The sequence below is a fragment of the Pseudopipra pipra genome, chromosome 5, assembly GCF_036250125.1.
Source record: "Pseudopipra pipra isolate bDixPip1 chromosome 5, bDixPip1.hap1, whole genome shotgun sequence".
Lineage (NCBI taxonomy): Eukaryota > Metazoa > Chordata > Aves > Passeriformes > Pipridae > Pseudopipra > Pseudopipra pipra.
In genome coordinates this window covers 21,485,039-21,737,950 of record NC_087553.1, presented here as the reverse complement: position 1 = coordinate 21,737,950, position 252,912 = coordinate 21,485,039, and the positions used below count along the sequence as shown (strand labels likewise).

The following is a 252,912-nucleotide window of genomic DNA, read 5'->3' as shown; positions in this document are numbered from 1 at the left end:
ATGCACTTATAGTCACTGCTGTGAGTTCTTGTAGGTTTGGCCTTACAGACAGTTTCTTGTTTTCCTCTGATCTCTCCAGTGGAACGGTTCCAGATCGCCATTTCAGTGGTCTGAGACACACTTGCTGTATTTAAAACAAAAATTTCACCTAGAAATGTGAAATGGCCTCCAGTGACTGAAAGACAAATTGTTGGTCTCAAATCTTCTGCAGAAGTATATGTCCCATGCAGAAGTTTGTCTATAAATATTTCGGCCACTCTGATATTGAATGTAAGGGAAAGTTTAAAAACTTTAAAAAATTGACATATAAAAATAAGAAGCATTTCACACACATAGTTCTCCTTTCAACTTTCACCTACCCTTGCCATTAAGAGACAAAGTTTTTTACAAGCAGAAATCATGAGTACCGTGGAGGTGCTGTCATGTGGATGTATGCCTTAAGTCCTCTGGTCATCAGTGTTTATGCATTAGCATTCAAGACTGGAAGAAGTGATGTTAATTTTGGTTTCTTGCAGCAAAGCTACCACTAATTTTGGTAATTATACATTGTGCTGTATGGAGTAGAGTGGTGGTTTTCTAACCACCTAAAAAAGTAAAGAAAAATCCTGGTTCTTTGTTTGAACTTGGATTTTTTTCCTAATTCAAGTCTGTCTGTCTGCTTCAAATAGGGCTGCCCACTAATTTTTTTTTTATTCTGCATTTTAAAAAATAAATTATAAAAAGTGTTAGCAGCACACAGTATTAGAATTCCTGTGCTGAAATTCCTGTGCAGGTGGTCTGCAGGAGCATTCTGGGAACCAAAGAACCAATGTGGTCATCGAAGCATCTCTGCTTCCATGGAAGGTTGCTGAGAACTTGGAAACATCTGTTAACGTATGATGTGTTTTCCTCCCCAAAAGACTGAAAAGGCTTTGGTGAATGATGGTTAGGGTCTTTTTTCCTTGGGATACCACAGACGAGAGATCTGGTCTACGTCACACCCCTGGAGCTGCTGCATGCCTCTGTCTAACCACAGGCACTGACCTATTCCCTCTCTAAGTGTAGTTGATTCAGTTATCTGTGTCCTGCAGCAGGTGGTTTTTTGGCCTTGAGGCTTGCATGGAGGCTTGCATTAAGTCTGCCTCCAGCCAGCAAAAAAAACCCAAACAAAACAGTCTTGGGGTGCAGGCTTGTTTTTAGTGAGAACAAGTAGCTCACTGCATTCATCTTACTCTCTGCTTGACAACAAGATGGTTTAACTTACAGCTTGGAATTGCCAAAACAGAACTACTGCCTCTGGGAAGTCGAAGGTATCATCTCTGGTGGTGGTTTCTGTGGCACCCTCCTCTCTGTGCTCACAGAGCTGGCTGCAGGGCCTGGTGCTGGGCGAGCACTTCTCTTGCCAGGAACTGACTGTTCAGGTATCCTTAGGTGTCATTCCCATCATGGTCAGCACAGCATTAAAGAGTGAACAGAAAAGCACTTCAGGGTTTTGTTGCTGTTGGGCAGCTCTTTCAGAAAGCTCTCTAAATGCACACCCATGCTGGGGTGCTGCAATCCGCCCCGGGGCTGTGTGAGACCCCCAGGAAGGCAGTTCCTCCCAGCAGTGTTGTAAATGGCAGCACCTGTGTTTCATTTGCCATAACACAGCAGAGCTGGGGTGCGGCTGAGGGCTGCCTTCAGGTCTTTGACTTGCTTACATTTTATGCACTCCAGGTGCCTGACCCCCCTAACTCCAAGGGAAACCAGGACCCAGCTAGGTAAGTGTCTGCTGTGCTGCCTGCTGTGGTATATTTGCACATCCCACTGGTAGGGAGCCTGGTGCCCAACCTGTATCACACTTACCACTATCAGAAGTCTCTTGGGATTTCTTTTCCCTCTGCTCTTATCTTCCCTCTCCCTGCTTTAAACACAGCTCCGCACACAGCGCTTCCTCCTACGCTGGTGGTCCCGGGCTGGTGTTCTGGCCCAGGAGGAACAAGTGATCTCTGACATATCTCTGGCACGGGCACCCCCACTCTCTTCTCCACTCTCTTTGTTCCTCTCAAACATAAACACACTTAACTGGCCTCTTCTCTTCTCCCTCCGCCCCCCAGTCTTCAAAGTGATCAGACAAAGCAATATCCCTCCTGCAGCATGTGCCAACACGCTCCCTGCTTGCAGAAAGAAGCTTCAGTGAAGCAGCAGGCCCTGCCTGTACCTGGCAGTTGCTTTGCTCTCGAGCCCTGTCCTGCCCTGAGGGGTTTTGATCACCAGCACTTCTGTTTCTCTGCCTGGAAAGGTGGCAGTGGGAGGTGTACAGGAGAAAAGCAGGAGCTCTGCAGGTTCCCAGCCTGGGGAGATGCTGGGCGCAGGTGCTTTATCCCCTGCACGGTGGGAGGGAGGGGAAGATTGTAACCTCCTGGCACTCACAAAACACCAATAATTATGTGGTTTCTGGTGGGGTTTTTGTTTTTTAATTGCAATATGTAACAGGACGGTGAGGGTCATGCCAAGCGGGGTGTGAGGTGGGAAAGCAGAGGGCACAGAAATGCCCCTGGTCTTCCCAGGCAGATGTGCAACTCAGTCTCCTCGGGCAATGACCAAGCATCTGCAGCCTGAGCTGCTGCTGAGCACGTCCCCGTATCACTGCCCCCTTGTTCCCAAACCCCGGGACACTGCTTCAGGTCATGTTGTAGATATAAATTCAGAAACCAAAATAATCACTAGTCTTAATTGCAAAGATTACGACTGGGAAAGGGAAATGGAGTCATCTGCCAGCACTTAATCTAACATTTACTAGCTTAGTAAAAGACACGCAGGGGCTGGGCTGCCCTCACATGCTGAGGTGCTTGAGTCAGCCTTGTTTTGGAGTCTATTCCTAAAAGGAGGTGCTAGCAGAAGCCTGGATTGCTATTCCCCCCACTCTCTCACACCACCCACTGCCAGCGCCCTGCTTTTTCCTTGGGCTCTGCTTTATCCAGCAAGTGGTTGGAAGGGGGGAAACATTTTCCTCCCTTCTCCTCTTCCTCAGTGCCTGAGGAAACTGAGGCACTGACCCCTTTTTTTTCCCCTGTGCAAGCTGTGTCTCACTTCTGGGAGGTGATGTGGGAGCCCAGGCTCTTCCCCTCTGTTCTCGGCTGCCATGAGCCTGCATGGAGTGGGAAGTTGGGTACCTCAGGCTTTCTGCTTCTTCCCTGTGAAACACAAATCTGGGGAACCAGTCCCCCTGCCAAGTGTCAGGTGGGAAAGAAGAAACAGATGGGGAGGGGTCTACCCCGGGGCACCCGGTGGGGGGAGGGTTGCAGGTCCCGCAGGGAAAGATGTGCCAGTGGGTGTGGGTGTGATAAGGGCCCTGATGCGTTAGAGCAGCAGCCTAATTACCTGAGACAATTAAGTGGTTGGAGATTACCAAACCCGAGCACCCTCCTAGGGAAGAGCCCTCCAGGGAGAACAGCAGCCTGCTGGTGGTTGTGAATAGACACACTCAAGGATAAGACATTAGAGGTTTATGGCAAAATTTAAGGGGGAAAGGGGGGAAATGAAAAGTGATTAAATAGAGTGCTGGAAATAACAGAGGAGGATCTGGATCTCTGACTCTGCCTATCCTGCAGTGTACAAGGGATTGTGTACAGCTTGGCCTTAGCTCTCCATCAGCATGAGCACTCCAGCGTGCTTCTGCCCCAGGTCATTGGTCTTTGCCCCCAAGACACAGAGAAGAACATAGACCAGCCACCAAAACCTCCCTGGGCCCCGTGGGCAGCAGCATCCCTATGTGGAAAGCAACCATGAGCCCTTCAGATTACAGCAGTTGGGTCTTGGGCTACCAGTGCTGTGTTTCCTTGGGTACAAGGAGATTACTGCCAGGTTGCATTGCCAAAAAATGTTAAAAATCCATAACTTTTCATTACCCTTTGTGCAGAAGGAAAAGGTGAGTTCCCAGCTGGAGGAATGCCTTGCTAATAAATCACCTAGTTAACTAGATCTTCACTTTTAAAAATCATAACCTGTCTGCACTTTTAATCTTGCAACAAACAAACGAACAAATGCAAAGTGGTTGTTTTATTTTTGACTAACACTTATTATTTTTGGGCTTTACATTTATGACATCCACTGTTTCCCTGCCAAATCCCTAACCACTTCTTGGATGAGGAAGAAAAAAGTATCACCGTAAATTATTTTTTTCCCTGGAAGGTATTTATACTGAAGCTGTTTATAAAGGGATTTTCTCCATTCACCTCTCATAGGAGTGTTTTTGTCAGGCAGATACAGAAAGGACTATGACAAGCATTTTCTCCTCCATTTTGAGTATTTTGAGTATATGTGTATTTTGAGTCAGGCCCAGAAAGGACTTCGTCCATCTTCTTCCTGACATAAGCTGTGAGTGTCTGCAGGGCTGGAGCCCCTCCGTGGCGGAGGGACTGAGCCCAGCGGAGGAGGGGAAACCATCTGTGAAAACCTCTTTACCCATTCCAGGATGCTGTGCTGGCAGGAGGGTGTCTTTGGGTGCAGGCAGTGCTGTGCAGGCAGCGCTGGGTGCTCTCCTCCCCCAGCAGCCCCAGTGGGCACATCCATGGCACAGAAACCTTCCCCAGGAAAGGGGGCTCAGAGGGACTGCTGTGCCCATAGGGCAGCTGATCAGGCCTCAGAGGGGCAAACAGGGACGGAGAACTCTGCTCACAGGCACGTGATGTGCCAGGGCCTGTTCCCCACTTCAGTCTCAGGGCTGTGGGGTGACATGGGCAAGGTGACCTGACTGACCATTAGGTTAGTTCAGGAGACTCAGAGATTGCTGGCTGCTCTTCTTGCCAGACCCTGTGAGCTCTTCTATTAATGGTCAGTGGATGAGGCAGAAGTTTTTATCTTGGTTGAGAAACATGAAGCCTTGTTTGTGAGACAGATATTCATTGATGATTATCAATAGCAGCCAAAAGCACCATTGCTGTCTCCTTTCACCCTTGCTTCTCTGGCAGAAAGTGAATCCTCCATCAAAGACTGGTTCCTGTGAAGAAAAGTTCAGCTTAAGGCTGAGGCATTCAGGTACATCTGCAGAGAGCAGCTTCCAGTGCCCTTATCCACCATGGATTTGTCCAGCCTGTACCAAATCACTTCATCTTCCAATGTCTTGGTGCTCTATCTGCAAAATGCAAATAAAAATCACTTCCTTTAATCTCCCTTTTTATCAGTCTTTCCTATTTAAATACAAATCTGTGATTCAGGGACCATTTCCTTCTGCTCCTATGAGTGCTCTGATCACAGCAGTACCTCTCTGTAAAGGATGGCCTCAGCTGTCTCATGCTCAGTGCCAACCCTGCAAGTGTGACATAGCCCTGCATGCTGCCTTCTTCTGTGGCTTCTGGCACTGCTGGAGGAATGGGGTCACTCCTGTCACAACCTAAACTGAAAGAAGAGCTTGTAAGCTGTTCAGAGTTTCAAGTAGTCACTGCAAAACTTAGAATAATTTTTTCATAGTCTTTCATAGCAGAGCCTCTGAGCCAGATCCTCACCTTGAGTCAGTGAGGTGCCTAAATTCCTCTGTGCTCACGTGAAGTGCTAAACACGCCACCTTGCTTTTGCCATCTATATGCATTCATGTGCTAAGGGACAGAAGCTGAGAAAGCACCAGGTTGCTTTCTCAGAGTGGACCAGGGAAAGGGACAGTGTTTGAGTGATGCTTTCAGTCAGGAAATGCTCACCAATGCATGTCAGCATGTGGGGTTTCATTTCACTTTACTTTACACTTCACACTCCTACTTGAAGGACTTTAAGAATCTGTAGATCAAACCAAAGTTCTGCATGTCAGGGAGGAAAACGTTTAAGAGGAAGCTTTTGATTCCACTGGGAAAACAAACAAAAAAAACCAAAACAAAACCCAAGCAAAACCCTTATCAATCAACTGGAAATTATTTTTTTTTTTCAGCTACTCATGTTTGCCATGGAACCAAACCATTAGTATTGTGCCATAAGGAGTGAAGAGCCCTGAGGCTTCCCCAGCCCTGAGACAGCTGCCCTATGAGGCGAAGAAGCCTCTCTGCAGCACTCAGGGCCCCTTGTGTCAGTGTCCCCTCAGCTCTGCCCTCACTGCCTGCATCCACCATCCTCCTCAGCCTCCACGGTACCGCCAGGGATGAAAGGCTGGATTCAGTTTGTTTTGTGGTTAACCTGCCTTTCACAGCGCCTGGTGGACCCATCTGCCCCCTCCCCATCTTTGATGACACAGCCAAAGAATTTCAATCTCCACGATCTGTAGTTGTAAAATGTAATACCAATGGTTGGGCTTATTTATCCCGAAGCCATGAAACTGTTGTCAGAAGAAATTGATATACAATAGTGAAGGGAGAAAAGTGCTGCTGGGGAGGATTTCACTCAAGAAGGCACTTCAAATGGAAATTTCCCTGTTTGAAGTGGATATGTTCCTTCATCCCTACATCTTTCATTCCTGTTACGCTGCAGGAGTGAGGGCTCGGAGCGTCTGTTCGCAGGAGGGTTGGTTACTGCTGTGGCTCTTGTCTGCAGTAGGTTTCCACCACCTGGCTGTAGGGAGTCCTCTCCCCTCAGGGGAGCCCTGGGGAAATGGTTGCTTGGGGTGAAGGGGCTCCTGCAGCTTGGATTGGGAAGCACCTCAGCCACTGCCCTCCGGCCCCACCAGGTCTACAAGCTGGGAGCTCTCCACACCTGACCAGCTCTGGGAACGGGGGTCTGTCCACGTAAACACCGAGCCTATCCTAGGCACTGCAGATCAAATAACAGGGTCTTCCCCCTCCTTCAAAGATATTTGAAGCCTAAAAGAAATAGATCAAACATGTAAATTTGAACTGGGATTAATTATAGATTAATTATACATTTGCAACTGGAGGGGAAATAAAAAAAAAGCCATTAAGGTTTCTCTGCATTAACTATGCCTGTGGGGGTGTTTCTTTGTATTTGCACGTGATGATACTCCATGAGATAACAAGTCTGGTTCCACCAGATCTCTGGAAAAGCCTTAGAGGCTTCAGGAAACTCTGCAAATGTGTTTCAGCAGGAGGCAGACAAGGAGAAGGGAAGTGTCGGCACTGCTTCCTCAGAGCACTGGAGGAGCCTTTGTTGAGTGGCTGGAGGCTACTTCTCAGCTCATGGATTTCAAACAGGTATAATTATCACTTGGATAGGGTTCAGGACACGGAGGGAGCTGCCAGATCTTTCATAAGGGCGTGACTTTGTCCCACTGAATCAAGGATAAAAAAAAATTAAGAAAGAAAGGAGGGATATGATTTAACCATGTAAGTGTTGTCTCACATCCATAATTTGCCAGGTAGAATATACTCCTAGTTCTGTCTGATAGCCTGCCTTATACACACTTTGCCTTTGGACCATCTGTACTGCAATATTTTTATGTATGTAACCTGGTTGAAACAAAGAGGTACTGGAGATTTCTCTATAAAACCTATTCTCCAAAGAGCTCAATCCCAAGGAGTCTTATTAAAAATTAGCACCTGATCTTCCAGGAATCTCACTGACTCTCCAAAGTTTTTGAGCTTTTTTTACTCTGCCCTATAAACTACCTCTTCTTAAACTTCTCCAAGTAAATTTTAAGTCCAAGGAATTTCTATTCACACTTTTCATGGTGTGAATGTCTTAAGCCTTCAGATCTGCCAAGTCACGTTCCTAATTGTTGCAATCAAGTCACTGTCAATACCTGAGCATATGCTTGTGGACTTTGTTCTCAGAATTAAAAGTCAGGGCTAGCTGAAAAGAAGGGAATGCTTGCAGGAAAAAATAAAGCCAAAGCTGCCTCTGTTTCATGGGCATGGCATATGTGGGCATATGTTTTTACAGTATTTCCAATTATATTCTTTCAAACTGAAAACACTTGCAGAATTATTTACAGAATAAAAATTTTCTTACCTGCAAAACTTATTTCAGGTAGAAAATAAAACACATCATCCTGATGTGCTGCCATTGTCACACCTGACTCACACATTATACCAAGACACTGATGCCAGATGCCTCGCTGCCCTGCCCCATGCTCCAAGCCCTTGGTCTCCAACCCTTGGTGCCTGCTGTAGTAGGTGCTCTGTGGCATTTGCCCCATGCATGTCTGTGCCCACACTTGCATGCCAGGCTTGATTACTAAACTCTTACTTTACTCCTTGCAATTAAGAACTGTGTAGAAAACTCACCAGTGACTTTCCTAGAGGGAATCAACCTAAACTCTTTTTTCCAACTGTCCCTGTTCAGCTTCTCTCTGCAAATGCCTGCTCTGCACAATGCCACATTGGCTGTGTTGCTTCACCTATTCCTCACTCTGCATAACAATCTCCTGCCCAGACACACCTTCTGTTACCCATCACTCCACATATGCAATAGTTTTATAGGTTTTGTGGTGATTTCTAGGTCATGAAATTACCTAAACTGTGACTTTTTCATCAAAGATGCAAATGCGAAACATGCTCTTTAAGACAGTGACCTCAGTAAAATTCCAGTAAAGTTTGAAGAAAATAACCAGTGCTAAAGCAGTTTTACCAAAAATAAGTTTTAAAATGTTTAATTACAACATGTTTTTCAATCAGAGAGCCAACTAATTTAATTCATCTCTGAAAACCACTCAGACTACAGAGCAACTCAGTCACTGTGTGGTGATGGCACTGTCGCTGTTTTGTCCTTTCAACACAAGCTCCCCCAACACATGCAGCTCCAACTTGGCGCCCTCATGAAACTTGCTGTTAGTAACAATCGAACCAGCTGGTAACCGAATGAGCTTCTCAGAGAGGGTAATATAAACACCATTTAATAACCTTATGCTTTATGGGCTCGTTAACGTAAATGGAAATTTTAAAGCTTTCGTAGCGCTGCAAAATGCAAAGCTATGGAGCACGCGGCACATAAACAGAGGCAAATGCCTTGCATTTGCACAGCTTGTCATGCTGACATGCTGTAGGTGCTCAGCTTTGATCTGTCCTCACAGGCTCCTTGGGATGTGCCACCACTGCTTGCATGGGGGACTAGCCCTGTGAACTGGGGGGTGCAGCATTACCCAGGTGTGCTGGGAGCAAACTGCAGGGGTCAGGGCACAGAGGGAGGCAACAGTGGAACTGGGCAGGGCTTTTCATGGCTTTTTGCCTGGCTTCAGCAATGGTTTGCATTAGTCAGCAGTGGGGTGCTCATGGCAAGGAGGATGCCAGTAACATCATTGTCCTGAGAGATTGGCAGGGAGATTTATTTTGACCCCACCACCCTCGCTGTAACTGTAATATATGGGAATGGAATGGAATGGAATGGAATGGAATGGAATGGAATGGAATGGAATGGAATGGAATGGAATGGAATGGAATGGAATGGAATGGAAGAGGGGAGGCAAGGCGAGGCGAGCTACAGATGCCAGCTCTGCAATACCAGAGCTGGTAATGTGCAAGGTCGAATTTACCTATGAGCACAGGGGACTCGTGTGCTTCCACTCACACAGGAGACAAGCAGCCCAGTGAGATCCTGGCAGCACCACAGCTGCAACCAGTTCCTGATAAAGCATTACAGGGTCAATCTGGTGATATTTTCCAGTGAGATGGGGCAGGATCTACTGGTGTTCCCAGCACAGAGGGCAAGAGGTGGGGCCATGCTGTTATTGAAAGAGAGGCAAAACCCATGGCTGAAGTGATCTGGGTTTATCACTTGGCTGCTGACAGCAGATGGGCTCAGCACTGTAATTTTCCCCTCTGTTCCCCAGCTAGAGCACAGGCTGCTCGGAACTGCTCAGCACTTTGATAAGAAATATGCTCAGAGGTATTTTGCAATGATGAACAAGAAAAGATGAACAAGAAGCCAAGGCAGGCAAATAAATGTGATGTGTCTGAGAGTCAGGCAGACAGACTTACAGTCATGCAAATGCTGTGGTCTCAGCCATTTTGTACAATGGCTGGTGGTAAAATCATATTGCCCCTTCTTCTGTTATACAGGTTGGGCATTTTTTTATTTAAAATTTTGCTTATCGAGCAGTTCCCTGCACACTTTCCACCCAGCTGCTGCAAGGCATGTCCATCTTCATCAAGGGACGCATGTAGTGTGATCAGCAGAGAGGCAGTAGCAAGAAGAGATGCTAAAATCAGGTTGCTGTATGAGAAGGACACAAAATACACAGCCAGGAGATGTCCCTATACCCTTGCATCTATAGCAATAGCCAGGGCTACAAGGTCAGGCAGGAGGGAGGAGAGGAAAACAATGGGGAGTGATAGCAAATGGCAAAAGGTAAAGAAGGTGGGCATTATCACCATGATGTAAACACATATCTACCCTGTGAAAAACACTAGCAGCAGGGAATAGCCTTTCTTACAGTCCTCAGCTTGGTGAGGCTTTCCATTATGACCACTGGAAAGTGCCCAGCCTACAGCTCTGATTCCTCTTTCCTCTGTGTTGGGACGAATGTTCACACAACAGACTTTGTCCCTGACCCCTCGCCCCTGTTTACCCAGACAGCGCTCTCCCTTTCCCCTGTGATACTCAGCACAACGTCTCCACACTTTCCAGCAGCACTCCTAGTGTGGGGGATGGAGGAGGAGGGAAGCAGAGCGATTCCTCTCTTAAGAGAGACACCTCCTGTGCTTGGCTTTTGCCCAAAGTCCAGACTCCAGACTCCTTGTTTCATCATGGTGCTGGGTTCCTCTTACTCTTCCCACTATTCCGTTTTACTCCTTCAGGATTAAGGCTCACCCTGTAGTTCAGCCCCAGCCTGCTGCACCTCTTGTTTCTGCTTTGTGACAGATGTATCAGGCCATGGCCAAGCTTGTGAGGGATGCCCAAAGTGAGCAAAGCCTAAAGAGGCAAAGCTGAGTCCTCCCTTAACTCATGGCATCCCTGGGTCAAAAGTGCAAAATGCAAAGCCAGCCGGGGTGGGGGCAGGACCACGCCTTCCTCCCAATGGAGGAGAATAAATACGTCAGGGGAAGGAGGAAAGCACTCTAAATGGTGGAAAACACCCGCAGGGTCTGATAGTGGGGCCAGGGAGGGAACTATCCCTCTCTCCAGCCCTGCCTATGGCTCCCTCTAAGTCCCGATCTGTAAAAGTCACTGCTTTGCTTGCTCTCATTTCTGCAATGCAAAATCTCACAGTTTTTTTATATCTCCACAAGGTTTGTCTGCAAATATATTAACTTTAAGTTTTGGGTTGGGTTGGGTTGGTTTGGTTTCCAGGAATTAATCCTTCCCAAAGGTGTCATATCTCATTTCTTGCTTTTTCCCTTGTTTCAGCCATGCAGCCGATACGATATCAAGCAGTGTGCTGCACGTCAAAACCCCTTTCTTCTCTCCCTTTCCCTCTACCATCCTTCTTCCTTTTCCCATGCACAAACACTGCAACACACACTCCTGTGTTTGTACATCTGGCTTATTTAATTTATACATTACACAGTTTATTATCAGTTTCATTCATTAAGCACCAGAGAGCTTTAATGCCTCTGGATGTGGGGGCACATCACCTCCACATGAGGAATCCCTTGGGATAAACCCTCAGCAGCTGAGCCTGGGACTTCTTCAGTGCTTTTTACATTTAAAAAGGTACTTCAACAGAGCAGCCTAGCATACCACAATGCTAACAGTAAAGTGAATACATGAAAAAATGTGAAAATTCCATTTATTTGTAACTACTTGTTCTCTTTGTGATCTCAGTGCAGATAGAAGAGATTGGTTAGGATTCAGTGCTGATGGCTTACAGCCATGGAACACAAAAATCTGCTATATGTGCGCAGAACCACACCATATCAAAATAAAATCATGAGGACAAGGAAGGTGCTTTGTGAGCATCACAGCAAATGCAGCTTGGCTTGGCTTTGTGCTATATATGCTCCCAGGCTTCACTGTCCACATTTTCAACCTTTCAGCCTCCCACAGACCAGTCATTCAGCTTCCCCCTCTCAAATAAAAAAATCCCTCAAAATACTCATTTTTTAATCCCCTGGTCCCAGTAGAACAGGCAAGAAGCAGTGCAAAGCACACGTGCCTGCTGATGGCTGGCTGGTGCCCATGGGCTGGCTGACCACCACATGGGTCAAACTGAAAAGACAAGTCAGTGTTAGCTTTCCCCTTTGTAAGGACTTTAAATTGGCATATTTTTCTACACTAGTGCCACCGGAGTTCATGGACCATGTAGTAATTTCATGTCTTTGAGACTATATCTCCAGTAATATCTGAAGTGAGCCAAGGGGTCTCCAAAATTTTCAAGGGGGCCGTCACTCCTCTAAGTTTGTTCTCTCAGCAAGGGCAACTTGAAGAACTTTTCCACTGCTCTGTTAGTGGATATATTCACAGTTAGGCAGAAAAAAAATGTGTAAGAATCATGTGGGAATTACACAAGTGAGCATTTATAGTGGATCTTTACTTACAAGCACACCTTCAGGCTAATGGAGAAAGGTGCTCATCCTGTGTTACCAGAGCTTCCAGATCTGTAGCAGGACAGCCTCATGGAAATCTAGGTGCAGCTGCAGTCTTACCATTTGTCTAGAACAAATTTATTTCTTTCTCTGCAGACATTTATCTGTATGCTGAGGGTTACTAGTGAGAAGCACCCACTGAAGTTATATTTGCTTAGACTCTATTTTGGAGAGCCTTACTAAGACCTTGCTTAGCTATAGCAATTACCTCAGCTAACTTCAGCAGGGCTCTCCTGTTGGTACCACTTGAGGATCTCTCTTCAAAATGTTTTGGATCTTGCTTTGCCTCCTGCCTAAGTATGCTGGAGACAAATGTTTTCGAAGACACTTTATTTTTCTGTGGACATTCCCTGTTTATTTATTGCAGTGAGGTAGATTGGCCCTGATTGCTTTATAGTCTGAACGTGAATTTTCTATGGTGCCTTCTGGTTTTCTTTGGCCACATTATTGACACTGGGTAATATAACATGAAAGGATTGTGGATAGGCTTTTACAAAAAAGTCAGCTGAATAGCTATTAGAGGATTAAAAGCAATCTCATGGCCAGGATTACACATCTTTAAAATGCTGATAATATCAAGAAGCAAATGGATTTGTAATTTAACAGCAGAAGAGAGATGACTTCAGATGTCTGTTTTTTTCACATTTGATAGAAAGTTTAAAGTGTCTGCATTTGGTGTGCAAGAGTTGGATAAAGCTGTAGCATGGCTGCCTACAGATATCAGTGTTCACCTTTCTTGTAAATAGTAATTGTTCCACATGGAGAGATTTCTTCTGGTCAACATTTTTATTAAAACTTTAATTTTCATGGTGACAAGTTGAATCATTGTCTGCTTTAAAAGTCTGATAATGATACACTTTGGAAGCTTTGAAGAAAATCTTTGTCTAGACAGAAACAGCTTAATAAAGCTTTTGAAATACAGCATTCACTTTAAACCTTTATTGATGCCTCTAAGGAAGCACCAATCCATATTTGGGAAATCTTGTTTTCTACTTCCTTGTGCTGAAATTGTGCAAGAGGTTTGCAAGACAACATGAACTGTGAGAAATAAAAAGTTACAACTTTCCTCAGGAGAGTGGCTCAATCTGTGACAGATTTTTCCCACAGAAAGAATTTCTTTTTCATCCAGAAATTAATTTTTCTATAAAATTAAATTAAAATACATGTGACATTGTGGTTTTGCGTCTCTGGTGTTGAGGTTGTATTGGGAGGTATTTTAAGGACATCTCCAGAGCTGTTAAAGATGTATAATCTAAAAAAAAAGAAGCTAAAAAAAGTTGAAATGTAGACTTTTAACCAGTCTCCTTGACTTGAGGTCCAGAGGCCTTTTCCAGAATATTATTTCACAAAATCCAGGTTTGATTCTGACTGCAGAATATTAAGGATATGCAACAAATAAACCAGTCCCATGTAGCTGTGCAGCAGATCAGCCTGAGCCTCACACAGGAAGAGACACCCTAATGCAGAGATGGCCAAGCACAGACCCAGGGGTTGGATGCTTTCCACTCCCTTAGACTCACATGGAGGAACATTCCACATGAGAGATAAAGCTGAAAGGGGTCAGAGTCACAGCCTACTTCACTTCACCAGCCAGCTGATCACAGAAAGGATGGCGCATAATCTCTCCAAGATTTGGGAATCAGAGGACTGAGGCTCTGTAGGGGTCACACCTCTGTGATAACAATCTGACCTAAAAATTTATTTGTGGCATTATCTGATGTATCGTGCCCATGAAGTAACAGTCATTCTGACAATTTTTATTTTTAGTGGTTTGTTTTGATTTGGCTGTTTATTTTCGTTATATGTATATTAACTGCTTTTCATCTTCGGAGTGCTTTCAAAACAACTGTGTTTCACAGAATTTGCCTCTGGTACTCTGAGGAAGTGTATGTTTTTCATAGATAACAAAGATTTAATCTCTGCTCTGAGGGAGCAATTCAGTTCAGGTTTGTGGACAGAATTACCAGCAGCAATACAACATTTCCAGAAATCTCAAAACTGAGTAAGAGGGAGAGAAAGGTTAAATCTTTTGCCAGAAATCACAAGGAAAATAAAAAAAGACAAAAACCAATGGAATCCAATCAGACATTCAGACCTTGTCATTCTCTCCTTTCTTGCGCGCTCAGAAATGAGTGCACTGGCTCTGGATCTGAACTGTCCAGGTAATTAGAACTCTACATTTTTGAGTCTTGGAAGCAGTCTCCGCAAAAGTAACAGCCCTTAGAAAAACAAAACAGCCATTAGAAAAGGGAGCTGGCTACCATGTATAGAATAAAGAACAACGCCCATGACTGCCACTGACACAGCAGATAAAAGCGTGCAAATGTTGAGAGTAGTCTTCTAGAAAGCAGCAGAGTATTTTTATATCAAATAATTCTTATTAGATGCCCACAACATAAACCTGCTCTTTATCTAGATTTAAAAATCTAGATTAAAAATTTAGGTACAAAAGTAGCAGTCCATATTTACTTCCTTTCCATTCTCTCTATTCCATCCTGAGAATTCATTACTCTTGCAGCCAGCACTGTCCCGTTTATTATCAACTGAAAGTGAAAAAGACATAGCCAGGATTAATTAAATTTTTTATTTAAATGAAATACATGGACACATTTTGAGGTATTTGATCAGTATTTGTTCTTATTTATACATGAGTATTTTTCCAGGTGTTCAGTCAGCATGACATGAAGGAAAGACAAAAAAATACAAAACCATTTCATCAAGATGAGGCCAAAAAAGCAAAAGTTGGAAAGATCTGTGGGAAGTGCACAGGTAAGAAGTTTACTCCATATTCAGAATAGGATTTAAGGACATAGCTAAATGTTATTGAAATCTGGCTTCAGAGAAAGGAAGATTTTAGAGCAATTTGGAGACAAATTCTTATTTTAAGTAGACACAGTCCAAATTAAAGGCATTCCACAGATTTTGACACATTAATTTTAAAAAGCGTATTCTTCGAAAAAGTAATACCATATTCTAAATAAAAGGAGAAATACCTACATTTTCATACAGATGTAAACTGATACATTCAATGTTTCCCTTTTTGTACACACAATTGTCTAACCACAACAGGTTATATTTCTAAGCATATAATTTCTGACCTGCCAAAAAGACACAATCAAGACTATTTTGTCCATGAACTCAGATTTCAGAAAAGTAGAAAAAAGGCATTTTTTCAGTATTATGAGTGAAGCTTTGCTTTTGAAGGTGCAGTTTTACAGAACTCTGTTTCCCTCTTCCTAGCATTTATTAGAATGAAAGTGTCCAATTTCTTTTCCTGAAAATTATCCTTAGAATAATCACCAAATAGCCAGTGTCCAATATATGAGCTACTTCTTTCACTTCAGAAGATGCTGTAAGAGAAATTCATTCCCAAATTTAGCCTTATTTTTATTTTTTAAACTGTTGTTTCAGAAATAAAAGTATTTCTGTGAGTTTTCTAAAATATTTAGGGAAAGACATTTTATCTAAATCTTACCTTTCCCCATCCAAGTGTTTGCAATGCAGTGCATCACAGGTTAGCAGTCAGGAAAAACAGACAATAAAACTTACTGGGCAAAGCAGGAGGAAGGGGAGGGGAATTTCCTGAAATGGATTTATCTGGTTTTACTGTCTCAAGTGAAAGGTAAAAGAAAGTAGAACAGAATAAAAGCTGAAGAAAAGTAGAATGCCAGCGTTGGTCCAGTTTAACAATCCAAGGGAAGCTTAGTAAGACAGCTGAAGCAACCTGAGAGATATTTCTTTGCTTACAAGTCATCTTTAAGTTTTGTATGGTAAACAGTTAAAGTCCTTTGACAGACTGAAAATACCTTTTTTTTTTTTCCTTTTCCTAGTTGCTTTTTCTTTCCCTGGGATTAATTTTCATCTGTAGAAAAATCCCCAGGGTTTTAAATTTTTTTCATCTTAACTTGAAGCTTTCTGTCTCCAGAGAAGAGACCTAGCTGCCCGTCTCCTCAAATGCACTGTAGGGGGATGAAGCTGAAGAAGTTTTAGACTCTCCATCACTGTTGCACTCCCGTGGGGGACCAGGACTGGGAACTTCTGGGAGCTCCTTGGCAGAGAGCGTTTCCTTGCTGTTAGAGCCTAAGGAATGGCAGTCCAGCAAGCTCTGCAGGTGTTTGATGTAGCTTATTGCAGCTCTCAGGGTCTCCACTTTGCTGAGGCGCTTGTCAGTGAATTCCTTGGGCAGGTGCTCTCTCAGGCGTGTGTATCCCTCGTTCACGCAGCGCACCCGCTGCCTTTCCCTCTCGTTCCTCTTTCGAATGAAGGCAGGCTCAAAGGAATAGTCATAGATGCCCATGTAGCCAGGGAATGGGATGTAGGAGATACGACCTGTGTGCCCACTATAGGCTTGCTCCCAGTAAGATGGGTCCAGATGGAAAGGAACCCCAAAGGGCTCTCTCAGGGGTATCCCGTGGGAATGCACATGGCCGTTAGCCAGAGACATAGCTCCTGGAAATGCAATCCTGTTCAATAGTCTGTCATCATCTTTACTGTTGTCCATGCTTCTTTTTTTTCTCACCAGTGGAATGTTAGTTCCTGAATTTGGCTTCCAGTGTATTAATCCAACATTTGTATAGGTACTGTGCCCCGCAGGCTGCAGTTTCTTCCTGTGTTGTATAAAAACTCAGATTTCAAAGCACAGCTAACAACTCATGAGGTCCACTCTGTGCCTGGAAATCAGCTCTAAGCCCTGTTGTTTTTATACATGTAGGATGCCAGCTAATGTACAGACAGGTTTCGAGGACCATCACTCCACACTTTAAACCCTTCTTTTCCTCTGATCTTCATATTTCAAAAGATAATAAGAGGGTTCCTGTGTATTCCTTTTCTCTCCACTTGAAATTATGACCATAAGAGTTAATGCCAAACATAAATAATCTTCCAGGCTCTAAACACTTCTCATGTATTGTAATCCATGATATCGTTTGATATAATTGCCTCCAAAAGATGGGTAATTTGCAAAGTTTACAGAAATCTTCAAAGTTTTGGCAGAACTCCTCCCTTTCAGGAACCAAGGATCTTCTGTCATCTGAAAACTACCCAAAGGCTTTTCACAATGAAATCCAAAAGACAAATGCAAGCTTTGTTGTTTCGGCTGCTCTGGTCTAACTGAAACAGCTCACAAGCAGTTTGCAAAACTTATATGGTAAGTCTCTAGCTTTCTGGGAAAGCCGAGAAATCTTCAAAGGGAAGAGTGCTCTCTTGTGGTTGCAAGTCATGTCAGATCAAGAATGCAATATGTGCAAGTGTAAGAGGAAAACTGCTTTCTTTGCCCTAAGAGAGGCTTTTTCAACAAATGTGAGTTTCACAAATTGAACATGAGCATTTTCAAAAAATCTTCAACATTTTGAGAGTTTCTGCTCGTTGTAAGAATGTCTTGGTCATCACTGTGAGCACCTGCTTCAGATAAACAAAAAAAGGTGATGCCTTGATAGCCCCACGTGCAGCTATTAGTAGATGTTTACATGGATTTAACTCACCTGATGGACCCTACACACTGCTTTAGTGGGGGAGCTGAAAATCCCTCTTGACTCTGCCAGATTTATGCTGTGTCCTCCAGTTTGCCTGCAGCTTGCCCATGAAAAGAGGTGGACAAAAGGACTTTTGACAGTATGAGGTCATATTGTCCTTGTCTGTGCCTTTCCTCTGAGATATCCTGCTGTGTTAGGATCTTCTTCAGCAATTTGAGGGTCTTTGACTTTTCCCACATTTTTGTTCAAGAGCTCCATAGTTAAATTTTTTTGTTGAAAACACATCTTAACAGTTTTATCATCTTAACAGAATTTCCTTTTTTTGGTGACTGTCAGTCTGGGAAGTGGAACATTTGGTGTGGGAGAGCTGTGGGAAGGGATGGACATGAAAAGATACAGGTATGTAGGCTCTATTAAAACTGTTCTTTTGCTCAAAATGAAAGTTTCCACCCTGTTTAGTCTCTCATGCCAAACTGCCTCAGTAGTGTGAGTAACTGAAACAACATCCTCCACTCTGATAAACACATCTGTGTTTCTGCTGAGTTAGAAACCAGCAGCAATGATGTTAGCATACATTTTCAAGTCAGCCATTGTGTCTTTGCTGGCCTATTCTGCAGCTTCAAAAAACAATGGTAATCTTCAAAGCATGATGAACATACATGCAGACTTGTTCCAGACAGGCATGAGTGAGAAGAATCCCGGACTCTGGTTTATGTTGGGGCAGAATCAGCATCAAAATGGCTCAAAAGCCAGGACAACCATCCATTTACTTTCACCTCCATCACTGACATGGACTAGCAAGAACTGGTGTTTGAAGCTGAAGGCTTTGTAGCATCACCTAAGAGATAGCCAGTGGTTTTCATGAGGGGTTGAGATCTTTTCCAGTCACCACCAAGTATCTTTCCAAAATATGTGCCATAGCTCAGATGGAATGTATAGGTGTGAGGTAAAAATTACCGAAGAATGCCCCATAGTATGTACAATTAATTTCATAATCAAATAATTGAGAGACTTTCTGCCTTTTAAAAGGTCTTCAGAAACAGTTGATCAGGATGGATTCTTCAATATCACTTACACTATAAACTCTGTTGTCCAGAAGAAACGTTTTCAGAAATGAATGATTAAAAGAAAATAACTCCTTCACTGTAGCGCAAAGGTAGGCCAGGACTTTAAGGTTTCCTAAAACAAAAGAGGATGTTGACCTCTAAGCAAATACCTGAAGTAGGAAAAGGACATTCAATCTCTGTCATCATTTGATTTAAAACGTTGCTGTCTGGCAGTATTCCTGAAGCATGCCTCTTGGGGGGTCTCAGCTGCCAGATGATTTCACAGCTCTCCGTGACCTTGCCAGCAGTCTAGCCATGTTCAAAAGGCAGGGTTACGTTTCAGTTCTGTCATGCAAATGCACTATGCCCTGCTGCCAGACCTCTTTTCTATGTTTACTGTAAATGCAGGCCACCAGCACTTCCCAGAGTGTCACAATTGCACCTGTGCCAAACAGACATCTGCTCTTCTGACAGAAAATCCACATTGCTAATCCTTTAGGGAAATACATGAAGAAAAATTACAGGTAGATGTTAATTGTTAAGCTGAATGATTGAAGCTGATCTCGCATCAAATGGACTCTGAAGTCTGAATTTGTTTGTGTGCAACAAATAAGAAAATACGCCACAGACTTCTGATGAATGTGGTATCTTGTTTACAATCTAATATCACTTGCTCAGAAAGGGATTTGCCCCTGGGAAGAGAGCCAGAGCAAGGCCAACGCACCTTATTTCTCACTGAAGGTCCTTGTTAATAGTGCTAGCAGGATTAAAGCAATGTCTCCTTCCTGCACTGACTTCTGCAGAAAGAAGACCCTTCTCAACATGTCTGCACATGCAGACACAGTGAAAGTAGCAGGTCTGGTCCACCAAAGGGAAAGGCTAATACACGTTCTTTTCAGTTTTAAGAGTAGGTTAAGACTACATGGATAATGTTCCTCTTCTAAGATAAGCCCTTGATCTTCTTTCTTACACTGTTTCTCCAATTAACTCCTCTTCACACATTTGTCTGGACGATCCTTTGACTCCAGAATGCAATATCCTCCATGCTGATACAAAGCAGATGGCCTGATTTGCTTTCCAGGTGGTAGAAATTAAATGTTGATCACTGCTCTACAATGGCAGAGGTCGTACTGTTTGCGTACATATTGTATGTTTCGGTTTGGTTTGGTTTGGTTTGGTTGGTTTGTTTGTGATCTTGTTGTCGGCTTTTTGTTTTGTTTTGCTTTTATAATACAAAGTCTGGGAGATTCCTTAAAGACTCCATTGTCTATGGCATTTGAACAGGTTTCCTTCCTTCTCTCTTTCCTTTTACTTCACTATAAACACTTAATTACCCAGCCACAATGAACAGAAAATATTTCTGACATATCTAAAAATAAAACATTAAGGCATTTTCCTTCCAGATATAACTTAGTTGTGATTTTAATTGCATATATCCTAACACAATATCTATAAGTATGTAATCTTTGTACAAAAGAACCGTCAACATGATCACACTCCCACATGGATAACACTATTGACACTACATAGTGATTGCTTTGAACTACTTTGAATTATTCAAAGAAAGAGATTTTCCTTGGCCCTGTGTCCCTCTGTGTGTGAAAAAAAAGTCATCAGTTGAAATATTGTAGTAGAAACACAAGAGTCAGTTGAACACAGGCAAGTCCACCTATTTCCCAAAAGATGATGTCTGAACTGTTTTATCGGTAGATACGTTACTGAGAAGGAAGAAGAAGAAAATCCGTAGGGAGTTTAAAAAGAAACTCTCACAACATCGTGCACTTCCTATATTTTAATTGGCTGCAATTATATTAAATTGTAGTATTTATTATACATATCATAGTTTGTCTAGGCTGCTGCAATTTATTAACAGACATAAAAATATGCAATTAACAGATTTTCTTGTTAACTGTATGCCACAGAATGACAGTAATAACTTCACTTGACACTGAGACACAGGAATACAAGATTCAATAGGTTTGTGTCTCTCTAATCCTGTTCTGTCATTAAGCATGGGCCATCTCTTTCCAGCTTTATAGCTAGAAGTGAGAGCTGCACATAAACTACCCAGGTTTCATAGTGTGACTATCACCAAAATACAGGCCTGCAAAGTGCTGACAAGGATACCTGAAAAGGTGGTGAGAAATTTGGATTTTTGATGTTAAAAAAGTTGGCTTCAGCCATTGCTTTTTGCATAATCTTCATTCCAATGTAATTCTGCTTGCTCTGAGAAAGAACCCAAGGGCAGATTTGCAGTAGCAGAAGAGAACTGATCGTAGGGAGATGTGGGCGTGGTCCAGCAGGGACTTTGGCTCATGCTACAGGGAAGGACTGAAGCATGCTCACTGCATTTCTTTCCTCTGTGGTTTCATGAGTCTCCCTTATCTTTTTAGTATGTCTCCAGGATCTGAAGACAACTTGAAAAATAGCTTGACAATTTGTTCCTCACGCAGCAAGTACTGCTATAAATGTCAATAAACCAAGCTTTCAGGACACATAGTGCAGTCGTCTTATCAAAACCCTTCACATATAATAAAAGTGTTTGGTATATAAAAAATATCTTTCCTTGGAGAAGAAACAGTCCCCAAATGTGTTTTATCACAATACCTTGGGCATGCAGCATACACCTCTGTAGACACAGATTAATTTCTCATTCAGTGACACTTCATATTATCACTGGCTTCCTTTGATACTTGTGCTTTAAACTGGTAGTTAAGATTTAAGATATTCTGTGTTCAATGGAGTAAAGTGACTACAAAAAAAGCTGGAATCTCAGAGGACTCACATTTGATAGTAGGAAAAAACCCACTCTTATCTGTGTATGACTACATCCAATCTGGCTCATAGGCTCAAAGTATTACTTTCAGCTCAGATAGCTGAAATAGCACAAGGATTTCAGCACCAGGGCACTTCTGCGGTAGAATTACACTATCATAATTGGCATTAAGACAAGCTGAGGGCTTGGGATAACCTAGCATTTCAGGACAGAACTGAGATGTACTGAGCATAACTGCAGAGTTGTAAAGATGAGAACAGAAAATTGAAGGTCTCCTGTCATCTCCTATGTATTAGGGAATGCAAAGTGAAGAGAGAGATTTTTGGGCTTGTAAGAATTTGCTGCAATTTCTAAGAAAGATGTGAAGTATTAGCACCAACCATGTGAATATGTGGTATTACATACACAAAAATGAAACACACATAAAGCCCCCATCAGAAGATTATCAGCCCCTAAAAATCTGAGGACTCGATGAGTTCATTCTTGACTTGATGAAATAATGTTTGTGGGCCAATTCAGCTACAGTCAGTCATGGTTAGGGTAAGGATTATCTGGCTTAGTGGATGAGATGTTGTGGGATATGGGGTAAACTAAATGAGGTCATTCTTTTTGTCATGAGTGACAGAGGCCTGGATTTACTTTGCCTAAATGTACTCCTCTAGATGTTACATATTTAGACTAAAGCAATTACGCAGGTCCCAGTTCAAGGCCATAGCTATAGAAAGGCAGATACAAAGGAAATTCTCACACATCTCAGACAACAACTTCAGGATGGAGTGAAGCACTCTGCAACAGACTGTTTTCTCTCCTTCAGCTACAGAGAGAGCTTGAAGAACTAGTGTATACAAGGTGTTTAACTTTCTGACAGGTATAGCCAAATGAGGAGAGTATGTTTCCACCCCTAGAAGAACTGATAGGTTTGTACTGAACTGGAATGACTCTCTCAGATCCTACATTTTAGGCCCTTTAGATCATGGAATGACTCTTATGGATCCTACATTTATGTTCTTCAGATCAAAAGAGAGAAGACAGAAAAATACTGAGAGTTTCCTCCTGTGCAGACAGACATCTTATCAAGGGATGTCTCATTTAATGAGGCATCATTTACGTGTCAGGCACAATCAAATTACCAAACCACATTACGGTGTTTCAGGAAACAGCTGTTCACCCGGGCACTTAAGGAACATGTAGATTGACTTGAGCTGCATATGTGATGACTATCCACGTGTCAGGCGAAAGCAAGCTACAAAACTACTCGCACGCATCAAGAGATTCCTTTGCAATGTCGCCTCAACCGGAATGGTACATATGAGCCATAAATCAGTTCGTAACTGAACGATAATGTGCAGAAGGTAGCTGGTGATGGTTCCAGACGACACGAGACGCAACCCTCTAATGACAGCAGACATATACGGATGTAACGGGCAGGCAGTGAGACAGCTGGGAGAATTGCGTGGGAATATTGTGTGGAACCACTGAGTGGAAAACCAGAGCACGCATCGCTCCCTTCCGAAAGGCGCGGCACGGGGAACGCTGGGCACGGGCTCTCGGTCAGCCGGCGGAGCCGGGGCGGGCGGTGAGGGGCCGAGTCCCGGGGCGGTGGCGCCGCTTCCGCCGCCGAGCGCCACAGCCAGGAAGCGGCGCCGTCCCCTCCCGCCGCCATCACCGCCGCCCGCTCCCGCCTCCCCCGCCCGCCCGCGCCGGGCCCGCGCCGCCCGGGGCCCGCCCGGGGCCCGCCCATGAGACGGCGGCGGCGGCGCTGGGGGTTGCGGCCGGGCCGTGCCTGGGGCCGGAACCGGGGCCGGGGGCAGGCGGCGGGCCGGGGCCGAGGGCCCTGATGCGGCTGCGGGCGCTCCGCCGCCGGAGAGGCGCCGGGCTCCATGCACCCCAGGTGAGCACCTCGGAGAAGCGGGCGGGACCCCGGCCGATGGGGCGGGCAGGGGAGGGTGTCCCTAAAGCGTTCAGTGCCTCCCGCAGGCCCCGAGGCTCGGTCTCGGGTCGAAGGTGGTGGTTCCCTCCCTTGGGCATCGCCATCCTCAGCAGCCGCTTGGGCCGAGGGATAAATGCCCTGCCCCGGCGGGCAGCCGGAGCCCTCGGCTCCGTCCCTGGAGGCAGGTGGCAGGGTAGGGCAGTGCGTGTGCGGAGCTGGGTGGACGCGGTGTGAAAGTCGGCGACGCCGTTCGTGCGGCTCAGCCCTCCGGGTGTCAGGTGCTGTGCGGGGGGCTAGGGGCGGACTCGATGGTCCCTATGGGCCCCTTCCGAGATCTTCCGCTGTTAACTCGCTAGAGTTCGGTGTATTTGGCTGTTTTTCCTGGGTGAGCGGTATACCTTTCCTTACTGGAATGGCAGTCTAAGGTCCAGCTCTCCATCAGTACTGCAGCACCTGGGCCTGCTGCTCGCAAGGGCCATGTGACAGGCTGGACCAGCGGGGAGGGTGTTGGGTCTCCTTGCCAGAGTTGTGGCTGCTGTGGGGTAGCTGGTCTGTCCGGCCCTATGAGCTGCTGGTTAGAGCTGCTGTGTGGGCAGGAGGGCCAGGGTGGGCAGAGCATAGGCCAGGCAGAGCTTGTGAAGTTCCGACGAGCGTGAGTTGACCATGTCTCCTTGGTGTACCCATCCTTATGGACTGGTTTGGGCTGCATGTGCAGCCTGAGACCCCAGAGGATAGATGTGCCTGGAGCTGACATGGTTTGGTGATTTCAGGTGTTGGGCAGCACATTGGCTCCTGCAGCTCTACGGCCACTGATGTGGTGTGTGCTCACCTGAGCCATGCAGGCACTCAGGAACCAGTATTTGCTTGCTCTGAAATAACGTGTCATCCATGGTGCCAATTTGTAATGGAATAGGAGCATGTAGAATCAGACTATTAAATGTAGAATCAGACTATATCAGGCAGCCTATTAAAATTCTGTACTATGGCTGTTCTGCAGTGGTAACTCTTGTCACTGTTGGCCTGGTTTGAACTGATGGTGAACTAGAGATTTTGTGTCCATTACCAGTGGGAAGTGATCTCTCCCCCGACTTTGGTTTTCAAACGTGAATGTGGTGTCCAGAAGTCATGAAATTTAAATCAGGTGCTGTTGTCTGAGTATTTGTAACATTCAGCTTGCAAATTGATCTGTGTTCACAATACTTTAATCACAGTGGCTTTGACTGCTAGGAGCGAGACTGTGTTTTCTGAATGGCAAGGAAAAAGCTATGGTCTGATTGTCTTTTTGAACTAGTTTTAAATCCTTATTATTGCTATGTAATCTGGTCAATACGTATTGATCATGATGTGATGACGATGTGAGTGGCTGATGTGCTTTATGCTTAGCTTTCTAAGGCAAAGTTTTTATGTGCCAATGTCTGAGTTTTTTTGCTCAGCCCTTCCTCACCACAGTACAGTGATGTAATCAGGAATGCTCTTGCATCTGTTTCTTTGTCTTTTTCCCCCTCCCTCTCTGTTCCCTGGCTCCAGAATGAATGAAATGAACCTGAGTCCTGTAGGGATGGACCAGCTGACCTCATCCTCTGTGAGCAATGCCCTGCCGGTCTCGGGGAGTCACTTGGGGTTGGCGGCGTCCCCCACTCACAATGCCATACCAGCACCAGGTAATGGGGAAAGGCCCCAAAAAGGGTATTGCAGCTCATGCTCTGTGTTTTACTGTCACAGGAATGGTCATAACTGAGTAGCAGGGCTTGCTCTGATAGCAAGTCATGTCTTTAGCAGGTGGTGAGGTGATGTAGAGTTGGGGAAGGGGAGACCATAAATCGTTGCTGATGTGGGCCAAGCAAAAGGCATGAGTCTTCTCAGGCTTACACCTTAGTGGCGGCCTTGTTTTGTTCAGGGGGTGGGGGTGGGGGTGGTGGTGTCATCAGTTTACACTGTAGGTGAGTAGTAGCAGAATCCTTTAAAATACAAACTGTAGCTGAAGATCTGCCTCCATCTGTGTCTAATCTCTCTCAGGTGAAAATAATGATTTTTCACCTGTGAAGCAAAATTGTTTTCCTAGCTCTTTTTTTCAGGGGGTTGCACTGAAAGTCCATTACAATTGTACAGTAGAAGCGAGCCCTACAAAACTTATCCAGAAAAGATCTAGCTGTATTCAGGCATGCCTCTCAGTGCTGTGATAACTGATCCTTTCTTTGAAGCTTGCCACCTTACTTTGACAGTACCATGCTGTATTTCCATAGGGAGAGAGCTCCTGAGGAGCTTTATTAGTTTGTGTGTTCCTAAACTTAAGTAGTTCTGTTGAATTTAAATTGGCATTTTCTCTTGCAGGCTTGCCTGTTGCAATTCCAAACTTGGGCCCCTCCTTGAGTTCCTTGCCCTCTGCTCTATCTCTGATGCTCCCAATGGGTATTGGGGATCGAGGAGTGATGTGTGGTATACCAGAGAGAAACTACACCCTACCTCCGCCACCATACCCTCACCTGGAGAGCAGCTATTTCAGACACATTCTACCTGGTAAGTTGTCTGGTGGTGATGGAGGGGAAAAGAAAGAGAAACTGTTTTAAGAGCCACCTGTTTCTGTCCTGAAGCAGGCAAGACTGACTCTTTTGCAGAGCTGTTATTTCCATGCCTTTGTCTGGAGGCTGTTGTGTCATTTACACACCTTTATTTTCAGGTATCTATTGCTGTACTTGTGAATGAAGAGAATTGCAAGGCATTTTCTATTTAAACCAAACCTTTGATTGCTACTCCTGCTTTGGTTTTAAGATTAACAGAAAACAAAGCATGCCTGGGTTCTGTCTCCAGTGTCTTACAGTTTGAAAGCTGCTTCTGTTTTTCTTCTCCTATAGGCTGAAGCAGTACTTAATATGTGCATAACGGTAGGTCACAACAGTTCAAAGCTCAAAAAGGGCAAACCATCAGCTGAGGAGTTTGGGCTCTTTCCCACCTGTTTAGCCCATGGCACATTTTTTCTTCCTTGTTGTTCAAGGTTGATTTCCAAAGGCCTAACATACTGACTTGTATCTTGATTCCTCTCTCATGTGTGCTTTAGATATAAATGTAGAATTTAACATGTTAGTATGTGAAGACACAGAAATCGGAGCTTTAAATATAGTCCTTGTTTTGTTTTGTAGCTAAGATTGGCAGGGTGGAAGGGTAGTTAAACTTCTTCAGGGTGACCCAGTGGGTGGTGTTGGTTCAACCTAGGTTAGGGAAAAAAGCTATAGCAGCCCAGATCTCATCCAGCTTCCCGTTGACTAATGGCTGAATTTTCCAGTTGCTTAGGAGTAACCTTTCCTATTGCGTAACCTGTCTGCCTCTTTAGTGAGCAAAGAGTACATGAAGAGAGTGCATTAGGACCAAAAGTATTTCCCATTCTTCTGAGCTGGAATAATCTTTCTAGTTCCTGTGATGTTTAGTCTGATGTTTCACAGGGCTCTTCCATGAGTCATCTTGCTGCTTTCAGGGCTCCTCCTTGTTCAAGCCACAAGGCAGCATTGCATGCAGAAATATTTGATCCAGCTGATTAAATTAAACTGTCCATTTCTTGGCTTAGTCATTTTTAATGGGGTTATGCTGCAGAAAGAATATCCGTGTTTGCATCCTTGTAATAACAGACATATTTGAATGGAACACACTTACAGATCAAATGGCTCATAAGGTTGAAGGCCAAAAAGAAACATGCTGACTCAGATCCTCCAGAATCTGGAAAATCTGCCCCTTTCTCTGCTGAAAATACTGTTTACTTGAATGTGCAGATGTATTTCTTCCAAAGATTTTTTTTTGTTTTAGTGTGTAAATACAGGTGTTTCTTCATATCGTAAGTTTGAAGGTTGTTTGATTTTTTTTGAGAGACTTTCCAGAACTACCAGAAAAGATGTTAGGGTTTCTGATTTAAATTTAACCAAGCTATTGTTTTAGGAGAAACAACGTATTTTTCATGTAAGGAAAGAGAGCAGATGAGTCATGATATCTGTGAGAGACCTTATCTGTGTCCTTCAGAACTGCAATTGATGATCTCTGAGGTGGACAGTTGTGCCACTTAGTCTTAGAGGAAGGAAGTAGTCATTGTTAAAACTTAAATACCTAAGCAAAAATTATGTATCCTGGAGAATTGTTTTTTCTTCTAATGAAGATGAACCAGGGTTATCAAATTATAGATTCCTCTAGCAGTCCTTCATCCTTTGTGAGCTAGTTCTTGAGAATGAAAAATTAAGCCTAAAATGTGAAGAACCTCTTTCTGATTGAGTCTTTGTGCTGAGGAGCCAAGGTTGCATTCTGCCAAATTGGCTGTTCAGAGTTTGAGAAATAACTAGAGACTTGCTCTGTTGAATTTGTTGTCAAATGGTATTTTGACAACAGTGTTGGGTTCATGTATGTTTGTGAGGCATGTTTTAGATGTAATGGATTTTAATTGGAGATAATGTAGAGAACGTCTTCAGGGATCTGGTCTCAAGGTACTCTGCTGGGATTGATTTTTGTTCGAGATTTGAAAACTGATGTAACCTCACTGTCTTCTTTTTCTCCCTCTCTTCCTGTCAGGTATCTTATCTTACTTGGCAGACAGACCGCCACCTCAGTACATCCATCCCAACACTATAAATGTTGACAGCAATCCAGCATTGTCAGTCTCCAACAATCCATCGGCCCTGGATCCCTACCAGCCCAGTGGAACCGTGGGGCTGGAACCAGGGATTGTCTCCATGGACTCCCGCACAGTGAACACACATGGTCCTCAAAATCTGCATCCTAGTGACAGCCATGAGGTAGCACTGGATACTACAATCACCATGGAGAGCGTTTCGAGGGTAACCAGCCCTATCTCCACAGATGGGATGACAGAGGAGCTCACGATGGATGATGTAGCCGGGGATCATTCACAGATCCCAAATGGCTCCCGGAGCCATGAACCTTTATCCGTAGACACAGTGGGGAGTAACTTGACATCGGATGCTGTGGGACACGGCGGTGTCATTCCCATTCACGGTAGCACTTTGGAACTCCCTGTCGTCATGGAGCCCGACCACATTGGCGGGCGAGTGACAGGGATATCGGACAGCACACTAAATGACTCCATTCATACTGTGGCCATGAGCACCAACTCCGTGAGTGTGGCGCTCTCTACCTCACACAACCTCGCTTCCCTGGACTCAGTAGCCTTGCATGAAGTGGGCCTCAGCCTTGAGCCAGTGGCGGTGTCTTCCATCAATCAGGAAGTAGCCATGGGGCCAAGTCATGTGGATGTGTCTGCAGACAATCTTGCCTTTGTACCACCCTCTCTGCAAATGGAAGACTCCAATTCGAACAAGGAGAATATGGCAACCTTGTTTACCATATGTGAGTGGACATTTCCTGCTTTCTTGGGGTAGGGTTTGTCATGCAGCTATTGTCGAGTGGGATGACAGGACTCTTGTTGCTAGTCTTACAGATTAATGGTAAAAGAAATGCTGCTTAACAAGTCCACGAAAGTTGGAACGTCTGCAGTGCCAGATTAACTGTGCTGAAATGACAATATTTGGAAGTAGACATAGTAGGATGTTTTAGCATAATTCTCTTTGTATCCATCTCCCATGTTGCCTTGAGGTTGAAAGCTGAGTCTTTATGAACCTCTTGCCTTCTGTGGATATGCAAATATTATCGTTTGAAATGAGAGTTTTTTGTTTTTAAAGTCACATCACAAGTGCATGAAAAATACACAACAAATACCACCACAAGCCATACATTCAGTCAAGTGGGTAGAATTGTTGAGTATGACATTGTGTGATTTTGCAAAATTTTTATTAAAACATGAGCAATCATCATGAAAATGTTATTCTCAACAGGACCTGCTGGAAAAAAAGAGCAGAGAGAGAAGGAACATTTTAATATTTCTAATTATTCTCATCAAAGCACTTTAGTCCAGAGGTTAGTTGATCTCATGGGGAGAGAGGAGCACTGAGTATTGCACTCTCAATCCTGTTATCATTCAAGGAGTGGTGTTTGAGAACTGTGAAGTTCTCATTTGCTGTGACAGAGATTTGAACTTGCACCTGCAGCATGTCTGGATTCTCGCCTCTAAAGCATAAGGTCAGCTTTTATAATCATTTTTATTAGCTGTGGTAGCATTGCTGAGGACTGCTCTTCATGCAGCCTGGCCCTACAACTGCCAGGACCTTATGGCTAGCTTTGCCTGCAGAACATACTTTAAGAAATTGGAAGACAGAGCACCTTGGTTAGAAGTGGGAGAGGTGCAGTTTGGTGCAAAGTGTCTAGTCAGACTATTGAATTAAACTTTTTGTTCTGTGGGATAAAATATAACTTAAAATCAGGTGGGCATAGAACTGTGATGAATTTACCACTCCTAAAGGAAGAGTTTTGCAGTTAATGCACTCAGAAGTTCCTACAGGCATCTGTTCCGTGTTGAGCAAATAATGATCAAAATACTGTGGAATCCAACATGCTTGTGGTGAAATCACTTCTCTTATCCAAAGTGGGATTGGAAGTGCCAGTTTATTGTTGCTATACTTAACATAGTCCTAAACTGTTTCCCAGATGATGCTCCCCTTTGGTAGGATAATAAAATGGCTGTTGCATGCCTAGTGCTTTCATGTGATTTGCAAAACAGATTCTTGACTTGGGAAGGTTTAAATTTTAACTTTGTATTGTTGTTTCTAAACTTCTCGTGAATAAAACATGAATTTGTGTCCAGACAGGTGACAGCAAGGACAAGGAGTTGGTTTAGAGCCCCTTGGTATTTTTTCCTCACTGAGAAGACAGGAGTCAGGGCCTTTTTCAGAAAACTTTTTACACTGTTCTTAAGCAGGAAATAAGAAGTGTGCCTTTGCTACAGTCTTGAATGTTTGTGAAACTTCTAAGTAGCCCCTTTTGTGGTCATCTTTGTTGACAGTTCTGGGTATCCAAATCAGTGAAGTAATGACTGGGTATTTTTGTTTGGTTGGTTTTTTTGGCATTATTTGGAAAGGACAGGCATGGAAAGTGTATTTGACTTTCTGTAGAATGTGAGATTTTTTTTTTTCAACTTCTTAAAAATATATGAATCCCTGAACCTTTCCAAGTGGAAGTGTCTCATGCCTAGAACTTTTCTTCCTCTGCCTCTCCTTGGAGCTGTAGTTGGTGTGTGCTAGGCAATGCTTAAAAGCAGCTGTTCCAGATAGTGGTTCTCATACTTAGGTGTGGCTGTTGTCATTGCTTTACTCCTGTATATCACCTGTGCACATGAAGCAATGCTTATATAGGCTCTACCTAATAATTTTTTGAGTACCTTGCTGTCTGTAACTGTGTAGTTGCTCAAACTGTACTTTTTGGGGGTCCGATTCTGGTACTCTGATGTATGAAGGGAATGTCTGAAAATGCTGAAGATTAGTTCTGCGATAGGTCTTTTATACTGGAGTTGGGTCATCAGCAGGCCAAAGAAGGTCTTTGTGGAGATCCTGATTAGTTAGCTGAGCATCTTTCTTCTTCAGAATAGTGATTCATCAGGAGAGTGGTTGCTGAGTAGGTGTTGGTTGCTCCATCTGTAGAGAATTAAAATTACATAGTTTTTCTAGATGAAATAATAATGCTGTAGAGAGCATTTTATGATGTACCTTTTCTCAGAGTTATTAGACTGAAGACTTTCAGTGGTTTCTTTTTCAGCAGTACTTCTGCTGAATGACAGATTGGGAAAGCGATGGTACTGATTCTTCTTGGGCTTTTGTTTTTGTTCCATTCAGTGACATACTCATACTGTATGAGTTTATTGCAGTGAGTCCTTCAAAAGTAACAGTAAAGTGAGGTTTTTGCTGCTGTGAAGATTTACACAGTCTGAATTCAAATGGAGGTAAGGGGATATCTGGGTTCAAATTAGAAACATTTTAGAAAGAAGACCTTTCTGTCCCCTTGCATGGATATCCTTGAGGTTCTACATGCAAGAAGTGTTTCTGGTAAATTCCAAAAATGTATCCAGTTAGAAAGTGTTTGGTTTGGTATGTCTTAGATTTTTCTGCCAATAAAGTTCATTTCACTTGTGATCAGAGTGAAAATGGCTCTCACATCATCAGCGTTGCTACCAGCTCTGGGAAGACTAATATCCATTTTGCAGTAAGGTTGATGAAGAGTGGACTCTGTCCCATTGCTAGATTCCCCTGCAGGGATACTCTGGAGTCTAGGAAGGTAGGTAGAGATTCTCACATTTGATCTGAATTGGACAGGAACGGTGACATCTATGTCAGTGCCCATCTGACTGTAATAATATGGTCTGTATTCTTCTGAGTAAAACATATTTAGTGGACAAGTTGAACCTGATAGAACCAGACTTTGTCAGGAACTGAGCTGAAGCGTATTGGTAGAGAGCTGATTGCACCATGGGAACTGTTGCATCTTTTTAATCCCTGTTGTCCTTTTCCCTCTCCGCAGGGTGCACACTGTGTGACAAGGCGTATCCGTCGGACTGCCCAGACCACGGGCCCGTCACCTTTGTCCCTGACACCCCGATAGAGAGCCGAGCCCGGCTTTCTCTCCCTAAGCAGCTCGTCCTCCGGCAGTCTATCATGGGAGCTGAGGCGGGTAAGAATCATGTTACTGTGTGTTTCTCTGCAGCAGTTTAAAATACACTCACTGCCTGAAATCCAAAACCATGGGGATATTAATGTGGGAAAGAAACACTGGAGTAGAGAGATGCTTCCCTCATCCGTAATCACCCTGACTTACATTATCCAAGAGCTTCTTGTGCTCTGGTTACTACATAGACTTCAACTATACTGTAGGGCTGTTGCCATAGTTTGGCACATCATAAGGTCAAGCACAAGCAAGATACGGTGTTTATTTTTATCGTGTTGGACAACTCAGGCTCAGCTTTGATAAGAAAACATTGCAGCAGTTGCAGTTTGGGAGAAGGCAACAGTTAGAAATAATAGAGGAGATTTCTGTCTGCTCGTTCATCAGCTTGGTTTGCTACCTGTGGGTCTTCTGGACTTCTGCACTCTCATTGGAGTATTGATCATAAGTGCCTCTATTTTTTTCCCTCCCTTCATTTACATTTGGCATGTAGGCTGTGACCTTGTCACTGGATGTGGACCTTGTTACTGTATTTCACGCCATTGTCACCTGGAAATCGAAGAGTACAGTGCAATACCCTAAGGATCTGAAGGCTAGAGAAGAATGTGATTATTGGCTTGCTTAGTGATGCTGCTTGTTGAGAGTAGATTACATCTGTTCTTTTCAAGCTGCACTAGTTTCCAGTTTATTCCTAAAAGCTACTCAGTGTATTCATGTAGACCTATATATATAAATGTTTAATAATAAATAATATACATGCAGGATTCCCTCTGCCCATGACAGAAATACAGCTGCCTCTGGGGAGAAATGCAGAAGCTGCTTAACAATGCCCAGCAACAATTCTGGAAATTCCTGGGGATTAGGTAGGCAAAATGTAGTTACTGAAACTAGTATTTTCTGCTTCTGCAGAAAGTGCCATGAAAACTTTAATTCGTACAAGTGGCTAGGATGTTAGTTTTATAGCTTACTGAAAAGTAAATTACTTGCTTCTGACAAAATAAATATTTATAATTAGAACAAAGCGACTCCCAGTAGTGTCATGTGGTGGTGGTTCTTGTCTCCGCCTTAGGTGTGTTTCACATGTGAAGTAGAAGCTTTGATGATATATGCCTAGATATTATCCCTGGAGCATTATCTCATAAACCTCCCACTTCTTTATTATGCATGATTAGTTGTTTAAACCATTGAGTTCTTCAGATTTGGGTCTTCTCCTGATAGGTGTGTGGACACGAGAAACCATTCCTGTGCGGACTTGTTTTGGACCTTTGATCGGACAGCAGAGCCATTCTCTGGAGGTGGCCGACTGGACAGACAAAGCAGCCAGTCACATCTGGAAGGTCAGTGGGTGTTCTGGCTCGTAGATCTGCCAACATGCCTTTATCTGGTGAAACTTGCCACATGACACAGCAACTTCAACGTTATCATCCTTGCCAAAAGTCAAAAGTAAAGCAATTTGATTGTTTAATGCTTAATATCAGCATAACAGAGCTGTATACCATGTAATATGCTAGTAATCAATTCTGAAGTACAAAAATCTTCTTTAATGGCTTTTTTTTTTATAGGGCTATATGTGGTTTCCACTGTTTGTGTGGAGTTGCAGCAGAGATTGTATATGATTCACTAGGCAGCACTTGTTTGTTTCGTATCACTGTTTATTGAAAGTTCCCCTAGGTGATGAATGATTTGTTTTAGGAAAGATGCTTTAAAGCTTTCTTTTCCCCATCGTTTCATGTTCAGAAAATAAACTTGATTTATATAAATAAAACATGTACTGTGTGCCCAGATATTATTATTCACAAAACTTGGTTTGTAAGAAAAGCAGTCAAATGCATTTCTGGTGGGAGCTAAAGGTGATGTATGGGAAGGATGCTGATAAACAGGTTTTCTGGCCTCCCGGGTAGCAGAGAAGTCAAGATTGCCGTGTGAAGAGGAAAATAAGGAGTAAAAACAGGGCTGTGGTCTTGGCAATGGCAATGGAGACTTCTCAGCTTGTTCTAGGTAAACACATCCTCTCTTAAAGAAGCTGGCTTTGACTGCATTTATTGCTGTACTTTATCCTAAGATTGCATTTGTTTTCCTGATAGATCTATCACAGTGGTGTCCTGGAGTTCTGCCTCATTACAACTGATGAAAATGAATGTAACTGGATGATGTTTGTACGCAAAGCCAGGTGAGAACCACCTGTACTGTGCTAAGTAGCTTTGAGTCTTGAGCTGCAGGCTCATAGAAGGCTGTACAGAAAAGAGAAAGATAAGGATCACAGAATATTCTGAGTGAGAAGGGACCCACAAGAATCATCGAGTCCAACTCTTAAGTGAATGGTCCATAGGGGATCAAACCCAGACCTTGGCAATATTAGCACCACGCTCTAACCACCTGAGCTGATCTCGGGGAGTACTGGAGAGTGTGCACTGCTGCACTGCCTGCCCAGAGGGGTGTGAGCTCGGGGCCAAGGGACCTTCAAGAGTTACCTGGGCATCTTGAACTGGTGGGGAGAATGAAACAGAAGACACAGTGGAGAATTTTACAGGAGAACTGGTACACAAGCTGTCCTAAAATAGCCCCAGACTTGCCCCCATACTTTGTTTCCCTTGTTCTAAAGCTTTAAACCAGGTTCTTTTTATAGTAACTTATTGTGTATTAGGTTGTTACTGATTTCCCTCCCTATTCCTTTTGGATATGTCTGTGAAGGTGATGTTGATTGTCCTTTTGATTTTAATACTTTATTAGCAAAGTGTGCCTGAGTTCTTTTGGCCAAGTTCCAAGCTCTTACAGCTTGCAAAAGCTATCCTTTTCAGTCTTTCCAGAGCCTGCAGTGAAAACTATCTGGACTGGCTTAAGTATTGCTCCATCCATAGTCCACTGAGAAGGCTTTGCTCTGTGACACAAAGTAGATTTCTCCTAGAGTTCACTTCATTGCTCCCATATGCAAGAGTCAAGAAATGTAATGCTTGATCTCCCACTGCAGTGGGGCAGTTTGCTGGTTTCAAACACTGGGAACAAACATATGCAAGATGCTGCTTCAAAAGATCAATGACCACATCTTGGAAATGGAAATCAAGAGGATTTTTTTTAAGATAATTTTGCTTTAAGGCGTTACTGATATTTTCTCCCTCATGCATTCTCTATTTCTTGAGGGAGTTAATATGAAAAATACATAGATTTCTGTAGTTTTTTAGGAGATCGTAAACTCTCTTCTCTCAGCCCACTCCAATGTGTATTAATAATATTCTCAGCAGTAGTGTGAAAAATGCATCATTTGGTGGAGCAGATTGGCTCTCAAGGTCCAGTTTTCCTTTCCTTTAATAATGAAGGACAGAAGTGACAGACATGAAAGTTTTCATAATGTGCTGAGAAGCACTGAGGTTCTCTCACTACCTATTTATAGGAATCTCCATCTTTTCTCTCTCAAAAAGTCAGTACTTCCGGAGGGCTTTTATTCATACCTCTTGTTATTGCTATAGGAACCGGGAAGAGCAGAATCTGGTAGCTTATCCTCACGATGGAAAAATTTACTTCTGCACCTCTCGGGACATCCCACCTGAACATGAGCTTCTCTTTTATTACAGTCGGGACTATGCACGACAGCTTGGTAAGTAAGCACTCATTTTTGTTGGCTTTGCAGGGAGTACCCACCTTGAATTCCCTTTTAGTGCCATCCCTGGGCGCTGTGACTTGGGAGTGCATTATGTTCCTTCTCAATTCCTATTGGTGCATGTCATAGTTCCCTTTTACATTTCATGACTACAGAGTACCATCTTTTAAAAGAAACATTCCCCTATCTAATTCCACTGATCAGGAGTAAAAGATCACAGTTTTGAAGAAAGAGCATTGTTTTTCTTCTGTTCGTCCACTAAGGGATGCTAAGGGAGTTTTGCTAGCTGAAGATGTTCCTATCCTCCCTCACCTGTGGTTGTGATAATTTTGATTTGGTGGAGCTGTGCTCAAAACTGTTTCAAAGTTTGGCCCCTCAAAACATTTGAAATGACCTACCTAAAAGTGTTGAAAAGCAAGCACTGTAGCTGAAAGGAACAAAGGTGAAAAAATCTCTGCAGCTGGCTTTGCTACCACAGACAAAGTGTTTACATGGATCTTGCTCATGCTGTTAGGCCTTACCGTGCCTCATTAAAAGTGATGCTTTTGTGCTCACAGGTGTCCCTGAACATCCAGATGTGCACATCTGCCACTGTGGAAAGGAATGCGCTTCCTATGTGGACTTCAAGGCCCATTTGAGCAGCCATATTCACAACCACCTCCCCAGTCAGGGGCACAGCAGCAACCATGGGCCAGGCCACGGAAAGGAAAGGAAGTGGAAGTGCTCCATGTGCCCCCAGGCTTTCATCTCCCCTTCCAAGCTCCATGTCCACTTCATGGGGCACATGGGCATGAAGCCGCACAAGTGCGATTTCTGTAGCAAAGCTTTCAGCGATCCCAGCAACTTACGGACACACCTCAAGATACACACAGGTGAGGGTTGGGGGCTTTATAGAGATGCCTCTGCTAGGAAATCATTGGGGCAGGGTCTGTTTTCTCTGATTCCATGGCCAGTTGGCAGAGCAGAGCTTGCGTCCGTAAATATAAGCTCTTAGAAACACAGAATCATAGAATATTTTGGATTGAAAGGGACCTTTAAAAGTAATACTCCAAAACCCCCCACCATGGACAGGGACATCTTCTGCTAGATCAGTCACTCCGAGCCCCATCCAGCCTACCCTCGAACAGTTCCAATGGTGGGGCATCTGCAACTTCTCTGGGCAACCTGTTCCAGTGCCTCACCACCCCCATTGTAAAAAAAAAAAAGTCTTCTTTATGTCAGATTTAAATCTGTTTTCTTTCAGTTTAAGGGCAAGTTTGCTCCTTGCCCTTGTTACTACAGGCCTTGGTAAAAAGTCTCTCTTTCTTGAAATCCCCCTTTAAGTATTGAAAGGCTGCAGTAAGGTCTCCCTGGAACCTTCTCTTCTGCAGGCTAAACAGCCCCAACTCTCAGCCCTCTGACTATCTTCATGGCCCTCCTTCAGACCTGCCCTAACATCCCCATGTCTTTCTTGTACTGGGGACCTTAGAACTGGATGCAGTACTCCAGGTGGAGTCTCAAAAGAGCAGATAAGAGGAGGAGAATCGCCTCCCCCAACCTGCCTTTCTAAGAACGGATTCTTAGATTCATGTCTGTCTACAGGAATGATCTCCAGTCCATGTTGACCCCACTTAATGCCTGAGCAGTGCCTGAGAGAGTGCCGGTTGGGTGGGATAGGAGTGAGCTGGATTCAGTGGTGTGGGTGCTTATAGAACAGTATGTAGACCTGTGATTTGGTTGATTGTGCCATGTCTAAAAACATTTGATGATTGCATCTAATTGGCCTTCATCTGGGAGACAGAAAACCTTTGTTCCCACACAGCAGGTCCAGTGCTGGTAGCTGTGATAAAACAAGGGTTCCCTTCTGCTTGCAAGAAGGACACCGGGTTTGAGAGCTATTAATGTGGCCAGTTGTCCACTTAAATACAGGCCTGAGATCTTTCCTACTTGAATTGTTTTTTGTCTTAAGGAAATGGCACAAAACTGAAATTGGCAACTGTAGCATCAGACTGTTATGGATTAGGCTCAGCTGTGTCACTCATCAAAAGTAAAGTCTGAACATGCTGTTGACTTCTGTGGGCATTGGGGTATCACTAGAGACTTTGGGGATAAAGGGGGAATTGCCAGCAGATCAGGGAATGAGCACTAACAGAGGAAAACAAAACAGAGATTTTTCAGCTGTGTAAGAAGAGAGGAAATACGAAAAGGCATGGATTTAACACTGAGGGAGGACAGGGGAGAGGGTGAAGGTCAGGTTACAGGCCAGCAATTGACAGTTGGATATTTTTGCCTATTGGGAATCAAAGAATGCAAGTCACTGAACTGGAAAAGGAATAAAACTGGAGGTTTGGTGCCTCAAGTCAAGCATAGGAAGCTGTAGGCTCAGTAGTCAGGAGTTTTAATAAACTGATCAACTACAAATGTGATATACACGACCTCAGAACACTCAGTGGGGTGAGATTCAAATGGTATTCAAACTTAGTCTGAATTCAGTAGCGTGCAGGGCTTTTGAACTATTTCTGGCAAAGAATAGTGGAAGAACTACAGATAAGTGCAAAAATGGGATAAAACATAGAAGTTATCAAAGGGCCAGTGAGCTTTGTACCTGTGTGTTTGTTAGATAAGAGAACTTGTTTTTGTAGACAAAGGCAATGCAGTGCTTCAAATGTGGCTGGGCTCTGGTAAGGCATCAGATACGGTTCCTGTGGGAAATGGGATGTGGAGATGGGGATGTACTAATGTACAGTAACTAGATGGTTACCATGGTTACTATTAGAAAAGAAGCTAACACTGTTTTTACTGAAGAATTCATCTTGGATAAGACTAGTCCTGTTAAGTGTTTGCCTGAATTTCTTCACTGAAAAATTTACAGACCTGCTGGGGCTGTTCTGATGTACAGAACAGGGAGGCACAGTTGGTGTGGAAGAAGCAGAAAGCTGATCACACAGGAAAGACTGACTGACCATGAGCAGTGGAGGAAGAGGAATCAATGGTGTTTAGAAGGACAAAGTGCATAAACGTGCATCACACAAGGGGCTCGGTGGTTTGAAACAGTATCATGAAGTTTTTTTGGCTTGGAGGCATGGGGGATTGAAAAGCTTTGGGAATGTTGAAATCAAATGCCTGTTATTTCCATAGCTAGATCTGGACTGTAGAACTAAGTAGGCCTTTATGCTGAGTCTGAAGGAACTGCAGGAGGAAACAGGTCCTCTTCACAAAGAAAGTGCCTTTCTTCGGGGTAACATTTTATTTTTCAGCAGTGGTTAGGCTTGTTTGCTTCCTGTATTTCTTGGGACACTGACTGTCAACTTGTGGGTGTATGTGTGTGATCCCAGGTCAGAAGAACTACCGCTGTACCCTCTGTGACAAGTCGTTCACCCAGAAGGCCCACCTGGAATCGCACATGGTCATCCACACTGGGGAGAAGAACCTCAAGTGCGATTACTGCGAGAAGCTGTTCATGCGGAGGCAGGACCTCAAGCAGCACGTGCTCACTCACACACAGTAAGTGATCTCACAGGGTGAGTGCAGTAAATGAAGCTGAACGGCCCAAGAGAGAAGCTCCAGTTTGCAAATAGCTTGGCCTAGGGAGTATAGTTTGGTTCACTCTCTAAAATGACAGAGAAGTCAGTCTGGACAAAGTCCTTGTTGTACTGGCTGCAGCTGTCCAGTTCTAATGTTTGCAATGTTTTAATGACACAGTAAATTCCAAGCATGCTACTTGTACTGTGAAATGGCTGTCTGAAGTGTTCATCATTTTGAACAGAGAGGGGGTTGTTTGACTTACACTTCATTCTCTGCTGAGAACTGCTTGCACATCCCAACATGACCACAGAAAGACCATAAACTCCTCACTGCTATTCTCGTCAAGTAGCTTGTTGGTGAACTCTGCCTCTATGCACTAGAGCTGCAATTCCCAGCCCTTTCTTCCCTGCAGGTCTCACTCAAGCACTTGGTCTCCTGCTCCTCCTGTAGGCAGATTCCTACCTACAGCCCTGTGCCAGGCCAGGTCTTTTGCTCTGAGAATCTCTCCATCCTGTATATTTACTCCCAATCAAAAAAAAAAAAAAAAAGCCTAGTCTTAAAAACTTGCTTCCCCAAAGCTAGTTCCTTTGTTTATTTCATTTTTAGCATCTGGTTCTTGTACTCACTTGGAATCCATTGCTGCTTCTGTCATGCTGCCTAGGAGACAGTGTATTGTAGCGAGCATGAGTGAGAGAGGCAGACAGACTTGCCTGGCTGCTTGTTCCTACAGCTGAGCCAGGAGCACTACTGCTGGGAGGTATTTTGCACTGTCATCTGCAGAATTTGTTGCAGTCTAGTAAGGTCCTCCTCCTTTATGGCTGAGGATTGTTAACACTCAGCAACTTTGTTGTCTTATTTCTTCCCTGTGCCCCCTGCTCCCCATTTACGAAGGGTGGGAAGGAGTGAGACTGACCTTTCCATCAGGGCAGCATCTCTGCTCTTGCCAAAACATGTGCCTTAACCAGTATTTCAATACTATATCAGCTGCCTTGCAGGAGCAAACTCACTTTTTTATGTCTTGCAGAGAACGGCAGATCAAGTGCCCCAAGTGTGACAAGCTGTTTCTGAGGACAAATCACCTGAAGAAGCATCTCAATTCACATGAAGGAAAGAGGGACTATGTCTGTGAAAAATGTTCCAAGGCTTATTTAACCAAATATCACCTCACTCGCCACCTAAAAATATGTAAAGGCCCCACATCCAGCTTGTCAGCCCCAGACGAAGAAGAGGAGGAGGATTCAGAGGAAGAATTAATAGACTCTATGAGGACTGAAGACTGTAGGATTAACAATGGAGTCTATTCAACAGGTGATGCCCTCTCTGGACACAAATGAAGAAGAGAGGGACATTTTCTTGGATAAGTAGGGAAGGAAAAAACCCTCTTCCTTGTTTCCCCAGTCAACAATGTATGTCAGGTGAGGAGTTTTCCTTCTGTTTTGGTCTCCACACTACCACCACTTAATATACTCTGTAGCCAAAACACTGACTGAGACTGGATCATGCCTGCACAAGTGAAGAGTTGCTAAGAAGGAAATGTGAGGCAAGGAGATTTTTTCACACACGCTGTGCATACTTCTTTTCTAAATCACTCAGATTAATCCATCCAGTGTTGGGACACGTCACACCTTGCATAGCCCTTTAAGCAAAAAGCCACAAACCAGAAATGTAGTTGAGTGATTGCAGTGAACTGTAAGCCAACTGTCCTTAACTGCCCAAGCCATGACATGAAGAGAAACAAACAAAAAATGTATTTTGTTTTTTTAAAACTTCTTAACTGGAGGATGTGATTTGGCACAAAGCAAAGACTTAACAATGCTCAGGTTTCCTTCTTAAAACAAAACACTTTGGTTTAAAAATAAAAAGAAAGGCCAGTGAAATCAGCCCTTGCAAACAATGCCATTACCCCACTACAGAGAATCAAAGATTGGCTTTTAGATAACAGTTATTGCCTCCTCTCCCTCAAGTTCACTAGAATGTGTAAGCAGGTGAAGAGATAAAGACTGTATAGACTCAGTAAGGACGAGGCTTACAGATGATCAGGCAGTGTTTACAGTATATATTAATCCTTGTGCTGTAAACCTTTTACCACCTAGAATGATGGGAGGGTTTGCTGCTAATATTATTTATGGAATGAAGATTATTACATTTGGTTGTTTTCTTTTGAAATAATTAAAAATGTGGCTCTTCTCAAATGTTCTTTTTTTAATATTTACATGTTCTGAAAAAAAAGTTCCTATTTCTATAAATATGCTAAGAGAAATAACAACACTTTTTAATCATCTGCCTCTCACAAGCTCTCCTGGGACATGAAGGGGTAGGAGCACCTCCATGAATAGGTGCAGCTGAAGAACTGGTCTTTAAACTCTGTAGATTTCCTGTGTCACTCCTCTGGCTGTGCTGCAAAAGAAGAGTCAGCTGAGCTCTGTGCTCTTGACAAGGTAATTGGAGGTTTCCTTGTGAAAGAGGCTCTGCTTCTTGCCCTAAAATGGCCCAAGCTCAGCTGTACCTTTCTCTGTCCCCTGTATTTCCTTGAGAGCTCCCAGGGTTCTTCAAACCTGAAAATGTTTGCCCTCAGATCAGTATGTGACTAAAAAGCTCCAGAGAGACAAGTTGTGGGATTTTGTTATGTCAAGGGAAAGATGTGTTGCTTTCAGTAATGCAATTTCTTCCTGAAACACAAAGCAACTTCTAGAGCTGCAGTGCCAATTATAATACTAGAGGTATAAGAGAAGTCACTACCCTCAAGGAGCTTAACACAAAGCATTTATTTCAAATTAAAGCTTTAAAAAACTTTAAGCTTTTCACTGGAGAGCACTTGAACAGAAGTGGTTCTCACTACTGCTTGGCAGAGACAGGAGGGAGGCAGGAATTCCAACCCATCCAGAGTATTCCTGCAGAGCCATGGTGAACACCTGTCATCAGACTAGAAACAGCTGAAGTGGATTTAGAAGCAGCCACTTACCCTCAAGGGATAGGAAGGAAAGATCTAACTCTTTTCCCCAGCCTTTTTCCCATCTGCAGTTTGTAGTGTTACAATTTACTTGCTTTAGCTCACCAGAGTGAGTTACAGTGCTTAGGGTGGAAAGCAGTGGGGAGCCGTGACAGTGCAGCTGCTTTGACACCAGTGGCTTTAATACCCAGGGCATTTTGCAGACACCTTCAGTGTGGGAAGCACTTCACAGGAGGGTAAGAGTATCTTTAACTTCTTGGTCTGGGGTAAGGCACTCGGGTGCTCCATTTTAAATGCGAGGAAATTGTTGGAGTCACAATCCTTGATTAGGTTCCTGATGCTGGAAACAAAGTTCTTAAGTTGGTGGCTCGACTGATACTCAAAACGTTCCTGTGCCTTCAGGTGTTGGGCAGAAACACCTGGGCGGGGTGATGAACATGAGTACATAACACAGAGCTTTCACCAGAGACAGGGACCTGCTGAGATCCCAGCCCTCGTTTTGTGTCCTGACAGCTTCTCATCCTTTCCAACTAGCAGCTCCTTCTTTCAGTTCAAATTCTCTTAAAATATATTACAGTTGGAGCTTGAAGAAAAACTCAATACCTTGTGCAGCATCAGTCAGCTTCAGGTGCTGTGGAACCGGGGAAAAGAAACCCCCAATCTTGATGGATGGAGCGGGGATATTTCTGGTTTGATATTGGTGAGCTGAATGTTAGAAATACATTTCAAGATTCTACTGGGGATGCCATTTTATTACCTGAGAACTACTCTGGAGATTTAAAAAGATACATGGAAGATATTTTAAAATCTGTATTAGAAATCTGTAAACCTAGCCTCAAGGATAAATTATCTATTTACACTTGTCATTTAATTCAGCTTTTGTTTATTTATTACACAACTGTTGGGTGAAGTATTTTTTCTTGTACCCTTAGAAGGTAGAAGATCAAAACCTTTGCAGTATTTAACAAACTTCTGGTAGCCAGAATGCTTTTCTAGTGACTGTTTCATTTTATATGTCAGCTTTACACATGGTAGCCCCTGTTTCAGGGATCATTATCTCAGGCAAAAGCAAGTGATTTAATCTTTCAAAGCCGGTAACAGAGGCAGGATCTTAAGAGCTTAACCACACCACCATGTTTCTTTGTCTGAGATGAAGAAGCCTGCAGACTGCAAGACACTAGAGCCATTTCCATGAGCTCTCACCTAACAGGGGGATTTGCAGAATACACATTAGTCATAGTCCTGTTAATTAGTCCTATTTTTCGATGATGTTTGGTCCATCATGATTCCATTGCTGTCTCCAAGTCGTTGCTGCTCCTGTTGGCTGTGGAGCTGGAAGCCATGGAGTTGGCACTAGCCAGAACCAGTCTCTCTCTGTTTCCAAAAACTTCATTCACTGCAATACAGACAGGGGATTGCTTACATGTTACTCTGATGAGTACTCAAGATGACTACAGCAAGTATAGCATGGTGAACACCATGGAATGGAAATCCTAACCTGGTGCAGTTTCAAAGCTTTTCCCCTTGCCCCGAGTAGGGACTTGAAGGTTACATGTCAGAAAAATCATCTGCATATGATACTTTAATTACAATTCCTGTTATTTTTCCCTCAGAGCATCTAGAGGTTTCCCTCTGCATAATTCTGTACCCAAGTACTGTGAAATGGATGAGGTTTGAAGAGCACAACATTAAGTTTAAATAATTTATTTCTGGCTTTAGTCTCTCTGGGTTTCCACCAAGCTCTTAAAAGCCTTCTCCAAAAATTCATGCCATTTAGTTACATGTAGCTACAACAACTGATCAACCCAGTCCTCACTTTTATTCCCACAAGTACTCAAAGAATGTGGTACCTGATTACACCAGGAACATTAAGAAAAAAAAAAAACAGATATAAGAAATCGGGTGTTACGCTTCAGCTACAAGAAAATAAATCATGTCAAACAGTTCTCCAATTTAGAAAAAAAAACCAACACTTTTTGAAGCTGAAAATGTGAACACCATAGGCAGTCATTGGGTATGTAAAAATACTAACCTACAGTTTCTCTCAGAGCCACAATACATTACTGAATACAAATATATCCTGCAGGCAAGGGGAGAACCACAACATTCAAAGAAATGAGAACATTACCTGCAGAAAGCTTGCTTATATCCCAAACACGCAGCCCTTCTCGTTCTCCTCCAAAGGCAAAAACAAATGGGAAGTCAGGGCAGCAAGCTGCACAGAAGAGAACACCCTGGGAGGGTGGAAGAAAGAAGAGGATTATTTTTTTAAATATCATCTTTCTAAAATGAATTTGTCATCTGAAAATACTTTCTACCAAGCAAGTTGTAACAAATGTAATCTCTTTAAGTTTTCCGAAACTTCTTTTGTAAAGACACAAAATGAAAGTCAAGAGCTGCTAAGTATAAACAGTAAATCACATCTTTGTCTTGAATGTGGCAGGTGCAGGCTGGAGCACCTATAGTTCTACTCAGAACATTGTATCTGGAATTTGGGTCTGAGGCTTTGAAGCAGTCTGCCAATTCCATGTTGAATACTGCACTGGAATGACAATGATTTATCCAGAATATACAGATGTTTTTTCCCCTAAAAGATGTTAAGTAAAACAAAATTCAAACCAGACAAAAAAAGAATAAGCAGACGTAGTTTATATATAAAACTTACTGGAATCAAGAAATAAATATTACTATACCATTTTCATATCCCTGGAATGGACTAAACTTGGTCTGTCTCCCAGGATATCCCAAATTTTCACGTATTTGTCAGCAGATGATGTCACAAGGCACCCTTTAACCTGACTGCTTAGCTGTAGCCCTGGAAGATTAACAGTGCAGCCATGTGAGAACCACTGTTTCACAAAGATGAGGATACATTTTGAAGTGAAGTCATGAGAACAACCTCAGTATTCTCCTCACACAAAACTCTGTTCCAGCACAAAGGAGCAAAACATTAATGAAAATTTCATCCTGCTCCCTGTAGTGAGATTAAAAGCACCGTGTAGGCCTATTTTGTCTCTCAATCCAACAACAGTAACACTGCAAAGACATGCTTGTTCTACTTCTTACTTAACATAATCTGCTTCCCCAGGTAGCTTTCTTCATTCATTTGCCAAAGACCATCTTGCTTGCTGTCCAAGATGATGGGGCATGTTCATACAATCTCATTTTAGACACCTGATCAGGGACTTCAGGTTCCTTTTTGGAAGCTCCTACACTGACCAAATTAAAGTAGCCTAAAGGAGGCAGTGTGAAAACCTTCCCGTGTGCCATACCTAAATCATCCTCAGAGTGAGTCAGTATAAAATAATTACAGAGAGAGGAGGTAAACATTATAGTCCATAATCCTAGACCAGATTCCATCGGTTTTGTATTTCCTCATCCAAAAAAAAAAAACCCAGAAGGAGTGTGTCCCAAGTGTAATTAGTCTGGTTTTACATGCTTATTCATGACAGTCACTGAGGAAAGTTCACTGTTGTTAAAATACTTTGCTTTCAATGGCTTCTCAGCAGAGATTTGCTTCACATGCCAGCTACCATGATTAGCATGCATGACTTAATTGTTAAACAAGGAATCACTACCACCTCAGTCCTATAGGTTAAAGGCATCTTCCAGATGTGCTTTGCCACTGGGGACCAACAGGACATGCAGGCAGTTTACCTGACACCTCTTCATCATGAGCTTTCAGAGTAAACAGGGGCTTATCAGACCGAGCATCCAGACAGTACACAAAACCATCCTCTGTGCTTGCCTGAGAAAACCACAACATTTAAAAAACAAACAATCATCGTCATTCATTTGGAAAAAAACTTCCTATGAAATAATACCCACCCTCAAGTAAATCCCTGAGGCAGACACTGCTCTGTAGGGCATGTTACACTGTTCCCAGGCCTGAGCCTCCAAAGCCAGACTCCATCCACTTGCTGCCCAAGCCATTCTACATACCTAAACTATGCTGCACTGAATTACATGGAAGTCTTAATCATATACAGATTTCTTGAAGTGTACTTTGAAGACAGTTGCCCTGCTAAGCTTGGCCCCCATGTTAGGCAATGAAATACAAAGCCTTTAGTCTCTTCACTGTCAGTTCAAAGTTTTTGGAGCCATCCAGTGGTCCTGTGCAAAGCTAAGTGTGATTATACTGAGAGATCTACATCATAAACCCAACAAAACTAAGCAACCACTTCTGCTGGCTGTATACACAAAGCAACAGAGAACTAGACAGCCACTGAGACGATAAAGATTTGTTTTTAAATTATGTTGAAAAGTTGTAAAAATCTTGACAAAACCAAGCTATTTATACTCCAGGTGGGGGTTGGTCTCTTCTCCCAGGTAACAAGCAATAAGATAACAGAAAATGGCCTCAAGTTGCACCAGGGGAGGTTTAGATTGGATATTAGGAAAAACCTGCTGAAACGGTTGTCAAGCACTGGCACAGGCCGTCCAGGTAAGTGGTGGAATCCCCACCCCTTATTTAAAAGCCATGTAGATGAGGCACTTACAGACATGGTTTAGTGGTGGACTTGGCAGTGCTGGGTTAATGGTTGGACTTGCTCTCAGAGGTCTTTTGTGACCTGAACAAGTGGATCATTCCATACTAGCCAGGAGGACGGTGCCCTCTAGCGCTGACTTGAAACACTGAATCAACATTCGGGATCTTAGTTCTAATTAGCTACTTCTCAGTTGCATTTGCCTCATTACATGAAACACGACAGCAACTATGCAACAAAAAATATATCCCAGCCACTGAACACTGTAACAACATGACAGAGATGCCACCTCTGGAGTGCAAAAGCAGCAGCATCAATAGCTGTTCTACTGTCACAATGAAGATACCAAATAAGTAGCTGGTCTAAATATACCTGTTGAAAAAACTACTTAAAAACATCCTCCCCTGGAGCATTTTCATAATAAGCAGCACAAACCATACAACTGTCCATCAGCTCCATTATGATTCAGAAACATTATGAACACAAAAATACAGGTTAAAACAGCCCAAGAACAGAAGAGCATGTACTCACTAAGAAATGACAAGGTGAAAAGTGATTCCAAATTACTCTCTCAACCTGACCACTAAACCTCCACACTCGATGGTTATCTTGTGGGTTTCTGCAATCATACAGCACCGTTGATCTATGGGAAAAAGGGACAGGAAATAAAATCTAAAAAAAAAAAATCAGGGCAGAACATTCTGTGACATAGTTTGCTTTACCACAGGCATCTGAAGAAGCTCCATGTAAACTATAATTAAAATGGAAACAACTTCACTACTTAGACTTCCAATTCAATAAGATTAAAATCTCGCAGATAAGCACTAGCTTTTTTCATGTGCTTCAAAGTTTCATCTTGGTTATGAACAGTCATTCTATTGAAACTAAGCAAACAGAGCTTGAATTTACTCAATACATAAGATACTTATCACACAGGAGACCATAATTATGCAAATATATCACTTAATTATGAACAGACTTCAGTAAAGTCAAGTAATGATGTACTAATTAGGAAATCATTTTGTGATATATATTAACACATTTTCAAATATGCTTTAATAAAAAGAAATTTAAAAAAATAAAAATCAATCTTTACAAGTAGTTAGAGAAACACTACTCCAAAAAGGAGAGAGTAGATGGAAGTTAGAGAATCCTCTGGGATTCTTTATAGATATGTGCTCAGCCCAGTGGCTGCAGAATCTGTCCCAACTCAAAAAGCTCCTGGGTGCAAATGCAAGGGAGGAGTGGTCATGTCACTGCAGCGACATCTCACCACAATCAACATCCACAGCGTAACCCACTCCCACCCTATCCTGTAATTAAAGGAAAAGAAATGTGATCTCGGTTTCCCAGCTCTTTCACCAGGCATTTCACACAACAGCTTTTTAACAGTCTGATTTTCAGGCTATGAAGGCATCTGCCAATATTCACTGAATAGCCTGTGGTCCTGGCAAGGCTCTGCAGGAAAAATCCACAAAGGCAGTCTACTGGTTTACAGAGGTCCATGGTATCAAAGGGATAGCTAAAGAGGGATTGACTAGCTGGTCTCAACGTTTGGACTTTATCCTTTTATCAAAGAAAGTCAAAGGGAAGGAAATAAGACAGACACGGCTTCCTAACAGCACCAAGAGGTTTTTCTCCGATACTTTCACTTAAGCAGATGTAGCAAGAGTGTAACAGAAGCCAGAGAAGACCAAGGCTTGGCTAAAGATTGACAAGTCTATAAATATTTTAACAGAAGGACAAAGTCTTAAAAGCAGAATAAAAAATTCAATGTAAGAAAATCATGGTTATAGAACAAAATTAAAAGTTACCCCATTGAGACGGGAGAACAGAGAGGAAGTTTTTTGGCTGGCAGGGCTTGTAAGAACTGGCAGTTACAGAGCTAGTCCAAGTTTGCAGACACAAACCTTTTCTGAGCATATCCAGGCTGCAATCAGAGGAGACAGCCCTTTACTCTTTGGCTATGGCATGGCTAGAAAGGCTGTAGGGAGTGGTCTGGGATTTTAAAGTCCCTCATGCCCCCAACCCTGGCCTTACAGGCTGGCAAAACCTGGGCAAGTTTTCACAGGAATAAAAAGTGACACAGTTCTAATGCAGAAAATCCCATAAGGACATATGAAGAAATAAGTTCAGTTTGGAACAGACACCTGGCACAGAAAATGTCAGTCCAGATGGTTAAAGCATTTGGCTACCTCCAAAAAAGAGGTAAGGAAAACCACATTTTGGCCACATACAAACCTGGCTAGCTTGCTGGAAAAAAATAACAGCATTACTCAAATTGGCAGTTATAAAAAAATGAAAAAGAAAACACAAGACAACCTAATGGGCTTAACTGAATACTAATACCCTCCCTATGTGCAACATTTGAAAACATTACCCTGACATACTTATCGAACGATCCAGAAATAAGGGTCTGAGTTTCAAACGGATGAAACTGCAATGTCTGCACCTGGATAATGGAAGATTTTATATAACACACATACACAGGAACTTTCTTGGAACAAAGCACAACCACCCCTTCCCCAAGCCAGCACATTTTCCCCCCCAAAAAACATCCTAATGAGCTTGTTGATACTCTAATTGCTTACAAAATAGTGCAAGAGATGCACATTGCTTCAAACATCCCCACCTGGTGGAAACAAGATATTTTCCAATATAATTTAACTGAACAGAACCCCCTGCCCCCTTTCTGCCCTAGATTAAAAAAAAAAAAAAGCTAGAGGAGGTAAAATAATATCTGCTTCCAGTTCGGGGAGAAAAAGCAGATGTTAACAAAAAAATGAAAATCAGGAGTTTGTCAAGGGCAGTGACTTTGTTAGAAGCAAAATAAGGTTACAACTCTTAATAGCTAGCCTTCACATTTTAATTACTATGAGATTAATTCATTTCTGACGTACCCACCACTATGGTATTTTAGTCTCATTTATTTTAAACCTTTTTCACCTAGAACAAACTGTAACTGACATTCATTGTTCCCTTAAGAGAGAGTTCTAGTTTGACCTCTGCTCAGACATCTATTTTTGTAGCTTATACCAGCATTATTAGATTCTCCATCATTAGGCCTTTCACAAAAAGGCATTTTAAAAACTGCTGTAAATCTTTGCTAACTTTCTAAAGGATAAGTTAGATAACATTTTAAAAAGCAAATGCAGTGTTTTTTACGAAAGCAACTAATTAAGAAATTTAAACAATTCTGCACAGTTGTTAGAACATTACAGAATTGTTGTTCTGAGGGTTCGGGACCAAGCAGTTAATGAAAAACTGCAGTTATTTTTTTCCTCTGTATTTTACCATGGAAGAAACATAGCAATTATTACATACCTTGTCTGTATGTAGCGTCAGGCTGGCTGCTGGCTTACCCACAGACATATCCCACAGAATCACAGTATTGTCAGCAGATGCACTTGCTAAAACATTCCTGATAATGGACCAAAAAAATCAGTTTTAGAAGTCTTTACACAAACAAATAATGGTGAAAAATCCAAAATACATACAGAGCCCAATTCTGAGAACAAGTACACTCTGGTCTATAGACTATGTCTCTCAAGCCTGAGGATTAACTCCTGGAAGGCAATTATAAGTTACAAGTAAAGACTACAAATAGGCTATATGACATTACATTAGTAGAACACTTATAACAGCAACAGCAGTTCTGCTTGTAATTCCCCCTGACATCACTTAAAATATCATCTACTCAAAGATTTCTCAAAAAACCCCGAAGTAATAAAGGCTTTTAGGCACTTTCTTTCCTTTGACATTAAACAGCATTTTATTACCTATGCAAAACTTAGTTTTATTTGCGTATGCATGCAGCCAAGAGCCAGACAAACCTGTTTTTAAAGTATTTTGCTAATATCTGACTGTCTATATAACCACTGAAGACCCAACACAGTACACCCTTCATAGACTGGTGAAAGTAATCACTAAAATTTCAGTTAGTTTACAGACTCCACATTTCAACTTGAATTTGACGAATTGTGTTAAGAGCCATAAACACAGTTTAAAAGTTTAATCAGAAAAAAAATCAGAACATTCCCAAAAGCCCACCAAACACACAGTATAATTTCTACCATTGCTTCATTGCTCTTAAAATCAGATCTAATACCTCAACATGTTGCTTCTGATTGAAACTGCTTCTCCCTCCACTTTTTATATTAACCAAGTGTTTCTGACTGAAAGAGTTAATATTCTCCTGGAAACGCTGTTTTCCCAAGCAATGTTACAAGGGAAAGTTAAGAAAATGCACAGTGAAGGCTGTAAGAACATTTTACAGTAACACCATTGTGACCTACAGGCAGAAAGTTATTTGTAGAGAGCTGTCACAACAAGCCTTGCTTAAAAGAAAGAAACAACAAAAAACACATTTGAAATATAAGCTGCTCCAAGGAGTTCCTTGTTTCGTCCACAGCCTTCCCTCTTCAGGGCTGTTTTTATTTCCTGAGAGATCTACCAATATCAATGAATTGTAACTCAGCACATTATAGAATTATGCATTTCAGACACTTAGCAATTGAAACCATAATTTTTTCTATACTTGTCTGTGTATTATCGCCAGACAACTATGAAAGGTACATGAAAGCTACTCTTTCTGTAAGACTGATGGACTGATCACTACCACACTCTTTGTCTACGTGTATAATTTAAGAACAATAGACATTACCCTGTAAATTAAGAGTGCAATTTATGTACACTTACTGAGGTCCACGTGGGTGTTTTATTCTTCAGTATCTATATAAGAAAGCCCTACAAGTGAAAGCTTACACCTGCTCAGAGTATTCAGAGTTGACTATGCTCATCTTCAGAGGAAGAGGCATCTCTGACAGCAGGAATAGAAAAATTAAAAAATTTACAAACAAAATAAATTAGCCTGTGTCTGACTGGACCAGTTTCAAGACCCATGCTGAGGATCCTCTGATAGATGAACTCTTCACAACCACCTAACTAATAAAAACCCAGCAGCATCTTTTACTTCAGTCAGCACATTGTCCTTGACCCCTGCTCCAAGATGGGCCAGATTTGTGTTGCTTCAATAGCAGCACTTCATTGTTAGTTGATTTGGGCAACAGGGAATTCTCTCTGCCAAGGATAACCCAAAGGCTAGAAGCATTTCATTTCTGTAACTGTGCTATTAGGGCTTTTACACTCTCTTTTCTGTTCACAGCTCTGGGGCAAAAGCTAGAGGGAAAAAAACAGAATAGCAAGAACCTTCTTCTATAAATCTACTTGTATCTCTTGAAATGGTGTCTTAGGTCACTGGCAGATCAGTATAGCTCTGGGGAGCCCTTCTGCTTCTCCAGTTTGTACATGTGAAATGTAGGCGATTTATCAAATGGCTCAGATCTACCTCTGCCCTGCCTTTAGCTGGAAAACCTGCAAATAAAAAGTGATCTGCAGCAATATGTAAATACTTAAAAAAATAATCAAGAGTTCTAGTTTTAAAAAAAGAATAAAATGGGAGTGTATTTTTAAGAATGGATTAATTTCAGAAGGGCTTTCAAGTTTTTGGATTTTGAGTGCACATTGTATGCCTAATTAAGAATGCAAATTTGTAACATCCATTGTTATTCAAGTGTTCTTTTACCTGCTTTGTTTATTCCATGAAAGATCAAGCACAGCATCAGTATGTCCTTCCACGGTCCCTTCTGAAGATAAACTCTGTGTACACACATACAAAATAAACAGGCTTGAAAATTACAGCTTCAATGCAAACCAAGCATCACCCCACATTAGCAAGAGTTCCTAAATGTCTTCACCAACAATTTCACATTAAATTACTCTCACTTGCTGCAACACAGCTTTTGAGAGAACTGTCTCTGCGCTGCCTGCACCTTGCCTCCTACCCCAGATCTCAGATTGCTCCATTCACAGTTGGTGGGGCTCACAGAACTGGTTACTCCCTTCGGGCTAGTAAAAGAAATCCCACTGTTTCCAGCGACCATGCAACTTCTTCAGCTTGTTTCTAAACACCCCTGGCAGTTCCCTCTCTCACCTCCCAATTAACTGAGCTTTAGGTCCTTGTAACTGCCAGCTCCTAGAATTCCAATTTCAAATGGTTAAGATGCAAGGCTTACTGGGACAGCAACTGGAAATCAACCATAAGCCACCCCACTCCTCTTCTGCTCTTAATTCCAGGCTTTAATTACTCAGAGAACAATTAGCATTTCAAATATTGTAGGAAAAAAAAAGGCATTCTCTCTGCCCTAAGTTTCCTCCATCCAAGCAGACAAATAATTTTACAATACTTACTTTCTTTCCTTTCTTTTTCTTCTTTTTCTCTTTCTTGCCTCCAAGAGAAAACACTGGTTCTAAGGATTCTACTACATCAAGGTCCCAAATGTCAATAACTGGGGTCATGTTACCCACTGCAACATAATTTCCTACAAGCAGAAACGCAAATGCAACCGCATTTATTTAGAGTTATGAAATATCATATTTGGCAATGCAGCTGTTGCTTATTTCTGTGATTAAGTAAAACTTATGTGCCACAGTCTTCTACTTGAACATATTTGATGTTTATAACTGACAAGGAGCAATTTAAAAATATCAGCTGACAGCAGATGTTGCCAGAAAAAAAAATTTACTTGGTTTTCTTCCCCTTCAGTACAAGTAACTGATCAAAGAAGCTGTATAAAGTTCCATGTTTTGTTTGTTTTTAAAGGAAAAAACAAACCAAAACAAAACCACATCCCCTGTACTATGGAAAAAGAAAGTATCTGTAAAACACAGGAAAAAGGTTACTAAATACATAAATATATATAAATTTTTCTGTAGTTTACAGTTCATCACTGCATTGGACATAATGAATTTAAGCAAAAGCAACCTTTCATTTGCAAATGGAATATAAAGCAGATTATACTATACAAAGAGAAAAGCTTGCTCTGGTCTGCTAATTGACAATAACTTAAATATTTTTATAAACCCAGTTTATTTGTAAAAAACCCAGTATTTTAGTCAAATCACTTGTTACAGAAACATCACTAAAATGACTGTATCACCACACCAAAACACTTGATATTCAGTTTATCCTTCTTAACATCTTGGGTTTATTTCTGCTTGTACCTCTGGAAGAAATTATTTAGTGACAACATTACATTTATATACTTTGGAAGTAAAAATTATTTAACTGGACATTTACAGTATTCTTTGTAATTTACCTGTTGATTCATCTGGATTAGGATCAAAATTCAACCACTCCAGACTTAGAGGGTAAGCAGGCAAGATAATATCATGATGTACATAAAATGAGTCCTCTTCATGATTATAAACTGAAAAATAATTAAAGTTAAACAAGACATCGTTGAAGAGGAAAAGCAAACAACTATAAAACAGTTCACTTCTGCAAAAGGCAGATGTGGCAAAGACTAAATTGTAAAGGAGGTCTAGAATATAAATTTGGAACGTGTTCAGAGTTTTAGTGTAGAAGCCAGACCCTCCAAGTATGAATGTTATACTTAACAAAATTACACAAAACAAACACTCTCCTGTGTACTTCAGATAAAGAAGTGACAAGTTCAGCAAAGGTGCAATACTTTATTCCTAGCACACCACACTACTTTATTTGTAAGATCACTTCAAAATAGATGCTCCATATCCAGCACTTTCTACATCAGAACACATTATTGGAGATTCAGACATTCACTTTACAGAATTAGCAGTAAAAAAAAAAAATCATTCCAGATGAAATTTAAGTGGAAATGAAAGTAAAAGACAAACAGATTTTAAAGTAGAGGAAGCTTAAGAAGTCAGAAGAAGTTGCCTTTAGCATGTTGTACTGAGATACAGGAAGAGTTGCAATAAAGTAACCATACATTAAACACAGCATTCCCTGTATCCAGCTATTTTTCTCATAATAAAATAACTTACTAGCTGGATAGCAAAGAAAAAACATTAATTATTTTAATAATATGTTACCATCACACACACAAAATTACTGTGCCACTTTTAAGTGCATGTGACAGATGTTCAGATAACTAAAGTTTTCAGTTAACGAAGCTGTCTTAGTAGTTAACCAAGACAGGGTTACCCAACGTTAGAAAATGCAGAAGCCCTTGCTATTGTTTTGTAAGTTTACATTACATTGGGGAAAATGACACAGTTAATAATGATGTTGGTATCTGAAGAGATGCTGTCAAACATTTTGGTCGTGTTTCTTGCTTAAAACGAAATACTTTGCTTGCAGAAACATGGACCATCACACAAATAGGCAGAACCACTCCCACAAAGAACCATGGTAAGAAAAGATGATAATTTCAGCACACTCAGTAGTACTCCTTGCTGCAACACAAATACTCCTTGCTGCAACAGGAAAATCTCTTACACAGTAAAATTAAACCTATTGCTAGAAAAAGCAGTATTCAGGCCATATTAAGGACCATCTCTTCTAAAACTATGATGATAAAAGTGCTGATTCTTCTAGTCCTAGCTGTGGAAAGCCCATTTAAAGAAGCAAGGAGAAAGATGAAGGGAAAAACCCAACAAAATAACAAACTATTAGGGGATGCTTGCAGGATATGGAAAGTAAGACTGGAAGAAAGATTGTATGTTCAGAGAATAAAAATGCCATAGTATTTTCTAAGTCTCATAAGAAATTAAATAAGGAAAAGAAATGCTATACAGCCTGAAAGAGGCAAGCTATCCTCTAAATAACAATAACTCCACATGAAATATTCTAGTCCTGGAAAGTGGCTAAAGAACAAAACACAGAGCAGAAGGGGAGAAAAAAACCTTACAAAAACCAGCCCACTCCCTCTTTGACACAACCATATGGCACAGGCTAGGCAAGACATATTCACTAAGTTCACTGTAAAGAACAAATCCTATTTTACTTACCATGGACCTCCAAACTACAGCAGTCTTTATCAACTCTGCCACAAAGGACAAGATTGTCATCGGGCTTAATCAAAAAGTCCTCCTGTTCATATTGCTCCTGAACAGCAAAAAGGAGAGGACAAGGGACGTTAAGCAATGCACATAAATGCACAGAACTACGTACGTTCAAAAGGTTGAATCAGTGAGTAATTTTTAACCATAATAATGCCCACCCACCTAAAACCATCTTATGGTGATAAACAGAGAAAGGCAGGAACCAGACCCCAATCACAGAGAGACTGAACAGTCATTAAATAAATTGAAGGAGTTTGTATGTGGACGTACCTGGATTTGTAAACACGTTTAATTACCAAATATGAAACCATATTTCAAGGCTATCATGATGCAGCCCACTGCTGAAAAGCACCACCAGGACATACAAAGCAAGCTTATTTCCTTCGTGCTCCTGCTTCTTGACCATTTATATAGTATAACAGCATTTTACCCAATAAAGATACTGCAATTGCTCCTCACATAGAGGAAGAAATTCCAAGAGCATCAAAACACAGTCTACTTCCCGCAAAATATTTCCCAAAAAGTACTGCCTACAGCTCTACTGGGCATTCAGCTATACCAGAACAGATGTAATCTCTCATCTGATTTTCACTATTACTGAGGAATGAAAGGCATCTGGGAATTTTTGTCAGTGAAAAACAAAGAACTGTACATAAGTCAATAGTCTCACAAGAGTACCATCCTTCAAATATACACCACAGCCAAGACTTCTTGGACTTCTCGTTGCAGGCTTTTAATTTCTTTTTTTATTCACTTCAAGCACATTTCAATATTTGAATTCCATCAAGTCCTACAATTCTTTTAATTAATTAACTTAATGTTACACAATACTTAGTCTTCAACAGTACTAGTAGTAAATACCAAAAGACAACACAAAATCCATGTTGAAGAACTTGCAGAATTTGAGGAAAGAACTTGAGCACAGGAAGAAAGGCCTGAGAAAAAGGTGTTCACTTACTGTGTATCTGGAAAAAGTTAGCTATTCTGACACAGAATAAATGCAAATTGTATTCTCTCTGAATCCCTGTGTGAATACCTCTTTGACTATAAAAATAACTTTTAAAGCATTTCTCTCCTCCACTGGTACACAGGAGCAAGAAAAATCATCAATGGAACACACAGAAAGCAAACAGTGCCCCAAAGTGCACATAGCAAGTGAACTCCTTTTAGAGATAAGGTGAGTGCCTTCCTCCCTGAGCTTTGTTACAGTATGTGAAGTCACCATAACAACTCCTTGTCATGTTTGACAGAGTTCCCTGACGCAGAAACTAGACACTGTGGTGGAAGACTACAGCTAATATTTTCTTTCAATCTTACTGGTTTTGTAAAGAATCCAAAACACTGTAGCAAGGACAGCACCCAGAAAAATCTCAGGATCTTTATGCTTAGAAGAGGTGACAAAAATTCACCTACTATCACCCTGCCCCAGATGGTCACAGTTTCTGCTGGTTGCTCTCTGGATTGTCTCTTCTTACACAACCTCACCTTAGTTCTACCTGATTTCTGTAATCTTTCCATGTAAACTAAGTCAATCAAACTGCAATCTAGCCTCTGAATTAAATTGGGGGATATTCTCTGGAATCTCTCCATATCCCAGTATTTTAGCCAAGGCAATACCAATGTTAAGTAGAGTAGCAGGATTACCTTGTGTCTTGCTTGCATCTTGTGCTGCATCCCTGTCCACCAGAAAAAGGCAAACAGCCACATAACAGGACAGTACTCTTGACACAACTTGTGTTAGGCTGCAGCCAGAGACTTCTTCACCCAGAGCAGAGCTCCTACACACCCAGCTCCTGCAAAAATGTTCCCCCCTGACAGGTGGAAACTAACACAGGCAGAAGCAGCCAACAACACAGCACACTGTGCTTCTCTGTTTAACAGGGATGTATTTCCTCATGCCATATCCCTAATTTGACACGTAGCCTGAGTCCACCTCAGCCCAATTTCTTACACAAACTGGTGGAAGGTGCAAGAGTCTTGCAGACTAGGAAATTTTCTAATTTGGGCCATTAGTGGCCTTAGATTTGTTATTTCTTCAAGCATTTTCTGTGTTCTACTAGATAGGTGAAAAACCACTCTGCATGGTTTAAATAATGAGCCTTAACCTCCTACTAAAATGCAAAAGGCACACAAAGAAGGGACTGCACAAAGCAACCTTGAAAGAAAAAAAGTTCAGTCTGATCAAAAATCTGGCACACCTGTGAAAAAGGACTGCAAGCACTTACAGACCCTAAGGCAGCGTGGAAAATTCAACTGATTTTTAAGTTTACGCTGTTTAAAATATTAAACATTTTTTAAGTACTTACAGTGGTTTTTAGGGTGATGTAAGGATCATTATCATTACTCCCATATACTGCCAGAGTAGCCAAAGAGTCTCCAAGTTGTAAATCACCTAGACGGGAATTTCAGAACACTTTTAGACATGTCAGTGACAGGTGAAGTTAGAAACTCCTGTATTGATACCTGTATTACCTATAATGCAAAATATCAGGAGTGGGCTAAATGAACTTCCAAGTTTCAAACCCAAGTACCTCGGCAAGCTAAACTGATTGGAGCTTTCAGGGACTTCTGCCACTCTGCTCCAGCACTACAGCAGAGGGAGTGACAATCTTTCCAACATGCTCTTGCTTTTACTGTCAGGGAGGGGGACAGTGAATTGCTTCCCTCACTAAATGACTTCTGAAGCTGGGACAAGCAAATTATTAAAAATGTGAATTTCCAGCATCTGAAACTTAACACTGTGTAGTTTTAGGATATTAAGGTCTTAAGTACAACAAGAAGTGGAAAGGTTCTTCCCTTGCACTGCATATCTGATGTATAAATTTTTCTTACCCGTGTATTCGTCTTTATCATAATTTTCCAAATCATATTCATCCAGTTCATGATCAGACAGGTCTTCATTGTTATGGGAAGACTGAGAGTTGCCAGCAACAGCCACATTCGTGTCCCCTGCTGTCTGATCTTCATTGCTGCCACCAGCACCATCCCTGTGGAAAGACACATATCCCTGAGAAATTGTGACAGACATGTACAACACTTACAGGTAATTATTTAGGGCACTGCTGTTCAGATTTCAGCACAAACTCCTAGCTGTTCACATGGGTTTCAAGTCTTTATAGCAATCATTTGGAAATCCATTCACTCCTTCCTGATCTTTTCCCAAAATACAAGGCACCGTTATTCTCAGGCTTTCAGAGAAAGTTTTTCATTGAAAGTTTTCATGACACAATGTGGCATGAATTTTGCTCAACAAACTAAACTGTGTGTCTAAATCTGTTTCCCTTACACATTTCTTAACCTCACTTCCGTGCATTCACATGTCCAATTCAGTCTTTCCTTTTTCTCCCCCCCCAGGTCCTGTCATGTGTGAGGACTCTTACATTTCTTAAAGATTTTTAAAACTTCATTTCCTCACACTTTCCATACTTAAAATAGAAGGAAAAAAAAAAAACAGCATAAAATTTATTAGGTAGGGACATTTGTGGATTACTTCTTATGGAGTAAACTATGCAACTTGGAAACTTTATGGCAACAATTCTGTATGCACAAATTCATTCAGCAGAAGGAAATGTACACTAAACAATGGCTGAGAACATAACAGAGGTGTCTCAATGGAGCATGCTCCATAGAAACTCATCTCTGCTGAATACACTGTATTTCTGTCCCTCTGCATGTAAAATTCCCAAGCAACAATGAGCCAAGACAGTTCTCAGATATGATCTCTGAATTAAATACCCAAACCCCATTTTTCTAATTTGTTCAGTAAAATAAAAACTTTATATTAATAAGATAACTAGAGATAAGTAACAAGATAATTAGAAACCCTAAATCTCAGTTTGATTTGAGATCTCTGCACAGGAAAAAAAATTGAGGTGTTGTAACAAATTTTACGAAGTACCAGCAATTATAAATAGATTATAACATCTTTGGCTGTTTTAGATGGTCGTTAAATTTCCATCCTGAAGTTTTACAGACTGTATAACAACCAGCACCTCAAATCTTTCCATGCTTTTGAAATTGCAAGAGAAAGGAAACCACTCAAAAAATCAAAAGTTCACACACATAAAGGGAAACAAGTAACACTACAGACAACAGAAACATTGAAACTTCATGAGTTAAGAAACTAACATAAAGTGAGAATCTTCCAAATGTTTAAGATGATTTTGGAACCATTAGAAAACAAAACCAGAACAAAACACATTCTGGGATGAGACACTATTCAGCAATAAAGTCACTGCTTGATCCAAGAGAAATGGGGTGAATAATATTTGCCCAACTCTAAAAGCTTTTACTGTTCAATCACACACACCCTGGTACAACCACACACCCTACATAACTGAAACAGAATCAGAAATTCAAACCTACAGAGAATAATCTAACAGAAAAAGGCCAGAAAATAGAATAAAACTTTGATCTTTTTCTAGACAAAAGAAAGCCATTTTTTCCTTGTTTTCTATAGGTTGTTTCATAAATATGTCACTTCTGTTACTCTTTTCATAAATACCTTTTCCTTAAAAGCTGAGTGACAAAACACAACTACATAACTAAGACCTTCCAGTGCTGAGAGTTGTGATGTCTCTAGGTTCATCTGTGAGCCATAAACACACCCCTGAGTGATGTTCTGCCTTCTTTGCCACAGCATAAACACCACATCATTCTGAGCCCCACTGCGGCCTCCAGACTTCCTTAGATCGTCAAGTCACACCCTCAGCATCACTTTTTCGCAGTCAGTCTGGGATTTCCATCTCGGTTTGCCACACCTCCAAAGCACCCACGGTTACAAACCCAACTTATTTTTCACTCCAGACGGGAATGGCAGCTCCAGAGAGGACCAGGCCACAGACATCACGAGAAAAGCTCAGGGAGTCTGACAGCATCACTGCTGACAACTGAGGAACCACATGCGAACGCAGCCCACGCTGTCATGGCCACAACGACTGCAGGATACACTTAAAGAACCACAGGATATTCTGAGCTGGAAGGGACCCATAGGATCATGGAGCACAACTCCGAAGTGAGTGGCCCAAATGGATACCGAGCCCACAACTTCGGCATTATCAGCACCGCGCTCCGACGAGCTGAGCTAATCTCAGGGGAATTCCATCTCCGCACCGCCGCTCCTCCCGGGACGTCAGGCTCCCTTGGCACAGCGCTCCAGGAGGAACTCGTGCTGGCTGGTGCCGTCTCCACTTCTCGCTGCTGCTTCCCAAGCTGGCCCTCCAGGAGCTCCCCGGGCTGCGGGCAGGGCTGCCCGCGTTCGGCTCCAACCCCGCACCCAGCAGAGCCCCTCCCGCCGCCCCGGCTCACCCCAGCCTGTCCTGCGCTTCCTCGATGAGACCCTTCAGCTCCTCCTCGCTGAGCTGCACCTGCGGGGCGGACACAGAGAGGGGTGAGGGCGGCGGCGGGGAGAGCGGGCGGGGGTCCCCCGGCCCAGCCCAGCCCCGGCCGCACCTTGTCGGGGGTCTCCTTGGCCACGCCGCGCCGCACCCAGGCGGCGCAGGGCACCGGGCAGCTCATGGCGGCACCGCCACCACGTGCGAGCGGGCCCGGCGCGCACCACTGACGTCATGAGCGGAGAGGGTCCGCCCGCAAGGGCGAGAAACGGCGGGGGGCGGAGACAACTGGGTGACGTCATCGTAGAGCGACGAGACAGCCAGGGGTGGGAGGGGCTACAAGGGGGCGGGGCCTGTCCGGGGGGAGGGGCTTGCGCGGGCGGGGCGGGGCGGGGCGCGGTTCCCTTCAGGGACCCGCCGGGCTGTCCTGGGGACGGGAGGGGTACAGGGCCGGGTACACGGCCCTATCTCCAGAGTTTTCACAGAATCACAGGCTCAGTTAGGTTGGAAACGACCTCCAAGATCATCGAGTCCAGCCTTCCAGTCCTTCGCTTCCCACACTGGTTCGCGGCTTCCCCTCGCTTACTGGGAGAGATCTGCCCCGCCTGATATTCGCTTCCACTGAAATAACCCGCCCAAGTGAAAAGTTTAGAAAGGCCTTTTTTGTTAGAAGCCAGCGCGCAGTCGGGAGCAGCAGAGGGGTGCAGGAAGCTGGGAGGGCCTGGCGTCGGCACAGGAGCAGCTGCTTTTTGCCCTCCCAAGTGCCAGTGTCCTGTACCAGCTAACTCCTTAAATCAGGGCAATAGGATAAAATGCCAGCTGGATTGTACAGGAAGGTTCTCTCTTACTAACGTGCAGAAATCACTGTTTCCATCACCGGAATCTTAATTCAAGGGGTAACTGCAAAGTACAGGGACGGGAAGTGAGGTTGGGCGAAGGAGGGTTTCCCAGGGTAAAGCTCAGGGACTTGGCAACCAAACTGCAGCTTGGCAGACACAATGGCCACATTATTTCATCCACATGTCACTAGACGACACCAGTGTAGCATTTTCATTTTTTTTACCCTGACTCTTCTGTGGTTCTGGCATGACAAATAAACATCTATCAAAATATTACTACTTCTTCACTACCCTGTTCTTTTCACCCATATGCAGTGTTTTATCTTAAAATAGACATAAACATACCAAGGCAAGAGTTGTGTCTTTCCCACTCTTCCTTGTAGTACCCTGGGGCATGGGCACCCAATCCTACCTGGGATCTAGGTAATACTGATGTTGCATTTTTGTGTGCTTGCCTTTTTGCTGGGATGTTATTATTTGCTTTGCTGGTCACCTTCTCTTACAGTGTTCAAGAAATCCTTCTTGTCCTCCCATGTATGAATTGGCTACAGTTTGACTGTCAATCTTCCTCCAGATTCTGAGGGAATTTTTGTGAAAGCAGATGCTACTCTCAAAGGGTAGGCAGAGGGAAGTATTATGCAGCCAAGAGGAAGAAAGCAAGGTTACTTTCCAGTGGCTGTGGTTCCTGGATATGTCTTGGGGTTTTTTGTTTTGTTTTGTTTTCCAGATATATACGTTTACAGTGTGGAGGTTCGCAGAGCAAACAGCTTAGCCAGACTTGCTTTTACTGAAGCAATATCCAGAGGGGGCACACATGCTCTACCTTCCCTCCCACTGTGTACATAATCACAAAATAGCAGTGTATTGTGGTGTGGCTCAACAGCAGAAGTACCAAAAAAAAAAAAAAAAAAGAGATGGAAAAGGAGGAAGGAAGGAAAGTAAAAATAGATAGCAATTGTGCACGATGGATATTATAGCTTAGAGAACAGCAGTTAGTAGCAATAATTTTTTTCTTTTTGAGACCCAGTCCATAAATGCTGGGCAATCCTGATACTTCTCTTCATCTTACGTGCTGGGGATGTGCAGCTGGGTTTTCTTAAAAGAAAGACCATTCTATTAAATAAATTAGTGTTCCGTGGTGCCTTGGCAATCACAGACATGCAGCTGAAAGAGTGGTGCCTCAGGCAGGAAGCTCCCTGCAGACACCTGAGATAGTACTCGAGATCTAGTGCACTCCAGCCCGCTCACAACAAGAAATTGGATGGCCCATAGGTCATAACACGCAATAAAAAATGGCCTTCTTCATATTTAGTGTCCAAAGATGACTCAGCCACAGAGGTGTGAAGATTAGCAAATAAAGCAGATGTTAATTTCTTAATTTGGATGGAATTGTGACACAATCATTGGAGGAATTTTGGGACAAGCCCAAAGATCTGTCCTAATCAGGAATGAGGCTGTATAGGTGACAGAAGTCTCCCTGAATCTCTGCTAGGTCGAAGAAATGTCCACAAACAAATGTATCTGCAACGGGAGACAAGGACTCAAATGGCTGTCCTGGGAAGGGTGTGAGGACCAAGCTCAGATCCAGTGGAAATATAAAGGTCTTTGACCAGAAGAATTGTCATAAAACATTTTAATGACACAGCCTGTTCTGGACTGGCCCTAGGCCTTTCCTAAAAGTCATCTTCTAAAACCTAAAAGGATTAATTTCCACTCCCCTGGCCCAGATCAGAGATCAGACACAGGAGGGCTTGAATCTCTTAGACCTGATTCTTATCCTCCGATTAGGAGAGCTGAGTTTCTTTTTATCCCATTGAATATCTGCAAAGTCAGTCAAGACTTGACAGTAGCAGTTGTCATTGTTTCAGTTTAGTCACTGATTCTGGTATCAGAAACTTCTGCTGGTCTGAAAGGAAAAGCACTAAAACTTGTCCCTCTTTCTGGATTTATATTTGACCCATCCTGACCTACTGCTATTTACCTGAGGATGCAAGTGCTGGATAGTTCTCATCAGCAGGAAGCATGTGCCTGAATCATCTTGTTCAAGGTGTTGTCATAAACATTCAGAAAGGTTCAGCTGGATTTAAATTTTCTAGCTAAGCAGAGCAAACTTTTGTTCTGGAGTGGATTTACCAGGTAAATAAAAGGGGATCAGTGGGAAAAGTCAGTAGCTCCTCCAAAGGGAAGGTCCAGCTTCTTTTTTAGGGGACATGTGGAGGTGCCCAGAGTATTCCTCTTCACATTAAGTCAGGATGGAAGACAGAGGAGAGCTGGTTGACAAAGGAGTGATGTTGAAGCAGCTGGTTCCAGCAGGCTCTCCAACAACTATTGGAAAACCTGAAGAGCTCCCAAGGCTTTGCAGAGACCTTGATATACCTTGCATCACAAAACTGTCACAGACACCGTAAACATTTCTAGTATGACACCTGGAAGGTACTGCAAGGCCATGAAAAGATTCATACTGCAAATCATACAGGCTGTAAACAAGAAAAAAAAAGGGAATTTTATGTGTTTTGACAGAAGTTATGCTGTAGGTTTATCGCTGTGGTTCAGCTGACCTCTTCAGATGAGAAAAGGGGAAAGTGACCAATACACTAGTATGGCATCTCACTCAATTTTTTTTCTGTTTTCTCAAATGAGCTGTAAAATACCAGTGTTGCAGTTCCAGAGATGCTAAACAGCTAAAACCAAAGTCACATAATCAAGAAATCCTGTAACTTATGAAAGAAAGAAAGGAGTACTTAAGAGTGACTTTGAAACACCAGTGGCAGACATCTAAGTCCTCAAGGTTACCTTTTGATTTTCTATTTGCATTCCCTGGACGTTTCTGTGAAACACAGAGAATGAATAGTGGGAGGAAACCAAAGAAATATCAGATCTCAGTAGGGCAGCATCTCGTCAAGGGAGATGGCATACCCTGTTTGCACACAGCAACATAGCCTGGAGGGAAGAACTCTTGAACTCATAGCTAGGCAGAAAGTTAAGTTTTCAGGTAGTTAAAACAATGCTGCTTTGGTTTTCTTTCATCCATGATCTCCTTAAGGAGTTCTCTGGGAGAGCACAAACCTCATCACTTTGAAAGATAAAACACCTTTGCACTAAAGCTTATTCTCCCAGATCTATCTTATTACTTTTAGTGCTCTTTGCTTAATATGGAATAAAATAGGTCTGTCACTTATCTTTTAGCTATGTCTAGTAATAAGTGTGATCTCAGTGTGAACCAGATACATGTGAAAAACATTAAAACCTTCTTGGGATACAGTAAAAATTGGGATACAGTAAATGTATTATCAGGGCAGAGAGGTGTGCTTATAGAGCAGCTGCTTCCCTAGAATGTGTGCTAAGAGCTTGAGAGAGAGGATCCCACCATCCCTGCAATGATTGCTGTCAGATAGTGTAGGAAGGGAAAGAAATATTGTCAGTGCCCTCTCAGCAAACTGGAGAAAAGATGGCTGGTTATGGAGAATAGCTGCATTTACTACATACAGCCAATAAAGAAAAATAACTTTAAATGCATTGGTCTACCAGGGCCCAGGAGCAGAGAGTCGAAAGGAAAAGTGTGTGGGAGACAAAGAACTAAGATGCACATGAAGGTAGAACACAGACAAAGATCTAGCAAGCCATTCTTGGCCAGCTTACAAAGAGAAAATGAAAGAAGTTGAAAAGAAGCACAGAACAATATAAAGTGCCTGAGGATTTACTAGTAAAGGAAAGTCAGTAAATATATGGGTATAGGAAAAAAACCCCCACAAGTGGCAGTGCTCCATGTGCTGGAACTCAGCCAAGTGATGTGAGTTCTGCCCATAACCTCGTTCTCACATCAGGTGGGAAGTGGGGTCTGTGTGCATTCCCCAGACATCCCTATACCCTCCAGCTCCAGGCTTTGCCAACCAGGGGTTCACAGTGTCAGCCTACACTTGGGTGAGCACTGGGAGAAGCAGCTCACGCAGCAGGGCTACACTGTGCCTCTGAGGGCAGATGGACACCTCAAAACCCCTGAGACTCTCCCCTCTCCAGCACCATGGGAGCTATGGGGGAATTAGGGCCTGGATTTGTCTCAATGGCGGCACATCTTTATTTCCTCCATGTCTGAGTGTATTGCTCCATGCTGGTTGCTTCAAACGCTCCTTATTCCAGGAGGAGATTAGCGCTTACAAAAAACACTGGCTCGTAGAGCAGAGGGGCTGATAAGCTCTAGGAAGGTAGCCAGGCTGTAGGGTCATGCTGGGTATGGCAGCCTGCAAGGATACGTGCCCAGGTTCTCAGACATCCTTCACCTTGCAGTCTTACACCTCCATAGCAAAGCTTAGAGATAGCCAGCCCACAGGCCTACTCTGGAACAATGCTTTCCTTGAAAGACTCATGGTCATTAAAATATAAAGCTCTGTCTACACAGAAAAACTTAGCTGATACCTCTACACACCTACAAATAAGTCTGTATAAGCCATTACGCAGATTCAGGAAAAAAATACTATTTTGGAGTAGTTTAAATGTTACTTCTAAGTAGTCAAACTGAGACATACAATGATCTTTTTTACGTTACACACATACCTCTGCTACTCAGCAGATCTACGTCAAGCAGCAGCAGATCTACATTCCGGCAGCAGATCTACATCACGCACTTCTGACAGTGTTTGACAAAACCTGAGGCTCCTCTAGGTGAGCTCTAGTATGCCAAAGGGGTGGTTTAGACGTTGCTGCCCATTTCTGCCCTGTGGAGGAGAAAACACAGCAGTGGGCAAGACTGTCCTAAACCCTAATTAGCCCAGTGAACATGTGCCATAGCCTTCAGGCTCTACATGTCTGTCCAGAAAACCTCAAAAACACAAATGTGAACTGAAGGTAGCAAAAACATGGATGAGTTTATAGAGAACCCAGAAGAATGGTGTTAATTATAGCTGAACTGCACTATTTTTCTCAGTGGAGAGTTAGTTAACTCAGATGCCCACAAACAATGATTTTAAATCGTCTCAGCGTCAGTGGTTGGGAAAGGAGACAAGTCATTCCACATTGCTACCTGTGAAGCTTGCTTTGATTTTTCCCAGATACTGGGGAGGCAGGCAAGGGATACATCTCTTACAAAATTTTGACAACTGTGGAGTTCCCTATGAGCTGCCTTTAAAACTCTGCTCCTTGACAGCTGAGCTTGCAGAGCCCAAAAGCACCTGACAGAGCCACAATCCTGGTCTGGGCAGTCACCCAGTCTGGTGTGAGTGGTGTCTCACTCCCACAACATGTAAGACATGAAAGGATATTGCCATCTTTTGCCTCCTGAACCAACCTGTTCCTTAATAATCTGGTACATTATGAAGAAAGAACTTGACTCCAAATCCACTAAAGCACAAAAGAGAGAAAATATTGTAAATTCATTTAAAAAGTAAAAAAGTAAAAAAAACCAGTAAAACAAAAATATTTTTTCAAACCTTACTTTTACACTCATGCCAAATTTAATCGAGTCCCTCTATTTATATCTGACTTCTCTTTGAGATACCCAGTTTCAACCTTAACTGTATGCACTTGCAGCAATGTTGTGTAATGAAGCAAGCTTCCAGCCTTTCAGATCTTCATGCATCCAAACTATCTGGCTATGATGGATCTGCAAATGCTCAATGTTAAGCACCACGGAGCTCCATCCCCAGGTCTTATGTGCCTATTTTTTGGCAGATCAGTGCTCGGAGAAAGGTTTTTGGGAATCAACTCCATATCACTTCTTCTCATGCACAGTAAGCACATTGACAGCAGTGTATGGGGGAAAACAGCACCAGAACTTCCAGATGTAAAATCCCAAACATGTGGTTTCTGGGAGATGGTTCTTGGGAGAAGCCCAGTCCTGCTGCTGTCTGAAGTACACTGAGAAACACCTGAGGAGGAGAAGAAACAACAAAAACACTCACAGCAGCCATTTCCTAGGCTAGAAAACAATGGAATTTTTATTGAACAGAGATGGCTCATAAACACGCTCAAAGGAGTTCCACCTGCTGTTCAGCAATATTCATTGCCATCTGATAATAACCTATGGGGGCAGCTGTATAAAATAGGAATAAAATACCAAATTGCTATATTCATTAATAACTTTGCCTTCCAAATACAGAACTGTAAGTATTTCAAGTCTGAAAATAGACCACAATTGTTAGCATTTAAACCAAACCTTTATGATAACAAATATACAAAAAAAGGCAGTCAATATATTAAACATTTAAATCAATAGCATACATTTCTCAGAGGTAAACATTGAGCAAACAAAGCCACCAATGATGTTCAGAAATCAGGTAAAAGTTTCAAGGTCAAGCTCCAAACACTGTAACTTTTCTAAAGCCATACTGGTATTACACTTTTATCTAGCCCCTAAATTGAAAACTATGTAGCATGAACATTTGAAAACATAACAATTGGCTATCCGGCAGGAAATTGTAAGTTCCTTAAGTCCTCGTTGTATTTATATTGAAGCACCTGCGGAGACAGAGGGCAGTAGGAGTTAAGCACTTTGTTTTTTGCAAGGTTGGGGTTTTAGTTCTGTTATAGATGAGCGCAACACCGTCCTCATACCAAACACGAATTCCAGCACTGGCAAAAGAGAAGTATTGGCCTGACAAATTGCATGAAGAATCAGCCTTGCAGCTTGCATTGAACAGAATGGGACTTGCACACCTGCCTATTTACTGAAAGCCTGTGCTGTTTCTACTGCACAGAAAAAGTCTCCTTCAGTAGTTGATCTAATGCCTGAGTTTGAAAGCTTGGGATACATACATACGCTCAAAAATAAGGTGACAAATTTACTATCAACAACTAATAAAGGTTTGTATTGCAATATTGCTCACAACATAAATGTACAATTTGCACAAAACATGGCTCTTCAACATGAATATTTTGCAAGCTACAATATATATATAATATGTATAATTTCTTTTCTTAAAGAATTATATGCCAGAGTGCATGCAAAGAATTTCAAAGCAGTAACACAACAGGAGCAATCACTTGTTTACAGGTTACTGAAACCATTCAATACAGAAACACTGGAATATTAGATAACAGACAGACAGATAGGTAGATGTATGTACACACTGCTTCTTCAGGAACCTTCCCATGTGACACCCAAAGTGTGGGCTCGTTATAAACTCAGACCACTAGGAAAGACAGCTCCAAAGAGGCCCCTGAAGATCCTCCACACTCTTTGACCATACATCACTTCTGTTGGAGATGACAGCGAAGGAGGCACTTGTCCTTTAGCCAGGAGTAGAGGCAAGCAATCTTCTCCATAGCCAACATCTGTTCCAAATCCTGCTCCTTCGTTTCCAAGCAGTGGGTGGTGAGCATCTATCCATCCAATGTTTTGGCTGGTCTCAAGCAGTCTCCTGCAGCCTTTACAGTTGGAAATCCAAGAAACTGGAGAACATGGATCTCCTAAACAGCAGGGCATAGCACTGCCATCATTCTAATCAGATATGTACAAGGAATGACATGTATCCTCTGGTTTAAAATTTACATAGAATATATACAAATAAAGCTATTCTATCAAGGTGCAAGTTTATTATTCTCTGGTGTGTTACAATGAAGATTTCTTAAAAAACCTTTATACAGACCCACCAGGAGAGTTTACACAAAGTTGACATTTTGTCACAGTTCATTATGTAGGCTTTGTTCTGCAAACTCCATAATGGAAACTCCCATTGCTTTCCCTTGGAGTTCTGCCTATGTACAGGACTGGATTTGGTAGACTACAGTCATGTCTAATATAATTTCCTTGACTCCAATACATTTTAAACTGAGGTGAAGTGGCACCATGTGTTTTTGTTTTTTTTTCCAGGAAGTCATCAATCTCTGTGAAATGAGGCAGGACATGTAACTGGACATCAGGGGGTTGCAATTTCTGTGCCCAGTCCAGCTTTCCCTGGTTTTGATGGGACTGTGGTATGTGGAGCTAGCACAGTTTGGCCCTAAGGGTATATCTGTAAGTCCTTGGCACTATTTTACACTAGCTGATGACAGGCAAGGCCCTCAAAGAAATTTTAAAAAAGGCCTCAATGCAATTTACTAAACAGCAAACATCAGACTGATCCACTAAACAGATGGATATGGAATGCAACTTGTCTAAAATTAGAATGGTTGATGTTTTCTTAGGCAGGTCTAAATTCATAAAAATCTTTCCCACCCCACACAGGCCTCATTCTGCAGCATGTAAATATATGATGCTTCTAATAAAGTCATTGGAAACGCAAAGCCTGTGATCAACGGGCAGAAGGAAAGCCTATCCTCTCCCATTTCTCTTCGGCAAAAACCTCAAGTAACATAAGTACATGTTTATGATCCCTGCTGAAGTAGAGGGGCTGTGTGCAATGACAGCAGGATTTGGCCTTCAGCCCTTCTGGTGTACCCACTGCAACTGTGCAGATGACTGGATGGGAAATTACATCTGCTCGTGCATTAAAAAACCATACAGCCTTGCAGTAACTCCCATTACAGATTCCCACTGACTTCATGAGAGAGAGAGAGCAACAGACTTTAACAAGTGCACGTTCTGCTCCACTGGAGTTACGTTTCTCAAAAATCTTTCTCTAATACCATTTTCCTCCATTTTGTAACTTGATTATATCGAGGCATTCAGAGCAGAGGCTTTGCACATGTCCTCTCAAGCTAAGGTGAGTATTTCACACAAGAAACAAAGATCTGGTTAGTTTTTCTCTTTTTCAGAGTAATACAATAATAAAAAAACAACTTGCTGGTTTCACATGCTGCCATCCCTTTGTACAGCCTTAAAAAAATGACATCTAGCAATGACAAATGAATCGTAATCTCTTTGGAGATTTTAAAAGGATCAGCATCAGACAGAGTGGGGTCTAAGATAACCTAGGTGCACTTGGACAAAATGTGAGAGTGCTGCAGCAATTTTAAAAAAACCAAATGAAATTAAATACAAACACACCTATTAAAATAATGTTCAAGTTTTGGACACAGTGGACAAAAGCTGCCACCTCAAATTATGGCTGAGCTCCTCTATTTTTAATACATTCCCTTCTGAGTGCCCTCATTTAGTGCCTTCAGTGGAAGGGCTTGCTCTGAAACATTGACAGCACATAACAGGCAATTTTCAAAAGCACGTAACAGAGTCAAGAGACTGACACCTTTGAATGAGCTACAGATGCCTGTCTTTTTGAGGAAAAATATTTGGTTCCAGAAACATTTGTGTTTCTTAGCTATAATCTTTCTCTACTGAAAAACATCTGCCATCCTGCTGTTCATACTCTGTTATTTTATATTTACCCATCATAAATGGATAAGCAAAAGGGAAGAAAGTTTCACCTGTGTTAATTATAGACGACCTCAAACATGCCTGTGAAGCCACAAACCAGTATTTAAGCTACAGCTGTGGGATGGAGGACAGTATCTCTATGTTTGTTGATGATTACTCTCGGGTTATGTGATCTTTCATTTGCTTCTCAATAAAAAGGGAAATGAAACCTTCCCTTAAAACCCCAACAATAGATGGCAGCAAACAAAAACCCAAACCCAAATTCATAACAACCATAACAAATGCAAAACAATCATAACCATTCCTGCATTTAGATTACACAAATTAGGAGTCTGCCTAAAACCAGCAAAAAATCAAGATCAGCTCCATGGTTCTGTACTGTTGTAGAAACCATCTTATTTTTACCACATCCTTTCCTCTTGTTTTTACTTCTCTTTCCTAGCTTTAAGTTCAAAGACATCTCAGGGACAGGTGGGAGGGGATGTGAAGAGGGAGAAAGGAAATAAAGAATTGTCCCACTCACAGTGTTAGCTCTTCTGTCTTTTCAGGATGCTCACGCTGGGATTTCCCCATTTAGCTGCTGCTTTCCATTCTAAACATAAAGGCACAAACCCAGCCCTTCAGAAGTGAATCAATTCTCCATCTAAAGATCGGGACTGTGCTTTCTAATTACAGATATGCATTTGGCTTAGAAAGTGCGAGACACGCAAAGACTTCAAAGGTGACAGAGTATGAAAGAGAGATGGAAAACAGACCTAATCCACAGACTAAAAAAATCAATGAAAAGGCTTCCAGCAATTTTAATGGGGCAAATTTCATCATGCTTTCATGTTTGGTTTGCAAATTTTTGTTATAGTAGAATCTTAACTTGTATTTTTCCTCAAACATTCATATATTCTTAACATGTAAATTACTTCTTGAACCCTATATCAAATATTTATAAATGCTAAACTAGGTACAAAGTGAAACACATTTGGGAAAGTGGAGCAGAGGGAGGTTTAGCTGCACTAATGGATATTGCATTAATGCTTAGCATCAAGGAAGGCTGACTGCCATTAACAAGAAATCTTATTACAAACATGATTTCACGCCTCATAACATATCCTGTAGATCTATTTACTGTCCATCTCTCTCTCTTGAACATACACACAAAGATAACTATAGACAGAAAATCCAAAGCATTGCATATACATAGTCGTTTCTTCTCAAGTTAAAAAAAGCCCCAAAACAACACACAACCCCCAACCAAACAACACAACCCCCAAAAAATCTCAAAGAAGCAGAAAATTCACAGCATGGCTCATTAGAATGAAATTATTTTACCATCTCACTTCTGTCATGAATGACTTAAGATACTTTCCAGACTTTAACCTAATCAAAAGCCTGCTCTGAGGATAACTGATGCACAAATGACATTACAACAAGCTTCCAAAGGAGCAGGGCTGAAGGACACTCTAGTAGCCCACCTGTTACTGGGGGGAGGGGGAAGGGAGTGTTGAGAGAATGTGGTATTTCCTCTGGGTTTTTCTCTGCTGCTCTTCAAAAAATGCAGGATCCAGATCCCTTTTCTCTGTGACAGTTGGCAGAGCAAGGAGTGGGGAAAAAGAGCATTGACCATACCTTGGAGCTCTAAACAGTAGAGATGCATTATTCAACCGTCCACATAATGCCGGAGAGATCAGCAGAAGGAATGTCCTAGCTTGCAAAGTGGGATTTACTTATTTATTCTATGCATAATGCTCAGGAACCTCTGTTCCCCACTGGTACAGCACATATGGCTGTACAACAGCTCCGATGCTCAAGAGAAATATGGACAGGAAGCAACACACTGGTCGAAATGCACTGATGGGACTTAAATAGGTCAAATTTTTCTAGTACTAACTGGAATTTAGCCAGGAACATGAGGTCAGGCCAAAAAGCTCTGAAATACTTTCCTATAGTTCTTGTATTCTTCAATGGATAGACTCACAAACCAAGTGAGACTGCACATTTTACCATGTCCCCAAATGGCATAATTAGTCATTGGCTCAAAAACTGCAAGGCAAAAATCAGTTTCCAAGGCATTGAACCGACTGTCCCAAATTTGTCTATCAGTCTAGACAGGCTTGAGCAGGTTAAGCAGAGTATTTGACCAAGTGAGTGCTTGGATGCTGGCTGATGAGGCTCCAGAGGCTTTCTGTGCTCCTTTCTACTTTCTGCCCCAGTGAGGCGCAACCAGCACTGGGGCACAAGGGGTTTTCAGCCATACTGAGGGGCAAATCTCAGCTTGCAGATGTGCTGTGAGCTCTTTAAAAGCTATGCAGAACAGAGAGAACCAGACTTTGGAAAGGCTTGTTTGAAAGCCTCTCACACAGTAAGCTACAGGATAGTCAACTTATCCACTGCTGGGAAGGGGAAGGGCTAAGGCTGGACTCTCTTGAATCTGTAGCTCAAACAAGTCCAGATGTTTTGAACCATGTTAATCTGTCCCTGACAGAATATACGAGGTGTTGAGGCTTTGACCTTAATTAATTAAAATGACCTCCCAGCACACTGGATTTTTCTAAAGTGGCAGTCTTTTTTTTTTTTTTTTTGGTTCTGAGCACCTCTATTTTCTAATGTGGCTTATTGTAAACCATAAATGATTTCTCATTGGGTATTTCAGAGAGGTTTTTTTCCCTGTCTTTGTTTGCTTTAGAAAGGCAGTAAGAAACAAGATTGCCTCTTACTGCACTGGGCTAAGCCAAGTAATGGAAGTTTTAATGAAAACACAGCAGCAGAGATGATGGGAAGTGGAAAGACCAAAGTTAACCACATGGAAAGGGGTTCAGGCAAAGTCACTCTTGCAGCTGCAGCAGTGGAGATATTTACGAGGACAAGCAAAAGCTACCAATTGCTAGAGCTCCACGGTCATATCTGAGTATGGGACCAAGCAAACCCTCTGTGTGAGCACTGAAGAGACTGGAGCCAAATGGGCTGATTGGGAATGTCAAGCAAGTGGTGAGAGACAGGGCTGCTTCCTCTCTTCCTCCCTTCCCTCCCCTTGGATTTCGTGGAAACTCTGAGTTGGAAAACAAACAAATTAGGAAACAGTGAACACTATACCTCTGGAATCTAAGGCAAAATTTTGGAGTTATACATTCAAATTCTTGTACCTAGTTCTCTTCCCTTACTAAGTCTTCTTCATTAGTGTGCCATCCAACATGGATGCCTAAGCAAAGCATGCCCATTCACATTGTCATCACCTCTACAGGATGAAAGAACAAAGCTGTAAGCCCAAAGAAGGGTGAAAAATGCCTCCCCAAAGGAAAAGAAACAAAAAAAATTGCTGTTCTGGTACATCCACATCAAGTAGACAGATTTAGCCAACTAAACAACATAGTATGCAAACCATAAGATTTTTGTAGAATTAAACCTATCCAGCCAGTGCAACCTCTCTTACCTCAGTAAGTTGCTGCTATGTCTCCTAGGTGTTTTAGTGACAAGCAGTCCAAGCAAAGCACAAAAAAGCATCATCTAATGAGATTACTAACTTTGAAGAGGTGAGATACCACATTTTAACTCCTCTGCATGCATCCAAGATAAATACACACTAGGCTATCCATGGCTGTTCCATGCAAGAAGCCTTGAACAGAGGTGAAAGAACGTCAGGTTAAATGGTAACAAAAAGAAACTGAATACCCTCCTCCTATCCACACTGAGCTTGCTTCCCCAGCTCTTAGCCTGACTGAAGGCAGCTGACAAATTCCCATTAGTCTCTGAGGGTTTCCTGATTTTCCTTCTGCTTTGGGCACCACATGCATCATGTTTTCAGCAGTGGTCTGTCTTGTTGAAGTCATGGATCATTGAGCCACAGCTGAAGACTTGTCTTTGCTGTTTTTTGCCCTTGGAGGCCAGCTACAAATGGTAGGTCAGGTGCAATTCTATTAAATGTGATAATCTGGTCAGAGCAGGCAGCCTGGATTTTCACCCACTGAAAATAAAGGGCTTTACCTCAAAATAAATAAGTTAAATAATAACATAACATTAATTTTGCTATAATTGCTAGAAGTGCGTGGAAGATGTGATTGGAAGTACTGCAAGTTAGAGATATAAATGTTGTGCTTATAGGTAGACATATAAAATTAATAATATTCTCATCTATGGGGTTTCGGATATTATTTGAGGGCTATTTCAAGGCTAACTTCCTGCAAGCTAGTTTATTAAATGTTAGGACAAATCCTAAGCAGCTTTTTTAATGCTTATATATTTCAACATCGCTGGACCAGAGGATGAAAGCAATATCAGGCCCTTCATTTCTGTAAAGCAGTTGCAGAGCCTCACATGAAAGACACTTTGTCAAAGAAACTAACCTGAAGTTTTTGACTTCAGGTAACTCTCATTCATCAAAAAAAAAGAAAAAAAAAATCCAGTAACTTCAGAGGCAACTTTAGTGAATGCAGTCTTCAGGCTGTCATCTTTCAGCAATATTTTTAAGACAGAGCCAGCTCCTGAGGGACACTGAATACCAGCAACTGACTTTGACTAGTTCTTTATGTTCCCAGCTTCTCCCAGGATTTAAACTATGGACAAGAATGGCTTTTTTTCTGGGATGCCCTAATCCTTGCCTTGAGTATGTGGATATGTTAACTTTTACACCACCTGTATTTCTCTGGAAGCATGCCTGGGTCCCCGCAGACCTTGTTGCATTGCACGCTGTAACAGAACCCTCCTCTTATTTTAGACAGGTACAGGTGGGAAGAGGAGATGCCCTTTCTTTTTTTCTCACTGCAGCACCTCAGAGCAGTTTATTTCATTACAAACTGAGGATTTCCCTTTTTCTTTTAATCTTTAAAGAGCAGCACATGGTGCTGTGCTTTGAAACAAAACCAGAATTTCTGAAAGTGCCCATCCTACCACACACTACAGCCCATCCAGGACTTGTGCACCATTTGGTATGAAGCCTGTGGACATTCAGTGGAAAAAGCCTCAGTGTCAAAAGCAGCATGTGGGGGATTCAGCAAGCAGCATTCATTAGTGCAAATAAGAGCCTGGCTACTAAGCCTTCACACCTTTTTAAAGATGTTTCCTCTGTCTTTAATAGACATTTGCACAAATCTACTCTGGAGCTGAAGCCAAGCAGGTAAAAGTTTTAGCTGGGGAAAAAATAATCTTAGCCATTAGAGCCCTGGCCCTTTTCCAGAACAGAGAGCATCTGGCCACCAGCTGTGTTTAGAGGACAGCAGGCATAAGGAACAGATCAGGGGAAAATCTGAGAAAGAAGTAGACAGTGCTGAAATTTGTAATGAAAAGAATACCAGCTTCATCTGTGATGTCCAAAACCTTTGCCCTCCTACATTCCCCATCCTTTTCTCTTCCCAGCTCTTGAGCCCATTATTGGAAAATCGCCCATTCAGGAGAACACTGATACCCTTTCTGGGCTTGAGAAGGTATCCGGCGGGGCTCTAGAGTAAAAAAACTGGGAAGTGTGGAAACTGGCAGCATGTGAGGCAAAGTGGAAATGTGAGGAAATTCTGGAAACTAAGGGAGGACCGTGTAGTGACAGAAGGAAAGATCTGCCATGAGGCAGGGACAGGATGTCTGCAAGTCCTCAAATATTACAGCATGGATTAGTATAAAAAAGACAAATGGAAAGGCACCTTCACTCATTACAGGTTGGAAAGTTATGATTAAAAAAGAAAATCACAAGTTTTTTCTAAGGATGTTGCATTTTTTTCCATTTCACCAAGACTGGAGGCAATATTTTGCCTCCAAATTTGTAAATTATTGTAACTCATACAAAGACTAAAGGAACAGAAGGCTTTTTGTTTTCTAAGATGATAACACCATGTCTCAAAAAAATGCTAATAAAATGCTCTGTTGAAAAGAGCCTCATCTGACAGGGATGGTATTCATGGACACCCACTGAAACTCACACTGATTTTCAGATTAAACTGACAACAGAGCCCTTCCCCCCAGCCCCAGATTAATGGAATGAAGAATCCATGCATGAAGCCATGTATAATAAAGCTTGGAGATTATGAAATAGGCTAGAAGACAGGATCAGAATTGCAACTGATCTTGATGAAGTGAGGAAATTGCCCCGGTTAGAGCAGAACAAATCTAATAAAGAGAAGTTGAAAGTGTTATACTTTGAAAGGTGTAGTAAACAAATGCAGAAATAAAGATGGAACTCCTGGGAAGGCAGCAGTGAATCCCTCAGGAATTATTAGACAGACTGGATCAAAGTCGGCCATGGGATGTTCTTGTAGAAAATATCTGGGGATATATTTTCTGATATGCTTTACATAAACCACAGAGAACAGTTACCCTGCTTTGCTTATTACTGTATAAAGCTCCTGCTGCAGTACTGAAAATGTGGAAAATGGGAAGTCATGAGGGGACTGACAGCAAAAATCAGAGACGTAGAAAACACTAGCAAAGGAACTAGCAAAGATTATACTAGTGAGGCAAATAAGATAATTCCTTTCATACACAGAATAACCTTAAAAAAGAACTTGTAAGATCATCTGGTTTTCCTGTCAATCAGGGCTTGAAGGAAAAGCGACTCGATTGGCAGTGAAGAAATTCTGAACAGTCTCTTAGGAAAACCTTCGGATTATGAGAGTGGTGAAGATCATGGATCCCTGTGACTGGATGTTTAAGAGCCTGGCAAGCTGCACATTGTCCGACATGGCTCAGTTAGACCTCACCCAGCCTCACATCAGCACAGGCACACTAAAATCACTTTCCAAGTTCTGGTTTGTGGATCCACAACAGTTTGCTGGCTGCTTCCAGGAGAAACGAATGCCAGGTTACAGCCAGGCTGGCTCTTCTGCTGACAAAACTGATGGAGGTCACTGGTCAAAAAAGAATTGAAAATTATGACTCCTATTTTAAGGTTTCTTTCAGCTATACATCTATGATGTTGGGATTTACCAGCGTTTTTGAAGGGAAAAAGTTATTCCTGTATAAATCCATAGCCACGATCCCTACCTGTAACATTTTGGATGACAACTTCTTGGGGTTTGTCCTCTCCTACCACTTGCCAGACACCAGCAAAGTGGCAGCAGTGGGTGCCACGTTTCCAGCCATCTTGATCCACAAGCCCAGGAAGGAGCACATGGGGACACACGAGGGGGCTGGCACAGCTCTGCTGCAGATGGACGCTGAGTGTGTTTGGAGGCCGCTGCACTCTGTCACATCTGCCTCTGAGTGCCCAAACACAGCGACCACTCCACATACAGCCACCCTATTAAGCCCTTTATTGATGAAAGAAAACTACTGAACGTTACCACAGATACTCTCAACTCACCAGAAGAAAGACTAGCACGGAGTTATCAGTGTTTCCTTCCTATTTAAGATCACGATTATTGTTTGAAAAACTTTGCTATTTTAAACCATGAAGCTGTGAGGTGAGGTCTGCTGCTACCTAGTTATCACTAGCATGGAAGGATGGGCTTCTATGGATGTGGAGGCACACCAAACCACAACAAGCACCCCTGTGTGTTGTTGCTGTTGCATCAACTACGGTCTCGCACTTCTCTACAATTGCAACACAGAACTTGACATTACTTAAGTGTTCCGGACAACATCTTGTGTCAACATCTATGCAGGAAAAAAAAGTGTAATTGACTGACATGTTGTGTCTCTGCAACATTATTGGCAGTTTAGGTATTTTGTAATTTGTTGCAGAAACTGTACAAGACCAAGCATAAAGGAGGATTTACACCTTAGTCATAAAACAGCTTCCTACTGTGTTGATAACAAAAGCCAAAACTGTGTTTTCTGAGCATGTCAAAAGCTATCAACATGGAAGGGCACCTGATGTAGATGCTTCAACAAAAGAAAAAAGAGGTTAACATTCACTGTCAAAATAAAACTTCTAAATTTTCTGAATGGCAGTCTAGAAAGTAAGTATATTAATGTCACTTTGTCATGGAGAAGGCAACATCTTTGCCTACTTCTTGCTGTGGCTTGCAGAGACAGAGCATCAGGAACGTTGTGGCACATAGCAGATTTGTCTTGCTAACAATATGCTGCAAAATAAACAAAGCTTTGACATTTTAAATCACACCCCCATCCCACCCCACCCAAGCCCTGCACTTGTAGATAACCTATACATTCTCAGGATACAGTGAGGAATCATTCTATAGTACATATTTAATTATAATTTAAAAAAGTCTAACTCGGACAACAATCTCTGGCCAGTAGCAAAATATGCACACATTACTCAAGTAAAGATCTGTTATTATCCCTTCACTGCAACAAACAAATCAGCACCTCGAGAAGGAGCTCCAGGGGTATCATATCACAGCCAATCGCACCAAATAAAAAAAATATGCTAATTTCACAAATGAAGTTTGACAAGAAGTAACATTGCATTTGTCTTGGCGAAACAAAGCACGAACGTAACATTTCACAGGTACAGTTACCATGCAAACGCATGTTTGTTGAGTTTGTCATTGTTTTTAACCCCAAATCACGAGTAGCATGCAGTTCTTCTGCCCCCTCCAACTACTAAATTAGAGATAGTCTGGGTAATGTACCTCTTTGGTGTAACCATAGCCTGTTAGGCAAGATTATACCACCCTAGGAAAGAATACAAGCAAAACTTGATCATATGTATGTTTACACAATGTACATTTTACCATTTAAAAAAACAAAACATGTTACATAGATTCTCAAACACAGCTCTGTTGAAAATGAAATTTTAAGCTTAAGAAATAGTTTTTAAACTACAAGGCCACCCCATTTTTTATGAACAATTTAAAAAGTTCCCACCCCTAAAAATCTGCCAGTATATTTCCTTGACTGCAACAGTCTTACCCACTCTCTAATACAGCTGATCTTTGCTTGACAGCAAGAACAGTTCTTACATTTCTCAAATGCATGAGATAATGGACTCCGGGATAGATACAGTTCTTAAATGTGTAACACTGGAACAAATCTGACTTAAATGATTAATTGGTCAATTCAGGTGTTCCCCAGCACTACCCTTCAAGGCAGGGGCTTCTGCTGTTCACTGATGTGAGTTCTGGCTTTTGTTGGCATCAAGATCCACAAAGAGGCTTATGTTCAGGATTTGAGTACAACAGCAATTCACCAGAAACTCTTGTACCCAGTTTGCTCAAAACCATGGAGGAACTTGGTTTTCTGTATTCTGTCATCCAAACAGGGATACAGCCCCAGCGCAGCACCTTTGGCCAAAACAGAACTATTTGGATGCGAAGTAGAATTTCTTAAATTTTCTTTTTTGTAGTCGTTTAAGCAACTGCAACAGGTTTAAGCAACTGCAACAGCAGACTTAACTTGCAGGGTCTTTTATCAGAGGGTTGCCATCTTCCTCAGCTTTACACAACGGAGCCCTTTGAAGAAGACAAATGAATTGACTGAATCCTTGTGGCCAACGTCCTCTGTAAGTCCTCTAGTACATTTTGACCAGATGTTTCTCCATTCTTGTCATACAACAGCTGTTTGAAAGCTTCATTTTCAATGAGGACCATCATATTTTTTAGAAAGTAGCCTTCACAATAGGAAGATAGTTCTGTGACGCCGAGAAACTACAAGAAGTGAAATTAGACAAAGATAACCAATCTGATAAAACCCAATCAGCAAATACAGTGCATAAGAGCTGCACACAAACAAATACACAAGCTCAGCCTTTTAGATAGGCACAGTAACACTTACAGATAGGAATGCATGGAGGGGAAGGAGTTAATCAAACAGTATTTTATGCTGATGATTCCTATAATAATTCCATGTTAAAGACTGTGGTGGATGGGAAAACAAAATTCCATGGCTGAAGCTTTGCTCCCTTGGAAATTGATGGGAGTTCTACCACAGAGTTTACCAGACCCATGATTTCATGCTAGAAGTTACACTCTAAAACTACAGGTTTGGGAAAACATTACACAGCAAGTTTCAAGAATGGCATCCTCAGCAAGGATGGGACATATGATTGTAGTAAGCTGTCATGCAAAACTTCATACTTTGAGGAATCTTTGGAGGAGAAATGGAAACAATCAGCCATTGAAGAAATCTCCCCAGGGTAGTGGTGGATTTCCCAGCATTGGACACTTTTAAGATTCAGCCAGATAGAATGCTGGGCTATCTTGCCTAGACCATACTTTTGCCTAGAAAGGTTGGACCAGATGATCCTCGAAGTCCCTTCCAACCCGATATTCTACAATTCTGTAACTGCAATTTTAAGAATGGAAAGTCCATAGGGATATTAATACTCTCCATTCAGCTTTTATTTGTAAATATAACCAAATTCACATTCTCTGACCTTCCTACCAGTACCTCAGCTCTTTAATCCAGGGTTTCAAGCTCTTATTCCTGCAGCTGCTACTACAAAGCACATCACCTTGCTAAACATTGTTCTACAACCTAGGCCCCTGCCACAGATAGCTTCCCAAGTCTGTGCTCACATCATGTTATTCCAGCAAATCGTGTCTTTCTCTCAATCATGACAAAGGCTGTGCTCCAGGTTTCTCTGGGCCAACCTGCTTGCACCTCCCCATCTGGAAAGACAGGTCTCAGCATTGCCCGAGTGCCTGCAGATGCAGATGAGCTTGTAAAGTAGCAAGGACAAGAAAGGTGTCCCTGACCACGGCAGGGTGGTTGCAACTAGATGATCTTTAAGTGTCCTTTCCAATCCAAACCATTCTATGATGATTCTAGGAAGGACAAGAAATGGTACCTACAACAGCATCAGGTCACTCAAAACCTGCTCCTGGCTGATGAGGTGGTTCCTGATTTCAGTGCCTGCTCACCTTATTGCCATTCTCACTAGGGTCTAACACAAGCTCTTCCACACCTCAGAGAGCAACATGGAAAGGCAGATGGATGGCTGACAAGCTGTGCTGGAGCTGCATGTGAGCTCTCCTGGCTCATTAAGACCATCTGGCCTCTTGCGCCACACAACATCATCTCACACTCACATAACAAACAAATGAGGCTACCCTGTGATGGGAGCACTGGAAAGAATGATCTGTGCTCAGATTAATCACCTGCACATCACACGTACCAGGAGCAAAAAGACAAAGCATCTTCTATGCTCTTCTAGCATAATAGAGAGGTATCTGAACTAGCTTTAAATGTGTGAGTTCAGGCCCCAGAAACCTTCTGGATATAGCAGTATGAAGCTTAGCCATGGTAATTCACTGGAAGCAGGGTAAATTAGCCCATGCAGTGCTTTAGGGTGATGTGGCTTAATTCCAGAAGTCAAAGTTTCATTTACAGCTAGCTTGGCTATCTCTGCAATGTCCCACCCACATCAGTGCAAACATGACTCTGGCTGTAAAAACCTCTCAAGTACACCATTTCCACAGCCTCCACTGAAAGATGCAGGCACAAAAAAAATTGCAGGCTGGGGCTCTTATAAGCAAACCAGGAATTGAATGTAGCCACTGGGTCTGTTCAGTCCCAGCACCAGCAGTGTACCAGTCCCTCAAAGAGGTCTAAACCTCCATGTAAGAATTTTCTTCAATCAGATGTAAATAACAGCCACATTTCACAATTCAAAGAAAACATGTGATTTTAAACCAAAATTATTAATTTTACTAACAGTAATACAAATTGAGAAATTCCCATATGAGCTAGAAGATAAATCAAATATTTTTCAAAAGATTCCTGCACTGTAATTTTTTTCCCATTACAATAAACGGACCTGCAGATATACCTCATTACTTATTTTTATAGGTGAAACTTTGTGCTATTTTAAACACTGATTGCATTGTTATCTGTACATCAAGACCTAACATTACTATTCTCTGTAGGAAATACCTGAGGATGGGAATGGAGGTCAGATCTGCAGGGATTTGGAGCAGGATTACTCTGTTCAATCAAACCTCCATGTCACAATGCATCAGTTTATCTTTTGTATAGACCATGTAAGTTACAGAAAAAAATATTTCATTGCACTTATTTGTGTATCATTTCCATCTTCCAAGTGAAAGTCTAACTACTACACCTGAGGAGGAGAAAAACTGAAACTAATCAATGTGGCAACAACCTCTATCAATGTGTGAAAATAGGTTTTCTGGGTCAAAAAATGCCATGCTTTTTGTCTAATGGCTTAGGCCACCTCACAAGCTAAGTATATAATTTGATTCCAATATGAAGCGCTCCAAGACATAAAATTCTTATTACCATCCTTGCAGGGCTCTGAGCCACTGAACTTCCACAACATGGCATTTTCATATATTGACAAGCTGTCACCAGCATTGAGTATATCCCCCCAGTGGGCTTCAGGCAGGAGGAAACAGGTAATTTTAATGGGAAAATGCAGCTTGAAAGGTGAAAGCAGAGGTGTCTTCTTCACTTAGGTGATTCCTGTTCAATCAGCTCAGCAGTTTGGGTTGCCACGAATAAGGGATAGGTCTTGCACACAGTGATACACTCAAACTGAGTTTGAACCACTCGGGGAAGGGGGTGAGAAGGTGCCACCTTGCAGTTATACTACATGATTTAAGACTGTCACTATGCTATGTACCTATTAGCTAGTCAATCCCAGTAAATGAATGACAAATCTTAAACACATAACAAACATACTAAGCATATGATATATATATATATGTGTGTCACTACTTGTCATAAAACTGACCTACGACTATGATGACAGACACATAACATGCAAGCGCATGCAGTTATTTTTACCTTGGCATGATTATAAATATCCACGCAGTTTTCTGTATTAATGCTTTTTGCACAAATGATCTCACAGTGTCGTTGTAAAGCTTCAAGCTGGAAAAATTTAGCAGCAGAGAGAAGCTAAAAAAAAAAACAAAAGGCACGGAAAAAATAGTCAAAAACTGCTGAGCGATACAGAATCAGAGCTTGATTCTTTACTGTGTCATTATATTTTTTTTCTCTGTCCCTACTTCAGTTAGCATGAACGTACTGACAAAAAGTCAGAATGAGAAGATTGCTTAGTTGCTTCCACCCTCTGCAGGTCCCCTCTGGATCACACTTTGGGAAGCTGTACACGGAGAGACCACCACGGGCTGCTCAGATATACATGCTGACTTTGGAATGGGGTGAGGAGTGGGGGATGTATGAGAGAGAAAAAGGAAACAGCAGCTTCAAGAATATTTTCTCACTTTGCAAACATGACTCTGCAAGAAGGGACCTGCAATTGCATTCCCAAAAAACAAGGTTACGGTTCAACTGTTCCCAAAGATCTGTCTGAAACAGAGCACCTGGGCTGGATGTGGGGATGTCAGCAGAAGGGTCAGGACCAAGAGTATAGAGGAATTCAAACCAGATGATGATGACCATCCTGGGCAGTCTTAACAATCTAGAGAGGCAATAAAACTCAAATCTGTCACCTCAGCAGGCTCAAGGAAATGGAATCAGATTTCCATATGTTCCTTGTTCTAGCTTGTGAGCAGCTGTAAGGTAATGTCTAGGCCACAGAAGCTGAAACACTATCTGGCAACTACTGTCTGAAGTGAGTGCACAGAGGGATACTATGCAAAGGTGGGAACCAGCTCGGTGTGGGGCACTGCCTAGTTAACATTCACATTAGTGTCATGTGCCTGTACCGCTGCTCTATCATGGCTCTGCTGACACCAGCACTTCAGCTGACCTCCCTCTTTGGCCCTGCGTCCCCCCTATGGTTATACTACCTGGACTGGCACTGTTCTGGGATCTCTGTACACCAATAGGGTGAAAATGGCTTAAATTTTGAATTCTCCAACTGATTTCAGTAGTGCTAAGATTTCCTCTATTGCCCCCACTCTGTCCTTTTGCAGTGGGGAAAAGGCATTTCATTTTATGTCTTTCCATGGTGGGTCATTGGCTCTGGCTCTCTGCTCTGCCTTAGGAAGCAGGCTGGGGTTCTCCATTGCTTGACACCCAGCCATACCTTAGGCCAAGCTGTTTAGGTGTTTAAATAGCACTTATTCATGTATTCAGGCCTTTATACAGTCCTTATTATGTAGGACTGCATGACAAAAAGCTATCTTTTGAATCCCAAAGGGACTCTCATGCTTCTAGTCAGAAGCACTAGGGAACTAACAAAACCCTGAAACTTCCATGACATTATTCTGACTTCTCCTATGCAGTCTGCTCAAGCTCTACTTTAATACCATAAATAAATCCGAGTGCTGGAAATCTGCAGTGCTGATGTGATAGCAGCCAGCTGGCCTCAATTATGAATTGCAGCAAAGATTTCTGTGGAGTATTTCTGGTGCTTCTTGTTATCATATTTGTAATAAGGCAAGTTGCTAAATGCAGTTTTGAAAGATAAAGCCAAATCCTATTCCAGCTGCCTCTGTGGCTCAAGCAGTCATGTGCTGGTTTGTAATTACTTTAAACTGTAAGGAACCGTGACCAGATCTGTTATCAACAGATCAATCAATCAGTCATACATTCTCAAGTCACAGAAATTCTGAAATGTCACAAAAGTAGAGCAAGCTGCCAGCTGAACTGCAGCACAGGCTTTCTAACAGCCTAGGTGATAACAGACACGTCTCTATAAAGCCGCTGCACTGCCTAGTGTAAGACTCCATATTTCAGAAAAGGTTAGAAATTCAGGAGTTCTTTCAAAACTGTGAGTGAAATAGAGAATTAGTGAACTTTTCCTATATGGCTCAGAAAGTCAGTGTGGGTATGCTTAGTTAAAAATCCACTGCCTGCACTGGAAAGGGATAATTTCAGTCCTGACCAGTTCCATCCTGTGGCTGCCAGACAGTAGTGCCATAGGGAGTAGTGTCATAGCAATAGGACACGAGGAAATGAAATGAAGTTGTGTCAGGGGAAGTACAGATTAGACATTAGGAGAAGGTTCTCCACTATGAAGGTGGTCAGCCACTGGAAAGGCTTCTCAGAGAAGTGGTCATGGCACCAAGCTAGAGTTCAAGGCGCATCTGGATGACACTGAGTGTTATGGTTTAGTTTTATATAGTCCTGCAAGGAGCATGGAGTTGGACTTGGTGATCCTTAGGGGTCCCTTCCAACTTGAGATATTCTATGACTCTCTTGGTGGCAGAGAGTACATAGATTATGGTTTTATTCAGGAAATCGTCACATGATTGAAATTCAACTGAACCATGACTCTGGTCAGATTTCTCTCACAGTTAAAGCCAGGTACATGCCCAAGAACTCTCCCATGTGAGGAACCAAACTGGATTATTTTTAATATTGCTGAGATAGATCTGAACATGTAAGCCCGAGCTAATTAACCAAAAGTAAAGAGTGTGGCGGAGGGAATCTGACTGGCCCTGCCGGAGCAGAGCACCTCATCTATCAGGCTGAGAGAAAGAGAGGATCGAACACTATGCTGCTGGGAGTTGCTTCCAGATTTTGGTAACACCAGCTTTGCCACTAACCAGCTCTTTTTCTTTCAGATACTTTCTCGCTTGATGATGATAATTTTTCTACTCTTTTTTCTCTGGCAGTCAACTTCATACTGGCAAAAGTTATCATAATGGGTGACCAGCAAAGAAAGAGACCGAGTGTCTCCCACAGGACTGCAGACAGCCTGGGCACTCCAAGTGAGGCACTTCTGGCTCTTACAGGAATGCTCATGTGGCCTTGGGTGAATGGTACACAGATCACTTAGCATTGCTCACACTGCAATTAAGATAAATGTCTCTTACCTCCATAATTTCATTATTTTTAATCAGGAGTGACTCTGCACCTCCATAATAAAGATACTGCATAACCAGCTGTAATAAAACAAAGGGAGTGTTTATAAAAAGCAATGCAAGACATCAGGGAACAGGAGGTGATGTAAAGGCTGCAGGCAATACCCGAGGCTCTCCCAACACCACCAAAAAATTATAGATAAAACTGGCTCAGACCTCCTGATTTCAAGATATACTTGGTTAATCTCTCTGCAAAGTTCAATGTCTCCTTTTCACAGGTAGTGTAATGTCTCAGCCCTGATCCTCAAATTGTCTGGACTTTTTGGTGAGCTCCAAACAATTTTCAGGAAACTGATAAATTCATTCTGAGTTTTCAGTGTATTTCCCCGTAGGTTAAGTACATCACTGATTCAGGCAAATATAGCATATACAATAGTTACTCCTTTATTCCTTCCCAGGCAATGGCACCCCCACCTTCACCCAGCTGTGTGTGGGCATGCATGGATGATGAGAAAGAGAGGGGGAGGCTTTGTACTGTAATACAAGCCAGCTAAGATCCCTCTGCAGGATGCTTCCAGCAAGCCTAAAGTTATTGTAGGCAGCTGGGAATTATTTGCAGTGATAACAGTCGATTCATGGAACTGTCTGAGCTCTGAGTCAACTAAAGGGAAGCATATACATGTATGTATACACTACAGGTATGTAAAGCAAGCGTTTTCTCTATGTTTTTGTGGCAAAAAAATTGATTGGAGAATACTGCAAAGGAAGGGAATGAACTGTGTCTCTTCCAAGCCTGTCCATTAAGTACAGAAAGAGCCAACTACAGAAAAAAGCATCAGGTGCTTTGTCTGCATAGCCCATGTAAGTGAAATGCATGTTATTGTATCCACTCAGGAACGACGTTTGCAATCAATAGCACTCTGCAGCTTAGTGTGCGAAGGGAAATGAAGCCTGTGCTCATGAAACCACTACTCTGAGCTATGTGTTTATCAAATACATATGTATTAATTTGCACAGGGCATGTACGATGTTCCTCTTACAAGTTCCATTCAAATTTAATGTGAGAACTGACTTTACCTGAAAGATGGGGTACTTCACATAGTTGATCTCAATACAAGTACTATCAGATGAGGGCTTGCTAGACAGCAATGCTTTAAACCTAAATAAAAAGGAGCAAAATTGAATAGCCAGCCCAATTTCCTCTGTGAAAAAGTATGGCAGAAACAGTACAAAAGTGTAGAGGAAGGATGGCACCAACTCTTGCAAAAACAGTACACTGAAATGAATGGCTTTGTCACCAAAAAGCATCAAGATTTAGACACTGATATAAAGTTTTCTTTAGGAAAGAAAGAAAAGGAAGAAGCCTTTCTCTAGGAGATTTTAATTTGAAATTTTTGAAAAATACATCTAATGTAGCAATAGAATAAAATGTACATTGGAAATTCAGAGTCTGTAAAGATGCATACCACAAAACCAAATTATTTTTTTTTTCTTGGAGGCAACATGACCTTTTAGAAGACTTGCAACATTTAAAACCTGCACAGTTTCCTTTTTTGAAGGTTAAATTCTGGACTATGTCCATTATGCTGCTTTAAAAAGTATTTTGGAACAAACTGTTAAAACAACTAAACTAAGACTTTTAATGCTTCTATGCAAGCTCAATACAATTGTGTAAGAAGAGGCAGGATAGAAAACTAGATAGGTTGCTGTTCCCTAATTATCAAAACCAGAAATTCAGACACAAGTTTCAGGAAAAAAAATGTATTTTAAGTTAATAATTGCCGATTTATGTAAGATGTACACATATGTAACAATCTACTTCTCAAAACCAGATATTCTCATTGATCAAGTGGTGAAAATGGGAAATGTGCTGCCAGAAACATCTGCCCTTCTACTTCCTCTCTTTGACAATTCATCCGACCTTCCAGCGGTAGTTCAAAGCTCAGCTCATCTGTCAAGACCAGCATTTGCTGGATGGTAACCTTTTCCATATAATGACTGCATTTTGTTAATTAAAATATGGATAACAATTTACTTGCTTTCACTGGTGTCAAACTTTATTATGAACACAATCTAGTAGGCTTAAAGCTGGAGTTTGGAACATACTTGTTCATCTACCAAGAAGCTCTAAACCAAAATATCAATTTCTTAATTGAAGGCAGGGTGAGATACTGCAGTTGCTTTATGCAAATCTCTTTACTCTGTGCTGTGGGTTGGCAGCACGACTAGCATCAATTCCCACATTGCTCAAATTATCCAAACTCAGTCCTTGCCATACCTTGAAATAAGCTTTTACAGAGGGCCAGCTAAATTTCTTTAAAAGCACACCTTTAATTATACAGCTGCATACATATAAAGTCTGTGAGCCACTTTAAGGTTGGGTTTAACTGGGTAACCCGTATTCAGGCTTCTGAGCACAGGCAACAGACTGTAAGTACTGCCTTTGGATACTGTCAAATGCTGCCAATGAGCTGTGTGATAGTAACTTGTTTTTCCTGAAGACTGCCTAAACTGATGCAAGGCAGGATTTAGCCACTCATAGGACAAATTATTATTAAGAATCAAAATATTAAGACTCCTGTACAATCAAGAGCTGGATGCATCAACGAGCTCCATGCAAATGTGCCTCAGTGGAATGAAGTCAGATGCATGGCCAGAAGCATGGATCGCTTACTGGGTGGAAATCTAGTAAGAGGAGCACTTGTTAAATATCTGGCAGATCAACCAGAAAAAAGCTGTGGAGAAACATTGCTTAGGAAAAACTTGAAGATTGGGCCACTAGCCTTCAAAGAATTGTAACAGCAGCAAAACAAACAAAAAAAACCCAGAAAAACCACAAAATCACTTTCTATTTTTGTTTAAAAAAAGAAAAATATAGATATATTTTACCTTGGTGATGCAGTAAATAGCAACACTCGATGTGCATAAAACGGTCTTCCTTCCACCAGAAATGTAACATCTGACATCTCTTTATTGTTAAGAAAATGGGGATCTAGAATCACAAAGAGCAGGAAACAAAAAAACCAGTAACTGAATATTTTTCTGTTTTGACAGAAGAAGACAACAGAATAGAAGGATATTGTTTTTAATGAGTAAAGCCCATAAAGCTATTTTGGACAGCCTGAGACAGAAGCCCCTCAGACAACCACACAGAGTTCAAACAAAGGGAATTCAAAGCTTTGAAGTCCGTGGTGACCTTTGCTGAGATGATAGCCAGCCCTCCAAGCTGTGTGAAGCTGGCACAGCCTCCCAGCTCTGCTACCCAATGCAAACTGCAGCTGAACAGATGCTGGAGGGCCCTGTGCTCATTTATATCCTATTACGCCCCTCTCCCTGTGCAAGAAGTCTTTGTGTCAAGGGGAAGAGGGTCCTGGAAAATTGCTTGGGTCTTCTCTCAGTCCCATTAAACCACCCTGGGCTCTATCAGCCTGGCTGGGAGGGCTGTGCTGCTGCAGCATCACCTGCAGCCAGACACAGCGGCCTGCGATCCGGACAGATGCTTGGCTCCAGGCCCAAGGCTTGGATCTCAGCCTAATTAGCAACACAGACAAATCCTTGCAGATTTACAGTCCCACACACCTGATGACTCTCTTGATTTCAGCAGGAGTTTCAGGTCAGGCTAAGTTTGGGGCCCTTCCTTTTTCTAGTTCTGCCTTTCAAATTCGGGTTTTTCTCTGACTTGTGGCCCCCTCAAGCACCTGGCCAGTAACACAGACTTCCCACAGCTCTCCTTGGAGAACCAGCCAGTACCTTCAAGTCACACTTACCTAGGCGGGAGGTCTGCTTGCGCTTAATTTCAACCAGCTTTGGAATTGGGTAGGGTCCATAGCAATGAGTGAAAATAACAGAGAGCTGCTGGCTGATCACTTCATTCTAAGCAAAAGAAAACAAACACATGCCATGTAAGCTTAGTATGCAACATAAGATCAGTATGCAAAGGACATGTTAAGTTGTTCTCAAGAGCTGCCTGTTTTGAAGGTGAAAAATGTGATTGCTGAACCTTTATTAAACATCAGAGCTTGGGATTATCAGCATTTGTTAGAAACTGCAGATCTCATTTACTTGATTGCTATGTTTCCTGTAGGAATCATTTAAAAGAAGAAGTTTCTTCCTTGGATGAGAAATCTTGTTTTTCTAACAAACTCCACAGCTCCATCCCCTCTGCAAAAACAAAGTTCCTTTACAATAGTGATTTCATTTTATTTGCATACTTACTGTGCTGGAAAATGACTTTTTTGTCGCTCTTTAGAAAATGGTCACTGGTCACGTTTCAGAAAACCAGAGCTACAGATGTACAGCTGCACAGCCTGGACACATCTCTAAGTGCAACAGTCTCACAAACAGACCCCTTACAGAGTGACTGAAGCATCACAGCCTGCCACTCATTCAATCCCAAATGTTTCATTAACATGCTCTGGCACCGGCATGGGCACCACTGTTCTGAGGAAGCCACCAGACTTTCACCAAACTGGGTCTGCTCCCTGGCCTTACCCATTTCTGCCTAAACTCTGAGAGCAAGGCACCTACAGGAGGCTTTCGTAAGCACCTTGAGTATCTATACGACTAAGACACAAGGGTAGTGAAATGGATTTAATGCTTAAGTTCCAGATGAAAGCAGGATTTAAAGCTTTGGCAAATTTTATCCCACACTTTGCTGGTAATCAGAGCAAGTCTAGACAAGTTCAGCCGTGCCACACTGTTAATTCATGATGACATCTTTTAACTACCCTGTTGGTTGGTGATTCCATTCCACACCGTGAAACTGTGAAAAGGTGAGATACTTAGGTATGAGAGGATCAAAGGCCAAGGAAATAAGCAGGTGAGGGACAAAAAAAAAATCATAATATAAAAATTTGAGGAGTACAGATGTTATACTAAAAATATTTCCAAGCTTTAGGAACAGAAATTGAAGCTTTCCTTGCTCTAAGCACATTTCATCGGTGCTCCTTAAATCCCACGAGGGACAAGGAGGAGTGGCAGAGATGCTGTAATGACTCCTTTACTGAATCTAATCAAATAGGGTGGGAAAGGGTAGAGCTGTTCCCTCACAGGCACATGCTGATGTCAAAGGAAATTACACGCACTCACCCGCAGGCAGAAGTTGGCTCCTATTACTACGTCAGATGTAGCATTGAAAGAAATGCTAATCTAAGAGAAATACTGACACTAAGAGTCACCATTTAGCACGGCACAGGGACCAGCCCTCAGAGAGAGGCTCACTGCTGTGGCTCTGAGACACACAGGATGTCTCACTCCAGGAGCATCTCACTGTTCAGCATCTTCCCGCTGGAGCTCTGCAAAGCACTTCACAAAGGGAGTGAATCACAGGGTGAAGAGAAAAGGAAGATTTAAGGCCAGATTTACAGAAGGAAGTGACTCAGCTGCCGGGAGGGCTGGGAGGGAAAGCTTTAGACAGACAGGGCAGAAAGAGCAATTTCTTCTCTGCTCGGAAGGGCTGTGCCGAAGCACCACGGCTGACTGAGTCAGCCAGGGAGGAGTGTGTCCCGGGGGACAATGATTACCAGCAGGGCAGCTCCTGGTTGGATCTGGCAGATGCTAAGAAGTCAGTACATACAAAGATGGGGACAATTCCATGGTTAGAGCAGACTGAAGCTTCCAGAGAGGAGAACTGGAAGAGTAATGGTCACCTTTCACCTGCAGTGAATAAAAGCAGAGTAACTGCACTGAAGAGGAGAGCTCCTGGAAACTCCTCCTCGAATCTGCCAGGGGGCACTGGTCCTGTCTATGTCACTGAGGTTTTAGTGGGTTCCATGAACTCATCAGTCCCAGCCACAGCTGTGCCTAGGCAATAGCTTTTTCAAAACACACACATACATCAATAAAGACAATGCATCTCCTCCTTCCAGGGTGCCTGTGGGAATTGTGCTGCTGGAATATCTGGGTATTGACTTCTCAGTGCCTCATTAGGAGCTGGAGGCCTAACTCACCAGTCCAAACAACAGCACTGCACACCAGGACATCCAGGTGCATCGAGATCAGGGAAGAACAGGCCAAATCCAGTCAGGCAAGGGGGAGAAGAGGATCCCTGCTCGTAACTCTAACCAACGTGACGAACCAGTCACGCATGCAGACAATCCCATGGGAGCCTGCCTACACAGGTGAGATGCTGCCAGATCCCTGGGTCACCAATGGGGCACTAACCCTGTGGTGTGCAGATACAAGCCCATTAAAAAGCCACCTTGCCCACAAGCCTGTGAAAAAAGTGGTATAAACTAAGCTCTAATTAGCTCAAGATGTGATATGTTCACATGAGAGATGCTTAAAAACCCCAAGACATGGAACAGAGATGGGACAAAGATAAAAACAGACCTTAGGATCGACACATCAAAGAACGCAGGGCCGTCAGACAGACAGTGGCTTCAGACCTCCAATGCAGAACACTGATCTCATTTGGCAGAGAGGAAGTTTAAGACCTTTGGCTTCTGTCCATAACAGTAAATACATCTCATACCACCCAAAGGCCAAAAAATGTGCTCAGCAAGAAAGCTGAAGCATGTGCTCATTTAGAGTCACTACTAAAAAGCAGCAGCAAGGGAAGGGAGTGGTAAACCATTACCCTGTTGCTCTCCACACCCCCCAGCATGCAGCCAAGCTCACAGGGCTGTGGCCCTGGTTCTGCTTCCACAGAGCCTCTGCTGGCTTTTACCAATAAACCAGGCAGAAACAGGAGAGAGGAAAGGGATACTTTGTCTGCAACTGGATATCTGGGGAAAAAATTGGCTTTTTGAAGCTCAATCCTGTTCTTGGAGCAGGCTGAACTAGGCTGGCTGTGAAGTAACTGGGAACAACTGCCAAAGTCCATGACCTGGGACACCAGCAATGCTCTGGAAGAGAGGAGGATGGGTCCAGCCGATTCAACCTTCCCCTTTGCACAGTGTCAGAAGCTCCCATTCAAGCACCAAGACAGATAATTCTTCCCTGTTTATCCTATCATCCCATCAACCTAACTGTGAAAGCCCAGCTGTACGAGCTCCTTGCAGCAGTTGTGGGCGGCGATATTAACACTGAAGGAGCAAACCAGAGTTTGTTTTCTTGCTACAATTTTATGTTGGAAAACATTGTGCCAGGATGTGTGAGGCTGACACCTGGAGCGAGGCCAGCTTCCTCTTAGACATGGGCGTTCATCCCAGTCAAAGGGAGCCGATGTGCATCTTCTTCTGTGGGAGGGGGAAGAAAGCTTGGCATAGGATATAATAAAAATATTTACCTAGCCATGGGGTAGTTTACAGATAGGCAAGAGGGAACAGGGAACAACAGTGAGTCTTCTGAGGGAGATGGTGCTTCCAGCAGAGAGCTCCTTGGTGAGCAAGCAACTTTGCTTTGTAGATACAAGCAGTCTCCTGACTTAAAAGCATTCTTCAGCACAGATCTAAAGGAATTCCCCACTCCTGGTGAATGCACTTGAACTGTGAGGGGAATTCATAAATTCTTTTGAAGCAAAGCTTAAGGCTTTCAAGTTGTTGGACCAGAGATGACTAGTCAATTGATCTGAAAAGAGGTGAAGACCTGGGTGGGGAGTTCAGGGATATTTTTTCCTGAATGTCCATCTGATGAAGGTCTATGGCAGGATTCAGGAAAGTCTTCTCTAGACTTCAGCACACACCCTGGGAGAGCTAGCTCCATTCCAGCTTACCCAGTTCAACCCAGCCTAGCCATTCTGGGATGAGGTCCTACAAGGTATTGGGCACAGCTGGGAAATACACGGCCAGTTTTCTCCAGTATTTGTGCAAGATACGTGTCTACACTCCAAACTCTCCAGGGTAAAACATGTGTCAGAGACTGCTCAAATCCCAGTGCTTAGTTCTCCTTACCGGCTGATGGACCCCCTACCACCTCCACGTGGCTGTCCTCTACAGTGGTAACAAGTTAGGCTGCTTTTCTTTACCTCTTATATCCCAAGCAGTACTTTGGGTTTTCCTTCCACTGATGTTACCCTCACCAGCTCAGCTCCATTAATGCCATTTTAACCTACGTCTCCCAGGCCCTCAAATTCAACTACCACAAAGCCCCAAAACAAAAAGCTCACCACGTTAAGGCAGAAAAGTAGCACACTCGTTCTTCTGGGCCCAGTGTCTGCCTGTTAATACACATCTTCCCAGCAGGCTGAGAAATAACACTGCTCAGGGACAGGGCCACTAGCAAAGGTATCTTTTCTCTCCCTGGTCCTGAGGATGCTGGGGGGATGCTGTTCTCTGCTAAATGCAGAGTGGCAGAAGTGCTGTTTCTAGTCACCCATCTCACACGCGTTCCCCAGCAGCTGTTCCAGCAGTGGCAGAGTCTCAGGATACCCTGAGCCCATTGAAGACTCATCCATGACAGGCTGAGATACCCTCGAATTAGTCCCCTATTTATACTCCCCTTTCCCAGAAAGAGGTGATTAAGGGTGAAGCAACAGAGAGAGCTTTTCACAGACCCCCAGCCCTGAACACTCAAACTCTGAGCCCTTCTTTTTCTGTCTCAGAACCTATTCCATCCTCGCCTAGGTGTCCTCTTGCATAATTCACTTTTGCCAACTGCCTCAAAACTGATTAAATGCCACTTTAGAGGGTCACTCCTAGATGGTTAAGCAGCATACACATAATTAACATTAGTCAACAGTCGGAAAGGTAGGGAAGCCCCAGAGGTTGGAGGAACAGTTAGCAGCGGCGAACTGCGTAACAAAATGGGTTTTGTTAGTGCTGGGCTAAAGCCCTTCCACTGCAAACACAAACGGAAAAGAATTAATCACAGGTAAGGCACAAATGGACCCTTCCGTTAGATTCTGGGAAAGCTGCCAAGCCTCCCTTTCAAAAGGCTCTTTATATCATAGCTGTACATTGTATGTAAAAAGCTCAGATTCCCGGGCACAGTCTAATCCCTGGCTGAGAGCCCCAGAAAAGGGCAGGTGTCGCATCCACAGCGGTTTTTTACTGTAGATGAAGAAACGGCTCCTGCCTCTGGCAGGGAAACATTTTAGAAGGTAGAAGAGGGTAGGAAAAAAAAATCACGCCTGAGTTAGTATGAAGATGAATCTGTGTTATGAAATCCCAAGATGGGGTTAACACTCTGTTATTAACATGCCACTCAGTACCTGGCGTTCGCATCTCGCGCGGGGAATGCACGACGTACACGTGTGGATAACTTGCATCCTGGTTACTCTGAACTGTTTAGACACAGAAGTACTACAAATGACAACAGGCAACGTTACGGATCACTGCAATTACTTGAGAACAGTGAAACCTGCCTTACAAAATCACTCCAAGTCCCAACCAAAAGATCAATCACCAAGTGCTGGCTGGGCACTAGCTGACACACAGAAGGGCATTAGCCACTCCATGGAACCCATAAGCTGGCCCTTTAGCATCCTGGGATGTCTTCAGGGTTATTTTTAGTGCAAGTTTTGGTGTGTCTGTCTCCTCTGTGGAAAGTCCACATTTTTCTTCAGCTGAAGTATTTCGGTCATTAGCCAAAATATTCCATTTTCAGGTGTTAATTTTAAAAAAAAGGTAAAATATTATGTGGGAAACAAATTCCCTAATGAAACCTGTCATTACCATAAACCCTGAATTTTCTGTTGAAAAGCAGTTTATCAAGGAATTAAAATTTTGCCCAGCAAAGAGGAGTCTTTCCTGATCATCTCCAGGCAAGAGAAGCATGCGCAGCACTCTCCCAAGGGAGGGCTTTCCCCTGGGAGATGATTACGACACAGTGCCTGCCCCAGTGTTGTGTGGGGCTCACCTCTCCTCTCTACCCTTAGCCCTTGATGCAGAACAGGGCAGTCTGGCTTCATGCAACAAGACACAGCTTCACTCAAACCCATCTTAAACATTCATTTCAGCCCATCAGGAAGCAACGGGAGAAAAGGGGAATTTTCTAGCTCCTTCATCTTCCAGTGCCACTTTCTAGGTCACATGCAGACCTCGGGGGAACACTGATGTTTGCTGACCCTCATGCCCGGACTTTGTAGAACAGACACATGAGCTCAGTCTGTTGACATTCTCTGAGGAGACTCTTCCAACATTTGTTTTAGAGGAATCAAATCCAGAAAAACCACAGCAATAGAAAGACAGAATGCTCATCTCAAACTTCAGCTTCTGAACATCTTCCTGCAACACAACAGGCAGGTGTTTCAGTCTTTCCTGCTGCTTTCTGTCTGCTGGAGACAGAAACAGTAGTTACTGCATCTGTGAGAGAGGTTACATGGTGCTATTTCTGAAAAGATATATTAAAAAAACACCCCAAAACTTTACTTTCTAAGAGATTTTGGATTCCAAGTGGCTAAGTTACTACTGAAAGAGTACTTTAGCTTTTAAACTATATAGGCTAGGTTTCTCAAGATACCCACATGCCTGAATCCTTTTGGAATTTTAAAACTGGTTATTGTTCTGAATTGTTATTTGTTCGCAGTAACTGTCAACACCAGCCTGATGGCTGTTATTCAAACAGCCTGTGAACTCCTGCATGTTTCTTCAGCTGCCTATAGGTGCATTTGTAGAGGTTGGAAAACTCTGCAGGAATTTTAAATTCTGAGGAAACATCTTTGCAAAGTAGTTTCCTGCACCCTTCAACAAGCTTGGCTGCACAGTGTGATCAACACCTCACTAATGGGCTAAATTTTGAAATAAACGATCTTGGCACTGACAGAAACGGACAGGAAGGATGAAGAGAAAGCTGCAGAATGCAAAAAAGGTATGGCAATGAAGGATCACTCCTATGACTTCTGAAGCTGATTTTGAATCTGCCAATACACTAGCAGGAATACTCGTCCTAAGCCAAGTTTTTCTGATGTGAAGCACCTTTAGGAGCTTCGGACAATGCTTCAGCACGTGTGCTCGATGCACATGTGGACTCATACATGCACCTCAGCGATGCATGCTGACAAATGATCCAGAAAAATGGCAAATAGCTCCTTACCTGGAACTACCTTCCCCTTCCCTATTGGGGAAAGGGAAAAAGCTGTAAGAGAGATTATTTGGAATTAAAAATTCCATATTTTCTCAAAAATATAGGCCAAGGACAATCTGATGTAAATTACTGTAGGGAGAAAAAGCAGAGGATGAAACTGGCTCATAACCTCATACAACTGGCAATGGTGCTGGCTCATCTACATGGATGGAGCTGGGTGATTTGAATGACAATTCAAACTTAGGCAGAGCTCTGAAGTGGAAACCTAAAACCAAACTCCTCCAAAGGCAAGATATGTTTAACTTCCAAGGTTGTGGTTTTGAGTCTTTCTTTTGAGGTTATGGAAATGTCAAGATCAAACTGAACAGCTCGAGGATTTTCGTATACAGAGGACAAAGAAACATCCCTGCACGTTCAGCACATTATCCTCAAGAGAATATTCCGGCAAAACCAGAAGAGCTGACCTGTGAGCCTCACCTCAGGCACTACAAGCCCATAGATTTGGGTGCAGCCTCCACACAGCTCTTTCTAAAGCCTCTATTGGGCGGGGGGGCACTCCTCAAGCATTTCCACTCCTCAGGAAAATATGGTCCTCTGACGTGGGGCGGGAGGGCAATCCAGTTCAGAGCCAAGCTCAGGCAATGCAATCATCAACCTCAGCTGGAGGCAAAGGAGAGCTTTCACTAAGAAGTTTGGGGGAGGTTTCCCAGACCATGAAGAGCACAACACAGATACCAACAGGCAGGAATTCAGCTGCATCTTCCTATCCTTCTTCTGTAACAAGACCTCCAGTGTCATCTTAGCTCTGAGGGATTTGACTCTGCTCTACAGTGCAACTAAAGTTTAGCTCAAGGCTACTTGCTCCCAGAAGTGTCTCTGGCTTCTGCCTCACACAGCCCTCTCCAAACCACTTCTGGCAGGTTATGCTTGTGTCCTTGTCTGCCAAACAGATTCAATCCATCCCTAAATGGCAGCACGTTTCCTTCCCATCTGGTGTCCCAAAACTATCACCGTGTCATTGACATTTTTAGTGTCAGAGTTTTCCTGATTTAAGTTTTGCTTGGTCTTAGGAAAGTGCCTTAAACCGAGCTCTCCATGTCTTCTCCACAGATGCTGCTTTCTCCAGAGTACCCTGTTTCTGGTCTCTGGTTTGGTAATGACCCAAGTTCACTGCATGACAGCAGGAACCACGGAGGGAGAGATTGCAGAGCAATTCTCTGCCTGTTCTCACAGATCTGCCTCGCCAGCATGGAAATACTGCCACTTCTCCACTCCCCATGCAATTCTCAACGGTGCAGCCAATAAAGACATTTAAAGGGATTAAAGGAAATGACAAGAGCTCCATCCCACTGGAAGCCACCAGGAACTGGGTATCAAACCTTTGTGCTTTTGGAAGACTTTCTCCAGGGCTTTAGTGCAGCAGCAATCTGCAACCCATACACTATTCTTCCCCACTTAGTTCGCAGCTTGATAAAAGGCGATAAAACTAGGGACTTCAGCTCAGCCAGTTTTGCCCTATTTGCCAATTTGTGTTGCCGTTCTGTGTTACAGCATCAGGACTTCTGCAAATTTTATTTTTATTTCTATTGTCAGCATCCTGGCATGTAGATGGGAATGGAATGCCACCCTGCCACCCTACAGGACACCAGCATCAGTGCTGGCTCGTGGCAGAGCTCCCACATAAACCCTCACATCTGTACCCTCTAGAAACAGGCATTTGTAAGACAAAAGAGATTCCTCATATCTGACAGTGTTCTTGGAGGTATTGCTTTCTTTTTCTTTAATATTTTTGTATCTATAGTATTTAGCCTTTTTTGCATGGCCTGAGAACCTGTAAGAACATTTTGTGCAACAGTGCAAAGTAGAAGGTGTGGGCAGAAGGCTTGCTTCCTACCCTGAGACCTGCCCTACGTTTCCATGCAATTTTGGGGGAGTTTCTCTGGCCAAATTACTCAAAACTATAAATTGCTGTCTGCCTTATCCAGGTCATCACAGCTTCTGAGGCTGGAACTGTCACTCTATGAGGCGCTGAAAATCTGCCTGTTTAATTACCTCAGTTTCCCTGTTGGTAAAGGGAGGATAAGATCTTCCATGTCTCAACTCATTAATATTAGTAAATTGTTCTGAGATTATGGGATATCTGGAACTATTTATAGGAACGCAAAATGCCATTTCTATTAGGTGCAAGTTGCCACGCAATTAAAATATACCGAGCATCACAATATGTAGCAAATGGGACATCTTGTTTTACATCAGCCAAGAACTGCTAAGTGGCTCTCTGCTTCCTAGTTGCTTATTTTATACTTTTTGCCCTGAAAAACTCATTAAGGAAATGTACTGGGCCAGACTGTGATGTTTAGCAAGAGTCATAATCTCTCTCAAAGTTTCCAGCCCACAGGGAAAAGGATGTCCATGTGGGCAAATCAAGCTACTCTCTCCACAGCTCTACAAAATGCAGAGCTTTACAGTTTGCTGTCGAAAGAGAGGGATGTGAACCACAGTTATGGCCCTTCTGCACCTCTTAGAGGAGGTTTCCATTCTGTGGATATACATAAAGAACAATCTCTGCTCTCAGCCCTTCCAGAGAAGGGGAACAAAAGATCCTTTAAATCTCAGCTTTCCTCAGCTGCCTTCTATGGAGTGACCAGGGAGAACTTTTACTGGTTCATTCTCCTACAAATCAATTTATTTAGATTCCTTCCAAAAGGTTGCATAGAGTCTTTCCTCATTTCTGTCTGGGAGAGCTTTGTGAGAGGCCATTTGGACAAGACTGCTGCAATAATTCATAACATTTGCAGACAATTTGTAAACCCTTACAGTGTCCCAGAATGATTAATTATTGTTTCTGAGACTATGAAACACTGTATGAGTGTGTGTTTGTGAACATGCATGAAGACAGGCAGTTCCCCCAGGCCCAGAGGCAGGAATAAAGATAGCACAGATTTCTTCTTTGTCGTGTAGGGCTTTCTGTGATACTTCAGTTGTTTCACCCCTCCATATTTTAGGTTTTAAGTGAACTCATAGCAGAAGGTAGCAGGTCTCCTACAATAGACTCTGGAAGACCTAGTCTGATATGTACCAAAGGTATAATCCCATGTAAATAATTTATTCTAATGATGATCACTGGCCTTGGCTTCAGTCACCCAAGAGAAAAGCAATTAAAATCACCCCTCATCCTAGATTACATGGCCTAAACTTAATCTCTGTGAAGTTTTCAATATGATTAGTTTTATATCAACTTTCAAACCAAACTGTATCTTGCTGGTAGTTTTTAGATGAACATACATTAACCCAAGTGAGTTCAGAACAAGAAATCTACAAATCCTAGGATTTGGAATGATTTCCTAAAACCTATCTCAAATATTCTGCATAAATACCCATACAATACACACTAATTGCAAAGGCAAAGCTTGTGGGAGCAAAAGTCAGAACAATGCTGAACAAATATTTGGGATTTGCTCAGGACTCTAGTCCAAGCCCTCTTTTGCAGCAAGATACAAGAAATACATCTGTGTAGGCCATCACTAGCTATACCAAGTCTGGAACCTTTTAGTATTGCATGCCTATATGAGAACCTCCCCCCTTTTCCACATTATTTAGGGTATTGCTTCAGATGCTAAAAATGATTTGCTCTTTACTGTTACACATAGAGTTAGGTGAGAAATGTTACTTAGTTTTCACTTAAAAAGATCATACCAACATGTATTGTAGTGCATGAGGAAAAAGAAGAGCAATCAAATAATTTTGATGCTTTTCATCACTAAAATGATTTTCTGGGAGCAGTAAAGTTGACATGGCACTCTTTGGGAGTGACTGACTGTCAGGGAGACCAGTAGAGAAGAGACTATTGGTTATAAAAAGCTTTAAATTCTTCACTAGGTAAGACATTTTCCTCTCCTTGCCAGCCCCATGATCATCCCTTCTGCCATTATATTTACAAACACAACAGTACCTCCCTCAAATGGTTTTGTTAGTCTGATTTGTCTGGCTAAGAAAATGTCAACTGAAAAAATAAATCTGAGGAGACTGCAAGAACAAACACACAGAAGATTTAAGAAAATTATCTTGTTCTGTGCTTGTAGAAACCAGCCTCCCCACAAGTTTATGAGTCCAAATCCCACATGAAGGGAAGAGAAAGTCATGTGAGAGGTTAAAGAAATCCGAAGTAAACATGAATACTAGCTTTGTTGTATGGTCCTGTAAAACAAGTTGGATAAAGTCACTCTTTGGGGTTGGTTTAGTTATCAACATCTCTTGCCGTACTGCAGTGACCCTTTTGACTTTAATTTCACCACTATGCAATGGCTTCTGTTGTCTCTCCAGCTTATTGCTAACATCAGTATTAAGCTGTTCTAGCAGGAGAAGTGATTAGCTTGTGTGTTTATAACCCATGCTTCCACAGTGAAAAAAACAGAGATACATAACACAGATAATAATAATAATTGTGTGCAGTCTAAACAAGCTTTGGGAGAGCTGTGCAAAAATAATATTGCAAGCTTTTGTGTCTTTTTTGTGTCTTTTGTGTCAGGATGGGAATAAGGCTGATTTCCTTTAAAACGCACAATTTATCCTACCTTGCTGGCCTTCAGTATCTCAAACATCAGAGGCAACCCTTGTGTGATAAGCTCCTCCGTGTACTCTTCTTCCTGAATGGACTTGAATTCCTTTAGCAAGCACTGGATGAGGGGTCGTCTGTGCTGCTGGAAGGACGTGCGCAAAGACTCCAGCCACGTGTGGAGCGTCCAGGGAACACCTACGGACAGAGGACAGAGCTCATTCCCAGCTTCAGGAACGGATGTGCCCTTCTGCTTTTTTACCTTTACTCATGTTTAGATTTTACGCCAAAACTGACAAATAACACTAGAGATCAAATTCCTATTTATCCCTAATTAAGAAGGCTGGCAGTTATCAGTACACCCCAGACCTAATGCACAGAGGCTTTCCTCCAAATGCTAAGAGAGGACTGTGGTCTCTCTGCTCATGTAGCCTCCAGCTTCTCTGCTGAGACTGCCAATTTGTGGTAATTGCTGTGGTGTTCTGTGTAGCAAAAGCCTGTTGGAAACTAGATTTACACTAGCTTATTTGTTTGAATGTGGCCCTGGAGAGCCATTAAATGGTAAAAAGCCCTGGTTTTGGTCACTACCCACCTGGATTCAAACTGGTGGTCTTCAGATTAAAACTTGCTTTAAGTGCTATCCCCTGTCCTCCCCTGATCCTTAGTATTTTCCCTAAACTGCATTGGGTGAGTTAAACAGATCAGCCTTTTTAAGTAGATTGTCATGGCAGAATCACTCTCCAGGAAGTTAAAGGGAACTGCTCCCATGCACTGAGCGAGAAAGCACATGGAGCTAATGTACCTCTGCAGGCATGAGGCTGGACGTGACCTAGTTTCTGCTCTTGCAGAACGGAGTGGAAGGAAACACAAGATGTTTGGCAATGAAAGGTTTTTCCTTCCATTTCAGAAAATGTTAAATGCCTGGAGACCACCCCCACCACTCTCTTGTTCATCTCCAGAGCTTTGCCTGCTCAGCCCAACTGGCAAGCCCTGACCCACGCCACATGTCCCCAGGGCTGGAGCACTGCACCAGGCAGAGGCACGCCAGGCAGTTGGGTCTCTCTGAACACAGATAAATGGGGATGGTAAACACACAGTCCAGATCCATTTCCCTCCGCACTACCCAGCCACCCTCCCCACAGGCAGAAGTGACTTCCCAGCAGGCTGGGATGATCAAGCCCCTCAGTGAGGGGCTGGCACACCACAGAGCCGGCACACCAAGGAGTCAGTTCCCTGCTCCTGCCTTTGGAGGTTCACAAGTCTCAGAAAATAGAAGTTGTTTTAATGGTGGACTGCTTTACAGCAGAGCGCAAAAGAGGAGCTGTAGGAGGTGGCCCACGGTAGCTGAACACTGCCCCAGAGCCTTCCCGACGCTCTGCCATGCAGCAGTACAGGAGGCTGCCCAGGGAAACCACAGTGTCCTGCAGAAAAGAGCCACTGACCCCTGAACAGGCTGTGCTGTAGAGCTGAAATGGGCTGGGAACCTGTCAGATCTCCCATCATCATCTGCTTCCAAAAGAGGAGAGGAAGATGTGACTGCGGTCGGTTTAAGCAACAGCCCATCAAGAGTGTTTCTTATAGTGGTCCCTCCACAGGTGAGGATGAGAAAGGACAGCAGGACTGACCTATGCTCCGTATGTCAATGGTCACATCCACGTAGCCGTGCTCGGCGCTGTGGTACATGGCCTCCTTCAGGGCTTTCAGCTTGGCCTTGCTGTTGCGGCTGGCGCAGAGCGGAGCTGCTGCCGAGTCGGGCAAGTCTGTTCCCTCAGCCAGGATCTCCTCCAGTGACAGAATATCGCTCTTCTCCTTCTCTGGCTGAGCAAGCAGTTTACGAAAGACATTCCTGTCAATCACAGCATGACAGAGAGAGGGAGAGAGGGCAAGAGAGGAGAGGAAGGGGAGAGCAGTGTTAGTGCCTAGGCTTTCGTTGCACTGGGTGTACTTGCTGTGACGTGGCAAGTTAGGACACCTATCAAGGAAATTAATCCAACTAATGGCAGAACCAGCTGAGAGCAGACCCGAGGCAAGCACAGCTCCTGCTAGCCCATCTGCACTGCCTGGGACACATCTGCAAGTCACTGCTGTCAGGATAGGAACCGTACAGATGTCGCATGAATGGCGGCATCTCATGGGAACAGAGACTTGTGAGCTAAACATGACTCAAAACTTCTTCAACAATCAGGGAAGGCCAAGGTGCTTCTGGACAAGCTCTCAGGATTTCCACCACGGAAGGTACCTGAGAAGGGAGCTACCTGGAGCTACCAAAAGCACCACCACTTGATTAACACTCAAAGCAGTCTGGGAAAGCTAGAGCAGCTAGACATTCAACAAGGCCAGTCAGGGCAGGTTCAAGCACATCTGGGACTACTCTACAAAGCCACTGATCCAGCTGGGCCATCAAATAACAAAGCCCTCGGGTTCGTACCAGCATAACCTCATCAACCTCAACAGTGTTTCTCGTGGTTTTGCAGCCGTGAAAAGAGAAACTAGGCTGGCTCCCTGGAGCCCACCTCCCTTGTATTCTGATGTCCTCCCTGCATCTGCTTAAGACCCCAGCATGGTCTGTCCCAAACAAATTTAGGGCAGAGAGGGAAGGAGGAAGGCATGTGTGTGAATGGTATACAGGTAGGAATATAAGAGCCAGAGTCTGTGACATGGACAGCCAGCAGCCAAGCCAAGGAGAGGCCCAGGTCCTCCTCGGGCATGTGGCTCCCATTCATGCTGGCTGAATGTGAGACTTCAATAACCAAACTGTCCTCTCTGTCCCAGGGATCCCTTGCAGGCTCCAGATGGGCAGTGCTGTGTGAACCCGCCCTGACGTGCTGTTAGCATGTTGTTAGACTGGCAGCTCATCTCTAAGCAAACAGACGGCAGGTACTGTCTCTAACCTGTATCTATGTTCCTCTGGATGGCTACAATCAGAAAAGTAGGAACGTGAAGATCATAATACTAATTCATTACACTGCAGTCAACTCCTGAGTGTTGCAAGATCATGCATGCCAGGTGCTCATGTCATTACTTTTTTTTTTTTTTAAATTTGCAGCATATATACAACATTAAGACACGCAGGACTTTACAGAAAACACAGATGTGGAAACTCTATTCAACAGAAATTAAGGCTGCAGCAGTACAGACACAATTCACTCAAACCTGAGAAATATGTCAAGAAATTCAGAAGGAATGTCTTTGGCATTCCTTTCTGCTGTCATATCAGCTGCCATTTAACAACCACTGCATTGAACGCACCACGAGGAGTCCCCTTTCTTTTCTTTTTTTTACATCAGATATCAAAAAGCAGCTTGTACCACCAACTGGTTTAATTCACATGCTAACAGAAAGCCTTACATCTCTGCTCAGTTGGTGGCATGTTCAATTTGTTCATGCAGAAATTTCACCCGTCTGCTCAAACTGGATGCCCAGGCAAAAAATAAGCACTTGAACGATGCCACTAGACTTGTTCCCACTCTACCTGTGTCCATGTGCAGCAGCCTGACTGAAAGAGTTCATGTCACCTTGTGGATTCATGGAAATGCCATTCCTGTACATTGTTCCTATCATGGGGTCAGCTCCTCGCTCCAACAGCAAACTGACGAGTTCAAAATTTCCTGCAAGTCAAGAGGTACATTTTTACTTCTTTTAAAATCCAATATTTGCTCACCTAAACCATAGATCCCAGCTGAGGAATTGTTACAGTGGGAGGAGAAAATCCTTACCAGCAGCTGCTGCCAACTGTAAAGGAGTTTCAGAGTAATTTTCCTCTCCATGCTCCAAGGAACCTTCTACCTTTGCTCCAGCATCCAGCAACAGCTAGAAAGAAAATTCACCATTTAGAGCAACTGGGGGTATCACAATCTTCAGAGTTCATGAACAGTGACAAATGAGAATCTAATGCTTCTTGTTATCTGAAACCAGATAAAATGGAGACACGTGACATGCAAATTCTGCCCATTGTTTCACAGAGACAAATTAATTCCTTTTTTTGCTCATTTTACGCTGCCGAACACCAGGAGCACTAGTGTCCAACTTCAGAGCCAAAAAAGTGTAACCCAGTGTTTTCGAGTGGGAAATGGGGTAAGGTCAGCGTTAGGAAGTAATGCACTGAAGATGGAAGAAAATTAGCCCGACAAGCATCCTTCCTTCATGGTCTTCTAGAAGCCCAGCACCATCCAAAAATGGATCAGATTTCAATTGCCTCCATCTTTTATATAAAGACATGGTCAAAAGAAAGGCAATTCTTAAGAACCAATTGCAGCAATAACTCCAAAAGCTCTGGTCTCCATTGGGGACACTTTCACAATAAATAACAAGAATGCTATAAAAAAAAGTGGCCAAGGAGAGCAGGATGGAGCCTGTGCTCCAGCCCCTCTTTTGGCCATTTCTGTCTTGAGGCCTTCACAGTTTTGGTGCTTCTTTAAGTGTGTCATAGACACAGCTATTTTGAAGAATAAACCTTCTCAACTTTTGAGATGCCAAAGCATAGAACCAGCATATCCCACAGGACACCTCGATGGGGTAAGGAGAGCGAGGGCTTCTCCCCCTTTGGAGCAGCACAAGGGCTGTTGTCCACCCCTCTCCAACCAAGGCAGCGGTTTTGTGTTTGCTAGAATATTATAGCGTAAGAAAGTGCAATGAATGAATAAACAAACATATAAAACAAGTGGTCAGGAAGGAGCACAAGGAGTTGTCAGACTTTCTTTGGTGCAACTTTGCTTTAAAATTGTCCTACTTAAGCCTCATATTGGTTAAGGTTTGATCACCATACTCACTACATAATAAGTCTATTATATATCAGTACACTCTTGAAGAAGCAGGAGTAACCAATATGAGTATGACAAGAGGATGCTGTTTTGAGATGGATGTAATTAGAACTGAAGAGGAGGGGGAAAAAAAAAGAATGAGATGCAGGTAGGGAAATACAATAATACCTGAACTACAGGAATATGTCCATGCAACACAGCAAATGTCAGAGCTGTCCAATGGCGGGTCTCAGGGTGGACGGATGGGTATTTATGAGCAGTACTGACAACCTACAAACAAATTAAAGTTATTTTTTTAAAGAGCTATATGTAACAAAATTCAACTTGCCTGAAAGCCAGGCATGTGAGGGAGTAAGTGAAATAGAAAACCTGGGAAAGGTGCTTTATAAAATGATTGGCTTCATATTTTTCCTGCAAAATTTTTCTCAATATTAAAACTGTTCATGCTGATTTGACAGCTTGAATTGAGTTCTTACCAAATGAAGTCTTTTACCAACTACTGTAGCTCCATCTAAACCACTGGCCACCAGATTCTTTTGCACAAGGGCAAAACATCCACAGCTGGTTACAACAGCACACACTGGGGAAGCAAGGATGGATCAGGACACTTACAGCTAAGGACCACTCCCACTGACTTCTCCAGACCATGTATCAACAGCCCCAGGCCTTGGGATTGCTCCAGGCCCAGCCAAATTTCTTTGCACTTAAATCAGTATGACTTTTGTCACTGCCATCATGAAGGACACATCACAAGCCCTACCCTGGAGCTTGCAAGCATCCTTCCAGACTCCTCCTCTCTCACCAGAGGAAAAAGAGATGTGAGAAGCAATGGGGCAGAGTGGCACTTCAGAAATGTTTAAAGAAAACTGCTTTTTACTGCCTTCTCCTGTCTGAGTTAAAAGTGCAGGGTGGTGACAGTTAAAAGAGATGCAAACTATACCCTTAGAAAACAAAATGCTATTTTTCAGATTGCTCCTTCCATTTTCTTTGCCTTAGTGCCTTGTGCTTCTAATGTAGACTTGGGGAAGATGAATAACCATTCTTTGCTTCAGTTTCCCTGTCTTAGAGATGGGGGTATTAATATTGATGAGGTTCACAGATATGGTAAAATCTAATGAACGTTTGCAATTCGAGACTGCACACTCAGATGGAGTGTGACACTAAAATTCAAAATCTTGTTATTGATCTTCAGAAGAGGACTAAAATGAGAGTAAAAGATGCACTGTCTCTCTGTTTCACCAGCCAGCTATGCTTTCACTACCTTGTCTGAAGTACCTTTATCCATACAGGGGAGCGGGACCAGGTATTAAATATTCGGTTCCATTAGCAGCTCACATTTCCAAGCGCCACATGCAGTGTTTTGCCAAAAGCAGGCCCTCAGTCCCAAGGACAGGGATGAGGGAAAAATCTGAAGAGCCCATGCAGATCCCACAGCTTGCCAGAGGAGCGGATCTGCACCAGCACCTGGCTGTTATCGCCCAGATTTGCCAAGGAGAGACCTCGAAGGGCAACAGGAGGAGTGTGCTGGCCTCTGAACAAAGGCACAGGGCTTCTCAGGGTCTGGGTTTGCTCAGAAGGAAGAGGATCAAGCAGCTCCAGCCTTGGGGTTTAGGATGTGGAGTAAGAGCAGCAGAGGGTAAGGATGGGCAGGACCACGGTTTAGTGAACGCATCCAGCTCCTCCTCAAGCACATGTCCCCACCACTGTTCGGGGCAGTCCATGGAAAATGGCAAAGAAAATGAAGTCATTTTAACTCCTTTGCTCCTTTTTTTTTTTTTTTTTTGTTTAGAGTTCTTTCCAGCCGACACGGTGTTTGCAAAAGACCTGTGGCTGACCAGGCTTTTAAGGTTGAGGTTTGCTGAGCAGCTACAGGTCCCATTGACTAGAGAGCAAACTGCAGCTTCTCAGCACATCTGGAAATAGAGTCCATTTTCACTAAAGATGGGCAATCAAAAAGGGAGGTGCCTAGCATTTTAGGCTACTTTTGGAAACATATTTGCAAAGTGAAAGGGGGAAAATTATGCAGGCACCTGACAGAGTATTTATTTTTGTTCATGGTTGATTTGCCTTTTTTTTGCCTTAATTGCCCAATTTGCACAGTTGGTTGTGGTGTGCACAAATCATCTTATAATTGCACGCCATAATTATTCACAGTTCTTGTCCCAAAGTGTTTTCATTTGATTTTAGAGCAAACACTCTACAGTAATGAATCGAGGAGGTTCACATTCCTCACTGGAGCTGTTCTCTCAGATGTCAGCAGTTTCAGGAAGACAAAACTGTTTAAATTAGCATTTGATTCAAGTCTGACAGATTACTGGAGCAATTGGGAGGACTGCTCCTAATGAAAACTCACCCTAGCTACCAAATAATGCCACCTCATGTCTGAGCCACAGACAGGGTTAAAGGAGAGCTCAGTCTCTATGCCCATTCAGTCTTTGGGCTCGCTAGGGGTTCAAATATTCAGTTATTGTCAGCTCTTGGTGGTGTGCTTGAATGTGGGGAACTGAAATCACCAGCTGATTTCATGATAGTAACAACTATCAATCTCCTACAGGTGACATCCATTTCTACTTTCAAATTACACTTCTCAAAAGTGCAAAACGTCTGTCTGAAGCAGTGACTACAATTTATCAGCTCGCTCAAGTCCAAACAGAACAGATGGAACATAGATAAGTGAAGCAGACAGCTTAATTTACTCACGACTTCAACAAATTGAAACTAGAATCATTAACAAATAATTCTTTCGTGGATTTTCAAACGGCTCTTTTAAATGTACATACCTGCATTGCACAGAGTTGGACCACAATCTGTTTGGTGGACAGATTGTGTAAGTTTGTGATGTGCATTCATCAAAAAGACATTAATATTCTGGAAGCTTCAAGCTCCTCATCCAACAATTTTTAGCCCAAGGCACTTTGTAAAACAAAACAATGGAACCTACATAGCACTTGTGTGCTGGGGATGCTTACCTGGAACATCCCTATGCATAGAAATGCTCGAGCTTTTGCAGGTTATCAGATGGGTGTTTCTTTTACCCTCTTCATTTAAACCCAGATGAGATTCAGGGAGTCCTTCCAATAGCATTAGAGCTGCGCTTCATGCTAGTGCTAATGCCTGTATTCATTTGCAGTGTGCAAACACAACTAAATCAGTATTACCTGTGGGTTAACTCCGATGACTTGACCATTTCTATGCAGTGAATCCCAATGTTAACCTAACGCCATTTGATTTCACTATTCATTTCAAGTGGTCCCATCCAGGATAACACAGATTTATTTTCTTTTTAATTCTTGGGATTTTCGCTCTGCTAGAGTTTCAGGGGGTAGTTTAAGATGTAAACAAACAACAGAACAAAGATACAACCAACAAAAAGTCCTCACCTCAGCATTTAGATCTGCTCCAGCATCTAGCAGCATCTGCACCATAGCCTCATCACCCCTGACACAAGCATACATCAGTGGAGTCATGCCCTAGTTCATTTTTTGGAGTTAAAAAACAAAGGAATTGACAAATTTAACACAGAACTCTCTTTGATTTTTTAAAACAATTATTCAAGTATATATCATCAAGACTAACAATATGTATTTAATGAAAGCCATTACCTCTGTTACACACAGGCCTCTCAGAGTAGGAAAAGCCAACCATTTTTGTAAAAATTTCCATTTTTGTTGTCACTTGCGTTGACTGCTTGTATTTTTCATATTACCTTCAGTATGGTAAGTGGAACTAGGCGTGCCAGCCTCACTCCCTCCTCATATACTAAACTGAGTATTTTTGTCTTTGGGGCCCCAGCAGAGAAATGTTTTCACCAAAGCAACTATTATTTCCACTGGTATTTTGAAAAGACAGTAATTCTCCTCAGTTTTCTATGATCACAGTGTCATAAAATCTAACTTTTTAATTACTGAAAGAGCCTTTAAAACATCTCAAGTTTCTTTTAAGATAGGTTAGATTTGAGCACAGCTTTTTCAACACGGATACTGTAAGGGGCTGGAAATGTCAAGGCTTTGTATAGCACTCTCTAGCAAACAAGGACTTAATTTTAAATGAAATGCCAGATAGCTTTGTTGCAAGTTGCTGGCTCTAGGAAAACAAGGCCCTTCTTGGAGAAAAAGTAGATTAAGTGACCCTTCTATACAGAATCACTGCAATGCAATTTGTATTAATCTGAAATACCTGCTATGGCTGATCACCGTCTCCCTTAAGGTAAGTACTACTGTGGCTGTGGTAATGAATCCAGATGAAACCATGAAAAAAAAAAATCATTAAATCTACAGTAAATTGTAATAGCTGAAGCTGTTTATTAAATACAGTAGGGGGTGTTGACCAACAGCCACCAGTTGTTTTGCAGTAAATCTCCTGAAGCACACAGATACCTCTGATGCATGTTTTTAGCCTATGCTTAGGTCCCCCAGTAAATCTGCGGTCAGATGACAGTCCCTTTGCTGTTTAACCTCAATGCTGCTCTGAAGTGATTTTCAGAGAAACTGGAGGTACCCAGCCTGCCCAGATACAGATCCATGACAATGCTTTCCCTAGCAGGAGCCCAGTACCACTATTTTTGCTGAATTACCCCACTTTTCCTGTCTGTATGCAGGGCTAAAGGTAGTGGGTTCTTATGTATGGAAGGGCTGCTCTTGTAGAGACAATATAAATTAAGGTTTGTCCCTGCAAGGTCCTTAGATCCTCCCTGAAACACACTGAGCATTTCCCAGGATCCAATCTGCAGTGTACTCATGGAAATGCAGAGTAAGGGAACAGGTACTTGGGGCCTCATACCATTATTAAGAAAAAACAAGTTCACCCCAGGCAAGGGAAGTTCTTGGGTGACTTGAAGTTACTTGCAAAGAGAATTTGAAATTACTTCAGCTACAGTCAATAGCAAAACATTTCCTTTGGCAGTCAACAAACACTACAGGAACAAACAGGACCATGAGAATTACAAAAAATTGTGTTTGTGCCTTGAAACACAAGGATAGGATAGCAGTTTAAAATTAGATACATGTCCCTTCAACTATTTTTTCAATTTCTGTAAGTGGCATCATTCCATAATTAAGTCAAGTGTTCAGCACAAGGGGTCTAACCTGATCTGTAGAAAAAGAATTCGAAAACTGGGTGCCAGGGCTCCCCCCTGCAAGACACAGCACATAGGGAGCCATGGTGAAGAATCCTGTGGCAACACCCAGAGCCAAGGGTCTGCCTGGGAACCACACAAGATATTTTGGTCCTGCTGATGCTGAAGAAGGACTTACAACTGGCTAAAAGGGGCCCAGAATATCATGCTGCGGTATCAGGGTTTTAAAGAGTTAATGAGGTCTCTAACCTCCCCTTCCCTTGGACTGCTATGCCTGCTGCTTTTGCCTCTGCCAGTCCCCCCAGGCTTGCCCAGCAGCTCAGCCTTTCACTGCAGCACCATTCACCCTCCTCTCTTTGCATGTGGGAGGAATGGATTTTTAATGAGCTCATCATTAGTGTTCGAAGCACACACAGGAATATGGTAACAATGTGCACAATCAACACAAAGGGCACTGGCTTTCGGCAAAATACAAAATTACTGTCTTTCTTTCAGCTTTGTATCACTTATGACTCTGTCCTGCAAGATGTGGGACATCTGATCCAGCGAACCATTTAAGCACAGGCTTAACTTTCACCCAAACAGGATGTAAAAGCATGTGTTCAGAGTTCAACATATGATTAGGTACTCTGATGAACCAAGCCAGAGTGTTCCCAGTTTTCAGCCTGGAGGACAGAGGAAATATGCTGTGAAAAGTTTCCAGGTTGAGACTAACTTAAAATAATAATAATTTTAAAAAGTATAATGTATGAAGCTTGGAATGAGCTGTCTAAAACTGGGGTTTTTTTGTGGGGAGTATTGCCCTGTTCTAAAGCTTCTCTCAGATGAATTCACAATATTGACTCAGACTGAAGCTACTGAACAGAAATGCAACTCACATTCCTGGAACAGCATTCATCTCAGAAGACCTAAGTCCATGAACAGCCCGGCTCCTGTCCCAAGTGACCACCTCAGAGGTGGGAGCGACCTGGCTCCTGCCAAAGAGGATGCCACAGCTCTGGGAACATGCAGTGATGAACTATCATCAGGGGCACCAAAAAAGTCAGGGTGCTCTATTTCAAAAAGAAACATGGCCTGACCTCAGTGAGCATCACAGTCCAGCAGATTGCTGCCAGGTAGCTGCAGAGGGCAGGTTTATCCCCAGACATAACCACCAGCCTCACTGGGGTGTAGCTCCAGGGAAATTTAGGCTCTTCAACTGGTGGATGTTGGCCACAATGACCAATGGAGGGGTAACTGCTGAGATACTTTCACTCCTGCAAGGGTAGTTTGAACTGGGCTGAACTCAGTAAAAGAGTGCCAGCAACCGATCTGCTGACAGGAGTTCTGTGGTGCACATGAAATGCACTGCAGATCCCGGAGCAGCATTCAGTGGAAGGATGTTCACCTCACAAAGCCCTGTCTCACACCACTGTTCATGGCATTGAAGCAATTTTAAGTATTCAGATCAACACTAAGCTCTCTTGGGATCTTCTGGCTTCACTCGACTCGGTTCAATGTTAAGAAGATTCCAGGGGTGCAGTCGCACTCATGCTGAGTTACCCCAGTACTGACAAATCAATACAACTCGAAATGACCCAACTTAACGCAGATGTTGACCTGTCAGAGCTTTAACTCAATGCAAAGTAATGCAGGAAAAGCATTAAGGTCCTATCTATGAATAGCTGAAAGCTGGGGCTCATTTTCTGTGATAAGCAGACAAAACTCCCACATTTCACAGTTACCTCTTTAAATTTCTATCCCGTTACCTGTTCACTCATGCTGTTAATCCCATCTGGCCCCAGCAAGGATATGGCTTGTTTAACCAGATCCGTTCGGCCACAGTTGAGCATCCGAAAACCGAGGTCTTGCTTGAACTTCGCTTCAGTGGCAACTGCATCCAGTTTCCGAGACGCACAAAAACAGTCGTCGATTCTGTGGATGTGAGAAATAAACTCCCTCAGAGGACAATCAGAGGACAGACCTTGCTGTCCCTAGGAAAATAATACTTTGCCCTGTCTTTGAAGGATTTAGGTCATGCACACATCCTTTGACCTGTATGTGCGAGGGAAATGCTGAATGGAAAATGATAATGCAAGCTAATGGAGATTGCCCTTGGTCTCTCTTTCATGGGACAAGTTATACATTTCATTAAAAACTGGGCAAAAAAAGCACAGCTTGCACTTGATTTTGTTTCCCTGTTTAAGCAATGCACAATACATTCTCACCACAAGTTTTTCTTTCTCTGCATGGCAAGGTTATCCAGTTCCCCTGATCTCTGAAAACTTTCAGTGACTTCGGTAAGCTTTGAATTTACATCAAATGGATGTATAATCCATTTGTTGACAATACAACAAAGAGAAAATACTGTCACTCCAAACACCTACAGCATAGCTCCAGTAAGAGGGAAGCCTTTTTGGAGCAGAAAGTGCTAAGTCACAGAATCCCAGACAGGCTGAGGTTGAGAGGGACCTCTGGAAGTCAGCTGGTCCATCTCCCCTACTTAAGCAGGGCCACATGTACATCAGACCACCGTGCAATTGGGGACAAGGCAATCTTGCCCGGTAATCGTGGCAAAACGCTGCAAATCCTTGCTGGCTGTGTCTGACACATCAGATATCATTCTTTTAAGGTCTTATTCAAACTGTAAACTGATATCCATTCCAAATAAAAGAAGGCCTAAGAGTTATTTGGCCAAGATGTGAATCTACAGCTCCAGAGAGAGCCAGGCAATTCAAATCTAATGTTTATCCAACTTGGTTTCATCTTGTTAAAAGACAGGTTTGCTTTTCTTTCATGCTGAGGAGTGTCTGGAGCAGAGGGTGTAGTCCAAATCCACAGTGCTTTTGCTGTGAACTTGGATAAAGGACTGTTTGGAAAAACACCGCTTTCATTCTACAAAAATGCTAGGTCAGAAAATGAGGGGCTACTTATGAAGAAAAACCAAAATAGAGATCAAAAGTGAAAAAGTCAAGCATACATCAAATATTTGTTTTCTATTTCATATTTTAAAAAAAGCAGCAAATCAAAAGAAAAATACAAACAGCACATCATTATAATTTAAATTTCTTCTTCAAAGTTCTTTATCAGAGCTTTATAAAATATATAACACTGCTTAATATTTAACAGCAGCATGTAACAAATATGCTGTTTATATAGAAGCAGTGGTATGTAGCAATAGCTACCACTTCTCCTCTTTCAACAGAGGAAGGAAAGTGAGATGGAAAATACAAAGTGTTTTGATCAAAGCTTGTGCAGGTTTGAAACTGGCATCTGAGCTCAGGCTTGCTCTCTGCTGTGCTGAGCCACAACCAGTCTGGAGGACAACAGATGTTTGTTGATGTTCATTCTATGTGTTCAGTTTGGGCTTTGACTGCTAAAAAGTTCATGTCCTAAGAATGCAAAAAAGGTATGCTTGGAGTATCACTACTCAGGGGAACAAGGATGATGTTTCATCACAACAGTATGCTGCAAGATTAATGGACGACACTCAGTCACAATAAACGCACCGCAACAGCAACAGCAGATTCTGCACCAGTGATATGCCCACAAGAGAGAGGAAGAAAGCAATGCATAGCAAGGCTGGGGTTTCTGCAGTAGTTTCTGACCGAGTTTAAAGAAAAAGCAAAACCAGCACAGACATGCAGGGCTGAGCTCACTGACACTGAGATCCATGGGAGCAATTGAGGCTAAATACATTCACACCATATGGCTCGTTTCTGACACAAGAGCTACAGCAACATTTGATGCTTGTTACCCCCATCCATGAGATTCTGGAAATCATCTGTGCCCTCCTTTAATGCATGGCAAAGATAAAGCATGCTCAGAAGTTAGGTGGTGGGGGTTTTGGTGCATGGAGAGAGTCTGGACCTTCCAGCTGCAGCTGGCCATTCCCAGATGACTCTGGGCTCTAAACAAGATGGTTCCTCAGCAAAGTGGAAAGATCTAGATATTCTCTGCAGAGGTGTCTGTCACTATGAATCACTGCCTGTGTTAAGTCACTGCTCCATAATTTGTACTGAGGTATATAACCTACACTGAATAAAATGGGTCAAACCCAGTGCTGGCAGAAACAGAGTTTCACTGACGTCAGCCCAGCTCGGTGCATGAAATATGATAGCTGATGATCTCCTCTTTTAAAAAAAACCAGATTTTGACCTGAGTTGCACACCCACACAAGGAAGGAAAGACCAACATGGACCTATCTCACCTACCATGTATGGGATGCCCAGATCTCTACACTGGCATGGGTTCAAAAATTACTTGCTTCTTCACTGGGAACTCCTTCATGAATTGGCTCTGGTCTCCTACAAGCATGTCAGTTCACCTGCTTACTATAGTCAAGGAAGGAAACCCATGAATTCTTGATGATATTGAGTATCAGCGAATTAGTACTCTTTAATCAGCTGGGGGGATAAATGTCTTGGTCCAAGGGCTCCAGGATGCTACAGCTGTAAAAACACTGCAACAATAACATGGATGCAGGAGTGCCTGGGCTGACAAAGTCCGATCTACACCAAGTACCACAAAACAAGAAACCACAACTTAGTACCACTACCAGTGGCCCACTGCCTTTTTATACCCCAAAAGGACCCATTGTGAGTTACAGCCCCAATTTATGGGACATAGCAAAGGAAATTATATGGCAAAATCTGATACAGAGCACTGTCAGTGACCCCGCTGTCATATGTTGACTAATAAAATGGATAGTGATCAAACTGGTGAGTTTAATAGAACAAGAGCATGACTCGAGGGAAAGGAACAGAGGATGAGAAGAGAAAGCACAGCAACATCTCAAAAAGCCAGAGAGGTGAATGAGTTAAAGAAAAGGAGATTTAACACGTACTGATAAAAAGTAGTGACGAGACATCAAAAATGATCAGGAACTACAAGTACAAATAGAAGAACACAGCATCACTTTTAACACTGGAGAAAGCCAACTAGGAAGACAGTACAGTAGGCAGAAGACTGAGCAGAAACATTTCAAAATGAAAACTGAAAAATCAAAAAAAACCCCAAACCCATCAAAAATCAAACTTAAGCCACCACAGTGCTGCATTTTCTCTCAAGTCCTCTTTCATCCCATTCACTGTATAGTGTTGATTCCAAAAGAAGCAGAGAGTGTCTGCTCCGTATTACACTGAATAAAGGGATACTGCTCCATCACGGACACCATTCAGAATCATAAACATCAAAGAATGCAAGAAAAAAAAGGAGGAAGGGAACAGACACCCAGGCTTGACTTGATCAAGACTTAACTTTGGACTGAAACAAACACACTGACAAGCTATGAAGAGGTGGGAAAGGGATGGGAAGAAGCTTAAAAAATAAGGCTGAGGAGGAACAGTTAAGTCAGCTAAATATATATAGGGTCACTTTTCAGAGTTGTGAAACTGTGCCTGCTAAGCAAGGGAAGAGAGCATAAGCGCAAAGAGAGCTGGAAACCTCCCCAGCTGCACAGTCAGTTCATGGCCCTTTTGCCAAAAAGTCTTTGTGATCTTTCCAAGTGCACAGGAGGCTGACACCAGCTCAGCAGCAGGATGTCCCCCCAAGGCCATCTTGGTTTGTTGCCAGAGTCTGCCAGCCAGCAGAGTTTATCCTTTCAGATGGTTTCATCCTCATCAGAGGTCATCCTTTCCCCAAGACTTGCAGAAAAGGTGCATTTTCATTGAAGGGGCAGGGAAGGTTGGTGAGAGAAGCAAAAGACCAGGGGGGCCAATGCTCTTCTCCTCCTCTTCTACCAAGGGACAGTCTTAGGATGGCAGGACATCACAACACCAGATGCTGGCTGGGTTAGGTGAACTTTGAGGTCTCCCAGAGGCGATACAGTAACAAAGGCAGGACCGATCAACATCCTTTGAGGGTGATACTCTCAAAAAAGACAGAGTCCATTCTGGATTTTCCTATTTCCTGTGGGGCTGGGCAGGCTCCTTGGCACCACCACCACTGTACACACAGTACACACAGTCTCACTCCCAGAAGTGAGATTAAAATTGAATTAATAATATACACTGATCCTAGTCCTTGTGCTCAACAGCAAATCCACCCCTTTTAATTCAGAGTTTCGATCACACAGACTATCATCTCTCTAGCAGGTCCCTCCGCAGCGTGAATCAAGCAAACAATTGCCTTTATAAATAATAGGAAAAATAGAAACAAGTGAAATAATCTTGATTTTATATTTGCAGTAAAGCTGTGACCACATTTTTTAACTTATAATGCAATACGATTTTCTCCAAGTCCTCTTTTAATTCCTCACAGATATTGCCTCTACAGCAGTTATCTTCAAGATCATTACAGTGTTGCCACTGCACAGAATTAAATTTACCGTGGCTTTATATGGGGAATGCCATGGTAACATTAATTATTTGCAAATGGTCACTGTCAAACACTGCATGGTGACCATGACATTCTATCATATCCTGAAATACTCAGACCTCTGAAAGGAGTCAAAGATAATCTTCTTCATTTGTAATGGGTCCTAGCAGTACAGAAAACTATTTTCCTTTTCCCAAACTCCCATTATGAAAACATAATGCAGCACTTCTACAGCACTGGTTTAAACACAAGGGTTTGGTTGGTTTTGTTGGTTTTTTTTCATTTTCACTCAGACTGGCTAAGATAGAGTCTGTGCAGATCTTTAATAAGTTAGTCATGGGTTGAATACATTTGGGAAAATGGATGATTCAAAGGCAAAGTGTTTCCATCGTAACTGGTAGATGCAGTTGATTTAAAAGAAATGGAGTGCAGACTGTATTGAACAGCAGGACAAATGCTCCCCTTTGCTGAAAGGAACAGATCATCACACTGATAGCCAAGCATCACAATCTTGTTTGTCCACCTGGGACTTGATCACCAGCCCTTTCAATTAAAAGAATGATAATCTAATAATTAAGTCCGTCACTTTAGCTCTGTGGAATTTATTCAATCTGTTCTAAATATGAATGAGGTCTTGAGTCAGAAATTACACTTCAGCTGGTTGAAGTCTGGAAGGAGGCATATTTTAGCCAGCAGGATACATGCATTTGCAATGCTGAATTTCTTGGGGTCATGGATTGCCGTTTTGATCTGGGTTGCACAGCCCATAGCACAAAAGGGTCTTGTTCCTTGTCTGGGGCTCTTCACTGAGACTACAGACACAAACAAGAGTAAGAGCAAGAGTAGGAGCAGCAGACAATTTGATTTAAATTTGAGAGCACTATTCCAATGTGGTACTTTAAAAAGGACTATAATGTTGATATTAATAGACCTGCAATATATGTAAATACTATACTGAGACAATGATTTGCATTTTCAGTTTTGGAGAGAGGGAAATATAAACACAAACATGTTGATCAAAGTGATGAAGAGCACTACTTTTTAATGTAGATATAGAAGATCTCCATTTACTTTAATCAGGAGCTAAATTAAGACAAGAAATAAATACTCCAGATATTTATTATCCAACCTCTTATTCTTGTCAACAGTCTGAGACTAAACTGGTTAAAAATACTGGAAAATACATTAAAAAAGTGATGTGACTATCAAATCAAGACCAAATCTGTATTTCAAAACAGTCTTAGTATTCTAGTTCCACGTATATAGGTCGGGAACCATGTTCAAAATTGAATCTGAGTTCAGATTCCAAACAAGGCCACAGTATCATTGGAAAACTTCAGTATAGATTCATCTTTCATATAAATAGAGAGCACAAGTCTTCACTAATAAGTGGAAGACAGTATGTTACCTGTATCCTGATTATTATATTCAGGAATGTAATAAAGGGACATGTAATGTAATATATTCAGGAATGTAACAAAAGGAACAGAGCATATGAAACAGCAGCAATGATCTGGGAAAAAGATGGCTTGATCCTAAAGCCTGCAAAAATGCAAGTGTATTCTGCCCTACAAGTGAAGAAGAACATGAGGACCAGGTCCTCCCCTTTCAATATTTTTTTTTATTATTGTTGTCTTCCAGCAGACGGTTGGCAGGACAGGTTGAGATTCACCCCAGGAAACCTGTGCTCTACCTTTTAAGTAATAAAATCTCCTTCATATGCTGGCACCATCTGCCCCAGGGAACTGCTGGATTTTGTCAAGTAGCTTCTTTGCTACTGCTTGTGTTTTTCTATCTAATTACAGCAATAGCCATGGCTGGTGTTAAAGCAGTAGTGAAAATCTGTGGGAAGAACAAGAACATTCAAGAAAACTGGCAACTACCAACCGTCCCTACTTAAAAGTGGCTATATCTAATTAAACAGCAGAATTTCTTTGCAATTTTATACTCTCTCTCCTTCTCCAGAAACTCAGCCCCTTACCCAGCACATTTTAAGAGAGAGCAAAGAACAGTGGAAATATTTTTCTGCCTTCAAATCTCTATTTATTACAGTCTATTTATATTTTCATGCTCTAGTACAAGCACAAGATTTCCATAAATAAAACATTAAATGCGACTCTTCTGCTTTCACTTTCAAGTTAGAATTGCATATGTGTGGTATAGTATTAGGATGACACAGCAAATGGTATAGCCTGCTCTGAAAGAACAAAATAACACATCTTCCCTTTCCATTACCATATCTTCCCCTTTCTACAGTTTTAAGAAAACTCTCTAGAATGAGCCAAGGATGCTCTCATGTCAAATAATCTTCACTCTTCAGATGGATAATCCTATTTTCCTGAAGAGCCTTCATTAAGAGGGATGGTCCCAGACAGAAAAGCAGACTTAGGTATTCCCAGGACAAGGCTAATTGGAAATCGGGACTGATTTTCAATTAAAGACCGATTTTCAAAGGCACTCAGACACTGCATTTGCCCAGAGACCTTTCTGGATCACAGCTGTAAATGCAACTCTGAGCACTGGGTGAGACTGTGAAGGGCAGCAGCTGAGGGAGCACATGGGACTGGAGGGTTAATAAACCTGGTCCTATGCTGCAGCAAGGCTTGGATATATCTACACTTTCAGTCTGAACTTACTCATTACTTGCTAATATTCACATACTCCCGTGTCCATGCTGTCCTTCAAATAGTATATTTTTCCTTCCATGGTGTTTACTCCTGATGTATTTCTGGAGAAGGGCCACACGTTCCCTCAACACCCACTTCGCCCAGCTGAGTGAGTCCCTTTCTTCAAGTCTGCCTTCATGAGAACATTTTGTCAAAAATCAAATCACCCCAGCCCATTTCTTTCTACCCTGTCCAAAGTGAATATTTTCTTGACCAGGACACAGGATTTGTGATTCCACATCACTTCCTACCACTTTTATGTGGCATCAAAATTTTCCTGCTTCGACTGGAAATACCTCTCCCGATGCAGCCTCAAAATACATTTGCTTCTTTCATGGCTGAGGAAAAATCCACTTTTGTGGTTTACAATCATCCTGAGATTAAATACTGCTCTAAAGCCTTTCCCACCACCTTTCCAATACTCTGCTCTCAATATAGTATATATTATTCTGCATATATAGTGTATATCTTACAAATACACTGCAGTGTGTATTTTTCTATTTAATCTCCACATGTTTGCCTTCCGTTTGTGGAAAACTGCATTTCATCCCATTTATTTTGTCCCAGGCCTCAAGGTCATCCACTTTTTCCTGGATGATTTCCCAAACTTCCTCTGTCAGGACAATGCCTCTCAGCATCATGGCATCAGCAAATTTTAGCTTCATGAGCACACTGCTAAGATTTGTGCCAAAACCCTTTCTGAAAATTAAAAAATACCAGTTTTTAAGAGTGAGAGCTGAAGGTCCCAGCTTGCAACCCCATCTCAGCCAACCCAGCGCTTGCCACTTCTCTTGAAGCCAGCCCCTGCTCACTTTCCAATTTCTTTTCTAACCCCCATCTTCTCCATCTTAATAGCTCTCTGCATGGACTGTATCAAATCTTCACTCAAGTCCAAACAGATGAAATCTACTGAATTTCCTTGGGGTAGAAAATCAGTTATCTTATCAAAAAAGTTATTAGATTAGCCTGGCAAGATCTATCTTTAGAAAATCTGTGTCACATTTTATCCCATTTTTCCCTCAACAACATGTCTTTAATCAGTCTTTGCTTGAAAAAACATTCAAAGGCCTTGCACTAACAGCCTAGAATTTTCCTTGGATCATTTTTCATCCTTTTCAAATGTTGGGCATTACTATTATTAATCCTTAGAGTTATGGCATCACTCCAGGCTTTGTTAAAAATATTTCCCTCTGACCCCCTCATTTTGTGAGGCAGCTTTTTCTCTTTGTTGGGATAGAGGTTATCTGTTCATCCTGATTTGAGTGCATTAAGCTGCATAATTTGCTCTCCTTTTGATTACTGTTTTTCCATTTTCATAACCTTGTTGCTGTGATTTATTTTTCCAACAGGATTTTCTTCCCCAAAACCAGAGGCAAAGTATTCACTTAAGTTCTTGGGTGATGGCCTCTGTTGGCACTGATGCACACCTCTCACAGGTGTTCCAGCATCTTTACATCCTCCAGGATTGTCATGATATGTTGCCACCAGAAATGAAGCCCCTGACTCTGACAAAAAGCACAGTCTTTGTGCTGAGCAATACAGGATGCTCCTCCCTTTCTCTGTTCCTCTGCTGTCAGCCTCCCGTCCCAGATGTAGTCATGCACCAGCATCCTCCCCACCATGTCTAACACATTGGGTTTTATTCGTTTTAAGCAGAATGGAGGAAGGAAAGACATGCAAAGAGCTTCTTGTGTTTAGCTGAAGCAAGGGAAAAAGTACCCCTTGCAGACGTGATTATAAGGAGAAGCCAAAACCAGGCATCTGTTTGCAGCCAGGCAGTTCCAGTGCAGACTGAGCACTGATGCTACCTTACTGCAGTAGAAAGGCAGGTCAACACAGTTTTTACCACTATGTCCCTTTTTGACAACAAATCACCTTCATCCCTGATGTCTTCAAGGTCTAGACCAGAGAGCAGAGCACCCACCTTCACCAGATTCATGCCAGCAGACAGCTACCTTGCACACAGTTCTCTACTGACCCCACACAGCTGCCCCAGGTGGCCCAAAGGGCCTGTGTACAGGCAAGGCTTTATTTAACTGTGGTCTCCCACTGTGATAATATCCTGGACACAACTTGGATTGCCATCTCAGCTAGTGAGATGCACTGCATCCAGCACTCAAATCCATCTGTGAAACCTACCTCCTTGCAAAAGGTGGAAACAACTGATCTGTCTAAAGCTTTCTCTCCTGGGGGAAGGTGACCATTTATATGCCTGTTCATCTCTGAAAGCTGGGGAGAGGGAAGAAACTTTCTGGCCCATCTGCTGCTGTAAAATGAAAAGAAGTCAGGAAGGATACAGGCAGCTCCTGACTGATTCCAGCTTCCCTCACTCCTCTGCCCAAAGCAAGCACAGCTCCTCTTTCAGGAGATGAAAACATTGAAAGAAATTAAGGCGATGGATTTTTTAAAAAGGATCAGAAAAAGAGTGGAACAGAGGAATGAAAGGCAGAAAAAAAAGCAGAGACAATTTACACAGCCACAGATCAGGAACCTCATGGCTGGAGTATGTGCTGTGCTGGGAAGTGTCACATGAATCTGCTGGGAGATCTCCATGTTGTAGTCCAGATAAGAAGCTGAACATTTGGGTTTTATCCAAACTGATCCTGAACTTCACAGCCTTTTGAGATCCTGCCAATCTCTCCCTCTGCCCATATGCAAGTTTTTCTCCAGCATGGAAGGTGATTTTGCTTTATGTGTTTGCAATGACAGGTTGTGAATCAACACAACAACCATGAAGTTATCACATGGGACCATGGGAACTTTTGGGTTTAGGTCTCTATGTTTTAGGGACTAAAGAAGATCGTGAATGAAAAGCCTAGAAATTGAACCAGTTTCAAGGTTCTACTTGCTCACCATAAAAGTAACAAAATTTATCAAACTAACTGCATTTAAAATCCTCCAGCTTTCATCTGTCACACAGCTTATTTTAAAAGCCATCCCCTGCAAAGTTGTATTCCCCCATCCAGTGTTTGAATTTATGGAACTGATGCTCACTGAGGAGCTGAGAGTTGGAAAGGCACCCTCCCTAATGGGGAGGCATGAAGGATTTGTGTTTGGCTTATGACAGTCGGGAGTGCTGAGGGTCTGCTGAATATAAATAAAAAATTACAAGCTGCAAAGTTTCAAATTAACATCCTCACATTATTCTTCAGAAAAGTTTGGTCCTTCCTTTGATCTCAGGATTACAGACAGTCGTGGTCTTATTTGCAGCTACACAAAGAACCTGCTGCACTATAGTGGCAGTTGGCACAGACCTTAAAATAAAACCCAAAGCACATGAATAGTCATTTGCAGACCTCTGTCAGCACTGTAGAGAGACTGTCATTTTGGGACATCAATGGATGAATTGGGCCCCTGCAGTCAAACACGGGCATACTGCAAAGGCTGGTCTCTCTAAAATCCAGAATTTGCCTCAGGAATCATTTCTCTTTTTATTCTCACCTGATTAATCCCAGGCTGCGTTCTTCAGGCTCATTCCCACTTGCAAGACAAGCAGGACAACAGCAATCATTTGTGTTCTTTGTAAAATGAATCCTTATTGGCAACTTATAAACTAAATGCTGATTTGTTCCCCATAATTAATAAATTCTTCTGCAGTATAATACAACTCTCTACAAGTTCAAATTATTTGAGACTCCTGGAAAATTGTCTAACAGTTGATGGCATATTTTATATATATATATATATATATATATATATATATATATATATACACACAGAGAGAGAGTCAAAATACAACTTTAGGAGTGGTATACTCTAAGTTCTTTTAATCCTCAGATATTTAACTGTATCTACCTTAATTTTTAAGACAGAGGATGTAGGGTAGAAACATTATTGCCTTATTTGCAATCCTGCCTGAATACTTGGAGAGGTATTAAATTAATTGTGCCTTTTCAGAACCAACTGCTAGGTCTTCAGACAGTGTGTAGCACCTACACCTGTAAGTCCTGACATTTCAGTAGGGACACAAAATGCAGCACTTCTGGAAATGAGGGCCGAGATGGGAAGCAATTACAGCCAAGGTTTGAAATGTGAAATGCTCAAGATTTGGCTTTTGAAATTCAACATATTTCTTCAATTAAATATTGAATAGCTGTGACTATAAAAAGCCTATGTAGATCTCGAATTAAAGTATTATACTCTCTGGTGAAAGAGGAGGTCAAGGCCAGAGCCAACAGAAGGCAGCTGCTCCGATGAAGGTTGTCACAGCTAATCACAGGAATCACCCCTCTGCTTTCTGTGCTGCAGGAAAGAATGCACCTACTGCTGTATGGACAGGCAGACTGCTCAAAATTGGGGTTTGGGTACAAATTTGTGAAGCAATAGCAGTAAACAATTTCTACTTTGGCAGATTCAGAATGCCTTTTCATATAAAAATCAAAACCAAACATGTTCTTGACTCCAGAATGGCCCTAGATCGTACTTTTATACAAGTACACAATAATAAGGCAAAACAGACACTAAAAACATATCCTGGCAATAAATACTTTAAGACTCCATTAGAAAACCCAAAGGTCACATCTGATACGTGAAAAAGTCAAATTATCTAAGCTGACATTTACAACTGATTTGAACTGACATTAGCATGAAAAATACAATTTCACTGCAAGAAGTAGTCTTACCTATAAGTTTAAATGTGCCCTTTAAGCATTAATGCTGAAAACAAAGCCCTGAAAAATATCTGCAGCCCTGCCAATTACATTTCAGTACTTTATAGCAAAGCAACGTGAAGCAGACAATTAGCAGAAGGTTTCAGCCCCTCATTAGCAAGCAGAATCTAATAGGAAGAGGAAAAAAAACCACCACCATATGAGCCGTGATGAGCAGATTAGGGGCTCGATCCAGCTGTGAGATATTCAGGCACCCATTACCATTCAACCAGCTTATCCACGGATGTGAGCAAATACCAGGAGCTGATTTTGCAACACACACAGTGACGAGCCGGAGCATCCTTGCGCCTCTCCAGGCAATAACAGAACCCTCTGCCTGCCTGCTTGCCGTTCACTAGGAGAGAGAGACACACATTTTGCACAAAGCAGCCGATTTGCGTTTTGTGGACTTACTTTAACTGTCGAGGTTCGCAGTCAACTCCCGGCAGCAGGAGCCTCGCTGCCTGCCGCACGTCATCGCTGTCCACCGAGAAACTGCGACGGTGCCCCGCGTGAGCCACGGCAACCCGAATCCATTCCATCAGGGGAGGCAGCACAATGAACGGCCTGGGGAAGCACACAAACATGAATGCTACAGTACCCTGGCACGGAAATAACAGGCAGAGAGAAAGAGACAGCAGGGGAGTGCATGTGTGTGCGTGTGCATATATATGGGAGAATATATATTTATGGAGAGAGAGAGAGAGAAGGGATCAAGCAAAACAAAAGAATGGGAGAGCAAACCAGCTCAGCAATTTTCAAGTAGGTCTAAATGAAGATGTCTCACCCTGTCACCAGAGCAGGATTATTTGAAGAGTGAGATTTATGAGCCACGTTCATTTATGGGGCTCCTGTGAGGTCAGTGCACCTGCCTGGCAAGCCCTCTTTCCCCTCCTCCCATCCTTCACACAATGTAATCCCAAAAAGAGGGCATGAGCCTGGCACAGGACCATGTCCTGCTCTGGCTGACACACTGGCCTGGGTATGCTCCCCTGCCACTTTACCACAGGGATAGGAGAATGAACCTGGGCAGAGAGAGGGGATGCCCCCATCCCGAGATGCCAAGGATGGAAAGGGGATGCACAAGGAAGTCTCCAGCATCTCCTGCTGACGCAATGCGCACCTTGTGCTCAGCACGGAAAGTGGGGGACTTTGCAGCCAATGTGAAGGTTATCTTTGAGTGAGGTCAGAAATCAAGACTGTTTTGTTTCACTTTTAGGAGTATCAAACCGCTACAGCTTTGGGTGCCAGCTGTTCTGCCAATTGAGCAAAAATATAGAAAACCAACCCCCAAAGTGAATGGTGGGACTCTGGGCCACAGCCTCACCTTGAGCAAAGTTTGGGCACTATCAGAGACATGGTCCTTCACTCCACAAAGCCTGCACAGCTCTCTGCCCCAGTGAGAGCTGCACAAGCCTTAGATGAAGCATGCAGCACACGATTTGCTCCACCTATGTTAAAAATTACTTGGGAACCAAGAGAAAAATGCCAAACTTAAATGAGAACCATAGCTTTAAGTCCTAGTTCAGAGATAAAACTAATAAAATGACTGCAGCTGAACACCTTGAAGGTCACTGCAAGTCTCTTGCTTGTCTTTCCTTCTGCGGTCCCTTTTCATGGAAAAAGGGAAAAAACGCCTGTATTTGGTGCAGAGTAGGCAAATATTTTACATTTTAAATATACAACTTTACCTCAAAAGGATCTACCTTGAGAAAAATTATTTAAGTAGATGTTGATTCTGGAATATCTTTTCCTATTTATAGCTCTTTCTGCATTTATTTCCCTTTTTGAGGACTTGGCTTTACATAGCTCTGATATTAATATTCTTGAGGAGGGATGAGATATTTCAAAAGCGCCGAAGGACAGAGAAACCCTGAGGCCACTAACTTTCCTGAGGACGCCGGGTTCCCAAATCTCATGGGCACTTAAATGAACAACCTCTTTTTGAAATATGACATCTTTGGCCGACTTGCCACTTTCATCATTATTCTATTCAAACACATTGCCGTCACCTCAAGACCAGGCTGCATTTGTTTCCAAGGTTTTTTGCTCTCCCCAGACCTGCCACAGGCCACGTAAGGAGGCAGATAAGGATGGAACATCTTCTCCCACAGCTCCCGTGAAACGATTTCCATAACTCAGCTCATTTGGCATGAGGGTGGCAGGAGTCAGAGAAGGGAGAGTGGGGAAGCAGGGGTGTATCTGCTCCTAGAAAGTGACCTGCTCCCCAGGGCATCTTAGGAGTAGAAGGGACCCTCTTCTGCAGCATTAAATAGCTGAGGACAAGTGATCAGCAGGAGTTTTTTCACCACTTGCCGAGCAAACAGCAGAAAGGGAGCTGCAAATCACACTGGAAGTGTAAAACTGCACGTAGTTACAGACATAACTTGGTTCTAGGAATACAATTAAAGAAAAACTCAATTCAAGATATGTTTTGCATGAGTGAACACTTTGGATCAGAGAAATGAAGACAGGCTTGTACAGAGCCTTCCTATAACATCTACTGGGGGAACAGAAAAGCAGAGCTGTGGCTGAGCAGGGGACTCTGCAGTTCACTTTTCCTCCTCTTGTGCAGGTCAGAACCCCCCAGAACAAAATCTGCCCCACCACAGTAAGGAGCAGAGCAACTAAAAATATCTACAGGAACTGAGATAACTGCACTATAAAATTGCATTTTTTTCCTTTCCCAGACTTGGAAGCTTCAACAGAGAAACAGAAATGAGCATGGCTATTTGGTGCAATAAATCCCAAAAGGGAAGAGAACTGGCGTTCTGCAGAAGCAGGGGAATTTTCTATGAAGTCCAATTTCAGTCCTAGATAAGGATGCAGAGTTTACTCACAATATATTAGATTCCTTTTTCCAAGGCAGAAAGAAAAATCATCACTGCATATTTCAGCATGTCAGGGAATTTGTATTTTGAGAAGAAAACCAAATATGTCTGAGTGCAATAGGTTAAAAATACCCTTCAAGAGCCTATGCACCATGTGAAGGGGATTTTTTTTTTTTTAAATACTGCTTGTGTGCCAAAGAAGAAAGAGGAACACTAAGTTATAAGGGTGTGACAACCCACAAGACAATGTGACATCAGCAAAAAATATTTCACTTCTCAAATGGCACTGTGTGAAAATGGGTTAGGCAAATGCATCATATCACTGGTGTATATGTTGATTTATCTCTGGTACAAAGGCAGGTAACAACCAGGAGAGTTCAGTAATAATGTGTTCAAGAGCAGATAAATAGCAAGTTAGTCACCTAGTTATATGCTTTGGAAGCATGTCTTAATTAAACTAATCTAACCATGGTAGGAACATGCTGGGCTTCTGCCTCAAGGATATGGAAAGTCAGGAGCAGCTTAACTGCTGCAGAAGCACCTTACCTGGGCTGCAGGTCAGTGAGTGCTCTGACCTCCTCCTCCTCCAGCCCATCTCTGTACTTGTGCTTAACTTCAAATGCATGCTTCCATCCTCTTTAATTCCCTGCAGTTCAAAGTTAAGCATGGACTTAAGTAGTATCCCCCAAAAAAGATGGTTTTTGGCACAGACTTGTATTTTCCTGAGCTGACATCTAAATGGAAAAACATGCCAGATCAGGAAGCAGGGAGAGGTCTCTGCACAGAGCAATTCCCATCCCACGCGAAGGAGCTGGGAGGTGGAGGAGGGATGGAGGAGGCCAACATAAAGCAGATCCCAGAGGGCTGGACCCTTCTGGGCCCTGTCCCCCTGTTCTCAGCAAGGGGGTAGCTGGCTCCTCTCAGAGCATGCCTTCATCAGAAAAGGCAATTATGAGTGCTCCACAAACCCTCACATCTCTGGTTCTTCTTCCCACGCAGCATCCTTCCTTGTTTCCTCCTGCTGCCAAGTGCTCCTCTCACATCTATTTTTGGACAGCTAGAGGACCCATAAGCTCCTGTGCCTTGAAGACATCTGCAGGTAATAACCTGCTGGCACTCCCCCACAAGGGACAACCACTTGCCTTCCTCTCCTGTCCTGCTATCAGACGTCCCTTTCCACATCCTCTTCACACATCCCAGCTCCCTGCCCTGCCAGCACTCTCCCTCTGGAGTAGGGCCAACAACCCCTCCATATCCAATCAGACATCAAACCTATCTTGGTTTTCATGGGGCTGATTTCTCTGGGGCACTTCGAATTACAAAATGGCTCATCAGAAAAGCAGGTATTATGGAGGGGAACTAAACATAACGCATAATCCTCTCTAATCACACCATCTTAACCACATGAGGGCTTGCCTAAAACCTGCACTCCCTCCAGAGACATGCACAGCCATCCTGGGCTGCCCACCATTCCCGTCCCTCACTTGCTGACACACAGAGATATTAAAAGTCCTGTCATGCATATGCAATAACTCAGGCTTTTTCATTATTATTAGTGTAAGTAGTACTGTTATTGTTATTGTTGTTATCGGTGGCAGTATACCTTTATATAAACAAGAGAAATTGTCAGATGAAAGACCATGAGAAATGTGCACCATAAAATGCAATAGGATGCTTCATTATTTTTGCGTGGGTCTGTGAGAAGATGGATGAAGCTCCTGTCTGGACACCACCTGCTGCAATGCCAGAGCTGCAAAGCACTAGGGCCAGCACTCTGACAAATCCCCGCTCCAAAGAACCCCTGGCCTGGTTTTTCATTGTCTCTACCATCTTCGCAGGGTGCAGACTCCCTGCTGGCCACTGACCAGCTTCAAAGTCTGCATTCTGCCCAGTCCTTCAAGGGCAGAGCCACTACACACACAACCACTCCCTTCTGATTTCCCAGCAGCTGGAGCAGTTCCTCCCCTCCCCAGCCGCTCCCTCTCCCCTATAGCAAGTAATCCACCTTTTTGGCAGTACCCTCCTTGTCAGGAAAGCAGTGCCCTGTCTCACTTCCTACTCCCAATTCCCACTGTGGGGGTGATTCCTCAATTGTCTTAGCCAGATGATGAAAGTCCCAAACTGGGAACTATTGCCTGTCACCTCCTCTGTTGTGCAGACTTAAACTGCCTTCCTGATGACACACTCATCACCTTTGAACACCCCTCAGCCAAGCTCAGTCCTCCCACACTGCTGTGGCTCACCAACCCTGGACAGGCCACCAGCCCCTTGCTCACAGTAGAGCCTGCAGCACACTCCGGGTACAGGAGCTCATCAGCACACAGGAGAGATTCCCCAAACACAGTGCTCATAGAAAAAAAATCATCTTTTCAAGTGCAGCACAGCAACCTCTCTCTATTTCCAGGGGCACTTCACACTGCTCTTTTTCAGACACCTATGGAGCCCTTGCCCTGCCACCTGCGCACAATCGCTGCCTATATTAAATCAAACTCTAGGGAGGGGAGTGGCTTGATAGTCTGTATCACAATAACAGACATTCCTGAGGGCTAATCCTATTTGGACATGAATTCCCACAACTACCTCCCGTTGTCCCTCCCTCAGTTTCACCAGCTGAAGTGGACACAGCTGAACAGACCTGACCTTGCTTTAACTCAGTTCAATTGTTACAACTGCTTCGGATGATTTCTGTTTGCAGGATCCTTTAGCTACTGAGGAGGATGGTAATGTTACAGGTGTTGAGTTTCTTCTCACTCCAGCCAAGGAGTGCTGACTGCAAAGCTTTGTGGCAATGGCTGGAAAATTGCTACACACAGATCGCTGCTGTTTAAATTTTCAAAAGCAATCAAGTAAGACTTAAAGGTGCTTCTGAGAAGCATAAGGCTGTAGTTTTACAAGTAAAAGCCTATCTAGATAAAGGTAGGGAGATGTTTCTTCTTGCACATATGAGTCAGCAGCTTTAACACTGTAAAAAGCTCTTTACATTTGTTTTGTTAGTTCATGTTTTTCATGGGTGGTTTTTAAAGAAAATCCCAACATATAAATGGAAAAACCTCCACAGTTCTGACAGATTTCATTTAGAACATATGATTAAACTATATATGCAATACTAGTCCACTTTTAGCCTTATTGAAAGATAGAAAAGCATGTTTTTTTCCAACATATAGAGCACATTTTAGACGGGTTTCTGGGCTGCAAAATTCATTTATAGTTACAACATAAGCTCTTTGTCTTCAGAGAGAGCAAATACTTTTTTGATGCCTTCAAAAAGCTGCCAGTCCAATCCTTCCCAGAGACCCAGCAATGCTGACTGATGTTCCATGCTGAGTTCATGCAGCTACTCCATGCTAGGCAGCTCCTCTGCCACCCCAGAAGTTCAGATAAGGGTGACACAAGCAGCCAGCCTCTGACAAAACCAATTCTGCATTTTGTCCAGGCCAAAGGGTGAAATCTCCATGCTCTCACACAAGCAGTGTGTCACCCTTAGGGAGACCCACCTAGGCAGAGGGAGGGTTTACCCTCATGCTTTTGAGCACCAGATCATTGGTGCTCCCAAGTCCACACACAGGTATCTGCAAATCATGGTTTTTGAACCTGCATCCACTGTTGGAACAAGCTGTCCCTGTTGCCTCTCCTGCACAGAAAACATTAAAGGCCAAGACTTGAAACACAACTGAGTCAAAGTGATGACTCAGCCAGCAACCACAACGGGGAGATATTTCACTGGCAGTTTTGACATCAGATTTGACACTACTGGCAGTGGCATAAATTCCTGAGGGGACGCCAGCATTCGGAGTGCAGCACAGGACAGCCTGGATACCATGCTGTTATCACAGGGCTGCACACAATTTTCTCTATTTAAAAAATCCTATAGCCATCCCATGGACATCCTAAGTCCAGCTGGATAAATTAGATGTAGAATACAACCCCAGCCCAGCAAGGATATGCAGTGTAACAGCCGAGCTACAAATACTACCTGAACTATTTCTCGTGACATGTGCTGTCTCACACGCTGCAGGCAGCTGCCAATACCATTGCTGAAGGGATTTTTAAAAAGGGAAGTTTGATATTTAGGATGCAAACCTAGAGGATTTATATAAGGATGTATTTGGATTTCTTTTCAGTTCCCAGTCGAATCAACTCTAGTCTTAACTTTGACTTCAGCAAGGCTACGGCTTTATCATGTGAAGTTTCCAATTAAATAGTGGATAAAAACAGATAGGGTTACATGGGACTATGGCATACTGGCACATCAAGCATATGTAATCCCTTCTGCATATACAGGTTCATTCAGGTTTCATAGCAGAACTTCCATATTCCCAGTGCTTTACCTGTTTCTCATTAGCATTACCCACCATTCTCTCCACTCTCTGTGGTCTTTGCTGAAGACTGCCCTATCCATGGAGTTTGTTCCATAAAATAATTTAGATCAGGGACACATTTCCCTAGTGACCTTTTTACTGAAACTGTCCTATGGGTATAATCTGTACTGCAGACATGGCTGTAGCAATTACGAAAATATTTTGAAAGAGTTCAAGTTTTTTTATAGCAGTGGAACACTCCTCTCATTAAGGGGGCTGCATCACATTAATTAGCCAGGTACACTAATAACTATCCAGAGCACGAAACAAAATTCAGATAACTCAAACTCTCTCCATCAATCACAAATGATTCCAGGCTACAATTTGCACACATATACACATGCAGGGACACGTATTTTTTTGTGTGTGTGTCCATGTGAGCATGCAAGGCAGGCAGAAAGATAAAAAGCAAGCAATAATAACCCATGGGAGTTTCCTAAGGGATTGTTCCACATATAGGGAATAGTATTTAAGGAAAAGTAAAAAGAAGGTTAAAACCAGACACGTACCCATCAACTCAATTAAGATGCAAGGAGAAAAGCTAATGGCTGCCAGGTGGTACAAGGAGTTAACACTCCTGCAAGGTGCAGCAGCAGAGGAAGCACTGGAGAAGGAACTCTGCTGTCTGTGAGCAGAATTAATGGGTGGTTCTGGACCGGCTGAGCTGCTGAGCTGCAGCTTCTCAATGAGTTGTTAATGGGGAACATGGCAAGTTAGGAAGTAATGAGGACTTTGTCAATACAGCTGTGGATAAAAGTGGGTAAGGAACCACTTAAGGAAAAAAACATGACACAAATCTGCAACTACAGATTCTGCGCTTTCCGGTGCTCAAGAAATTACTTGCAATATTTTTAGAAGCATTACAGAGGCTGAGAAGCAAAACACAACCACGGGACAGATCTTTTTATTAAACTAGAAGCAGCAAGCAAGAAAGAAATCTTGGCAACAGCAGCCTCATCTACAGTTCCTTCTCTTTTTTTTTAATTCCTAGGAAAGCAAAAGAATGAACAAACCTAAATAACTCGCACCCGCTGCAGGTGGAGGCACTGGAGGAGCACTGCTTTTGTACGAAACACCCAGCACAAGATAAATGGCTCCATCACATCCTGTCTGGGTGCATTAGAGAAGGGGGACCCCACAAACAGGTCCACCGCTTCTCCATACCTCCATGCCTGCCAAAATAGCCATCTACATGGTACCCATTTTCAGCAGAACTGGCTTGTGTTGGTGCCAAAAAATCAGAGAGTTTCTGCCAATCTGACCAGATTGAAAGAATGTGAATTTGGGGCGGGAGGGGATCACACATCCATCTTATAGTTGGGTTTGTTGGCATTTAGAAGGTGGGGAATGTTTTTCACGTTTTCTGAGCAAACCTGGCCTCTTTCCACCTCCTCCCCCTCCCATGAAAGCAGCCCCCTCCCATGAAAGCTGACTCCCCCCTGCAACAAGTTTTGCTATATAATTTTTCCCTTTTATTTTATGTAAAGACAAACACTCTTAAAACATACTGCATTCTCATTTCTTTACCTCCATGAAGAGTAAACACAGAGAAAGGCTCCCTAGAAACAAAGTGCTGGATTTATTCAAAGGTAAAAATCCCATTTTATGTGTCCCCCAAGACTCTGAGGAAGGTACTGCTTTTTGAGCTGGAAAGTGCTAAGCCAGGCAGCAATGCCACCATGCTGGATTCCTCTCCCATATCCAGCTTCTGCAGAAGGACGCATAGAGCCTTTGCAGCTCCCTACCTCAGCCGAAATCCAGGTGGGCTGGCGTTGGGTGGGAAGAATGGGACAGTCTTATGATGCCACCAAGCCCTGCAACTGCTGTCAAAATTCTCTGACTGCATCCCACAACCCTCTCCATCCTGGGCCTGCACTATCAGGGAGAAGGGGGCCAAGTCAGTAGCCAGCTTGGCTTGGCAGGAGCCAAGGGCAACCCCTATTTCATGAAAATACTGCCTACAGCCAGATCCATACAGTCCTGGATTCTCTGCACCAGCAGGGACACAAGAAAGGCCAAGGATGGGGAAAGATGCCTGGACCTCCTTGCTTCCTTCTGGGCTTCTTCCAAAATAAAAGCAATTGCCACAGCTGGAGAGGGAATATGTCACACAGATACATCACAACTCTTGCAAATCTTCTGCATATAAGTGTGTCATGTTTAACAAACCCATTTCCCTGCAACGCACAGAAACCCATCACGGAAACCGAAACCACCAGAATTAAGTCATGGACCACAAAGCAAGCTTGCATGTAAAAAACAAAAGGTAGGAAATGAGCAGTAAAGCTCCTCAGAGCACTAAAGAGAAGTCAGCTTCACTGTTCTCCTTTCTGAGCAGTACAGGATGGTTACATCCAGCTGATTAAACGCCCAGAACTCAGCTCCATGGAAATATCCGGGCTCACACTTAGCCCTGCGTCGCTCCCACTCCAGCACTAAGTACTAACGCATGTTTGATTAGGCAACAGGAGATGTATCTGCTCCTTCCAAAAGTGACCACAAGCTCTTGGCAATAACACTGAGTACTTGCTCTGGCCCTCACCGCACGCCGCAGGCATTACGCTGCCCTGCCAAAGGAAGACATCCTGCCAGACGGAGTATTCAAAATAAAGCAAAGAACGATCGCTTTAAATAATCAGCATGTCAAGTGCTCTAAGGAACAGGACTTGTATTAAGGCGACCTCAGAGAAAGGAAAACCTATTAAAGCAAGTGCTAAAATATTCCTGCCCTTTTCACTTCTGCACAGGGAAGTCTGAAGAAGTCTTACAAAACCAGAGGCTCAGCATTATTCACTCCTATGTTCCCTCTGGTTCCAGTGGCATTACGCCCACAGATGGGGACTATGGATCAGGTGAAGGTATTTTCTAATTTTTTAAATTTTTTTTATGCATACTAACCACTCTTGGACACGAGTTAAGCCTTCCACAATAGCAAGGCTGGATGACAAATCATTAAATTAAAAATAATTTAGAAGAAAAAAATAAAATTCTGGATTCTTGTCATTTCCCTTCTGGTTTTTTTCCTTCTTTGGAAATAACAGAACAAAAAGCGACAAACATGCTCATGGAGAGACCCAAACTTGAAAGGAAACAAAATGCCATCCAAAGGCAAATGGCAAAATTCCCAGTAACATCATTAATGCCAGGGTTTCATCTGGTATGGTCTTCTGTGAGTGATACAAAAGTATGTCAATTAAGATATCATATTATATACCATTTACAGCTACACATACAATGACATCCTCAAATGCTGCTTTTGAGATGCAGACCTCACACTGAAACAATAACCAAGCCACACATGCACAGCTCTTGGGGCACACGTGCACATCAGAGTTTGGCTCACACGTACACCCCAATACATACATTGGGATGTAAATGTGGAACCCAGCTTGACAAATCAGCTTGCATTTGCATCACCACAATACCCATCCTAAAAACTAATATCCATCACTTTCCAACCAACCAGCACCAGCCAGTCCTCTCACCCCTCCTGGGGATGCCTGGTTTACAGCTGGTGAGAAGTGCAGCAGGGAAATAGCACACAGTTGGAGACCTGTGTTACTAGAGGGTTTGCTGGGCTTTTGAGAGGACATGGATTTATTTTCTTGGTCAGCAATCTGTCCTGGTTGCTTTCTGCAGTGCCTGGGTGCAGAGCTGCCCTGCACTATGGCACCTGCCTGCCAGTTTCAGTGGCATCTCCTTCTCACCTTACATCAGACCCTGAGTCATGGCAGGGCTCCAGGTGTGCCTCCCCTGCCCTGGCCATCCCCAGAGCAGGGACAACAGCAGCACAGCTGGAACTTGCCACGTCCCTGGCCAGAGCAGCCCTGAGGTTACTCCTGTGCCCGGGTACTCAGTGCGGCTGGAGCCCACTATCTTTAATGACTTCTCCTTTCTACACACTACACCCTATTCATTTTCCACTTCCCCAATCACAGCTGTTGAGCCATATTAGCACGCAGAAAAAACCCCCACATTTAAACCCAAACCTGCTAGGCCAGAAATAGAAGTTCTCATTTTCTTTTCCAAAACACAGAATAGCTGAGCAACAACGAAAGGAAAAGGAAATCTCTCTCAAGTGCACATCTGGAACCAATTTGCTGTATGTAGCCACTGGGTGTCACTTTTGATATATATTGGTTCGGCCATGCAGCAGTTCGGCGAGAGAAACGGATTTCAAAGAGGTGATCCTAAACCAAACCAGACTGCTCTGCAGCCTCTCGCGCGTAAGCTGTAATTAGCAATTAGCCAGCCGGGCTGATTTATTAACAAAACGTCTTCACCACAGCATTAAGCACTGTGCAGTGGCTCTTACCTCTCAGTCTGCAGCGTAACTTTTGATGGCTCCACATTGGGGTTTTCCCACTCCATCTGTGGACAGTGCATGAAGTAGCAAAGGGTGTAGAGAGCCTCTGGCTCCCAGTAGAACGATCCCTGCTTCTGGTGCATTGGTGTCCCATTCCCGTGCTGCTTGGCATTGAGGGGCTGGAGGTGATGCATTGCTCGAGACACCAGGTCGCCTGGAAAAAAGCAAAAGCTGGGTAAATGCCAGGCTTTTCAGCTGCCTCTCCCCTGAGTTTGCAAACTGAAAGGCACATTGGGTTGGTTTTTCCTTCCATTTAACCTCACATATGCAAACAGTACAGGGTAAGACAGGATCCTGTGTGTTGCTCGTCACCAGGCTGAACTTTGCCTGGTGGTTTACATGGTGAGGTGTGACATACCCAGGCTGCAGACAAGCCCACAAAGGCCTGCAGGAGACATGTTTCTGCAAATATGGTGTGTGGGCAGCATTAGGCTGGCCCATCTCAGCACCATCGGCAGAGCTGGTATGCCGAGGCCAGGACCACAGCTACTGACTGGCAGCCTTTGGAGGATGCCAAAACCCCACAGCCCCAAAAAAAGACCAGTGGGGACAATGCAGAGCAGCACCAAAAGCTGCATGCTCCTGGTCAGAGAGTGGCAGGGAAATCCACCTCTTGGAATGAGGAAGAAGGCAGTCAGATAGTGCACAAAGCACTGCAGGAGCATGCAAATGTGCATGTGGGTGAAGAAAAAAGGGGGAAAATATTGTTAAAAAACAGTATCAAAAATGTGCAACCAAAATTCCACTTCTTGAGCCCAGACTAGGCCTGAAAAACCTCATGTTAGCAGAAAAGCAAAACCTGTGAAGTAGGTTTTACCCAGCCCCTCAGGTTTCCAGAGCACAGAAAATGGCCAAAGAAGATGATGCTCATTGTCTTCCCTGCGCCAATGTGGTTTAGGCCACTTCCTCGCAGGGAATATATGGGAATCCAGCACAAGTGGACCGGGATCAGCAAAGCCAGCCAGTGAGATTAGCAAGCAAATATATGGGCAAGCAGCAGTGAGTCTCTTAGAACAACACTGATGGTAACTAATTAACTAAAGCATCTCCCTCTGAGGCAGTGAATTTTACCTTTGTTGACTAGTGACCACTCTATCAAAGGCAGGGAAACGATTGTGGTTATAAACTGCCTGTTTTCACATGTTCAAATCACTCTGAGAGTGCTTTTGGGGGAAATAATGATCTCGAATCTAATCAGTTGGTTTGTTTTAAATGAAAATCTGAGCAAGAGCCCTTTGGGTCATTCTTAATCTATACAAAATCAAGTGATGGGGAAAACAGGACATAATTTTCCCGTGCTAAGAAGAAGTCATGCACTTTCTCTTATTTGCTTTTCCCAAGGACCACTGAGCAATGAAACTTGGAAGGAAAAGTTTATAAGGTACACCAAGGTAGGAATATAAAACCAATATGGGGGGTGGGGAAGAAGGATAATGAAATCTTGGGCAAACTTAAAAGAGAACCACTCTGACTGTGTGCACAGCAGAACTACGGGTTTTTGCGAAATCCCACCCCTGTGAATACAGCACATTCCCTCTCTCCAGCCTGACTCACACAGACAGTGCTGCTACGATAATGTGTACCAGGGGGAGTAGAAATGTCTCTCAGAAAAATCTCAGCCCAGTCCTCCAAAAACATAGCCTTTAAACCATGAAGAGAAGAAAACCACTGGCATGAGGAAACTGCCGAGTCCATGATTTCAGGGTTTTGACACAATTTTTTGCTGCACTCTGCAATATTCTTCTGATTCTAAGCTTTCATTTAAAAATAGTTTCTTTTCTTTCTGCCAGGAAATTGTCATGATAGGACCAATGTTGCAGCCTTGCATGCTTATAATTTCCAAGAGAAACTGCATGTGGAAAGCATGCAGGATCAGGTCCACAGCAGGAACAGATGTGCTGCTGAAATGACTCCCCAGTCCTGCACAAAATTATCTGCAGACAATCAGAAGCAGCAGGACAGTTTGGGACCCCCTTCACTCAGCCCACTCTAGTCACAGCAGATGTGCTCTGCCAAGTCTAGCACAGGCCAATTTAACCACTAGCAGCCTTGTTGATAGTAAATTCCTCTCTTTTTCTCCAGAAGGAAAAAAAACGGCATAGAAGTACTGGCTGCAACATCCAGCTTTAATAATAATAGCAAAGGCAGAGAAAAAGCACTAAATTCAGCCTGTTCAGACTCAAGACACTGTAGCACTGAAGCATGTGGTTAAAATTAAACACATGGCCAGTCTTATTTCAGTGGATTAAGACAGCAGACACCAGAGAACACCTCTGACTTTTGTACCAAATGATGAATAAAAATCAAGATGCGAGTTAGGCCTAGATTCTGGCAGTAGCATTACTTCACCCCGCTCCTCCCCCAGTGCTGGGGTGATGTGACTTCAATGACACATCCAGGACTAGAGGAGGCTGCACAGTGAGTAAGGAGGGAAAGCAGCAGCAAGAGTGACGTGGGCAGGGTGGGCAGCTAAGCCTCATTGCTGATAAAAGGCTGGAGGAACTCGACCCTTGCTCAATGGCAAAGCTCCCACTCATATCAACAGGACCAGGAGTTCACCATTTTATTCTGTATTTTCTCAACTGCTTCTTAAGAAACCCAAACCAATTCATACCACAAAAACTGAATTAATGCTTTTTATGTTTAAGCCTCATTTAATTACATTATACCAAAAACTGATTTGCTAGATCTTGCTTTTGCCTATGCTATCTTCCTTTGCTTTGCTATCTCTGGTCACATTTGAAGTAATTTCTATATGAAAAATTATCATAACATTTCTTTATCAGAGTCAACTCCAAGCTTAAATAATCAATACCTGTAAAGCATCGAGTTTCACAGAGAACAGTAAATAAGCAAAAAAAAGCTCCATTATGATATTGGTGCCCAACAGGCAAAGCACTAGAGGCAGGACAGGAACTGTTTTATTCCACAGTGTAATCTCAAACAATCCAATACATGCCCTAGTGCCCTTTGCCTCCTCCAGCCACATCCAGTTACAGTGCAATTCTTCCGGGCAGAGACTGCCTTTGCATATCTGTGCTCCAGGATCCGTGCCAAGAAGGCACAAGGAAGCTGACAGGCGCACGCACACACTGTATGGTAGCACTTATGCAAACTCTGTAAAACAGTGCAACATCTGGTTCTAGGTGCTTGTGTGTTGTTTTCAATCCCTACCAGGTTTTGCTCTTTCTATTGTTACTTGCTAATATGCTTTTGCTCCTCCATTTCCTTCCAAAGAATATACCAAGAGTTGAAACTCTCTTTGATTCCAGCCACTGCACCTCAAAGCCCATGGATGTGAAAACAGCTTCATGAAGAGACTCACTGGTCTGCTCTCCAGCAATCAGCCAACTCAAGTCTCATCTGGGAAACATGCTCTCCTTGCCAGATGTAAAAGCTGTGGTATATCTGAGCAACAAGGGCAGCCTTGAATTTGTGACCAAGCACACAGAGATAAACCCCCTTCACCACTTTGTGTTAGCCATGCCTGCTCTTCAGAGCCATGCTCAGCACAGAAAGGCTCGGCAAGGGGAGGTTACCTGCTTGGAGCACTGCTGGCTCTTCTGCATTTTTTTGGCCTTGAAAATATGTCTCAGCTGCATCAACTAAACACATATGAAAGGCCAATAAATTCCTCAGTGCATCATTTCCAAAAAAAACACATCAAAAATAAAAATCCCAGCAGCTGCATTGACCTTGTAACTCCATGGATGAGGTTCCCGAGGGCTGTGGCATCATGGCCCAAGGGGCTCGGCAGGGATTCCTGCCTTGCTCTCCACTGAGCAAATTCTCACTCCTGTTCCACCGCCTGAGGAACAGACTGGGGAGATGATCTGCCTGACAAGAGACTTTGCCAATTTTGTTTTGTTTTAAAATTAAACTAAATGAAAACTTCCGTAATTTATGCAACATAAGCCAGGCGAGCCAAAGCACAAACTGCTTTGCAGGCAGAGCCAGGCAGATGAAGACACCACATCGTGCAGGGTAAACGCAAGAAAAAAAGAAAAAGAAGACCAAAGTGGGGGGGACATTTGAGGACATTTTTGTTGCCAAAGCTGGGAAGCCACAACTAGAGGCCAGGCTCCCAGAGGGCAGCAAAGGCAACGGCAAGCCCCAGGTTGGCACTGCCTTGCAGCCCTGATTCTGGATGGGGAAGGACTCCAGGAATGTGGCTCCACACTGGAGCTTTTCAGCCCAGAGGAGAAACGCTGTGCCTTGCACACTGGCTACCAAAAAGCCACGAAACCATCTCTACACTGCAGCGTGGAGAGCTGCCACTACAGCTGCCAGCATTTCATCCCTTCTATTAATAAAAGCAGGGTTCACTCATTGCTGCTGCTGTCAGTTCAGCACAGCTTGTGAATGCAAGGTCCACATACATTTGATTTAAGGATTGAAAATATTATGTAATGCGCATATTCTGACATGGGCCTGGTTTGAGGCAATACTGAATATTTAAGGAACAGCTTCACTGACTTCAAGCCAAAGATATGATGTGACAGGGAAAGTGAAGCTGCTCCCATCTGTATGGGGGTGGTATATAACATACAACAACATACAGCACGCAAGTGGGCAGCTTGAGCCCTCTCTGCAGTGACCAGTAAAGCTTTTTTTTTTAATGTGTTTGGCTTCAGTAAAAGCTATTATCAATGCTTTTACTATTTGAGAGCCCAATGTTTAAAGAATAACACATCTGTTTCCAATTTGGAATGGGGAGGGCACAGAGGAAGCAAAAAGAGAAGGAAGAGAGAGAAAATGACAGATGCCCAATGCCCATGTCTGAGAAGCTTCCTGTGGGATTTTTTGATCTGTGATGATGGACCTGATCATGCAAACCTGCCTGCCTAGGAGCAGGCTAACTGCTTTCAGAGGGATAAATTTCAACAGCCAAAACTATTCATCTGGGTGCATGCCTCCACAGCCATGACCCTGAGCTGAATGACACTGGATGGATCCTTACACAGCTGCTCCCCTATGACACCTACCTCAAGTTTTTCTTGTTCCAAAAACATGTTCTAAAACTACCAGAACAACTTCACAATGATACTTTTGCACGCTGAAAACAAGCGTCAGTTTTTTGACCTGTGTCTTTCCTTCAAAATCCAGGGGAGAGAGGAGGGAGGATCTGTTTCCATCACAGCTCTCTTCTCACCTAACATCCTATTAGGGCACTGTGGGAAGCTGAAGGCCATGTTTCTAGCGTAACAGCATCCTGCAGGCAGCACCCATCAGTTTGATAATGCTTGTCTGGTCATCCTTCCAGCTGTCCATGACTCCTATGTGCGTAGCCTGTGCTCAGGAATCATGCCCTGCTTTGGGGCATGTTGATAGGAGCAGTGTTACTGCTTTGCTGTGCTACCTGGGTGAACATTTTCTCCTGGAAAGAGGGGGACAGAGCCATAGACTGAAGTTGTGCCTGTCTTTCAGAGCTCTTAACATTCTCCTGTCTCTTGTCCAGACCATGGAAAGAAGGAGTATCCATCAGGGAGCTACCAAATTCATATCATGGTCAGTAGTTTCCAAAGTTTGCCTCCCCTACAAGCATGTAAGACAGGTGCAAAACTCATTTTCTTGACCTGGATTAATTGCACACTTCAGTATAAAAGTCTTGCATCTATGGTTTTGCTCACAACCAGCTCTGAGGAAACTGTATTGAAAACTTGAATTATAACCCTGATAATAAATCATGGTCTATTTAATCAGACTGCTACCTGGTAGCCACGGCCATTCTGCATCCTTCCCAAACCGCAGCTAAGTTTCTTTCCCTTTCAACCCCTGTTGCCTCTGGTTTCTGCAGCAAAGTGATGCATTCCTACAGTTCACCCCAGCACACATCTGTGAGCACATCAATGCAGGTGAATGTGAGTAGATGAACTGTGTCTCCTGTACCACAGCCGCCGCCTCCAGCCATCCGCTCAGTCAGCCGCCTGAGATGTCCCTACGCTCTGGATTTCAGCTGCGCTGTTCCTCCATGTTCCTCCGCCTCCGGTGGTACAACAATCTCTATGTTTCAAAAGTCAGCCCAGCAAAAACTGCTCAAGCAAAACCCATCCTCAAATGATTTACTGGAGGTTTTCCATCATTAACTCAAGGCAACTCATCTGTACCAGGAAAAGAGCGTGCACGGAGCTAGGGTGGCTGCACACTAGAAAGTGTTTAGAACGTATTTCACTGTGTGCATGCTCTTAGCACAAAGTATCTTCAAACATAAAGGTAAAACATTCTTTGGCACACAGTATAATTCCATATTGTAGAGCCAGCTGCCTCAGGCTGCGGGTGCACTTGGGGTGCCATAACCCACACTCAGCAGGGCATCCCACGCGCAACAACTTCACCGCTGAGCTCACCCTGCAGACACCTCCCCAGCTCTGCCACCTCCGCTGGCCCGCACTGTGCCCCTGTGTGAATCTGCTACCCCAGGCAACCTTTTCTTCTCCTAACAGCCACTCATCTCTCCCATAGAAGAGCAAAACAAGGAACTGTGGTCCCAAACTCAGAACTCAGAAGACAGGACTGGGATGCGAGCAGCCCATTTCCTGGCAGTGACTTCCCTGTGGCCTCCCACAGATAGTTTAACCTTTTTATTTTCACTTACCCCACCATCACAAGAAGCTTCTATTTATATTACAGAGTAAGTGTTTGTATGCAATTTAGAGTTTGCAAAGCCTTTGAAGACTGATAAATTAGGGATTGGATAGAGCCCAAAAAATACCCACAGTAATAATTAAACTTTCTCATGTTCATATACCTATTATAACAACACTTTTACCTTCAAAATCTCCAATCCAACGTGGCAAGCGTGATGTTTGTGTTTGATTCCCCTTAAGCCACACCAACTTCAAACAAAACAAGCTTTGACTTGGATGAGCTATTCACGTGCATTCCCTCTGCAGACCATCACTGCCTAATGGACCACTGTTCCTGGTTTTAATTTGGCCTGATATAGACCCATATCCTGAAACTCTGAATTTGAGAGCCTCCCATTGCTTAGCAGGCCAGCTGAAGAGCGCTCACCCCAGCCTGATCAACTGCCTGTGCTCTGCACAGCAGGGACAGGGAGGATAGAAACCTAAGGAAAGGAAAATGCTATTTGAATCCCAAGTGTGTTGTGATGCATGGGTTTGGGGGGAACAGGAGTCTGTACCTCAAAGGTGATGTAAATGAGAGAGTTCTGAGCCAGTACATTGATGTTTCGGGTAAGGCTGGTGGAGGGTTGGCACTTCAGTATCCCCCATGCACCACGGCACTGCCTTTTGCCTCTAACCATCAGACCTGAGTGGGCTTAAACACACGAGGTAGAAGCCTTGGAGGAACAAAACGAGCCTGAGCTCACCCCACAAAGAAGGCAACGGGGGCCGAGTCTCACTCATGGGGAGAGCCAGGGAGTGCTGACAGCAGATGGGGACCCAGCTAAGCAACAGCTGCCCCTGTTCAGCCCCTGTAACCCAAGACAGAAATCCACTTCCTTGGTCAACAGGGCAGGCAAAGGGAAGATAAAGGCTGAGTAGGGTGTAGGCTGGTATTTTCCAATTATCCTCCCTCACGCTTCATTTCAACTGATAAATAAATGTATTGCTTTATGGCTTATGACAGTGGGTATCTCAGGGGGAAGAGAAGAAAAGCAGGATGTTGTTTGGGGCTATTAAGTAACCCACAACCCTTCCTGTGCACAGACACAGCCAACAGAGGCTGTGGTCCATCTCTCAGAGAGGGTTGCAAGGGGAATGGGGTAGCAGCTAGGAAAGCCTGCAACCAGGAAGCAAGAAACTACCTAGCATTTAAGCACTGCATTAATCTGTCCTGTGTTCTCTGCTGGGGGGTTCTCTGTTGAGGAGCATTTTAACAACTTCTCTTTTCAACTTTTACAGATGAAACAGATGACTTGTGGATAACAGCAAGGAGGAATTGCAAACGAAAGGTCCAGAAAGTGGTGGGAGAGCTAGGACATAGAGATCTTGTGTAATAAACCAGTGAAGGCCCTTGAAAACTGGATATCACCATATCTGGAGAGGTGACACACATGCTGTCAGTCTGTGGCCAAACTCTAGGCTGAAGGAAGCACTACCACCTGAATTGCAGGTTTCGGCTAGTACCTCTGCTTAGCTCAGCACTGTGCTTGCTGCATGAACCAAACTGTTCACAGGGAATAAGCTTTGGTTTTTCTCTATGGTGATGCTTAGTCTGAGAAATATATCAGACAAACAGGGCTTTTGTTCTGGCAGTAAATAAGCAGAGCACTTGGGACAACACTCCTTCAGATGCCACCCTTACAGCAAACACCTTTACCCTGGCATTTGCTTCTAAGCCTAGGTTTAACCTCTTATTCAGATCACATGAATCAATTTGTAGGGCTCCTACAGTGCTCCTTCCTGTTGGCTGCAGAGAATTGAGACTAGATGAAAAGGCAAGGGAGGGGATGCCGACTTTCATCATCTCCTCAGCTGGGGTTCTGAGGAGAAATGAAAAACAGTATCAGTATGTGCAATCACATTCCTTCTTACACTTGAGCAGTAACCCTTCCTTTCATCCCTAAAAGCAAGCCAAGATCTACTGGGAGGCCATTATTTTGGAAATATATAGTCAGAACTGCGGAGGCAAAGACAGGATGATATGGAATGGAAAGAGGGGATGAAGGGTGGCATTTTTCCAGTGGCAAAAAGGGAAACTTTGCTGAGGCCTGAGTGGTGACAGGAAGGAAATACCAGCCTGAACATCACATCTGGGAATTGCTCTCAGTTAAACACCATTCAAAGGCAAAAAACCTCTAAGATCAGCAGTGTTAAGTCGCATCCTCATCTTCAGATTATCACAGTTTAAAATAAAAACGATTATTTGTCGTGGTTAACACTCAGAGTAATACCACCACCACCAGTCACAATGGTTTGTGCAAGCCTGGGTGGCAAACTGCTCATCCAGGAAAGCCATAGCAGACTGGCCATCTCTGCAGTCAAAGCAAGCCCCAAAAGGTTTTCTGCTCTAACCTGAAGACATACATGAAGACATGCTTTGGATGACATCCTAAGCCACTGTTTATCCTTCTGTGATGCTTGAGAGACACAACCTTCTACAGCCCTACATATGCCCCTCAGCACAGCGTGGTTGTCCCAGCTCATCCATCTTTACCTCAAGTAAAGTACAGTGAGGGAGGAGAATTTCTTGGTGCCAGGACTGGTGCCCAGTGCACCTTAAGGCTCTGCTCTTCCTTGTTACAATCTACATGCACACGCAAGAGAAAGAGTCCTCCTTCATCCAGCAAAATGGCAACGACCTTCAGTTGTGAGCCTCATCCCTTCTGCATTTGGTCTCCAAGCCAGCAGTGGTATTTTTAGATGGATGATGAATAGGTGTCTTGGAGCATTATGCAGTCAAATATAACGTAAATGTTTGTGGATTGCAAACACTCATATAAAGAAGTTAGGAAAAATATTCAAAGGTCAAAAGGCAGTATCATGGGATCTCTCCACAGCCAAAGCACTCCCTAATATTGCTGTCTTTTTCTATTCAGTCTACTTATTTTTCCCCATCTGAAGGGGGAAGAAATGAAACAGAAGAATTATAAATCTAGATGAATCCCAAAAACTTTATGAAAAAAAAGCCAAACAGATCTACTCCCCTTCTCCTCTGGGTCTGGTCTAGAAATACAGGAAACTTCAGGAAAAAACTTGGAAAAAAAAGTCCTGTGAAATATTTTCTCTAAGATTCAACAGTGAAATACTATGAGGCTACTGTTTAAAATCCTATTACTTTTGCTGTGCTTCAGTTCTTCCCAATGTTCTCTATATAATAAGCATTTCAAATGAAATTACATTATTTTAAAACACACTGTAGTAGGCAATTACAATTCCTGAATACTAAATGCCAATATAACATAGCCCAGATTTATTGTTGTTCCTTAACTTTGTGCCATGTTCATTATATTTTAATGAATAAGGTTTCACATTAATTTTTTAAATCTTTGCCTTGGAATCACGCAGTACGGCTGTAATTGCGGTGTGGAATTAGGTGTCTATTTACATTCTCCTCCTAAGTCTTGGAGATGAAGCCTTCCTTTGATTTTTTTTTCCCCCCTAAGTCAGCAACATCACCTCTTCATCCTATTTTCATGAGAGCTCCCCAGGGCCAGTGGCACTACCTCACCTGGCCACCATCAGCCAGGGCAGGGCTGTCCCAGCAAGGACCAGAGCCTGCTACCTGCTAAGCCTGGGAGGTGAGAGCAGAAGCACCAGGCACGCAGGGTTTGGAGGGGACCAGAGCAGCATCCACGAATCCAGTTGCACCTGTCTGTCCATGAGGACTCCCCAGAGGCAGCCTGGGTTGACACCCTCCTTTGCAGCATTCCCAGTGGGTTCTGCCCTCTCTCTGTGGTCATGTCTGCCATCCCACCTTTTCCCAAAATTCTCCTGCCTGCTGTCACCCCCCAGAGAGACACAGCTCACTCAAATGGTCTTTTCTAATACACTGACAGAATGCATGAAAAAACAAAGGGTGCAGACACAGGAGGCCATCACAAGTAGGGCAAGGTGAAGGTACCACATGATGCAAGGCTTTTCACCTTGTGAATCGATTTTTCACCTGGGACAGACCATGAAGAAATTAAGACAACGTGAGCTGAAATACAGGTGCTGGGCACGAAACAGGCCCTGTTTGCCAGCTGTCATCTTTCAGGGGACAGATCTGACTTCCCACTCTCAAAGCCTCCGGCAGCTCGGCAGCTGCTGCATGCAAAGATGCTGAGTAGAACCAAGAGTGGGGGAAGCCTTTCCTCCGCAAGCAGGCACTTGTTAATTCCAGTTATTCTGCATACTTGCAATACTTTAATTACTGATGTCAATAAACTACAGGAAATCTCATTCAATTAGAACTCCTTTTTTAGATATTCTTTTTACCTGAGATAAAATTAAACTGCATTATTGCAAGATCAGTCTTTGTCCACGGTTTTTATGCCCTTTTGAAGAGAACAGAAGTGAAATCCTGGCTCCTGGGATAGTGCAAGCCTATGGGACATTGCAGACACATGCCTGGGGACTGCCCGCTCTGTTGGTCCACAGGCCAAGCTTCTGCCCTTGTCTCTCAGTTCTGGTTGCTACCTCCTCCTCCTCTTCACAAGTACTAACCCTCTTAATTCCCTCCATCCAGAGAGTCTCCCTCATCACCTTTATTCATCCTCACAAAAGCAGAGGCTCTTCCATATCTAATCCTTCCCTCGTATCTCACTTTCTCCATGTCAATGCTTGCCAGAACATCAATTTTAAAGCTCTCCATCCCCCTCACACCACCAAGGCAGCAATAAAACCTCCTTTGCCTACACCCTCCCTGCCTTTATGATCCCCAGGTGTTCCCCCCAGCTTCTCCCCACTGCTCTCCATTACTGCCCCCATACTATGGTTCCTCATCCGCCCTCCATGGCAGAGGTTTTGCTGTAACCTCTGGCTCACAGCTGCTGCTGCTACCAGAGACAGACACACAAGCACTGAGCAAAGAGCAAACCTAGTTGTATCCCCTCACCCCTCCACTTTCCTTCCATTTCATGATTTTTCCTCCAAAATTAGAGGGTTTTTGCCCACCAACACACTGCGTCTCCCTCCACGTTTCACAGCTTGGTTTTGAACTCTGCACCAGCACTGCTGCACAGCACAGATTTCTACCCAGTTGAGCATATCCAGCCTTGCAAGCTTTGCCAATTACCACTCCTCCCACTGCTGCTTCCCCAACATGCATCTGCTTGCAGGGGCCAGGGAGGATCCCTCGACAGTCGGCCAGAGGGCTTTCTGGAGGGCTACCAGCCTGCCGGAGTTGCCAACGACTCCGACAGCTGCACCTAACTCCCACTGCGCTCTGTTCTTCGAACCGGCCACCCTGAAGAGTGTTTTGCCTGTGTTTGCAGTCAACAGATGTACAGAAAGCAAACCCTATCAACCAAAGATTCGAATGTAAGGTAGGACACTTACAGATTTCTAGAAATCAGATTTTAAAAGAGGAGAGGGTGCTCTAACTAAGGAGTCTGGCTTTTTGGATTGTGTACAAAGGTCCAAGAAAAATTCAGACTTAAAAACCTCCATCCACCATGAAATATCCATAAATTACTTATTTGTTAAAACCCAACCATATGTATTTTTAAGAAAGAGAGCTGTATCATGCATAATTTAGTTGGCACACAGACTGTACTGTTGTGTGTTTCATATGCGTGAAATAAATGAGCATAAATTACTTAATTTGAATAACACCAAACACCTGATTCCAGAGATGGAGCAACACTTCACACTAAGGCATGTAAGTGCTCTTGGCTTGTTGACATTTCACTAGAGCAAATTAAAATTAGCAAGCTGAAAACAGAAATTCATCTTGTGGCTTGTAGACAAACATTCATGGTGCATCCACACGGCTCGTGAACAGCACAAAACTGAGACATGGTGATATGATGGACCTACAGAGGAGACTTGCATTGCTACAGAAAATGCCAAAAAAATGAACATCAGATCTCTATACATGTTCTTTATGATGCTGGTAACACACAAGTCAGTAATAGGAATAACAGTAAGTTGGGTAGCCTGTATCTTCATGTATTTGAGTACTTTTTAATTTGTCCCCAAAAGTTTATAACAGACCTCAGGGAAAAAAAAATGGTCGACAGTATTTCTCACAAATCTCATAAAAAATTTGTCTAAATGTACTGTTTTCCCACACAGAGCTTTCTATATCTAACTAGACTACAAATATGATTGGAACACTTCTCTCCTAATAAAAAAAAGTTTAAATAAAGCACTTTTGGTAATTTATCTCCATGTCACAAAAGGATGCACATGGGATTTGTCTTCTACCATTTATCTGTGCCAAAAGCAAAGTTTTCAGATTTTGACAAATATCATAGATGCTCATATTTCTCAAATAGTGTTTTGATTAATAGCAAATAATTTATCTTTCAAGAGTAAATTCCTCTGATGCATGTTTGAGTTGTGGGGCTTTCTTTTGCTGAAACTGGAGAAGGAAAGGCAAGTGAAGGATCTTCTCCGACACATGTGGAACTAGCTCTGCCTTAAACGTGTGGCAATATTTCCTGTACTTATTGCAGCCTTCAGCTTTTTGCCTGCCATCACAAAACAGACATCCCACTGAAATTAGACAGGACACCAATACAAAAGACATTTGCAAGTTTGGCCAAGCTGTGAGGTGCTCTCAAATAGAACATAGGGAAGATGAAATAAAGCATCTTCCACCTTTAAAATTGAGAGCAATGTATGCAAACAAGCCATAGGCATTGCTATGAGTCTGCACAAGACTTCTTTCCTCCTATGGCTTCAGCTTCCAAACTAACCATGGAGCATGAACACAGCTAGATCTGCCCCAGTGCCTCCTTCAACATTACATATGCCCACTCATCTCTCCTCTGCAGAGCCAGAAAATGCAATTGGCTTTGCCTTACTTTCAAGAAAGAAATCCAAATGTTATTGACAGCCTTGTACTTACTGAGTTCAGAAATGCTCCCCACGCGCGTAGCAAGTAAAGACTGCTCGATGGTCCTTAGCTCTGACTGGCTGAACATCTGCACCTCCCCAGGCTTGTTTGACCTTTGCTGGTCTTTGTGAAGGTTCAAGCTGTCCGGCAGGCAGAGAACACCTACAGTGGAAAAAAAGAAAGGAGAAGTCTGATGTAATTTCAGCCAATATGGATGACTTTGGTGGCACCACCCCATCGTTTTGGGGACATTCCAAGACACAGCCTGTGTGTGCAGAGCTTGAAGACAACCAACATCTGTAACTCAATGTCACAGATGACTCATGCAGAAGTGGCCCTGCCCTTGTTAGCTCTTCTGAATATGCCCAAGTCAATTACAACGTCACCCTAGGGATAATTCTTACAGAAAATCCTAGGAGGATTGCCCAAAGGGGAGTTCAAGAGGGTTCCAAAGAAGCCTCCTAGAAACTACTCCAAACCTACACAAAATTATTAGAAAACTATATCTACTGGTATCTCAGAATTCTTAAAGATTGGCTTTAAAATTATATATGAGACAGATGATACATTTACAGGATTTTCCTGTAAGGGGAATTCCACTGTCAATTGCCAAAATAACAGACAGTATCAAGATGTTAGAAGTGTCATTGATGGGCTGATTGAATTTCTTTTGTAACAGCTCCTGGCAATTGAACTGCTTGGACTTCAAAAGCCCATTATGAAGAAGCCCTTAGAACAGTGAATTTTTATGGTGCAGGGCAAAAGTAAAGCTACTGACAATAAAATGATTTACATACACATTCATTCAGGCACAAAAGTCACTTTCTGCCACAACATCTAAACCCTCAGGAATAGATAGAGGGCATAAATTTACTCATCAAAATCATTGTCACGCTAAAAACCAGAACTTATTTACAAGAGCAAACATTGCATTACCATCCTTGACTAACTGATGCATTGGTCCAGCTTGGAGAGCAAGCTCTGCTCCCTTCCTAAGGTCTGGGAACAGTCAGCTATGGCTATGCTCTTCACAATGACTATCATCTTCCCAGTCCCTCTGGGACACAGACAGGTAGAGATCCAGGCAATGGAACTCTACCTCTTTATGATGATTAAATTTCATCTTATGTCCAAATGCATGATATGCAACAATTACCTTAGAAAAGAAGCCAGAGTAGGAAATATGTATTTTCCATTAGTTTTTACTACTCTTTTCTTTTAAGCACAGAGAGGAGATTCTGCCCTTACAGGCCAAGAAGACTTTGCAAAATACATTAAGGAAGAGGTATGTATTTAGTGTTTTTCTTCAAGGAAACAACTTGCTTAATTTCCCAGCTCAGTAAATATACAACATCTAACGCTACTGACCAATAATTCTGCCCATAGGTATAACGTTGGAGGTCCAGGGCAGAATAGCTACCTTAACCTGTTTATCTCAGTTATGAAACAGCCCCACAAACATCCCTGCCTTGGGGAGCACTGAAAGACCAGGCAATTCACCTGAGAGGAGATTCTTTCTCAGACTTTAGCTTCACCAAACCATCCTGGATTCCCTCCTCGCATCTCTCTCTTCCCTGCAAACAGTTCAGTTTACAAGCTATATTTGCAGCACAGACCTAAAAACACCCATTCTGGGAGGAGAGAGGTGACACAGGTTCAGTGAGCCTATTCAAAAGGAAAAGCAGGGGTATACACTGGGAAAACCAAGACCAAAAGTCTTGTCAACCACAGCCATGAGACAGCAACCTACACCAGGATCATCCTCTGCACACAGCAGCAGTGCCAGAACAAAGTTCCTGATAGCCTGTTTGAACGCTGGAGACAAAGGAGCAGGAACAGATGTAATTCCCAGCTCTGGCTCTGGTCCCAGGGTTGTAACAACTCCATGCATGTGTAGAAGGTCATGAGCAAGTAACACGACTCACGAGGAAGCGCCCTGGAGAAAAAGAGCAGGACATCTGACACAGCAAAAGGGAGGGAAGAAGTTAAAGCAGAAAGGTAGGGAATGAAAAGCAACAACAGCTTATCAAACAAGCTCTTCAAATTCTCCTGCCATCACTCAGTGGCTGACTCACTTAAACACTTGGCGCACTGATCGACATTTATATTCCGTGGATGTACAGATCTCCAGAAGTACAAACACCTGGATTTAAAATGCTGGATTGCCTGCATATTTTAGTAAGTACTCTCTCGGAAATATTTATCAATTTTTTTTAGATTATTCTTTATAATTTTAATGGGTAGAAATTAAGACAAAATTGGAAGAGTCTTCCCTGCAGAAAACAGATGTGAAAATGTTCTAATATTCTAAGAGATTTCTAAAAACAAAAAAAAAATAGAGCACAAACAGCTTTATGGTATCTTTAAAATATGAATTGGATAATTTTTCTGCAAAAACACACCTTAAGTGTGGGGGAAAAAATCCTGTTTATGATAATTTTACAAATAAAATCCAAATTGTTTAAAATCCTAATATGTACAGAAAATGTTTCTCCAAGTGATTTATGCAGTGGGATATAGACATTTTATTCTCTACTTTATCTATGACTCTGTTCCCACAGCCAGGCCTTTTCCTTACAAACAGCCCTGATGATTAATTACTCTGTTCTTTGGCGAGGGGAGCATATTCTTAGGTTCTTGGATGGAAAAGCGCAAATGAAATGCAAAATGTGCCATTGTTAGAAAATGTAACAAATTCTAGGATGTATCATGCCAAAGGGTTTCACTTGGGTTGGAGATTAGCAAAGACACACAATAGCCAAACATCTGATACTTATATGCCAGCTTCAAAACTATAATTGACCACAGCCAGTGACCAGTGGGGTGATGGAAGATTTGTTTATAACTTATAATTTTGCTGGATCAAATCTGTTTCAATAAGTATAGAGAAAGGGAATTCTATGGCTTGGGCATGCGACTCTGCCAATCTTCTAGCTTCAACTGTTTTCCCCCCCAAAATATTAAAGTGAATAAAATGCCTTTTTAGAAGAAAAAAGCACTCTCTTTTTATCAGTGTTTGATGTAAAGTTCAAATTTTCTGATGAAAGGCTACAGCAGGGAAGAAGAGAGCATGCCAAACTGAGGAGGGAGGTGAAAAAATAAACATTTTGTGATTATAAATATCTTTTTTATAGATAGAAACATCTAAAAAGCTTTCACTGGTTTGGCTACAGTTCAACTTCCTTATTTTAATTCTTTGCCAATTGGTGTTAATTCACTTGCTTTTTCAGCCGTATTGTGTTAAACTTGAAAAATAGGTGAGGACCTCAAGTTTCCAGTTGCCTGAAAACCAGGACTTTCCCCCACTCTCTTTTCTTGCTGTCACTGCCGATGCTACCTGTCACTCCACAGCAAAGACATCTGTGCAGTGTCTTCAGAAATGAACAGCAGTACCTGTCTTTTCTCTCAACTTGGCACTGTTTACATGTCCTTCCTTTCTGCACAGTTACTGAACCCTGTGCGCTTCTTTGCCCATTATTTTATCCCTCTTCTTCCCTCTGATTCACTAGAGTGGAAGTTAACAAGTCAGTTGTTGCCTGATGAATACAGGGCCAGACTCCTTCAGTATGTCCCTGGCAGCTCTGCGCCACCCAGCAATGTACAGAACCCCTATGTTGCACCTCCGACTGCTGTGAACCACTGGAGCAAGGCAAGGCAACCAAAGCACTCAAGTGTATTTGGATTTCATCACTTCTTTTGGTGCTCCCCCTTGCCTGTACCCTCCTTGGGGCATGGATCTGCCTAGGACTTGATTTCAAGGAGACAAATCCAGAATGGGCCATACCCAAAACTGTTTTATTCACTTAGCTCTTGGCCTCAGAGTACCCTGCAATCTGTAGGTAAAAGACTGAAGAGAAATGGATACATTTTAAAATCAGCAGGATGCCCCCCCAAAAAAAAAAGCTCCTAATGCTCCCCCTCCCAAATCTCTAGAGAAAAAAACAACATCACAGAGAAAATCCGATGCACAATTAATACACTCTACATTTTTCCTGCCCTCTGGGCTCAGCTGAAACACAAGCCAGAGCTCAGTCCCTAAGGACCTTAAAATCCCAAACCAGAGAAGTATGGCACAAAACGAAAAAGTGAAGACTTGAAAGTGCCCAGACTTATAAAAGAAGCAGTTATTTTAAACCTTCAAGCAAACTCATCCAAAGACTGGAGTACCTTGTAACTCTTTTCCAGTTTTCCTGTGCACATTCCCACCTCTTTGGGCTTGGTTGATGCACCACCTTCCATTGCAAAGCAAATTTTGGCACAGAAATACATGCCTTCCTGCATACTCCTTTCAGAGATTGTCACAGAGCTGCCTAATGCTGTCCTTGCAGCATGACAGAAGTGTGTGTGCATCACACAAATATCCCAAATTCAGTGTCCAGCAGCAGTCCCAGTAGATGTCCTCAATGCCTCCCCAGCAAAACAGCCTGAAGGACCTGATAGTCAAGAGCAACTCCAACACCAGACACAGCAGCTGCAGTGTGACTCTTACAGCTTTTCTGGGCAGGAGAAATATGGGTTGTGTAGCCCAAATCTCACCTAAATACAGAGGAGTCATTAAAAATAACTAAGCTTTCTCCACTGTTCCTCAATTTAGACAGATACCTGCACTTATTTACATACCAGCTGCTGCCAAACATTTGATTCCTGAAGTGCTGGCATTTATGATGCCCATACTCCAGGACCAGCAGACTTCACTTTCTCTCAGGCATAGAGGCTGCTGGCTTTCCATGGATCACGTATTGCTCCTGGCACTGCACAGCTATTTGTATCATGCAAAGGCAGATCAAAGGGCAAACCAGCAAAAAATAAGACAAGCAGCTGTTTGTATACCACCGTGAATGACTACACAATGTGCAAAGCAATAAAACAGCAAGGCCTTTTATTTGGGATAGGTAATAAAGTACGAGGCAATGCTGTATCGCATGCTCAAACATCCTGTACACCAGTCCCAAACCACCTTTGCCACCTAAAACATCATTTTCAACTGTGAGTCCATCCCAGGAAAAAAAGAATGAGAGATTTGGGACCTAAACTTGCAGTTTCAGTTACTGCATGTCTGAAGTTACTGCTCCAACCTTCTTCTTCTCACCCATCGTAAACATACCACACATCTCCCATATTTGAAGCTTTTATTTGTATTTCAAGGAGTTTGAAACATTTAATCAAGCTACTGCTTGAGCATACAGCAAAATCACCAAGACCAAATGATACCTCAACTATCACTGAATTCAATTTTATATATATATATATATATATATATATATATATATATATATGCAGATAAAGTGACAGAACACAGCAAACAAGAAGTTTGCACTGCCTACATTCATGGGTCTGCAACACCTAATGTTATCCACATTTTAAATTCCTTGCCTCCTCTCTTCTCCTTTAGTATTCAAATCCCATGGACTAAGCGAAACAAAATTCCAACGACATTAAATTAATAAAAATGCCCACTGAACAATGTGATTCAGATGATCCATGGCTGAGGCATCTAGCAGAAACCCAACATAAATGTGTTTGTTTTGACTAAAAATTTAAGTGCTGTGAACATTATAAAATATTTCTTGCACATTTCACCACTCATTCCTTTGGAAAGAGTGCCAGACTTCTTTATATCAATTTAGAGTATAGACAAAAGCATGAAGGCTTTGCTGCTCTCGTTATTTTTCTTTAATTGTCCTATTTGAAAGAGAAAATAATTAAAATTATCTTTGACCTCCCTATTTATCTATCTATTACATCTTAAGCAAAGGTATATATCTGGAAAACAGTTTATACTCCCACTGCAAGAAGTCCTACTAAGAATTTATAGAACTTAAGTGTGCAGGACAGATTACACATACATAGATATATACATAGCAGATTGATATAGCTATATAGGTATATACATATATATATATAGCATATATATAGCAAATTGCTATAGAAAATGAGCCTGAAAATGGTCATGCAACACCATGATCTGTCACATGGTGTTGCATGTTATATTGCTCAAGTAAATGCCAACCTTACCTAGGAGGATTACCTTTAGGAGCAGGAAATCCCCTCAGTCATCATATTTTTTTATTTTTTACACAGGAACATCAGACTAGAAAATCTTTAGTCTCCTGCTCTCATAAATAACCATGTGAAGTTCAAAAGCTCACGAAACATCCAATCAAAAAAAAACACCTTTTCTTCCACGAGGTCATGTAGCAAAATACTCCCCAACATCAGGGAGCATTCTTGAGATCTACAATGGAAAGGCCTATGGGAAAAAAATAAAAGGGTCAAAAGTATTGCCAGCTGCCTTTGCAACAGCAAAGCACTTAACTAGGTGCAAGCCCCACATGGTTGGTATTCCGACATGCAGAAAAACTCTCCTGACCCCATACTTTGTGATCGTGGCAACCATGAATATGTGAGGATGATGTAGCATCATCCACAGCAGATTTTGTGGGACAGTATGGGATCACCAGCACCACGAGCTCAACATCCCAGCTCCAATGCACAGGATCTGGTGAACCGAAAGGGATGCAAACTACTATGTCAAGGCTCAAACTTGGAAAGAAACCCTACAGTCTCCATTTCTTAAAACAACCTGCACTGTCATCCCTGGGCTCAGCCTGTCAACTTGACTGGCAAGGCAGATGGAAAACATCTTGACTTCTCCTTACAGAAATGAGACTAAAGGGAAAATTTTAAAGCTAATCATATCAGCCAGTGCTTTCAGTTAAGGGAAGATCTGGAAAGCATTCAAGGCGAGGAGCACAAAGTGTCTTCTTTCCACACATTCCAACCCAGTTAAATAACAGGGAGTGGCTTTGCATGGAGAAAATGCAAAGCACTTGGGAAAGCCAGGTGGTGAGGTAAAGCTTCCAGAATTGGAGCCTTAAAGTAGGCAGAGCAGCCCAAACAAGGAAGGGTGGAACAAGCACAGGAATCAGACACAAGAGACTAAAAAGGGACACTACTTTGTGTGTCTTTTAATGCCTACTACCCAAAGACATTAATAGGCATTACCAGCTTTGCACTTTGCCTCAAGACACTGGCGTTATGCAGATAAGGTAATATTCATGTCTAACTTGTAGATAAAGTGAAAGTAAAGCATTAGAGAGTTTACTAACTAATTCAAGGTGAAATAAGAAATGTTAGAGAAAACCAGGAAAAGACCATAAGGCCTCTAGCTATGCATTTTAACCACAAGAGATCACCCTCTCTCTCCTGGAAAAAGTCAGTAGAAGAGCAAATGAATAATGCTTACAAATTAAAGAACTGAGAGCCCAACTAAATCATCCAAAGCGAAGAGCACCTCTATGAGATATGAGAGCAGATGCTACAGGAAGACGAGATAATAGAATTATATTACAACATGTGACTGTGACATCTTTTCTTGTAACCAAGTTTCTTAGCACAACATATTCTACTTAACTGGGACATCCTCCTTATTAGGATCCTTCCAAAGGCAATAGTTTTTGCCTAATGATAATGAGTGGCAATCACTGCTGCTTAAAATGGCATACAAGTAACAACAATTCAAGTAAATTAGGATATATTCTGCTAGCACCAAGCAGTTAAATGGTGCACAACCAAGTGGAACACAGGATGGATTTGATTGTTCAGGCTATATATTACAAAACAGAAAAGAATCAAGACTATTAGATCCCCCTAAACATGGAAACTGAGCTCCCAAATCACCAACTACAGCTTTACATTTATTTTTCTTAGGATATAGAGAAAACAAAGTCTTAGTCCTGCCAAAATTAATTGCTAAACTTCAAAATCCTCAAAACCACCGCAAAAATAAACTACAAAAACAGCGAACATGAAGCAAGGCACTCCTCAAGCCAAAGAAAAAATGGACACCCATCTCCTCATGCTCATCCCCAGGTCTCTCCCCATTCCCTTAAGTGGTCTTCGTGATACTGCCATAGGGCAAAGCAGCAGAAGATGCTGCTTTCCAGAGTGCATCTGTGGGCTGGACAAACAACACACTGTGATGGCACAGCAAGCTGCAGCTGATGCAAGAGCTGTATTCCCCTCCCAGTGAGGGGACTGATGTGCACCCTGCGCCTTCACCTACCTGTGATTTTCACCACAGCTCTCCCTGTTGGCCACGAAGCAGCATTTTATCAACTTCACAATAGGAAAACTGCACAACAGCACACTCTGCTCAGTCACGTTGTTCCACTGTCACAATGACCATAAAACTTTCAGCGAGAGTTGTGATTTTTTTGGCAGAGAGATGTTAGAGCTGACACAATGCATTTATTTCATGTCGAGTACCCATCATCTTGAGATTACCCTGATCTAAGCTATGCTGCCCTGGAACTAGCAATGTGTCTGAGAAAGGCTTTCTATCACTCTTTGATAGGAGGCATCCGGACACAAAAAATAAAAATTAAAAATGCCATATCATCTTCCTTCTCTGCTACACGCAAATAAATATAACACATGCAGCCCCCAGTGTCTTGACCCAAGAAGAAGTTGAGAGGTCATGGGGAATCTGATGGAAGAAAAGAGTGTGATGAATATGTTGGCAGTACCAGCAAGTGAGAAAGCTCAGACAAATGTGGATTTGGCGGTACCCAGTCTAACCGTGAGATGCCCTCTTGCAGCAAGACAGAAGACACATACTCAAGGAGGAAAGGATGTGCTCTGGTATAAACATGGACTCTGGGCATGCACAAGAGTACTAACTCATGCAAAAACGGGTTTGGCTAAAAACAAGCACAATTCCCTGTTAGACAGAGTTCGAAGAAGGTCTACACCTTTGAGTCACCAAAAATGACTAAGAATCTGTTAATGAGTTTTATTTTATGGAAGAAGACCTGTCAGCTGATAGCAGCAAAACAAGAGGATTCGGTGATTCACAGTTTAATACGCTTTCTCAGAGCCTGTAATTTCCTTTATTCATTACCGTCAGGCCCCTGAAGTGCCCAGCCATGACAGAAGACTCCCGTTCAGCAGCCGTGATGTGGGCACGGCCCGAAAGCCCAGCGGTGCTGATCCGGCATCTCTCCTAACCCAGTCCAGTCTCCGCCAGTACTTGATACACAAAACAGCAGCAGCTAATTAGACACTCATATATGAGCAGTGAGCTTCTTGTAACGACACTGGTTTGGACTTCTTGAGAAGAGACACTGAGTGTTAAATTGCAAATGAGTAACCCCACACAAGAATGTAATCCCCCATTTTTGCAAGACCTACAGTCCAAACAGGCTCCTGTTCAAGGTACTGCAGATATAGTAAAGCAGTGCAAAATGCCTGATCCAAAAGAACATATTTTCCGTTGCTCTCTCTGTGTGCCACCATTCCTTTGGCATAGGCACCATGCATCAGATGCTTCTGAGGGTCAGACACATCATCTCAAAACCACTGATGCGCTTCCATTTCTGAGCAGTTGCACCGATACTAAACAATACACTTAGCAAGAATATTTTGAATGCCCTAAAAAACACCTCCTCCATTTGCTTCCATATTTGCAAAGATTAGTATGCTTTTTGCAGGAGAAGGAATTGCTTGCCAAAAATTCCTCCTTTCACTTTGGAACACCATCAGCGTATACAAAACTGCATGAATAATTCACGGCGGAGCAGATGCCCCGTGCTGAGATTGAGCACGGGGCATTCCCAGCGTAGTTACCAGTGGCACCCTTCGCATTTCACAAGTGGAAGCAGCTGGAAACTAGATGGAGGGGAGCGTGACAGGGAGCCTGTGGTCTATGGAGCACTCACTGCCTTGCACTTGGGAGCCAGTTACGCATGCAAAAGCTTACAAAAACCATACCTGCAGGAGTAAGGATGGTTTGCAATTCAAACTGCGGAAACACCTGACCATACAAGGGTGAGGTGACTGGTTGATGGGAGAATGACACCCATTTCTGCAAAGCTTGCTGTTTGCTTTGTAAGTCACCTTCCATGAACGCCAAAATCTTGGACTCTGGTCCAGGCAATGCTACCATAGTATCAAAAAGCAGCTAAAATCATCACCACCCTTCAATTTCGAACAACTAAACTATCAGCGCCAGAGGTTTCTGGGAAGGTATTAAGGTATGTGTTTTAGTAAAATAAATATAAAACAAATAAAATTAGTTAGTCTGCAGTCAGCAGAGCATTAAAGCCAAAAACACAGGACATGTAGGCACTGCAATGAAATCCCTGAGCCAATGGATACATATGGATGAAATTGCACCGCTGCTGCACGTTGCCATGCTTCAGCAGGACAATGCAGGCAGCTCTGGCAGAACTCTTACTGATTTAGTAAAAGTTGGGATTTTAGCCCCCCAAGGAGTAACTTTTGGGTAAATTGGAGCATTCGGAGACCACAGTAAAGGTTAATCAGGATTTCCTTTCAACTGCTTGAACAGATGAATATCAGATTAGCCACTCCACCCTCACCAAGAAAGCCCGTGCTTAATGAAAGTAAAGAATGATAAGATGGTTTAGAAACACAAGCTGTTATTTACTGGCTTTAGGGCAGTATCCCATAACTACGAGAATTTACTACGCTCCCTCCCACCCTGCTAAGGATGGCACTACGCAAACTGATTATCACAGCAGGATAAAAACCACCTGCTCATGAAGTATATGGCAATCTCCTGAACTGTCTACTACCCCACAGCAGGATGTGCCCCACAGCTTCCTCCATCCCTCACAGCCAGGTCTGGTACATCACTTGGGGTATCCCTCGCAGGCGAGATGTCCTCACCTGCAAACACCTGAGTTCTGTGACTGGGACTGACAGCTGTGACCTGCATGGGACCAAGGTACCCGTCTCCCACCCTCAAGTAAAGGAGTAACCTTCTGCCTTCAGCATGTGCTTCAATGGGGTTTTGTCACATATTTAAAGCCAAATATTCACCTAAAAATTTCACTGACTGGAAACCCTGGATGCCAGCCAGATGACAGTCCTTTCTAAAAGTAACCTTTACGTTCTTCCAGAATTTTACTTGGCTCACTAAGTAGAAATGGCCTGTTAATTGCACATATTTCACCATTCAGACCTTTGATATCGACACCTACAACAATAAATCAGTTTTGATCAGCAAAGGTTAACCTATATACATATATATATGGCAAAATCATTACAGACAATGAAAATAATTTACAAGAAGAGAGGTTAGACTATACTGCTAGCACACATTTATGATCACTTGACCTACAGATTGGCTGGCTGAACCCATTTCAAATAATTCAGGTTTTACTGAATTGGATGAACTGATGGACACACTCTTCCCCACCCAGCTACAATATAAACTAACTGTGTTCATGTGACTAAGCTCATTACATAGCTACCAGTTTGTCTGAAAAAAGATTTAAAAATTATTTCACAGAGGTTTAATACTTCTTTTTAATCCATGTAGAGTATGCATTTGTACATTTTGAATTTTATATAAAGATTACAAGTAATTCCTAAAGTATCTCATACATTTTTTTAAAATTATGCCTTCTATTACTTTTCCCAGACAGAAATGGCTGCACATTCATTCTCAGAGTGGTTAAAGGTCAAACGTAGTTTTCTTTTTTGCATGATCTGAAGATTTGAACTTCTGCATTATTAATCTCCACTATTTCACCTAGGACACTCACAGATCAACAAACATCAAAAGCCCTGCAGTAAAGGAATATGATCATTTCTATATTAGACCCTTCTCCAGTGCACTGAACAGACAGTAGTGAATGAATAATCACGCTCGCTATTTTATCTTTGTGGTTCAGTGTGGTTTTCGGCATGACTTTGACATGACCGCATCTTATCCATCCTCTGCTTTGAATAAATTCTATTCCCTGTGGGCTCACATCTTCCCACTGGTGCCCTTGCAGGGACTGAGGCAAATCCTCAGCAGTGCCTCGGCCGCCCTGTGGAGCTGCTTCACCTCAAAGCACAGCTTCACCAAATACTCAAGCACCAAAACTAGGCTGAAGAACAAACCACAGACTAGTTTTGCCCCCACAGCCTTGGTCTTAGAAACAGCTGAGATAACTCTGCTGAAATTTAAAAAAAAAGAAAAAAAAAATGTTTTAAAATCATCTGGGGGGAACTGACTGCCCTAGAAAAAACTAAATACTGCTGGCACATATCAGAAGCAACTGAAATCAGGGATGTACAATGATCATCAGCAGGTAGCCGTAACTGCCTCGCCAGCTACATCTCATCTGATTTTATTTAGCCTTTTCTCTTTTAAGCAGACTGAAAGAAACCAAATGGTATTTGGAAACTTCCAGACAGGGCTTCAGTGGGTCAGCATTATATAACTGATTAGCTGACTAAGCAGCAATATATGCAATGAAGGACACAGAAATTGAATATAAATCTTCAAAATTGATTTAAGTCAAAAGCCTAGAGAGGAAAGATCCCCAAATAATAAACCAGTACAAACTCCATTTCCCCAACAGTCAAACAAACTCCATTTCCTTCACTCAGGTACAGTCCCCAAATAGCTGCCTGTTCATGGCATCATGTCTTCCCTCCTCTCGCTTGCATATAGACCTCCACTTCATTTTTTATCATCCGGGCTCATGACAGCTACCTGCTCTCAGCATCCCTGGGACTCACTCCTGAGCATCTTCTCCAGGGCTACAACAGACATATGCAACAAACCAAACCCATGGTTCAGCCTGGAAGCCATTGCTTCCAGCACGTGGTTAGAGCTCCTAAACTAACTCAAGTAGTACCTATTCCAATCACATTTTCTATGAATAAATGTTACAAAATGCTCCCTGGTTTAGATTTCTTAATATTAACAATTATATGAACCATAGGGAGTAACAAGAGAATTATGAAGTTCATAATATTTGGAAAAGACATAGATTCAATGAAAACTACTATTTCTCAGCATAAAAACACACCATGGAATTTAATTGCAATGCACAACACTACAAGAACTACAAGCAAGTTTTCATTGCCTCAGCTGCATGTCATGAGGAAAAGGAATAAAAATGGATTAAATTTCGAGTTCAAAAAGAAAATAAATTTGTAATTAATTATTTTAATTCTATTCTAGTGAAAAGGCAGAACTCTGCAATTTAAATAGTTTGTAGATTTGTGGCCTCTAGCCATGAGCAGACAACACATTACCATTGACCCTGGTCACAGGGACTGCTTACAGCAGGCCAAGAATGATCTATGAGCTTCATCAACAGATTTAAATAGAGTTCATATATATATAGATAGATATATATATATGCACACACACACACACACAATGTGAAATTAAAGCAGGCATTTGTATACACCCGACTTCCCAGAGAGTACCCTCTGTTGGAAAATTGTCACTTATTTTGTGCTCATTTGCCCAGAAATATGTAATCAAGGAAGTAATTCTTCCTGCTAAGAGTTGGAATAGGTGTTAGACTTGGCTGTGGAGCAAGATACCTGCAGGGCCACCTCCACAGAGACCCCTTTTGGTGGATGCCTGGTGGAGCCAACAGACAACATGCAAAAAAACGATGCCTGTCCCCTGTTTATCTATGCTTTCATTTCATCTCCAAAGTTAACAGGCAATAGGATCTAACTCTTCTCCTAAAAGCATCTGGTTCTGAGAGGGGGCTAAGCCACAGTACAGTGCTTAGGACGCTGCCACACAGGCATCTGACAGCCTCTCAACATGGTGCACAGAGCATCAACCCATCAGCAAGAAAATACTGCACTAAATAAATCAGCACAATTTCTCTTATTGTTATAGTCTTTTATGCTAAGTTTTAAAGCACTCAGAGACAAAAATATACTGCCTAGCTAGTCTATGCACAGGCAAAGATAAACTGTTCATTTAAATTGGAAACTATCATTTTGTCTTGAACCATTATAGATATAAGTTACATAGGTGCCACACGTGAAAGACATGTCACACATGGGTCATCTTTTCTGATGTGAGGTTTGCATAATGAAGAAAGACAGCTCTTTTGGCTAAATTCTTTACGTTAATCATGTCTTTAGGTGACTAGCAACGGATTTAGTGAACACTCAAAATGGTTTATTGTGTAAGAAAGTTGCTTCTTACTCTGGCAGATGTAGAAGCAACCTCGCTCCTCCCCACATCAACCAGTGGAGAGGTATGGTACTGTAATGGTAATATTCCAAAATATGCAGGCCACCATGAACATGGCTGCAGTGGGCAAAGCCTTCAGTATGAGAACTGAAAGACCACATTTAATTAAGAGGAATTTTGACAAAAAAGGCGAGCATCTTTTCTTTTTCCATGTGGAATTGTTATTCTTGGTATTTCCAGAGCACACGAAAGCAATGAAACTTTATCATTTCATATATCTGAGTTCCCGCCTCAGACAGTTTCATCTTTGTTCAGCACTCAGGTGGTATTCTTTGCCCATTAAACTTATCTAGGGAGTTTGACATGTTACTATTTGGTTTCTGAAATCAATTGCATGTGTACATGCCACTCATTCTGACTTATCATATGACAATATGTTCTCTTGCCACCTCTGCTTAAACAGTCACTATTTGCAACTTTGAATTCAAAACAAACTTTAGTGTCAACAGACAAAAAAAAGCCTCCAACTCTAATGATTTAAAGCGATGAATGTAACAATCTCAGCAAAAGCAATGACAATGTGACAATTTGAAAGCCTTCTAAACCAGTTCTCAAAATTACAAACATTGGAAATACAGGTTTTAGCCTACATTCAACCCCATAAAGATTAAAAATTCTACCAGTTCATATTTAAAGATCCCCAAGTATCCTGGACATGACCCTGATCATGATGGGTACAACTGGAAATTTTGAGACAAGTTTTTCTTCTTCAGAGAGAGCTGGAAAGAGGAACTGGAAACTATTTTTTGGCTTTGGTTATTAATTGCTCATAAGGCTGCCACTTGCAAATTCCAACCACTGGAGTTCTTAAGCAAAAAAAATGTTTCAGAAGGGATCTGACTCAGAAAGGACAAGTCCAGCAGTATGGCTTTCCCCAGCATGCTCTGAGAAGGGAACAAGATGCAGATGTAGACACCAACTGCCCTGAACTGATTTCTCAGCATCCACAGCCCTGATCTTCACAATCTGAAAAATACATTCTGGGGTCTGCACATCATGGCAGGGGATGAAGAAAAATATGACTGATACACATGATGCTTGCAACTCTCAGGAGAAAAAGTAAAATATTTTTATGGTGACTTCAGAATCATAGGAATTATGCAAGATGAAGTAACAGCTTTTATGTGCCATGAAAGTATGATTAAAATGTCCTTAGGCACAAGAACTCAAGAGTCAGCACAGGCCAATATGATGTAGACAAGAGAGATAAGGAGCTTGTGAACTGTGGTTTACTGATACGACATACAAGATTAATGCGAGCAGCAATAGAGAAGGAAAACAATAAAAATATAAATGATGGAAAATAATCCTTACACTAAGCCACTCTGCATGTTTTTGGGGAATGAACTGACAGCTGAGTGTGCGATAACATTCATGTGATCTACCATCCTCTTAGCTTTTATGAGTTAATAGCAACAGACTGGTGTGTCTGGCAGCACCACGTAAAGTGTCTGTTGAAACAAACACCACTTTGCACTTCATTTTAACTGTACAGCAAACCTTGATTTGGGCACTTCAAAAGCTGATTGACCAAGAAATTTCTCTGAAGCAAAGCAAGGAGAGACATTCAAAATACGTAATACTACGGCAGAGACAGATTACGCATCTTGGGGGCATTTAGAACAGATCTTATCTGGATGAAGACAACATTCAGGACAACCACCAAGACAATGTTTTGTCCAAAGACAAGAGAAATATTAACAGAGATGTAGTACATCCAGCTCTGGGGTCCTCAGTACAGGAAAGATGTGGACATGCTGAAACAGATCCAGATGAGGTCACGAAGATGATCGGAGAGCTGAAGCTCCTCTCCCATGAAGACAGAGAGAAAGTTCGGTTGTGCAGTCCGGAGAAGAGAAGGGTCTGGTGAGACAAGAGGGAATGATTTTAAACTGAAGGAGAGTTGATTTAGGTTAGATATAAGGATAAAAATTTTTTTACAACAAGAGGTAAAACACTGGCACAGGTTGACCAAAGAGGTGGTGGATGTCCCATCCCTGGAAACATTCAGGGTCAGGCTGGATGGAGCTTTGAGCAATCTGATCGAGTTGAAGATGTCTCTGCTCATTACAGAGGGATTAGACTACATGGCCTCTTAAGGTCCCTTCCAATCCATGACCCTAGACTAGGTGGAAACAAACACATTTTTGTCACCCCTCAGCTGGATAAGGGCAGTTCATCTACTGACCATGAAGTCTTCAGAGCCCGCCAAGCCCCAGCTTGTGCAGCACATCATCTCAACCACACAAGCTCTGGCAAGCACTTAGGCGACCACACTTCCCCCTGAATTAACAACCCCATGGTGCAAGATACTTGACTAATAACAAGTAATTGTTTGGCTAATATCCTGTTTTGGTATTGAATGCAGATTCCCATGGTACACACTAGAAAAGCTGCCACTGAGCTGAGCAGTCTGGGGAGGTTTGGATGTGGAAGGTGACTCCATAGGCATGCAAACTGCTTGCTGTGCTGGGACTTGGCTGGTGGCAAACACCAATGAGCTGGCTGCCTATGGAAATCCTGTTACAGGGACACCTCCCCAATGGTAGTGCTGCTGTTGTGCATATGCCAACACACGTTCTTTATTCAGTTCCCTCCATTGGTTTATCTTGGCTGCTGACCAAATCTCCACATGCCATAGTCTACAGCCGGGAATCTGTGAGGGCAGCCGGGGAACAGCATGGAGATCGATGACACAGCCGCACCACTGCCGGTCCAAGAACAGGGAAACCAGCACTGCTGCTGAGCGGGGCAGGCTCCTCATCACTTCGGGAGGGCTCTGCAGCAACTGCAGCCTATGAGAACAGAACAACGTGCTCTGTCCCGCCGAGGGATGTACGTGACATCTGTAGGTGCTGTGTGGTTTGCAGGCTGTGGCTGCAGCAGGCACGGAAATGGGCTCGGTTTTTGCTTGTGTAGCTGTGCGTGTGGGTAAGCATCCTGTGGCTTTGAAGAGCCATCAGCGCAAACCAGCCCTGTGCCGGCAGGAGTTTGTAAAGCACATTGATGGGTTTGCTTTATCACCACAAACTAAATGCTACAGCAAATGACTCCCATAAAATGAGATACATTGCTGTAATAAAGGAAACAATATTTACCAAGATACTTAGAACTCTTATTTTCAATATATATCTTCAAAGCCATTAACTAATATTAGAGCGTTAATTTTCCTCAGGCCTCCATGACTCCAGTGGGAACGGTTAGACCTCTCTCAGTTTACACAATTAAGGTGCAATGCTTCAAATCTGCTGCCTTGAACAGGAGCAGAGGTATCAGTACCTGCAACGAAACCAGAGCTCAGAGGTCTTAATCCACCAGCCCAAATGCCCTTCTCTATAAGAAGTAGAAGAGTTGGCAGCAGGACAGAGCTGAGTGTGATGCAGTCCCTGGGCAAAGGCAGCAAGACAAGGCCCACCTCCACAACCACTGGGAGCCCACAGCACGCACCCAGTGAGCATTTAATGCACAGAAGGTTCATTCAATGCTCTGGCTTGATGCCAGGCAAAGTGGCTTCACCCTGGCTGTACACTGCAGCCGGGGGCACTGCCCCTTATTTACACCACAGATGGTTCCAAATCAGCCCTAACTATGAGCCCAAAACACTTATAGTGATGAAGAATGAAAACTATCCAGAGCAGCATACCACACAGGAGCACTGGGGTGGGAAGAGGAGCTTTGCTCCCACAGGGAATGTGCTCTTTGGCCAGGTCCAATGACCTTCTACAGTGAACACAAGCCCCCACAGCACCTCTCCAAAATGGTGGGAGATGGACTCCCACCTCCAGTCACAGCCTGCCATGGATGCCTGCCTGGTCTTTGAGAAGACCAACACATACCCCTGTTTATCCCTCAGTAAAAGCAGCGATGCCCCGGAAGCTTGTTTCAGTGACATTTGGAAAGCAACTTGAGAAGCACTATGCCACATAAACAGCTCCCTCAGTAGGTCTGTCAACAAATCAGTTCTCAAAAGAAACACTGAAACCAGAAAATGGGAGCTTCTTTGTGGTGGCTTACTTAAACACGAGCAGAGGACTTGGCCTTGGTAGCACAAGGTAACACACTCTGTTCCTCAGGGACATTTCAAAGACAACTTGGCTATCCAGAGGTGAAAATGAAGTGCTCTTAAAAAAAATGCTCCCCTCACCCAACACTGTGACTTTAATAAATCCAGATGTCTAATATTTCAATTCTTTACACTGTGTCTTGTTAAAAAAAAAAAAAAAAAAGAAGGCAAAGACAAAAGCACACTTTATATTCATTAAAGAGCTCACCAAACTGCACAGCTTATCTGGGAGAGTTAAAGGGGGGGGGGGGGACCCCCAAAACCAAAGTACAGACATTTCAAATCAGACAGAGCAAATATTGAAGGGCAGTGAAACGTTATGAAGTAGCTGAGTAGAACTGTTTAACAGTCTTAAAGATACTTTAAAACATTTCATTATTGGGAAATCCAAATGTCAAAAAGCCTCAAAATTGGCTTAAAAATAAATAAATTTTTATGAGTAAAACTGGAGTTCTTTTATTTGCTGCTTTATTTCCACAGCTTTCAATATACACTCTGCTCTAGACATGTTGTCAAACTTATCTCTTCAAATGAGAAAAACAGAAATTACATTCTCCTGCATGTCAGTGGAAAAGTTCTCAAGAAAACCCAGGCTCCTAGGAGCTGCAGCTTTAGGAAAACCATCAAACAGACAGAGACCTTTACTGACCACATCAGACATGGTTTTTAACTGGATCCTCACTGGTATCTCAGCCATTCCGTCTGAGATTTTTAGTAGCACCTTTCATAGATTTACAGGCACTAAATCTATCAAAGCCTTCTGCTCTTCTTTCATCTTTTGTGAGGGGAAAAAAAGAAACAAAAAGTTAAAGAAGAACAACAAAGAAAAGCTTGAGGGCTCTGCCAGTGAAAGAGAAGACAGTGAAAATAATTCAGCACTACCAAAAGGCATCTGTATTGACAGAGATTATAGAAATATGAAAATATAATTCATGCAACAGTCTCAAGACAAGAGATCATTTTTTGCAAGTTGTTCCATGACTTCACCATTATTTCTTAAGTCTCTCCAACACTTTGAGCTTTATGGGTATGAACACAGACCCTGCAGGTCTGGGGACAGAGGCAGAACCACGGGGGCTGTGGGCCAAGTGCTGGAGCACAGTCCTACCACCCCTCACCACCAGAGCTGGCTGGTGGGACTGGCGAGCCCAAGTGCTTTGCAGAATCACCTATATCTAGGTCACGCTTTGAATGCAAACATGCCACAAGAAACTTAGTAGAAATTAATGACTGTATAAAACATGGTGACTTTAAATTTAATACACAGCACTGCAATTTCAAAATTTGGGCTTGGATGTCACAGCATTTCCTTGGTTTCAGCTTTTTCTAAAAATGTAAACGCATCACCGTCTCATTCTTAAGAGAAGTTTAATAAAACCACCACGAGACAGTGATAAATGACTTTAACCCAACCACTGATTTAGCAGAATATTCTTAACCAGATGAAGCCCACAGGAAACAGGTTTCAGACAAGGCAAAACACATACTGATTTTATCATCAGCACAATAAAGATCAGACGTGGCAGGACTTTTTTATTGTCAGCTCATCTAGTTTTTGGTTTTTCAAAATTCTACCATAAAAATAACATACAAGTTCTCCATCATTACAGTGAAAATGACAGTAACACCAACAGAGTCACTGAGCTGACCACTGAGCAAAACGCTCAGGAAAATCCAGTCCCCTTTCTCCTTTTTTTGATAGAACTAGAACTCCTCAGCAACTTGCTAATCACTCACTTCCTAAATCCCAACGGGAAGCAGCAGATGCAAAGGGAGCTGTTCAGAAGATGTGCAGCACCTCCAAACAAGACCTCACAGCAGAACACACTTATCTCTGCAAAGCCTTTGTTTAACCACTCCAGCTGAAAACACATGTGGAAGACAAGCATTTACAAGTAATTTAACCTAAAATTCATCTGGGGTTTGTTAGACTTTGCTGGAAACAACATTTGGCAGCCATGCCCAGCCTCAGTGACAGGTACTCCCGATAACACAAAAGGCTGGCAAGATTTTCCATGGCAAGCTTCAATGCAGTTTGCTGGTAATTTTTTTTTTTTTTCAGAAATTCTTTTCTCTGTCATTTCATGTGAACTTTATATCAAGTTTTGTAAACTTTTATTTTATTTTATTAACTCAAGGAACTCATTTTAGCAAAAAACATGAAAGAAATATATCCATGATAAGCTGAAAGAGGAAGGGAGTGAACAATTTGACCTGAAAGCTCATGTGTTGACCAGATTTGCACTGTAAGGCTAATCACTGAAGAAAGCACCGAATGGCAAAATTCACTCATCATAAACTTCAGAGATTTCAAGAACACACTTGACAGACTCCATCACTATTCACTCTGGAACATCTTGAAGTGTTAGGTTTGCCAACAAAAATAATTACATCATCAAGCCTTTATACTAAGCTACAGCTTGAATACTTAAAGTAACTGCAGATTTAAGTACAGGGTTCAACACAAAGGCTGGTGTCAGATCAGCAAGAAACCACGCCCTTGTGTAGCTGGGCACTGCAACTGACTGCATTAGGAAAACAAACATAAATGGAACAATATATGATTTAACAATTGTTCCCTTAAAAATCCATCAGCCATTGCAGATGTACCTGAGTCTTCCAAGAGTATCCTACTCAAAATGCAAGACCAATGAAGGCCAACAGTTGGATTCAACACTGGAGGACAAAGAGGTTAGCAGACTCCTGCAGAGGAAAAAACGTGATTAAAACACAACTTCCATCTTAGAAAAAATGATGCAGTTTATACAGTAATTGGCTGTAATTCACAGTCAACTGGAATAATTTCACCAACTGAAAAGAGGATTTTTGTGCTCAGCATCTTAAATAGGATTCACTAATTAAAAAAATTATCTACGGGTCAAACTCTTGAAGACTACAAGTCTTCAACTCAAAATGTTATTCCTGCCTTGATATACAGGCAAGAAAGCTGTAAATCTGTGAATGGTACAGACAGACCAATGATGTTAGGAGCAAATGTATCAGAAAAACCTGCGTATAGCATAAAATGAATTGATAAGAGATAGAAGGATTTACTCCAAGGCTGTCTCTTATCTGTAGAGTTACTCAGAAAAGAGCATAGAAATGTTTTGCAAGTGAGGTCGGAATTAAGCAGAAGACAGCAGGGGGCGAGGGGAGGAACCCTGGAAGGAGTGGAAATTACACTGGAAGTTCTGCAAGCACAGGTGGCTTTTTGGAGTAGTTTCTCCTGATCTTCAGCTACACAAGCATATAGAAAGCTGCATCATTAGATCCTGGCAACAGAAATACAGACACCAAAAAGCTGTCATTTTGCTTGTGTAATGGAATCTACCCTTGGGGCTTTTTGCTGGTCAGGCTTTGCCAGCTGACAGCCCCACCAGCAGGACTTGGCAGCACCAACACAGCTTCGGCCCTGCCCTACACCTTGTCCCCAGCAATCACGGGCAGCCACTGGGCCATCGCACGTGCGAAAATACAGCCCCATCTTGCACCCCTGGAACTACTGCTCATAAAAAAACCTGCCCACAATCAAGCACATGGAGGAATAGCAATAATTCTGTCCCCTCATATAACTGATCTTGGCTCAACCAAAGGTTTACAGAGCTACACTACAAACTGAGGGATACTTAAAAGTCATGAGACACTTACCAACTAGAAATGAGATGTGATGTGAAGGGATTCCTTCTTTTCTGTTCTTACAATTTTTATGTTTCTATAAATATTTTACATACACATACCATCTGCCTTTATTGTAAGGTTGTAAAATATAAAGGCTAAGTTTTAAAAAAGAGTGAATTTTTAAAGCAACGTACATCCCCCTATACAGCAAAGGCAGTCTACACCTTATAATATACTGCATCTACTAACAATCCACTAGTGTTTAAGTGACCAGTGTGAGCATGACCTGGACTAAAATTAAACTTCACAGCCCACTATTACATGGCTGACAAAAATTGCACATATTGTGTAACATATGCACTAAATACAAATCAAAGAATCCTAAAAACTCAAAAAAAGACACACACATGCAGGAAAGCAATTCTACTCATCAATATATAGGTAACAAACTATAGAAACGAATTAATGCTTTTGGTTGATAATTCAAAAACTCATACTCCACATACAGCTCCATCAGAAAACATAATTTTTTGCAGCAACATACTTAACTGTATACCCAAACCACACCAAAGGAAAATTAAAGTCACGAAGTCATGTATTCTAAAATTAGGAACTGCCAGATTAAATTTACTACCGTAATCATAATTTTGTTCTCTTGTGCATGCACACTGTCACACGGTTTTATTCCACTACTAGTTTTCTGGGGGTTGGGTTTGGGTTTGATTCAGGGGCTTTTTTGGCATGGTTTTTTGGTGGTTTGTTTGTTTCCCCCCCCTCCCCCCCAAGCTAAGAGAGATCTGCAAAAACTACTAGAAAGTTGGAAGGAAAACAGAAATAACAGGAGACTACAGTGATTAGTCCATCATTCTAGAGAAAAACAATAACAAAGAAAGAAAAAGAAACCCAAACACCTGCTGTGTTTCCTTGTCCTCCTGTCACTGAGATGGATGGCTTCACATCTAAGTGTTTCCAATGTACAGTCAGCCACCTTTTCCCTGGCTGAACATCTACAGAGTGGTACCTTCTCCTGGGACAAACTCCCCCCCTCATATTTTCCATCTATAACAGGTAATATTCCAGGGACTCTGGAAACACATGACAAATCTGCTTTTGTGAAATACTGCTCGGCAATGCCAGAGTTTTTGTTCACTTTTTTTTCCCCGTTCAACTATAGGACAGTCAAACACCCAGTACAACCCAAAAAAGGAAGCATCTGAAACTGCATCTCACACTTTATTTGCTCAGCTTTAAAACGATAACCCCTCATTAGAGGAATACCTCATTAAATAGCCCATCTGGGTCATTGTGCAAGTTTCTGCTCTAACAGGCAGCACAAAAACCTGGAGAATTCAGGGACGGTTGATGTCCAAGAGCTTTTTCTTTGCTGCACTGAGTAAAGATCTGTCTGCCGTCTCTAAGGACCCTGACAGCATGAGGTTGGGAGCCTTCGGTTTGTTCTCTCCATCATTAAATCTCCAAGGGAAAGCACTGTCTTTCACTATCACCATCATTAGCACTTCCCAGTGACTATGAATTCAGTTCCTTGAATCGCATTACACAGTTCTCCTGCTAAAATCCTCTGAAGGAACTTGCTGACTCCTTCTAATCCTGGGTAAAAAATGTTTGCGTTATTACAAGTTATTTAAGAGGACCTTTACAAAGCACAGAGGGCACAAGTTTCAAGGATGAGGGTCACCAAGAGAAAAGGGTGATGAGCATTACAGCACTGCTGTGGTAATTTTTTAACACCTGAAGAACCACCTGAAGATCCATCCCAAATCACGTGTTTGAGGTCAGAAGTAGGGTGACTGAATCTAGACTGGTGTTTGTGTCCTCAGTGGCAATTCTTCAGTCATTTAATGATCCTCTCTGACCTTCCCATACGATCAATGGCACCTTGCTGAAACAACTAACGAAGAAAAATCTGAGAAGGTGCAAGACAGGAAAACAGAATGTCCTAATGGCATTTCTTTTCCTGAATGCCACCAATGCAGAAAACAGGGCCCCATTTGTAGCTCCAAAGGCAATAGACATTAAACTGACCTTCTGATCACCTTCCACATATTTCCATGTGTAGTTGCAAGCTCAGGAACTCTCAACTAAATACCAAAAACAGACCAAGTGAACATTTAAGGCTTCATAACCTTTAGAAGGTAAATGCTTCCAGACCAAAAGGTGCTTACACTACAATAGACCTCTATGGATGTATTTAGAGCATGCATGTACTAAACAAACAGCCTAAATATCAGAAAAACTGTTGATTGAACTCCTGAAGTACAAAGGAATTTCTGGAGTCCAGTTTCCTGGCAGAACAGCAGCTGAATGCTGCTCCAATTCTGGCGCACGTGCATCAGGACATCAAAAAAGCCAAAACTGACACCAACAGCTTTGAAAGTACGAATAAAACAACACCTTGCTTAACTAGACAAGGAAGCATAACTTAAAACTCCATCTTGAGATTAAAAGCATCTTAATAAAGCAGCACAGACATATGAAAAAGCAAAATGTTTTAAACCTTAGAAAGCACCTCTTTGAAAGCTACTTGTTTTCTAGAAGATGTACTTTGACCCTCATCTTTTACGACACCTTACTTTCTTTTGCTGTTTTCTATTTGATTCAGAGAGAACAAAAGGAACATGAGTGGCTCAGCCTTGGAGAGAATTACCTGCATCACTGGTCTTTTTGCACCTCAACAGCACGCAAGAGCGAAGACCCCAGATGTTTTCCATCCCTCCCTCCGGCTGAGAAAACGGTTCATCCTCTCCAGGCTCCAGCTGTGTCCCCAACAGCCCAACTGCACCAGTCTGTCTCCATCTGCTCATGACAGCTCCTGGATGGAGACGGAGTCACCCAGCCGTGCAAGTGGCCAGGCTCTGCAGCTCGCAGGGGCTGGGGGGCGGGCAGGCCAGCCAGGCGATCGACAGCTCTGCGGGGGGTGGGGGGGCATTTTTGGCAAAGTGCTGTGAAAACACCAGGGCAGCTGGCACAGGGAAAGGACTTCTGCCAGTGGCTTGACCCTCACACGGTAGGTAGCCACCACGCTGGCTGTGACTGCCTGCATTCAGGGGTCCGAGGTCATTTTCTCCTGACCGCATGCGGCACTGACACCAGGGGAGCAGCTGGCCCCTGGCGGTACCTGTGCTTCACCAGCTATCCAGAAGTGCAAAATGTTTGCAAGGCAGGCCAAATTGTCCAAGTTGAGCAGTGGTTTCCTCAGCTCACAGAAGACTGAGGAGGCCATTCAATAGCTGCAACATCCACTCATTAGCTTTGTAATCTGCAAAGGCAAAACACTGCTGAGCATTCACATTAGCAGGAAGTCTAATGAGAGTAAATGCTGGGAGCGTGCCTCAAGAAAACCAATTTCTTCTCTTAATTTGGACAAGGTGAACCTGACAAGAAGGTACTGCAGTTATACTTACTCTGTCATACATACACACTTAGGGCAGATGGAGGCTGCTAGCTTTAAACTTGAGGCTGCTACTTTTACAGGGAGTCCACTCCAGGAGACCTCACTCATTTTCCAGCAGATTAGGTTTATTCATCCCTCAGAAGAAGGTCAGGGGAAGGTGAAATATACTACAAGGCACATCCCACACCAGACACACTCCTAGAGCAGGTGAGCAATGGGGGCATCTTCCTAGTACACAGCTTGCACAAATGAGCTTTTCCTAACACTCAGATTATCTCAATCAACCAGAGAACAATTTTACACTTCCACCTCTCTTTTAGCCCCTTGTACACCCAAAACAAAATAATTGCCCTGACAACAGACAGAATTTACCTTTATATCTGCACTTATGTGAGGGGCTTCTACTGGCACAGGTAACACAAAGGTAACAGAGGTACAGCCAGAGGTAACACAAAGTCTAAGGATCTGGTAATTTTAGCAGAAAAGTACAGCTGACACAGAACTAGGCAACAGTGGTGCAGGGTTTTGAGGAATATGGTCCTGAATGCCTAAACACCACCTGTCACAGGTATTTCCATCATCCTTTGTTTCTTCTTCGTGTACAGAAAAGCAACTGAAATTATCAGGAAACCTGTTTTCTATGCAAACACAAAGCAGATTCACTTAATGAAGAATGGCTTTAGGTGTAGACAGGGACTCTATTCTCAACGTGAATAAACCCTAAACTTCCAAAATTAACCTCAGGAGGAGCACACAGGCTTCTACCCTGAAAACACATGCATATGTATATCTTTGCTTAATTGAACTGTTATTCATACATATAGATGTTTGCAGAGCTGGGGCCTCTATCTCTTTGTATTCAAGTTGCTTGACAAGTAAAATGCAAATGAGGCAATGTGCTGCAAAATGCAAATTATGTATTATTGATAAAAAGTTTCCATTCAGCACGGAGGATATAAAGAGAAAATAGTGAGGCCTACACTGAAAAAAAAGGAGTGAGAAAATTACAGATTTTTTTTTAATCTTTTACATTTTCTATTTATTATTCCTCAAAATGTAGCACCTCACCTTGTTTGCCAACTTCAGTCTGCAGAGAGATGGTGAGACACTATTCTGCCTATCAAGACGTGGTTTTCACTGCATTATATTAAAAAATTCCCACAGAAGGCACCAAAATGGGCTGATGGCAAAGAGGTGAGAGAGCCAGGAGAGACTGCTGTGCTCAAAAGCTCTGTTGTGTTCGGCCACATATTTTTCTCATTTGTTTAGTCTGAAATTCCTCCTTCAGTGACTCTGGATTTGTTACTTTTTCAGAAGGCATAGGGAACATCTGGACTCCATATGGCTCACACCTACTCCATGCCAAATGAAGCTATATTCTGTTTTCTAAACCCTTTATTTCTCCCAGCATTGCCACCAACGGGGTTTTAAATATCTCCACAATGGACTACAACATAACCTCAGAATCACTCAGTTTGTTGACACAAATTCCATGGCGGTGCATTAACTGTGTCTGGGTTAGCCAGCATGTTTTGCCTTGTCTTCATCATTTTTCTCAAGATTATGATAATACAAAGGAACATATACTAAGAAAGCAGTTCAGCAGTTATGTCACCTGCACTCAAGGAAGCTGCTCCACCAAGATAAAGGAGGGACACAGGTCATTGTGATGGCCCTTGCACAAGGAATTACACATCTGGATAAAGTTAAATTTTTCCTTTGGTCTTTGAATTTTCCAGCTCTTGACGGAGCTACCTTGAGTTTTCTTCCAAGAGGATAATGATTTTTTGAAACTCAAATACTGAAGAAAATGGCATAATCTTATAAAAGTACTTCCCTCTCCCTTAGCTAAAAAAAGAAGAAATACAGTCCTTTTTTGCCCCCTCCCTGCTAAACATTTCTGCATTGCAGCACCTCCCACAGGTCTCTCTCATATCCACCACTGCGGGAAATGCAGCTACTGGAGTGGTAATGGGCTGAACTGAGGTAAACCAGTAAAACTCACTGATGCAGGGGTTACACCACCTTGCTCCTTTTCAGAGGGTTGTTTTGCTATTCCTTGCTCTCCAGGAGGGATCCGGAGACCCAGAAACACTCAACTAATTATTTGGATAGTGTTCCAAATCCAAATGGGCCTTGTAATATTGTCTCTGTTCTAGAATAATTGGCAATATGTATTTTTTCTGCTGTACACCAGGTTGATTCGGACATATTAATCTCAGCAAGAATAACTGGCAAATCTGTATTTTTTCCTGCTGTACACAGGTTTGATTCAGAGATGTTAATCTCATCAAGGAACTCACTCAGGTTCTTTATCCTCAAGGAAATATCAAGCCCTGGATCCCAACAACTACTACAATGCATCTGTCAGTATTAGACATGATATGCTTTTCCCTGAGCCATTACATTTTGCTTTCTCATTAAAAAACATCATCTCAGTATGCAGGCACTAGCCTGAAATGGGAAAGACTGGGGTCCACTTCTACCAACTCAAGGGGCCCTGGACAAGGCAGCTGTCCCCAGGTACAAAATCACAGCTCTTTATCCCAGCATCCTGGACACTGATGGTTCAAGCAAATACCACCTGTGCTCCAGGTGTGAATTTGCTAAGGCAAACCTTGATCTTCACAAATCTCCCTCTGTCACTAACAACATAATTGCACCTTGCTTTTCTTCCAGACCAAGCACCTTCAGTGCTATTAACCTCCTTGCTGATTAAGGATAACAATGCTTAAAGAGGTGTTTGCACACAAGACTATATATTAATAGCAAGTTGACTACACAGACGTGTAGCTGTCACACTGCACAGCACAAGCCCTCACATCCCCCTGGGCGCTGTGCAGTCCTTCACAAGGTCCGTAGCAATGCCAGTGCAGCCTTCACAATGTCACAGGGTGACACTGTGTTCACTCACAGGTGAACCAGGAGAGTAATGCATGCCCACACTGTCACATCAACATTCCTGCATGTCACCAGAGGAAAGCCTCGCTGCAGCTCAGATGGTTTCAGTGGCCTTACTCTTCCCTTCCCAGCTCTGTCACACACCAGTTGTGGGACCCAGGCTGTGGTACTGCAGGATCATGCTGCATGGCCAGGTGCACAGCAAGTGGGGAGGCATGGAGAGCATGGTGGCTGTGCCCCCCCTCTGCTGCAAGCTCCTCCTTCTCCAGTCCCCTCCAAAGAGCAGCCCAACAGGCTCCAGAAGGGCTCCATGTAGCATTAAACGTCGACAGGATGAAGACCTTGCTCTGGATGTCCACTGACCCTTTGCCATGTTTATTCCTTGCTAGGGGCTGCACAAGAAACACTGCTTCACTTCCACTGCTTTCAGCACCCACAGATCTCCACAACTCTGCTGCTGAGGTTCAGACCCAAAAGGTACTGAGTAATCAGGCTGTCATCCAGGTAGACACTTAAGGTGCCTCCTTGAACTCTCCATTGCTATTCACACTTCAGGAGTTTAAAATCTTTGCCAGGTCAACACTGCAACTCTGACACCCAGTACACCTCTTTACCCCCAGCCACGCAAACACAAGTGACGTGCACTTCTCTCTCACTCACATGCACACGCACATCCCCGTCCTTCCAAAGCACAAAGCAAAACAAAGAGCTGTCCGTCCACAAACATCCCCAAGAGGAAGAACCACATGTGGCAGATGCTACTGCATTGCTTAATGCATCATTTAAAGCCTTTTGGGGACTGTACCGCCGTGATGAGTAATTTGGCTAGAATATTGCGCAGAGATCGTACTGTGTGGATTAGGGCACTCTGAAGGTCACTAGCTGGGTTAAAAGCGAGAAAACTCTGTTAAAATCAGAGCTTACCATCAGTATAGATCTTGCAATGAGAACAAGAGCAGAAATGGGCTCTGTAATACAGAAACACTCCTTTCTTTCACTGCTGAGCCTGCCTGTGTATAAAACATGCTGCAGATCTGTTGGAAAGCAGAGGCTGGCAGAGCGCTGCCTGTTGACATCCATGTCTGACCCTGGCTTCAACCACTCTGCCACTTGGGTTGGGTACAAATTCAAACACAAACAGGTGAGCAATCACAAACCACGTCTCCATCACGAGCACCTTTTCCCTACCCCACGGTGATGCAAACGTCACATCTGTAAATGAGATGAGACAATCTTAACTTGTCTCTAACAGAAGGAGTTAACTTGTCTCTAACAGAGGTCAGTAGGGATGGCAACTGCTCAAGTGCCACCTTATTACACAGCTGTAAACTCTGGCCACATATGAACCCAGGCAGAAAGGCAAGTTCATGAATTATGAACAAATACAGTGTGCCAAAACACATCAATCATCATCAGTCACGGACAAGCAAAGCGCCATCAATTCGTAATGTTGACATTTGCACAAAACTTACACAAACAATCAATCGAATCGCATGGCTGACTGGAAAAGGAGATGTTGGGTTTATATTACTTAACACAAGACTTTTCACTGAATGTGAAATGCTGAAAGGCTTTAAAATAAAACTGATGGAGAGTCAGTGCTCTAGTCAAAAGTTAGATAAATGGTCTCTGACCATGAGAGAAAATACATTAATTTACCAGTTAATTCTTTTCTTCAGTGCTGCTGGTGAAAGCCAGGCCAGCAGACGTCTCCTAAAAAACATGTGAAAACCTGAAAGTTTGTTTTACTTTACAGAAAACCTGCACTCTTCTCCCAAGGAAGAGCAAAGAAAAAGCTGTGAATACAAATACAGGTAATGAATATTTTAAATGGATACAACAAGGCTGTACAGATTACACAAAGAGCGAGAAGTTGCAGGCTGGCATTCCTAAAATTAGCAGGACTAACAATGTTTTAATTAGCTTAATGAGTTTTGATGGAAAACTTGCTTATTGGTACGTCGTCTTTAAATTACTATTGTCAGCTACTCGACGTTATTTAGCCTCAATTTCCCTCATTTTGGGACTACTGAGGGTTGCATTAGGACAGCCTGCAAAATGATCCAGCCTCATGTGTTTTGTGCTACAAACTGCAGAGCTTCCAGCACTCTCTCAGGCAGGAACAAGCATTTCCTGAAAGTGTGTTTTGGGCAGAGTACATTGAAAGAAGAGGAAACTTCTGTGGTTTTCTTTCTCAACCGACACACAGAAAGGACTTCCTTGTGTTTGAGATGAAAAGGGAAGACGTACTTTCCAGATAGCCAAGCAGCCTTTGCTGTAAACACAAGGTGAACGTGGCTCTTGTTCTAGAGGCTATATGGTTACCAACAACAGTTTTTCTTGAAGGCTTTTTAAAAGAAGCTGCCATTTATTTGCTGGAATGCTTGTGCTCTGTGCCTCAGATCTGTCACCACAGCACGGGCCAGTGCAAAAGCAAACACAAACCAGTTCTGCAAGCAACCACCTTGTCGAGGTGCGTGGTCCCCACCACCCAGCAGAGCATCGCAAAACCACCCCCTGACCCTCAGCAGGGTGACATGTTGCTGTCAGAGCCACCCAGCTGCTTGGGTGAAAGGCTGGTGAGACCCCAATCAGTGTGAGCACACAGATGTAAAGGTCTCGATGAGGTCTCTCTTACCTCGATGAGGTAAGAGAGCGTCTGCAATATTTGCTCTTCAGCCAGCACTCCTCCCCTTCCGCTACACACCTATAAAATCGGGCACTGACTCAGCCAAGAACAAAAGTATGCGCTTAAATTTCAGATGGTAAATACTGATTATAGTCCCACTACAAGAATTGTTGTTGCTGTTGTCAAGGGGAGGCACAGAATTAAATGCAAATGCTTTACTGAATTGATGTTTAGATCTCTTTTTTCTTGTATCTAACCCCGTGTCTGACCCAGACCATATGCCTCTGAACATGGAGAGAAAAAACACCCTTCTGCAACCTGAAGATATACCATACACAGAAACAGGCATGTGAGAGAAGGGTTAACTATTTATGTAACACTGGATACAACCTCAGGTTTCACATCATGCTTGAGTGAGAACAACTCTAAAAAAATAGAACCCAAACTGCTAGATATTCTCCCTCTCTCTAGGAAAAATAAATTTAAATAAAGGTGGAGTGAGGAGAAAGCAAGGGATGTGCATGTGCTGCCCAGAGCCGAACAATACGGTGGTGTTTCTGAGGTTGGGATGAGGCCCTAGGAGCCTCAGAGTTTTTCAGTTCCATTTTGTGGCAGCTGCAGGACCAGTCAGGTGCCACTCATCAACCTTCTGTCCTGGCTCTCAGCTCCGCCAGGACTCCCCTCTTTGGGGCTGCACAGCAAATGGAAGATGCCAACAGCAACTCTCAGACTTTTCCCTGGGATGTTCGACCCGGCCATGCCGATTGCCTGTGAAAGCAGCACCTGTCCTTTGTCATGGTGCCAACTGCCAAAAGAAGAGCTCTAGGGTCAGGATCTTTCATCTGAATGGGCTGGAAAACTTTGGTTTAGCAGTTAAACCACAGACGTCCATGGCTGCCATGAGGAGGAGGGGGAAGGAAGCAAGTTCTGTGGGACAGAGAGCAGCTCTTTGCTGCACCCAGCTCGACACAGCAAGTAATTAGTGCATTTCAAGGTCGATACACTGCAATTGATTTTCCTCTCACTTACTAATGTAAACTGGGAATAATTCCATCACAGTTGATGTAAACATTAGTATAAAATTGGTTTAAGTCGGAAAAGCGCTGGGTTGAATGTGTTACTCTATTGAAAAGCTGGTTTCAAAAGAAAGCTGGTTTCCTTGTAACAATAAAATTGCCATGATTATTTTTATTTGCTCTAGCATCATTCCTCAGGTTCATACTGTAATAGAAAGCGCTTTCAAGTCAAAATTCGAAGGCCCATAAAAATCCACAAGCTTCCTTCTCATGTACCACAAGCTTTACTTCTGCATAACATCCAGGTTGAAGACATCACTAGCTGTAACATATCCAGCACCCTGAGAGATCCTCAAGCATGAACACCATCATCTTCTCCAGCTTTGTGCTTCTCCCTCAACAGAAATGGAAGTGCTTCTCCTATTTTCTCTATGGATAGTCATAGAGACTCTTCTTTTGTCCATGAAAGAGATTTCTTTCTGCTTAAGGCACAGCCTCACCAACATCCCATAAAGGAAGAGCTGATGTTCCCTACTAACTGTAAGGAAAGTACAGGTCCTTTCCCATGCTCAAAAAATAGATTACTTAATTTTTTTTTATATAAAAGGCAAGTCCCCAAATCAGGATCTGATGTTTGCCTCTTGCTGTGTGCTAATGATGCCCCACACTGCACTTGGATAAACTCAGAACTATGCTGAGGTCCCACAGCAAGAGAACATGGTGAGGCACTGGGATGGGACTGCAGCAGTGAGTCATCCTGCAGGATTGACAAAGGATTTGACAAAGCCTGAGATTAACAGTCAGCATCCACCTCCAAAGCAGGAGAGGAATTTTCTAAAGCACCCCAGAACAGAATGAGAAAAACTTCTTGATGTGCTTTGAAAAGGAGATGGCAGATTTTCCTGACTGCTGCAGAGTGGAGCCAGGGCATCTCTGCTGAGTGATGCCCAAAGCAAGGGGCTGCCTGCTCTGTGCAAACACATCTTGCCTCCACAGCTTGGATTTATCCTCCTGGAAATTTACCCACAGATGCTGCAGTCAAAAGTTTAAGTCCATAGTTGCCATCAAAAATAGATTTGTTCTCCAGAGGTTTCTAAATCTAGCTGTTATTTTCTCCAAGCTTACAGACGACAGATGATCATGATACTTCTCCTTTTTTGTTATGATCATCATCACTGTTTGAGTAAACCTATCCAGTAAGTCCTGAAGAAGACAGAACACAAAGCTTGAGCTCTCTATTTGGGTCAAGTTTCTCTCAGTTTAAGCTAAGTATGTAAAAGCATAACAATGCTATCAAATGCAGATCCGAAGCTTAGTAAAACATTAGATTCTCACATCAATTATTATCTCTCAGTAAGCCGACATCTGTGGGATCACTCCTGGGCCTTTTAATTTAGCATGTCTTCTAATTAAAGAAAGATTAACAGTACTTCCAATAATTGCTCCACCTACCTCTGTCAGGCTCAAGCTTCTGTCTTCCTCCCAAGCCCCTAGGGAAGGGAGCAATCTGAAAACACATCCACCACAGGTCCTCTGCCATCTGCAGGGCAGAGCCCCAAGGCATCTGCTCCACCACAGCTCTGGTTTCCCCAGAGCGCACCTTCTTCTGAGGAAGACACTCTCCCTGTGGCAGGACGAAGGCTGGATGAAGCCATCTGTAGAGATGGGCTTGAACCTTGTTGCTTCTCACAGAGATGGTAGTAGAAAATTCACTTCCTCCTTCCAAAGCTGTGGTCAAGTGCCTGAACTCGAATGGGACAAATCTCAGTGTTTGTGCTGAAGATTGAACAGGCAACCTTGGATGACTCCACAACTGCCTACTCAAGCCCAACCCTACCCTTAGTCAAAGGGATGTTCTATCCAACTCTGCTCACCCATTGCACTTTCCTGCGACACCCTGGAGGTTTCCCCAGCGCTCCCTGACCCCACAGCTCAGTTTCCACCCATATATTTCAGGCACCATCTTCCCAATAAAAACACTGGGGGGTTACATACTTAGTTCAGGACCTAAAAACTGTTCCTAGTGCCCACAAAACCAGCCATGCTAGTGGATGCTTAGCAAACATGCACACAAATACAGACCCACAGCAACTCAATGTTAATAATAAGGTCCCCATATGCAAAAATCAGAGCTAGGAAAGCTACCTTTAGATCTCATTTATCTCCATAAGGGAAAGCACCTGGTGTTAAATGAGTTCTAGGAGTGCTTAAGGAAGAGTCCGGCTGTCCTGTGGCCCTGGTACAAATCCCACCCCTGCTAATTTCCCAAGGTAAAGGATTTTCTGTCACCTCCCCAGCAAGCCACTCCTTGAAGGTAACGGTAACAGGACAGCTGGAGCCTACAGAGACAAGCAATGAGAGGGTCTGCAGAAATATCCACTTTCAGAACCACCCTCTAGAAGAGCAGTACCTTTGATACACTCCTTGGGACACACACATCCACCCACTTCCAAGACCAGTCTCTCCCATGAAGTGTGAATATTCAAGCCTTATCTGCCTGCCACTGTGATCTCTCATAGGTAGGTGGCATGTACAAAGATGGGAGAACTGCTACACCCGAGGATGAAGGTTCACTGTCCATCTGCCTGTAGCAGAGAGATGGCAGACACACAGGCAGCACAGGCACCCCCATGCACACCAGCCTCAGTGGCTGCAGGTGACATCCACCCACCTGTTCCTGATGGACAAGTAGGCTTTTCCCCACACTGTCAAAGGGCCAGGAACACATCTGCTATGCTCAGCCTGCACCCATGCAGCTTTCTGCAGCCCTCCACCCTGCTCAGTTGCTCCTCAGTTCACCAGGAGATTAACTTTCTCGCCAAGAAGCACACAGAGCTGGGGAGAATCTGGCAAGGGAATGGGGGATGCTGGGAAACCTCCAAACTACAAACTAGGAGCTGGAACCTGGATGCTGGGAGCAGCTGTGCAGGCGTTCATGCTCAGGTGCAGCTACAGCAGCTGCGCAGTGTGGGATTTTAGCAGACTTGCTCCTACCCAAACCTGCTGCACTCTAACCCATGAGTACACTGGGCTCAGCCTGTGACAGTGTATAGTCCCACCACAGCCATCCCCTCACTGTGGGGGCATGAGGGCTTCCTTGGACTCAAGGTATGAGCTGGTCCTCGACTACTTCCCCATCAGCAGAGGTTCCCCAGGCTCACCCAACCCCCACCACTGCCAAACTCTGCAGGGCTTCTGATGTACAGTTTTCTGAGACAAGCAAGAACAAGCTAAAATCAAAACATAATCAAAAGTTTTTCTACATATGGCTTCCTAAGAAAACAGTGGCTAGCCAGCCCAGGTATACTAGTTCTCCCAATAGAAGGGATGCAAACAGGTCTCCCCACCCTGTGCCACATCAAGTTGGAGATCCATAATAATCACTTAACTCCACCAAGCGCAACAAACCTTATTCTCGTGAAAGCTCATCCACAATGAGTGATACACCCATTCCACTCAAGAGAATTTTATACCGGACAATTTTTTAATTTCTTCATAAAATAGACACTGGCTCACTCTCATTCAAAATCAAAGAGCCACTTCATCAAACACTGCTTCTCTTCTACAGAAAATAATTTGCTGAAGGCAGAAAGAGTTCATGTCGGATCTGCTGCAGCCTTTGAATGTGACACGGTTACGTCCACTGGTCACGGGTCTCATATTTGCAACGCCATGAAATACCACCTTCTCCCTGCCACCCACCAGTGCTCCCTCCCTTTGCATTTTATCTGAAGCTCATTGATACAGTGACTTCACTTCCTTGTGACATACCTCCTAGGCCAGGCAAATGCTCAGTCACAGCAGCAACAAAGGTGGGCTGTGACTCACTCCTGTCCTGTGTGGAAAAAGAGTTTATTATTCCTGCTCTTTTTCCTTCTCCACCCATCATTTCAAAAAAGCCTGCCCATATAATACGTGAGGCTCAGTATAGCCCCGCTGCCGGCAGGGCCGGTCCTCAAGCACAGATTACCTTGGCTCACAGACAATGATCTGCAAAGACAAGTTTCTCCATGACAGCTTAAAATCCGTCTTTCTGGGTGGTTTCCCTGCAAAGCTGTAGTATGAGCCTTTCTTATGCGGGAAAACGGGGCTGCTACAGACAGCCCCCAACTATGGCATTTTAATTAAGGGCTCAATCATGTTCCAGCTTGTACAGCAACAGTGTGTAAAATAACCCCTTTAAACACCGGCTCATGGCACCTACCCCAGCGCAGCAGTGGGACTGGGAGAGTAAGGGTCTGCACTGCCATAGCTCCCCACATCACCTATCCCTTCTCCTGCATCACCTGCCAAAATGCAGAGGGATGAGGGGCAGGCTGGGAGTGAGTAGGGGATCAGCCCTGTCCCCATAGCACCCGCCCTCTGCTTGTTTCACCTCAGGGACTGTCCTGTGCTGCGACGGTCTCCCCAGGTACAGGGGAGACCCAGAGAACCAACCTCTTGGGAGACCCTGGGAACCAACTCCTCTTGCTTCACCTCTGCTACAGCTTCAGTCCAGCTTTGCACACTGGGATGAGGAGGGAGAGGGACATCACCCCCAGAAGGCTACTGCACAGAGCCACCTCGCTCCTGACAGGAAGGGGAGTTGGTCAGGATGCTCCCAGTCCCACTAGCAACATCACACCATTCCCTGTGACTTAAATGGGATGTCTGGGTGCTGGACAGGCCTGTGTAAGTCATCTCAGCACCCCACTCTGCAGAGACTGATGAACTACTTCTTAATAAATAAATAAATAAACCACCCAGTATTTAAAGAAAATAAAATAATATTAACAAGGAATGGAACTTTTTCTCTCTTTAAAAAACACAAACAAACAAACAAACAAACCAAAACCCAACAACCAAACCAAAAAAACCTTAAAAAAACCCCCACAAACCCCAAGCCAAAAAATGAACAAACAAAACAAAACAAAACACAAAAAAATCATTGTGCAGTGACAGGTATAAGTATCACACTTAACAGTCAGGAAAAAGAGTCTGTTTTATCCTACATGCACAGAATTTGGAAGGCCAGGCAAGTCAGCTTCAATCTACACCAGTGTCACTGGGAACAGCATCATCTCCACCCAGGGCATCTCCTGTGGTGGTGCTGGCCAATACTGAGGTCAGTATCTTACTTATTTTTTGGAAGGAGGGGAGAAAAAAAAGAGAGAAAGGTTCATCTTACCTTGTAACTACTGGTTACACAGCATGGGACCCTCATCACACACTCGTTATAGACAGTGAATTCACATTTACAGGACAATTTTCATTTTCTTATTCTGCTCAAAACACAATGACTCCTCCTCTATATCACTGTAGCAACTCCTACTCCTCAAGACCTGAATCAACTTGTATGATTTTTATTTTTCTTTTCTTCCTTTTTTTTTTTACTTTTTCTTTTCCCTAGACTTGGCAGTTTGAACAAAAAGACAAAAGGAAACAGCTGACAGAAGAACTAAATATGGAAACGTGCAACCTCGTTAATCAACATGAAGAGCTCTCAGACATGAAGAAGTTCTGACAAGGGGACTTGTACAGACTCCAGTACACTGCTTCAGACATCCAATGGATACTGAATGGTCTCAAGGGGCCTACACTTCACATGCTTGGATTTGAATTCAAAGGTGCCATTCCTGGCCATGCATCCCACATACCTTAATCTCCCACAGCTGGACTTCCCTGACAGCACATTTTCCCTGGTGCTGCAGCACCAGGACAAAATGTGGCAACCTCAATCACTGCCTATTTCTCTACAAGGCCTTTTGTACCTGTTTGAACTTGCAGTCCAGGAGAAAAGCACAGACTATAAAGCTTGACAGTGGAAATCTATACCTTACTTGTGGTAATCTCCCTCTGCTCCACCTTAATTGCTCTTACCCATAGCCAGACCAAAATACAGCCATATAAAGATCCAAAACCCTAAACCAGGACAAGGGCAAAGGCTTTGCTGAAGCTGAGCTAAACACCATCTTTTATTCTGTGTTATAACATCGCTTTGTCATTCACCAGCGCCAGGAATGATGCTGCTGCTTCCCTCAGAAACTTGCCCCAGACTGAAAATTGTAAAACTGCAAAATCCTTTCTGTTCTAACCCGTCTGAATATAGCCAAGTTGCACTGTGAGGTTCAATCCATTAGCTGATTAAAAGCTATAGATCACGCTGTCTTGGACACATTCAGGCCATTATGAATAAGATCTGTCAGAAAAGCTTCCAGCACAACCAGTGTCTTTGAAATTGCTATGGCTACAGTTAATAAAACTTCATGTTGAATCCTTCCTCAATCCTGCAATACCAACAGGCAAAGAAATTTACGGTATTCTTTGAAATTACATATTTAGAAGTCAGTTACAGGTATGGAAACTTTAATTCCCAAACAACAACAAAAATAGCATCCCAAAAGAATACCAAAGCATTCCTGCAGTGACAGTTTGCTTATGAAAATTGTACAAAAAATTTTTTAAAAAAAGTGATTAATTCCAGTGCCAACTTGCAGATTTCGTTCCTACAAAGAAAAACTTTGAAGCTTCTCTATAGACAACTTTCATATCCATCTGTTTACCCTCATCACTCCTAAAAACACATCAAACACCCCCCTAATGAATGCATCTAACTGTTATTGATTGCTCTTGAAAGCCATCAGTTTCACAGGGCAGGATTTAAAACTAAAAAAAGAAAAATAAATCAGGATAAATAACAGCTTTTCAGGGTTTGCAAATAAATACTGACTGCCAAACAGCAGCTGCTGCTTTTGAGTGTCACTACAAGAGCTCTTTCCAACTCACCTCCCCATATGCCAGGACAGCAAGTCCCTGAGATTCAGCGAGGCACTTTCCTCATGCTTAAAATTCAGCTGTGCTGCCAAAGGTGGGGTGGGAACCTGCAGATGTCTGGGAGGCCCCATCTCTCCTGTCCTAGCACCAAAATACCACTACCTGTAGCTAAATTAGGCAAGCAAATTAGGAGAATGCAACTGGGTTTTGAACACTCTCCACTGTGGCTTCTGACATCAATACTGTCTTGACAGAGAGAGAAGAAAACCATTGTGTCTCCTCTGCCCAAGTAACTTCTCCCTCATTTCTGTCAAGTGAGAACTCGTTCCTTATAAAAACACCCTATAAATGCACCTGGACATGTTGCTGTCTTTTTGTTAGTGTTGTGGCAAGCCCCCTGTTACTGGAGATTTACAAGACTTCCTAAAGGCTCAGCAAACCTTCTCACTCTTTCAAAATTTGTACTGTAAGTCAAGATTTTTCATCTGCACATTAAAAGGATATTTAAGCACTTCCCTCTTAGAGCTGCAAAACCTAAATCTTGTCCAATTGCTAGCTGCACATTATTTACCTTAATATTTATTCTTATATGCTTCAAATGATCTTCAAAGAGGCTGTACATGTTCCCAGTGTATTCAACATTCACGGCCATGAAACAAATTGTTTATGCAAATATTTTTAGCTCAGTTCACATCTGCCAGCTAGTTGCCATGTCCCAATCCCAAACTCACCAAGGTAGAGAAAAGAGCCTGTAATTATTTATTACTCCTTTTTCACCTGCCATTCTGTATGAATGGTACCTTGTGAGTATTTGCAAATGTTCTGTGACCTTGTGAATAATTTTATTGTAGGATATTGAAAAGCAGCTTTTCAGAGTGACAGGGAGTCATTTACGACCTGCATAGCCTGGTAAATGATTTAAGTGCAACTCCACACACATATCAGTGGTCTTCACATGGCATTATTTTTAAATGTATGCTTATTGTTAAAACATCTTCCCTTTTCAGAAGAGAAAAAAAATTATTTTTAATCATGGCTACATTTGCTCTTGAAAAAAAATCTCATCCCACAAAATACTCTGGGCCTTACTACCCCATTTAATGAACAGCTAACAATAAAGTTATCAGATGTTGTCCATTGTGAACATTAAAGAACTTAAATAACAATAGTCATCCCAACTGATCTATCACAATCAACATATGTAACACTGGGTTTTTGTCTGATGAAACTCTGATGATGAAGTGCTTCTCCAAGAAAGATGCTTAGAACTCCAGGATATGAGCAGCATTTGTGTACTTCAGAAAAAGGAGGGAGTTTTGGGGCAACAGAAGGGTAGTTTTAACCCTTTCATGTTCTTCAGTTCCTAAAAGCTTTCTAGTGACACCACAGGTGCACAGTTCAGTTGAATGCCCACGAGCATTTGCAGAGACCTCATAGGTAATACACTGTAAACTGCAAAAGACAGTTTGGAAATTACCTCACAAATGGGCTAGGAAGCAAAGCAACCATTCAAGTAAATCCCCTGGGGGACAGGTCAGGTTAACATCTGACTACCATGGACTTTGAAGGAGAATCCAGAGTTTACCGGATCATGAGATGTTTTGACATTTAGGATTTTCCCCCCAACGCCCTTTATTTTTATGCATGAATACTGTTACGCCCTTGCCGATGAACTGCTGTCATCTGAAACTGGAAACAAAACACAGAATTTATCTCAAAAGGAAACAAGTGATCACCGATACTCCTAAAAGCCTTGACCTTCAAAAATAAGAGCCTGATTTCTTAGGGCAGCAGGACTGTAAAACAAGGACATAAGGAATTAGTAGAATGGCAACTTGACTGATAGTACCAAGTCTACAAAAGAAAGTTTTCAAGACTCACGAGCTACTTCAGTCAACCAAACACACTCTTTAGTAGAACTCATACATATCTAACAAACGAGTGTTACCCAAAAAAACCCCAAATCTGTGCCACTTGAACTTGGAACAAAAAAGTCAGGTAACTGAAGGAAGTACTTTGATGAAGACAAGAATTATCAAAGATCTGGACCTGCAAGTGACGAGTGAAGTGATCAGATTTGCTCTGAGGTCAGCAAACACACCAAAGGTTGCCACAAAAAGACACAAACAGATTTGTTCTCCACAATGACAGTACACAGAACAGGAACTTATGGACTCAAACTGCAGCAAAGAAGATCTAATTTAGGCATTAGGGAAGGCTTTTTTCCAGTGGTAAAGATAATGCCTGGCAGGTTTGCTGAGGAAGCCTGTGGAATTTCCCACAGGGAAGACTTTTACAAAGTGAAAAGGCAAACTGTGCCAGATATGGCAAAGATAGCCCAGTGGGTGTAAGGGAGTAGACTTCTGAAATAATTCCCTGAGCTATTCTTATGAGTTTATGACAGATTCCTGGACTGAGAAATAGTGAATGCCATTATCAAGAATACAGGAGTTCCTCCCGTTTGTGGGCGAGGACAGGAGGGAGGGCAATGCTGACTGAAGGTTGAAAGGACACAATTTGCCTTCAAAACTCTCATTGGTTGGTATTGCTTAGACTCAAGATGGCAAAGTCATGACTCCATTATCACATAAATGGTAAGCCACAATATATGCATTGCTTGTTTAGTGCTAAACGCAGACATAATACTGGTGAAAGAATATGAACAAGATTTTGACAAATACACAGACAAAAATGTCCTTATGCCTCAGGACCTCAAAGCACATCAACCAGGCTCCCACTGCAGGTGGTGACATCCTCACTTTACACAGAGAAGTGAGGCAGACAGAGCTTGGTTTTCTGCCTGTAGTCAGGTCATGGAGAGAGGAGGTACAGACACCTCAGACAAAGTGTTCACAATCTTCCCATCCTCCCAACACTATTTTAACTGCCATGAGATTTCCAGCTGATATAAATCCACTGACTTCTTAATGACTACCTGAGGTCACAGAGCATCTTACCTAAACTGAAGAACAGCAAAGATTCCAAAGGATTGAAAAATAACTCACTGAGGAAAACTATGGGTCTGAAATTATCTGACAGAAGACCTGAAGTGCCTGCCAGAAGCTCAGCAAGCTCTGGAACTGTATTAGCTTCCAGAGCCATACATCTGTGTCTTGGTTTTTTCCACTAAAAATGTGTGTTTAGAAGACTAGAAAGCTACCATTCATGAACATGGGAACTGAGGATGGTTTTTTTTTATGATCATGGGATGATATGAGCAATGTTTCAGCTACTTCTGCCTGCTCTCTATTTTGTATTAGAGGACGTCTATTTTTAAATAAATAAAATGAAAAATGAAAAAGAATTTGCCATGTAGGTGTATTTATAAAAAGGTCAAGTAACATTTACACCCAAATTTAATCCTAAAATCACAAGTACATTTCCAGGTGAAAGGAATGACAGTGCAGTTACCTTTGCAGTAGCATCTGCTCCAAGCACTTACTCATGTTGTTTGCTGTCCCCAGAGAACAAGACAATACTGCTCCAGTGCAAATGGAGGCTTGGGAAAGGAGATAACACCCCAAATCATCATTTCTCAAGCTCACTATAGAGGTGGTACAGATTTGATAAACCAACTATTGAAACTTTCTGACAGCAGTCAAAAAGGAAATTTATTTCTGGAGTCTCATTTCCAAGTTTATGAAATATGTTGGACTAAAAAAAGAAAAAAAATCACTCCCTGCACACTAGTAACACTTTTAAAAAGACCTTTTGAAAGCCAGTCGTTATAAGTAGCCAAGGTCACTCTCACTGCCAGATGTGGCTTCCTACTTAAGAAGACTTTCCAGATGAACCCGAGGTACGAGCCTTGTCACCAAAAGCTTTATATACACTGGGATGAAGAAACACTGAACCAGTGTATTAGGTTTGTCAAAGACTTAGCAGCATGCCATGCATGCATTGTGTGACGATGCTCAGCTCTGGGCTTTTCCTGGAAGATGTCACTTGCTCACACTGGGTACCACTTTCCTCTATGGTTCTGAACACAGGTTTTGGCAGGATCCCAGTTCTCAGGGTCCTGCCACCTACCAACAAACTCTCATCCAGCTGCTCCATCCAAGTCTCTGTATGCAACATGACCACCATCCTTCTAGGCAACCAGCTTTCTGGTCCAGCATTCCTTGGCACCACCTTTCAGCAGCAGGCTCTCAAATGCAGATAGATTGCTCCCCTGTTTTTATCCTTGAAGGCTTAGCCTCTGATGTCTTATTTTATAAGCATGCCTGTTATATCTTCAGATTAGCCATCTGAAGAAACCTTCATGTTTCAATCCCCAGACTGACCACAGAGCTGTTATTTTTGTGCCTGTTTTAGCTGCTGGAGTTATCTGGCAACATATTTATCTAAAACTTTCTCTGATCTAGTAAGATTTTACTGCGCGCTGCATTATTTGGAAAAACATAGCGACAAAGTATGGATTTCTCTTAGCTTTCCTCTTCTTACCCAAGGGATCACTCCCGCCAACATGGTAAAAGACATTTTCCTGTCAAACCACTGGATATGGATACACCAATACTATCCTTCAAGGCAGTTCCCAAGGTTTCTGAGCTGGCTAAGATGGAGCAGCTGCTTATTAGAATTCTTTTGTCCCCAGGAAAAATACTTTTTTGCAAGCTGAGAATTAAATTTAGTTTACCTTTTTGGGATCTTTCTGCGTCTGGTAAGTTGGAAGCTGTACAGGCACAACCAGCAGCAGGGAAATTCAACATGGGACACAACAGACTGTACAGAATATATTTTCTACTTCTTTCCCTTTTTCTTTCCTTCCTCACCCCAGTACACTTCTTAGCTCCTCCTTACAAGTGATGAGGTGGTAGATGATGACAGAGGCCATCTTGAATCTCAGAATCTAATATAATGCTCCTGAGATAAAAACATCTCTCTGCAAAAACATCTCTGAGCAAAATGGCTCAGTTTATATATCATTAATTATTTAGAGGAAAAGTGCCAAAAACATTCTAATTAGACTCAGTTCTATTATCCTCTTGCAGCTGCCTTTGCTAAGGAACTTCCATAGCTCTTTACTCTGTGTACCTGAAATCTTTAAACTTTTCTACAGGAAAATGATTAACAAAAAAGCACCTGAGTGCCTGTCTGAATACTGCAGCTCTGGACCACCTACAAAGATGTGGCACTTCGTGCCCTGTGGCTTTTCACTTCCTTTCAGTTGCAAGCATACACTGAATCCAAGAAATTTATGTACAAGTTTGTGTTTTCCATCATTCTTGCTCATCTTCTTAAGGATGCTGCTGTTATATGTGCTAGTTTTAGACATCAACTCAACATTAAAAAAAGAAAATAGGTTGACAGTTAATTTAGTTCAAGTTTTCATTGCTCACTCTGGTGGACTGGATCAGTTCTCCAAGTCTGACTTGCAGTACAGAATGTGGTGACTCCCGAACCTACTCCTACATCTATGAAGGCTGTATTATAACTATGGACACCTTAATTCTGAGCCTACTGCTAGCCATGGAAAACGAAAGGCAATACACTAAAGAAATCACCTATGAACTATGGGATATGATATAATCATATTGGCATTTTTATGAATGACAATTCAATTGCCTCTATCCTAGAGATACACAAGCCTTGATCAGGTCAATCAATCTGTTACCAAACATAATACAGTTATCTGGAGTTCCAACTAGCAATGAAGATTAGGTGAGTATCAGTTTAGCTTTTTATGTAGTTACATGTAATTAATTTTCATGCAAAATATTACTGGATAAAAAGAAAAGTCTATAATAATGCCTCCCTTAGATCATCTTGCATAGTGCTGCACCTTGCTTTTCACTTATCTAATACAGCTTTACTCAGTGCTCAGGCAAACATTTGCTTATTTTGAATGCAACTATCCATGTTAAATATCTATTTGAAGATGTCTCCTACCAAACCTCTAGACCTGAAATAGGTCAACTAAAGTACAGGCTAGAGTCAGATGGCACCAATTTTTCAAGAGCTTTGCTCAGTGATTTTCTTGGCTATTCTCTCACAACTGAAAACAACAACACAGACAACAAGATTTCAGACCCTAAGAAAACATAACTCAGCAATGGGTTTTATATCAAGAAGCTGCAAAGCTAAAAACAGGACAAAAGAGAATCATTACTCTTAATTTAATAAATCAAGAGCAGAAGATACTTAGAGAAGGTCTGTGTTTTGTATGACACCTGCACTGAACATTATGGAACTGCACCTCAACTTCAGCAGGGTTGCTCTGCAATGTCACACACAAAACCAACACCACCACCAGCAAGAGACTAGTAATGCCCACAGCACATCTTACTGCTAATTCTGCAGTCTGGAGAATACTACCCATCATCAAAAACTTGAACTGCACTAAGATAATGCCAGGTATTTCAACAGTAGCTAACTTCTCAAAAAGCACAGCTAACACTGTTCTCTAAAGCTCTTCCCTTCAGACACCATCTATTTATACACACTTGGGCATCAACTCTAGAAAGTAAATTACAAGCTTCTGCTTGCCATGGTGAGGGGAGAAAAAGATGACTGGAAAGCATGCTCTGATTTGAAAACCTGTGTTTTCCTGTCTTAGCATGGGAAATTGGAAGAGAAAGATATGCAGCCACCAGCACACCCATCCTGCCTGTGTTCCCACATCCCACAGCTGCAGCACCCCAGTTCCTGCCCCACAGGATGCCCAGTCAGGATGGATCTGTTCTCTGCACCAGCCTGCAGACAAGACCTTCCTAAGACAACTTCATAGTTCCTGACAAGGTCTCCCTTGTTTGGTCCTGGGTTATCAATGGCCTTTTGCAAGAAAATGCCTTTCCAAGCTCCGCCAGTTAGTGCAATACCTTTGGGACCAGTTCTTTGGCTACAGACCACAGCAGCTCCCCTTTGTACCTCAACCCTGCCACATGTGCCAGAAAAGCTGTCCCCACAGACTCTTTAATAAGAGCAAGTGATGACTCACTGAATTAAAGCACCCTTACTCCTAGTGGTTACAAATTTAGCACACAACTGCTAAGTTTTTGGCTGAGCTTCACTTTGCCCTTGATTTTCAACCAGCCTTGCAGAAAAGCATCCTAATCCGATGCTTCACCCCACATCACCCTTGTGGGCAAGTGGTGAGGAAGGCAATGGGAGGAGGCTCCACAGAACCCCCACGGCTTGGTAAAGGCTGGCCAGGCTGCTGGCGGAAGGAAAGCAAAAAAATAACCCCTCCTCTTGTTTGCCAGCTGGGTCCCCAGGGCTGCCTGCAGTCACGCAAACCACTGCTCTGCCCCCACAGCCTCAGCCCTGGGAGCAACATGGAGACAACTGCCTCAAAGCCCTTCGGCCCCACGGATCTAGGCACTACCCTCTGGCAGGGTCTCCTGCTCCTGTGCCGTGGCGCTCAGCTGCTCTTCTCCTCCAGGCAAACATTTCCATTTCCTCATCACACCCAAATCTCCCCTGTGGTCACTTCCCCAGCAAATGTGATTAGAGCTACACATTCTCACATCCTCTAAATAAAGAGTGGGTTATTCACATCCACAGTCACTCTCCTATACGTTTGTTTATCCAACTATTTACATTGGCAAGCAATCATCCCTGTAACCATTACGAACTAACCACTGGCGAGACCAAACCAGCGTGTTGTCCTGCAAAGGGCCATGGCCCGCTAGTCCTGCTGCAATAACTGGCTTTTTACACATTCTCATTTAAGCTGACATTTCTCCCCAGCAGTTTCATTATCCCAGCTGTCAGCCAGCAAGTCCACCCCCCTCGGGAAAACTCTGTCTTCTTGATTGCCTAGTTCCTTTGACCCCTGGCAGGTCTGGCCCTGTTTGCATTCAGCCTCCCACAGGTCATGTAAAACTAAGGGGGGAGCAGGGTGGTGGGGGGAACCCTACAAGAGGTGCAGGGTTTATACACTAATAAGTCCCACGTTAGTGCTTGACGTCTGACGGGTGCAGCCAGCGTTGCTTCAGGGAAGGTTTTGGGCAGGAGCAGGTGTGTGGGGCTGAGAGGCACGTGTGCTCCTCGCTAATGGTCTTCAGGCAGGACATTCCAGCACCTCCAAGGTGACCCATTAACTGGCAGGATGCGATAATGAATACAGGACAAGTAAATCTGTACACGTCTGACAAGGCAGGCTATTGAGCCCACACGTCGGAGAGAAACCTCAGAAACTAGACATTTGCTGCCTTAAAAGTATTGGCAACCATATATAAATGTTTTTATACATTTATAGACGTTTTCCTCACTGCTACCACTGACTGTGCCTGTGCCTGAATTTCCTGGACTAAACGGCCGAAACCACCACTGATACAGCTGTTTGAAGGTTATGAGGAACTAAATGTGTGCTGGGTTTTAAATAACACCCCATCTATGCTATTTATTAAATTACCGGGGTGCTTTTTCACAGACCAATTTTGCCAGTCTTGCTCTTTGTTTCAGCAGTGCTCCAATCAATTGAGAACTCAAGAGAATCAACTCTACGATCGAGAAATTACTTAGGCAAATGGAAAACTGGAAAAGGACCTGAAAATCAACCAGAAAAAGAACCTGAAAATCTGCCTTAATCACTCTTTTGATACTATGATGCTAAGAGGCTTATTTGTACCTTGGAAGGTTGAATTTTTCTCATCCCTTTTGAGAAGTAAAGCAAAAGCAGCAAAACAAAAGAATCTTAAAAGCAGGTATGAAATGTCACCAGGAAAACACAGCATAGTTATGCACAGATAAGCAAAAAGAAAATACCAGTCATAACAGGTGTGTTTGGTAGGGAGGGCACTATTTTCATACTGCAGAGAAAAGCAACTAGAACTATCTAATATCCACACTGCATTCAAAGAACAGGTCTGTTTGATATTTTTTTTTCCTTTTGAAATGGTGGCAGGGCCAAGGCAAATTTTCCCAACATTCAAAACAAATTTTTGTCATGCTCATAACGCTTTCCCACTGGATACAGAGGGCAGGTTGCTGCTCTCCATCGGCAAGCACCCAGTGAGTCTCTACTGATGTATACAACACCCACGATGCATCTCACTCTCACCAAGAGAGGAGGCAAGAGATTTTTGTCCCTAGATAATCTCAGGCTCACTGGGGAAGCCATGTATTATTCACTAAAAACTTCTAACATCTGTTAAATTATTGCTTAATGTCAACATTTAATATTTCTCACAAGAACGGATATGTTTTGTTGCCCTTCAGAATAAATGCTTGCAGTAAAATCTCTCTAAGCACAGGTTGCCCCCTGAAGAGGAAGAGTCAGCTAGCTGGGCAGGGACCTGCCCTCCCCACTATTTTCCACCATCAGCTTTTAGTGTCTTAACTCAGTCCTTGGTGCCTGGGGTCATAAAGAAAGTCCTTGACACGACATAGCAATAGACTGGCTGAGGCACTCTGAGTTTACTTTTCTTCAGAGAGGAAGGGGGACACTTCTTAAATGTCAAAGAAAGGTTGGGGAACACCAGCTTTCAGCCTGAATTACCAGATGGAGTGAGTCATCTGCCCAGTTTCACATCCGCCATCACAGCCTTGAGGTCAGCAATGTCGTGGATTTTACATACAGTGATGTGAAACAACTCGGGGTTGGACTTTCCTGGGGGACAGAGCCTGCTCATGTGCTGTATTCTCTAAGGGACCAGCAGCTATGGCACTCTGCAGAAGAACAGCCTAGTCCTCAGCAGGTTCTGCTCCCCAGAGCTTTGGCTACAGGAGACATGTCCAAGCAGTTCCATACAAATGTCCCTCCACCTCTTTTTTAACTTCTCATGCTGCCAAACTGAAGACTTTGAGTGGTTCTCAAAGGTGGTGGTTCTCAGGATCTCTGCTCCTTTTCTTATTTTGTGGAGAGCACAGATACAGCATCCTTGCCCTAAGTGCTCATTCCAAAGGAGCAGCAGAAGAAATACCTCTATCTCCCAAAGGAAGGAATTAAGCAAGTATCTCGCTGCAAGCATCCTACAAGGTGATGTTGACAATAGTGTCTGCAGTTAATTCAGCTGCAATAGCTTATGTGTGTATATATATAACAGCATAGATACTCAGCTGGAAACATTCAGAAGCATCAATACCAAACTCCCCAGTGCTTGCACTAAAATTTATGGCTGGACTACCTCCCGATTATCAGCATGCACACGCTGCCTGAGACGGGAATATTTGCTATTACCTCTCAGTCAACTACTCTTGCTCCTGAAAAAGTAGTACATTTAAAGTCAGTGGGATCTATGCAGCAAATTTTCAGTATCTATTCCACCCTGTTCATAGTGTCTATAAATTACTTGGAGAAACCAGCTGTAAAATTGCTAAATTGCTGATGACATGAAACTGAAGGGAGTAGTAAATACAAAGCAACCACAAGAGAGATCCAGGGGGATTCGGATCACTTATGTAACTAGGCCAGTACACTAAAAATTAAATTTACCGCAAAAAACAAACCTATTGCTCAGTTATTGAAAAACTGCAGAAGCAAAGTAACTGCACTTCTGAGCTGAAGCACAAGAGAACAGGACCGTGAAATAGCAACAGACACGTATCAAAAATCTCTCTTGAAGGAAGAAAACTAATCCAGCAGAGCCAGTGCTGTGACGGGATCTGCAGTAGCTCAGTAGCTGGGAACAGCACCGTCAGAGCAGGGGGTTGACCAATTTGCTGATCACACTCAGAGACTATAGGGTAGGTATGAGAGCAGGCTGCACATGGAGGCTACAAATAAAAAACATCCTTTCTTAGCAGGCAGAACAGCTGTTTGATTGCGAGCCACGCCAAGGGCAAAGCGAGTTGCTCAGGGATAGGAGCTCCTGGACCCGCTGGCCATGACTGCAGCAGCCAGAGGGGAACTCCAGACACCTGAGCCCTGAAACAGAGAAAGCTCTGAATTGAGAAATGCACTGAGGCCAGAAAATGCATGAAAGGTTTGTGGATATAAATAATGGCTTTCCCAGGTTACCTAAGTAAGGATCAATTTGCCTCAAAAAGGCATGCAACGTTTGTGTGTTACTTCATACATCTGTTAAACCCACAAGAGCCCAGAAACAGGAGTTCAGGGAGAATGGAAGCACCACCCAGCAGCCTGGTGATCCCATCAGAGGCAGCTCCACCATAGCCTGTGACACCGCCCAGACAATTCTGTGACACTGACATCAAGAGCTGAGGGAGCAAGGCAAGGGCACCTGCCAGCCCCAGGCACCAGAAGCCCAGCAGCAAGGGCTGCCCCAGCATGGATGGCCACTGTGTAGTGGGGTCGAGAAAAGAGAGACACTGATGAGGGGAGAAGCTAGCGGCCAAATCTGGTCCATTCCCAGCAGAACATTTTTCCAAGGTTTTGCAATTCACCTACTTTGTGCAGATCCTTGGGAGGATGGGGAGGAGGCATGGCTGCTACCAGGTAGCTTCTCTGCCAGACCCCAAATCCTTATTTCCAAAAATATCTCACCTGGGCCAGGGAACCTATTTCCTCTTAATCTCACTCTTGGAAATATTTTAGCTATTTGGATGTAATTCCCTCCTGCTTCAAAATAAATAAAATACGCAAAAATAAAATCAGTTTGATTGACCTTCTTGGGAAATTTCAGCTCAGAGATTTACAATTTGGCAATCTGCTAACAGATTACAAACTCCCAAAGCACAAGAAGTCAGTCAAAGGAATTGATTTGCAGAGTTTGCTACCTGCACTGCCTACTCCATTGTGAAATTATAGAGGCAGAGGCAGCATGGTCACTATAAAACATGTAAGAACTGTCTAGCAAATGAAAAGAAGTTTGTGCTTCACTTTAACACAGCAGGTCACTGGGTTGGTATTTCTGCCTCCAACAGTGAGCAATACCTTATGCTTAGAGCAAAAGGCAGCAGTCTCAGGCTCCCGTGCTGCCAGATCCTGAGCAACCCTGTACGGTGCTGGATGTTCAAGCTTCTGTGGCTGCTTGTAGGATCAAGGCACACAGGCTAACTGTGCAATGTAATAACAAACCGTCTCTCTTCATTTCCAGAGAAAGTCATATCTCGAAGGATGAAATTTACTTAGTTCTATTTTCATATGCATAACAGAGTATCTGACATTGAATTACATAATTTCTATAAATAAACAAACAAACAAACAAATAGTTTTGATGCTTGACTCAAAAGCACCTAATAAACATGAGGGAAGAGAAGAAATTTAAGGAAGAGATTAATTTTTAAGTGGAAAAACATAGAATGGCCTCAAAAAGTAAAACTATTATGGTACAGAACAATATTGAAAAGGTAATTAAAAATTTTATTAGACACAATTTCAGAGAATATAAAATGAAAAAATAATCAGCGTTGATAAGCTGAATCTCTCACTTTCAGATGTTTTTTCTCATGTGAAATTTTACTGTTTATAACTCTGTACCACATTTTGCAATACAGGACAGAAAAGCTCACATTTTAATTTTCCACTTCCTTCTTGGAAATGTAATATGGTTAGCTGACTGCATTAGCTTAATCATTGCCTCTCAATCCAAACAGGAATTTCCCCAAATGGTCTTCCCCTTCTTTACCCAGGCTGTGCCCCTCAATGGCAGCCTGCTCTCCCAGGGCAGGGAGTCTTACACCTCCCGGCTCCCCTGAGGTCCCTTCTGAACCCATGACCACCCTCAGCCCCGTCTGAGGGACAGAACAAGGTTTCCAAAACGTCAAGGCTCCCCCAAAATGAATGAAAATTGACAATGAGACACAGGGTCAGAAGGAGCCAGCGGGCACACTGCCTCTCGCCTGCCTGCAGCGCAGAGGACAGGAGGGGGCTGGAAGGAGCCTGGGGACACAGGGACAAATAGGGGACACAGGGGGGTTGTCAAGGAGAGATTTGGGATTTCTTTGTGTGGGTAACACAGGCATACACAAACCCATTGAGAAAGCTGCTTTTAACAACTAATCACAAATTACTTGCTTTCAATTTGAGTGAGGCTCTGCTGGTGTTTTTCCCCCTCTGTCTGATTTTAGCTCATAATTCCACCATGCACCAAGGCCCCTGCTCTAGGATCTCGCTGAATCACAGTGCTAAATTGGGAAATCTCCCGAAACATGTTTTCCCTTACAGTGCCTATTGTGGAATTTCTACCAGCAGCACCCAATGGTAAAAAAAGCACCCAGCAAGAAAAAAAAGAAATTGATGGGTCTGGGTTTTTTTAAAATCTCCTCCCCATGAGATTTCAAAACAGACATCAGTTCATGAATAAAGAAACGGTTGGTTTGTTTTTGTTTCCAAGATAATGAAGTTTTGAGTATTTGTAGTGCCAAGGAAAACAGATACAAAAGAAAAGGAATGAAAGTAGCATGGATGCTGTAATTTCCATTTTCCTGAGCTCTGTCACCTCGAGGCTATGCTGCATCTTCACCGAGGAAATGACTGGGTCTTCCTGGGTGTCAAAGCATGTGATTTTATGCTATACTGAAGTCAATGGGACAAAGGCACATGCTTAAGTTTGAATAGCTTAGACTCTGAAAGACCTTCACTCAGCCCAGGGCTTCCTTTTGATGGGAAAAATTCAAAATCAAGGGACTACCCCATAGGAACATGAGCCACAGCAGCTGATGGGGATTTAAAGGCTCTGCAGAGAAGGAATAAAAATGTTCTATAACATCTGCATCAAGGCTTGAAATGTGGCAATCAGAATAACTGCATTTGGATGAGAAATGCTAAAGATTACAAGCTTGCCTTCTACAACAGTGATCAGGTAATTGAGTCTTGGTTCTTTGCAGCTCACAATGAAACCGAAGAGAAAGGGGAGATGGATGGTAATTGCCACAGGCATGAAGTCTGGGTGCAGCCGTGAACGTACTGGGTCAATACTGATAAACACACCAATCTATATGGTTTCTGACATGAGGTGCTCTACTCTTGTGTTTGCTGAAGCTGGATTACTACCACCTCTCACCCATTTGTTCTGTCCCCAGAAGAAGCACAATGCAGAGGGACATCTTTGAGCAGGGCTGGTTTGTTTGAACATGCATGGTTACATGCCCCTAAAGACATGTACACCATGAAACTCCAAACTGGCCCCACAAGCTCACAACTCTTCTGCAAGCAAACCCGGCTTTTGGCATGGCAGGTACCAACAAAATAAAAAGTCTATCCCAACAAGCAAATGCATGTTTAGGATAATAGCTAACACCTTTTCAAGTCGCATGTCTACTGAAAACCTACTCTTACCAAAGGCATGTCCCAAGTATACCTAGCTTCAAGTGAAGTCAACACCTACATTGCTGGCAACTTTAGTTTAGAGCAGCATTAAAGGTGCTTGTGCCTTCTTGACAAAGAGGCAAGAGCCCTGTGGGAAGAGCTGGTGGACAGGTTTCTGAGGGAGCAACATTCATTTCTAAAAGCAAACTGAACTTTAAAAAAAAACCCACAAACCACCAAAAATAAAAATCTGTGTACCTGTTTGCAGAGAGCATGGTTCCTACCTCTGGTCCCAAGCCCATAAAGACTTTTTTGGCTCTTTCAGATGATGGCATGCTTGTGAGAGCCACGCTTACAGAAGAAGAAGAAATGCTCAAAAAAGTATAAATGAAACCACTAATTTTTCTCTATCGCTAGCATTTTCCACCACTGACCAAGTCACCATCTCAGTAACTACTTATATCCATGGCACCCAAAGATTGATTCCAGACACGTTAGAAATAACTTCCAACTCCTGCACTCCTCCACTGACTACCAGGTCAGCCCAGCTTGAGGGTCTTTAAATACACAGCTCCTGACATGGAACTAATGCCTCAAACTCCAGCTGCCACTGCAAACATCTCCTTCAGTGCTCTGGGTTCATTTTACCATTTAAAAACTCACTTTGAAATGATCTAAACTTACAAAAATTGAAGAGTTACATTTCTGGACAAATGTCACTGGGCAATGACTCAGGAAACCAGGTACTGAGCTCCTGCTGCCACCAGTGAGACTCCAGCACTCAAACCCAGCAAAGTGCCCAAGTGTTTCCTCAATACCTGGGCTTAAAATAATTTCTACCACTGGGCCACCTAGGGAGGTACCAACTGGCTGTGCCCTGCAAAAGGCAATCCCTGCCTCAAGAAGTCTACAGCATCTATGGTGGAGGCCCCGTGGCGCTTCCCGAAGCAATTTTCATCTTTTTCCCATTCATTCCACCTATTTTTTCTCTTCACTATTTATGTCCCAACTGACTGCAAATAATTGATCCCTGCCCGCTCTGAAACTGTTCTTTATGTGCTTGTAGATACTGTCTCTCTCCTCAGTTGTCTCTTTGCACAAAGCTCATCCTCAGCTTTTTTTATTGCAAGTTTTCTGCTTCCAAATATTTTTTATGTCATTTTTTTGTTGATCCCCTCTGACTATTTTCTAGAATATCCATTTAGATTAACAATGGTATCCAAAAGTTAATATAGCACTGGAAGCAGCATTTTTGGAAGCAAAGCATAATAAATTACCCTGCTTTGCATCTGACATGCAGTTGCCTGCTACTCACTGGAGACCTGTGACTTGGGATGCCAACTCCAAGGGAACTGGGAGAGGTTGGGCTTTCAAGAAGCATAATACATCATCTCCTTGATGTACAGGGTGTTTTTTACTCAAGAAGTATGCAGTATCAAGGACCACTTCTGAAATAAAAAAAAAAAAAAAAAAAAAAAACAACAACAACAAACCCAACTGGTTATTTTAAGCAGACTTCTCACAGGTGGAGATGGAGGTTCAAGCCTCAGCCCTCTCTGAGAAGCACACCACAGGAACACTCAGGCAACCCATCCTCAGCCTGTCACTCTTCTCTGGGTCACTAACTCTGTACTTAACATGCCTTCATACTCTGTATGTTTAAATATTTCCTCCTGCCTGAATCATGCTGTTTCTTTGCTCACTCCTTCACCAGCTTTGAGCTATTTGTCCAATCACTCCAAAATAGAATTCATTTTAAACACAATCAACAAGTACCTTTTTAATTTCTAAAACACATTTGGTAGAATACAGGCCCCTTTCAGGACTGCCCAGGTTACTCAGAGTTAACTCACTATTTTGCATGGACTGAAGTCCATCCTTATTCAATGAAGTTTTTCTCCAGTTTGAAGACCAAGGGTTCCCTTTACCCTCACTGAGCACAGTGTGGACAAACTGGCAAGCCAATGTACAGACCAATAAATGTAGAGGGGAAATCCATTCCTTTGCTCTTTGTCTGACTTATAACCAAAGCCCTTATACCACCCTCTGCTGTGATTTGGTATTTTTACATCCCAGGTCACCTTTCACCAAATCATGCATCCCTGCAGGAGCAGTACTACCCCACACAAGCACAGCAAGTCCCATGCTCCTGGGAAGCTCTGAGTGTGCTGTGTGCCCACACCACTGAATGCTTCACGTCCAACACTCATAGACATGCAGTACAACACACATGCACTGTATATTTTAGGTATCCACTGTAACTTCTCTGCATGAGCTACGGAGATGGTCTCAGCATGTACAAGAGACAATTCCAAGCATCAGAACATGCCTGAGAGTGTCAGGAAAAAGGACAGATTTACAGTTTGCAAATTCAGCACAAATCCAAAAAAAGGGGACATATCTGGGAAAATCGGAATTGAAAGAGACCCCTTCACTAGTGTTGACAGAAGAAAAATGTCATGGTGGGATGGGCAAAGAGTCTTACAGAAAGACAAAAATAGTACCTCTTCCCTGTAGCCATGAGGAAAAGAAACGTTTACTCGGAAACACAAGCACACACCCAAAATCACAACACAGACTACGGATAATACGTATTTCCAAAGCAGAAAGCATCATGCCAAGGACCACATTCTCTTGGAGTAAATCAACGTGTGCTGCGATATGTACCACACAGATCTACAGACACGGTGACATTCTGGAGGACCTCAACACTATGCAAAACCACAAGTACCAGGGAATCCTTTCATGTGCCAGGAGGAGGTAGGACCTATTTGTTCACCGGAATGAGACCCTACGAGTGGATACTGCACACAGTCTCAGCCAAAAAGTTGCAATAACATGCTTCTCCCAAAGCAATACCACTGTATCCACCTTCAATTAATACATCCCAAGAAGCAGTGCCTCTGCTGGCTAAACCCACCAGGCTGCCAGCAAAGCTCAAAAGTCCTGCCACTCAGGGCCACAGCATCGCAAAGCTGTTACAACATTGTGCTAAGACATAAGGTGGAGAACAGCCTGACTCAGAGACAGCAAGCAAAGCCAACACCATGTCAGAGCAACCCTAGGGATGTCTTGAGGAACTGCAGTCCAGAAAGGCTTATTAGGGTACATTTTCTATCACTGAGTCTCCCCTTTAAATGAACACTGTAGATAAACGACAATTTTCTACAGACCCTTTATTGCCTAAATGCAGTTTTCCCATAACTTACTTGTGTATTTTTAGCAATCGTGACAGGTAGAAAATGCTCACTTCCTTTGGCAGACTTGTCTCCATCCTTTTTACCAGCAACGACCTTGTTTGTTTTAAATAAGGTCAAGCTCCAGGTAAAAGCACTTTAAGAGTGCTGTATGATATCCTGGCAGCTCCTAAGATTCCTTTATTTGCAGACTCAAGACACTGGTTTGTACAGCAGGTTGTTAAGTCTTCAAATAACAAATGTCTCTCATGTCTTTGATTACCAGCTACTGCTGCTTCTCACTTAACAAGAATATGGGAGAAAAAGGGAGTAAGTGACAAATGCACCCATATACACCAAAACCATCAAGCTGTGTTTTGATATTTCCAGCAAGAGTTTAAATGGCATGTGAATCCTTCTGTCAGCTGTCTCCACCAGCATGAATTTATCACTGACATATGGGGGAAAAATGGGTACCCACATCTTTGGGTGATGTGACAAAGAAAGCTTCTGCACAGGTTTGGTCCTGAGCACACCCAAGACAGCAAGGTCTTGACAGCCTCTCCAAGCTGAGACCAATGTAAAATCCATTCAGCATTTACAGCACAAGCAGAAACATCCTGCCATATCCCTCCATACATTTTCTCCATGACCTGGAGAACCTGCTTGAATAAACTAGATGATAGTCCAGTACATTTTGATTAGTTAATCTTTGAGCAGAGCTTATGTTTTAGAGGCACTTGGGGCTAAGGGTTATTATTTGAATAAAAGACGGTTTAAACTGCATTTATAGCAAAATGTGACGTTCATGCTTAACATGTTCCCCAGCACCTCTTCCAACATGCTGTATTTGCCTGGTCAAAGCTTTTCTGACATGCACAACCACCACCTGGGGTCAAGGGGCTCAGATCAGCTGACTGCAAAGTTTTAGACTTCATCTGCCAGCCACCCTCTTTCACCTTAATGCACAACTGGATGAAAAAGCCCAGTATATATATTTTTAAACCATAACTCTTTTTATTTGCTGTCAGCTTTCTGAGCCTCTGGAGCACATATGCTTCATATTTTTGAGATCTTTTGCACTGCCACAGCATGTAAAAACTGGTGTGTGTGGTGGGGATGGATTTCGAGGAAAGGAAGAAAATGAAATGAAACCAGCAATTCTTCTGAAATCCCACAGCAGTAGCTGGGGCTTTACAGGGAGTAAGGAAACAGTCCCTAAAACACTAGCAATAAAATCACAGAAGCTCGCAGTAGTGTCACTATTCAAGAGGGACAGAAAAACTACATCAGTAAACTGGGAGGTTTACAATCCTCATCATCAAACAGCACTGAAAAGGAAAAAAAATCCGTAGTTTACATACCAACAGCAGCATGCTTTCAATGCTGCTTCCTCTGCCCAAAAGGAAAGCAGGTTTAAAATCTACAGTCAAAGAAAGAGTTTGCGGTCACATTTTCAATTATACTAGTTCTGTCCCCAACACCATTCGGATGATGTGAAACAGAACAATGTCAATCTCTTCCATCTGTTTAGCTATTTCTTCCCACTCTGAATTTCCAGCTCTCCCTTGAGAGGCCAGGAATAACTGGTTAATCAAAAACACCCTGTGGTTTGGAATTAAAAAAACGCTAACAGTGGTGTGGTTTTTTTTTTTAAATCTACCATTCCTGCTTGCAATCCGCAATAACCCCACTTTAGTTACACGATGGTGTAATTTTGGGTGGACAAAGAACTCAGATTTTCCTGTTTACACTCAAGTTATCAGCTGATAGTCTAGAAATAAAAAGGTATTTAAATCCTTCCTACACAATGCTTTTAAACCACCACTATATTAAAAGTTACATCATTAAATAAACAGTTCCCATGGCCCCAACTAACCAATGCTTTCCACTGGAAAAAAAATCTGCTTCTTGTTTTGGTTTGATTTTGAAAGCAAGTATTTAACTAATAGCTCCTTGGTTTATCCTTGCTTTTGAGAAAAGTTGTTTTAAATAACCAGATTAATAATGTTGCAACTCTAATTTTAATTTTCATGGAAAAATGATTTACATGCTTCCATTGTTGAAGACTGATGGAAGACAGGAACCAGCCTCTCTTTCAGAGCTGTTGAATATGCAGAACCTCAACAGACTGGTCTACTTGATTATATATCAATTTATGTTTATGCAAAACTTAATATGAACATATCTTTGCCTTAAAGGCAATAATCTGTTCCCTACATGTATACTTCATTCTGTTACTGAATGCCTCGCCTAATGAATAATTGCAATGATTAATTTTTATAAAAATGTTCAGGAAAACTCTCGAGCTATTTTGAACCAGAGAATTTTGCCACAGAAAAACACTGCAAAGAGAAATACTGTTCAGCTTTACAAATTGCTATTAAATGCTTTGTAAAGCAATGGAGCAGCTAATTCCCTGCCCACCCTTTTGGGTAATCTATTTCTGTAACCTCCCATCCTTCATGCAAAAAAAAGCAACATATTCCCGCAGGAGGAAAAGGAGGGAATTCTATACAGGATTCTCCTTACTTCAAGAGTCTCCATTCATTCAACATCCATGAAATCCTCATTATTTATGATTTCTCCTTCAAGGAAGGACCTTTCTGAAAATGTAAGAATATCTAAACTAGTAGTTTAGAGCAAAAACAACAAACAGAATACTCAGGATCTGTAAACTAGCTTTACACACAAAACTCACACTGATTTCATTCGGTTACAACTCAAGGAAATTCCTGTGTTGGGGAAGAACCCCACAACCACACAAGTGCTACTGATGGTCAGATGTGCAATAGTTAATTTTTTTTAAAGATCTGATTGTCTAGAAGTAGCAGCATGGAAAAATAAAGTATGGGAAATCTTTTCCTAAGGGAAAATAAAAAAGAAATAATTGACAGAGAGATGCAAAGCTGAATCTAGTTGTTTTTCATAATGTACAGAATTAAATTGTTTTTTGGAATGTGAACAAAACACACATGTAGTAGAAAATATAGACTGAATACAAATTACATTTTTTAAGATACCAAAAGCCAATCACTATAAATTAAAAAAAAAAAATGCATTAATTAAAATTTCCCATGAGCTTCAAATGTTCTAGCCCAAACTTTTAAGATGTGCTTTTTTTTTTCTTTTTGACTTTCTGACAAATTCTCTTTATCAGGCCATGGTTTTCCTTCTACCTCCTTGCTTGAGACTTCCCTCACAGATCTAATGTGTAAGTGGCAACCAACATCCTGCCACATGGATTTATAAGCGTCACTCTGATATAAATGAGCAAAAAGACATTCAGTCCTGCACCATCATTCCCTTTCTGCCTTCCTTTGGCCTGCCTCTTCATTCCCCTTTCCTGTGCTCCGAACTTCTCCTTTGATTTGTCCTCACTGTACCATCAGCCACTTGCAAACTCCATCATTGTAACTTGAGAGTTGACACCCAAAGGGGACAGACTCAAGTTATCACTCCGTTTTCTGTCTCTCAACAAAGACCAAGGGGGCAAAGGGGGGAATGAAGATGAGCCCAGCAGCAGATACACAGGATTAGCTTCAAGCACTCCTGCAGTGTTTCCATGCAATCCCAATAGACTGGCTAGTGCCCAGGCTCTGCACCTTCCTAGCAACACCTCCCTCCTTCAAAAGAAGGTTGTTTTGCAGCTGAGAATAACACCTTCTACGGTGAAAAGCACTAAATGCTTGATGAAGGTCAATGCCACTGTGGCCGTGGTAAAACGAACTACCTGCATGGTCTTTCTCCAAAGCACCAGCAACACAGTGACTTCTTGGGGTTATGCAGGTGTTTTCAGCTGACTTAGACATCGTATGTTAAACTCCAGCACTACCACAAGGGCCTTGCATTTCCTAGGCTCCAAAAACTAGACTGAGTACCAGTTTGGCACGTGTACCATTCCTGAACCCATTCTTGGTGCCTGCAACCCATCAGAAGGCCACCGCAGGCAGAGAAGCAACTTGTGTCAGCAGAGTCACATTTGCGCTTGCAAGGCTAGTAAAAGGTGTGGAAAATGGGGCACATGCTTATTTTGAGGCGGCACAGATTCTGTACATTAGTGAGACTGCAGTTTTGCCAGAGGGGGCTCAAGTCATCCTAAACCTCTGCACATTCAGAGCCAATACCAGCTGCCACCCTGCAACACCACCACCACCCTCATGCGTTGCTCTTCAAAGCACTTCCCGAACACTCACCCATTAATCCTGCCAGCACTTCTGAGACACAGACACCTCTGTTATCCTCAAATTACTCACAGGGAAGCCAAGGGATGAAGCTGGAGGCTTGAATATTCAAGGGGACCGAGAGGCATTAAGGGCAGTATTCAGCTACCCTAAATTTCCAGGTTATCTGTGTACCTAGACACAAGAATGCAAGCACCAAATTTCTGCATGAAGAGCCCCCAGCTTCAGCCTGGTGCTCAGGACCATACAGCTGTCCTCTCTCCACACCATTACACTGCAAAAAATAACACAAATCCAGGCCTCTACAGGACAGACACAACAAGGCACCAAGATCAAACAAGCAGGTGAGCAGACACCTGTCTGAACTCATACCAGTAAATACAGGTTGCACATCTTCAGAATTTTTACCCAACCAAAATATGAAAGCTCTTCCCATGCCCTGAACAATTCACCTACACTGGTCAGAACAGCTGAATTACACATTTATTTGCAGAGCAGGAACACAGGTTCTTTTTCATGCTCTTTCAGTTTACCACACTTGACTGGACAGCCCTTTAGCAAACTGACCTAAATTTGAAGATAGTCTTGCCTCGAGCCAGGTCTTGGACTAGATGTTCTCCTGCAGTCTTCGAATGTTCAAACTCCACTTCTCGGGCTTTCTCTGCCACAGCACTGGAGTGCTTTTGGCCTTGGTGATTTGCAAGGTTCAGAGTCCAATGCTACAAACCAGGCATCCATCCATAGCCCACACCTCCCTTCATGCTCCTTTCTGGTCCTGAGCTGCTGAGCCCACATTCTCTTTTAATCTGTTTATAGGGAACCGCTTGTGCAAGTGACTCTCCACACCTAAGCACACTCCAACCCTTCTGAGGGTTATCTTAAGTCACCATTAGGTGAAAAGCTAGTAAAATTATGTAGTTTGGAGAACAGTAACACACGTACCACAAACACAGAAAGCTGGAGTAGCTTCAGGCAACGTGGCTCACCAGATTGAAGAGCACATAGCCAGAAGGAAGGCAAAAGGGAGCCAGTGCCGAGAAGGGGTAGGTAACAACAATGGAACAAAAGGAGAGAGAAGAGAAAAGAATGAAGGAAACTACAGAGAAGAGGAAAGATTTTCCTCGGTCACGAGACAGAATAAGCCAGACTGTCAACTGGCACAAACTGGTCAGACTTGTCTCCATCTGCAGAGCTGGCTGTGCTGGGGATGGATGAAACCGAACAGTCGGTGATGTGGCTCTAGGAAGGAAAGCTGTTGGGGCAGCTGGTGTTTTGCCAGGACACACACCCAGATGCTGCCAACGTCGACTGTGGAATGTCCAGTGCCATTTTCTCCCCTTTCTAATTTAAACAGTTTCCGCAAGTATTTAAGCCCCTACACCTGGCACTCAGAAGTCTGTGATGAGGATGATATATGCGTTTTTACAGCAAAGAAAGGAAAAAGAAACAAGACCGATGATATTCTCTGATCTAACCTTTCCTCAGGCTGTGCTCACCCCTGCCAGCACACACAAATCTGGCGCACAAGGATAGAAGACGTACTGCAAGAAGTTTTCTCTAGCCCTGAACTAGTTTAGTATTTCCAAGCAGTCTCTGTGCCTAGTGACATGCAGAGTACTTGTCTTCTCATATAGCACATAACACGGCAGGCAGCCACTCCTTAAACCACTGTACTTAAATACAGTTGATGTTGAACAACTACCACCCTGTAAAATGTTATCATGAAAGAACTAGCAGAGCCTTTTAGTACAATTCTAGAAATGATACAGCTCCTTCTGGCTTCATATACTAATTGCACTGAAATTGCATCCAATGAGTCCATGCATATTTAATCAGGGCTGGGGCTGCTGAACACACTGCTATTGCACGGGGTGCTATCAGCCAGAGCCATAAATTATTAACTTTGCCAACTAAACTTCTGCTGAATAATTTTAGGTTGGCGGTGCGTTGTTTGACTGAGGCAAAGCTTGCTTTGTGTATCCCTTTATCATTAATATTCTTCCTGTGTTTCCTACGGCACCAAAGTGCTGGGAAGGGTCACTGCTCAGCTCGAGACGAGGCCCCCAGGGAGGATGTGGTGCCTCAGACAGACTGTATTATATGCCATCACTGAATATTTTCCTAGGCAAAGCACCTCCTCTTGGGTCATGTCTAATCTCATCACTAATTATACCTCTTTGTTAAGGCCAAAGAACATATCTGGTAGTCATCTTTATTAGGCAGAGATTAATAAATAGACATGATCCTGCTTTTCAGCCTTCCAAGTAACACGTAAAGCACAGCTAAGTGCTAGGAAAAAACCACAGAACAGATCCAATAAAAGAATCTCTGCCTTCACAAGGCTTCGCTCATTAAACAAAACGAGGCTGTGACAGCTCTGCTCTGCATACTCTCCACCAAGCTCACAGCCCACAGCCCGTGGCAGGAATGAGGCCGAGCACACCAGCTTTGTCCCTGCTGTGACAGGCAGCACTGGGTTTGATCACTGCCAGTACTGTCCTCTTCCTGAGCAGCCCCCACCATGGCCCCCCACTCGCTTCCATCCCTCCAACACTGCCATCCCACCAAGCAGCACTCGCTTCTGCAGGTAGCCTGCGGGCATTCACAAGGGGGGTGCTGGCACTGGCTGCTGGCAGGGGCACACACCAGGGTGGGCACACACCAGGGCAGCCCCACACAGCTGCTGGGACTGGGGCTGCTTGGGGCTGCCATCACCTCCTGCCCATGCTGTGCTCAGCAGGAAGTGCAATGGATCTCCGCTGATCCTCACAAGAGCTTTTATAATACATATCAAATAAGATCCATACCAAGCATAGAAGGGGTAGAAGGGGATAGAAGGGACAGAAGGGGATAGAAGGGGTGCTGCCCAGAACTTGCTGCTGCTGAGGAGCAGAATTGTCAGGCTCCTATTTCCCATGCTTTTTATTAGGGAACAGCAGGGTTAAAGCCATCAACTCCAGCTGCATCAAGATTTATTCCAGGTTGCTAGCCCACAACTACATGTATTTTGAGATTCTCAAAATAAATGCATTGTAGACATATAAATTATCTTTACCCAACTTTAATTATTATTAATGCTAATTGCTCCCCAACATGAAACGCTCACCATGGAAGATGCAAAACATATCCTTAGCTGTCAGCCTGCGCAACAGCTGGTAGAGCTGAGAGCAGCAGGCATCTGCTTACCAGGGTTCTTCCTGACAGGGAGGCAGCTTACAGTAAGGGCCACAACTCGCATTACAAATCAGTAGACCTTGAGGGAAAAAATGGAAATTTTGAACCAAGGAACAAAGCACAGATTGTATGCAGACCAGTATTTGCCATTAATCAAGCAAAGAAATATATATCAGCTCACAGTTGCCATTTCTCCCTCTAAACAAGGGAGTGAAGTGCAAAAAGTGAAGGCAGTCAATGCTATCAGCCCTGTTAAGTATCATGCAAAAGCTGCACCCAACCTACTGTTTAGCATACTGAATGCGGTGGAAGTTCCATGGAAATTGGCACCCTGGACCATAACCCCACATGTGCATTCCCATCACTAGGTTTACACATAATTTGTGTCCAAATTCAAGGCAACCAGCAAAAGGGACCACTTTAGCTCAGGTGATACAAATCTCCTGGCCTGGGCAGCCCTCAGTAAGCCCAGGAATACTCACATTCAAATTTAACTGGTTTGAAGTCATATTTTTGGTTAACCAGATATAACCTGGGGTAGGAACCAGCTCCCACCAGGGCACCCCAGCAATCCCACTGACCTTGGTGGAAATCCCACACAGAAGCCCACCAGCCCAACCCCATCCCTGGGCAAGTCTTATGTATGGAACCACTTCCAGCTGAGCTACTACTACACCAACCCGCTCCATCTACAGGTAACAGCAGAGGCTTGGTATGCAAGAAGAGCATAAAACCACATTTCTCACACCTGGTAGCCTACAGAAAGGAATGCCCATTGATTTTCACCGTCATGCAGCCTTGTGCCACGATCTCTCAGTGGCAGCCATTCACTGGCTCTCCCAAAAGTCAAAGAAACTAATCTGATTTGTCACTCACAAGCTGTATTAGATCAAAGGGTCAAAGGATGCTGCCAGAGCATCTGGATGCACAGCAGTGCAAATGCAAAAAAAGAAGTGTAACTGGAAGCACAGGGACAACAGACAGAGGGCTTGGTGAAGAAGCCAAGATGGGCCATCACAACAGAAATGACTTTGCCAAGAGAAGACAGTAGCTGAAGACCCACAGTGTACAGGTTTGTCTCCTGATACTGAAATACAGCACACTTTCAAATCACCCTTGGATGGAAGAAGGGGAAGGTTTGAGACAACTGCAAGTAAGAAGCAGGACGAAAATTGAGCTGAAGCGATCGAAGTACAATTGGTTTAATTCTCAAATACAACTGTGAAATCGAAGTGCCTCCCATCTGAGGCATGTGGCGAGAAGCCACCCCAAGCCCACTCATATGGTTCATGAGGTCACCAGAAGCCCCAGCACAATTACATCTTTCTGTCAGAGCTACTTATTACTGAAGCACACCACATAATCTTTTCTCTTGGCTCATAAGTACCGGTATTTCAAAAGGCCTACAAACACACTGCTACTTCAACAACTTTTGAGGAAAAAAGAAAAAGGAGAAAATAAAAATAACAGAAACAACAACAACAAACCAACAAAAAAACCCACCCACACCAAAAAGGAACCCCACAACCAAAAAACAGAACAGAAGATGATTGCCCATCTAATGAGTTTGTCTCCAAAATACATTTATGACACAGAGCCCAGTTTTTATGCTCTTACACTGATTTATTTGGAGTACCATGGTGTGTAAGTGCATCACAGCACTTTTATAGAGGCTGTCTGTCTTCTTTCCAGTTTTTAAGAGAGGGTCTGACACCTCAGTAGCCAAAGGCTAAGCCAGATAAATGCAATGTCTTCAGTCCTGAATTAAAGATATTGGACAGAGAGGGCATTAGGTACCATGGTGAGGCACTACAATAGGCAGACCCTCCTGGTCACACACAAGTGTAGCAGTCAGGATTCAATCAAAAGCCTCTGTAATAGAAAAAAGAAAGCACCAGAAGGCAAGGACAAACACTTGGTTCAAATCACAAAAGCGTGATTACTGTCTTAAAAGGAAGGGTTCAATTCCTGTACATGATATGACAAGGTGAGCAGCTCTATTGCTGCGCTATCTGCACACAGAGGGGTTTTCTAAACAAGGGAAACCTCGGGGGTTGCTGAGAGAGTCCCTGGGAGCCCATAAGCTTGTGTGACAGCAATCTACAGGACCTGAGTGGGGCAGAGGCAATGGTGGCCAAGCCCCCCATCCTTCCCTCCTCAGGTATAGAAGAAGCCTTTACGGAGCACAGGCAAATAGGGCATGGTGTGGCACTTCATGTGGGAGAATGTGCAGGAAGGTTTACAAACAATGCCAAGTTGGGCAGGAACGTTGATCTGCTGGAGGGTACGAAGGCTCCACAAAGGATTTGGACAGGCTGGATTGACGGGACAAGGCCAAGGCGGCCAATGGCATTCTGGCCTATACCACAAACAGTGTGGCCAGCAGGACCAGGGCAATGATTGTCCTCCTGTACTTGGCATTGGTGAGGCCGCAGCTCAAATCCAAAAATGTTCAGTTTTGGGCCCCTCACTTCAAGAAAGACATTGAGGTGCTAAAGTGTGTCCAGAGAAGGGCAAAGCTGGTGAAGAGTCTGGAGCACTAGTCTTAATAAGTAGTGGCTGAGGGGGAGCTGGGTTTGTTCAGCCTGGAGAAAAGGAGGCTCATGGGGGATCCTCTCACTCTCTGCAACTACCTGAAAGGAGGTTGTAGCCAGTGAGGGTCAGTCTCTTCTCCCAAGTAAGAAGCAACAGGACAAGAGGAAACAGCCTCAAGTTGCACCAAGGGAGGTTTAAATTAGATATCAGGGAAAATTTCTTCAAGAAAAAGGTTGTCAAGCATCAGACCAGGCTGCCCAGGGAACTGGTTGAGTCACTATCCTTGAGGTATTTAAAAGCCATGTAGCTGTGGCACTTAGGGACACGGTTTAGCAAGAGACTTGGCAGTACTAGGTTAACAGTTGGACTACATGACCTTAAAGGTCTTTTCCACCCTAAAAAATTCTATGACAAGCTCACCCTGCAAAAACTTTACCCTGAGGTTTTCCTCTGGGCAAATGCCTATTGATTTCATCTTCAGTGTAAACTTCATGATCTGGCCCAAAGACAGTCAAGAGATTACAAGGTCTGATTTGAGAGCATATCAACGACAGCATGGGTTGAGCTTACTTAAATTAGAATAGGAGCAAGCCTACCCCTAACCAGGCTAAAAGCCTGAAACCCAAAAATCTACACAGAAAAATGTGCTTCAGCTGGAAAGCACAAGAAAAAAAAGTGGAGAAATCACTTACGGTTACTTGGGATATGTGTAACTACTTCCTACTAGTTCTGGAGGGCTATGAAACCACAGGAAGGGAAAGCAAGCTGGATGGGTGGGAGAAAACCATGCTCAGAAGAGCGTGCAAACACATCATACAAGCTGTAGCTGAATGACATGTCTCCTAAGCTGCTGCTTCATTTTGAAATAGGTATTTACTTCCGCTAAGCACAGTACGATGATATTTGGGTCCCCCAAAAAGATTAAGTGAGGGAATGGGGGAACAGAGAGGTGGATTTATTACAGCTTAGAAGGAGGACAGAGAGAAGCCAAATTGGCAGTGACAACATAAAATGCTGCACAACCATATACAAGTAGTTCCTTTTTAAAAAGAAAGAAATATATGCTTTGCTCATGGCCACAAAAAGCACTGCACTCAGCATATTTATGGTCTCTGTGTTAGTTTTCCACATTAAGATGACTGCCAGTGCCTTCCAGGGCTTTGAAAACTTAAACTCTCAGTGGAGCCCAGCTTCTGCTGATTTATGTTTGCATCATCTAACCTCTGTGAACCTACAGTGGTATCAATGACTAAACTGCTCTGAAATAAGATTGTTATCATTTCTAGCATTAGCAATGTGTGTAAATATTGGAGTTAAGTCCAGAGCAGTCCAGCCAGAAAAAAATAACACTGCATTTAGCCAGCTAGAACTGGAAACAACACACTTTTTCAATAATGCACAGAATTTACTGTCACAATTTCCTAAATTGACATAAATATGTGTTACTATGAACATTTTTATGCATGCACATGTATTTACTGTATTTTTTATGTAAGCATGTTAGGGATGCTTATGTCTACCCATACCTGCATTTTCAGAACCCTTGCAATGGGTCAGTCATTTCATACAAAAGCCAACTCGTGCCAAATACAAAAATCAAACAAAACAAAAAAAAAGAAAGAAGAAAAGTAAGAAAATCAGATCACAACAACCCTATCTATCACTGCAAAAAAACTTTGTACTCAAATTCCAAGCATATCAGCCTGTTGAATGTAAACCTGTGTAAAATTCATTTTTTGGAACTGAAAGTATTATCTAGCTCCTGCAGTACTTTTTCATCTGTCAATTGTCCTTGGTTCTGCAAAGAGAAAGAGTTTGACAATGGCCATGGCATGCTCCTTGGAGATTAGGTCTCTGGGGTTCATCTGATTCAGTGCCTGACTTCTGCCAAGCTGCATCCTCTCCATATGTCCATCAAAAACCACTTCTCTGGCCAGAGGCCTTGCCTGCAGAGCTGCAGTACGGCATATATTCCCAGCTCTTCATACCTGGGTCCTTCTCCCTTGACCTCTAATTGACTTTTCCGACAAGGCATGGCTGCACTCATCTCCGGAGCCATCACATTCCACACTGGCACATTGGTTGCGTACCTTCCACTCTTGCACTATTTTGGTAACCTTGCTGGGACACTTATCTATCAAGCAGAAAGCACACTATATATGGGAGCATCTACCAATGCATTCAAGTCTTCTAGCCCATAAGAAGCAATCTGATCCCATCCCACAGCATCAGCAGCGAGTAAGTGTAACTTCTGTTACAACAGCTGACAGACTAAAGCAGGAGTAACAGCACGCCAGGCAACGGGATCCCCAGCAGGTGCTTTCCTCTGCCAGTTGTTGCAGGAAGGGCAGGAATGTTTCCCCGGCCCCAGTGCACTGCCGGTGAGAAAAATACTTCCCATCACCCTCAAGAATAAAGCGTGCAGCACGGCTTTGGATGTCAAGCTAAAATAGTTCCTTTCAGCGTGGAGTATTAGGACCCATCCCTCCCCGCATGCAAGTAACCCTGCAGCATCTTTAAAATGTGGGGCCCAAGCCAGCTCCAAATTAAGTCAACAAGAGCTTTTCCAGTGACATACCCAGGAGCCGGCTCGGACTACAAGTGACCATGAAATGCTGTCCATGGAGGCTGGAGGAATAAATGGATTTTTGGTGGTCAGTCATGACCATCCAAGACCAAGCACTAACTCAATAGACACAGACACCCTTCTATATGTATCCGAAACAAGCTCCGCCTGTTTTGACAACTGCAGTCCTTGTTTCAGTTACTGATAACAAGGAATTAAATGTAACATAGCATATTAAGTAAAAATAAAACAACCTTTTCTTCAGATCCCCTCTTGGTAAATTTTTTCCTGCAAAGCGGAAGGAGGTTAATTTTTGTTTCAAGTGGGAATTATAAAGGCACACATATTAACATTTTATTCTATTTTTCTTGCCAAAGCTGCCATTTCTCATAATCTGTATTAAACCCTAGGCTCTGAGTTTGAGAAGATGGTGCTGCTCAACGCTGTGAAAACAATAAGACTGTGCGTATGGCTGTGCAGCATCCCCTGCCCTGCTGGAGCTAAGTAAATTATAACCTTCGCTACTTTCAGAGGAACAGTCCCAGCTGCAGAGAAATGATTCTTTCAAATGACAATATAAAATGATACAGTCAAGCTGCCCGATTTCATTTCCAGAGAGATTTTCTCTCGGGATGCAATCTGCTTCGAAGTAGAGGGAGTTATCTGAACACTGCATCAGAATACAGAGGATAGAGCTGTCAGCAGTGGTTTCAGCCTCTTGCAGAGAGCATTCCTCAATATACGTGAAAACACTCACACATAATTATTGAAAAGGAAGCGAGTCACCTCAAATGTTTTTCTATGTCCCTGAAAGGCTTTCTTGAATAAATATTCTTTCATTATGTTTCAGCTGTTACCACTGCAGTAGGCTCTGAGGGCAGGATTTAAACTTAGGGCTGTGGGAGGAAGGAGGGAAGCACCCCACAACAAGGAAAATAAAATGTGATTTCCAGTGGACTCTATTTGAACCCTGAGGAACTCAAGGTGGGTGCTCTATCACACCATCGTCCTGCAAGGTGGTGTCCCCAAGTCTGGTCTCTATAGCTCAAAACATTGAGAGTGCTCTGCGACTGCATCAGGCCTCAGTATTTCTGAAAAGTCTTCATCTTTGTGTCCTACAAAAACCTTCAGTCTAACAGGGATGCCAATCCTGTGCTTTGCTTGAAGATAAGATGAAGGAGCTTATGAAGATGAGATAACAGATAGAAATATTCCTTGCAACTGGAGAAAATGTTGAGAAGCAATGTAATGTGGAGACTGGATGAAGAAGCCAGTCCCCAGCACCAGGTGAACCTCAAAGAGTCTCAAGGTGCCTGACAAAAGCTGCCCAGCAAGAAAGTCCATCTTACAGCAGAAGAAAGCCCCATAGCTGACTTGAAGTTTGTCTGCTGTTGCTGGAGGGGGGGGAAGGGTTTTTTCTGTTCTGGGGTTCGTTCGTTTGTTTTTGTGGGGTGGGCGAGGGGTTAAAAGAGACTAAGCAAAAAGACATTCTCACAGTAGCTGGTTGAGAGAGAGAAAAGAGAGAGAAAAAAAAAATCAATCTTACAGTTTCTACGTCCACATGTTTTTATTCCTGGTGTAGACCTGGTCTCACCAGGAAGATGATGTTCCCTAATTTCATGAATACCACTTTCCTACACACACAGGTTTGCCCTGACTCTTCTATACCACCACCGATCACCCGTCCTGCCAGCAGCAGCCAGGCTTCACCAGGCAGCATAGCACACAGCAGCTATTTTGGCCATCTTGAGGATAGGAGGACTAGGCATGCATCCCAGCCAGGATGTTCAGCTTAGGAGGCACAAAGAAAGGGAACTGGCAGTAGCTGTCTCACACGGTTGAAGGTTATGCTGTTCCTAGTGGTACTACCAGGGGGAAAACAATGGTCTCTCCTGCTCCTTATGCACCACCAAATTCCCCCGTGTCACAGCCAGCCTGGCCAGTGCTCATGGAGGGCAGTGATGGCAAGAATGGCTGATAGCAGAGAAGAATACAAGTCAAACAGCTGATCACATCTCACTCACTCACTTACCCATATAGACACATTCCTCAAACTGCTTTTTGAGACAAAAACCTCCTTCCAGTCAGTGGGTTTGCTGAAATAACTGGGTAACTGCAAATCAACAAAGCAACAGTGATACAGGTATTTACTAATATCTTCATTGACATTTCATACAAAACATTTTGCAATATTATAAATGAGTAAGAAAAATCCCACACTATCAACCTATATTTACAGGAGCCTCTTAGAGGCATCACTCGCTTTTAGTTTCCAGTGTAAGACATAAACCAAAAGGTTGGGCTACTTTATAGTGTGAATAAAATCAGAGAGTAAACCTACCTGTTTGGCATGTGTGAAAAGGCAGATGCTACCAGATTCAAATAGGAAGCCTACAAACTCTGTTAACTCCTGCTGGAAATGACTACTGGGCTTGAGATAACTCTTTTCCAAGAACAACTCACTCATAACTTCATCTTCACCAGCTGTGAACACCCTGGAACAGGGGATGTGACCTTTACAGGATGCAAGCATGGAGGAATGACTGGAGGGGCCACAGGGCACATACTATCAGCAAATGCTGAAACCCGAAATGTGAGGTTGTTTGAAAAGAAAATAACAAGTCTTTGCTGGCACTCTGGCCACAACCCTCAAAAGCCCTACTTTCTGGGCTTAGCACTTGTCTCTCCACGCCATTGATGAGTAGACAGAGGACCTCTTAGGTTTTTTGCCCTGTGAGCATAGCAGGGGGAAAAAAAAAAGGCAGCAAAGCTTCCCTTATCAGGTCATTCACGCAATAGCAGTAGGAATTAACCCATCCATGACAGTGGTGGGAACGGGTTGAGAAGGGTCTGTTAAAGCTGGGAGCACACTCAAGCACCAAAACAACGGATCAGCAGGGTGCTCCCTCAGCCCGGAAACAAGACATCTTACATCATTTCCTCCTCTGCTTTCCCAAGTGCTTTGAAAAATGGCATATATTTAAGAAAAATACCATTGCCAAAGTGATTTCAGTTTTAACCTGCTTGCATGACAGAAGAATGTACAGTAAGCTTAAGTGTGACTTCCAGCCAAAGCTTGTTCCTACTGGCACAACCAATACCAAGAAAGGACCTCAGTTTCCTTCTCAGGCTGCCTCAAGTACAAACCAGCTTATTTTACCCCAGCGGACAGAAATGCTAAGCAGGTCCACTTAAGAATGCATTATTTGCTCTTGGACATACTCTCTTGTAGTCCTGGAAGGCAAATAACATTTGCTTTCTGCAGCACATCAAACTGAATATTCGCATTTGATTAGCTAGTTATGTGAGGTATCCTCAGGCTTTCTCTGCTCCTCCGCATTTTAATAATCTCTTTTTAATTTCTGTCTGATAGTTATTTTCACCCAAAATGTATTAGTAACTCCACACACCTATGCTAATTCTAAAATCGCAAGCAGCTGCCCATTCTTCTTCATTCTCCTGGTCTTCCTACACTTTCCATCTCACAGTTACTGCCACCATGTGAAAAGCATGCCCAATTTGCCATCTTCAGAAAACTGGGTATTATACACTTTACTCTTCCTTCAACCGCTTGTTAACGCATAGAAAACTTCACAGAGAGTGTGTCAACATTCTTTCACACTATACAGCCACGTCTCAAGATTTTTCACAGCTTGAGCATAGATCTGCTCAAACTATGTAACCAATCCATTACTACCACTCAAAAAGCAATTTTTTAATCTTAATTTTCTGCAGAATGAAAAATGTAATGCTAATCTTGAAACAAAATTATTATTTGTACTTTAATTTTTTAAGTATGTGAGTATTTTTTTCAGATTTTGCTTTAAGCCCCTGCTGGTGTATGCAATTCCTTGAAGCATTCTTGCCCTACACCACAGGAAAATAAACTGCATTTATCCCCTGCAGAGTCAATCTGCACACCAACAATAAACACTCTAAGCCTGCTTCTTTTAATATGTGAAACCCTGACCTCAGATGTATATGCAACATTGTCGCTAACTTTAATGAAGACAGGAGCATATTTAAGGGCAAAATTGAGAATACTCTCTGGTTTTCCTCAATATTTTATATAACCACTCCACCAGATTCCTAAGAGCCTTTTTACCCAGGCTTCTGTAATGAGCTTTTCTGAGCTACACCTTCCAGTAAACCCCTTTCCCTCTTGGCTCCGAATTTCAGAAACCTTAATTTAGCTCAGCACATAAACAGCAACTCCAGAGACCATTTCTAATCCCACGTATTCTTGTGATGCCGCTTCGTAGCACGTTGCTCTTTCATAGCCTCTACATATCCATTTGCTGCAGCACGCTGAACCACTCCCAGCCGGACGTTCAGCTCCCTGGGGATCAGGCACAAAGGGAAGCTTTAGGGCATGTGCCAAAACCACAGGTAAAGCAAGCAGGGATTTGCACATGATACTGCTCTTCGAAAATGATGAAAAACTTTGACCCAGGTGGTATAACCATCTCACAAGGCCAGATCACCACACAGAGCTCACCCAGAGTTACGGGTAACATCATTCCAGGACCTTGCCACCAGCCAGCAGACATGTAGTTCCTAATACATGCAAATTACTTCAGATGCTGAATTTTGAGAAATAATAAACCAAATAAACTAAAACACAATCAGATGTAAGGAAATCTCTTTCCAAAAGAGGCTCCTCTGAAGGCAGCACTGCTAGATTTACGTTCCTTCATGAACCAAATCCATGTTCAGCCTTACCAAGTCCAATTCTACCCCTATGCCCAAGGCATTTAAACAAAGGAGATAAGCACAAACCAAGGATCATTAACACAAGGTGGAGTTTCCTCTCAAAGGCGTTAAGCCCAGGGCAGATGAGGCAGAGATCACTGCTGCGGATGGCAGCCCCCCCCAAGGGTCCCTGCCAGCTCCCACAGAGGGATGAGACTATGATTACTCAAGGAGACTACAGTGTATCCTCACATCTCCTTGCTTTGGTCTGCAGCACAAACTACTGAAGTTCACTAGCTCTCTGCTTTCTGCCTCCTTCCTTGTTTGCTGCAGCCACTCAGAGCCTGGGCCAGGCTCTGGGCAGTTCTCCCAAATAGCAGCTTCAGCCCCAGGCCCTCTCCCAAGCTCAAGGGGAGCACAGTCTCCACCTCTGTTCCCCTGTTCCTGACTCCCAGAAACATTCTCCTCCTCCACAGAACAAAAACAAAGCTTTCCCCGCTCACAGGGCAATGGCAAGGAGGCAAGATGGGTTTCACCCAGCAGCAGAGACCGAGGGAAGCCCGTGCACATGTCCCAGGCATATGCAGCCACACATAGTTTTGGCTCCTGGGCACAGGAACAGCACTTGCTTTAGGAAGGATTTTGGGTTTTGCAGATGCCTTCTGGTAAGAAAGCATTTCTGTTGTGCAGAGGAGTGGGACAGTGAGCAAGAGCCCTTCATCACCTAGCACAGCTTTGCACTGCTCCCTGTTTTCTGGGTGGAAAGCCAAGGAGAGAGAGACTGGGCTGCATAACATTTTAAGCTATAACAGTGGCATTGCAGAGAAAGAAATGTGTGTTGTTTTTTATTCCTCCAGCTCCCTGCCTCCCTGCTGTAGTTTCCATTAGGCACAGAAAAATTCAGCTAGCACAACCATTTCCAATTCAAATGCTCGGCTGTGCCCTCACCAGGACAACTCCCCAAGGAGAAGTTTCACTATTGCTATTGACAGAGACTGATAATGAAAGAATAAACACCGTACTACCCCACTTTCAAGTGTTCAGCCAGATGGTTACCTGAAATTAAAAAGCAACCCACATTCAAAACTCCACCACCTTTTTCCAAAATGTTTGTGACCTCTGCATCTGACTTTGCATGTGCTTCTTGAGATGAAGGTTATTTGAAAGACTTACATTCCAGGAAACGTTGCAAGTGTACAGGTTATTCACAGTGCTGCTTGCGCAGGTTAAAAATAGCAGCTGATAACACGATGCAACACTTCTGTCCAGCTCTCACAATGCAAAACTCACAGGCAAGGTGAGAAAAGATTAAGAAAGTGCAACTGGATTACACATTTTATTTCATTAGGTAGACCAAATGCAAGATCTATATTCAAATCCTAGGAACTATCCAAATGCCAAAGAGTCATCACAGCCTCAAGGCATTGCCCACTTGAATCTGATACTGACATCACCTCAAACTCCCCTTGTATAAAGGAACTTCAACAAAAGCCACAAGACTCGATGAGTTACTAATCTGCAGCCCTGTTAAACTGAGGATACACTAAGGCACAGGCAGGCCTGGAAATTGCTAAGTGTTAAATAGCTGAGCCCCTTGTTCACACCTCCCAGAGTAAGCAGGCTGCTGCCCCACTGCTTCAACGTGGTGCTGAGAGCAGGTGTCCGGGTACAGCCCCCTGCACTGCTACGGGGTGAGCACTATGCCTGGAGCACAATTTCCACTCACAGGCTGGGACACACACCCCCTCCACATGGGTGAAGCTGATGAAATGACCAAAAAGTCACTCAAACTAAATAAAAATTCACGGCTCAACTACTTAAACATTTTTTCAGCAGGTCAAACCCTCAGACAACAACCTCAGTGATTTGCACTTCCACTCCAACAGCAGCCAAGTGTAGAAAATGGTACTGGAACTCCCTGCACTAAAACCAGATTGATGTCCTCAATGCAGCCACAACACAAATGTGCCTGTTTTCATTACCAAAAAAAACGTGGATAGAAAATAAACTTCCAGCACCAATCACCCCTTCTGACTTCAGGGTAATGACAAATGCAAGCCATGCAGACAAGGACAAGCTCTGAAAGTAATAATTTTAACTCTCTCTTAAATAAACGAGCACACCAGGGACAATTTGAAGCCATACAAAAGGTATGAACCAGCTGGATTTCAGGAAAGATCTCACTTGGCATTCGACAGCCCGCTGGACTGAACAGCGGCTGTGCCAGGATGGCTCTTGGTCCTCAGATCTCATCCCACCCCTCATTAATGACATCTTATGCTGGCTGGCCTCTGGCATGTCACTTAGTCTACTTTCCTGAGTTTATCCATCTATAAAATGGGAATATTCACAGTTAATTTCCTTGCAGAGCTGTTATTAGGGTTAATTAGCTAATGTTTGTAAACTGCTTTGAAAAATGTAGGAGTGCTCTCTCTCCTCTCTCACTTCCTCTATATATAAATATATGATGTCCTATTATCATAACCATCTGTGCCAGTGGGAAATTTTAATTGCTGAACTAGCTCTTGGAAAAGACCTGCCATTCTGTAATATATAGGTCAGAGGACTTTGTGAACTGTGAAGGTAACGATAACACATTTCAACGGGAAATGCAATGAGACATGAGGTAATGCTAATTTGGTGCTAGAAGGGAAGTGTTTACTAAAAACCCAGAAGAAAAATCTTAGTGACCCTTCTGCACGAACCAAGTACTAAGGAAAGGACTTACTATCTCTATTTGGAAAAACAAATTTATCGTCAACTAAAAAACTGTGAAAACAGTGACCTGCATTTCAAAATGCAAAGGATGGGATATCCTGAAGGGTAATCTGGAAGAGATATACGTGAAAGCAATTCCATTGCTAGAGAGAAACAAATGGGTCAAAATAAATGGCTCCTCTGCCTCTTGACACGAAGCAAGCTCATTCCTCAAATGAGAAAAGAAATGAGAGAGGAAAGGAAAGAAAAGAAGTTATGAAGTCTGAATATCTGCTGGAGGTAAAATGAGGTATAATGTTAAGGGGACAAACAGTACGGGTTTTGTTTTGCTTTTAGCTTGAAAGAGTAATGGGAAACAGGTATATGTTTTTATAAATATAACCAAAGAAAATGTAGGCAAGAGAATGGGTCTATTGTTCAACAAGGCAGGGGGATCATATAACAAGAATTCAGATGGATGAAGCACTCAGTAGTTATTTCCCTACATGTTCTGTACAAAGGACACAAAAGTATTTAATGGGAGATAAAATTCATAATCTAGAGAAGCCTGGGAAAAAAAAAGTAAGAAGAAATGTGAAAGTATATCCATTTAATCAATGTTCCAAGTTCTTTCGATAGCAAACATCTATGACTGAAGTCAATCGACTTAGGGATAAATTTAGCCTACCATTTTACAACTCAGTAAGACCAAATGACATGCACAGAAGGGATCTAAAGAAACCAAATATATACCAAGACGATAAAACTGCTGTTGAGCAGTCTTGAAGCTCATATGGAACTAGCAAGACACAAGTAGTCTGGAGATAAACAGCTGATAGAAAAAGAGGTATGGCACAGGGATGGGATAAGACACAGAGTTAGGAAATTCCAGTCAGCTGCTGTATTAGAAGAAATAAAATTCACAACATAAACCAGCAGAAAGAGTAAAAGAAAAGTTCAGAGAAACCTGAATGTCTTCCAGACATGAAAGTGACTTGGAGGGAATGAATCCTGGATTAATTAAGCAATCTTTACTTCTTATTCTTATGAGATTAGAAACAAACATTGAAGAACAGATTTCAACAATAATCCCACAAATATGAGGGAATGGGAAAGACCTATGTCATAGTCTACACTCAACTATGCTGGTGTAAATCTGGATAACATTCAACCTGCTGCCATGTATTTAGCTCAGTGGAGCTGGAAGCCAAGGCTGAACCAGCCTTGGACCCATCCTTTCCCAGTGTGAATGAATGCTCTTAGGAAAGGTGCTGACTTAACACACAAGAATAACTATGGCTCATCCTGGAAAGCAAACTGCCACTCATGCCAGAGGAGCCATAAATAAATCACTGAGCATGGTCAGAACTCAAGCTGCCAGACTGAAGAGAGTTACGAAGACTGATTCAGATGAACTCCAAACCAAATTCAGAACGCCAACTCTCTCCACTGGAGACCAGCATTCCCACCAGGAACGTGTCTGGAGATTTTCAGTCACCTACTCAAATTGCAGATCCACATCTTCTGTTAGTGTGATTAAATAACCCAGATGTATCAGAAACGTGGGCTAACTAGCCAGCTGACAACTTAGAACATTTATACATTTTCACAAAATACAAAATTTTTATTTACAACATTGATAGAAGAGGAAGAAGTTCCTACAGCACAACCTTGACACAGAGCCACTAGATCTCTAATCATATGAAGAACACTGACACAGGATGTTTTTATAAAACAAAAATTAAAGACCAGAAGCAAATGTCATGATCGAATCATATTTTAAAAACATAGCAAACAGCACCTGATAGCAGGAAAAGGGGCTGATGTGCATCTGTTCCAGACCTCCTCTTACAGTCTAGTAAGAAAACCCACTTCACTGTGATGAGTCTGAAGGTCACCAGGTGATGGAGAACCACCAACATGGGGGAAGACTGAGAGAAACCATGCAATAAGCCTGGAGACCAGGGAGACACATATACTCAAGAAGGATAAAACCTTCCAAAAGGCGCATATTTGTGTCAAAGGCTGCAGGCTTGGGGGTGAGAGGGGAAGAGATGCACAACTGGGGAGATGTCACCAAGAGGATCAGCAAGTTCAGGAGGTATGGGGGCTTTGAGGACATTTATAGTTCAGGGAGAGGAGAGGAAGTAGAAACAATTTACACATAATTGAAAAATAGCAATATATAGCAGCAAGGTGGGGGGAAATAAAACACAGTAGATGAAAAGTCTTAAGCAGCTTCAAATAAAGATTTCTATAGGTTATGGTAAAACAGTACCAGACAAAACTGCCAGGGTTTGGGCCTCCTGGCACCTGCCCAAACAGCTCCTCTGTTGGCACCCTACCTCAAAATTGCTTCTGATTTGACATTGCCTGCACTGTCTGCAGAGGTACTTTGTAAATAAACCAATTCTAATAACAACACATCAGCAAGCAACAGCTCCCTGCAACATTATTATTATTATTATTATTATTATTATTATTATTATTATTATTATCCCTTAAAACAGATGATCTTTACGGTTCCTTCCAAACCATACTATCCTGAAATCCTATAATTAAGAACTGTTCACTTCAGGAAACTCCCCATCACACCCAACTTGTCCCTCTGCCTCACAGCTGGTGCCTAACACACATGGGAGGGGACTGGTCCTCCACACTACCATGTCCTTGGCTTTGAAGGGACACGCTGCCTGCAAGATCAACACCTGGCATTTCCCAGAGTTTATGCATGATCTGCTCAATAGCTCCAGCAAGCTACAGGGGATTTCAAAGCCAGACCAGGGCTGCCACAGCAGCTGTCGATCAAAGGGCCCACAACACAGTCCTTTCTGTTCTTTGGAGAAGTAACTACAAGTGCCTGTTGTATACTCTGTGTTTTTAAAAGGGAGCTTACCTTGTCAAGACAGGAATGGGAAAACAAGTTTATTCAGACTCACCCATTCTTTACAGAGTTCATGGCCCTCATAAAAATACCTTCATCTCCCACCCCACTGCTTGGAGATGACAGGCATTTCCAGAGTGATGGCTGAGGGGGTGTATTTGCAGCACGTCTACGCTTAACCTGACTTCTCGGGAAGTCCCAGGCCTTACAGAGGCTATTTCCAACTGTTGTATCAGCAACTCAGACAATAAGCCTGGTGCCAAGTAGCTTAATCAGGGATTATCAAAAGATGGGCTGTTCCCCATGTCTCTTTTTAGCTGCCTATTTCCACTCCCAGTGAAGTCCCTGGGACTCCTTCTGCTTCTCCAAGAACAAAAATCAAGCGCTTTTCCCAGAAAGCCAGGCAATGCAGGCTTAGAAACAACATCAGGTCATGCACTAGGAGACACTGGACACATGCTATTAAGAAATCTCTGCACAAGGATGCCAAAAGCCAGGTCCTTTGGTGACAGGGACCTTGGCACTGGCTGTCCTACTAGTCGCATCACAAAACAACCTGCAGGGGGAAGGTACGCCCGCCCCATCAGTCTTGATATCCTACATCTTTGCAATTTGCCATGGCTCTGGTTAAGACTGGAGGCTCTTGCAGGCCACAAGCTGGGAAAGCAGGGCACTAAGAAGAAGGGAAAGTCTTTGGAAATATGGTTTTAATAAGTTTGAGCCTGTATCAGCATGTATCTTCCAGTGACAGTACGTGGACTTTCAGGATGGTCACTGTGCCCTTTTAGCCACCCGCACAGTGTGATGATGTTTTGAAGAAACTTGGTGCACAATACATATTTGACAATCATTCATGAAGCACAGAAGTGAGTCAAAGCAGAGACAAAAACCACTCATCCCAGACCATTTTCACGCCCTCCACGGGTGCTGCAGCAGTGATCTGCTTTTTCCCTTCACCTCCCCAGCTTAGTCAGATGTTATAGATGTTAATAGCTTATGTCTAACCCATATGATCATGCTCAATAGATCTAATTTATCAGAAGTTTTGTGGTCCCAGTTAGGAAAGAACTTTTATGGCTTCTCCCCTGCCTCTGCACAACACAAGTTTCTTCCCAGCTGAAAGATGAGAAGAGGTATCAAGAGAAAATGCAGGCAACTCAACCATCAAAAGAAATTGCAAAAGCTAAAAGCTACTAAATGCTATGGACACATTTCATGTCATCCCAAAGCAGCAGAACCAAGGGCCTCTAAAGAGAAAATTATTTTCAGTGGCACTGATAGGAACCCAGAAATTAAAATACCAGACCATGGAGTGCATCCTCTTGGCTTGTCAGTCCATATGGCTAAGACAATTATTTCCAATCATTTCACCTCTCCACTCACTGGAAAAAGGATGGATTTGGAAAGAAAGATGGAAAAATACTGCTTAGAGTAACACTTCAAAATTTCTAAGAACATTTCTGTATATATTATCTCAAAAGGATATAGAATAGTATTATCATAGCCCATGCTAAGCTGTGCCATCTCATAATATGCAGTCACCACCATACAGAACTTGTATGGGGTAGATCAATCACCCAGTGGGGTACCAGGGACATCAGAGCATCCTGGGGCACCACAGCACAGCAGGGACAGCCCACTGCTGCTGCTTTGGAGAGCTTCAGAGGTATAAATAAATAAATAAATGAAGTGCATGGCTAAATATTCCCTTTCCTGTTGCTGTTTGCATATTGTTAAAGAGACAGCTCCATTTTTAAAGCACTTTACAGGTCCCCTTCAAGAATTCACCATGTATACCCACGCTTGCTTTCCATTTTCAAACCATCTTCTACTTCTTGATAGGATTGAACGGCACAGCCTGGCATTCCCAGCTTTCCTTTGCATCAGGTTATGAATCAGCAACACTGGCTACCTATAACTCTCCACAGCTATGCCTGTAGGCATTTCACATGCCAGGGAAGTCTGCAAATTTGGGGGAATTGCAGGGAGGCGGGGGGGGGGGGAGATAGGATGGGAGATTAGCTCTACTTTGAACATCACCTTCTGGCAGATTCTTACCCTATGGATGATACATGTGAAGCACCAGAGACCACCAGCAGCATGATAATTCCTAATTAGTAACAAATGAAAATAAATGTATGGAATGGGGCAGCCTGTGCTCATGCACAAGAATTTGTAACATGCTGCACCACATGTGGTATGTGACTCTGTCACTCCAGCAACCTCCTGTTTGGTGAAAGAGGCACAAGGTTGGACCTCCCAATGCAATGGGTTTGGTTTAAGAAATTTATTTGAAGGATGCATGACGGTGACAGTTGAGGAACATCCAGGCTGGATGTTACATCTCAGGCAAAAATCCCAAATCAGCTCCACTACTTCTCAAGGCCTGTGGATTTTAAATGAAACCTCATGATCCAAAACTAAAGTAAAGCAGAAACCTTCTGAAAAAGCTGCTCGCTAGGAGAGCCTGGGAGTACTGCCTTGGACATCACTAGGAAGGTATATAACACTGATGCAGGCAAAAGGTTGTGTCACAGCGTGCCTTGGATGACTGACTGCAGAAGGGACATCGCTACAGGAGCACTGGGAGAGGCAGCTGCAGCTATCACTTCCAGTCAAATGCACTCCAGCTCCTGTTACTGTTGAGTACAGGGGAAAGCACTTTTATATGTTTTCTGCACCCACTGATAGCTTTTCAACGCTGCTTTCGCCTCCACTATTTACGCATTGAAGTAAGAGAGGGGTGCCGGGAAGACAATTCACTTGTAGAAATGCCTGCCTTTCGGAAGCCAACCTTCTTGTTTTCCTGCAGCATATGCATGGGTAAAAATAAGCAACCAGCCTTGAGAACTGGTGAAGCTCTCAAACACTGAACAGATTTGCTACAATCTCTCAGGGCACCACACAACCCTGATCCTTCCCTCCAGGCACCCTTATAGGAGTGGGAGGAGAACCACGCAGCAGATACACTGTGCATTTTGACTGTACTGCTCTACAGAGACTATATTATATATGGGTGGAAGGGTTTTATCCTCCCCTGTTCTGTGTTTCAATCTTAAAATCAACCTAGCCTTGAGGACGAGGACGAGGCAGGAGTGAACAGGGCAGAGGGCAGCACCTAATATCATATCACCCACTCTAACCTCAACTGCAGACTTGTAGTTGGCCCAGAACCATCCTAACAAGAAACACGGGATTATCTGACTTAAGATACAGCCACTACTTGAGGAACAGCAAGACAGAGGAAAAATAATTCCCATGGAATTCAGTTGGGGCAGGGTGACAGAAGAGGACTGCAAGGAGCCTCCAGAACTCACTCCGCACAGGAATTCAGCCAGTACTTTTGTCACAGGAACATTATTCATTCCTTCCTGCTTCCCTTGTCTTTTGTTACAGATCACAAATCACACAGACATCTACAATGACTAAAGAAACAATTACAAGCACGTCACTGAAATACTGCAAGGACCGAATTATTCCAAATTCACGGTACACCCTCACTGCTTGCTGACAATTGTATCTGCTACAGGCCTGACTCTGTACCCACTGAAGCTGTACCACAGGGGGGTGGAGCAGCACTGCCTCAGGTACCATCAACACCTTGCAAGCAAACCATGGAGCCAGATGCTGATCCAGGTTTTCAAATGCAGGCAGCACAGTATCATTTGCCAAACCCATGCAACTAACAACTGCGTATTTTCCTCTGAGGCATATCAACAGCTGGCCCCACTGAAGATGTGATCTCAGACATCTGTTACCCACATTTTGGGGAGGTGCTGAGTGGGTATGGAAGCCACTCACAGCAGCGTTCCAGAGCAATCAAAACTGAGATTAAATTTAGTTGGTCAAACAGATCTCTTAATTTCCACAGTGCTGCTGGCTAGCAGACAGCAATCAATCAAATACAAATGTGGACATTTAAATTTCAGTCAAATTCATATCCATGCAATGCAAACATTGTACGTTCACCACAGGCACATGCCCTTTCCAGAGAGGAGTAATGATATGTTGCAAGGGAAGAAAGAGTCTGTCTGTCTGTTTTGCTTCAGGAACTGGTATTGATCCTGACACCCAAATGGCACCTTCTCAGGAGAGCAAGGTTATTCCCTCTTGTCTATGTATTTTTCTTTGGACAGACATCGTGGCTTGAAACGCTGTTCAAATTCCAGGTGTCTTTCAAGGTTCAGTGTATGTGTGCAAGAACAGAACGGGCAGTGATTCATGTTTCCACAGAGCGGTAAATTGTTACTCCTGCAGGGATCTACCCTTTGCCACTTCCCCTAACTCTTACTTTCTCTCAAGGAATTACTTATGTGCATGCAGGATAGCAGACAATGCTAGCAGACAAATCTCTCCTCAGTTTCCACCAAGTTCAGACATTCACTTTGCACAAGTCAGAAAACATATCTGGCTTTTTATTATTTCTATATAAAGACCATAAATCCCTCCTTCCTTCTCTGGAGGAGCCAACAGGACTTGTTAAGCCTTCTGGTTCCCTCTGCTGCCATAAAAAGGTGCAGAGTTTCCGAATGTGACCAGCTGCTGCACAGAGGCCCTGCTACAGTCTCAGAAAACATTCAGAGTTCATGCACCTCCTGAGAGAACCTCCCAGAGGACTGTACCAGCCTCCCAGCACTGCTAAGCAGGAGGAGACGGTGCTGGCAGCAAAGGTCACCCCCCTGAGCAGAAAGGCTTCTAAAGACCCTCTTCTTGGCTCCAGGTCTTTGGAAGCAACTAGGCTTCAGAAGTGACTGTAGACTCAGTGCATGGGGCTGAAAGGAGCAGTCTGGCTCTGCAAGGGAGATCAAAAAGTCAAAGCACTTAAACTTTTGCTTTCTACTAGGCTTTCATGACACTGTCCTTGAAAAGATTAAAGCTGGGCATTCTGCTCACAGAGAGCTAGACACCAACCAGAGCATCTCCTTAACAGCCCATTGGCATCCCCAGACTCACAGCTAAGAAAAAGGGGAGCACAGAGACCCCAACAACTCCCCAGCATCTCTGCACAGTTTCCACCTGGCAGATCCCAGGGCTGGTGCAGGGCACTGAGCCAGGCCGGGCATGCCAGGAGATGTACCATTTCCATATGTGAAGGCAGTACCCACCCCTACTTTACATCCCTTCCAGCTTCCCAAGAGTTGGGGAAAAAGCTCCCACAGTCAGGCAGCTGATGGTACACCAAAACAAGCAGCATCAAACTACCTCCAGCACCTGCCCACTGGTGTTCTCCTGTATGAAGAGTGAGCTGACAGCAGACCTCAACATTCCCAGACTGAAATACCTGCACAAGTAAAAGGTTGGCTCCTGCATACTCAAGGGAGGTGGTGTTTCCCAACAGCACATTTACACATGTAAAAAAGGGGCAAATTGGCACTAGCTGACAGCTTATCCAGCACCCAGAGGCAGCAAGACTGCCTGAAACGATCCCCTGCCACAGAACTGCCCGCATTCACCAGGAGAAGGCACTGGGCAACCTGATGGCAACAGGCTGTAGCATATTTGCTAGATCTGGATACCGTCCCTTAAGCTGCCCTGACGAATGGGTGGCATGGCAAAGCAGTGACATACTACATGCTAATGTCCCCACCAGGCATTCATTTTGAGGCATTTCAAGCGTATGTGTTGTAGGGACAGCTTCCATCAACAGCGATGCTTCAGACAGAAAGGCTGGTATCGCTGAAAACTGTCTAAGGAGCGAAGTTCAAATATAAGATGTTTTTCTCCAACAAGCACACTTCAGGAATAGAAACCACAGTAAAACATGGGGATTAACACAAGTATGTACATATCTTTTCTAGGTCAGCCCTCAATAACTTGAGAAGATACCAGGTCACAGACTCATTTGGTGGATTGATTTTTTTCTTTTGTTCTTTTTTCCCCTTTTTTTAAAAACACAGTTATATTGACTTCAATGGAACTTTTCCACTCTTCAACAACCAGATCTGCCTAATGATATATTTGACCTAAATGAAACTGAAGAACACTTTCTCTCACAGTAATGATAAGCCTAAGGAAGATCGCTGCAGGATGTCCTCATCAGATATTAGGAAGCAGAAATTTCAAAAAGGTTTACAGCAATACTTGAGGCCATGAAACTAAACTGTGCTTTCATTACCAGCTGCGGAGTTTTAGGCTCGGACCTGCTGCTAAAAATCTATAGACAGGGCAAGGGAAAAATCAGCCAGTATTTCCATCCTTCTCTGTAATTTGAAACCACTGAGACATATCTCAGGGTATAAATCACAGAGCTCTATAAATAAAATAAATTATGATTTTGTACTCTTTGGAAGAAAGCTGACACCAAATTCATGTAGCCAATCTAAGAAAAAATAAGCCTGGCCCACGGCCCAAGCACATAAGAAGCTCCCCCTTGTTCTCAGGGAGGAAGCTTCACCACCACCATTAGTTTGCCATTCCCTTGGGGACTTATGGCTACAAGTAGTCTACAATACACTAAATGTCTGTCTGTACATAGCACCTTCAGGTAATGAGGTAAACGTTTATTAACAGAAAGTGCTACCAGCAAAATTACTGCACATCCCCGTGAAAGGGAGAGCTCCTCTTCTCAGGTAAGTAAATGGTGAAACTTCCCAGTAAGTCCCAGTCAAACCACACGGATACCTAGGACTGTTTCTCTGTGCTACTTGCAGTGTCCCACTTTTTAAATGCTCGCTGTCACTTGTGTGAACTGAAGTATGACCTCCCTCTGGCACAATCTTTTTTAAAGAAAAGCTGCTACATACATATTTAAAAGCAAGTAACCTGCTACCAGAAAATACTTAGCTTTGTATAAACCAATTATTCTCTGTGGCAAAAAGATCAGATAAACACAGTTTTGAAAGTGTGTGGTTATAAGATGATTAAATGTATCATCTGGGCTCTTTTATAACAAATTAAAAGATAAAACTGAATCATTCTTTCATTTCGTATCAGGAAAGAAATCTTCCAACAAAAAACTGTCACTTAAAATCTCTTCCTGAACATCCTAATCAGTTTCAAAGTGGAGGACAAAAGTCCACTATAAAGTACATTAAGCAATTTATTGCTTCCTATTCTTATCCACTCCACCCCCCAATAATATATAACAAAGAAAGCAGGAAAACATCTCGGAGTCCACCAATACAAAACCAGCAAAAGCTTTGCCTGCCAAAGACATCAGGATCCTTGGGGGTGCCTATAAACCACGATGTCAGGAGCCAGAGCTGCAGTTCCTGTAAGTCTGTGTGTCCCGTACATGACAAGAGCATGACTGTTCGATGAGTTCACAAAAAATATGAATGAGCACATACAGACCTATTTCTCAAAATTCTTGCAAAATTGGAAGTTCCACTTCTTACCTAGTTTCTAAGCAAATACATTCACACATTTTTGCATGTGCCTGCCAGTTCCTCCACTATCCCCCAGCAACCTCCCAGCTGAAGGGTAGCTCTCCACCAATTCTGGCCAAGGACTACAGCACAAGGGATGGCCACTGAAACTGCAAGTGTTATGGAAACCAGAGATCCAGGAGAGGCTATATCATTTTGCCCCATGGAAGGGAAGACTGGTAGCAAGCTGAACTTTTGTCACACATTGGAGAAGCAACACAGGAGTGTGTTGAATGATGCAAAGAAACAGCACTCATCAACCCAACCCAAACATGAAGCCATCCTCCACCCCTGAGTTTTGGCCACAACTGAATAAAGGGTGGAGTCTACTCACTGTCTCAGTAGTCCATCCTGCCTCATGGCTTGCTCAGCCTTCCCTCAGGCCCTTCTCCCCACATCATGCCTGGGTACCACAGAAGGGGCCACCACTTGCCTTTCTCAGTGAGATCAAACCCTTCCCAGAGTGCACAGTGCTCAGGCAAGCACCACCAGCCTCTCACACAAATTCAGTGATGTTAGAAAGATGACAGACCTCCAAACAAGATCTCGGTCCTGGTTAACCACAATCCCATCGGGACAGACATGGGGGCAAAGCCTTGAAGTCCACAGCCCCTCCATGGCACTTCTTCCCCACCTCAGTCCCCACTGTCATCAGAGAGGCACAAAACACAGGTCTAAGAAAGCAAAGCAGCAGCCTATGATGCACTAGCCATTACATGATGAACAAGGAAACCCACTCCCACCATTTTCAATTATGAGACCCTTTTTTAGTTTTCTGTGGGTCATCCCAAGAGAGCGGGGATGATCTCCTTGGACGGAGGAAGTTAAGCTCAAATGCCCTGCATCCACTTTTAACAGAACTTGTTTGCAGCACTTAACTGCAAGAAAGTCGCAATTAATTGTGCTACAGTATCAGTGAACACACTGGTTACATCATTAGAGTCCATTATTTTCCCTCCAAGACATTACATTACTACATTATTGATGCAACAATCCAGTGTAATGAAGTGGTGCTTTGCATTCTTCTTTCTGCTTTACACCAAGTTCACAGCACTATAGCCCTGATGCCAAATTCAGTGGTTTTGTTGTTTGGTTGGTTGGGTTTTTTTCCCAGTAGGTCAAAAATTCCAGTTAACCTAAAAAACAGCTGCAAAAAAAGTTAAAACACCTGTCCTAATCACATGCAAAGGCTTGGGTTTCAGTTTGATACAACTTAAAATTACAGCTATTTCTAAATATTCTACTTCAACTGTGAATATTTTTACTTCATCTGGACAGACTATTTTCAGAAAGGCATTCGAGAGAGATTATGCCAGAAAGCAGTAAATTAGCAAGCAAGCAGCTTACATAAATACTGAACTTCTTTGAAGTTAAGGGGAAAGAAAAGGAGCTGTATCCAGAAGGTCACCACTCCTAACGAAGAGAGCACATATGAAACCTATGGAAGGAAGATTTGCCCATGCCAAAATTGCAAACGAAAACCTAGAGAAGTTATCATGAAAGGAGCTCAGAACAGCGAGCTCTTATCCACAGGACTACTGAAAGGAATAAAGTTTATTCGTGGGATACTGCAGGAAGTAGCCTCAGTTTATAGAGTGCCCATCAGCAGCAAATGGCTGTCAGGGCAGGAACACCCACCACATCTTCCAGAATGCCTGGGAAAGCTGTCCAAGGCATCTGGAAAAAGCAAAGCTTTGGCTAAAACATGAACCAGTACTTCCACTGCAATTATTAAGACGGAGTATTAATATAATCTTTAGAAACAGTCTCCATGTGCATAATCCCAGCACGTTGTTTCCCAATCACTCCATGCAGCATACAGCTCCACAAACCCCCAATACACGTTGTGAAAAAAAGAGTTACTTTATATTTACTCCTTCAGTGTTGCATCCTGGCTCTCTGCAAAAAATTCAGCAGCTGCTCAGTTCCCACTTTGCCACTCACTCCCTTGCATGGTGCAATCATAGCTTCTCCCTGGGTGCCTTCTTTCTGGGCCAAATAACACCACTCCAGTTGACTATAACCACAGTGAAACAGTCCCCTTGGGGGCCCCCAAATTTCATTATCTTTTCCACTATTTGTTCTGTTCTTTCTGGAAATCAGGCTACTAAAACTGAACAAATTACTCCAGGCTCAGAGGATGCAGGGTACTGAACTGTTCTCATTTTTCCTTATGCTGTGGCCAACATTCACGTGTTTAAATATCAACAACTATTTCAGCATGTATGCAATGCCAGCAGCACTACAAATCTTCACAGGCACAAAGATCAGAACTCATCCCAGTGATGGTCCTCAAGTCACAGTCAAGGGAGGGAGTAAACTAATAAGTCCTCATTTTCCTAACCCCTCTTCCCTCTAAATGCTGTTCTTGCTCCCAAAAAGGATGTTTTCTCCAGAGGCTCATCCAACTCAGACTCTATCACACCACAGAATGTGTGAATCCCAACCCTAAAGACCCCAGTGTGCCCACACCACTCCATACCACTCCAGACAGGAATGTCTTGCCAGCACTGTCAGAAGTATGCAACGTGGATTGTGCAAGCAATCAATGGTACAGGTCTAAATCTGCTCAGCAGCCAGTTTTGTAGCCAGTTTCACAGTTTGGGTGTGTTTGCACTGTTTGCAGGAGGAGCAGCTATTAAGCAGGCAGCAGCACTCCAGGTAAACTCCAGGGAGTCCCAAAGCATAGCCCTAGGCTGGGCAAATCAGAGCTGTCTAATCTCAAGGTGACAAAGGTAGGGGTAAGGGTTACAGGATGACATCCAAAACAAAACCTTGCCTTGGCTGTGCCTTCTCCCTCCAAATGAAAGAAGTCACCCGCAATAGTGGCTGACGCCTTAGCGTCCAAGGCCAGCCCAAAACCTTAGAAAACACTTTATGACTCACCAGCTCCTGCCTCACACCTCATGAAGTCTGTAATTAGAACCTCACAAGCCCTGATAAGGCAGTGTTCTTCCATCCATCTGATAACTTCGAGTCTCTCCACAACCTCAAGCTCCATCTCATGCCTTTCTCTCCCCATGACATCCCTGGTCAGCAGAGAGGAGGCAGAGTCGGCAGACATCAGCATCCCCATCTGCTCTGGTGGTTTGAGGGCTCTCATCACCACAGGTCTCCTTATAAAACCTGCCAATTATCCCACGCATATGCAGTTTCTATGTGCTGAAGAGAGGTGACAGCCCATATCCTTCCTGAAGATCAATTAGACTATCTGTACGCTTAAGGGAGAATAAGCTTTGGCTAGGGTATTTTTCTCTTGTTGCATTTAATCTTGCTTTAGAAGCATTCAGCCACCACATTTTAACTGCTGATGCATGTCAGACAGACAGCGTCACCGACTCACTTATCTTGGCTCCCAGCTTTCTGCTGCGAGAACATTGCTACCTAAGTTCGGCATCCTCTACATTATACAGGTGTTTATCTCATTCCTACATTTAAACCTGTAAAACATTTGAAACTATTCCTCCTTGTCTTAGCCATCGTTTACTAAACATGCTCTTTAAGATGGAAGCAAGGCGTCGTATGCATTCACGCAGGCAGGAACTTTTCATTAAAAATAGTCCACACGTTACTGGTGTCTGCCCCTGGACTCTCTCAGCTTGCAAAACTGTTTTCACTCTCTGAAAACATTTGATGCATAAGTCAATCCTTTTGTGAGCACATTGTATAATGAAGACCTATTAACAGGTAAAGCACAACAGCAAAGCAACAGCACGTCCTAACTACTGAGGGACAGCTATGTTTGGGATTGGGGGTTTTTCCATGCATATTTTGAAACTCCTGCTTCTTACTGAGAGCATGTCAGATAATTAAACTGAACATCTTATTTTTAAAATCTAATTTACTTTTGAAATCCTATACTGCTGGACTATTTTTAGTATTTTTCTTATGTGGGCCAGCGGAAATAGGCTAGCCAGGTAGCACAGGGCCTCACAGGCTGCGCTGAGCAGTCTTTAAAGCTGAACACCATTAATCAGTAAAACAGTGGGAAAAAATCCTTTCAAATTAGGAATAACTATCTGCACTGAAGTACTGATATTCATCTTCAATTTTGGAAGAGCTTATCTTAAGAAAAACTAAATCTGGGCCTACAGCTTTGACTCAGGAGTTTCTTTAATTTGTTACCAAATGCAAGAGCTTATCCTGGTGTTTGACAGGCTGTCCTTACCACCAAAATCACTGGGAATGTTGCCCAAGCAAGGACTACAGGAATGAGTTTACCAGTACCTTTGGAACACCTTGTATCATACATTGCTCTGCACAAAATGTACGCTAGAGAAAATAACAGAAGTAGCACAAAGATACTTTTTCTGAAGTATTGAGTTTTGTGATCCTTATTTTATAAGCATCAAGGGAAACAGCAGCATCAGAGATAGCTGCACCTAGACCCTAGCAGTGGTCTTTCCATTCTGCAACCCAGAGTAAAATAATCTACTATCCAGACTTACAGTGAATGATTCAGTCAAGCTAATTTCTGTGATATGCTGGCATACAAAGAAAAGCCCCTGAATTACAGAAAATAAATCTTCTTAGCATTCTCCACAAAAAAGCATCTCAGTAGGTACCCAAAATTACTCCAACCTCTCAAATCTCTCATTTCTGCTGGCAGCACTTCCCACTGAAGGGCTGGGGGTCCAGAATCAGTTCCTAGGCATCTGGTCCACCTCCCTGGCAGCAGCTTGCCTTGCTGTCAGCCACTTTCACTGCTTATAGGTGACAGAGAAGTGAAGATGCTTCATCTGGGGCAAAGGACCTGCAGTGTGAGGAGTACATATGGCCCACAGCCCCACAATCTCTATTTTTTCAAACCCCTGCCAAGTAACATCCCAGAGAGGGGATTGCAAGACTTGCTCAGCTCTTTGCAAGAAAAAGCACTCCTCGTTCACAGCCAAACACAATACATAAAAGCAAAGGCACTACAGCCCAACAGTGTTTATCCAAAGCTACCACAGGGCCAGAGAAACTGCAGAACACTGCGGGATGCAAAGTTTCCTTCAATAATTTGACCGACTCGAAAATGCAAATGCATTCACCATACCTCTGCTGCAACCCTGGCCCTGTTCACTTCCCCCACCTGGGAGCAATATTTCACAGCAGCGAAATTTAAAAACAGGGTGGTTTTATTAATTTTAAAGCCTCAGACTCTTGCAGGCCCAGGTGCTACTCCACAGCACTTGAGGACAGAAATTGCATCCTTGAAGAGGCCTCTTCTCTAATCTTCTCGGGGGTTCCTGTTCTGCTCACTCACCAGCCTGTCCCAAAACCTTTATGGCTGCGTGAAGTCCATGTGCTGTTCACATGAGCAAGATCTATCCACATAAGAGCTCTGGAAAAGCCACGTAAGGCTGTGAATTTGCTGACCCAGAGGTATTACCAGTCCCTCACAGCTCAGCTGCAACGCCTCCGTGTGCTCCTATCTCCTGGCGAGCATCCCGGCCTCCCACACATCCTGCAGCACTGATCCCTCCCTGCACTTTCACTTTCAGCTGCCTTACCACACCAGAGAAAGAGCTTATACCTGTCTCCTGTGCTTCCATGTATCTTCTGAAGGATCAACATCCATCCCTGCCTTAAGCACAACAGTCAGGAGAACCCAGTCCCCAAGCATGGCACCAGCGAAGTCCCCACCAGGCAGACCTGTCAGACCCACTGACAAGTCAGCCACACACCACCAACGCAGGGGGATTTACACCAGGTTTAACACAGTGCTTTTAAATGGCCTTGAACCAACTGGGGTGAACAAGTCCTTCCTCCCTTATCCACCTCTGCCAGCTTGATTCATATCAGGGGAACAATCACCCATCCTGAGGTCTGTTGGTACATGGGGTCTAATTTTCTTCCTGTTCCTTATTACCAATTCAGTATTGTTTAAATCGAGTCAAAGTCAATTTCTTTTCCTTATCAGTGATGAGCCAAGATAATCACCGTGGGAAAATTCAAGTGTCCTGAGCACCATTTCAGCTGGTCCATGTAGTTACTGCAGGATGCCAACAGCCCTCTTACCATATTATAAAACCTCCTGGGTTGTTTCCAGGAATGATTACACCAAAAAGTGGTACTGCTTACTATGAATTCAGCCTAGAAATCAAGGAAGAGAATAAAATACCATCAAGATAACAGGCACCTCTTCAACAGAGCCCAAGAAACGGTCATGTCCTGTAACTTTTTCCATGCTGTACAACTTTTTCCTCACCCACAAACTGCCATGGTAAGGATCAAAAGCATCAGTTCAGCATATCAGGTTAAATTAATTAAAATAATTGAGACAAGCCTCAGTAAGGTGTCAGCACAAGTGCCTGTGCCCCATCCATGCTGCTGAACTGATCCACATCAACAATGGTTCCTTGTTCTTCAGCTGCTCCCAGAAACATGCCCCTTACTCCTGCTGTCAGAATGAGCTGACAGCTGCCTTCTCACTGACTCATTTCACCTGACCAACAGCCTCCTCTCTTCTGCTTCTACAGGGGAGAGATGCAGCCTCCTGGCCTAATCTGATGGCCAAGAGTGACTGGCCATCAGACTGTATCTCCTCACAGCCCACAACAGCAGGATTGCTATATTACCTTCTGGGAAAAATGGGAAGCTTACGTGCTGCCAGACAAATGTGGTCACTGATAGAAACTCTTTGTTGCAGGAAATCCCTGAAAGTGAGGATGGACCAAGAGCCCCATGTGAGGCTTCAGCAGGCATAGTCCTTTATAGTGTCCGTGGTCTTTTCCAGGCTGCCCAACTGAACACCTCTGGAGAGGTAAACAAAAGTTAAGCTGGCCATACAAGCCGTGGGGTCATTTTGACTTCATCTGTACATCTTTTAAAACCTTTGAAATACTTACCAGATGAATAACAATTACAATTACTGATTTATATGGGTATGGTGCAATATGTTTTCAGTCAGGAAGTAGACAAGGACAAGAGCAAAAAAAGAAAGCAATCCCTACTTTTTCCTTATGCCTTGCTGAAGCATCCTATGCTCTGGACAAAAGAAAACATCCTGCAGACAAAGCCATGAGTGGGAGTGCTGGGATGGAGGGACTGGCGGGACAGCACCACTGCTGAGGCTGGACAAGACAGCCCCCCCGGGAGACAGAGAAAGGCAGCAGGAAAACACTGAAACTAGGATGAGACTGGGAAAGTGAACAGGCACTGATGCACACAACGAAGATCATACAACAGGTTTGGGAGATGAAAGCATTGGAAAAAATCAGCTACAGGAAACAGCTCCCTCTTCCTCTGGTGTCATCTAATCAAGCAGGGCTATCTCCTTTCACACCTTAATAGGGGAAAGCTGAGAGGAAGACCATAAAGTTTTTCTTCCAACTTCTAAGCTAGGAGAACCCAGTCCCTGACCAGAACAAGGAAGAAAAGGTTCAGGCAGTAGATGTCCCCAGCCACTGCATTACTGGGTATTTACTCTGGACAACATCGAAGATTAATGACTGATTACCATCTGCTTGGTATGTCATGCACTTCAGAAACACCAACACACTAAGTGTGGTGTCTTTTTCATTTATATTAACTTTGAGCAGTGACAGAAGAAAGAGCATTTGCAGTAGCATTAGGAAAAGGACCAAAGTTGTCCCTTATGCTCACCTGTGCCTTTTGTCATCAGGCTCACAGGACAGCTGAAAGACTACATGAAGCCTGTCAGCATTCAGCAAAGAAGCCAGGAACCCAATATACTGCTAAAATTACACTGTTATTCTCCTAACACGCTCCTTATACACACAATGACATTTCCCAACCATTATTCCAAAACCTCATTTACATCAGAAACTAAGCAATGTAGCTGCAGCCCAAAAACTCCCTGGCGTGGCCAAGGCTATAAATGCTATTAAGGTACTTTCCAACATGACAAAGAGAATAATCATATTGCAAACATCAGCTTTATGATTATTCTGGGTGCTTCTAGAATAACCATTTCTAGGATTTTTATTTTTTTTTTAATGTTATACTCATAACTGAAACAATTATATGAATCGAAACATCCAGAGGGAAACAAACATTCATCAGCCAGTCAGTCAAACCTCAACCTCCCAGTGGGTCTCTATTTCCCAATCCCAACACTGCTCCTTCTCAAGGTATCCTCTCAAGGCAACAGAGGTCTTCAACAAGCTGATTATCCTTCTGTCCCGCTTCTGCCAACACCAGCTGTTCAAGCAACTCACCCCATTACAGAGAAGGAACACAGTTTTCCCACTGCCATCCCAGCTCACCAGCATCAGCGGCCACAAATCACAAACAGGCACAACCTGCTGCAGTTTGGAGCAGGGAGGGAACAAATTCTCAACCTGTTCAGAGAGGTTGTGGAAGTTTGCTTGGGAGGTTAACAGATAAGAGAATCAAGTAAAAAATACACATCATTTGTTGCACCACCACTTATGTCAACGTCTTGGCAAGGGATTCAAGTGCCCTGGAACAGATGAGAAAAATGTTAATAGCAAAGACCTCCAAGTATAACATACTGGTGCATATAAGAAACTTGAACTGTATTCCTTTTTTATTTTCTTACTAGCAAAAACTATGATTGCAATATAATGGGGGGAAAGGATATTCTTGAAATCACAGTTTAAACAAAGCCCAAGAAGAAGACATAAAATTTCATTTCATGAACAAATATTCCTCTATCATCATCGCTGAAATAAGTTTTAGATTGATTTTTACATTGCCCCTAAAGCCACAATGGCATCCTGAATGGTACAATTACAACAAGAAAGCAGAGAAGTAACAGGTAACAGTATGCTCTCCAGTAAAAGAAGGGTATGGTCTCTATACACACACACACACATATGTATACATATGTTTCAAAACTTAAAAACATTTACTGATTTGGTTAAGCTGTGCTAATATATTGGTATTGCTCATTTGCTCAGAGTCCCTGAAGTTCGCCTGGATTAGAAGAGGTTGAAGTTAAACTGAGGTTAGCTGACACGTGTCAGCCAAGCCAGACCTAATCCTGGGTTTCTTACTAGTTGTTGTGTCTTCTTCTCTAAATAATATTAAGAAGGGGAAGAAACCACAGTGACACAGTTGGGTTCCAAATAACTATTTTTAGAAACTGTACACAAACAGACAAGGCAGAGTTGTGCATGCTGGCTGCTCCACAGAAGATTCCTCCCCATGATCCCCACCTCCCTGTCTGTGCCCCTCCAGACCTCTGCCCTTCCCACCATGAGTCCTGCCACATAAGATAAGGAGACTCCTAAGACTGAGACAGGAAAAACCCATTTTCTTAACTCCAAGTGTTGTCTAATCCATTCCTCCTCCTGGTAAAAAAGGACCTTCATAATACAGTGTAGGTGACTTTGTGCTACTTGGACTTGCCATTTCCTGTTAAAACAACATAAATGGACTTACTCCTGTGATTGGCACTGAATCCAAGACCTGTGGAAACTCCCCATTCATTTCAAAGCAATTCTTGGATCTGGCCTAAAAGTAAGAGTTTGATAAGCAATAAAGAAACTAAAATAATATTGCTTAAACCACAGAGGTGCCAGCTTTTACTGCCTTTCATTGAGCACATAGTATTTTGCTCCCACTGTTCCAAGGGAAATAACACTCTGTGCAACTGTTATAGGATGTAAAACGTGTACTGTGCTGTTCAGACGGAGCTCGTAATTGAAACATTTAAGTGTCAGTGAAATCCCAAACGTGAAGTTTTTAATTTTCATTCAACCATGATGTTAAAATTTGGGAGGGGGGGGAGGGAGTGGAGTGTAAATTAGTACCTCAGAGTGCTTTTAAGGTCTATTCTTTAAGATATAATAATTGGAAAGATAAGCTCAGTCAATATGCCAGCAGCTGATGGCATACTCCAGCGGATTGCTGCCATGGCACTGCCTGCTTCTCCTTTGTCACCCCTATTCCTTGTCCCACACAAGAGGTTATCAAGAGGTTTATCAAGGAGATGTGTCCTGCTGCCTGCAACACTACCTTCATCCAGAGGCTTTCGACCCTACAAGAGGAATGAGCAGGCTCCTGTTGGAGAGCAGGGCTCCCGTTGAGGCAGTTGTACAAGTTCAGGCCAGATGTACCCAAAAGAAGACCCACAGGCTCAAGGGCCCATGGAAAGAACGAGCTCAGACATCTTTATCAGAAGGAGCATGACCATCATTTACAGGAAGGAGAAGGTTATCTTGCAATACTGTTCTTATTCAGCAGCTTCCCAGATGACCGAGTATGACATCAGGCTGAAAAACCTCATCTGAAACCACTAAACACTCTCCACAGCTTACAAGGAAGCCCTGAAAGGCTGGTTTGTGTCTTGCAGATTCTCAGACCATCTTCCCCAACACTCGTGTTCACAGACTGTATTAAAGCAATCTTGAACTACATCACGTGCAAACTCATGTTCCTCACATACTTGCATCCCATGACCTTCACGGGTTGCCTGTTTCACTGTCTGGGTGGACTTTAAGGTGCTGGATTTAGCCTGGAAAATTATTAAAGGTTTGACATTTGCCTCCCAGAGAGACAGCACCTCTCCCCCCAGAAACCTGCCTGCAGACAAGGTACTGCTAGGGAATCTGCTTTTGCACTGCTTTCCATCCCCCACCTTCACTCAACTCATACCAGCCACGGTACCTCCAGAAAGGACCCACCATCACTTCTCGTTCACACCTGATGGACCAAACACACTGATTTCAGTGCTTGCACTGTGTTCACATGCCACCTAGCTGGGCAATGACATCCCAATTTACTGAACCTCCAGAGTACAAGACCTGTCTCTTCTCCTGGAGTAGATAGATGTGAGAAGTCTGTTACCTATTAAGTTGCGTTATCATGGTGTTTCAAGTACTGAGTACAGAGGAAGGATGAGCTTGTGGTTAAGCCACTATACTGAGATGTAGCTTCCAGCAGTCCAAGCCTCCTACCACAGACTGCCCCAATGATTTCAAGCAGGTCAAATAATCTCTCACATCAGACTTCCCCACCTTTTTTAAGTGCCTGAGAAGGAAACATTTGCAACTAACCAGGGAGCACTCAAGACATCAAAATGGTGAGGACTATATAAACAGATATATATCTCACTGGTGAAGAAACAGGCTGGTGTGTTTGAAGGTTTCTAATGGCTGGTTTAGTTGCCATGAAAGTACTTAAGAGCATGCAACACGCCCTTGGATTAAATCTAAATAAACATAAACAGCAGTAAAAAATGGCCTGGCTCTTGCTTGCACCTGTAACTCTAAATATATTTAACAGGATGCCAAACTTCATTGTATAAGATGATAAAAAGCAAAACAACATTACAGTCATTTGCATGAGAAGCAGGGAGATACAAGGAGAGAGGCAAAACAAAATGGACAACTTGCTAGAGTCTGATTCAAAAATTTTAAAAAATGCTATTTGCTCGAGTCACGACTAAGCTCCAAGGAGATTCATGGCAGGTAAAGCTACAACAAAATGGAGATGAAAACTGTGTATTGAGTCCCTAGAAGTGAGATAAATGAGGGTCAGAATGAAGTTCATTTAAATCCACTGAGCTGATACAGAGGGAGTTAGAGAGAGCCGCAAAACAAAATGAAAGGCTCAGTAGGAGCCTGCACAGCCAGTGCTGCAATGTCAGAAACGCAACACAGTGCCATCTGAAACCTACAGGCACAGTAGCAGGACTCAAGGAAAAAAACAACGGTGGCACTCCTTGGGAAGCCATGCCTGCCTGCGACAGCGCTGGAATAACATGCGAGGGTCCCGCAACACAAGCCCCCGATTGCGGATGCGTTTGGAGGGGAGGTTCAGCGAAGCCTCTGGGGAGGACATCCACTGCTGGGGTAAAACCACCAGAGGAATATAACGAAACCACGTCTATTTACACCAGGGAGAAGGATCTGCCCTTTTCTTTCGCTCCCACTTGACATCCTCCTTTGGGTCTCTTATGGCATAGAAGGTGTCTTAAGACAATAGATAATTAGCTGTAATGCATCCTCTGTGGCTATAACAACTTAACAAGGCTTATCTGTAGACGTGATCTAAGCTTCCAGTTATCCTTGTTCTCCCAGTTTCCTTCCTCTCCCCTTCTCCAGTATTTGCATCTCAGCTTGACAGGTATTTTGAATTTAAGCTTAATAAAAGTGTTTGCATGTGCCTGTGCACGCTTATGAGAAGGTAAGGAATAAAACCACCCGATTTTAACTCTGTCTGCCCGAGACTAGGCTCGTTCCATTTTCCCTTCCCTGACAAACAGAGGGAGCTGAAACAAGAAACGTCAACTTTGGAATGCTGCTCTACCGAAAGATAACTTATTAAAAATATTGGACTCTTCGCTTAAAAAGCGAAGGGAAAAAATGTCCAGGAAGTTGATGCATCACCGTGTTGCATCTGTGTCAGGCTCTGGGTAAACATGCAGCAACATGAATGAAATCTGTCCAGAAAGACTGCATTTCAGCGCCAACCACGCAATCGCTGGCCAAACCACTGCATATGTAACAAAGTTTGATCTCGCCTGCGAGCGCTCAGCTGCGCTTCTGCCGCTTCCTGTGGAAAACTGAAGCTCTGAACCACTGTCTCTCACCCAGCCCTCGCCGGCACGCCGGCCAGCTGCCCCCTAAACCCACACGCATCCCTCCGCGGCGGGCGGGCGGGCAGCCCCGGCAGAGCCAGGCGGGGGATGCTCGGCAGCTCCCCTCCATCCTGCCCGCGTCGGGCACCGCCGTGCAGGGGCAGCCGCGCCGCGGTGCCCGCTCCTGCCTCCGCGGCCACCCCATCCCCGGCGGCAGGTGCGGCAGCGGGGCCCGCCCAGCGCCCGGGGGCCCGCCCGGCGCAACAGGTGGTCGGTGGCGCCCGGTCCCGCCCGGCGGCCGCACTCACTCACCGCTGGCATTCTTTCCGCAGATGAGGTGCTGGTAGGGCTGCAGCAAGCCCCAGAGCTCGGGGTCGTTGTTGACCGTCTGCTCCAGCGCCTCCAGGGTGAAGCGGGGCGCCTCGCCGCCCTCCTTCTCCTTCTCGGCCGGGGCGGCGGCGGCGGCGGCCGGAGGGCGGCCGGGCGGCGGGAGCGGGGCGGCAGGGCCGGCCAGGACCCGCGCGTGGATGTCGCGGAACAGGCTCTCGGTGCCCGCCGTGAGGTAGATGGCGGCGTGCTCGTGGATGCGCAGGGCCACGCGGCTGTCCACCATCCAGCGGTAGAACTTGCCCACGGAGAAGGCCAGTCCGCACCGGGCCGACTTGCCGCGGCTGAAGCGGTCGCCGCCGCTGCTGCTCATGTTGTAGAGGGAGAGGGCGCCCAGGGCGGCCGCCGTGCAGCGGGCCGCCAACGTCCAGCCCAGGACGATCTCCATGGCGCTCCGCACCTCGTGCTTGGTGCACTTGGCGAAGCGGAGGCTCAGCCGCTGCGCCTCCCGGGCGATGCGCACCAGCGCCCGGCTCACCAGCGTCGAGAGCCGCGCCGCCGCATCCCGGCTCCCGGGGCTGGCGGCGCCCGGCGCCCGCGGCTCCCGGCGCGGCGGCGGCGGCAGCAGCAGTGCCTCCACCTCCTCCAGGCTCCAGGGGACCTCCTCAAGGTCGGGCAGGAGCCGGGAGCACTGCTGCCCCGCGCAGTCCAGCACCTCGGAGTCTTCCGCTAGGACGGTGTTGACGGTGTCGAAGCTGTTGTGCCGACTGTGCATGGAGTCAGTTAGGTGCGGCCAGCAGCTTCCTCCATAGGGGTACGCGGGGTGCGAATCCGAGCAGCACAGCGACAAGTTGGAGGAGCGCACCGAGTCCGCCGCGCCACCATACCCGGAGTCCAGCGTCAGGTCTTCCAGCGTCCTCACCGCCGTCTTACCTCTCCGGGCCATCGCCGCACTTCATGCTGCACCCGCGGGACCCGGGCGGGGAGCGGCTCACGGGAACGCGGGGGGGGGGACAGACCAGCGAGGGGAGGCGGCGTGACCCGCCGGCCGCTTCGCTTCGCCCCGTTCCGCCAGACGGCAGCGAAGCGGCGGTGCTGCTCTGCTGCTGCCGCCGGCCGAGCCCCGCTCCCGGCCCGGCTCCCGCTCGCACTCCGGCTCCTGCACTGCGCCGCCGGCCCGACACCGCAGCGCAGCGCCGGCCAGCGGCGGGGAGGGCGGGGCTATGCAAAGCGCCGCCGGCTCGCAGCCAATGGGGCGGTGTGGGGGCGGGGACATGCAAAGCACAGCGCCCGGCAGCCAATCGGACTGCGCCCTGCCGGCCGCCCCGCCCCTCGGCTCCGCGGGGCCGCGCGGGCCGCGAGGGGGCGCGGCCCCGTCCGGCGCGTCCCGCGGGGGCTGCGGGTCCGCGGGCAGCGCCCCGGGGTGGGACTGTGCGCGCTCCGGAGCGGGGGTACGGCACTCCGGCCCTGGCCCCGCCGGCAGCCGGAGGAGCGCGGCCAGCCGTGTCCCCACGTACCGCGTCCTATGTCCCCGCGTCTGGAAAGAGCACGGTGTGAAGCACGTCTCTGTTAGATCTCCCCGCCGTTCCTCACGCGCGCGAACTGGAGTCCCGCTCTAGCCCGCACTGGGTTTTCACACTAGTAGATCCCTGATGTCGCTATAAACAAATGACAGGGAGCGCAGGCACTCCACACATCTCATCAGACAGTCAAGATGCTTTGAAATCGAGCAGAAACTGCCACGTAAGAATCCCAGCCATCGCTGGAGTCAGGAAGAGCAATTTCCAAGTAATTAAAACAAGTACGATAAAGCCCTTAGACATTCTTGACGTTAACCCATTAAGTATCATGAAGGCTTTGACAATTAAGATTTGTACTGGGCTTAGGGCACGTTTCCTATCCATACTAAAATATTTTTTTTGTGCAATATAGAACAATTTATCCCTGACTAATGTATTTTAATCTTACATTACTAGCCTTTAGCTTTATTAGGAGTTGCCTAAGATCCCAGGCAACAGACTGAGAATGTATATGTTTGTGTGCTCTGGTTATGAAAAAATCTTATATCCTTTTAAGCGTAAAATACCAGCGAAATTCTATCCCTTTAAGGATAAAAGCCTAGCAAACACATTTCTTTATCATGCCAACGAGAGGCAGCCAAAATTTTTGAGCAGACAAGGCAAGTCGTGTAAGAGATTTCCCTATCCAAGCAAGCCTGGCACTCCTCCAACATCAGTTTCCTACAGGAAAGACACGAAGACAACTACAGGTAGGCTCATTTGTCAAACAGGTTGAGGAGAACTATGACACCACCAAAAACATCAAGAAGGGGTTACTTTCCAAATGAAATCAAGTGTTGTCAAAAACTTGTGTCTCAGCATAGCCCTGGGCCTTCCACAAGATGCGCTATGCACAATAGGTTCCCACAGATTTCCCAAACACCATCATACCCTGATAAAAGATAGCAGAGCTGAGGACAAGAACAACTTGAGCCACCGTTGTGTTCCAAGCAAGACACTGAGGCCCACACTGCCGGCAACAGCCAGCCTTGAAGGGTGGCTCATCAAAAACGAGAGCATACCTCGAGAGCAAAATCCTGTGGACTTCGTGGAGATCCAGCTGTACATCTCGCAGTAGAGCCCTCTGGTGTCTTCGGCACCTCAGTGCAGTGACTGCTCAAAATTCCCCTTTCCATTTGGTAGGAGAAGGCGGCACCACCAGGACTAAACCCCTGGGGATAGTTATTTTTCTACCAAACTCCATTCATCTGACTCTGTCCTTATGCTCTCACAAAATGCCACAACTGTGCATGCTGAGTACGAGACAGACAGCAGGTCAAACTTGGGGAAAGTTCAAGTTTGGGAAGTTTTCTAGTAATTGGTTTGTAGGGCTTAACATAGACATAAGGTGGGCATCCAAGGAGGATGAAATGTGAGCTGGGTGGTTTGTTTGTTCACCAGCCTTTGTAAATACCGGTGCTCCCGAGGTCAGCACCAGTCTTAGATGCTGCATCACTTTTAGGCTACAACATAAACCACGCATTGAGATGCAGAGGATAAATGAGAAGTGGACAGTTGTCTCGGGCTCCTTGCAGACTCAGACATTCATATTGCTGACTCAGTGGCAGTTTATACTTCAAAAGAGGTTGGGTTTTTTTATTATTTTAATTCAGAAAGCAAAACCTCATTGGGCCTTACTAAAGATTTTGTAGTAGCAACCTTGCACATGGCAGTTTGATTCCCAGTCACACTACCAGTTCAGAAGATGTTGCAACACATGGGCACAACCACAGGCATGTCAGCAGCATCAGGCTGGTTTAAACTTTCGAAAGTGGCAGTGAGAACTTCTGACTCATTTGTTCCAAAGACTAATTACCTTCTCATTGAAAGGGCTGGAAGTTCAAATCAGTTCAACATGACCAACCTGGATCTCCGGTGATCTCTTGGTACCTGAAGGACTTCACCTTTCAGGTGCAGATACCCTGCCTCTTGCATTCTGAAGTGAGTTTCAGCATTATTTGGAAAGTGCTTCTTGGACAGGGTGACCTCATTCTTTAAACTGCCCTGGGAAAATACAGGATCAAACAGTTTGGAGGCAAATGCACCCCTGCAACTTGTCCAGTGCCTGCATGGGATGAGCTGTGGAGACAGTCTTTAACTTTAATCCAGAAAGGGCACCACACCTCTCCTGGCCTGGGAGGAAAGACAGGTGTCTGCAGCTGTACTTCACTCTGCAAGCCTTACAGCCAGGGTCATTTGCCTATTAGACAAGAACACCCACTGCAGAAAACAAAGTCCCTTTATATGTCAAAGGCTGGGTGGAAACAATTTTCAGCTTGTTGGAGACAGGGACATCAATTATCCTCACAGA

The 252,912-nt window shown here is 43.3% G+C and overlaps 4 protein-coding genes across 11 annotated transcripts; 1 reads left to right on the top strand and 3 right to left on the bottom strand.

Annotated features, from left to right (window-relative positions):
* Nucleotides 1-16,237: 16,237 nt before the first annotated feature.
* Nucleotides 16,238-16,972, bottom strand: ASCL4 (achaete-scute family bHLH transcription factor 4). Its single transcript, XM_064654903.1, has one exon. It carries the CDS (start codon nt 16,855-16,857, stop codon nt 16,291-16,293), a length of 567 nt encoding a protein of 188 aa, XP_064510973.1. The 5' UTR covers nt 16,858-16,972; the 3' UTR covers nt 16,238-16,290.
* A 6,430-nt stretch (nt 16,973-23,402) lies between these two features.
* On the top strand, nt 23,403-40,696 carry PRDM4 (PR/SET domain 4). 2 transcript variants are annotated; one of them, XM_064654899.1, is made up of 11 exons: nt 23,403-23,540; nt 25,107-25,240; nt 25,911-26,096; nt 28,125-28,919; nt 31,977-32,126; nt 33,336-33,454; nt 34,202-34,287; nt 35,582-35,709; nt 36,270-36,584; nt 39,027-39,195; nt 40,241-40,696. In XM_064654899.1, exons 1-11 carry the CDS (start codon nt 23,530-23,532, stop codon nt 40,548-40,550), a joined length of 2,403 nt encoding a protein of 800 aa, XP_064510969.1. In that variant the 5' UTR covers nt 23,403-23,529; the 3' UTR covers nt 40,551-40,696. The 2 variants fall into 2 exon arrangements, with proteins under 2 accessions (XP_064510969.1, XP_064510970.1); XM_064654900.1 differs by lacking the exon at nt 23,403-23,540 and adding an exon at nt 24,701-24,720.
* Nucleotides 40,697-43,032: 2,336 nt separating this feature from the next.
* Nucleotides 43,033-61,141, bottom strand: PWP1 (PWP1 homolog, endonuclein). 2 transcript variants are annotated; one of them, XM_064654901.1, is made up of 15 exons: nt 60,991-61,141; nt 60,847-60,905; nt 58,372-58,526; nt 57,846-57,931; nt 55,486-55,582; nt 53,811-53,921; nt 52,903-53,033; nt 52,238-52,311; nt 49,978-50,074; nt 49,044-49,105; nt 47,185-47,296; nt 45,824-45,914; nt 44,860-44,981; nt 44,295-44,400; nt 43,033-43,562 (listed from the first exon to the last, which is right to left on the bottom strand). In XM_064654901.1, the coding sequence occupies exons 1-15, from the start codon at nt 61,054-61,056 to the stop codon at nt 43,447-43,449; spliced, it is 1,485 nt and encodes a 494-aa protein (XP_064510971.1). In that variant the 5' UTR covers nt 61,057-61,141; the 3' UTR covers nt 43,033-43,446. The 2 variants fall into 2 exon arrangements, with proteins under 2 accessions (XP_064510971.1, XP_064510972.1); XM_064654902.1 differs by lacking the exon at nt 57,846-57,931 and having other exon boundaries at nt 60,991-61,068.
* Nucleotides 61,142-66,852: 5,711 nt separating this feature from the next.
* Nucleotides 66,853-250,229, bottom strand: ABTB3 (ankyrin repeat and BTB domain containing 3). Of its 6 annotated transcripts, none has more exons than XM_064654894.1 (18): nt 249,028-250,229; nt 150,438-150,587; nt 136,923-137,127; nt 125,833-125,985; nt 113,555-113,720; nt 110,113-110,202; nt 106,901-107,002; nt 105,689-105,782; nt 105,445-105,580; nt 104,864-104,887; nt 103,598-103,818; nt 101,992-102,170; nt 90,280-90,385; nt 89,402-89,504; nt 87,590-87,671; nt 86,525-86,593; nt 83,580-83,693; nt 66,853-67,572 (listed from the first exon to the last, which is right to left on the bottom strand). In XM_064654894.1, exons 1-18 carry the CDS (start codon nt 249,986-249,988, stop codon nt 67,426-67,428), a joined length of 3,102 nt encoding a protein of 1,033 aa, XP_064510964.1. In that variant the 5' UTR covers nt 249,989-250,229; the 3' UTR covers nt 66,853-67,425. The 6 variants fall into 6 exon arrangements, with proteins under 6 accessions (XP_064510964.1, XP_064510965.1, XP_064510962.1 ...); XM_064654892.1 differs by lacking the exon at nt 66,853-67,572 and adding an exon at nt 67,614-80,479 and having other exon boundaries at nt 249,028-250,227; XM_064654895.1 differs by lacking the exon at nt 104,864-104,887 and having other exon boundaries at nt 66,859-67,572; nt 249,028-250,227.
* Nucleotides 250,230-252,912: the final 2,683 nt, after the last annotated feature.

Excerpts from the sequence above, each read along its gene's own strand:
- PWP1 (XM_064654901.1), bottom strand. The coding sequence starts at position 61,056 with ATGAGCTGCCCGGTGCCCTGCGCCGCCTGGGTGCGGCGCGGCGTGGCC. Across the intron at positions 47,297-49,043 it reads ATTTCTGGATCGTTCGATAA|ATCAACGGTGCTGTATGATT; the intron begins GTATGTCAGGGT and ends TTTTTCCCATAG. Across the intron at positions 43,563-44,294 it reads TATAAGCAAGCTTTCTGCAG|TGAATGAAGTTTTTGGAAAC; the intron begins GTAATGTTCTCA and ends TCTGTATTGCAG.
- ASCL4 (XM_064654903.1), bottom strand. The coding sequence starts at position 16,857 with ATGGACAACAGTAAAGATGATGACAGACTATTGAACAGGATTGCATTT.
- ABTB3 (XM_064654892.1), bottom strand. The coding sequence starts at position 249,988 with ATGGCCCGGAGAGGTAAGACGGCGGTGAGGACGCTGGAAGACCTGACG. Across the intron at positions 102,171-103,597 it reads CATTGACATACGGAGCATAG|GTGTTCCCTGGACGCTCCAC; the intron begins GTCAGTCCTGCT and ends CTCTGTCCGTAG. Across the intron at positions 89,505-90,279 it reads CAAGCAGACCTCCCGCCTAG|ATCCCCATTTTCTTAACAAT; the intron begins GTAAGTGTGACT and ends TTGTGATTCTAG.
- PRDM4 (XM_064654899.1), top strand. Across the intron at positions 26,097-28,124 it reads TTTCAGACACATTCTACCTG|GTATCTTATCTTACTTGGCA; the intron begins GTAAGTTGTCTG and ends TCTTCCTGTCAG. Across the intron at positions 28,920-31,976 it reads GGCAACCTTGTTTACCATAT|GGTGCACACTGTGTGACAAG; the intron begins GTGAGTGGACAT and ends CCCTCTCCGCAG.